The 202,596-nt window shown below is 41.8% G+C and overlaps 1 protein-coding gene across 1 annotated transcript; it reads left to right on the top strand.

Annotated features, from left to right (window-relative positions):
• The first annotated feature begins 38,042 nt into the window (after window positions 1-38,042).
• LOC142656299 (uncharacterized) lies at window positions 38,043-193,031 on the top strand. Its single transcript, XM_075831193.1, has 14 exons — window positions 38,043-38,164; window positions 47,798-47,819; window positions 49,668-49,736; window positions 50,666-50,796; window positions 52,140-52,242; window positions 134,138-134,253; window positions 148,156-148,234; window positions 150,393-150,539; window positions 164,270-164,312; window positions 172,486-172,550; window positions 184,226-184,336; window positions 186,208-186,295; window positions 189,416-189,498; window positions 192,767-193,031. Exons 1-13 carry the CDS (start codon window positions 38,100-38,102, stop codon window positions 189,457-189,459), a joined length of 1,083 nt encoding a protein of 360 aa, XP_075687308.1. The 5' UTR covers window positions 38,043-38,099; the 3' UTR covers window positions 189,460-189,498; window positions 192,767-193,031.
• The last annotated feature ends 9,565 nt before the right edge of the window (window positions 193,032-202,596 follow it).

The raw sequence follows: 202,596 nt of genomic DNA, 5'->3' as shown, positions 1-202,596 counted from the left end.
AAACACAGAATAAAATTGATCCGAAGTCCAGAATGCTGAGTAATCTAGCATTGCTCAAGAGACCAGATGCTGGATTACTAGATGTCACCTAATGATATGACACTAGTCCTGGGGAGGCCAGTGGGAAAGCCCAGACAGCCGCTATCTTTCCAGCAGGGCCCATGCTGAGAACCTGTGCTGAAGTCTTGCAGCGGGCAGTGTTGGACACACTGCACCTAAAAACACAGCAAGGTATACCATAATTTTACTAATTTAAATACTAACCCTGTTTTTTCTTCAAACCCTGGTCCTTAGGACTGATGCCACCTCCTCCCCTTGTAAAACTGACAGTGCACCAAGTCAATTTGCAGTGGTTCTCCACTATTGCTAATCAGGCATTTTCTTAGTATTAGGCTTGCCAGAGTATGGATACGTTACTATATATATATATATATATATATATATATATATATATATATATATATATATCTACATGTGTGTCTATACAACTGGGTTTAGGTACTAATTTTAAACACATATTATGGACCCAGTTTGTTGGATTGCTATATTAATTCCATATTAATTCCTAACTCAAATGTTAAACGAAAATGCATTTAATTGAAATTACTTGAGGGCAGCAATGTTATCAGTAATTCTTCGGTTTGATAGTTATGATACTATACTCTTCATATTGAAATGTGAGCATCCCCTATTATTTATTTACTTACCTCCCTTTGCTTATATAGCACCAACATATTTTGCAGAGCTGTACAAAGATCGACAACATTCAAATGAGTTCCTAACCCCAATGAGGTTCAAAAATCAAAATTTCCTTACTATTAATAGCATATTATGGCAAAGAATGCCTTTCAGGTCATCCAAGAGTAAGAGTTTTGTGGGTAAAAAGTGTGTAAAGTGTTTGTGAAACCTACATAGACCAATGATCAATGTTAGCTACGTAGTGCCAGTCACTGTGTAGAATGACAAGCACATAGCATTCAGAATATAATGACAATAGGAACATTATTTTTTTTTAAAAAGTCATGAATAGCTCATCCACACACTTCGGCTATTGGACTGGCACTCTTTATTTATAGACACTCATTCCTCGTCTGTGGACATACTACATGTAAAAACGGAAGTTACTTAATCCGCAGTCCCTGAAATGTTGTCCTTCCCTATCCGAGGTTAGGGGTGTCACATCCTGAAACCCACTGCCCTGGACACCAGAAAAGCATGTACCACCTAGAGGCATAATGTGAAGCTTCTGGGCCTAATGCAAAATCTGTAACAGGGTCCATACATACTATATACTATAATACTACCCCAGATTGTACTCAACACAGTTTCCCCAATTTGATCTTTGTAGTATTATTCAAAGGACTACTTATAAACATATGCCAACAGAAATGGTATCTAATTCATTAACATCCAATTCACAATTGAGTTGTCTTGTTGCATTAGCCTCTTAGACCTTTGATTAATGGTTTTTCCAGAAACACTCATTTTGTCCAAACATTTTCAATCCCTAGTAAATTAATGATATCTATTTAGTTAAAAAAATTATCTGAAACTTCTACCTCTTACTATTCTTCATTCTTTCTCCGCAAGTTTTTCATCTGAACCTCGCAGACTGTTTCTAGTACATTTTACAACATACTCATTGCATACAATCAGATATTTCCGTAGTGGGTATTCATAGAAATATCAGCAAGGCACCATACGAAAGACAGAAAATAGTGTTGCTGAAATAATGATTCCTCCCAAAACATGTTATGAGACTCTTTCTGAACACCAAATGAGAGAGGATGAGATCCTTGTTCCGAGCTCCAAGCAGCTGCTGTCGGCCCTTGAACTACGCAGTAGTCCTCTCTGATAATGGAAGCTGATATTATACCAAGGACAATCCAAGCTCTGAATAAAGCTAATGTTCTCTAATTACACCCCAAAGTGCTATCGCTCGGCAAACTGTGCCAGATACCCACAGCTGCAGGTGCCAGCCTCTAACACAATCAGCCAGATAAAGCTTCCTAATTACACCCGACATTACGTTGCTGCTAATGGGATGCCATTGACTCAGATCACTTGTTCTGTGTTTCCCTGCTTTGTTTCTCGGCTATATGCTACTTGCCTGTGAGCATCGCCAGCCCGTATCCTGCTCTCTTACACAAAGAGACTTTGTTCTGCAAACCTAGCAGGGCATGAAATGCAGCAAAAGACAGGCTTAGGGCACCTGGAACCTGTTCTTCCCTGAAAAAAATGGCCTGGTTTTTTAACCTATGACGAGGAAAGTGCTTGAAATTTGTAATCAATTTCTCAAAAATTTACTGTAGAATAGTCATGTTATAGTGTATTCTAATAATCACAGCAGAGTGAAAATAGCATATACAGGGGTTGCAAACACAGCTAGACACCTCTGTCTTTAGGGCCGATTGCTCACCAACGCACCACCTAGCAGAGCAGTAGAACTATACGGTAAATTGTGGAGGTGCAATTACACATCATGTTTATTGCTTAATTATATACTTCTGCTAGACTAAACTATCTCACTTTGTTAATGAACGCTACATCCTATTCAGTGTAATGTCTTCATATTCGGAAACAAATGACATCACTACAAATTAGATGGTTGGCCCAGGGACTTTTGCTCAAATATTTCATGGCTATAAGCTAGTCAGCTGCGTTCAAGTGGTGTCGTTGCAAACAACAATCAGGCAGACATGCACTGTGGCAACCCTTGAAGCCACATAGTTAATGTACCTTTGTTGGCACAATGGTTAAGGCCATTTTTATGAAGTTTTAAAAAAGAATGATGTTTATCTGAAACATTGCTACTTATTGAGAACATTTGAGCTCTCACCTAATAAAGCAAATTTCATTAAGTGCAAAACTCTCCAGAAAGTGAAGGGCAAAGGAAATTCAAACAGTCTTATCTGCATATAATGTTCTAATACTGCCTTACCTAGGCCTACAGAAGTACAATAAAGCTGTCATTATATCCAGTGGCAGATTAAGAAGACCATGGGCCCTGTGCTGTTACCCAAACTTGGGCCCCCCTTCACCACCGCCACCCTGCCGCGCCGTAACTATTGCTAACACTACCTTTTTGCACAAGCATTAACAAATAGGTGTTGCGATTCCCCTTTCACAGGGCTGTGTCCCCACATACTGACAGTATCACACTGTGCAGGGACACATCCTCCTGACAAGGGGATTGGTAACACCAATGTTTCTATCAGTCCTGGACTGCACAAAGACGTTATGTGGAATACAAGGATTTCCTATAATAAACATGTCAGGAGAGGGGACAGATTCTCTACAAATCCAGTGACTCACAGGTGACGACGTCTCAGATGCTAGTAGTTTTTTTTCCTCTTTTCTTCTTTATCCAGTCCAGAGCTCATGACGACTTCTCCTGGCCATGACCCATTTCTGCAGCCCTTAAATATAATATCACCATGCACTGCGCCCCTGAATATAATTGTGCCACACATTGTAAAGTAAAGCACCACATACACAGTGCCCCCTGTAGATAGCGCCAACCCCCTATGTAGACAGCCCCACACTCACCCCATTTAGATAGCGCCACACCCCCCTGTAGATAGCGCCACACACACACACCTGTAGATAGCGCCACACACACAACCCCCTGTAGAGAGCGCCACACACAACCCCCTGTAGAGAGCGTCACACAGCCCCTTATAGATAGAGCCACACAGCCCACTATAGATAGAGCCATACAGCACTTCCACTTGTATATAGTGCCACACAGCGCTCCCTTCCTTATATATAGTACCACACAGCGCCCCCCCTTGTATATAGTGCTACACAGCGTCGCTACAGTGCAGCCCTGGGATGACATTTTATCCCATATGACTGCTGCAGTCTGTGATTGGCTGCAGCGGTCACATGGGGTGAAACGTCATCCCAGGAGGCCAGCCCGGACCAAGAACCAGAATTCTGGTATAAGTATAAGTATAAGATTTTTATTTTTTCTAAATTGCGTTTTTACATAACATCTGTTATTTGTGGCGGGTTTTACCTCCCCATTGATTTAAATGGGGAAAACCCGAAACAAATGAGCAGCGTTTACGCAAATACAATTGACATGCTGCGGAATAAAAAACCGCACCGCAGGTCAATTTCTGAGCTTTTTTTCCCCACTTATCATTTACGCAGTGTGTGGATGAGAATTATTCACATCTAATCGACTCTGCTGCTACTGTATTAGGGTTTGTCGACACTTAACGGAATTGCTGCGTATTTTCCGCCCAGAAAATATGCAGAATACAATAGTGGCAAAGTGAGTGAGATTTACCAAATCTCATCCAGACGCTGCGTAAAATTTCCGACCAGACATTTTGTCCTGCGGTGCGTATTTCTCGTACTGCAGCATGTCAATTCCTGCTGCGGAAAGTGGACAGAATTGCTAAGTTTTTTCAGAGGAGATGTCACCATCTCCCAACATTGAGAAAAACGCAGCAAAATACGCACCATTTTCTGCAGCAAAAATGCAGGAAATGGTGCTTTTTTCTGCAGCGGAATTTCTGCTAGTTTCTGCGGAATTGCTGCAGAAATATATATATATATATATATATATATACATACATACACACACACACTATACGTATGTATGTAAATATGTATACATACATACATACATACATACATACATACACTATATATACACACACTATATACATACATACATACATACATACATACATACATACACACACATGTACACATCACAGACACACATGAGTATGCACATTATACACATACACTACCGTTCAAAAGTTTGGGGTCACCCAGACAATTTTGTGTTTTCCATGAAAACTCACACTTATATTTATCAAATGAGTTGCAAAATGACTAGAAAATATAGTCAAGACATTGACAAGGTTAGAAATAATGATTTTTATTTCAAATAATAATTTTCTCCTTCAAACTTTGCTTTTGTCAAAGAAAGCTCCATTTGCAGCAATTACAGCATTGCAGACCTTTGGCATTCTAGCTGTTAATTTGCTCAGGTAATCGGGAGAAATTTCACCCCATGCTTCCAGAAGCCCCTCCCACAAGTTGGATTGTCTTGATGGGCACTTCTTGCATACCATACGGTCAAGCTGCTCCCACAACAGCTCTATGGGGTTGAGATCTGCTGACTGCGCTGGCCACTCCATTACAGATAGAATACCAGCTACCTGCTTCTTCACTAAATAGTTCTCACATAATTTGGAGGTGTGCTTTGGGTCATTGTCCTGTTGTAGGATGAAAGTGGCTCCAATCAAGCGCTGTCCACAGGGTATGGCATGGCGTTGCAAAATGGAGTGATAGCCTTCCTTATTCAAAATCCCTTTTACCTTGTACAAATCTCCCACTTTACCAGCACCAAAGCAACCCCAGACCATCACATTACCTCCACCATGCTTGACAGATGGCGTCAGGCACTCTTCCAGCATCTTTTCAGTTGTTCTGCGTCTCACAAATGTTCTTTTGTGTGATCCAAACACCTCAAACTTCTATTCGTCTGTCCATAACACTTTTTTCCAATCTTCCTCTGTCCCATGTCTGTGTGCTTTTGCCCATATTAATCTTTTCCTTTTATTAGCCAGTCTCAGATATGGCTTTTTCTTTGCCACTCTGCCCTGAAGGCCAGCATCCTGGAGTCGCCTCTTCACTGTAGACGTTGACACTGGCGTTTTGCGGGTACTATTTAATGAAGCTGCTAGTTGAGGACCTGTGAGGCGTCTATTTCTCAAACTAGAGACTCTAATGTACTTGTCTTGTTGCTCAGTTTTGCAGCGGGGCCTCCCACTTCTCTTTCTACTCTGGTTAGAGCCTGTTTGTGATGTCCTCTGAAGGGAGTAGTACACACCGTTGTAGGAAATCTTCAGTTTCTAGGCAATTTCTCGCATGGAATAGCCTTCATTTCTAAGAACAAGAATAGACTGTCGAGCTTCACATGAAAGCTTTCTTTTTCTAGCCATTTTGAGAGTTTAATCGAACCCACAAATGTAATGCTCCAGATTCTCAACTAGCTGAAAGGAAGGTCAGTTGTATAGCTCCTCTAAACAGCAAAACTGTTTACAGCGGTGCTAACATAATTGCACAAAGGTTTTCAAGTGTTTTCTAATCATCCATTAGCCTTCTAACACAGTTAGCAAACACAATGTACCATTAGAACACTGGAGTGATGGTTGCTGGAAATGGGCCTCTATACACCTATGTAGATATTGCAATAAAAACCAGACGATTGCAGCTAGAATAGTCATTTAGCACATTAACAATGTATAGAGTGTATTTCTGATTAATTTAATGTTATCTTCATTGAAAAAAACTGTGCTTTTCTTTCAAAAATAAGGAAATTTCGAAGTGACCCTAAACTTTTGAACGTCAGTGTATAAAGTACACATTGTAAACACACATGCACTTACCTTTTATGTAGGATATTTGTGAAGGGCGTTCAGCAGGTTGATGTGGTGGGAGTCTGCTCACAGCCAGACACAGAGCCCGCAGACAGTCTCCCCTCCCCCATGTCCCGACTGCTAGCAGCAGGAGGAGAGATGTGTAGAGCAGGGAAGGGGGACTGGAGGGGGAGTTTCAGCACAGGCCACGGCTGCTAAGTAGGACAGAAGCTCACCTCGCCTCATGACAGGTGCGGTCCTGGCACCGAGGCTCCCTAATGATGATCCTCCGCTGATTATATCACCTATCCACTAATGATAGTGAGATGATTCTGCTCATTCTGTCCCAGTCTACACAGAAAAGCTGACCAATGAGCTACAGTCATCTGGAAGCGTCAGCCTTTTTGACTGTCGTCACTATGAAAACTGTACCAAATTTTAAAACAATTATTTGTACTAAAATGTGAATTTAAATCAGGTCTTTTTCTGACTGGCATATTCTTAGGATAAACAATCAATGTTTTATTGGAACGGGTCTGACCTCTGACGATTAGAACTACTACAAGACTGTAGGGCTTCAGTGAATTTATAGTTTGTTCATTGTTTACACAGACAAAGGGGCTCGTCTATACGTGCAACTTTGCCTAGCGCTGCAGCTCCGTCCTTATTTAGTAAATAGGACTGAACTGCAGTACCAAGCACAGCCACACTACTATGTACAGCACCCTGTAAACAGTGAAAGAGCCACGGCACTCATTTAAATTGATGAGACAATTTACTAACTATCCAGTAACCTAAATTTTGGGCAGAAAATTTTAATTTACAGTATAATATACAATATATATAGAAATGTCAAAGATAGGAGCAGCACTGTGATTCCTCGCCTGTTAAGGCCGGAGCTATGCTTTCAAACAAGGAGTGACCTCTCCTTGTATAACGTATATCCAAAAAAGAGAAAACGAAGCAGCACTCAAAAAAACTTGGGTTTATTCATCCAAAATTCAAGTTTTTTTGAGTGCTGCTTCATTTTCTCTTTCTTGGATATACAATATATATGTACTGGGGGAGGATGGTAAAGTGGGTGGGGTAGGAGGGTTTAAACCAAGTCTTTAATCAGATAGTACACAAAACTCTTTCACGCTGGAACAACTAAGGCTTCCTTGGCCTCCTGCCTGTTGGATGTTCTTTAAATAGGTTTGAGAACCACTAAATTAAAGCAAGTGCCTATCGATTTGTTTCATGGTTTATTTTTACTGCAAACAGCAAAATGCACACTTCTGCTGTTCGCTGCTATAAGGAACTAAAGTTGTGCAAGAGAAGGTGTTTTATTCTTATTAAAGTCTCCTTGCTGAGAACAATATAAACTATCAGTGTCAGCTCTATCTATGTAAAATCCAACTCTACAGCAACTGATTAATAAAATGACTGATGTTAGATCTTATTATTTTAAACAGACTATTATTAAATCAAAAGCACAACTCGATTCCAAGTAGAATTGTGCCGGCATGCTTATATTTAATGCTGTTTACAAGAATTATTAAGTGTTTTTATGTTTAGAAGTCGAGTGTATCTTGGAAAGGATCTGTCAGTACTTTTCTTTATTTTCTATAGTACATGCCCAGTGCTAGAGGTGATAGACTTTATTTACCTAATTGGAGATTTGTAGTGAATCAGACTGATTAAAGGGAGTCTGTCATCAGTTCACCCCCAACTGCTTAAACTGCTAGACAGACATAGAGTAATGCAGCGATCACATACCTTTGTTACATATGTTGGGTCTTGCAAAAGTGTGAGAAAGTCAATTTATTCCAATTTATGTGCAAATTAGGGACAAAGTGTCCCCTGAACTGGAAAGTGTCCTGTATTTTCATCCCTTTTATTATTCTTTAATAGGCACTGCACTTTGAACAAATTTTGCATAAATCAATTGTATAAGCAAATATAGAAAACTTTGCAATTTATCTTATTAGAGTAGATGCCTCTTTCTCTACTTATCAGGCTCCTAACTGTTCACTTACTCTAAATTTGCTGCTTTCTCCATCTTGTCTTAGACAAGACAGACACTCAGCTCACTGAATGATTAAGTTACAGCTGTCCATAGAAATCTTAGGAGGGGGAGGAGGAAGCAGGAGCAGAGTGAGAGAGATACAGAGAGAGACACGGATGCAGCTGCAGCTTCTATTAAGTGTTCTACATTAACCTAGTGTTGGATTCACAGCTACACTGCATAATGTCCTCCATGTTGCTGCTGCTACTATGTTTGCGCTATAGAGAGGTAAGAGAGCAGTGTAATAGCAGTTAGACTCATCCACTAGCTCAGGGAAAACTGAGAATTATAGATAGAGCCTGAAGAGGGAAAAATTGCTAAAGAAAATGCAGGATACAAGTAATATAATGGCCAAAGATAGTGTTATTTTTCAGGTACACACATATAACAGCTTATGCAGAAAGTTATCTCAAAGTTTAGGCACACTTTAACTATACTGGTGTCTTAACCAGACTCTGCTTGTACAATATATAAAAATAGTGGCAATAAAGACAGGGCCACCATCAGGGCAGTACTAGTGGTACTGCCGTATGGGGCCCAGACAAATAAAGGACCCAAACTGTGAGCTGCCAGTCCATCATCCTACTCATTAGTCACTGGATGGTAGTTGGGAGACGTTTAACTTGCAGGCGGGCCAAGTGGCATAGCTATAAGGGTTGCAGTTGTCGCAATTGTCATCGGGCCCCGAAAACACTATGTGATAAAATACATGAGCCCCTGTTACTATAGTAATAACAATATATTTACCCTCCTCATTCCAGAGCGCAGCGGATGTCCTGACGTCTTCCCGCATCATGACGTCACAACACTGCACCGCACACAAAGTCGCGATACTAGATTGCGTCAGGACCTTCGCTGCGCCCAGAGCGAAGAGGAGGGTAAGTGAGTATGGTGAGATCCTTTCTGCTGAGCCCTGTATCTAAGCCTATCACATGGTAGGCGTAGATACATGGCGCATATGTGATCCTGTCTGATGGGCCCTCTATCTAAGCCTAGCACATAGTAGGCTTAGATACAGGAACCCAGCACACAGTAATCTTATACTGTATAAGATTTACTGTCTGCTGGGGCCCTGTATCTAAGCCTAACATGTTGTAGGCTTAGATAGTGGGCCCATCAGACAGGATCACACATGGTGGTTTGCAGAAATCTATTCACATCCTGCAGAAATAACCACACTCAGATGTATGAAATGGATTTTTAGTCGCATAAATTTCTGCAACAAATCTGCCGTATGCAGAGGCGCAAAATATGGGCAAATGGTCAGGTTCCCTGAATTTCCTATTACACCATATGGACAAACGTATTGGGACACAGCTCTAGCCATGCAATCTGCTTTTACCAACATTTGTGAAAGAATGGGTCGTCCTAAAGAGCTTACTGAATTTGAGCATGGTACTGTAATAGGATGCCACCGTTGCAATAAGTCATTACATTTCTTCCCTCCTAGATATTTCACGATCAACTGTGAGTGTTATTACTGCAAAGTGGAAGTGATTAGGAACCACAGCAACTCTGCCATAAAGTGGTAGACCATGTAAAGTTACAGCGCACGGTCCTTGAGTGCTGTGGCGGATTGTGTATAAAAGTCGCCAACGCTCTGCTGAGTCAATAATGGCAGAGCGCCACCTCCTCTGGCCTTAACATCCACACAAAAACGATGCGCCGGGAGCTTCGTGGCATGGGTATTCATGGCCGAGCAGCTGCATGCAAGCCTTACATCACCAAGCACAATGCTAAGCGTTTGATGGAGTGGTGTAAAGCACACCGCCACTAGACTCTGGAGCAGTGGAAACGTGTTCTGTGGAGTGACAAATCACCCTTCTCTATCTGTCAGGATATGGGATGGGTCTGGGTTTGGCGAATGCCAGGAGAATGTTACCTACCTGACTGCATTGTGCCAACTGTAAAGTTTGGTGGATTAGGAATAAGGCTATGGGTTTGTTATTCAGGGTTAGATCTAGGTCCCTTAGTTCAAGTGAAGGGAAATCTCAATACTTCAGCATACTAAGACACTTTGGACAATTATATGCCTCCAACTTTTTGGGAATGTCCTTTTCTGTTCCAGCATGACTGTACCCCAGTGCACAAAGTAAGGTCTATAAAGGCATGGTTAGTGAGTTTGGTGTGGAAGAACTTGACTGGCCCATGCAGAGGCCTGACCTCAACTCCATTGAACACCTTTGGGATGAACGAGAACGTAGATTGCGAGCCAGGCCCTCTTGTCCAACATCATTATCTGACTTTATAAATGCTCTTCTGGATGAATGGGCAAAAAGTCCCTCAGACACACTCCACAATCTTGTAGAAAGCTTTAACCTGAATAGTCGAAACTGTTTTAGCTGCAAATATGGGACAAATTCCATATTAATGCCTACGGATTTAGAATGGTATGTCAAAAAAGCTCCTGAAGGTGCAATGTGTAGGTGTCTCAATACTTTTGTCTATATAATGTATGTCCATCAACCTCGATCTTGTACCATAATGCATTTATTTTGTGGGCACTTAAACAAGGCTGTTATACTTCTTCTCAAGCACACTCACCTACTGTGCAGGGGAATAATATGATCCTCATGCAGTCTCTCAAGCCCATATCATATATTTAATTGGTCCATGGGGAGGGTGAATAGAATATTATGTAAAGTGAGGAGGAGTACGTGGTTTTCCCTTTGTTACCTGTTAAATAGTGCCTCAAGTTAAACTTCTCCCAACTACCATCCAGCGACTAATGAGTAGGATGATGGACTGGCAGCTCACAGTTTGGGCCCCTTATTTGTCTGGTCCCCTGACAGCATTACCACCTGTACTGCCCTGATGGTGGCCCTGTCCGCATGTAAACATACCCTTAGACTGATCTAGACAGAAATTTTTAACCACATAAGTTATGACGGTTATGACAGTTTCAGTCTATAGGATACATTGGGGGAGATTTATTAAAAACCGGTGCAAAGCAAAAGTGTATCAGTTGCCAATAACAACCATTCAGATTCAAGATCTAATTTTGCAGAGGTCCTTATGAAAATTAAGGAAGCAATTGCATTGGTTGATTATATGCAACTGCTCCACTTTGCACCAGTTTTGATGATTCTTCCCCATAGTCGCCAACAAACGACCGCTCTATTTTAGCTTTACTCAATGGTGCCGGCATTCTGCAGAGATCTGTACTGGCAAAGTTACTGACAGCTCTCATTAAACACGTTTGCCTAGCCTTCCCTAGTCTCCTTTTTAGATGTTGCCAGGACAATCTTGGCAAGTATGAGGTTATGTCAGCCAAATTCTGTGACGATATGCCATTAATACTTCTGTTTATGAACTTAGACCAGAATTACTTCCTCGGTTAAGGGGACACAATAATGCATTATTGCAATGAAAAAGTCTAAGAAAAAGCTGCAAATATAAAATATGAGTTGTGCCGTAGATGGGAAAATGTTGTGAATTTAATAACTTTTGGTACTTAATGCATGCATATAATAAAATCTTTCACGGAAACCTGGAGATGGTAATACCTGCCTCCAACTAGTGCTGAACTGTTGGGGTAAGTTTTCTCTAAAGCTCACATATGACCTTGGGTTGTATCCAGGTAGACTTCCTGTGTAGATGTTTTTATTTGGAAATCAAAACCTATAGCCTCTTTGTTATTTCTTTGCCTTCTAATTATTGTTGGTTGAGAATGATGAACTTGAGAAATATTTATTGTAGATATAGTTTGAGGAAATCGAAAAAAGTTTCTGCTGTAGTTATGTACATCTACCACTAGAGGTCTTCACTACAAATAATCAGACATCCAAGTTACAACCGAGCACTACATTTTCCAGGCTTTACATGAAAAGTCCGGGATTACATTTCATCTGCGTTATATAAGTAGAGTGGGAAGTATATAAAATGGAAAACAAGCACCTTTTTGTCAGGTGGATGCTCAAGCTTTACCTCTGTTTAAATCAACATTTAATGTAAACCTAACTAAAAAATTTAGTGACTCAGTAACTTTCTTAGGGTATATTCCCTTTCGACAGATTTGTTGTAGACATTTTTGCTGAATGAGATTGTTCCTGTAGCATGTGCGTGAATTTATGCAAGCCTCTTTCAGTCCTAGAAAATTCTGCAATAAATCTGGCACAAGTGAACTTTGTTACTGAAATTACTGTGTAGCCTCTTGTGAAAAAAGTAGGTTCTAAAGAAAAATGTTTTGACGCAAAATAAAGGCGCTGGTAACCATTGTTTAACATAATGTAGGATTGGCCTAACAGATCTAGTATACTGGGGCTAGATGACCACTAAATGACACAGTTACTGTACACAACAACATATCATAGCCAGGACTGGTCTTATGTTAGATAATACCCTTTTTGCAGGTGCCCCTCTTCCTCATAAGGTCACACAGTGTACAAATACTTGATAGGATACTTCATCTAGATAAGATAATTCTGTGTTTAGTGTTGATTTGGGGTTCATTGACATCTGCTTCAGGGTCCCGTTCTGACGTTCCGTCAGAGCTTCCCGTCAGAACAGGACCCTGACTGCAAGGGTTCCTTTAGTTTTCATGGAATAAATACCATAGTCGACTACGCTATTCATTCCATCAAAACTACAGAAACCTTGCACAACTGAGACAAACGGAAACCATTGGCACCGGATCCGTCACTATTGCAATCAATGGTGATGCAAACGGACACATGTGGTTTCCATTTGTTTCAGTCAGGGTCCCATCTGACGGGAAGCTCCGATGGAACGTCAGAACGGGACCCTGATACAGACGCGAACGAAGCCTTAAGTAACCAAACCCTTTTGAAGCTGTTCAGATATTTCTGCTAGTTAAGACCTCTAGAACAACATTCACTCCAAAGTGACATTAATTCCTTTTTTTTGTGAGCTTGTATCCATATCACTTCCTCGGTTAAGGGGCCAAAACTCTTTTCAGCGCCTGAACCCACTCAGAGTTCCATCGTCATAATGTTCCACATGACCTATAGAGCACTATGCCATTGATTTTTAGGGGTTAATCGCAGAAATCGGGGCTCATTGCCCTTAATTTATGTTGGCGACTTTTGCTGATGGAAATTTCTATGGTTTACCAAAAGTTTTCAAGTGCTTAAAATAATCTTGTGGCCGAATTCGTAATTCAGCTCTGAAGTCACAGAACCACAGTTTTATTTTTTGACTTGCCAGGAAATTAGTGAGAAACTGTGGCTGGCTCTTATATAGGGGCACCGTGGCTGACTCTGGTATGGGGGCACTGTGGCTGGTAGTGTAATCAGGGCACTGTGACACTTGATTAGTTTGCTGTTGTACACACAATGTTCCACACATGTTTATCCCTCTTATCCCTCTCCAAAAGTTCGGGGTTTCGCTGATAGCTCAGAATTATCCATCAGTGACTTAGTCTGTGTCAGTAAATGTGCCGTCCATGATGAGACAGCTTAACCAAAACTTTACGTGTTTTTTTCTTTTATAAAGATTCCATTTACATGGAAAGAACCAAAAATGTTTAAACAGTTTGTCATTAAATAAATAATATGACATTTTTCCATCTCATCGTTTTGATGCCACATTAGTAAATCCAACCGTGCTTCATCTGTTAAGTCCAAACCAGAGGTAATTACTGTGAAAAACAACTTATTGGAGAGAAAGACTGCAGGAAGGAGGCAGCGAGATAGAGGAGAGACGATGCTGCCTGTGTTTCTTCTTATCTGCACAAGGAAGACTGGAAGTGTGCTCTGCTATCTACGATCATGAGAGAAAAAAAATCCTATTAACATTAATTGGAGGATTTTAACTCCTCAAAGAAACGGTAATTGAATTGCATTGTCTTCTAAGTGATTAGGATTAATTGCTTCCGCCGTATCACTTTTCTGTTCATTATCTTCTGTAAGTGGGACAATTTTCTTGTTTCGCAGAGTTCATCCATCTAATACAAACCCTCCTGCTGGCCGTGTGCCGTCTGCCAAGGCAACAGTAACTGCGTCTGTCCAAGACCTGCGGGAGATACTCAAGTGGCTCTATGTAATACTGCACTTTACTTACTAGGGAACAGGGTCTTCCATTAGAATGTCTGCTTTGTCTTTGAACACCATGTCATATGTCTCACATTGTAGAAATGTCCACTCTTTTTAGCATTTTTTTTTAATTAAAGGGTTAACTACAAAAGTGGTTATCATATTATTACCAATACGTTGTATTAACAGGCATATCTATCTATCTATCTATCTATCTATCTATCTATCTATCTATCTATCTATCTATCTATCTATCTATCTATCTATCTATCTATCTATCTATCTATCTATCTATCTATCTATCTATCTATCTATCTATCTATCGTATGTTATGTATATTATTATGACCAGGAAGTGATGTGTTATGGGCTGATTGGTGGGTGTATAAGGGGTGCGATAGGCTGTCTGAACACAAAAAATTTGTTGTTGCCGTGGGTAAAAGAGACGATTTATCAGAGTTGCAAAAAGGGACAATTATTGGCCTTCGGGCCAAGGGTGGCCGCATTTCTCAAACAGTGTAGTTTGTGAACTGTTCGCGTGCTGCTGTGGTGAAAGTGTATTATGAATGGAAATCGGGGAGCTACCTGACGTATGTCTAAAACAACGGTTTAGCAAACCCTACTGCGTATGGGGCTCCGAAGCAGATTGATGGTCACTGCTTCTATGCTAACAAAGGTGCGTCGGAAAAAAAGGCTTCAATTTGCAGGGCAGTATCGGAATTGGACCACCGATGATTGGCAAAGGGTTGCATTCTCCGATGAGTGAGGTTTTCTGCTTCATCGAATTGATGGACTTTGGCGTGTCCGGCAAGAAACATCAGAGAACAAACACCCTGCAACCATTGCTGGAAGAACACAAGCTTCTGGCGGCAGTGTTATGGTCTGGGGAATTTTTCATGCCATTCTCTCGGCCCACTCATCCATGTGGAAGGCACTCTGAACTGATTTGGCTATGAATCCATTATTGCAGATCACGTCCACCCATACATACTATTTTTCTTCCATGGGGCAGATGGAATCTTCCAGCAAGACAATGCGATATGTCACACTGCTAGAAATGCCCGACAGTGGCTGGAAGAGCACGATCAAGACTTCCAAGTACTTCCCTGGTCCCCTGATTCGCAAGACTTGAACCCAATTGAGCATCTGTGGGACCACCTCGATCGTCTTGCTCTATGGATCCTCCTCCACGCACCCTCCAGCAAATGTGGCATGCACTGCAGTCAGCATGGATCCAGATAACTGAGACAACGTATCAGTAACTTATTGAGTCACTTCCAGTCTGTCTAGCTGCTGCACACGGCGGTTCAGTTTTTCAGTTATTCAAAGTGAATTAGTTATAGCAAGTGACCGCCAAAAGTTATACAAAAAAAGTTGCCAACTAGTAGCCTATGTATACCTTTGAAATAGTTTATATATAAATAAATTAAAATAAAAATAAATATATGTATATATATATATATATATATATATATATATATATATAAAAAAATAAATATATATGTGTATATATATATATATATATATATATATATACATAAAAATGTGTGATTGGTGCAACTTTCAAAATACTTTTTATTAATAATTATTTTTACTTTTTGAGATACAGCTGGTTTGTATACAGAGCAGCTGTATCATTCGATGAATCCTGATGAATCGCGGGACTGATGGGTTCAGTGACAACTGGTCCTTTCTCTCTCTGACACGCAGGATCGAGCTTCTATTGATCACATCTTAGTTCATAACTTAACCCCTTGACACATTGTCATGTACATGTACGTGATAAGTGTCATAGGGAAGTATAGTAGTCTCTCATTGGCTGAGCACGCTCCATACACGCTCCATACACACCTTTTCCCAATTTTCTTCTGGAGTAATGTAAAAAATAAAAAAATAAACAAAATTGGAATCACCACGTCCGTAAAAGTCTGAACTATTACAATATACCATTATTTAACTTGCAAAAAAATAAAACTTTAAGCCACCTAAATAGGTATTTTTTGGTCACCTTAGCTCTCCAAAAAAAATTGTAAGCAAAAAGGGATAAAAAAGTTGGATGTACCAAAATATGGTACCAATAAAAACTACAACACGTTCCGCTTATCCTCACCCCGCTCAATACACGCCAAAATAAAAAAGTTACAACTCTCAGAATGTGGCGACACAAAACAATTTTTTTTTAACATGTAGTTTTTTCTTTGTAAAAGTAGTAAAATATAAAAAAAACTCTATCAATTTGGCATCACCGTAATTATATTGAGCCGCAGAAAAAAGTTAAGTTGTTGTTTTTACCACAAGATGAAAGTCGCAAAAACTAAAGCCAAAAAACAATGGATCACAGTTTTTTCCAATTTCAGCCCGCAAATAATTTTTTTCCATTTCCCAGTACATTATATGGTATTTTAAATGGTGCCAATAGAAACTTCAACTCCTCCCGCAAAAATAAGTCCTCACACCACTCTATTGACGGAAAAATAAAAACATTATGGCTCTTGGAACACAGTGAGTGAAAAACAAAAATTAAAATTAAAAAATGGGGTTAAATGTGATTGATTACAGGAGGGTCAGAGACACGGAGGACCCCCTTTCACTGAACCCATCAGTGATGGATTTAGGTCTCAGCACACGATAAGGCTGCTCTGTATACAGAATACGAAGAAGCTGTATCTCGAAAAGTAAATACATTTTTAATAAAAAGTTTTTTGATAGTTGCACTAATCACACATTTTTATTTGAAAAAAATAAATAAATAAATAAACAATTTCAAAAGGTGTACATAGCCTTTAATTGCCAACTCCAATTCTTAAAGGGGTTTCCCAGCCAGGATAGGCCATCAATAGCTCAATAGCTGATTGGTCAGGGTCCGACTTCCAGGACCAACGCCGATCAGCTGTTTTGAAGGGGGTGCAGCGCTGCTTCCCCTTCATTTCTTCTTGCTCACTGTGAATCTTCGACACAGATGTGTCGGCGATTCACAGGTATTGCAAACTTTTCTCCCATTGAAGTGAATGGGAGAAAAGGCTGCAATACGTGTGCATCACTCGTACGAGCGCTGCACCCCCCTTCAAAATAGCTGATCAGCGAGGGTCCTGGGAGTCGGACCCAGACCCTTCAGCTATTGATGGCCTATCCTGAGGATAGGCCATCAATTTTTAGGGACTGGACAACCCCTTTATCATTGAGTAGGGATTGCATTGACCAGTCTTTTCATAATAGTAAGCTATTTTGTATTTGCTATTAGCTAATTAAAGGAACACTTCAGGAAAAACTGTAATTAATAGGCACAATCCATAGCACCTTTGAAACACTGTTATAGTGATTATGTAATATATACATTGGTGTTTCTTTAAATACAACCTTTATTTTCAGATTTGTTATGCGCCTCATAAACTGTCCCCCATTTTCCCTCCACCCTCTGCTGGCTGTTGTATGTGTTAGACCAGATGTTAGATAATCGAAGCTAATTATCCTTACATCTGGTTTTCTTGGAGATTGATTTCCTAACATTTCCACCTCAAACAATTCCCTTTGTGCTTTTTCTGCTGTAGTTCTTCTCTTTCCTTATATCCTGTTCTTTTGAACATCCCATGTGAGAAATGTATCTGATCTGTAAAAATAAGACAAGGTTTGAATAAGTTGCTAATTTGGTTTATTAACTGCACTTGTAAGGGACCGTTCACATATGTCCGTTGCCCCTGTCAGTTTTCCTTCGGCGTGTTGCAGAACTGCCAGAGGGTAACTGAGGCTAGAACGGATCCCATAGCTTACAATGGGATCTGTTCTGGCACAGGGGACATCAGTTGTGGTGCCGTACAGCGCTGGACCTGTGCAGGAGCTGGATCCAAAAACGCTATCTGCAGCGTTTTTGGGTCCGGCTCCCAGGGAAGTCCGGAGCCGTATCCCATCTTAATTAACTGTGGCCGGATGAACGCCGGGTACTGCTGCATCCACCTTCCGGCAGCTTTGGGAGCCCCTGTCATACCTCCCAACCATCCTGGATTCAGCGGGACAGTCCCGGTTCCACCAGTAAAATCTTGGAAAGTATTGGAAGAAGCAAGTCAAATTCACTCTATAAAGCCACGCCTCGCAAAAAGAAAGTGGAAGCATTCCATGATTACAGGGCTGGTGGATGGATATCTCAGAGGATAAATCCCCCATGTATTGCCACTCGCTGTCACAGTTACTGCTGGAAACAAGAAAAGTATCATCAATAGTAGCAGAAAAAGTAGCCAATTCAGTATTATTAATATGATGGATGCCTATTTAATGTTGCTCTGACACGCTGAGTCAGAAGGCCTTGATAAACCGGCAACCCTGGCAAAATGGTCAGAACCTACCTAAGCTGGATCATAGCCCCAGGAGTATTCCAAAGCCAATATGTCATGGCCTTCTGGGCCAACACAATTCTCCCTAGAGCTATACAATAGCAGTGTGGGAGTTTACTATTTACAGTCTACTGAAAAATAAATACTTACTGTATTTTTCGGACTATAAGACGCACCCAGGTTTTAGACAAGAGAGAATAGGAAAAAAAAATCATATTTTACTACTTTTACAAGGAAAAAACTATTGGTTAAAAAAAAACAAAAAACAATTTGTTCGTTTTCACCACATTCTGAGTGCTATAACTGTTATATTTTGCCATCATTTGAGCGGTGTGAGGGCTTATTTTTTGCAGGTTGAGCTGTAGTTTTTATTAGCACCATTTTTTGGTACATACGATATTTTTTATCACTTTTTATTTCATTCTTTTTAGCACTATGGTGACCAAAAAACAACAATTCTTGGGTTTTACATCTATTTTTTTTACGCCGCTCACCGTGTGAGCCAGGTAATGGTATATTGTAATAGTTCAGACTTTTACGGACGTAGCGATACCATTTTTTTTACATTTTTTTTAATTTTTTACATTGTGCTGGGGGAAAAACCGGAAAAGTTTTTTTTTTTTTAACTGTTACTATTTTTTTACACTCCTGAAAATGTATCTAACTTTTTTTTTTTACACATTTTATTAGTTCCCCTAGGGGACTTAAACCAGTGATCATTCGATTGCTGGTACAATACACTGCAATACATGGAACCGATTCAAGAAAGAAAGCAACAGAAATCTGTATCCCCAAAGGTCCAGGGTAAATCGCACATGGAAGTATGTGTGGACCACTGAGTTGATTTCAGGGTGTGAAACCCTAACAGCATCAGAAAATGCAAATAGAAAACCAAAAGAGAAGGATTGACCCTGGGAAACTGAGAAGTAGTAAATGTACAAAAACTTTATTAACAATGATAGCACAATATAAAAAGAGAATCCAAAAAGACCACAGTAAAAACAGGGATCATTGGCTGGTGAATGGAGTCAGACCATGCAACTATGTGAGAGGCAGGTAAATAAAGTGGATGTGCGTCCTTTAAATGATGTATGTAACTATCCGTTAGATAGTAGTCTGTACAGAAGGTAATTCAATGATATGCATCAATAGATATGAAGTGTTTCAGACTATATAAATGTATTCAGATAGTATGGTCGTTATAAGACAACAGATATAGCAGCACAAGTACCAATTGACATAATGACATATCAAAGATCGAAAGCATGCAAACCAAAATACATGAACATTTCTCAAGGAAGCAATGAAGTCTCACATACCCATGGTGATTGAGCAAAGTAAATGCAGCCAAGGTCCACCCCAATGCGCGTTTCGGCGCTAATGCCTTCGTCTGGGGGCAATACATGGATGAGTTACGCTGTTTCCGTAACTCCCATAGTAGTGAATGGCAGTTACAGACAATGGCGGATCATCATTGGGAATTTTGGGCCGCCGCCCGAGGCTCCTGGAGGGCCGATGGCCGCCCCAAGTACAATGCGTTTTTGCCGCATTTTAGCTGCGAATTGCGGCAAAAAAACGTGACAAAATGGCATTGTGTATGTCCTGTAAAGGTCACATGACTTTATGTTTGCAGTTCTTGTTACTGATTAGAGACCTGCTTGTCACATGACCACAGCTCCTAGACCAGCAGAGAAGACCGTGAGGTGAGTATAAGGGGATCATGGACTTGTTTAAGGGGTCTGTATTTAGGGGTCTGGTCTGGGGTCTTTATTTAGAGTTCTAATCTTGGGTCTGGGGGTCTGTATATTTAGGGGGTCTGGTCTGGGGTCTGTATTAGTTTATTGGGGTCTGTATTTAGGGGGTCAGGTCTGGGTTCTGTATTAGTTTAGAGAGTCAGGTATGGAGTCTGTATTAGTTTATGGGGTATGTATTTAGCGGCCTGGTCTGGGGTCTGTATTAGTTTAGGGGGTCTGGACTGGGGTAGGGGTCTGTGTTTAGGGGTGTGCTCTGGGGTCTGTATTAGTTTATGGGTTCTGTATTTAGGTGTCTGGTCTGGGGTCTGTATTAGTTTATAGGGGGCTGTATTTAGAGGGCCTGGTCTGGGATCTGTATTAGTTTAGGGGGTCAGGTATGCGGTCTGTATTTAGGGGTCTGGTCTGAGGTCTGTATTTAGAATGCTTGTTCTGTGGTCTGTATTTGCTTAGAGGGGTCTGGACTGGGGACGGCAATAGTTTAGAAGGTCTGGGGTTTGTATGCATTCTAATTTATTAGTCTGAGTAAAAGGGGTTGTCTGGGCACATCGATAAGTCACCAGTAAGAATAACGGTCCGTGCCGGGACAACCCCTTTAATGTATGGTCCTGGGCCTTGGTGTCTGAATTTTTGTGTTTCTATAGAGGCTGGAAATGGCTGCAGAAGCGAGGGGCAAAGATGTCTCATCAGGAGAGGTCGCCATAATGGTCTGTGTCAGAGGGAGAAGAAAAGAGAACGTCTCCCATCAGAGAAGACGTCACTTGTGAGTCACTGGATCTATAGAGGCTATATAGAGGATCAGTCCCCTCTCCTGACATGTCTGTTGTAGAAAATACTTTTATTCCACATAAAGTCTTTGTGTACCCAGGACTAATAGACAAATGCGTGTGTCACGGAGCGGGTTAGTGGACCCACTAGGCCGTACCGCCGTAGCGGGGAGGCAGCTGGCAAAACAACAGGAAACCCCAGCAGTACAATGTCCCGCACAAGGGTACCTGGATAGTCCAGACGGTGGCCGCAGCTCTGGCACAGATGGAGATGGGTGCAGCAGATAACGCCAAACGTGTTGGATGACACAGGAGCCGCATGTTGTTCCGTAACTCGACCATGTACACTGTTTTTGTAGCTACCGAGTTCCGGAAACAGCATAGCTCACGGTGCTACACTGTTTCCGTAACTTCCATTCACTTCTAGGGGAGTTCCGGAAATAGCGTAGCTAAGCAAGCACTCGGCTGTTTCCGTAACTCCCGAAAACCTAACTGGGAAGTGGTCGGGAGACAGCAGGGCTGAGTAAGATCGAACAGGGTTTAGGGGCCCCGTTCTAGAGATAGGTGTGGGTCCCAGAGGTGGGACCCGAATCTATCTAACATTTATGACATATCCCGTGGATATGTCATAAAGGTCCTTCATGGGAAGACCCCTATAAATGGCGTTGTTGCTATTGACCGCGACATTTAACTGGTTAAATGGTCAGGAACAGGGACATCTAGCTGTTCCTGATCGTTAGAGCAGCATGTCAGCTGTAAAACACAGGGGATTTCTTGCTAAAAACTGCATCTTATAGTCCGAAAAATATGGTAAATGACAACTATGAGAAAAAATATTCTATAAGGAAATAAAAGCTATAACTTTTTTTATTTTTCTCAGGAATTTGTGTCATGCGCCGTGCTCTAAAAATAATACTGTATGTTATCTTTTTCTATGTGTCATTTGCTAATTTTCTTTATTCCCATTCGGGAGCTACAATTATTTGAACGCTAAAATAATTCTTTGGAATACTTAGTATTCCAAAGCATTAGTTCCTGCCAGTTTTACAATATATTAGACCATGCTTCTGATCATGGTAACCCATCTAAACCCTGCGGCGTTGATCGATGACAAAGGGAGAGGGAGTCCCCTCCCTCTGTCAAACTCCTTACGTGCCGCAGTCTATATTGACAGTGGTATTTAATGGGTTAAGCAGGGTTAACATCCATGCTCCTGAGGTAACAATTAGAATCGGAATAAGCTCCTCACCAGTCAAACTCTGGCTCTGCAGTTTCAGCTCTTCAATAGCCGGTGGTATAATCCCTCCTTCCACCTCCACAGCACCTTTTATCTCCTTCAACTCCCGCAACAGCCCCTCTCCTCTCTATAGCACGCAGTAGTTCATGTCACGCCAAGCTTTCTCCCAACACTGAACACCACTTGGCGGGCCATTATCACCCTGCTACAGAGTCACATATATAGCTTAAAATGACGCCGGGGACGTATATATCTCAGTGCCTAAAATTTAGAACTTGAACAAGCCAAGCATCTGCCTTACTGGTTAAAACAAATAATAAACACAGTCGATGCAATTTGCTCACGACGTCTTCATTGTCAGATATACAGATGTAGCTGTAGCAATATGTTATATGCTGTGTATGGCCTTTAGAGGTCTCTCTCTATATATATTTATATATATGGGTCAAACTGGTATTTTGGAACTTGTTAGTTGGAGTTCACCAGGCAACCTCATGTGTAATGGCAGCTACCATCACTATAGAATAACATTTCCATGCTACCAACTACGATGTGTAATAACTCCCAGAAGAAGAAATAACAAAAAGAATAGTAGACATCTTTATCTTGACTCTTAACGCATTAAGATAAATATGGCTACATCTGTACACTCATTTTCTCCACTGCAGAACATCACAGTTACTCTTCTCCCATACTGTCAGACAATGGCCAGTTTCACCAATGTACAAGGTTCACCTGTAGTGGAGGAAAGAATACAGCCGCAACAACAATACATGTCAGCGGGACTATATTGCTTAAAGGCGCAGTATACCATATAGGTATAAAATATTTGCATAAGGCCATGGGTGTCATTAAAGGCATTTTTAGGCAATGGTACTCCACATTTTAATTTGGGGATTCAGTCTCCAGATATTACATACACTCAAATGTGGCAAGGAGTTATAAACTAAAAGAACACTCCAGGAAAAACTAATGCACTGTGTCCTGCACTAAATCTCTGAGTCATGAACCATCCCTCAAGCCCTGCACAAGGCATAAAACAGTGTTTCCAGGGATGTTCCATTTGACTATTTTCATTGTTGCAGTCTTAGGGTTCGTTCACATCTGCGCAAGGGTCCTGTTCCGACGTTCCGTATGAGCTTTCCGTCGGAACAGGACCCTGACTGACACAAACGGAAACAAAAGGTTTCCGTTTGCATCACCGTTGATTTCAATGGTGACAGATCCGGTGCCAATGGTTTCTGTTTGTGCAAGGGTTCCGTCGTTTTGACGGAATCAATGGCGTAGTTGACTACGCTATTGATTCCGTCAAAACAACGGAACCCTTGCACAACTGAGACAAACAGAAACCACTGGCATCGGATCCGTCACCATTGAAACCTTTGGTTTCCGTTTGTGTCAGTCATGGTCCCATTCCGACGGAAAGCTCCGACGGAACGTGGCCCTAGCGCAGATGTGAACGAAGCCTTACTTGGTACTTGGTACTGCTATGTTTTCAGTCCATTGTTAGTGCAATTTAACAGTAATGAAAGTATTGTGGTTAACCAACTATTTAGTCATAGTCATAGTTAGGGTGAGTTCAGAAGCAGATGAGTTTTTCCGCAGCAAATTGTGCCGCAAACCCACAGCAAATGGTCACCAAATCTGCATGTACTACACTGCTTTGCAAAGGGTAATATTTGTGGTGAAAATGAGCAGTAAATCCGCAACATAATAGGCATGATATGGATTTAAAAAACTGCAGGAAGCCCTTAAGGCTATGTTCACACGGAGTATTTTGGGGGAGGAATATCTGCCTCAAAATTCTGTTTGGAACTTTGAGGCAGATATTCCTCTCCCTGCACGCCGATTTTCGCGGCAATTATCGCGCCATTTTTCGCCCGCGGCCATTGAGCGCCGCGGGCATAAAACAGCGAGAAATACGCTTTCTCCTGCCTCCCATTGAAGTCAATGGGAGGTCGGAGGCGGAAGCGCCCGAAGATAGGGCATGTCGCTTCTTTTTCCCGCGAGGCAGTTTTACTGCTCGCGGGAAAAAGACGCCGACGCCTCCCATTGAAATCAATGGGAGGCGTTCTCGGGCCATTTCTGCCGAGTTTTGCGACGCGGTTTCCGCGTCAAAAAACTCGGCAAAATACCCTGTGTGAACATAGCCTAATTCAGCAAAGATTTTTATGAACAGGGTTTTGGAAACCCCACTTACATGTATTGTACTGTAATTTGTCACAGATTTTTGGTGAAAAATCTGCGACGAAAACCCACAATAAATCCGCCACACCTGCATATGGCCCAAAAAGGTGAATTGCTTTGTGAACCCCCTTTAGATATGTTTGAAGACAGAAATAATATTGACCTCATATTTGGATTGTAACAGAAATCACAATGCTTTGTGGAGTCCTAAGATATTCTGCCTTTTTCTCTATGATATTAAAATGTAATTAACTAAATATGTTCCATTTAACTGAGAGATTTTCTACAAAATCACAGTCGACAGCAAATAATGACTATAATGCTGCACCAATTGAATGATTACAATACTGAGAAATACAAAGTGAATGCAACAAATAAATGACTATTAGTCCAAAATGAATCTATCCTAAGCTTGAATGGAAATAAACAAGAAAAATAACTCCAGGTTCAAGCTGTTATTATAATGTGTACTCTTTGTGACCATAGTGACTTTTAGAAAGCTTTTTAAGAATTGTAAACATTGATAGCTTTAACCCCTTCTCGCCATAGTCATTTTTCAGATTTTCATTTGAATTTTTTCCTCCCCACCTTTCAAAAGCCATAACTTCTTTATTTTTGCATCTATATAGTACTATGAGGGCTTGATTTTTGCGGAACGAGTTGTAGTTTTTCATAGCACCATTTATTGTGCCATATAATGTACTAGGAAACGGGAAAAAAATATTTTTGGTTTAGAAAATGAAAAAATAAAACAGCAATTCCTCCATTGTTTTTTGCGCGTCGTTTTTACGGAATTCACTGTGCAATTAAAACAACATGTTAACTTTATTCTGTGGGTCAGTACGATTACGGCGATACCAAATATATATAGTAAAAAACTAAGTGTATAAAAGAGAATTTATTTTGTGTCGCCAAATTCCGAGAGCCATAACTTTTTTATTTTTCCGTCGATCAAGTGGTATGAGAGCTTATTTTTTGCAGGATAAGCTGTAGTTTTTAGTAACATGCAACATTTTGATCACTTTTTATTTCATTTTTTGTAGGAGATGAGGTGACCAAAAAAATAGAGATTCTGGCAATTACAAAAAATTTTTTACGCTGTTAACCGTGCGGGTTAACTAATGATATATTGTAATAGTTCAGACTTTTACGGACGTGGCAATACCAATTTTGTTTATTTTTTTACTATGTTCTAGGGGGTGCCCAGTTCTGCCACTACAGGGGATGAGAGGAAAATTTCACAATAGAGGCAGAGATGTTCCTTGACCCGGTTCTCATGTTTCTCTAGTTTTAACTTGAAACAACTAGCTGCATAGGTTCTTCTGGAGAAGTGGATGGAGTCTGAAGTCTCAGGGCTAACTTGAAACTAGAACAGCCAACTCCTGTTTCTCTAGGGTGTGTTCTCTGCAAAAAAAACAAATCCACCTTTTTACATAATGAAATAAGGTCATCAAAAGAAGAGGGTAGTTCCGGTTCATCCTTAATTTTGTCAGAGAGACCTTGCCAGAAAGTAGACACTAGGCCATTTTAACACTGAAGCCAATGTCCAGAACTGGACAGCGTAATGGTGGCAGATGCAGAAGATACCCTTCCCAGCTCATCAAAGATTTTTTTTCTATGAAGGTTTTACAGTTATGTAGGAGTGGGTGGTTCTTTTCCCACAAAGGAGATGGCCAGACCAAGGCTTGCATGTATAGCAGAGAGATGATGAAGGCCACTTTAGCTATCTCTGCGGAAAAAATCACAGACTGGAGTTCAAAGTGGATCGGATATTAGTTTCTTGTTTCTCGACTCACCCAATGAGATGCTACAACAAGTCTTTCTGTATCTGGTCTATAGCGAAATTAATTTATAGTCCAGAGTATACTGTTAAAAAGCTGGCTGGATATAGAGGATTCCCTTTTGTCAGTTTAGAGTTAATTCTGGCAGTGTCAGGGTACAAAGTCTAACAGCCCCCCCTAAGTTTTTACCAGGGACCACTGTAAGGCGATTTGGACATAGCTGTCAGGATCTTGTAAGTCACAGCCCTCTATATGCCCCCCTTTATGTGACTTGTTTGAAAAAGTGAGATGACTGTATGAGAATATGATGCATCCAAAGATAGAACTACTATTAGAAGAGATAAGGCAGTGACATAAGTTTTAAATAGTGGCATTAGTAACTTTTAAGTTAAGATCAAATGGTAAGAACTAACTGCAGATTGCCATCTATGGCAATGGGACATCTTTTGGTTTTCACTATTTCCTTGTCTCTCAGCCACATTACATCTCACCTGCAATAGACATAGCAAGGTCTTCTAACACGAAAGGTATGAAAGTACTTCCTCAAATTCATCATAAATATCTTGTATAGAAAAATATTGTAGGGTGACTTTGGAGGAGATTTAGAAAATATGCAGCATATGTGTTCGTTTCTGAAAAGCAGCCTGCATATTCTCCAGGTTCAAACTTCCAACATCTCTTCAGTGTGTAACTGAGTGGACAGCATATCAGTTTTTTTCATAGAAAGTGAAAAACATGGACGTTAGGTGCTTGTGTACTCCACACAATTTACACAGACAATATGAACAGGTCCTGTAAAGTAGCTAATTGGTTAACTGCGTGTACATAATATTACTATAGAAGTGATGTTATTAGTATGTATGTTAAAACCAGCAGTTAAAATAAAGTTCCAGGGATGTACGAGAACTTCCCATACCAACAGTTCTAGAATGCCTTACACCACTGTTTCCCACACATTGTTCTGGTGAATGCTGGGGCTTATTAGAATTTTGTTAGACAAAAACAAAAAGTATTGTCACTTTCTGTAGGGATGGAAATGAATTTGACTGCAGGATCAGACTACACAGGGTTTGTTGGTAGTCTGTAACCGTGGAGACACATAGACTTCATATGAACTGTAGGAACAAAACTGTAGTTTTTTTTTAAATAAAGTTGCTTTATTTTAATAATTTTTCAGATGCATTGAAACAATAAAGAAATATATAAAAACATATAAATATATCTTGTCTGACACCTATTGCTTGAAGGAGCACCAACATTTTGATATGACTCATAAAATGTCCTTCTCTTTGTCTTAAATTCTATGAAAGGGGTTAAAAGTCCTTGAGAACCCGACCTTATCAAGATTTCCATTTATTCAACTCTTCCTATAAATTGAAAAGGTGATATTATAACTAGGTACAGATGGAAAAAATGTTCCCTCAGTATATTAATGTGGACTAAAGGCAATTGCCTAATCACTCCTGTCAGAATCCATTCATATGAGCCGTTAGTAATCTATTAGGAGTCAACAGGGCTCTGCAGACCTTCACAATGGAAAGTAATTACTTTGACTTCACAAGGAACAGATTCTTTGTGGCATTTAGTATTTACATCTAACTTTACATTGCTGTCCAGCACACAGTGTTTATATGTCTGCAGTGACAATTTTTTTTATGTAGTATGTATATAAGGTTTTTTTTTTTATAGATAAAGATTGAACTCCATAGAGTAATGTCACCAGACAATATATACAAAAAAATAATAATGTCCGAATTAAAAAAAAAGTTGATGTATCTGTGTCTGATCTGGTCTGCTCTATAAGTAATACAGTTGATAAGAGATACCACTGTTCAATATCAAATATCACTCAACATTGTTCACATCCCAGCAGTGATTTACACCATGTGCCTTCATTGGTTGGGAAAAATTTTATTGAATTGCAGAAAGCTTTGTAGATACCAATTGATGTGAATGAGTCATAAAAATAAATGATCATTCTTTTAAGATGTGCCCATTCTTATAGGCAGTGAGAATTACCAAGCCATTATTTCTCTACTGTCATTGTTTATTATCACTCATCCCTCATGGCTTGCTACCATGTGTCACATCATACTTATTGTGCTCTCCTTATATCACACACTTTTTGTGATATTGATTGAATGTGACAAATGATGAAGTAGGCTCCAACTAAGATGTTCAAATAACACAAAGATGATAACACCCTATTTAAAGGGTATGTCTCCTTTTGCAACTATCTTTTTTCAAGGCATCCAAAGTATAAAATGAAACAACTTTGCAGATAGTTATTAACCCCTCAACGTATGGAGCGTGCTTACAGGCTGAGAATGCTCCATATTTAGCTGGTGTCGGCTGTATGTTACAGCCGACACCTCACTGCAATGGGCAGAATCAAAGATTACTTTTATTCCGCATGTTTAACTTCTTAGATGCCATGGTCAATAGCGACCATGGCATCTGAGGCGTTGAAAAGAGGGGAGTGACCAGGGGCGTAACTAGGAAAGACTGGGCCCCATAGCAAACTCTTGACCGGGGCCCCCCCTGGGTGCCACAAGCAGCCCCCCTTATAAATAGTGCCCCCTGTAGAATGTGCCATACAGCCCCCTTGTAGACAGTGCTATATAGCCCCGCCTATAGACAGTGGCACACCCCATTTGTAGATAGCGCCCCCACCTCCCCCTTGTAGATAGTGCCATACAGCCCCCCTGTAGGTATTGCCATAAAGCCCCCACTGTATATAGCGCTATACAGCTCCCACTGTATATAGTGCCGCACAACCCACCTCCCTTGTATATAGTGCCACACAGCCCCCCTTAGTAGAAAGTGCAGCACAGCCCACCCCTTAGTAGAAAGTGCCACATACAGACCCCTGTAGATTGCGCCACACTCAGCCCCCTGTAGATAGAGCCACAGCCCTCCACTTGTAAATAGTGCCATACAGTTCCCCCTTGTATATAGTGCCACACAGCTCCCCCTTTGTGTAAAGTGCCACACAGCCCCCCCCCCTTGTGTACAAGGCAATGGCGCATACGAGAAAGTTGTATCAGCCAGGGGATGTCAATCAAACATGGAAAGGTGGGTTTGGAGGCAGGACTATGTGACTCTTCAGGATAGCGGCACCGCCCCATGACCCTTTAATGAGTAATTAGCATATAGTGTGTGTCGTTTTAAAAGTGGATTTTAAGAATTTTGCTGCATCTGAAAAAAACATACAGGGAAATATTGTCAGGTCATGTATTACCGCATGGTGGCGGTTCAAGGGGTTAAAGCTACCTGACAGATTCCCATTAAATATACAATTCCATCTGCCCTGCAATTTTGTTATTATAAATATATCCTATATACTGTAACTACAGATCCAGAACCAAGCTCTGACATATATACAGTACCACAACCAAGCTCAGTACATATATACAGCACTAGAACCAAGCTCTGACATATATACAGCACTAGAACCAAGCTCAGTACATAAATACAGCACTAGAACCAAGCTCTGACATATATACAGCACCAGAACAAAGCTCAGTACATATATACAGCACTAGAACAAATCTCAGTACATAAATACAGCACCAAAACCAAGCCTATACATATATACAGCATCAGTACATAAATACATCCCCAGAACCAAGCTCAGTACATATATACAGCACCAGAACAAAACTCATTACATATATACACAGCACCAAAACCAATCCCATACGTATATACAGCACCAGAACCAAGCTCAGTACTTACATACAGCATCAGAACCAAGATCAGTACATATATACAGCACCAGAACAAATACAGCTCAATTCAGTGCCACCCCTGCCGTATAGGTTTGTACGGCGTAAAACTACAGCTCCCAGCATGGCCCGAACAATGGTGAGGATATGCTGGGAGATGCTGTTTCACAAAAAAAATCATATCATAATCATCTCGCTGCAGATCATACAGTGACTACAGTGCTGATTAGAGGCAGAATAAACATTTATATTAAGTGACTCACCGGTGACGTCTCAGATTCTAGTCCTTTTCTTCTCTCTCCGGTCCAGACCTCTATGATAGATTTCAACCGGCCATGACCCATTTCTGCAGTTTTCCGCTCAGATGTCTTCAGCTTCTCACTTTTAAAAATTTCTGCACCTATAAACAAAGTTAAAATTCTCAACACCTCTTGCACCTCTAACTAAAATCGCGCCATACACTGTGTCCCTGATTATAATAGTACACTGTCACACACACACACACACACACACACACACACACACACACACACACACACACACACACACACACACACACACACACACACAATGCCCCCTGTAGATGGTGCCACCGTGCTGCCTTACATATAGCTTCCCCTATAGGTAGTGCTCCACGTATAGCCCACCTCTGTAGACAGTGCCTTACATATAGCCACCCTGTTGCTAGTGTCCCACAGGTAACCCACCCCTGTATATAGTGTCCCACATATAGCCCACTCCTATAGAAAGTGCCCTAAAAAATAGCTCCCATGTAGATAGTGCTCTACATATAGCCCACCCCTGTATACTGTCTCACATATAGCTCTCGCTGTATATAGTGCCCCACATATAGACCACCCTGTAGATAGTGCCCCACATATAGACCCCCCCTGTAGATAGTGGCCCACATATAGACCCCCCTGTATAAAGTGGTCCACATCCCCACATATAGACCCACCTTTAGATTGTGCCCCACATCCCCACATACAGACCACCCCTGTAGCTAGTGCCCCACATCCCCACATATAGACCCCTGCCTGTATATAGTGGCCCACATATAGACAACCTCCCTGTAGATAGAGCCCCCACTATAGATAATACCATTAACAGTTTTATGAGAAAAAAAACCAAAACATACTCACATGATCCCGTTTCTGTTCGCTGGCGATGCAGATCTGCTCTCTTCTGAGCGGGTCTGCAGGAGCTGAATGAGCGTCGTCCAATGACGCTGATTGGCAGGGCAGAAGGACTTGCCCCATCAATCAGCGCCTTTCAAGCGTGGAAGCAGCGTGATGACATGATCGCGCCGCTAGCCAATCAGCGTCTGTAATGACGTGGTAGGGAGACAGACAGGTGAGCCCTAATCTACCCGCCACTCAGTCCCTGCCTATTTGCACGGCCCGTCCTAGGCGACGGCGACGGTCCCTACGCTCAATATGTGCACGACAGACAAACAGACAAGGGTACACATAAGCTAAGGGAAATGGGGCAGTTGCCCACAGCAACACCGTGAGCAACAGGCGTAGTGAACGAGCCGAGTCAAACCAGGAGTGTACGAGGTACCAAACGCAGAGCAGGAGCGTAGTCAGTAAAGCCAGGGTCAAAATGAAGCAAGGTCAATAACAATAGCAGGAGCAGCAGAACCAGGAAACAGGAAAGAATTACAGGCAGAGACAAGCAGGAAATGAAGGTATAAATAGACCGAGGGCGGGAGCTAGAACCGTCTGGCCAGGCTGTGATAGGTTCTCCCACTCCTGAGCCTACCAGCCTGAGTGGTAGCAGATCGAGTCATTCTATCAGACTTAGGAGCAGGTGCAGACTGATTAACCATGGGTGTCGACACAGAAGCTGTGTCTGGCAGATCCTTTACAGCGTCATTGTAAAGCGCTGAATGGTCTGACACAGAACATGCCCGGCTATTCAGCGCTAATGAATGTATTTGGCTGTCGCTAGTACCGGGGCCCCCTCTGGTGCTAGCGACGCCTACAGGCATGAGAGGGCCTGTGTTGCCTGGCCCATACTTGTTGGAGGCTTGGCGGCTTGGCGGCGCGGGCCCCATAGTAACGGCGCTACTGCTGTAGCAGCCATAACGGCTGCTAGCGGCGCCATCGAGTATATGGGGTGGGGGCGTGTCGGCTGGCGGCATGGGCCCCCTCAAGCTCCGTGCCCGTAGCAGCCGCTACAGCTGCTGCCGCTACAGCTACACCACTGGGAGTGACCCTCTCCCACAACCCATCGCCCCTCAGCGATGCGATCGCAGGGTGCCAATGATTGTTGTGACAGCCTAGAAAGGGTTAATGAAGGCTCCCAGGTCTGCCATCTTTATGCTCCTATTAAGCCTCACATTCTGAGTCTCTTCACATGCTCCTCACATTCTGAGTCTCATAGACTTACGTAGAGAAACTGGCCTCCGGTCCACACATAAGATGCTGTGTGAATCGGCGAGTCAGTTTACAGTTCACGTTACCGCACGGGCGAGACGAACAGAGCCTGCATTTTGTATAATAGACTCTCGGTGAGCAAATAAATATAATTTACATCTGCAAGATGCCCATTAAAAATGGGCAAAGACATAAAACATTTCATGGGAGTTCTTCTTTAACAGAGAGCAGTAAAAGTATGTAAACCCCACTCTTTCGCATTTTCCTCTAAAGTCATGTAAAATATATAAACATATAATAACTATTACAATATAACATTATTGATTCCAAATGGTGAACACACTTAAAAAAAAGCTAGAATTGCTGTTTTTAATTATATAACCTCCCCAAAAAATTGAATAAAAAGTGATCAAAATTTAGTTTGCACTACCACTAACAAATGGTTTTTATTTTGTAAAATTTGTAAAACATTAAAAAGAAATGCTATATGAATTTGGTACTGTCGTAGTAGTAACAACCTGTAAAATAAAGTTATTATGGAATTTTCTACCACACGACAAAGGCTGTAAAAGCGAAACTTACAAAACAGGTTTTGCCGTTTTTTCCATTACACCCCATTTTCAGTTTTTTTAGGCCATCATGTGGTACATTAAATTGTGCCCTTAAAATCCACAACTCCTCCTGCAAAAACACAAGTGCTCATTTGGCTATGTCAACAGAAAAATAAAAAAGTTATGGCTCTTGAAATGCAAGAAGGAAAAAGCGAAAATGAAAAAATGGCTATGGCGGGATTTGGTTTTACTTATACATTCTTTTTCGGTTGACCAGTGTCAAAAAGCCTATACCAGGTGCATAAGTACACCTGAACATATATAGATGCATACAAAAATTATAGTACGTACAATACGGAAATGAATTTCACTATGCAAACCTTGATATGCATAAATTACAAAAACAAGCTTATATCGCCTGATGCAACCTATTTACTGTATGTACCTCAAGCTTCACAACATGTCCATGTTCTTCTAACCCACAGCAGGGAAGGACATATCAAACTTATTAAAAAAGGAGCCAATAGAAGTCAAATAAATGTTAGACATAAACTCTTTCTAACCTTTCCTATTCTATTAGGTTCTGTACAGCTAAAGAATTCATAGCGTCCTTGGATGTATTAATACCCTGAAAGGATTGCGTACTGCATGGATTTTTCAAGATCAGATGTTCTCTTACTGCCCACACAGGTGACTTAATAACTGAGACGGCTTGAGGAAATACTTTATTAACCTCAACCAGGTGAAGTTTTTTCCATTTTAAATTATATTGGAACCATGCTTATAAATAATGAGCAATTGCATTGAACATAAAAAAAATGTGCTCTGTTTTGGTAGACATACTGTGATTAAAATAAAATACAGAGAAATTTATGTTGTTGTGTTTTTAGAAATTTTAAAGACAGTCTGCAGTTAAACATTTGGTCCGGAACTAAACTTACCAAGACTTGAATTCTGAACTCCACAGACATAATTTGCAGCCTCAACCACTATGCGAGAAAGAGTGTATGCTTTTGCTAGATTTGCCCAGCTATGTGTTTTTTTGCACTTAGTGATTAGTTAATAAATTGCGCTTGCCTTGTGGCCAATCACAGCTGCTCTATATTTACCCACAGCCTAGTACTTCCAGTACCTGACAATTCTGACTCATCAGTGATCCAGCTTTCCTTTGCTTATCTGCTATTACTCTCCTTGTGTACTAAACCCTGCATTACGTCTGACCACGGCTGTTCTCTCTACTTATGTATGGAACCCTGCATGATGTCTGACCACGACTGTTCTCTCTACTTATGTACCAAACTCTGCATTACGTCTAACCACAGCTGTTCTCTCTATTTGTGTACTGAACTCTGCATTACATCTGACCATTGCTGATTTCTCTACTTGTGTAACGAACCCTGCATTATGTCTGACCACAGCTGATCTCTCTACTTTTGCACCTAACCCGGCATTACAACTAACTATAATTGAGAACTGTGTCATATACCTCAATTACTGTGTTGCAGAACTGAGAACAGCATTGTTGATATTCTAGATAGCATATAAAGAAAACAGGGGGGAAAAAGTGTAGGAGCACAGCTTTGTCAGGTTTATCCATAAAATGAAAAACGCTAAAGGCTAATTTGATTTGGAAAATGAGGGTCACAGTGCCCTCATTCTCCCAATAGTGTAAGTCCCCGAGGTACCCCTTTAAAAGGTACTTCCAGTTATGCAGATGACATCTCCCGCCAGAAGTTTAAAAGTGGTGTCGGAGATGTGGCCGGTAGAGCAGGCATTTCAGTTGTTTAGGTAGTTGTATGATGATGGAAGCCTCTCCTGCAAAGCATAGTTATGAGGCTATAGAAGTGAAATGGGTCCGGCACATGATGTAGTAAAATCACTGTTGCTTTATTGATAACAGGTTTAAAATAAGATGGATAAAAATACAGGGTGAAAAAAGCTTTCGAGTTTCAAACCTGTTGGTTCTTACAGCATAGCTGGATTTTTATCCATCTTATTTTAAATGTGTTATCAATAAAGCAACAGTGATTATACTACATCGTGTTCCGGACCCATTTCACTTCTATGGATATCCACCTACTTCCGACGTAGATTTCTGTCCGTTTGCACCAACCAAATACAGGACGTGGTAACCAGACTTCAATGTGGTTAGCGGACCTTTTTTCTACTTTTGTGTATAATAGCTATGAGGCTGCAACTAATCTGCATATTGCTTTCATTTTCCAACCTGTTTGGTATAAATAAATTCTGCTAGGTGGCTGTGGGAAACTCCTCCAGCTCTTGTTTGCATTAGTTTTAATACATGAGACCCATTATTAGTTATAAGCTGATTATGTTATATGTGGTCTAAGTAAACTAGTTCTACCTCGATTACAAAAAAGGATTTTTTTTTGTTACCATAAAGTTTACTTCTTACCATATGTTGCTTCATACGAGCCAGTCATTATACCCTGTTTCCACACTAGTCCCAACGTCACTTGCTTCTATACTGTATAGCTACTATGGTTGCAACGCTCTGTTATTCACAAAATACATGGTAGAAATTTCATCAAGACATTGGTTGAAAGGAAAAAAAAACAAAAAACAACAGCCCCCTCAAGCTCAGAAAATGACCAGAAGAGGGAAGCATACTATGGTTCATTTTGAACCATAGTAGTCTCACAAAATTACATTTTTGGAGAGATGGGCATACTGTATCTCTCCATTCTACATCTTAAAAAAGCTGGTGCTGCCTAGATTCCCAGCAAATAAGCAGGACTCTTCCCACACAATGCTCCTAATGTTCCAAAACTTCTTCCGGTAGTTTTAGCATTCTACATGTAGTGTAGGTTGTATACCCCCACCTCCAAAACACACTCTTTAGGGGCAGATTAGTGGGCACAGTTCGTTTTGACTACATCTACGAAGTAAGGGCATCTTGTAGATGCTTGCAGTATGTGATGGACCAGTGTGTGGAAAATCTATTTGGTAGTGAAGGAGTTAGTGAATTACAGAATGCCTCTAATTTTCTTATCCCATTTACATGTTTATCAATGTATGATGATTGAGAGTGGGCGGTGAGAGAATATCTTAGAGTATCACTTTGCATATTATAATGAGCCAACACAAATCTGCCTTGAAATTTCATTTGTTTTCTTTCATTTTCTTTCTTCAGTGTCTAAATTGTCATCGTAATCGGACTCGTAGTGACTAACAATGTTCAGCAAATGAAAGAGAACGTCTCCTGCTAACATCTGGTGTAGATATTATTCCTCTATGAACACCTTTCTGATCAACATCCACAAAAGCCCTTTTTCTGTATTCACAGCACAACCAAATGCAAAATACTGGATACAAATCAAAGAGGTATGTGCCTGAGGGGTTATACCGTGAAGTACCTATTCATGGGCTCAAAATATCAGTGCCAACCAGAAAAGAAGCTAGAAGTTAGATAGACCCATCACATTGAAGCTAGTGAATATCTGAGTATAAAGTAGGTCACACACCTATTCCTATCACCCATGTGAACAAAAAACATGTCTCTACACAGTAGGTATGATAGACATGTACAGGTGGATGGAGCACAGGCTTTCCTTGAGTCAACATTTGTCCAGGGGTATACAATCCATGTGGCGAGGTACGAACTTTAGAGACACCCTTTTCTGACTGCAGGCGGCATCATTTTGTTAGTGTCCAATACTTTGCCATCTCCAAGGGTGATTTCGCAGCAAACGGCTAGATGAAACCAGGGACATGTCATGAGTTTGCATTATCGGAGGTCTATGAGCTGGGAATTGTGAAGGTCAGGCTCACAGAGTCCTTTGCGAAGCAAACTTCTGACAAGAAACACCTTAAGGCTGAGTCTACACGCTGCAGACTATTTCCATCACAGATTTTGAAGCAAATCCACACCAAACTCTGCTTTTGACATGGATTTTTCATCCTATGCATTGCAAAGTCATTGAAAATCCGCAGCATGCCCTCAAATCCGCTCAGATATTTTTCACTCCACTACCGCACCCCAAATCCGCAGCCAATCATCAGCCTGTAAATTCAGCCTAAAGGAGATTATTGGACTATAATGGATATATCAATTGATCTTAAACATGTATATGGGACTCAGATTGATGCCAAAGCCCATCATTTTGAATTAGCCTTCGTCTTTTTAATCATGATAATTTTTTTTACAGAATCCATCATAATAATTGAAGACAATTCCAAATGTTCAAAAAAAGGGGATCACTCCTTTGTGAAGGCGCTCCTGCGCAGAATTCAGTTACCAAGATAATACGTAATGAAGGAACAACTTCACGGTCGGTGACGATACAAAACTTTTTAATGAATAAAATGACATTCATGTATATAACACAATGTATTCACTATCCTACGCGTCACATCTTCAACACAACTGAACATCTTCAACACATTGTTTATGCATTACAAAGTTTCAAACTATGCCTTTTTTTATTCCCTCCCTCCTTTAGTCACTATAAACATTATCAAGTTAAATTGAACACACTTTTAATGCGATCAAGGATTACAACACATCAGGAATTAACCACTTCCATTTTGGACTGAGACCTATACCTTTGACCCAGCAGTGATAGTTTATACGAGAGTGTTTAAAAACGAACATTGGAAGTCCTTTATATGCCTGCTGTACTGGGTCAAAATGCGTAGCATAGTGAATACATGGTGTTATATACATGCATGTCATTCTATTTATTAAAACTTTTGCATCGTCACCATGGACATAATGATCTTGTAGTTGTACACCGTATATGTAATTCTTTCAATCAGTTTTCTGTGGTTAAAGCAGAATTAGTAGAGTGTAAAGCATATAATTACATTACGTAATGTAGCCCTACCCTCAGCTCCTAGGAGACTTTGGGTAAACACTCAGACATTTGTAGCTGCTCTGTACAGCTACAGTTATAAAGTTCGCTGAGTGTGTTTACCCATTCAGATCTGTGAAGTCTGCAAAACTATGGGGCAAAATGATCAAGATGAATTTCCACAACAACCTGGACATTACAGAGTGACTGATCTCAGGTCAGAGCCAGTATATTCCCTGCATTTACAGAAGATTCAGTGACTACAAGGGTTTTTCTTCTGTTTCTATATGTATCGTGTGTGTAACTTCCCTTTGGGGAAACTGTCCTCGTCTGGTGCCATGTAGTAATTTACATATTCCTTTACTTGCGTCAAAAATAACCTATTTTAAGTTTGCACAGTCTATAATTCTATAAAAGAACATCAATCTTTGGAAAAAGTACCCTAAAATATAAGATGATTGCAAACTGTTATTTCCACTAGCCTGTTTTATATATACAGTATATATGGAATAGCAGACACATGATGCTGTCCTAAAATGGCCTGTGTCTGTTGATAACTTGGCAGGGAAGATGTGTCGAATTTGTGTATGTGTTATTTTTGTGAAATGCTTTAGAAATGGAAATCATGGTCGACAACGCTTTCTAGCATAGTTGAAAAAAATATGTCCAGATGTCTGCCAAAAGGTCACTTTTTTGGGAAAGGTCTGGATCAAAGACGTCAGTTGATACATATCACCTATATACACTGAACCTAGCCTAATCTTAACACCCTTGCTTATCCTAATTATATAGGTATGTATTAAGGAATAGATAGTTCTGCATTCTTTACATTAATGAAAATTAGATTCTATTCACGCCATATTTGTCTGGCAATCTCCCAGAAAATTTCCAGATTTGTGCAACTGTATGTCAAACAGTTAAATAAGTCTCTCATTGACTTCCACTGTCAAAAAACTTATTTGGAGTGATATACCGGATATTGTCTTTTTGCTAGACTCTTTTGTTTGAAATAGCATAGTCGACCACGCTTTTAAAAAAAAAAGTTATATCAACACATACCGACCAGGCATATGCCAAACAAACACGTACTCTCAGGCTATAGTAGTTTATGGATACATTCGGCATATACATCGTTAGAATTTGTCAGAGTACAAGGGCTGTATACAAGACTTTACACAAAACAATTTAGTGAAAGTTTATTAGCAAGTAAAATGGGGCCTTCACTTCAGTGTTCAACTTTGGCTAATATAATAGGGAATTGGTTTTGTAGAGTTTTCTATAGTATCGTTATTAGAAACAGGTAGATTAGATGAGTAGGTCGCTTATATTCCCGGGTTGCAGGGTGTCTAGTGAAGAAGGAGTGCAGTGTATATAGGAGTTCAGGGTAAGTATCGGTTATCTGGTGTTCAGTCAGAAGAGTTGGTAAGTCAACTGGTGTTGAGGGGAGTAGGTAAGATAAAATGTGTTGAGGCAAGCTTAGGTATATTATATAGTGTTAAAGCTGGTGTGCGGATAGATAGGTTATAAGTTGTCCATCGGAGAGAGAGAGAATAATATAATACAGGTTCACTCCCAGAAACTGTATTCAAGCAAATGTCACTTTATAATGGATTTGCCAGGTGAAATGGCTGAGCAAAGTTTCCTCTGTTTAGGTAAGGAAAAGTGGATGCTAATTATTAATTTTGCTTGGATACATTTTTCAAATGAAGACAAACATTCATAGTAGTTTGAGTCGTACTGAAGAGCTCAGTGACTTTCAATGTGGCACTCTCATAGAATGCCACCGTTGCCACAATTCATTTAGAGAAAGTTCTAGTCAACTGTAAGTGGTATTATTGTGAAGTGGATCACTCACTACAGAGTTCCAAACCGCCTCTGCAAGTGACATCAGCACAAGAACGGTTTGTCACGAGCTTCTTGAAATGGGTTTTCTATAAGCAAACAGATAAACACAAGCCTAAGATCACCTTGCACAATGCTAAGCGTCGGTGTCACGTACTCTCTGCATGCGGCTCCCTTGGTCTCCAGGACATCGAGAGTAACTCGCTCGAGCGTCGCCTGGCCTGGCAGACTGAGGCAGTCTGCAGCCAATAGGAGCTCAGGAGCGTCAGGCCAATCAAAGCCTGGCTGATGTTCTTGAGCTCCCGCCCTCTCCTTATTTAGTTCCGCCTGGGATAGTTAGCCTTTGTCTGTAATTAGAATTTCCTTGCCTGGTGCTTTCCCTTGTTTCAGACTCCCCTGAGCGACTTGCTTTTTGACTTCTTGTGACCTGACCTCGGCTGGACTCCTGACTTTTCTTTGCCTTCTGACTTTTGTTTTTTCCGCTCTCTCCCGGTTTGACCCTGCCTGCCTGAATCTGCCTTTTGAGCCAGGACTTGTACATGGTGCAATTTCCCTGCCTCTCCCTCTGTGTACTTCCCAGGTTACCCTTTGTTATTTCATACTGTCTCTGTCGTATTTGTTTGTCAGTTTCACTTGTACCAGTATAGGGATCGCCGCCCAGTTGTGCGTTGTCGTTTAGGTCGGGTCGTACAAGTAGGTAGGGACAGAGGTTTGGGAAGAACAGCAACCTCACTGTTTACTGTGTAATTGTTCATGACAGTTGGCCTGAGTGGTATAAAGCTAGCCACCCCCGGACTCTGAATTGATGAATCAGCTTTCACTATCTAACAGTCTGAAGGATGAATCTGGATTTGGTGGATGCCAGGTGAATTTACTACCTACCGAAACGCATAGTGCCTACTATGGTGGAAGAGGGATAATGGTCTGGGAGTATTTTTCAGGAGTATTATTTGGACAAGGTCCCTTATTTCCAGTGAAGAGTAATGTTAATGCTACAGCATACAAAGACATTTAAATAATTGTATGCTTCCAACTTTGTGGCAACAGCTTGGGGAAGGCCCTTTCCTTTTTCTAGCATGTTTGTGTCCTGTGGCCCTGTGACGAGTTTAATGTGGACAAACTCGAATGACCTGCACAGAACCCTGACCTCAACCTCATCCATCACATTTAGGAAGAAATGGAACACCAATTTCAAACCAGATTTTCTCATCCATATCAATGCATGACCTCATAAATGCTCTTTTGGCTGAATGAGTACAAACTCATTCAAGAGGGGGCCCATTTTTGTATTAACGCTCATGCTTTTGGAATGGGATGTCCAACAAGCTCATATGAGTGTGATGCTCAGGTGACCACATACTTTTAGTCAGATAGTGTATGTTAAATGATATCAAGATCCAGACTTTTTTTCTATTGAATTTCTAGCATATACTGAAGTGAAAAATAGGGAATCTCAATGACTCCATTATGAAGAACTGACATGGAAATTTCTGTAATCTTTTCTTCCTTCTTGATGGTGCCAATGCAGTAAATATAGTTGTACAGAAGTGCATTTAGAAATATATAGTCTCTGTGTTTCATCATTCATGTAATTATGTAGGGGATATCTGATGCTTCATAGGGCTGTATTTTACTAGAGAAATGGAAAAATTTAAATGGATAAAATAGGTAATTAGGATTAGTATGGAATTTAAAGTGGAATTTCAGTTGAAAACCTTTGCTAACTATGCTGAGACCTTTGATCATCAGTCCCTCTGAAACATGGAGAAGGGAAGAAAAACAAGGATATGGAAAAAGCTAATTAGCCTATAAACTTTATTTGATGTGCTGTATTTCTGGCCAAGTTATTTGTACATTTTGCAACATTTAAATGAAATAACAGAGTACAAAAATATGTGATTTAATGATCTAATGTCATGGCTAACTTGCATTAGTAGAAAGATCATGGAAAGGTCTTTTGTAAGCATCACTGCTATCCTAGAAATTCTACTCAACTGCTCAAAAATGGATTTCTTTCCTAATAAAATTTGCTAATATATACATTGGGTATATGTAAAATGTAATACATTACATGTATGTGGTATAATACATAACATTGCCTGGGGCAGGTGATAAAAATGGGTGAACATGACAAATTATTCTCATATTTCCTACATCTGTCATCTAAGTGGAATACTGTTTTTGATAACAATACTTTTTGATACTTTGTATTCTTAAAAAGAGTGTGGGTGTTCCTTTGTCTCCAGTGTTCACTATAAGATGAAGGCAGTACAATGATTAAGTATTAAAGGAGAAGTCAATGCATTACATTGCTAGAATAATTTCTATAGCTTATATTGGTTTTGTATTAAGATAGATATAAGTTGCAGGCCTACAAATATTTTGGGGTCTTGCTTCCCCTATCAAGCATATGGCCACAGGATTTATATTAAAGGGGTTATCTGATGGCAGCCCAAGAATAAAAAAAGATCCACCAAACACCTAGAACCTTGCTGGCCAGCGTAATTCCATCGTTTTCATCTTAAAAAATAATTTAATATGCTTTTACTATTACATCTATATCGCTCCACAAACGCTGTAAGACTTTTTGGATGTAGACGGGACTGCAGTCTGTTCTTTGGCTTTTTTCCTACATGTCCCATGATGTTTTGCGGTCCGCTCTGCACACTAATCCCTGCCCACCACATCCTTCTGCCCGTCCCCACCTCACAGTGTCCAACTTCACTTCTAATAAATCTGCCATTCTTTTTGCAGCGTTTCACTGCATCTCCTAAACTTGAAGATGCCACAGGTAAAAAAAACCTTCACTAAAATTACCCCCAAACGAAATAAAATAATTATTCCATTTGGTAGCATTAAGGAGCATGGGCAGATTGGACAGGGGGAGTCGTAACTTAGCCAATTATTCAATCCCCAGGAGCAAAGGTAAATTTCTGAAGGGGGCCGGCTTAGTAAAAGATTGGCATCAGTGCCATCCCCTTTTGGTCACATGTTGAATGAAGCACCAACTCCAAAAAATAAACAAAATAAAAGGGATATTTACGTAGGAGGCAGTCCGAGATCACGTGTAGCGGTGTCGGCGCAGCCGAGACCTTACTGAAAAGTGCAGCCAAGAACAGCTAAGTGGCAAAAACTATTTAAAACAAGCAGCTGAGCGAGTGTGCGAGCGAGGGAGTGTGCATTGGTTTCAAGTGTGCAGTGTCTTAAGTGTGATTTAAGATTAAGTGACTTTAGATTAAGTCACTTTAGAAGAAATTGTTGCTTGGGGTGTTTTTCCCCCCTCCCACAAAGGTATACTGATTGTTAAATCCCCATTAGACACAATGAACTCCATTGCTGCCAATGCTATCCAGTGTACATCCTGTGCCATGTATGTTCTCCTTGTACAACTGTTTGAGGGACCATACTGCTGTGCAGGGTCTGTGACCATTGCCCATTTGGAAGACCAGATTCATTGGGGCAGATGCAGGGGAGGATGGCAGTATGGGGGTTCAGACAGTTGAGGCAGCTAGCTAGGTAACAGTTAGGAGGCAGAGTAGAGGAAAGAGTGTCAGGGAGACTAGTCCTGATCTGCAACAACCCAACAAGTTTGACAAGTTGGCGAATGAGGGGAACGTCAGGACAGGGGTAGCATTGCTGCAGCTAGACACTTCCTCTAGCAACCAGGAGAATTTATGCTCTAGTAAGGAGAGGAATGGGAGCGCAGGAAAGGCTAAACAGGTCCTGGTAGCGGGAGACTCTATTATTAGGGGAAGAGATAGGACAATCTGTCACAAAGACAGGAAATACCGAACAGTTTGCTGTCTTCCGGGTGCTCAGGTTTGGCATATCGCGGATCAGGTTGACAGATTATTGGAAGGGGCTGGTGAAGACCCAGCAGTCATGGTGCACATTGGCACAAATTACAAAGTTAGAGATAGGTGGAAGGTCCTAAAACATGATTTCAGGGACTTGGGTAACAAGCTCAGGGCAAGGACCTCAAATATAGTATTTTCAGAAATACTGCATGTACCACGTGCCACACCAGAGAGACAGTGGGAGATTAGGGAGGTAAACAAGTGGCTAAAGAATTGGTGTGGGACAGAGGGATTTGGGATCTTGGAGAACTGGGCCGACTTCTCTGTTAGCTACAGACTCTAAGGTTGGGATGGGCAGCACCTAAATGGGGAGGGTGCAGCTATGTTGGGGGAAAAGATGGCTAGAAGGTTGGAGAAGTGTTTAAACTAGGAAATGGGGAGGGCAATTACTGTATAGAAGGGGTGGATAGCGTAGCTAGTGAATTTGACTGAAAAATTAACATGGAAGTGGAATAGAAGAATGCATTAGAACAGTTAATAGGAATGAGAAGAAAATTGGTGCAGATAAACATATAAAGTGCATGTATACCAATGCCAGAAGCCTCAATAACAAGATTGAGGAATTAGAGTTGATAATACTAGAGGAGAATTGTGACATAGTGGGGATAAGTGAGACATGGCTGGATGATCGAAATGACTGGACTGTTAATATGTAGGGTTACAGTCTATTTACAAATGATTACTAATAAGAAAGCGGGAGGGGTTTACTTATATGTAAAATCCTGCCTAAAGCCCATCCTGCGTGATGGTATATATGAGGGAAATGATCATGTGGAGTCCCTATGGGTGTAAATAAGGGGAGGGAGAAAGAATAATAAGATAAAGATAGGGTTTTGTTATAAGTCTCCAAGTATATCGCATAGTGAAGTCTCCTAGTGGAACTAAAAAAAAAAAGTAATAAATGTTAAATAAAAATGATTAATAAAGATTACAGTTAAAAAACAAATACATATTTTTTCCATTAAAAAGTGGTTTTATTTAGTAAAATTGTAAAAAATAGATAAAAGTACACATATATGGTATCGCCGCGCAGTAATGACCAAAACAATAAAGTTAACATGTAATTGAAACCGCAAGGTGAACGGCATAAAAAAAACCATGGTGGAATTACGATTTGTTTCTATTGCCCCACAAAAAAGTAATAATAAAAGTTAATCAATAAGTCCCATGAACCCCAAAATAGTACCACTGAAAACGACGTCTCGTCCTGCAAAATACAAGCCCGCATATCACTACATTGATGGAAAAATAAAAAAGTTATGGCTCTTGGAAAGCGACGATGCAAAAACAAATATTTTCAGTTCAAAAGAGTTTTTATTGTGCAAAAGTGGTAAAACATAAAAAACGTCTAAATATGTGGTATCGTCATAATCGTACCGACCCATAGAATAAAGGCACCATGTTATATATGCCGCACGGTGAACGGTATGAATTTAAAACGCATAGAACTATGGCGGAATAGCTGTTTATTTTACTATTCCTCCCCAAAAAAAGTTAATAAAAGTTAATCAAAAAATTATATGTACCCCGAATTGGTGCCATTAAAAAATACAACTAATCCAACAACAAAAAAATCCTCATACAGCTATGTCGACGGAAAAATAAAAACGTTATAGCTCTTTAAATGCGACGATGGAAAAACAAAAAAAATTGCTTGATCATTAAGGCCTAAAAAAGGTTGGTCACTAAGGGTTTAAGAAGTATGTTTATATGTAGGAATTAAATTATTTAGGCCCCATGCACACAAATGTAAAAACGCCCGTAATTACGGGCCGTAATTACTGCACGTTTCTACGGGCCCATGGACTTCTATTGGCCACGGGTACCTCCCCGTATGTTTACGGGAAGGTGCCCGTGCCGTTGAAAAATATAGAACATGTCCTATTTCAGGCCGTAATTACGGCACGGGCAGACCCATAGAAGTCTATGGGGCTCCCGTAATTACGGGTGACTACGTATGTGCACCCGTAATTACGGGAGCGTTGCTAGGCGACGTCAGTAAATAATGACTGTCCAGGGTGCTGAAAGAGTTAAACGATGGGCAGTAACTGTTTCAGCACCCTGGACAGAAACTACCGATCACAATATAGATCAGCCTGTAAAAAAAAAGACGTTCATACTTACCCATAACTCCCTGCTTCTTCCTCCAGTCCTGCCTCCCGGGATGACGTTTCAATCCAAGTGACGGCTGCAGCCAATCACAGGCCAATCACAGGCTGCAGTAGTCACATGGACTGCCGTGTCATCCAGGGAGGTCGGGCTGGATGTCAAGAGAGGGACGCGTCACCAAGGCAACGGCCGGATAAGTATGAATTTCTTTTACTTTTACCTCGGAAAGGGCTGCCCCTTCTCTCTATCCTGCACTGATAGAGAGAAGGGGCTGCCGATTAGTGCAATGCAATTTTGTAGCGAAAACGTAAATATGGGTGGAATACTGGTGACACCGGACCCGTATTTACGGGCACTGGTCCGTAAATACTGGTGCAATACAGACCCGTATTTACGCCATTATTTACGGGAGGGAAAAAATATGTTCGTGTGCATGAGGCCTCAGACTGTGTTTATGTTGTCTAGATAACCCCTTTAATATGCATAGCCTACTGCCAATGTGTGATGGAGCAGCAGTTATGGGTTTAGCCGTGTTTCCTTGCAGCACGGAGGTCCTGGGTTCAAATCTCACCAGGGCCAACATCTGCACATCATTTGTATGTTCCTCCTGTGTTTGTGTTTTAGAGGCTACAGAACTGCAATTTACAATGGTCATTATACAATGGGAAAATTCTAGTATTGCAGTAAAGCATAGATTCCATTCAGAAAGTATAATCGGTTTTTGGATCAATAGTCAGCTATGTAGCTTGAGGCTTTGGAAAACTCTTTGCTTATACTTGGTACTTTTTCATCAGGCCTCCATTGTTTTTTGACAGTCAGAAAAACATAGCCTGGGAGAAAAAAAAGGATCATTTTGGAGCCATCAAATTGATCTTCACATGTCATGATGGATCATAACAGATTAGTCCTCCCTAACACATAATTCTGCAAAAAAGAGGCCAGTGGGACTAGTGTGAACAGTGTCCAATGGGTGCAGAATATCGGACAGATTTGAACGCCAATAAATGAGCATGCACAATATTCGCTTAATATAAATAGGGGAAGTAACTGATTGACTAGCTATAAAATGTTCATTGATCGTGTGGAAAATCGTTTAAGCAAACATAAAATGTATACATGATTTTATGTTGTCCTGACATTTATTCTTCAAGTAGCCAAATTCAAATGAGGGTCATCTGTACAAAGAAGCGAGCACACTAGGCAATTATTGTTGCAGTCCCTCATTTCCGGTTGATCATAATGATAATTCGCCTATGTGAATAAAGAAGTTTAGCGATAAATGATAAAATTATTATTTATATTTGATCTTCACCAAATGTGCCACTGTAATAATCCTTGTTAAGGGTATGTGCACACGAGAACTTCGTTTTATGTCTGAAAAGACACACCGTTTTCAGGAGAAAACAGCTGCGTCGTTTCAGACGTAAATGCTCCTCCTCGCATTATGCGAGGCGTCTTTGACGGCCGAAATCTTGAGCTGTTCTTCATTGAATTCAATGAAGAACGGCTCAAATTAAGTTTCAAAGAAGTGTCCTGCACTTCTTTGACGAGGCAGACATTTTACGCGTCGTCGTTTGACAGCTGTCAAACGACGACGCGTAAATGACAGGTCGTCGGCACATGAATGGGCAGATGTTTGCCGACGTATTGGAGCCGTATTTTCAGACGTAAAACGAGGCATAATACGCCTCGTTTACGCCTGAAAATTGGTCATGTGAACCCAGCCTAACAGTGGCATGATCAGTAAATGCCACTCATAACAACATTTACATTCACAATAGGCATTGCTGTGTACCTCACTAAGCAACAATGATGCTCCTACTAGTGATTGAAATGTCCATCAGATTTTTGCTGCAGATCTTCGACGATGAATCTTTGGTGGTTTGGAAAGTTTTCCTGTATAAAGAAACCTAAAGTTGCTTAACAGGTTTTAGTGAACACCCTTAACCTCACTGTTTTATGTCTTCAAGGTTAATTTTGCTCAGTAAGGACATCAATTATATCTAAAGAGCGATAACTTTTTAAAATCTTTTTTGTTTTAGGATGTTGGCAGCGGCACTTGGAGTGAGTATAAAGACTTTGTACATTTTTTAATAGTATGCAGATTGACAGCATGTAGAGCTGTCAAATTCCTACACGGCTGTCAGCAGACTACAGGCTGCTTTTTTTTTTGCAAATAAGTTACAGTATGTTTATTTCAATTATAGTTTTCTCAATAATGTAACTTTGGTTGAGAATTTTTTCAGGAGTTTTTTTTAAACCCAAAACACTTATGTATTTCTTAACCCCTTCCCGCATTTGACCATTCTAATTACAGTGTTCATATCACAATAGAACTTAATAGTACGTTGAGTTGATAACACAGCCACAGGAGTTATAGCTGCTATTTATGGCATGAGTAAATGGCAAAAGTCATTGTCTCACATATCTGGCAGCAGTTTATCTGCGGGAGAACAAAGGATAAAATCCATGATGTCAGATTATTCTTTCCACATATGACAGACATCAGGAGTTCCCTTCATAAACATTATATTGGCTGTAGAGGCCAACACATTTATTTAATGTGTATCGTCAGCTTAGTTTATATGGCTAAAGTGTGGTGTCCTGAGACAAGACAATTTCAGTATATCAGCACCTCACCATAATAATTTTAAAAAGAGGTACAGTATGTCCAATGTGTGAACCTGATTTGAACAACTTGTTCCTTAAAGGGGCTTTCCCATATAAGCAAGTGAAGTCATATCACTAGGATTTGTCGTCTCTTGTGGATTGTGGAGGTCTGACAGCTAGGACATCCACAATAACTAAAAGGGGTGCCACTGCCTCTTCTGATTTCCCCCACAGCAGGATTCTTGACCAAGCACTGTGCAGGTAATGCAACTCAGACCCATTTACCTAGATGGTGCTAAGTTGCATTTTCCAGATCCCCACAATCATCTAGTTCGGTCATAGCCTAGCATTATGCCATCACTGGCTAAGATTGAAAAAAAAACTTTAAATGGTAACTATCATGAGGAAAGACATCTGTTTCTACTAAACACCCCAAAGGTGCAGGTCAGGAGTGAACAAAAGGTAGTGTCCACTAGTAGTTACTGAGCTATCCCTGCCAATCGGAAGGCTAAACAACACTCAATCATGTGGATTATAACACATCACATAAACTTGTTATGATCCACATAGGCACTATTCATACTTCTGATAGGCTAAGCGGGCTCACTGTGAGTCATCATCACTTGGGGGGGGGGTCATTTTGTGGGTGCAAATGCATCCACTATGCCCTTTCTGTTAGGTTACCGTTAGTTATCCTAAATCAAAGATGTCTGTCCTGGTGACAGATTATGCCTTAGAAAGATAGTAGTAGAATATTTTTTTTTTAATGAAAGATTCCACAGGATTTGCCCTTTATAGTGAAAACAGTACTTGATTAAGTTCAGTCCAAATTATAGCAATCCAGACCCAGGATGCTGCCTACAGTTGTTTCCCACATTCTCGAGGTAAAGTACTGTAGCATCATTTAGTATTGACAAGCCAGTAATTTCCAGTGATTTATTGATCATATAATATTAAATGAGGAATGTATTTAGTTCACATGAACGAATTCTAAGCAACTGCATATGTACATTCCTGAATTTTCCAAACATCTTATAACATTTCCATATATCTCATTTTAAAATGATTTCATATTGAAATAGGAAAATTATTATAATCTGTAATAAATACTATTCAGGAGAAGCTTACAAGTAAATTAACTATTTCTTCTGGGATCTGAAATTACTTATTGCTTGCCTAAATCCTTTTTTAATTTCGCAGTAATTGTGTAATTGCTAATTTTGAATATTTATTACTTATCTAACAAAAACTTTGTTAAACTGCTATAATCTATAACACAACTATTTCTGTCCATCACTTTAGTTTCCCAGTAACTCCCTGGAGAGTTGTCTGCCACCTGAATCACTGCATAAAGGAACTATCAACTCCAAGGTAACTTTCATTACTGTACAGAATATATACAAGACTCACACTTGTATGGTGTATGAATGGAAAAATTGTTTCTGAAAGATAAATGCTACATGTTGCACTATTAATATTAAAAAATATATATCCTCTTAAATATAAAAACACCAGTTCTCCTTTTTTGACAAATAGTAAAAAAAATAATGTACCGCTGCATATTAGTTGTGGCCATATCAGTTGTCATCCAGCTTTGTTACAACTGAAAATGGCTGAAAATATTTTTAAGAATCTGACAGGACTAATTACCATGCTCACTTTCAGCACATATCCACACAAGGAAATTAATCCTCATTCTGGGATAGTAGATGGAGACATGCCAATCCTTTTTTATGCCCAGAGTGCCCAACTTTGCATCCAGAACCACTGAAGTATTAGAACAGATACATCCTAATAAGTACAGAGCCATTTACAGCTGTTTCGAGCTTACTAGCCTTCATCTGTGCAAGATATGGAAACCTTTATGAAGGTAGGGATTGGGAGGTCCCATTCCTAGGGACTCAACAAGGATAGCGTGAGCAGAGACAAACTGCATGTCTCGCCTACTATCACAAAATAAGGATTCATTTCCCCGTTGTGTAGATATAAGACGGAAGTGCGTACTCAAATACCTTCTGCTTTATAAAAGTTTGGCTGTATTTTTGGATTTCCCATCAAGAGATAACATCTCATTAGCAAAATAAAAAATAATTTATTAATAAAAATCCTACCAAAGAGACTTTTTCATAATATATATCTTTGCTTTATATACAATTTTAAACAGGATTGTTTTAGTTAGTCAAAAACATTGCATATATAGTAACTTTGAGAAAACAGATTGGAAAGACTTTTGTTTTAAATTATGGCTGGAAGAGAAGGCTGATGCTTTTTATCTAAATTTAATCTGTAACTCCCAACAGGAACTACACAGACTATTGGATCTTGGTTATTTTACGCCTGCTTTGCATTTCACCTTCAACATGAAAAGCGGCTTGTACAATGTCAAGCTGATCTTAAAATGCCTTGATGTACTGGATAGAAGTGCTCTCAGGTATGTTATCCTTGAGGCTGAGGACCTTCTCCAAATCCTAGGTTCTTGTTATACAACAAATCAATTATGCATTTGATATTTTAACATCTATACTTCTAATGCCGGTTCCTGACAGAAACATTGTTTTTGGGAAAAGGTCAGATCTTGTAATTATTATACCTTTCAGATTTTATTGTAATGTTTCCAGAATGTCTATAAGTCTTTTCATTGGAATGGCTATTTAGCTTTGAAGACAGCATTTTGTTGCTTCTTAATCACCTCTTTACTAAGAGAGATGTCTAAAAGGGGGATATGATACATTTGCACAAGTATATAAATAGACAATACAAAGAAATACAGTAAAAAGATGTTCAATGTAAACTTCCATCAAAAGACATTCCCCCTCCAGCTGGAGAATAAAAGATTGACCCCAGAGGCAAAAAGGCTTCTTCCTAGAGCTGTGAATCTGTGGTATAGTCTACCTCAGGTAGTGGTGTTAGATGAAACAGTAGATGACTTCAAGAAAGACTTCTTGAAAACAAATGTAAAAATAAATAAATAACACACACTTATATTATTGTATAGGATCCTTGTTAGAATGTTGTTCCAGTCTAATCAATACATGGGGTCAGGAAGGAATTTTTAAGTTCTAAGATTTAACCCCCACTTTCTTATAGTCCATGTCCTCTTGGTTCCCCAGATTTAACTGGATGGAAATATTTCTTTTTTTTCTTTTTTAACAAACCTATGTAAATATATGACATTAGTTCTAATTTATGAAATGGTTGGACTAAATAATGTTATTTTTTATATTACTATATGCTCTCATAATAGGATTTGTAAGAGAAGCATTGCATAAAAAAATATTAGTAACTACACAAGAATCCCAGCTCTCAATCTTACAACGTACAAGGAACATTCAGGAACAAGTCCTACAAAAGTGTCTACAGGACACCTAGGGACTAACATCAGAACATTCTACACCAAGCTGTGACATGATCTTTCAAGGCTTTCTCTTTGGCGTTTCTAAATGTCATAAAAAACGTAGTTGCTTTCAATGGTAATTCCAGTATAGAATAGTTAAAACACAATTGGCTAAAGGTCTTCAAGAACTTCAATGTCACATCACTTCCACTTGAAAGGATGTTTTAGCAGTTACTGTGCTGGATGCAAAGGAAGAACAGACTCACATACGGGGGGGCTTTGATAAAGGGCAAAGACATTTTCCTTAACAGTATGGCTGAGATATTTAACTGTTTGGTATTTAGTACAGAAGCAGGGATTTTGTAAAAAAAAAAAGTGGATTGCTATGGGCAGCTTAAATGTAATACACATTGGCATGACATGTTCATTTTCTCAAATAGTTTTGCTGGCATTCAAGAAGCAAAAGTAGCTTTTACCGCCTATGAGCATCTTGACCAGAAGGGGGTGAAAGCAGAGACCAGTATGCTGCTCAAAGCTATCAAAGTAAGACAACTGCAATAACCCAAAAATACAAAAAAGTACGAATTAGTTTGTGTATGTGTCAGGAAAGAGCCCTTGTTTCTTCTGGAGCAGAAGGAGCTAAGTTAATAGTTTTGGCCGGATTTACCATTTTGACTATAAAATAAACATGTATATATATATATATATATATATATATATATATATATACACACATTCCTCAACATTGAAATTGCAACACCAAGAAGGAAAAGTTTTGCAATTGTGGAAATCACAGGCTTGATAAATTATATGCAAATGATAAAACAAAGGAACAAATTATTTCAAACATCTTTATTTATTCAGTATTGAGTATGATGTCCCAGATGTGCTCAATGGGAGAAGTCCAGAGATGCTGCAGGCCATTGCAGCATGTTTAGGCCACGCAGGCTGTTCACAGTATCACAAGCAACATGCGGGCTGGCGTTGTCCTGTTATAAATATATATAAAAGGTTGGATTATGGATTGACTACTTGAATAGAGCACAACCTTGTTCTGCTCTAGGATGTAGTAGCAACAGAAAGAATCCAGAATCCACCTTTTCCTTTTTGCAAATGGACACATCCATTTGGTTCAGTGTGAGCCTGGCTTAGTTAAACTATGCTGTCAGTGCGGCATTAATTTGCTATCTAGTTGGTAACCCAAAATAATTTACTAGTATTTATATAAGAAAATGCGCTTATATTTATTGTTTGCTTAAGTGTACAAATTATACAAAACTTTTGTGAGGGGCTGAACCTAAAAAATAGACTGTAGTAGTAATTTTTGTGCGAATATGATGGTATAAAAAAACAGGTTTGATATGGGATTTACTTTTCCTAAAACAGGATGTTACTTGTAAGGGGTATGTTCACACGGCCTATTTTCGGCCATTTTTCCGGCCGTAAACGCCCGAAAAACGTCTGAAAAATCGGAAGCAGAATGCCTCCAAACATCTGCCCATTGATTTCAATGGGAAAACGCCGTTCTGTTCCGGCGTAGCGTTTTTGGCAGCGTTTTTTTACTCGTAGAAAAACGGCCGCAAAAAAGAAGTGCAGGACACTTCTTGGGACGTTTTTGGAGCCGTTTTCCATAGACCCTATTGAAAAAAGCTCCAAAAATGGCCGTAAAAAACGCAACAAAAACCGCGAGTGCCACAAAAACGTCTGAAAATCAGGAGCTGTTTTCTCTTGAAAAAGCTCCGTATTTTGAGATGTTTTTGACTCTGCGTGTGAACATACCCTAATAGGACGCTACTTGTTGTCAGACTAGTCTGATAATGTTATCTATCGATAAATCTCAAACCACGCGATGCATAGATTTATTGAGTCACAGGGCAGAGACTAACTGCACAAATCATGCACAGATTCAAGAAAGACACGTTTATTAGTAAATATAGACTTACTCTATGGGGTGTCGCTGGGGTATTGACATTAGTAGCGTCCTTTGCTCAGTAATAAGGTCTGCAAAAACACCATGCATCTTGTCCCATAATTGTTGTTAATAAAAAATTCATGCATCTGGGCAAGGATCATGTTTCTAGTTGGAAAGCATTCATTCAAGTACTTCTTTGTGAAATATAAGTCTGTCTCGGTTTATCTGTCTCTTTTTATCTATCACACAAGAGTGCTTGAATGGAATGCTTTTCTACCAAAAATACATTGCATTTTTTCATGCAAGCTTGATCACTGCCATGGCAACAGGTTAAAGGGAAGATGAACAGTTTTCCTTGGCCATACAAAAGTTATTAATCTCAGAAATCTGCAAAAAATAAATAAATCCGACCTGCATACATTGTGTGTGCCGATCCAGTTATTAAAATCACATTGTTTAAGTAATTTCAGTGATGACAACTAAAGTATTTCTAAAATGTATCATCTATACAGTCTCCGAGAACTCCATTTGAATTGAATTGTTTTCTTGAAGAGGTTGTCCACGATTAGAAATAATGTTTCAGAAATGTTGTTGTTTTTTGTTTTGTCAGAAACAGCCCAAATCTTAGCATGGGCTTTGTCTGATATTGCAGCTCAGCTCTATTCACTTAAAGGCTATGTACACATTTGAAAAATTGTTTTGCTTTTTTTTAAATAAAAATGTAAATACTTTTTAATGAAAATAATTTTTACTTTATGAGATACAGCTGCTTTGTATTCTGTATACAGAGCAGCTGTACGTTGCGCTAAGACCTGAATCCATTAGGTCCGTGGGACTGACTGGTTCAGTGACAGCGGGTCCCACCTGTTATCAATCACATCTAAGTTATGAACTTAGATGTGATCGACAGCGGCTCGATCCTGCGGGAGACACACAGGACCCGCTGACACTGAACCTGTCAGTGCCGCTGACCTGATGAATACAGGTTTCAGCGCTAGATACAGCTGCTCTGTATACAGAATACAAAGCAGCTGTATCTCAAAAAGTTCAAATAATTTTTATATCCAAGATGGGAAAACCCCTTTAAACGTGATTGACTTTTTCATCTTCCATATACAATATTCAGCCAATTTCAGGGCTTTCATGGAATAATCTTTGGAAGCAAAAACTTGAAGTTACAGCAGCCAGAGCGTAGTAGGGTTAAAATTCACTGATTTCCCAGGCTCACTTCCTTCTCTGGCTGTCTGGTTGTATGCTTGATACTGTCTGAAATACCTGTCACAAAGTTTAACAGCAATCCATGGTCTCTTTCTAGCATGTCAAACAAGCCACAGAACAATTACAGAGTTTCTACATTTGTTGTCTTTCTCTGGCAGAAGGCCGCACTCCGATCACAGCAGGCCTGCAGATTTTTTTTACAGCTTTCTTTGGAGAAATAAAATATTCATTTGTGAGACATCAAGGGCACCCCCAGAGCAGGCAGCCTTGAAGTTTCCCATGTAGATTTTGCTTGCTGTTGCTTTGAAAAGTAATAGGCTTTTGTTTGTCCACATTCTTTAAAGCTGCAGTTTTCTGCTTCTAGGACTTGCAGAGTTCAACTTTCTGTGAAAAATTTATTTTTGTCTCACAGGAATATCTAAAAAATGTATGGGGACTTTGCACAGATCCATCCTGTTTGTATTATGCACACGTTATATTTAAATATTAAAAAATGTACTGCATTTTCATTTAAAATTTATTTCTATATGGATACAAGCAATATTCCTGTATTGATAGGGTATCAGGGGCAATTAAAAAAATAATAATACTCCACCCAAATATTTTTTTAATGTTTGAATTAAAGTGCCAAATAAAAGCAGCTTGTCTAGACTGGTAGCCCTAGGAGCCAAATTTCTCTAAAGTCCTCTGTGAAGAAGAGTGAGTAAAAATCCCTGTGGGGCCATTTTTCAGTCACAGATCTGGTATCTGCACAATTGTCCCATCTGTAGCTAGGTAAGATGTGCACTTACTGGTGTTGCATGGTGTTCAAGTTCAGAGAGTACATCTACCAATGTATATTAAAAAACATTCAAATTGTAAATACATTGATTTACTTATTTTGGACTGATCTACAGTTTTGCTAGTTTTTAATTGGGAACAGTCAGCAACCGATTCGTCAGATTGCTAACACCTTAGAAAAGCTCTAATAGTTAGTTTTTGCTACATAAAATTACTGTATAGAGCATGGGTCTCAAGCACGCTGCACGCGGGCCGCATGCGGCTCCTGGGGCTGTCATCTGCGGTCCGCGGGACACAGAGCCGCTAGTATCTCTAGTATCGCTGCTCATATATGGACAGTGTGTCAGGGTCTTGCCCAGAGAGGAGCAGAGCGCTGGTGTCGGCTCTGCTCCTGGACTCTGTGGAATTCCCTGACATCGCTGTCCACATATGAACAGCGATGTCTGGGGCTTCCCCAGAGCCGGAGTCCCGAGCAGAGCGCTGGTGTCGGCTCTGCTCCGGGACTCTGTGGAATTCCCTGATATCGCTGCCCATATATGGACAGTGTGTCAGGGTCTTGCCCAGAGCGGAGCAGAGCGCTGGTGTCGGCTCTGCTCCTGGACTCTGTGAAATTCCCTGACATCGCTGTCCACATATGAACAGCGATGTCTGGGGCTTCCCTAGAGCGGGAGTCCCGAGCAGAGCGCTGGTGTCGGCTCTGCTCCGGGACTCTGTGGAATTCCCTCACATCACTGCCCATATATGGACAGTGTGTCAGGGTCTTGCCCAGAGCGGAGCAGAGCGCTGGTGTCGACTCTGCTCCTGGACTCTGTGGAATTCCCTGACATTGCTGTCCACATATGAACAGCGATGTCTGGGGCTTCCCCAGAGCCGGAGTCCCGAGCAGAGTGCTGGTGTCGGCTCTGCTCCGGGACTCTGTGGAATTCCCTGACATCGCTGCACATATATGGACAGTGTGTCAGGGTCTTGCCCAGAGCGGAGCAGAGCGCTGGTGTCGGCTCTGCTCTTGGACTCTGTGGAATTCCCTGACATCGCTGTCCAGATATGAACAGCGATGTCTGGGGCTTCCCCAGAGCCGGAGTCCCGAGCAGAGCGCTGGTGTCGGCTCTGCTCCTGGACTCTGTGGAATTCCCTGACATCGCTGTCCACACATAAACAGCGATGTCTGGGGCTTCCCCAGAGCCAGAGTCCCGAGCAGAGCGCTGGTGTCGGCTCTGCTCCGGGACTCTGGGGAAGCCTCTGACATCGCTGTCCATACATCGACAATGATGTCAGGGGCTTCCCCAGAGCAGGAGTCCCAGTGATGTCAGGAGCACAGCTGGAGTCCCAGGAAGAGCCTACTAGCGCTCTGCCTGGGACTCCAGCTCTGGGCAAGCCCCTGACATCACTGGGGCAGCCTCTACAGAGGGCACTGGGGCAGCCTCTACAGAGGGCACTGGGGCAGCCTCTACAGAGGGCACTGGGGCAGCCTCTACGGAGGGCACTGGGGCAGCCTCTACGGAGGGGACTGGGGCAGCCTCTACAGAGGGGACTGGGGCAGCCTCTATAGAGGGCACTGGGGCATCCTCTACAGAGGGCACTGGGGCATCCTCTACAGAGGGCACTGGGGCATCCTCTACAGAGGGCACTGGGGCAGCCTCTACAGAGGGCACTGCGGCACTATCTAAAAAGGGGCTGCCCAATCTTGACATGTGTGCTAACTGAGCCGCCGGACTGCATTTAGCGACACTTAAACTGGAAAGCTGGATTGTTGAAATAAACACGTGGAGAAATATCTCAAATTTTAAACCTAGCGCTATTATTCTAGTAATGTAGTATTATTATTCTAGTAATATAGTGTTATAGTAGTTCAAATAACTAATTGATTAACAATAATTTTGTATTGTATCAAATTTGAAAGTAATGCGGCCCGTCAACTTCCCATTTTTTCTATATGCGGCCCACTTACCCGGCCGAGTTTGAGACCCCTGGTATAGAGTCTGGTCTAAAGACTGTATTTATCAGAATGCAAATCACCAAAGGAAGCTCTGTGCAGACACACATGTGGCAAGCCCTGGCAGATTGAGTAGGCCATAGGCCCTGGACTGTTCCCCAAACTTGGGCCCCCCTAAACCACCACCGCTGCCACCCTGCAGCGCCGTGTGCTAGTATTGCTGTGCTAGAATTGAAAACAAAGTGTTACGATTCCCCTTGTCAAATGGCTGTGTTCCTACATACTGACAGTCTCCAACTATTGCTGACAGTATCACACTGTGTATGGACACGTCCTCTTGACAAGGGGAATGGTAACACCCATTTATTTATTAGTCCTGTACTACATCAGACTTTTTGCGGAATATCAGGATTTCCTATAACAGACATGTCAGGAGAGGTGACAGATTCTCTATAAATCCAGTGACTCACAGGAGACATTTTCTCAGATTCTAGTCCTTGTTTTTCTCTCATCTTCTTCATCTGGTCCAGACCTCATGATGACTTCTACCAGCCATAACTCATTTCTGCAGAATTTACCACTCAGATGTCTTCAGCTCCTCACTTTTCCAACATTTACGCACCTATAAATGAAGAAAAAATTCTCATGGTGCTACACACTGTGCCCCTAAAAATAATAGTATCATACACTGTGCCCCTGAAAATAATAGCACCATAAACTCCACCCCTGTATATGATAGTACCATGCAGTGCACCCCTAAATGTAATAGTACCATACTATATGCCCCTGAATACAATTGTGTGAAACACTGTAAAGCAAAGCACCACATACACACACACACACACACACACACACACAGTGCCCCCTGTAGAAAGCGCCATTCGCAATGCCCGCTGTTGATAGTGCCTCTAAGAGCCGCCCCCTGTAGATAGTGCCACACACCCCCTAAAGATAATGCCACACACCCCCTCTAGATAGTGGCAACCTCCCTCACCCATAGATAGAGCCACACTGCCCTCCTGTAGATAGCGCCAAATTTACCTCTCCCCACTCCTGTACCGTCCTATTCGCCAGCGATGTAGGCCTGGTCTCTATTGACCAGGCCTCAACCAGCGGAGCGACACAGGCGGCATGATGATGTCATCGCACCGTCTGCATCACAAAAAAGTGGCGAATGCCAGGGAAGGGAACCCATGGACACGGATACAATTGAGTCCTATGTAAGGGCCTTCCGGCCCTTACTGCATCATACAGTTTTGTGTGATATGCAGCAAAAACACCAGTGAAAACAAAGAATTGAAAACAAAGTGTTACGATTCCCCTTGTCAAATGGCTGTGTTCCTACATACTGACAGTCTCCAACTATTGCTGACAGTATCACACTGTGTATGGACACGTCCTCTTGACAAGGGGAATGGTAACACCCATTTATTTATTAGTCCTGTACTACATCAGACTTTTTGCGGAATATCAGGATTTCCTATAACAGACATGTCAGGAGAGGTGACAGATTCTCTATAAATCCAGTGACTCACAGGAGACATTTTCTCAGATTCTAGTCCTTGTTTTTCTCTCATCTTCTTCATCTGGTCCAGACCTCATGATGACTTCTACCAGCCATAACTCATTTCTGCAGAATTTACCACTCAGATGTCTTCAGCTCCTCACTTTTCCAACATTTACGCACCTATAAATGAAGAAAAAATTCTCATGGTGCTACACACTGTGCCCCTAAAAATAATAGTATCATACACTGTGCCCCTGAAAATAATAGCACCATACACTCCACCCCTGTATATGATAGTACCATGCAGTGCACCCCTAAATGTAATAGTACCATACACTATGCCCCTGAATACAATTGTGTGAAACACTGTAAAGCAAAGCACCACATACACACACACACACACACACACACACACACACACACACACACAGTGCCCCCTGTAGAAAGCGCCATTCGCAATGCCCGCTGTTGATAGTGCCTCTAAGAGCCGCCCCCTGTAGATAGTGCCACACACCCCCTAAAGATAATGCCACACACCCCCTCTAGATAGTGGCAACCTCCCTCACCCATAGATAGAGCCACACTGCCCTCCTGTAGATAGCGCCAAATTTACCTCTCCCCACTCCTGTACCGTCCTCTTCGCGAGTGATGTAGGCCTGGTCTCTATTGACCAGGCCTCAACCAGCGGAGCGACACAGGCGGCATGATGATGTCATCGCACCGTCTGCATCACAAAAAAGTGGCGAATGCCAGGGAAGGGAACCCATGGACACGGATACAATTGAGTCCTATGTAAGGGCCTTCCGGCCCTTACTGCATCATACAGTTTTGTGTGATATGCAGCAAAAACACCAGTGAAAACAAAGAATTGAAAACAAAGTGTTACGATTCCCCTTGTCAAATGGCTGTGTTCCTACATACTGACAGTCTCCAACTATTGCTGACAGTATCACACTGTGTATGGGCACGTCCTCTTGACAAGGGGAATGGTAACACCCATTTATTTATTAGTCCTGTACTACATCAGACTTTTTGCGGAATATCAGGATTTCCTATAACAGACATGTCAGGAGAGGTGACAGATTCTCTATAAATCCAGTGACTCACAGGAGACATTTTCTCAGATTCTAGTCCTTGTTTTTCTCTCATCTTCTTCATCTGGTCCAGACCTCATGATGACTTCTACCAGCCATAACTCATTTCTGCAGAATTTACCACTCAGATGTCTTCAGCTCCTCACTTTTCCAACATTTACGCACCTATAAATGAAGAAAAAATTCTCATGGTGCTACACACTGTGCCCCTAAAAATAATAGTATCATACACTGTGCCCCTGAAAATAATAGCACCATACACTCCACCCCTGTATATGATAGTACCATGCAGTGCACCCCTAAATGTAATAGTACCATACACTATGCCCCTGAATACAATTGTGTGAAACACTGTAAAGCAAAGCACCACATACACACACACACACACACACACACACACACACACACAGTGCCCCCTGTAGAAAGCGCCATTCGCAATGCCCGCTGTTGATAGTGCCTCTAAGAGCCGCCCCCTGTAGATAGTGCCACACACCCCCTAAAGATAATGCCACAGACCCCCTCTAGATAGTGGCAACCTCCCTCACCCATAGATAGAGCCACACTGCCCTCCTGTAGATAGCGCCAAATTTACCTCTCCCCACTCCTGTACCGTCCTCTTCGCCAGCGATGTAGGCCTGGTCTCTATTGACCAGGCCTCAACCAGCGGAGCGACACAGGCGGCATGATGATGTCATCGCACCGTCTGCATCACAAAAAAGTGGCGAATGCCAGGGAAGGGAACCCATGGACACGGATACAATTGAGTCCTATGTAAGGGCCTTCCGGCCCTTACTGCATCATACAGTTTTGTGTGATATGCAGCAAAAAAAAGACAACAAAACTGCTATGTACTTCTATTCTTTGGGCGGCCGCCCTTAACGGATCTATTGGGATCTGCCATTGGCGGCAAGTGATGCTGGAAGATTTAATCTCTGAAGCATGCAAAATTGTCAATGCAGCTCTGAACTATAGCACAGGCTGTGACTTAGTTCAAGATAAGTTATGCAGTGTAACATTTTATTAAGTAATTCTAAGATAAACTGCAAAATATTGCCCAAAAGTGGACGTGTGCTTCATGCTGGCCACCTTAGATAGTTATTGACTGAGGCCTTGTTCATTCAGCATAATTGTGACACAATGGTTAATACTGGTATCTCTCTGCACTGGGGCAATATATTTTATTTTTCATAGGCTTCCATCTGCCAGGAAATTTTACTGTATGTAAGATGGGCCCCCGGATGGTGTCCCAGAGTGATTGGAAAACACGTCTTTGCTTTCAAGACCGTTGGTAAACATAGGGTGACAGCAAACAATTACAACTCTTCTCAGTAGTCACTATGAGGTATAGTCTTACATGCAACAGTTCAGGCAAACAGATGGCTGGCTTGCTGTATACATGTCCCAAAAAGAGCCACGGGCGCCCCTCCCTGATACAGGGGTTGGTCAGGCAATAACAGCCAAGAAGGCTTCAACATGGTGGCTGATGGCTGATTTGCTTTGGGCCTAGTCAGCCTTAATAGGGCTGTATGACTTTGTGCTTCACTAGTCCCCCAGTAGTCTCTGGACTCTGACCACTAAACTGCGCTGACTGACATCGGTCACGCCTTTCTCTCACGTACCCTTCTCTCAAGTACCCTTCTCTCACATACCCTTCTCTCACGTACCCTTCTCTCACGTACCCTTCTCACCGCTAACATGCTCAGCTATCTGTACAATGGGGATTTCACCACCCCCCTCATGCTCTTCAGTGCCTGTAATGGCAGGAAGGAGGTGAAGGGAACAAGTGAGCCCTAATCTACCCACCGCCCTGTCCCTGCTTACTTGCAACGACCCGCCCTAGGCGACGGGGTACAACTTGGCGGCGGTCCCTACGCTGTCTAAGTGCAAGGGAGTACAAACAGGGAACACGCAAGGGAATACAGTAGCCCACGGAACGCCGCGAGGAAACGGAGCGGTGAATGAGCCAGTCAGGATCAGGAAGTAGTGGAGTATACAAACGGGAGCACGGAGCAGAAGCAAGCCAGGGGCAGAGCAACGCATGATAAACTGAACTGCAGCAAGGCAGAAGCACGGCAGAAGCAGGCTGGAGCAAGGCAGCAGTGGGGCCAGGAATCCAAGAAGAATAACAAGCAAGGAGGAAGAGAAAACGGCAGGTATAAATGGACAGGGGGCGGAGCTAACTCTGACTGACCAGGCCGCGATAGGCTCTCCCACTCCTGAGCCTGCCACCCTGATTGGTGGGAGCAGGTGTCAGTCTCAGAGGTCTGGCCTCAGGTGTCGACTGATTAATCCTGGGAGTATACCCAGACGTAGTGCCTGGCAGATCCTTTACAGTACTCCCCCTTTTATGAGGGGCCACCGGACCCTTACTAAGAGGACCCGGTTTAGTGGGGAAGAGAAGGTGGAACCTCCTGATCAATACCCCAGCGGGAACATCTCGAGCAGGTACCCAAGTCCTCTCCTCCGGCCCGTATCCTCTCCAATGGACCAGGTACTGGAGGGAGCCCTGGATCATCCTACTGTCCACAATCTTGGCCACCTCGAATTCCACCCCCTCAGGGGTGAGAACGGGAACAGGAGGTTTCCTCGAGGGGGACCAGGACGGGGAGCAGCGTTTCAGGAGGGAGGCATGGAAGACGTCGTGTATGCGAAAGGATGGGGGCAGCTCCAGATGGAAGGATACAGGGTTGAGGACTTCAATGACCTTATAAGGTCCAATAAATCGGGGAGCAAACTTCCTGGACGGGACCTTAAGGCGCAAGTTCCTCGACGACAACCACACCAGATCCCCGACGACAAACCGGGGGTTAGCAGAACGTCTACAATCAGCCTGAATCTTTTGTACGCTCTGGGACGCCTCTAGGTTCTTCTGAACCTGGGCCCAGACTGTGCACAGTTCCCGATGAACGTCCTCTACCTCTGGATTATTGGAACAACCAGGGGAAACGGAGGAGAACCTAGGATTAAACCCGAAATTACAGAAAAACGGGGAGACCCCTGACGAGTTACTTACCCGGTTATTCAGGGAAAATTCGGCGAGGGGAAGGAATGAGACCCAATCAAATTGACAGTCAGAAATGAAACACCTTAAATATTGTTCCAGGGATTGGTTAGTCCTTTCCGTTTGGCCATTAGTTTCGGGATGGAAGGCGGAGGAGAAGGATAGATCAATCTCCAACTTTTTACAAAAAGCTCTCCAGAATAAGGAAACAAATTGTACCCCTCTGTCCGAAACAATATTGACAGGGACCCCATGGAGACGCAGAATGTGTTTCACAAACAAAGAAGCTAACGTCTTGGCGTTAGGTAGTTTCTTAAGGGGCACAAAGTGGCACATCTTGCTGAAGCGGTCTACTACCACCCACACCACCGACTTGCCCTGAGATGGAGGCAAATCGGTGATAAAATCCATGGAGATATGGGTCCAAGGTCTCTGGGGAATGGGCAAGGAATGTAGTAAGCCCGCAGGTCAGGACCTAGGGGTCTTGGACCTAGCACAGACCTCACAAGCGGCGACGTAAGCCCTAACGTCTTTAGGCAACCCAGGCCACCAATAGTTTCTGGTAATGAGGAGTTTGGTACCCAAGATGCCAGGATGACCAGATAGAGCGGAGTCATGGTTTTCCCTGAGTACCCTTAGCCGGTATTGCAGGGGGACAAACAGTTTGTCCCCAGGGAGGTTCCCGGGAGCTGAACCTTGATCAGCCGCGATGTCAGAGGCTAAGTCAGAATCAGTGGCAGAAACAATTATACCAGGGGGTAAAATACAAGCAGGATCCTTCTCAGAAGGAGGATTAGCCATGAAACTACGTGACAGTGCATCAGCCTTAATATTTTTGGACCCAACCCTACAGGTAACCAAGAAATTAAATCTGGTAAAGAATAGTGCCCAACGAGCTTGTCTAGGATTAAGCCTCCGGGCAGATTCTAGGAAAACCAGATTCTTGTGGTCAGTAAGGACCGTTACCTGGTGTCTGGCCCCCTCCAAGAAGTGACGCCACTCTTCAAAAGCCCATTTAATGGCTAAAAGTTCGCGGTTGCCAATATCATAGTTACACTCCGTGGGCGAAAACTTCCTAGAGAAGTAAGCACAGGGGCGGAGATGGGTGAGGGAGCTGGTACCCTGGGACAAGACGGCCCCCACTCCCACCTCGGACGCGTCAACCTCCACAATAAATGGCTCCCTTTGGTTGGGCTGAACCAGCACGGGGGCCGAGATAAAGCACTTCTTGAGGGTCTCAAAAGCCTGGACGGCCTCAGGGGGCCAATGGAGGACATCAGCACCCTTGCGAGTGAGGTCCATAAGAGGCTTAGCGACGACCGAGAAGTTGGCAATAAATCTCCTGTAATAGTTAGCGAACCCCAAAAAACACTGTAGCGCCTTCAGGGAGGCAGGTTGGACCCATTCCGCCACAGCCTGAACCTTGGCAGGGTCCATGCGGAATTCATGAGGAGTGAGGATTTGACTTAAAAATGGTATCTCCTGTACCCCAAACACACATTTTTCGGTCTTCGCAAACAGATTATTTTCCCGAAGGACCTGGAGGACCTTCCTGACATGCTCCACGTGCGAGGACCAGTCCTTGGAAAACACCAGTATGTCATCAAGGTACACTACAAGAAAATTACCCAGGTAATCTCTCAGAATTTCATTAATAAAATTCTGGAAGACGGCAGGGGCATTACACAACCCAAAGGGCATGACTAGGTATTCGAAATGACCTTCGGGCGTGTTGAACACAGTTTTCCACTCATCCCCCTCTTTGATGCGGATAAGGTTATATGCCCCCCGTAGACCGAACTTAGAGAACCATTGGGCCCCCTGAACCTGATTAAAAAGATCCGGAATCAAAGGAAGGGGATACTGGTTCCTTACTGTGACCTTATTCAAGTTCCGATAATCAATGCACGGCCTAAGACCACAATCCTTCTTCCCCAAGAAGAAGAAGCCAGCACCTACAGGAGAAGTCGAGGGGCGAATGAAACCCTTGGCCAGGCATTCTTGGATATACTCCCTCATAGCTTTACGTTCAGGACATGAAAGATTAAATGTCCTCCCCTTAGGAAGCTTAGCACCAGGTACCAAATCGATGGCGCAATCGTAATCTCTATGAGGGGGCAACACCTCGGAGGCCTCCTTAGAAAACACATCAGCGAAGTCCTGAACAAACTCCGGAAGCGTGTTTACCTCCTCCCGGGGAGAAATAGAGTTAACCGAAAGACATGACATCAGGCAATCACTACCCCATTTGGTGAGATCCCCAGTATTCCAATCAAACGTGGGATTATGCAACTGCAACCAGGGAAGACCTAATACCAGATCAGACGATAATCCCTGCATCAACAGTACAGAACACTGCTCCAAATGCATGGAGCCAACAAGGAGTTCAAAAACAGGAGTATGCTGAGTAAAATAACCATTAGCAAGGGGAGTTGAGTCGATACCCACTACAGGGATAGGATAAGGTAAATCAATAAAAGGCATTTTTAGAGACATAGCAAATTCCACAGACATGATATTAGCAGATGAGCCCGAATCCACGAAGGCACTGCCAGTGGCAGACCGGCCAGCAAACGAGACCTGAAAGGGAAGCAAAATTTTATTGCGTTTAGTATTAACGGGAAATACCTGTGCGCCCAAGTGACCTCCCCGATGATCACTTAGGCGCGAAAGTTTTCCGGCTGCTTATTCTTGCGCCTGGGACAGGTGTTCAGTAGATGCTTGTCGTCCCCACAATAGAAGCAGAGACCATTCTTCCTGCGAAACTCTCTACGTTGTCGAGGGGACATGGAGGCCCCGAGTTGCATAGGTACCTCCGAGTCCTCCGTGGAAGAGCGAGGAGACGGGACCTCGGGGGGAATCGCAGGGCAGTCAGAGGGGAAAACATTGAAACGTTCAAGCTGACGTTCCCTGAGACGTCGGTCAAGTCGTACTGCTAGGGCCATAACCTGGTCTAGGGAGTCAGAAGAGGGGTAGCTAAGCAGCAGATCCTTCAGGGCGTCAGATAATCCTAACCTAAACTGGCACTTTAGGGCCGGGTCGTTCCACCGAGAAGCTACGCACCACTTTCTAAAATCAGAACAGTATTCCTCAACAGGTCTCCTACCCTGACGTTAGGTCACCAGCTGACTCTCGGCTAAGGCAGTCCTGTCAGTCTCGTCGTAAATGAGTCCGAGGGCAGAGAAAAAACGATCAACAGAGGAAAGTTCAGGGGCGTCAGGAGCCAAGGAGAAGGCCCACTCTTGGGGCCCTTCCTGGAGTCGGGATATAATGATACCCACCCGCTGGTTCTCGGAACCTGAGGAGTGGGGTTTTAGGCGGAAATACAGTCTGCAACTCTCCCGGAAGGAGAGAAACGTCTTACGGTCCCCTGAGAACCGGTCAGGTAACTTGAGGTTGGGTTCTAAAGGTGAGGTGAGGGGTACTACAAAGGCAGCGTCAGACTGATTGACCCTCTGAGCCAGGGCCTGGACCTGTAGGGAGAGGCCCTGCATCTGCTGGGTCAGGGTCTCAAGGGGGTCCATGATAGCGTCAGCGTAGGAGAAATGGTAGACTAGGTAAGGGCTTGTTATTATGTAATGGCAGGAAGGAGGTGAAGGGAACAAGTGAGCCCTAATCTACCCACCGCCCTGTCCCTGCCTACTTGCAACGACCCGCCCTAGGCGACGGGGTACAACTTGGCGGCGGTCCCTACGCTGTCTAAGTGCAAGGGAGTACAAACAGGGAACACGCAAGGGAATACAGTAGCCCACGGAACGCCGCGAGGAAACGGAGCGGTGAATGAGCCAGTCAGGATCAGGAAGTAGTGGAGTATACAAACGGGAGCACGGAGCAGAAGCAAGCCAGGGGCAGAGCAACGCATGATAAACTGAACTGCAGCAAGGCAGAAGCACGGCAGAAGCAGGCTGGAGCAAGGCAGCAGTGGGGCCAGGAATCCAAGAAGAATAACAAGCAAGGAGGAAGAGAAAACGGCAGGTGTAAATGGACAGGGGGCGGAGCTAACTCTGACTGACCAGGCCGCGATAGGCTCTCCCACTCCTGAGCCTGCCACCCTGATTGGTGGGAGCAGGTGTCAGTCTCAGAGGTCTGGCCTCAGGTGTCGACTGATTAATCCTGGGAGTATACCCAGACGTAGTGCCTGGCAGATCCTTTACAGTGCCTCTGCCACAGAGGCCCAATGATAGATTCTAGCGCTTTCGTCGTGATCCTCACCATGCTACTGCAGGCTCCTAGGTTCCAGACCTCTATTCCTCGAGTCATTCTCTCCTTCCCCTTCAAGTAGCTTTTCCACTTCCCTCCTGCAGCAATGCCACTCACTTTCTTGTCACCATCAGCAGCTTATCACCATCCGCAGCATGTCACTGCTTCTATCTCCACCAGTACTGAACCTTGTCATAGCTCCTCACTTACTCCTTCACAGTTTTAGTTAATGGGAATTTTCCCCCACACTTTACACTAGCATGAGTAATTTCTCAAAACCTGATGGTCGTTTTATTAAAGTAAACAAACTTGATTGTTCCTGTGTGGATGCCTTTGAAAGGAATATTAGACTCCTATTTAACGTACTAAGCATTCAAAGCAGACCCCAAACCTCACAAGAATGGCCATATGTCACTCAGTAGTAAATAATCCCTTTGTATCGTATGTTCCTACTGTGCATGTATTATTGTTTCCTCACAGCCTAACAATTGCGAGTCTTAGAATTTACAGGAGAAATACTGATTGTAAAGCTCAGCTACCCTGCAGAATATTTTAACTGATATCTTAGCATGCTGTGTCTCTAAGCCCTAGCAGAGAAAATACATGAGCACACTGTTCATTCGTTTCAAAATGAGACTTCAAAGAAGTTGGTAGTTCTCGGGGGAGACCCTCCAATTTTCAGCACAAACACCCGATATAGCCTGGATTTCATATGGCTTATTTGCAAACCCATAGACAGTTCATGAAGATTTGAATCTATTAAAGCTTTCATTCTTTTTATAAGGGAAAAGCCAAATCAATGGTTTATATTAGAGCAGTCCTGCTCCAAACTCTGGGTTATTTTCTGATCTGACATCAGAGGTTCCTGATCCTGCACCTACAGTAGTGTATAAAAAGACTAGTCTTGCTGAATATATTTCCCATCAATAAATATCCTTCCTTTTCTTTTTTAGTTACATTTTATTAAAGGAGGTCTCTGATTTAAACCGGATAGCGGCAATAAAATATACATAAATCGTTACATTTTGGAGTAATAAATGTCCTGTTAATATTTCATGATAGAGAAATAGTGCAAAACTAGACAAAAAAATCCATTGGTAATTCACCACTAGATCTTTGTATCTATTTCATTATCTTATTTGAGGACAATATACACTTTTTGAAGTGCACATTTATTTAGGCACTGTATGGCAGTACTATTTGGTTATGATATGCCAGTATGATTTTTGCAATGTATGATACTGTATTTTTTTACAGTGATACAATAAGTCTTACTTTGTGGACATTATTTGGCACTGTTTAACACTACTATATAGGCCTTGCGTTGAACTTTTATGTAGAAGACACTATATGACACTTTTTTTTTTGTTTAAATCTTTATGTTATTAATATTTCAATATTCAAAGATATACATAAGAACCAATTTTTTTCATATATATATATATATATATATATATATATATATATATATATATATATATACACTGCCGTCCAAAAGCTTGGGGTCACCCAGAGAATTTTGTGTTTTACATGAAAACTCACACTTATATTTATCAAATGAGTTGCAAAATGACTAGAAAATATAGTCAAGACATTGACAAGGTTAGAAATAATGATTTTTATTTTAAATAATAATTTTCTTCTTCAAACTTTCCTTTCGTCAAAGAATGCTCCATTTGCAGCAATTACAGCATTGCAGACCTTTGGCATTCTAGCTGTTAATTTGCTGAGGTAATCGGGAGAAATTTCACCCCATGCTTCCAGAAGCCCCTCCCACAAGTTGGATTGGCTTGATGGGCACTTCTTGCGTACCATACGGTCAGGCTGCTCCCACAACAGCTCTATGGGGTTGAGATCTGTTGACTGCGCTGGCCACTCCATTACAGATAGAATACCAGCTGCCTGCTTCTTCCCTAAATAGTTCTTGCATAATTTGGAGGTGTGCTTTGGATCATTGTCCTGTTGTAGGATGAAATTGGCTCCAATCAAGCGCTGTCCACAGGGTATGGCATGGCGTTGCAAAATGGAGTATTATCCTTCCTTATTCAAAATCCCTTTTTTTTTGTACAAATCTCCCACTTTACCAGCACCAAAGCTACCACAGACCATCACATTACCTCCACCATGCTTGACAGATGGCGTCAGGCACTCTTCCAGTATCTTTTCAGTTGTTCTGCGTCTCATAAATGTTCTTCTGTGTGATCCAAACACCTCAAACTTTGATTAGTCTGTCCATAACACTTTTTTCCAATCTTCCTCTGTCCAATGTCTTTGTGCTTTTGCCCATATTAATCTTTTCCTTTTATTAGCCAGTCTCAGATATGGCTTTTTCTTTGCCACTCTGCCCTGAAGGCCAGCATCCCGGAGTCGCCTCTTCACTGTAGACATTGACACTGGCGTTTTGCGGGTACTATTTAATGAAGCTGCCAGTTGAGGACCTGTGAGGCGTCTATTTCTCAAACTAGAGACTCTAATGTACTTGTGTAATGGCAGGGGGTAGGGAGACGGACAAGTGAGCCCTGATCTACCCGCCACTCTGTCCCTGCCTACTTGCAACGACCCGCCCTAGGCGACGGGGTACAACTGGGCGGCGGTCCCTGCGCTCAGTAAGTGCACGACAAACACGACAAACATACAAAGGAACACAAGCAAGAAAAAGGGGCCGTTGCCCACGGCAACACCGTGAGCAACCAGAGTGGTGAACGAGCCGAGTCAAGCCAGGAGTGTGCGAGGTACAAAACGAAAAGCAGAAGAGTAGTCGGTAAGCCACGGTCTGTATGGAGCAGGATCAAAAATAGCAGGAGCTGTAGCTGGGCCAGGAAACCACAAGGAAAGAATCACAAGCACCGAGGGACAGGAAGTGCAGGCTTAAATAGACCGAGGGCGGGAGCTAGCTGAGTCTGGCCAGGTTACGATAGGTTCTCCCACTCCTAAGCCTGCCAGCCTGAATGGTGGAAGCAGGAGTCAGTCTCAGGGATGTATTCTCAGGTGCTGACTGATTAGTTCTGGGAGTTAACCCCGAAGCTGTGCCTGGCAGATCCTTTACAGTACCCCCCCTTTTATGAGGGGCCACCGGACCCTTTCTAAGTGGACCTGGCTTACTGGGGAAACGCAGGTGGAACCTCCTGACCAATACCCCAGCGTGAACATCCCGGGCGGGTACCCAAGTCCTCTCCTCGTGCCCGTATCCTCTCCAATGGACCAGGTACTGGAGGGAGCCTTGGACCATCTTGCTGTCCACAATCCTGGCCACCTCGAATTCCACCCCCTCAGGGGTGAGGATGGGAACAGGAGGTCTCCTCGAGGGAGCCAAGGACGGGGAGCAGCGTTTGAGGAGGGAGGCATGAAACACGTCGTGTATCCGAAAAGACGGGGGTAACTCCAGCCGGAAGGAGACAGGATTGAGGACCTCAATGACCTTATATGGCCCAATAAACCGGGGAGCAAACTTCTTGGACGGAACCTTGAGACGCAAGTTCCGAGACGACAACCACACCAGATCCCCGACCATAAACAGGGGGTTAGCAGAACGTTTTTTATCAGCCTGAGTTTTTTGTACGCTCTGGGACACCTCTAGGTTTTTCTGAACCTGGGCCCAGACTGTGCACAGTTCCCGATGAACGACCTCTACCTCGGGATTGTTGGAACTACCAGGTGAAACGGAGGAGAACCGTGGATTAAACCCAAAATTACACAAAAAAGGAGAGACCCCTGACGAGTTACTGACCCGGTTATTAAGGGAAAATTCGGCGAGGGGAATGAAAGAGACCCAATCAAATTGACAGTCAGAGACAAAACACCTTAAGTATTGTTCTAGAGATTGATTAGTCCTCTCCGTTTGGCCATTGGTTTCAGGATGGAAGGCAGAGGAGAAGGACACATCAATCCCCAACTTCATACAGAAGGCTCTCCAAAACAATGAAACAAATTGTACCCCTCTGTCTGAAACAATATTGACAGGGACCCCATGGAGACGCAGGATGTGTTTGACAAACAAGGTAGCCAACGTTTTGGCGTTGGGTAGTTTCTTGAGGGGCACAAAGTGGCACATCTTACTGAAGCGGTCCACCACCACCCACACCACCGACTTGCCTTGGGATGGAGGCAAATCGGTGATAAAATCCATGGAGATATGTGTCCAAGGTCTCTGGGGAATGGGCAACGAACGCAGTAAGCCCGCTGGTCGGGACCTGGGAGTCTTGGACCTAGCACAAACCTCACAAGCGGCGACGTAGGCCTTAACGTCTTTAGGCAACCCAGGCCACCAATAATTTCTGGTAATGAGGTGTTTGGTACCCAGGATGCCTGGATGGCCAGATAGTGCGCAGTCATGATTTTCCCTAAGTACCCTTAGCCGGAATTGCAGGGGAACAAACAGCTTGTTCTCAGGAAGGTTCCCGGGAGCTGCACCTTGATCAGCAGCAATATCAGAGACTAAATCAGAATCGATCGAGGAAATGATTATACCTGGAGGCAAAATACAAGCAGGCTCTTCCTCCGAAGGAGGGCTGGCCATGAAGCTACGCGACTGTGCATCAGCCTTAATATTTTTAGACCCAGCCCTATAGGTAACCAAAAAATTGAATCTGGTAAAAAATAACGCCCATCGAGCTTGTCTCGGGTTTAGCCTTCGGGCAGATTCTAGGAAAACCAGATTCTTGTGGTCGGTAAGGACCGTTACCTGGTGCCTAGCCCCCTCCAGGAAGTGGCGCCACTCTTCAAATGCCCATTTAATGGCTAAGAGTTCGCGGTTGCCAATATCATAGTTACTTTCAGTTGGCGAAAACTTCCTTGAGAAGTAGGCACAGGGGCGGAGATGGGTGAAGGACCTGGTACCCTGGGACAAGACAGCCCCCACTCCCACCTCAGATGCGTCAACTTCCACGATAAATGGCTCCATTTGGTTGGGCTGAACCAGCACCGGGGCCGAGACAAAGCACTTCTTAAGGACCTCAAAAGCCTGGACAGCCTCAGGAGGCCAGTGGAGGAGATCAGCACCTTTGCGAGTGAGGTCCGTAAGGGGCTTAGCGATGACCGAGAAGTTAGCAATAAATCTCCTGTAATAATTAGCGAACCCCAAAAAACACTGTAACGCCTTCAGGGAGGCAGGTTGGACCCATTCCGCCACAGCCTGAACCTTGGCGGGGTCCATGCGGAATTCATGAGGAGTGAGGATTTGACCCAAAAATGGAATCTCCTGTACCCCAAACACACATTTTTCGGTTTTGGCAAACAGTTTGTTTTCCCGAAGGACCTGGAGCACCTTCCTGACATGCTCAATGTGGGAGGACCAGTCCTTGGAAAACACCAGTATGTCATCAAGGTACACTACCAGAAAAACCCCCAGGTAATTTCTCAAAATCTCATTTATGAAATTCTGGAAGACCGCAGGGGCATTACACAACCCAAAGGGCATGACGAGGTATTCGAAATGGCCTTCGGGCGTGTTAAACGCAGTCTTCCACTCATCCCCCTCTTTGATGTGAATAAGGTTATATGCCCCCCGTAGATGCAATTTAGAAAACCATTGGGCCCCCTGAACCCGATTAAAGAGATCAGGAATCAAAGGAAGGGGATACTGGTTCCTTACCGTGACCTTATTCAGGCTAAGGTAGTCAATGCATGGCCTAAGAACACCATCCTTCTTCCCCACGAAGAAGCCAGCACCTACCGGAGAAGAAGAGGGACGAATGTAACCCTTGGCCAGGGATTCCTGGATATACACTCTCATAGCTTCACGTTCGGGACAAGAAAGATTAAATATCCTACCCTTAGGAAGCTTAGCTCCTGGTACCAATTCGATAGCCCAATCGTATTCTCTATGAGGAGGTAACACTTCGGAGGCCTCCCTAGAGAAAACATCAGCGAAGTCCTGAACAAACTCGGGTAGCGTATTCGCCTCCTTAGGGGGAGAGATAGAATTAACAGAAAAACATGACGTACAACATTTATTACCCCATTTGGTTAGCTCCCCAGTATTCCAGTCAAACGTGGGATTATGCAACTGCAACCAGGGAAGACCTAGAACCAAATCATACGATAATCCCTGCATCAACAGTACAGAGCATTGCTCCAAATGCATGGAGCCAACAAGGAGTTCAAAAACAGGGGTATGCTGTGTAAAATAACCATTAGCAAGAGGAGTGGAGTCGATACCCACTACCGGGACAGGTTTAGGCAAATCAATCAGAGGCATAGCAAGGGACATAGCAAATTCCACAGACATGATATTAGTAGAGGACCCTGAATCCACGAAGGCACTGCCGGTAGCAGACCTACCACCAAAAGAGACCTGAAAGGGAAGCAAGATCTTAGTACGTTTCATATTTACGGGAAATACCTGTGCGCCCAAGTGACCTCCCCGATTATCACTTAGACGCGGAAGTTCTCTGGCTGCAATCTTACGCTTAGGACAGTTGTTCACTTGATGCTTGTCGTCCCCACAGTAGAAGCAGAGACCATTCTTCCTGCGGAATTCTCTACGTTGTTGGGGGGACACGGAGGCCCCGAGTTGCATAGGTATCTCTGAATCTTTCGGGGAGGAACGAAGCAACGGAGCTTCGGGAGGCATCATGGGGGAGTCGGAGGAGAAAACACATAAACGTTCACGTTGTCGTTCCCTGAGACGTCGGTCAAGTCGTACCGCTAAAGCCATAACCTGGTCTAGGGAGTCAGAAGAGGGATAGCTAACTAGCAGGTCTTTCAGGGAATTCAACAGACCCAACCTAAACTGGCACCTTAAGGCAGGGTCATTCCACCGAAAAGCTACGCACCACTTCCGAAAGTCAGAGCAATACTCCTCAACAGGTCTCTTACCCTGACGTAAGGTCACCAGCTGACTCTCGGCAAAGGCAGTCCTGTCAGTCTCGTCATAAATAAGTCCGAGAGCAGAAAAGAAACAATCAACGGAGGAAAGTTCAGGGGCGTCAGGAGCCAAGGAGAAGGCCCACTCTTGGGGCCCTTCCTGGAGCCGGGACATAATTATACCCACCCGCTGGCTCTCAGAACCTGAGGAATGAGGCTTTAAACGAAAGTAAAGCCTACAACTCTCCCGAAAGGAGAGAAAAGCCCTCCGGTCCCCTGAGAACCGGTCGGGCAACTTGAGGTGGGGTTCAAGAGGTGCGGTGAGGGGAACTACCAGGGTAGCATCAGGCTGGTTGACCCTCTGAGCCAGGGCCTGGACCTGTAGGGAGAGACCCTGCATTTGCTGAGCCAGGGTCTCACGGGGATCCATAGTGGTGTCAGGGACCAGGGGTAGACTAGGTATGGGCTTGTGATTATGTAATGGCAGGGGGTAGGGAGACGGACAAGTGAGCCCTAATCTACCCGCCACTCTGTCCCTGCCTACTTGCAACGACCCGCCCTAGGCGACGGGGTACAACTGGGCGGCGGTCCCTGCGCTCAGTAAGTGCACGACAAACACGACAAACATACAAAGGAACACAAGCAAGAAAAAGGGGCCGTTGCCCACGGCAACACCGTGAGCAACCAGAGTGGTGAACGAGCCGAGTCAAGCAAGGAGTGTGCGAGGTACAAAACGAAAAGCAGAAGAGTAGTCGGTAAGCCAGGGTCTGTATGGAGCAGGATCAAAAATAGCAGGAGCTGTAGCTGGGCCAGGAAACCACAAGGAAAGAATCACAAGCCCCGAGGGACAGGAAGTGCAGGCTTAAATAGACCGAGGGCAGGAGCTAGCTGAGTCTGGCCAGGTTACGATAGGTTCTCCCACTCCTAAGCCTGCCAGCCTGAATGGTGGAAGCAGGAGTCAGTCTCAGGGATGTATTCTCAGGTGCTGACTGATTAGTTCTGGGAGTTAACCCCGAAGCTGTGCCTGGCAGATCCTTTACACTTGTCTTGTTGCTCAGTTGTGCAGCGGGGCCTCCCACTTCTCTTTCTACTCTGATTAGAGCCTGTTTGTGCTGTCCTCTGAAGGGAGTAGTACACACCGTTTTAGGAAATCTTCAGTTTCTTGGCAACTTCTCGCATGGAATAGCCTTCATTTCTAAGAACAAGAATAGACTGTCGAGTTTCACATGAAAGCTCTCTTTTTCTAGCCATTTTGAGAGTTTAATCGAACCCACAAATGTAATGCTCCAGATTCTCAACTAGCTCAAAGGAAGGTCAGTTTTATAGCTCCTCTAAACAGCAAAACTGTTTACAGCGGTGCTAACATAATTGCACAAGGGTTTTCAAGTGTTTTCTAATCATCCATTAGCCTTCTAACACAGTTAGCAAACACAATGTACCATTAGAACACTGGAGTGATGGTTGCTGGAAATGGGCCTCTATACACCTATGTAGATATTGCATTAAAAACCAAACGTATCCATCAATTTAGTGATGTGAGGGCTTAATTTTTGCAGATCGAGATGTAATTTTCACCGATACCATTGTGGGGTATATGCGACATTTTGATCACTTTTTTTTGGAGACCTAAGCTGACTAAAAAACAGCAATTTGCTTGTTTTATATATATATATATATATATATATATATATATATATATATATATATATATATATATATACATATATATATATATATATATATATATATTATTTTTTATTTTTTATACCGTTGACCGAGCGGGTTAAACAACGCTATACTGTGATAGTTCGGAGTTTTACGGACGCAGCGACACCAGTTATGTTTTTTTAACATTGATTAAGGCCCCATGCACACGACTGTAAAAAATCTTCGTAATTGCGGCCGTAATACGGTCCGCAATTACGGAGCCATTCAGTTCTATTGGCTGCGGACACCTTTCCGTATAGCTGCGGATAGGTTTCTGTGCCGTAGAACTGTACAGCAAAAGATAGAACATGTCCTATCTTTTGCGTTTTGCAGGCCATGCTCCCATACTTTGCATACCTACTATTTATCTGGCTTTTTATAAATTTAGCTCATGTAACTTGCACTTAAACTTGTTTTGTAAACGGTTCTCGTAATGGTTTCTCAGGTATCCTGCTGCAGAATCACGCTGTGTTACTATGTTTACACACACGTCACTACAACAACCTTTATTGAGGTTCAGTATACTTCGACCTTAATGTCTGCTGTAGTTATAAATAAACATGGCACAATAATGCAGCAATGGTCTCCAAAAGAGCACATATAGCAGTTTTCTTTAAATGCATTTTAACAAAGTTATAAAAACCACCCAAAGTAAGTGCCCCTTAAACTTAATAACTGATTGCATCTCTTTTATGCAAATAGTGTTCTATATATTGACATCAGATTTGTTATCACATTGTTGGTAAAGAATGTTATCCACTCTTGGCAGAACTTTTTACTTCAGACACAATGGTGAAAATTTGCTAAGAAAAATGTGCCAAAATTTCTGCAAAAATGTTATCAAATAAAATGCAGCCCATGGCATGCCCCAAATCTTTTTTTGTGTTGAAGACACTTTTGTACCATCCTTGACCGTTTAAAAAAGTGTGTGTGAATTTATCCATCTTGTGAGCCATTGTTTACGCTAGTCATGAGATGCGTAATGAAAAGTTAACACATCTAGCGAGTTACGGCAAATTTATAATTCTGTGAGCGCTATTCTGATAAATTTGGCACAGTTTCCACCTGTTAAGTCTGACTTTCAGGGTAGGGACACGCACAGCATAAACACTGCAAATTTTCCACAACGGATTTAATTGTAGCAAATACGCAGCGTATTACAGTAGAAACAAAGTCAATGAGATTTGAACGAATCTCATTCACACGCTGCGGAAAAAATCAACTGAAAAAAAATGTTCAGAAATTGACCTGCAGTGCGTTTTTTTTAAATTCACAGCATGTCAATTTATGCTGCAGAATCGCTGCTGTTTTGTTGCAGGTTTTCCCCATTGCGTTGAATTGGGAGGTAAATCCCTCAACAAATAGAAAATGTTAAATTTTTTGTGGGGAAAAGCTGCGATGACGCAGAAGAAACGCAAAATGTAATACTTAACCCCGGGCGTCTTCATAGATATGCGATCCTTTGTCCAGGCTGGCCTACTGGGATGTTGTTTCACACCATGTGACTGCTACAGCCAATCACAGGCTGCAACAGTCGAATGGACTCCCGCATCATTCGAGGAGGCCAGGCTGCACAGAGAACAGAGGGATGTGTCGCTATGACAACGCCTTTGGGTAAGTATAAATTTTTTTTCCTTTGTTTCTCCTTAAGTCAGATATAGCCTTGTCTTAGCACTGTATTCCTACATGAAATGACGTAAAAAGGTCTGATAAACCTACAAGTATCATACTGTAATTTCTGTTGAACCAAAACTTTTCAGACCAAGAGTATTGTTGTAGAAACTTTTAGCTGCCTTCTCCATGTGGATATTGTCATCACCATTCATTATTATTGGCCAGCGCTGCCTTGAACCACCAGTGCATGAATGAATGATTCCGTTTTGGTGTCATTTGATTTTGTTTCCTTTTGTCTGGAAACTCTATATGAGGTTCCTAACAGAGTTAAATTATTATCATAGTTGAACCGCTTTGTTTCTCCTTCACAACGTGTCATATATCAATGATTTAATGCCCTTGAGCTCCCCATAAAGTTAATAGAACGGGTTTTAGTAAAAGTGCATTGCTCCGAAACTCCCTGTTTTGGCAGGACATCCACAGATTTTCTTATTTGGAAGAATCCTTTTTCTCATTATTGAGGTTATTTTGCACTGCTCAGGCTCTAAACAATTATTTATTCTATCTTTGAAATAGTACGATTCTTTAGAAAAACATTTGGGATTGCTATAAGGAAACAGTGAGTATTTTCATATGGATTTGTCCATGAATATTCCAATATCTATACTTCAGTTATAGTTTCACAATTTCTCGGAGAGAGGTACTTCAGGGTGTACCACTAAAATATTGTATTTTTTTTGAATGGATGTTTAATGAGGTTGCGTTGCTAGCTCTCATTGAGCATGTCGGCTGGCATGTTGGTGTTCCTACCTCAAAGTAGGAGTGTTTTCCCCTTTACTACTAATCCAAGTAGCCACAGAGGTACATGTGGGTAATAATGTTGTTAAACATGTAGATACAAAACAGCAAATGCCCAAAAAAACTGTCTCCAATATCAGAGAGCAATGGTTCGCATCACCAGAATAAATTCAAATCCCTTAGCAGCATAGGTGAAAAATGTATTTACTAAAACATAACTTTTAACCCATTAATGGCCAAGCCTCGTCTTTGTCTCTCTGTCTTTCAGCAGCCATAACTTTTTAATTTTTTCATTGACGTGACTATATTATGTCTTGTGTTAGGTGGGAGAAATGTAACTTTTTTCCTGCGCAGTTTGGGGGGAACAAAGTGTAATAAGTGTAATTTATATCATTTATTTTTTGCAGTGTAAATATAAATTATTGCCAATGTTTTTTTATTTATTTTTTTATACCGTTCACCTTTTGCACTGCACAAACAGTTAAATAGATTCTTCAGGTTATTACGGTCATGTGGATATCTAATATGTGTAGGTTCTTTGTTTTTATTTAATGTATGGGCATTTATTTTATGCTAAATAATGACTTTTTGTAAACGTTTCATTATTATTGTTTTTTTGTTACATTTTTTAAAATTCTTTAAGGGATAACTTTTTAATAACTTAATTTTTTAACTTTTTTTTTTTTACTCCTGTATGCTAATACTTTACACTGTTTCGGTAGGACACAGCTTGCTTAGAAAATGAGTGCTCAAAAGCCTTTTTACTGCAGTAACGCCAAAAAACTTCACTGTAGACTCCGGACCTGCACCACCCAACATCAATAGACAGTGGGCGGTCGGGAAGTGGTTAATCAGGTTTGAAAGCTAAAATATTTACTAAACCATTCGAAATTCCCAAGTGTATTGCGTCTAAATTGCTACTATTTGGTCAAATGAGCGAGAACATCGGTCTTACATAGGTTGAAAAAAAGACACGGGTCCATCAAGTTCAACCTTTCTCAATTAATTACACATCTTTCATTACCAGATTATAACCCCCAGTAAAAAAATAACAAACATGTAGCCCTTTTTTAAATGTTGACATAGTATCTACAATTACTACCTCTTGGGGTAGGGCATTCCATGGTTTGAGTACTCTAACTGTAAAGAACCCTTTCGTATATTGATGTCTAAAATGATGTAAATGACAATGGAACATAGACAATGGAACAGGGGTTTTCATACAGGTCCTTAGCTGTAGTCCAATAGTGCACAGGGGACATATCCTCTGTCCCAATTTTACTGTGCAGTGGGTCTATAGATATCCCTAAGGCCTAAGGGGAGACCCTGTCTGGAACCTACCCCTGACAGTAAAAGGCCCTAATATGAGACCTCAAGGAACACCCTATTTGCTTCGTCCATCATAGTGAGCAGAGACAAAACTCCATTAGTCACATGAGCCACGCTGCTAATCGAACTAACAGCCTCCCTTCCTTACCTACCCCAGTGAAATCATACTGGCTATCAAGTATTGGTCACTCATTCTAAGAGGTTCCCTGATGAGTCTACATCTAACCGATGGACACAACGCGTAGGGTGTGCAATGAGGGATCATATTAGAGCTTTTTTTTGTCAGTGGTAGGTTTAACCCGGGGTCTCCCCTTTCGGGGCAGTAGCTCCGTGTTAGGCCTTAGAGATATCTGTAGACCTGCTGCAGGGCAAAATAGAGACAGAGGATATGTCCCCTGTGCCCTATCGGACTACAGCTAAGGACCTGTATGAACACCCCTAAAAAAGTAAGATTGTTCCATTATGCCTTTGTAATATAATGTAACGTATGCCTGTTTTCACAAATCTTTACTTGCTTATATCATTGACACTGATGTTCTTGCTCATTTGACCCAGTGGCATCAATTTAGACGCAATACACTTTAGAATTGCGAATGGTTTCATAAATATTTTGGCTTTACACCTTATTAAAAGATATGTTTTAGAAAACCCATTTTTACCAATACTGCTATGTAAACATGTGGATAGCATACTCAAGATTGACAGACATGGTATAAACCTTTACTCACACAAGTGATGAGATCAAATAGTTCCCTATAACCTGACTATGGCTGCGTGCAACTCCATGAAAAGTCAGCAGTTTTCCTCTATGCAGTGTTATAGTATGACCCAAACTAAGGTTTCTACATTCTTGTTCAAATCCGTCAGCACTCTGTGTTTCTTCTGGGTGCATAAGTATGCTATAATTTTATGTCCATGCTGGAGAATGGCGCCATTCTCCAGTAGCGACATAGGTCGCAAGTGCCGTATGCTACAACCCACGGATGATATCCATATCTGAGGAAGGTCTGGTGTAAGACCGAAACGTAAAACTTTATTTTGGATTACTACCAATTGTATGAATTAATAAAATAACACTTTTGAGAAATACATTGGAGTGCAAAGTTCCTATTATTACTAAGGTTTCTACATTGTAGCAGTTAGTTGTCCCTCAGTTTAATGTATTATAATCAAAATCTAAATTCTGCACATGTAACTTATGTTTTGTTACAACTTTGATCAGCTAAGATGTTTTTGCGTACCCTATATGACAATAATTTACATACTTTCTTAATATCCATCATTATATGAACATACTTTCACTATCATCATCATTTTATCACCCTGTTTCTACCATAATCGTAATTTATGAAAATAATTTCACAATTGTCAACATTTTATGATTATGCTTTGACAACCTTCACCATCACACTTTCAGAAATAATTCTGTCACCAAGGTCATCATTTTATGACCATACTTTACAACCTTAAGCATTTTACAAGTATACTTCCAGAATCTGATACGTCTTCTGATAATAATTTCACCATCATCATTTCATGACCATACTTTCACAATATCAATTATTTTATTTTCATACTATCACAATGTTCAACATTTTACAACTCTTTTTTAATATTTTCATGTTTTCACAATCTTTACCATTTTATAACCAGACTTTTACAATCATCTTTGTTATGATCATACTTTCCCAATATATAACATTATAAGACTATACACGATACATTCACAATCTTCATAATTTCTTGGCCATGCTTTCACAATCTTCCACATTTTATGAGCATGCTCTCCCAATCATCAAACTCATCACTGTATCACCATTCTTTTCACAATCTCTGATGAGGCTTCTGCTATAATTGTGATCCAAATTTACCCCCCTAGAAAATAGGGATATATGTTTACAAACACTTAAAAATAAACCATTCCTAGAAGCAACATGTCACTTCATTCATCAAACATGAATTCCCTATTGTGCCTTAATTTAAAACTAGAACAGGATCCCATTATAAGTCAAACCTTTAATGCTGACTGAACGTCCAATATCCTTTCCAACTATTACATCTGTGTTTCTATTTGGCTAATGTCTGTAGCTGATTCACAGTAGCTATTGACTTCTCCGAGCCCTAAATAAGCAATATTAGGATTTAAGAATCCCAGTGCAAGAAATGGAAAGAAGCAAAGGGTGGAAAAGCAATAGAACAGCAGACACCTCATTATAGATATTAGAAGACTTTCATGAGGTTTGTTGTAAGACAATCCCTTTAGAATGTACCGATCTGTGGTTCCTGGTGGAAACAAGGCTGGATCAGTAACAAGACTAATATCTTATAGGAGCTGTGTACAAACTTAATCAGCCTCGGTGAACTGCTTAGTGCCAGCGGAGTGTATTGACACAGAATACAATCAAGGAGAAATAGAATTGAATATAGCAACACTCTCTGGTTGTTAACAGCTCTCTGCTCTGGTTATATTGCATGATTAGTATTGATCCATGGGGAATAAGAAAAACAGCCTCTCTTGTTCCCAGATCAAAAGCAAGATGTACACCTTTATCCGCTGCCTTCACTCTTTATTAAGACGCCAGCGTTGGTGGTGGATTTAACTGCACAGACTGTGTTTATTTATCGTTCTGTTTATACTCCCAGTGGGAACACAAAGCAAATCCGCAATCCATATAATGACAGATCCCGGCCACGTCATACCCAATATTGACTGGATGTGTCACTATTTATCTGGACTGGGGGATTGTCCATGAGTGTATGGTGCTGATCAATGCACAAGTTTTGTTCTAGTTTTCTTTTGTTATAGGTGATTAAAAAATGTATGACATAAAAGCTATGTAAACAATTGAATGGCATTTTTTTTTTAAATAAAAAGGTCAGTCAGTGTTATTTGTGCAACTTTATAAATATGTTTTATTTCAAATTATCTTCACTTGTTGCGATACTGCTGCTCTATATTATCTATATAGAGAAGCTGTGTTTTTCGCTATGACCCGAATCTGTCAGTCCCGTGGACCTGACGGGTTCAGTGTCAGCGGATCCACCTGTAATCGATATCATCTAAGTTATGAATTTAGATGTGATAGATTACAGGTATGTTATACTGAATCCATCAGTCCTACGGACCTGAAAGGAGCAGGATTTAGCGAACGATACAGCTGCTCTGTATAGAGACTACAGAGCAGCTGTATCTCAAAAAGTTAAAAATAATTTTACATTCAAAACTATTTATAAAGTTGCACCAATCATACTGACTGGCCTTTTTATAAAAAAAAAAAAAAAAAATGCCATTCAAAGGTTTACATAGCCTTTAAGACATGACATGAGAAAGGCAATTATAGGTAATTAAAAGATACTTCCTGCACTGTCATTGTGACCACAAACTGTAATAACTGATTTCTAGGACTAATTTCAGTTCATCTCATTTATTTCTATAGTTCAACAGAAGTCTAAGTCTGTAAACATACACAGTATGTTATGAAGATGTAGCAGAGTTTAAATTGCCACACTTTTTTATGCATTTTTTTTCCCCCAAATGTAGCAGTGGACACGAGAGGAGTATCAGTTGGGTATGTTTATATGGGTCGGATACGGTGTGGAAGAGTCTGCAGCATATCTGACTATGAACAAGTCCAGCCAAATATTCTCACCAAATGGTGCTTTAATTTGGTGCGAATATACTGCCGGACTAACCGATGTGGAAAATGGCTGCCAGAAAAAGAGGCCTAAACTCACCTCTCCTGGCACTGCCATAGCAATGTGACCTTGCTCTACCTGCTGCTCTATGTCTAGGCGGCCTCCCATTAAGACACTTCATGGACACAGAGCGGCTTGAAAAGCAGGGATGTGTTCCTATTGCAGCACTACAAGTGTTGAGTATAGGGATTTTTTTTTGTTTTTTTTAGCCTATGGAATTTGCTGCGAATACACAGCATAATCACAGCAAAGTTCGCAAATAATGGCTTTGAACTCCATGGGGAAATTCTGCCACAAATGAACAGTGAATCCGCAGCATAAATGGACATTCTGTGGCATTACAATGCAAGTATTCTTTGTAGAATTTTTTAGCAGCGTGTGGATGAGATTTTTTAAAATCTCATCCACTTTGCGGCTACTATAAGACGCTGCAAATTTTCCACCCGCAAATCCGGAAGGAATATCGGCAGTGTATATGCTACATGTGAACATAACCTTTCTTTTATAGTTTACCTTCTTTTTCGATGCACTCCTTGTTTTGGCTAAAAATAATACATCAAAATCTGCACCAAAAACTGCATGCTTGAATTTAGCCTAACACGTTCTGGTTGCTTCTTTTGTGTATTGGAAAACTTTTTGAGTTAAAGCGGTTGTGCCTGAATCCAAAATTATCAATTATCCTTTCCAATTGAATATAAATAATAGGGTAGTTTTCTTTCAACTAAGACATCTATTAGATCAGAGTTGCCTGTCTCTTTTTTTTCTGGCCATCTTAGTTCAAAATGATGGACAGCTAACATTTGGTTAAATTGGAAAACCAAAAATATATGTAAAAAATGAGTTGAAATATGTTTGTTTCATTGTTTTACTCTTTACATTGGCCAAAAGTCCAATATTTTTATCTATTGCCTTTGAATACATGGATGGTTGGCAAGCCTGTAACAGATGCCTTATTGAATCGAGCTTGTGGGTGCTACCTGAGAGAGGCTCTCTTCTAGGGTGCAAACTGTATGTTGCGCAGCAGGTCCCTCTCTACTGATTGGCCAAGAAGGATTATGTGGCCAGCCTTTTGACACTTATAAATAAGTGTCAGTATTCCAATCACAAGTTCCCTCAGTTATAAGGGATATGCTGTATGTTCATCTCTAAATACTAATTGCCTTTGAGTAGCCACAGGCCGACCTCAAGTACCTTTTCAGTAGACCATCTAAAAGATCCAAAAGTGTAAAGAGAACTGCGCCGTGTCAGCTCCTTTTTTTTTTTGAATATAGATGTATAGAACAAGGATCCCATGCATTGACATATGAGTAAAGGTCTAGCAAACCCAGATTTCTGATTTTTACAGTATATTCTGTCTAATGAAAAAAGTAGAAAAATCGAGGCACTCTCCGGTGATGCCCAAAAAAAATCTTTATTTCATGAACATGGTCTATTTGATGTGGAGCAAGCCTGGGGGAGTGCCTCGATTTTTCTACTTTTTTCATCTCAAGTATTCAACGTGCTGTACTTGTCGATGAGAACTCCGTGGGCAATCATATAGCCAACTCCGTATATGATTATACACAATAGTAATCTCCATGAAGGTATATCGCAGTGTCTGAATTGGGCAGTGCCAGCCCCCTCTCTTCTTTCTCTATATTTTGTCTAATGATTGGCAAAATTGGCATAGGGATGTACTAAATGCTTTAGTTATTCTGTCTTTTAATAAGAAGAGTGACAAAAATGCGGGAACTGCTAACCAGTGCTAGCATCAGGTGTTATAACAAAGAATAAATTTTTAGTCGCTCCAAAGGTAGAACTTCATTTAAATTTAAATAACAAATATTTTCTTAAAATCTATAGTAGTTGTGCTTTTGAAGACTAAATATATTAAAACATCTTTATACTGGACATATTTTAGGGTACCTTATTTAAAGATATAAACTTTCATGGGAAATGTTTGCTCTTTACTTTCATAGGGGGATGAAAGTAAAAGGTTAGTCCGACACCATGCACAGTTTGGTCATTGAAGATTACATAGATCTGTTCTCTGTTCTAACAGTGGGGTAAGAATAAATTGGCACTTGTAACTGCAGTAAATGGTAACTGAATATAAAAGCAACAGGAGAGACTCATTACAAAAACAGAAACAAACTGTGACAAATACATAGCAGAGGTGAATAAATACGATTCCAGTAGTGATGTTTTACCAGGTGTACAGGATCATTAACCCCAATTATTTCTAGGTTTACAATTCATTTAGTGGGTATCTCCACCGATACCATCATGCTCACTCAGGGCTTGTAAGTCCGGCCCCCCTCTTATTGTCCCTCTAATTATCCTATATGTACACAATAGATATTCATCTTATTAACGATTTAACTTTTGGGACTTGGGCTTGGCTGGCGCTGCTCTTTTGGTGCTCTCCATATAGGTTTAGTAACCCCAATATTCTACCTAAAATACAGTCACATGTCACATTAATTTCACTATTAGACCAAGGGTTATTTCTCATAATATTGTACATGTCAATACTATACTTACTAATAGCTGAAACAAATTGCAAGATGTTTATCAGACAAAAAAAGTCTTCACTTCATACTTGATATGTTTTTTTGGCATGTATACAAATGCTGTGGGCCTGCTAGATAGATGGAGAACATGAATAGACCCACCAATGAGCTTAACTTAAAGAGGCTCTGTCACCACATTATAAGTGCCCACATAATGTGATTGGCGCTGTAATGTAGATAACAACAGTGTTTTTTATTTTGAAAAACTATCAATTTTGAGCAATTTATGAGCAATTTTAGATTTATGCTAATTAGATTCTTAATAAACAACTGTGCGGTTTTTATCTTTTTACCAACTGGGCATTGTAAAGAGAAGTGTATGACGCTGACCAATTTTTGGGTATACAAAGCAATGTCGCTGTGTCTCTTACTTCTCCCCGATATATCGATATAAATAATGGATTTGGATCTGGATAAGTGTACTGGACGGGTGTCAGTTGACACACCCACCCCTAAACCTTCAGTCTAATATATTTTGGCCAGGTGTCACGATTCGGGGTATGGACCCACTGGGCCGTACCGCATAGCGGAATGGCAGCTGGCCAAACAGGTAAGTACAGAGTTCAATTAGTTCAGCGAGGGTACCTGAGGCAATCGTAGGCAGTAGCGAGGCAGGCACGTCGAGGACCAGACGGCGGGAAGTCGTCAGCTTAGCAGATAAAGCGTAGGCTGTAGCACAGCATGGCAATAGCACGGCAATAGCACTAGGTAGCACGGAAACAGGATACGGGATACAGGAGCAAGGTACACTGGGAAACTGGAAGACACTGGGAGACCATAAGCACGACAAACGGAGGGTAACGAACAACGCTGTGGCAAAGAGCAAGAGTACAGAACCCTTTTCATTTGCTTCAAGCCTATGAGAACACTGTATTTTGTGAACAATATATGTCACTATTATGTTGATATTATTTGACAATTCATTGATTGCAATTAATCCATAAGGATCACTAATCCCAAACATGGAGTGAATTTAGCCTTGCTGTCATTGCTGTTCTATCAAACAAAAGTAGAGTAGACATTCTAGATATCTAATAAGAAGATTGCTACTGGACATTACAACTTTATTAGGAAGGTAATTTTTGTTTTAATGCTCAGTCAAACCCATGGTTGATCCTTGATAAATCCATGTGTGAGATCACAGAAAAATAGAACCTGTTAGAACATTGAACTGCAGTGTCTTGCGGTGGACTCTGGTCACAAATGGGCTATGTTCCTTTACATCAAAATTTTTTTTTACCAATTTAAATCCAAATCACTTTCAAGAAACGGTTGATTTCTTAACAAATGCAATTTCAAAAGGTCAGAACTGGTGAAGGCAGTTTCCACCTGAGCCCCAGAGAAATGTACAATATCCAGGCAAAATTACAAGCGCTTCTCTGGTAGGTTAATTCCGTCGGCCCCATCCTCTAAACATTTACAGAGGATTCACAAGTGAATTGGATTGTCTGTAAGGGCCAACTTCATTTTCTTTTTGCCGTTACGTATCTCAGTCACTGGAAAAATGAGACACAAAGCTGAGGATCAATTGTTTTCGGTGTTTCATACCTCTGTGTATACATTGGTATACATTGGTATTTCTATTTCACATCTAGAAATACAGGGAACTCCGTGCTAAGCACTAAATTATTATATTTATGTCAAAGGGATTTTTTTGGTTAGAGTATTTCTCCTTATAATTAGAACAAAACAAATGGAAATTAGTCATTGAGCTGTCATCTTCTGTCAAGTATTTTATGTAGCCATTTCATAGTTTTGTCTGCTTCCATAGGAGTGTTGTGTGACAAGCAATATGGCCGCCATTACAATACCTATAGGAGTTGTCATTCAGCTGCTCAATTTTGAATGGACAATTTGTATTTGTTATGTGGTTTTATGGATAGTATAGCTATACATTATCACTATATGAATAGGCAGACTAACTGTTCTTGACAACCCATCTGTGAAATGTCGAGGACTGCTATTATCTGGTTTACCAGAAAACTGATACCACTAAAAAAAACTGTTGAATAAAATATGTTAACAACTTGAAGAGGACAGTTCATTATGGTTAATTTACTGAAAGACTTCAGAAGGGGCCTGGATGCCTTTCTTGAGTGTAATAATATTACAAGTTATGGGTACTAGATTATTGGAGTTGGGTTATAGATGCAGGGATTTATTTACATTGCCATATTGGGGTCAGGAAGGAATTTTTCCGTAAGATGAGGAAAATTGTCTTTTGCCTCATGGAGGTTTTGCCTTCAACAATGCAGAATAATAGGCAGAACTGGATGGATAGGTCTTTTTTCGGACTTATGATACTGTGAATTGAACATGTAATATGATGAAATTTTAATGTCACATTAACTGGACATTTGGTGTAAGACATTTAAATGAGTGGCACATAAAAGCCTACAATGGAAAAAAAAATAAAAAAGATAACTTTAATGGGTCGCCATTTTTTTCATGTGATTGTTGACTACATCTGTTGAACATAAGTGCTACTTGAATTAAAGCTATGTAAGAGCTATGGAAAAGAAATATTTTTTTGGACAAGGTATTAATATGTGTTTTAGATAAGAGTCACTTGAGAAGTTTCAATACATTTCTACAGACGGTAGACAGAACATTATAACACACCACTAGTTTCACTTATTCAGGTCCATGAAAGAGCATGATTTTTTTTAGATGTTTTTGTATGTGAGGACCATGGAGTCCTATGGTGATCTATATTTGGGGTTCCAGTTGTTGCAGCCGTTATAAGTATGCTGAAATGCGATCTTATTAAAGCTTTGTAAAACAGGTACATATTCACGTCATAGTGGCCATGTATAAATGCTCTAATAAAACCATAGTTAGAATAGATGTACTGTAGACACAAAAACAGGGGCGTAGCTAAAGGCTCATGGGCCCCGATGCAAAAATTCTTACTGGCCCCCCCCCCCCCGCAAACTTCTCATGGCCGACGGTCCGCAGCTTTCAGCTGCATCGCTGGGTCTCCTAAGTGACCCAACAGCATTGAATTACGTCCGAAAATGCGGCATTGGCAAACATCTGCCCATTCATTTGAATGGGTCTTACGATGTTCTGTGCCGACGGTCATTTTTCTTACGCGCCACTGTCAAAAGGCGGCGCGTAAAAAAGACGCCTGCGTCAAAGAAGTGCCTGTCACTTCTTCAGACCTAAATGGAGCCCTTTTCCATGGACTCCATAGAAAAACAGCTCCAATTACGTCCGTAATGGACGCAGCGAAAGACACCTGCACATGCCATTAGGGCTGAAATTATGGTGCTGTTTTCTCCTGAAAACAGCACCGTAATTTCAGCCGAAACAGATGCTGCCGTGTGAACATACCCTCAGGGCTTAAAATGTCAGGGGAAATAGCCAGAATACATATGTGTCCGCCCAAAAAAAAATGTGTGTACAGGAGACAGCATAGCATATCTATAGCACTATGACCCTATAAACTATGGATAGGATTAGATACAGTGGCTCAGCAGACAGTATCACACATGATAGGATTAGATACAGTGGCTCAGAAGGCAGTATCACACATGATAGGATTAGATACAGTGGCCCAGCAGACAGTATCACACATGATAGGATTAGATACAGTGGCTCAGCAGACAGTACCACACATGATAGGATTAGATACAGTGGCTCAGAAGGCAGTATCACACGATAGGATTAGATACAGTGGCTCAGCAGACAGTATCACACATGATCGGATTAGATATAGGGCCCAGCAGACAGTATCACACAAGATACGATTAGATACAGGGCCCAGCAGACAGTATCACACATGATTGGATTAGATACACAGCTCAGCAGACAGTATCACACATGATTGGATTAGATACAGGACCCAGCTCACTGACATTGCGGCTCCAGCCCTGGACCCAGGATAGGTAAGAATAATAATTTTGCTTCTTTATGTGTTACTGATTATTTTTGTGTGTTTGTGTTTTTTTACAGGTTCGGTTGTTGGATTTCGGATTCGAGGACTTCAATGACGGCGTTTTTTTTTTTCTCAATAAAATGGTTAATGAGGGTTGTGTTTTTTTATTTCAATAAAATATTTTTTCTATGTGCTTGTATCTTTTTAAACTACACCGCCTTAGTAATGGCCGCCGGCTGATTGACAACCTCCATTACTAAGGCGAGGCTTAATGTTAGCAGGTGCAGAGGCCAACACTAACCCCCATTATTACCCCGGTACCCACCGCCACCAGGAGTACTGGGAAGAGCCGGGTACGAACCAGTACCCGACCATCTGTAGTGATGGGCAGGCACAGGGGTGGCCGCAGGCTGGTAGTATTAGGCTGGGGAAGGCCAAAAACAGTGGCCCTTCCCACCCTTGTAATGCTGCCTGCTGCTGCTGTGTTGCATCTGGCTGGTTATGAAAATTGGGGGGGACCCCACATTGTTCTTTCCAATTATTTTTTATTTTTTTTAAAATGACGTGGGGTCCCCCCATTTTTCATAACCAGCCAGATACAATAAAGCAGCAGCAGCCTAGCATCACCAGGGTGGGAAGGGCCACTGTTTTTGGCCTTTCCCCTCCTGATAATACCAGCCTGCGGCCACCCCAGTGGCCGACCATCACTACAGATGGTCAGGTACTGGATCGTACCCGGCTCTTCCCAGCACCCCTGGTGGCGGTGGGTACAGGGGTAATAAAGGGGGTTAGTGTTCGCCTCTGAACCGGCTAACACTAAGCCCCGCCTTAGCAGTGGGCGTCGTCAATCAGCCGGCGGCCATTACTAAGGCGGTAGTAATATAGTTTAAAAAAAAAACACAAAGACATAGAAAAAATATTTTATTGAAATAAAAAAAAAAAACACACAGCCCTCATTAACCATTTTATTGATAATAAAAAAAAAGCTGTCATCGAAGTAGTCCTGGAATCTGCCGTAGTCCAACGACCGAACCTGTAAGAAAACACACAAAAAATGATTAGTAACACATGTGTTAGGCTTAGATACAGGGCCCATGTGTGATACTGTCTGTGGGACCCTGTATCTAAGCCTACCACAACGTAGGCTTAGATACAGGGTCCAGCAGACAGTAATCTTATACAGTATAAGATTACTGTGTGCTGGGGCCCTGTATCTAAACCTACAGTGTGGTAGGCTTAGATACAGGGCCCAGCAGACAGGATCACGCATGGGCCATGTATCTAAGCCTACCATGTGATTGGCTTAGATACAGGGCCCAGCAGACAGGATCACACATGGGCCATGTATCTAAGCCTACCATGTGATTGGCTTAGTTACAGGGCCCAACAGACAGGATCACACAATCTGTGATCCTGTCTCATGGGCCCCCTAAGCCTGATACATCGTAGGCTTAGGGGTTGTGCAGTCCCTAAACATTGATGGCCTATCCACAGGATAGGCCATCAATAGCTGATGTGTCGCCCGGGACCCGCAAATCAGCTGTTTTGAAGGGGCCGCAGCACTCGTACGAGAGCTGCTTCCCCTTCATTTCACTACTTGCTCACACTGTGAATCGCCAACACGGATTCACAGTGTGACCGGAATGAAGTGACAGGAATGAAGGGGAGCAGCTCTCGTACGAGTGCTGCGGACCCTTCAAAACAGCTGATTGGCGGGTCCCGGGAGTCGGACCCCGCCAGTCAGGGCTAACCTTACCTTCCTCTTCGGCCGCGGCGGGAGTTCTGTCGTCTCGATGCTGTGCGCGGCCCATAGCGCTGTGACGTCATGCGCTGCGCACAGCGCTTGACGTCAGGACCTCCGCTGTGATCCGGAACCAGGAAGGTAAGTAAAGTATGTTACTATGGTAACAGTGGCCCGCGGCCCGAGTTACTATAGTAATTTTTTATTGATGTGGTGCGGGGGGCCATGGGCCCCCCTGGCTTCGGGGCCCGGTCGCAATTGCGACCGCTGCGACCCCTATAGCTACGCCAGTGCACATATAAAGATCTGCTAACACCAGCTAAGCAGCCCATAAAATGTTAATTACATTTCTGCATTATATTGTAGGAATTTACACTTGACTTTTCCTCCATTTATTACTGGAATGTTCCCATTGCTTACTGACACATAGTTACATCATATTAGAAAATTGTATGCAATTTCCTAAATTGTTCTGTGTGTGCACAAAAGATGCTCTTATCATTTGAAAATCAATTTCACTTTACACTAATGACAGGTGCATGAGTGTTGATACAGTACATGTTATTGGTAACGTGTTTTATTTTGTGTTTTGTGTCATTAAGGTACTCTATCCATTGCTTATCCAATGTAACAATGTTCTTTGTATTCTGTATTAATCTCTAGGGTATGTTCACACAGGGTGGAGACGCTGCATAAAAGCACACAGTGTATCCACCCTGTACGCCGCAGGGAATTCTGTCCGAAAAACCCCACCAAATTGTTGTGCAGTTTTTTGGCCGGAATGTCCACTGTGGACTGCACAGAAAAGAGCAAAAGTATACTTACCATGGCGACGCGTCCCTCCGACATCCTGACATCATAACGTTCTGCAGCCCTGGGATGACGTTTCATCCCATGTGACCGCTGCAGCCTGTGATTGGCTGCAGCTGTCACATGGGATAAAACATCATTCCAGGAGGCCGGCCTGGATGAAGAAACACAGAATTCTGGGTAAGTATACGATTTTTTATATATTCTGAATCGCTGCTTTTCCACTGCAATAAACTAAACGGGTTTTACCTGCCCATGGAATTTAATGGGGTAAACGAATAAGCAGCGATTACGCAAATACACTTGACATGCTGCCGACTTAAAAAACGCACTGCGAGTCAATTTCTGAGCGTTTTTTCCACTTAGCATTTATGCAGCAGCGTCTGGATGAGATTTGTTCAAATCTCATCCACTTTGCTGCTATCATATTATGCTGCATATTTTCCACAACAAAATCTGTTGGGAAACATTCTCAGTATTTACGCTACTTGTGAACTTACCCTTATAGTGTATGGTAATCATCTTACTCATTAGAATTAACTGATTTCTATAAAAGTCTCTGGCTCAGTCAGATGGGACTGTGTTGCTTTGGTCATGCCCCCAAATCTGCCTCATTTTATGCCTCAGGTAATATAGTGTCTCTAATCTCTGAATGAATAATATAAAGCTTTGTTCCAAATTCACTTCTTAGCAATTCATTCAAATGACAGATGAAATAAAGGCAGCCACAATGCCAATTACTTGTCTAATAATGGATAAATGAGGCTCTTGTCATCAAAATATTCAGAGGATTTAGTTTTAGTGAAGTAGGAAATTAAGAGTAGACTAAATGTGATCTGACATTTCAACTTTTTGTATTTGAACTTCTTTGTTGTCCACTTATACGCAGAGTAGCTGCATGTGCTGTCAGTAGTTAATGACCCTACAATGTAGTCAATGGCAGTCAATAGTAGATAGTCAGCCACAAGAATTCTGAATCCCTGCAGCTGCCGTTTTAGCATTGGTAATAAAGTGAGGAATTGTGAGACATAAAATATGGACATATTCCGTAAGTGGTGGCCTCTAAAATATGTTTCCTGAAGTATGATATATATTTGAATTTTGTAGAGTAAGGGAATAATTTGTTTACTCTATGATCAGTTGAACCTTTTGATGCTGCTGTGATCTTAAGGCCTCATTTACACGAACGTAATATACGCGCGTGCGACGCGCGTGCTTTGCGCGCATGTCGTACGCACCTATATTAGTCAATGGGGCAGTTTAGACGATGCGTGAATTGCGCTCAGCGCGTGTGCGCAGAAAAAAACTCACGACATGTTCTATAATCGTGCGTTTTTCGCGCACTCACGCACCCATTGAAGTCAATGGGTGCGTGAAAACCACGCATGCCGCACGGAAGCACTTCCGTGCGAACTGCGTGATTCGCGCAAGAGCTGTCAAACTCCTGAATGTAAACAGAAAAGCACCACGTGCTTTTCTGTTTACAAACATCCAAACGGAGTGTCAAATTCGAGATGAGCGCACCGAACTTCACCGGGTTCGGCCAAACTCGTTTTGACCGAAACCGGTAAAAAATGTTCGGGTACGCGACGTCAGGAGACAGTCACTGTCCACGGTGCTGAAAGCGTTAAACTGGTTCAGCACCATGGACAGTGACTTCCGCTCCGAAAATCCATGAACCTGTAAAAAAAAAAAGACGTTCTGACTTACCGATAACTCCGGTCCGACCTCCCGGGATGACAGTTCAGTCCAAGTGACAGCTGCAGCCAATCACAGGCCAAGCACAGGCTGCAGCCAATCACAGGCTGCAGCGGTCTCATGGACTGTGGCGTCATCCTGGGAGGTGGGGCCGGATGACAAGAGAGGGATGCGTCACCAAGGCAACGGCCGGGAGCCCGGACTGGGGGAAGCAGGAAGTTCTTGGTAAGTATGAAAGTCTTTTTTTATTCACAGGTTGGTGTATATTGTGTTCGGCATTCACTGTCGAGGGTGCTGAAAGAGTTACTGCCGATCAGTTAGCTCTTTCAGCACCTTGGACAGTGACGGGCGTCGACTAGCCTCATCTCTATGATGGCGGCTGCGCGAAAATCACGCAGCCGCGCATCATACACGGATGACACACGGAGCTGCCAAGTGCCTTTTGCGCGCGCAAAACGCAGCGTTTTTTGCGCGCGCAAAACGCACACGCTCGTGTAAATGAGGCCTAAAGGGTCTGTCTGGATTAGAAAGTAACCTATTAGAGAATTCTTAATTTAAAGGGGAATTCCCAAAATCAACAATTATAACAAATCCACAGAATATGTGATAATTTTATGATTACCGGTGGCCCCACCGCCGGGACCCCCACCATTTGTGAGAACAAAGGTCCCCAACCCCCTGTTCCTGCTTACTGCTCGACCGCAGTGAGGAGAATATTGAATGGAGTGACAGTCGAGGATGTGTGCTACCGCTCGATTCAATGTCTATGGGAATGACGGAAACAGCCCAGTACAGCGCTGGCTGTTTACGTCAGCCACATAAATATTGAATGGACTGGCGGGCACATGCTCGACTACTGCTTTATTCAAGCTCCTCCTCTATGCGGGCATTGCAGTGAGAAGAAACGGGAGGTTTGGGAGCCTCGTTCTCACGATCGGTGGTAGGACCAGCAGTGGGACCCTCAGCGATCAGATAATTATCTCTTATTCTGTGGATAGGTGGTAATTGTCAATTCTGGGACAACCCTTTTAACAGAGCAAGGTTCAATTGTTTCAAAATCTCATCTAATAGCTAAAGTAGAGTGGCTTCAAAGATCGTCTCTCATCATGGAGCACCCAGTTCGTCCAAGTGCTACATGGACAGCCCATTGATTTTAACAGGAACAGGATATATTTATGAGTATATATAATTTTATGACAATAAATCTTGAAACTTCAATCCAGAGAATCTAACTGGAGGGAGACACTAAACTGGAGAAATTACCTAATAAGCCTATTAACTTCACCTTTGAGGAGGAAGAAGGGGAAAATCTCATATTATAAGATTCAGTCAAGTAGTCTAGGTCAGGGCAGTATGTACTTAGTGGTGATTTTTTTTTACTTTTTGAGATTTCAACTTCCCTGCCACATGCCAGTTCGACACTGCCAGGAGTCATGGATGCGTCATGTAATCTTTAAATGTAACGTAAACTCTATGTCTATAACACGGTGTCAAGATTTTCCTAGGGAGCCTTAAGATCTTCTCAGGTGCAGATAGGCACTGTTTTACCTACAATGGTAATATAGTAGCTTTTTTTGTATGTGGGACTTTAAGGAAATTCTTTGTACGCAATGTCAGACTGTTCATTGATTTTGGCAAAAATCTATGCAGCGTCCACAAAGCTCAGCAAATTGTAGATCATCTCATGTCGGATTTAGGTCAGTCCATATTTGATAGGCAATTTTGAGCCCTTCTGTCTACTTCAATTCTCTTGGACCTCCAGGAGCCGATCCTTGTTAGCTAGAGATTGATATGGGACTTGTCCTTCAAGGTCTCAAGGAATGAAAAAATTGTATTTTGCTTCAGATTTTTGCACTAAAAGCATAAAAATAGTTGTTTTTTTCTGTTATCTGGAAATACTAAAAGAAGTTATTATTTTTATGTAAAACAAACGTGACTCTACCATTTCCGTAGCCTCTTTACATTTAAATGCTATAATCTTCCTCCTCCTTTTAGCATAATTCCTGGGCTGTCACAGAAGTGTCTCCTTTCACCTATTCAAAGACAAGTTATTTTTGCTATCCATTCACACAAGTCTAGGTCTGTGAAATAGCTGCTTCTGGCAATTGAATAGGTTAAATCTGGATTTGCCTAACACATATTGTATTATATATCAACTCCAGTTCTGCATTTACATTTTATCTCTGTACAAATTAATATATCAAGCATAAATACCCAGCTAAGTGTAACAGCCATTATATCAAGACCTCAAAGATCTTTGCAGGTGGAATGTGCACTGTGTATAAAGCTTAATGTATAAAGGCCATTCTGTATAATGTCGCACACTGTCATTTAGTATTTGTACAAAATTACCACTTGGCAAAAGACTTTGTCAGCATAATTGCAATGGAAAAAAAATATTCACCCCAATAGAAGGCATAATTATTTTCTTTGTAATTAAAATATTCTTTTATTGTAAATGATATGAATGTTCTTCTCGTCGCCGTGGGCTTTTTTATGCAAAGCTTATCTCTGATTGTCAAGAGGAGACAATGATTTCCATTTTTACACTGCAGTTTGGGTTTCTTTTGTTCTGAGTTTTCTCTTTTTCTTCTACTTTTCTCTGGCATCTGGAGAAGGAGGAACCTATTTGGATCATATCTGACAGAGGTGGCTTTATTGTAAAGACAGCTAAACGAAAGGGAATTTTGTTCAAGTGACTCTGAAATGCTGGAAAGGTTTTTACCCTTGAAACTCTAAGCTCTGAAATAATTTACCCAGATGTTCTGAACGTGATACTGGTCTATCATTACTTTTAGAGAATGTCAATGTATAGAATTCTTGATGGAATGTTGATCCAGTCTGATCGCCACTTTGGCTCGGGGAGAAAAATATAATTTTTTAGGGAAAATTGATTAAAGAGAACCTTTCACCTGCCCATACATGTGCAGCTGAGTGCAGCATGTAATAGGCAGGGCTGTACAATCCCTGGAGCTCTTTATATATATTTTCCTATCTTTCCCCAGTATTTAGATATCGGTGCCGTTATGTTTGGCGCCCGATATTTAAATAACCCCCTGAACTGTCAATGGGGCGTGTAATGGTAAGGGGCCGTGTAACATTGCTGTGACACTGTCAAATCAGCTACGGAAAGTGTCACAACAAGAACTGGAGAGAGGAGAGCATGTGTGCAGCTCGGAGCTGCGCACACATGCTCTCACTCCTTCTTCAGCACTTGGCAAACAAGAACGACAAGACTGTGTGATCTTTCCTCTCTCCAGCTCTTGCTGTGACACTGCCTGAAGCTGATTAGACAGTGTCACAGTGATGTTACATGCCCCCTTGCCAATTACACGCCCCACTGAAAGTTCAGGGTGTTATTTAAATATCAGGCGCCAAATATAACGGCACCGATTCACTAAATAACGGAGAAACATAGATGTAAAGTGCCCCAGGATTTGTGCAGCCCTGCCTTTTACATGATGCACATATATGGCCAGGTGAAAGGTTCTCTTTAATGCCCTATGGGTATTTTTTTTTTTTAAACCTTTCCCTGGATCAAGAGGGGTAAAACAAAGTTTAAAAGTTTAGCCATATCCCTTCTCTTTCTCCCATCCCTTGGTTGAACTTGATGGACATATGTCTTTTTTTTTTTTTTTTACCATACAACGTAATTATATAACTATGTAGCTGGTGTGATCCACAGGCCCTTCCATATCAGTAGCTGCAAAAGTTATACTTCTATATTGGCTTAGTGTCTGTTCACATCAGCGCTGGCCTCCGTTCATTTTCTCCGTTCAACCTTTCCGTCAGAGGAACAGATGAATGGAAACTATCTCTTCCATTTGCATTAACATAAATTTCAGTGGTATTTTTTTTCTTTCAGTTGGTGTCAGTTTGCCTCCATTCCGCAAGATTTCCATTTTATTTCACGAAAACAGTAGAATAGTCAACTATACTATTGTTTCCGTGAAAATAAATAAATAATGGAATGGAGGCAAACTGACTAACTGAAATACAAAAAAATACCATCGAAATCAATGGTAATACAAACAGAAGCGATAGTTTCCATTTGGCTTTCCATTCATCTGTTCCTCTGATGGAAAGGTTGAACAGAACAGATGAACGGAGGCCAGCGCTGATGTGAACTGGCCCTAAGTGTAAGCAGTATGTCTCCGGGCTTCTTTTCACTTAAATGCTGCTAGTATAAGGGACAAATAAAAGACAAAAGACTAAGGAGCGCTCCTCGTGTAATAGTGAAGGTACAATCAATATTAAAATTAGGTAAGTATGACTCTCAGGCCTTAATCACACGAACGTGTTTAACGTCCGTGATACGCACGGACCTATGTTAGTCAATGGGGCCATTCAGACAGTCCGTGATTTTCACGCAGCGTATGTCCGCTGCATAAAACTCACGACATGTCCTGTACTTGGCCGTTTTTCATGCATCACGCACCCATTGAATTCAATGGGTGCGTAAAAATCACGCACGGCATACGGAAGCACTTCCGTGTGTCGCGCGTGATTCGCGCAACAGTAGATAAAGAAATGAAGGAAAAATAAAAGCACTTCCTTCATTTCTTTTTCTAAACATCAAAACCGCGTGTCATAAGGATGGCCTATGTGTGAAAATCACGCAGCCACGCACCATTCACAAAACACTGCGTTTTTTGTGCGCGCAAAACGCACACGTTCGTGTGAATAAGGCCTCACCTTCAAGAGTTGCACTAATGGTGCATATCACTCTCCAATGTCCGTAGCGTGAATGGTTTCTTTATTGTCAATAAAATGATAATGTGTTCCGGATTGTACTCTCATCCCTTCCTCAGATCAACACATCTAATTATATGCTGTGGCTCAGCAGGATGGAAATAAATCTACTGTACATGTCTACAGTATGAACTATATAGTGGAGGTGGAATAGGGACTAGGACTCGGAAGTTATTAGCATACATTCGCACCCACCAGCACAACCTTTCTGGAGGTAACCATAGATAACAAAGAGACTGCCCCTACAGGTTTGTGCTCCAATATATTGTCACAAAGGCTTTTTCTGTAATAAGTTCCAACTTATGAAATGCTTTTCGGCCAGCAGCAATAGCCCTTTAAAAGAAAAGCATACAATTCCCTATTTCCCTCTTCAGGTTTGCCGCAAATATTACAGTGACAAAACGGTTCTCTGATCTTTAGCTGTGTACATCTGTTGAAGTTACTGGACCAATTTAGTGCATTGGAAGAGTGTGCTTCGTACCTCATATATTTACATGGACCATGAATACATTATGGGTCACACAGTTGTGGGTAACAGTAGGATATTAAATTTAAAATAAATGTACTATTAGAGATGGCAGATCATTTAGATTGTTTCCTTCTATTTTTTATTTTATTCAGCCCAAGATTCGTTGTTGAAATAAAAGTGGGTTTTCCAACCACTAAAAATTGATGGCCTATCCTCGGGACTCCCGGGACCTCTGCCGATCACCTGTTTTGAAGGGGGTGCAGTGCTCGTACGAGTGCTGCTTCCCCTTCATTTCTTCTTGCTCATTGTGAATCGGAGACACAGATGTAGCCGCGATTCACAGGTATTGCAGCTTTCTTCTCCCATTGAAGTGAATTGGAGAAAAGGCTGCAATACCTGTGAATCACCGTTACATGTGGATGCACTGCACCCCCTTCAAAACAGCTGATCGGCGGAGGTGCCGGGAGTCGGACCACGACCGATCAGCTATTGATAGCCTAACCTGAGGATAGGCCATCAATTCTTACTGGCTGGAAAACCCCTTTATTAATGTATGATTTTATGTAGTAAGTGGTATAATAAAATTGTCAAAGAAAAGTAATTCAAATAAAAAAGAGGGCAAAGGTAGGATCGATATGCCAGGTTCTCAAAATGATCAGTGAATTCGATTGAATTGCTTTTTGCATTTTCCTGGCAATAATTAATGTAAGATTTCTATAATTTTTATCTAATGTATGTTTAGAATCCATAGGGTTTATACTGTCCATTTACTTCCTCTGTGCCATGCATTATTATGGAGATGCTGGAATATGTCAGTGCTTAGTAATCTGTTCTGCCATTTATCTGTCAGACATTCTCCTTAAGGAATAGCTGATGTGTCATTCTAGGCTCTCCCTGTTTGTAATCCTGACATGATTGATTGGATGATTGCAAAGGAAATTATGTTACTCTAGGATGTATGAGTAAGCAATGAACTGGTGGATACTTTTACAGTGACATCCCTCAGACCTGTTACAACCTTACTATAATGAACTACATGATTGCCATCATATCAATATTGGGACATATAACATTAGTCAATCTGGGCCATATATTTATGCAATTGTCCGGTGTCTACTCCCTGTATCATACTGTAGAAACACAGTTTACTGATTTTGCAACAAAAATAGATTTTTTTTAGCATATTGTGCTGTCATATGTTCAAAGTATTTATATTTTCATGTTGTACAAAACATATTACAAGATGTATCTAAATCTAGGGATTACATATATACTACATCAAAATCAAATATATTTAATATTTTATGCTCAAATATTTAATGGAGCATGCAAGGTGTGCAAGACTTTATAAAAAAAATAAATTGGTGGGAGACCAAGGGCACTGATGTGGATATATCTTCAAATTCTGGGTATTTCTTGGAGATATTTAGAGATACAGGGATAGGCACAGACAAAAAAGTGTCCATGGTATATCCAGAAGTGAATGTTACATTTGAACTAGTAACATTACAAGAAGGCAGGGGCGTAGCTAGGGGGGGCAGGCGGGGCATGTGCCCCCTGGGCACAACTTAGAGGGGGTGCCAGCACCACCCCCTCCTGCACAATAATTGTACCTGCATCTATAGGACACAGGTACAATTATAAGCAATGAATGGCCGGGTATGTTCCGTGCCCGGCCATTAAGCGCCTTTCTACGAGTGAAGCAGGACAATACTTTGCACCGCTTGTGTTGTTGAAAGGCGCGGATTGACAGCGAAAGTCATTCTGCCTTGCCAATCAGTGCCTTTCATAGACGCTTCGTTCAACCCTAGGAGACCTGCGCAGAAGAGAGCAGGTCTCCTTTGCTGCCAGATCAGCGCGGGAACCGGATTAAGGTGAGTTTGAATAGTTTGTTATTTTATCGTAATAAAAAAGTGTGTGGCATTATCTAAGGAGGTGGGGGGTGGCTTTATCTACGTGGGTGGCTTTATCTATGGGGGTGGCTTTATCTACAGGGGGCTTTATCTACGGGGAGGGCTTTATCTACCGGGGGCTTTATCTTCGGGGGGCCTCTATCTACAGGTGGGGCTATATACTGGGGTGGGCTATATGTGGAGCACTATATACAGAGGTGGGCTATATACAGGGGTGGGCTATCTGTGGAGCACTATACAGGGGTGGGCTATATCTACAGGGGGCGCTATCTATGGAGCACTATATACAGGGGTGGGCTATATCTACAGGGGGCTATATACAGGTGTGGGCTATCTGTAGAGCACTATATACAGTGGTGGGCTATATCTACAGGGGGGCTATTTACAGGGGTGGGCTATCTGTGGAGCACTATATAAAGGGGTGGGCTATATGTGGAGCACTATATAAAGGGCTGGGCTATCTGTGGAGCACTATAGGGGGAGCTATATATGGGACACTATATACAGGGGTGCGTTATATGGGGGGCACTATCTACAGGAGGCACTATCTACAGGGGGCTCTATGACAGGCACTATCTACAGCGGGCACTGTGTGTGGGACACAGTGTATGGTGCTATTATGATTAGAGGTGCAGTGTAAGGCGCTATTATATTTAGGGGCATAGTGTGTGGTATACTGAGAACTTTATCTTTGTTTATAGGTGTAGAAATGTTGGAAAAGTAAGAAGCTGAAGACATCTGAGCGGCAAACTGCAGAAATGAGCTGTGACTGGGAGAAGTCATCATAGAGGTCTGCACCGGATGGAGAAAACTCTGAGACGTGATCTGTGAGTCACTTAATGTAAATGTTTATTCTGCCTCTAATCAGTACTCTAGTCACTGTATGATCTGCAGCGAGATGATGGGTGGTATGATTATGATATGATTTTTTTTTTGTGAAACAGCATCTCCCAGCATCTCCTTACCATTGTTTGGGCCATCCAGGGAGCTGGAAACAATTTAGTGCAAACCTATACAGCAGGGGTTGCACTAAATTGAGCTGTATTTGTCCTGGTGTTGTATATATGTAATGAGCTTGGTTCTGGGGCTGTATTTATGTACTGAGCTTAGTTCTAGTGCTGTGTATATGTAATAAGATTTGTTCTGGTGCTGTATATATGTAATGACCTTGGTTCTGGTGTTGCGTATAGAACTATATTGTTTGTAAAATGTACAAATGTTTTTATGCTCGAGTTACAGAAAAGAAATGTGGAAAAGAAATGTAACGTCATTGATTGGTAGAGAAAACAAACATGGCGAGGGGTGAGGAGATGTCGGGAAAGAGGTTGGGGGGGGGGTGTCAAACTGAATCTTTGCCCTGGGTGCTGGAGAACCTAGCTACGCCTCTGCAAGAAGGTAACATATTCCATACATTTTGTGTTATTAGAAAAACATTTATATGATGAGCAGAACCAGTAGGCCCATGTAGTGTATAGATCATATAGCACGTAGCTATCATCCCCAGCTCCTCATTAATATGCATGTTACTTCAATTTACAGAAGCAGATAAGCAGTTGCTAGACAGCCCTGGTGCTGCTTATCCCATTAGACAGTAATGTATATGACAGGCGGTCTCCAACATTTTTTGTTCATAGTTTTTTCTTTCAGTTTATTAAATATCCCTATTTATTCAATATGTAGATGAAAATGATGTAGCTACCTCCACTATCATAACAGTGCTAATTAAAATTGTATCCATAAAGTCAGTGAGTCACAAAGCTCAACCATAATAATGTACTTCTAATACTTACTGTATCATCTTTCAAATTATGTCTGAATATTTGTGCCCTTTTGTACTGAATTTATTTTAGGTTAGCAAAATCTATTTTCTTTTGCTTTTTACAATGCCTTGTTTTATGTGGAAGAAATAGTATTTTTTTTCCTCGTGGTTTGGGGGGTAGAAAAAAAACACTGTGTAAGATATATAATTAATTTTTACCGCGTGAAGATTGGAAAAAAGCGATTTTCGGCATTGTTTTCCTTTTGTTTATTTTTTATCCCGTTCACATTCTACGCTAAATAATCTGTTATTTTTTCAGATTATTACGGGCATGTAGATACCTAATATGTGTAGGATTTCTGGTTTTCTGTAATGTATGGGCAATAAAATGTATTTTATGCAAAATAATGACTTTTTTGGCCATTTTTTTATTTTTTTGTTACATATTTTTTTATTCCCATTGAGGGATAACTTTATTTATAATCTTATTTTTTACCTGTAATGTATTAGCATACTCTTGTATGCTAATACATGATCTTCTCTATCACTTTAACACAGTCTGCTGTTAGGACAGCACATAGCGTGCACTAACAGCAGGCATACTGAGCAGACAGTCCTGGGGTACTATGAAGGTCCCCAAGGCTGACTGAAGATGCATTCCCCAGTATTTGACTGTGTCACCGGTGATGCGATCATAGAGGGGAGTCCCCTTTGAGCATGCCGCGGACGCAGACGATAAAAGGGTTAAGCAGCTGGGGTCGGAATGTTTTCCGATCCCAGCTTTGTTGGGCAGGCTGCTCTAAGTTCAGGAGCTGTTAGCTCACAGGAGCGCTCATCAGCCTCTTCTACAGCGATGCCAAAACACGTCGCTGCAGACGAAGCGCCTGCACCGCCTGCCGTCAAAAGATGGTGGGCGGTTGTTAAGGGGTTAAGAAATTGATCAAAATTCTGGACCTAAAAACAACATGATGATACAAGCCGGAGATTCACCTTAAGGCTCCTGTAGTGTAGCTATTTTGTCTTTATTTTATAAGGCTTCGCATAGTGTGTGTTTTATTAATATGGACATTTCATGGTTCATGGTCACTGTACTACTGATGAGGTAGTCAATGAGTTCTTGTAACACTCTTACACATGCAGAATCTTTACTTATAATATACTGTATTGTAGGAGTTAAAATGGACACTATAAGAAAAGGCTGAACTTTATTATTGTGCTTTAGATATCTTACTTGGTCAATGCCAAGGTACCAAAAGGTTGACAGAATAAATAGATCACATAGTCTCTAATGTCCCACTGTAACTTTATTATCATGTGAGGGCAGGCATGCGGGGGTTCAAACTCAATGAGCTATATGTCCTTTTAGCCTTTTTGTTATATTGACGACATTCTGCAAGTTCTCTGAAATGTGGCTTCAGAATACAGATGACCACAGAGAGTCATCAAAGCACTCAGGAGTAGAGACAAATACAGAAATATAGCGCAGTATTGCCCAGCTCATAATAAATGACTGAGGACTTCTAGTTCACAAGTCAGTGAACAATATCAAAAAGACTTATTATTGATGGCTCTTTCTATGCATGCTATCAATATTAATCATGTGTATATCGAGTGGTAATTTTATAAAAAGCAAAATATAGAAATTAAATGTATCCTAAATAAGCCCTGGAAACATTGCAAACAGTGTACAGCTGCCACTTAAAGGGGTATTCCCAACACAGGCTTCGCTCTGTCTAATAGATGAGGGTCCCAGCTCTGGTACCCGCACCTATCTGCAGAACTGTAGTCACTCTAACACCTGCCGCCGGCAGCCGCATCCAGGCAGAGAAGAAATGGAGAGGTGGGTGCACATGTGTGGGGTTTTCTACATCCTGTTCTATGAGCAAGCGGGAATGACTATTTCCATAACTCCCATCTCTGAATTGGGAATAAGGTCCCATGAACACGAACGTGCTTTCACGGCCAAAATTCCCCCCAAAATCCACAGGAGAATTGCGGATCCATTCATTTCATTCATTTCATTCATTTCATTCATTTCTATGGGCCCATGCACACGACCGTGGTTTCCATGGTCTGTGCATGGCCCAGGAGCCTGGACCACAGAAAGAACGGACATGTCTTATTACGGATGTGGTCTGCGGTCCAGGCTCATAGAAAATAATGGGTGCAGCCATGTGCACGGCCCCAGATTTGCGGGCGGCCTGCGGGTGACACTCCGTGGCCGGCCGACCCCGAAAATCACGGCCGTGCACATGGCTATGGTCGTGTGCATAAGGCCTAACCCTTTAAGTATGAGGGATAACAAATTGGTAAAAAAAAACAAAACACTTCCCCCTGCAAAGTGTGTGCATAGACCCTGTACTCCCATTTTGTGTGCCGCTGTATGGTTTCTCTGTGAGGCATTGTATTCTCCTCTTTGCAGAACAATACACAAGTCATTTTACATACATTCTCCAACACATTTACAAAGTGTTAAGTTCTGATATTTCTGATTGTCCTTGTATTTGTACACTCTCGTCTATTTTCTACCACGTTGGCGTAGAAAAGTCTCAAATGGCTCAAAAGTCGCAAGACCATTTCCGCCTCTCTGATCACTTTTTTTCAAAAAGTGGGTGCAGGTTAGCAGAAGGGGCAGGGTCACCACAGCCTGATGCATTTATTATCATTTATGCCAGAAACTGGCTGGCATAGGTGTCACACAATGAAAATGCAACAAAGACGTGAACGCTTCTTAATAAATTTGTTGCATATTGCTCCAGCAGGCAGAAACCTAAGGGTATGTTCACACGTAGTGACCAAAAACGTCTGAAAATATGGAACTGTTTTCAGGCGAAAACAGCTCCTGATTTTTAGACTTTTTTTTAACAACTCGTGCGTATTTTAAGGCCGTTTTTGGAGCTGTTTTTCAAGGGAGTCAATGAAAAACGCCTCCAGAAACGTCCCAAGAAGTGTCCTGCACTTCTTTTGACGAGCCGTCATTTTATGCGCTGTATTTTGACAGCGACGCGTAAAATAAAGGCTCGTGGGAACAGAACATCGTAATTCCCATTGAAATCAATGGACAGATGTTTGGAGGCGTATTAGGGGCGTTTTTTCAGGCGTAATTCGAGGCGTAAAATGCCCGAATTACGTCTAAAACCACTGCGTTTGAACATACCCTTAGACTGGTATATGAAATGGCAGTCTTAGTGAATCTGCTCCATTGTGTATTGCCGCAGAAGACAGTGTGCAGATTTTTAAATACTGTCTGTTTAGAGAGCGTAAACTTACACAAGGCAGTTAGACAATGTACCAAAGTGGTGCACGCTGTATTATAAATTTGGAGCATCTTGCTAGACATGTTAGACATATTTCTCTTCCTTGTGCCACCTATTAGCTGGCTTATGTTATAGCCATTTTTTTTACAAAAATTTGGCACATTGTTACATTTTAAGCTACGCCCCTTTTCACTAGACCATGCCCCTTTTCACACTAAGCCACGCCACATTGTTGAGTGTGTTGAAAAAGTGCTGCAAAGAGTTAATAACTGTGGCGGACAGCATGTACGCGAGAATTCTGAAGCATTTTGAATAGTAAATCCGCCCCATTGGCGCTATATAAATGCATAAAAATAACATTAGTAGACGGCATCAATAGTTAATGTACTGCAACCTGAATTACCTGGTATAAAGAAATGTATCAACCATGGAAATGTTCCTACGACAATTTGACAGCCATGATGAGTGACATCAGTGTTTATATTTTTTATAATGTTTACTTTAAAATGGTAACATTACTCCCTCTTTAGAGGTAAAAAAATTAGGAGACAATTGTCCTGCGGTGACATGTCTGCCCATTTACTTTGTAACCGCATCTCTGTGATCAATTAACTGTCTGTTCCAATTAGCAAAGCAAGAAATCACCAAGTTTCCCAGCCTCAAGGTGTCCTTGGGATGTGATGCCACTTATTAGAGAGAACCACACAGAATCCATGTATCTCAGTACCTGGAGACCAGTGCCACCTAACATAAGGATGAAACCCTTTGTGGGCAGTGATGGTTTGTTGGCAGAAGGGTGCACTGTTGGTTCTTTATTAGGAAGTGGCTGTTGACTCACTACCTTGACAAGATAAGGGATGTGATGGATTGCTATCATGCAGTGAAAAGAAAGATTTCCTGTCTATGAAGTCCATTATTAGCAGGTCAATTCTTGCAGAGTTCAGAATATGGTTGACCCTTCTAAGGCTAAGTTCACACTGAGTTTTTTTGCAGGCGGAAATTCTGCCTCAAAATTTCGCTTGGAAGTTTGAGGCAGATTTTCCTTTGCCTGCACGCTGATTTTTGGGCCGTTTTTCACGGCGTATTTCGCCCGCGGCCATTGAGCGCCGCGGGCATAAAACGCCACAAAATACGCTTTCTCTGCCTCCCATTGATGTCAATGGGAGATCAGAGGCGTAAACGCCCGAAGATACGGCATGAAATCAATGGGAGGCATTTTCGGGCCGTTTTTGACGAGTTTTGCGGCGCGGTTTCCTCAGTGTGAACATAGCCTTAAAGGTAGCAATGGATTCTGTACACTGTTCACTCACTAGTGTTGTGCAAATTTTAGAATATAAAATAGCTAATGTGTCACTTTATCATTATTTGCTGAAGCTTCATTTATTTCATCAGTTCAAGAACAGGTTACTTTTTGGACTACCCTTACCCATATGCTATCCTATTCATATGGAATTAGTAGTGGGATTAGGGGATGTTTTGTCAGGACCCCTTTCTATTGGCTGGATTAAAGAGCAGCTGCAAAGAATAGCCCTGACCCAAGAGGACCACTAGTGTCCATCCACGGACATCCATTTATATATATTTTTTATATATTTTGTTTTATAAATATTTAATTATAGTTGATTTTTATTCTAGCAGGAGAATATACAATATTATACATAGAATTTACAAAACTGTTTTTATATCACTATACATGCTACAAAATACAAACATACCATACCTCATTGCCAAATACCTTAGCCATAAATACCACCCTTAAGCCACCCAAGTGTGTCCAAGCATCAGGAACATGTCTCTTGTTAACAAAAAAAGAAAACAAATATTTCTCATTATGAGTGAAATATATGTTATCCACTATTGAAAACCATCTTTTGTGAAAGTTTTTCCCACCTCTTATATCACGCCATGAAATACCTTTATATTCCAAACTTTTGTATGTCTTCAAAACCATTGACTTAAACGTGCTCTGTGTAATGCTTGATTCACCCTTCAAAATGATCAGACGTCGAATAGCTCCCGCAGTGATAGCAGATGATCAGCGAGTTGCAAAGGGACTTACTTGAAGAAAAACCCCAGGTAAAACTTACAAACCGTGTTATACCTAGTGCAGGGTATGAGGAGGCGGTAGATGACATAGGCATTCAAAGAACACCATAAGGAGAAACCCTGTGTCATACACCGCCCCCTCAGACCAGATCAGTTTTGCCTGAATTGTTCCTGTAAATAACAGCGCTAATTATCCAAATGTCAGCAGTTTATTTAGCTTTTGTGGACAGCTCCTTTTCATTTACCATGTACTGATTTTAATAAATCTCACCAAGTATCTCTACCTAAATTAAAGTGAGACTGTTCACTCTGTATAAGGTCCCATGCACACGACCGTAAAAATCATCCGCTATTATGGACCCGTTCACTTCTATTGTCCACTGACACCTTCCCATATATTTATGGGAAGGTGTCCGGGCCGTAGAAAGCCTCCGCAAAAGATAGGACATGTCCTATCTTTTGCTTTTTACGGACCATGCTTTGTATGGGAGCACGGGCCGAAACGGACAGCCACGTGCATGAGGCCTTACTACGTGTTCATTATCACATCTGTTAGTTATTACAGTACTTTTTAGGTTTCATTCTCAGAAAAATACATTTGCAGGATATTTCCTTGTCTGCACCCCAATTAACGACTATTAGATAAAACTGCACATCTGTACTCCATGTCAGGTAAAGTCAGAATAATAGTTATAAAATATTTAAATTCATATAATGTGACACGAAATTATTTAAAAGAAATGACCAAAAATATTGCAAGAAATGCCACAAAATGTAGTGCAAATTACATTTACCAAACTCATTTTGTATTGACGCAAAATATATTTTTGGGCACAGAATATTAATGCATGAGCACGGACTTGCCATGTTGAGCAGTAATACTGCATCTGATTGTAATATTGGAATCTAGGGAAAGGATCACTTATAATATATATTCTGCGGGAGCTGCAATGTCAGGAATAAAGTTAGACTTTCTTTACAAGTGGCAACGTTTCATTTCGATCACCCTCCACCGCAAAGTAATACTGTACACACAAATCCATGTATGCTGATGCGCTTCCATGTATGTGTAATTCAGCAGCCCGACCATCAGCCTGCCCTACCTGGGCACTGCTAATCTGCCAGCCCATCCCCCTTGCTACGTCCTTGGTCTAGTTTTTACTGTTGAACATGCTTATATTGTCTTAAGCTTTTAGGTAATTGACATTAATACTTTTTTCAATCCTTAAGGACCTAATCAATTTGCAGCGGCTATATTAGATTGCTATTGGTTATTAGTTGGCAATGATCTCCAGTCTTTTACTTTTTTCAGTTATATTCTTTTATCCGTGGCTCCCTGTAAATTTTATTTTGTTCAAAGTCATCCTGCACTTGTCAGGTAATACATTTCAGGGATGCGCTTCCTATTCTTATTGCTGGGACAGTTTTGTTAACGCAATGACGTTGAGCTAACTTAACCTTCAATTCATAGCTGGCAGCTGTAGGAAGTAAGAAGATAAATTAACATTCATTCCCATAGCTCTTTGGCCTGCCTGCAACCGGGATATTAAGATTGATGTGAGTATTCTAGGTGTGCACTGCACAGGGTAAAGCCTGTCTATCCAGTCTTTAATCCAGTTTCCCTGTTATTTCCTGGTACCAAAAGAGTTAATGGGACACCAAATCATTTATATTTTTCATTCCCCATATAGTCATTCACCAGCGCTATGGGCAGTACCATTTAGACTGAATAAAAAAAGCTATGTTATTTAGCAATCAAGTAAAATTGTCACCATCTAATTGACCTAACCAACTTCATCAATTCCAATTATATGGCAACCAGAGGCATTTAATGTTAGGTAGGGCAAGCTAATTAAATGGCAATAAATATTAGTTTGCATTCTAGTAACAGCTAGCATCTAATGAATTAACTGCTAATAGCTCATTTATTATATGCCAATTACATGCTGGTAGCAGACAATTTGAAACTAATAGGAAAACTTTGTCCATTTTTGTTATAAGAAACGTCCTCTAACTTTGTCCTAATGTTTATTACATTTCATTAACCTGTCCAGGATGTTTAGTATGTTGTTGCATTTGCATTAGACGCTTCAGAAAGGATATATGTTTCTCTGTGTCTCTTTAGGGATAATTTTCAGATTATATATTTGACAGTTGTGTGCTCATGTGTGTTCCCAGGGGCCTGCATAGAAAAGAGGAGGCCCCATGGCAAATATTAAAATGACCATAAATCACCATGACACTTAAAGTGTTATCGACTTTGGACAATCTCTACTTGTTAAAAGGGTCCCTTGACCATGAGCAGATCACAAAGTGTCCTACTGCTGGGACCACCAGCGATCAGTTAGAATCTGTGGGGAAACCAGGCAGTAAGTGTGCAGTTTCACTTCAGCGCCACCACAGGAGAAATTAAGTATTACACAGTCCCCCTTCGAATCAATTAGCTGAAATGCAGGACAGTACAGGTTCTCCAGAGAGAGAGAGAGAGAGAGATGACAGCTAACTGGTGCCCCATGAACTACCTCTATGGTACGTACACCCTGGAATGTTCCTCTTCTTTAGTCAAAAACTGCAGACTGGAACGGTCAACTGTAATCAGTCATAAAGAACTGTTTTATGTCGCCTGAATGTCCACCTGTGTTAACTCAGACGCATAATTTCTGTTTCCTCCTTTCCTTCTCTCCCCATGTCTTTTAGTCAAGTTTATGTTACTTCCATAGTCCTGCCTCTATCCCCTCTGCCTACTTGGATTAGAAAACAATTGTAAGGAAAACTTAAAATGAGGCATTAACCTTAACGTAACAACCACATGGCTAAAAAAACAAAACAACAACAATCCTTAGGATCCCTTTGTTTCAAGAGGAGTCACAATTAGAGATAAGCGAGTTTCTCAAAATTCCTTCTGGTCCATTTCAGTCTATCTGGCCATCAAATTCTATTTGGTCCAAATAAATTTGTTGCAAATCAAAATTCCCCCGAAGGACTGTATAAAACCCTTTTCAAGTCCTTTTATGCCAAGACAGCATTAGTCAAAGTGGCAGCAACATACATGGCTATGGGTAAACGAATGATAGCCGGTGGTAACAAACAACCTGTTTTTACAAACTGCACTGTCAGATTTTTTTATGCTTATTAAAATTAAAAACATCACTTGAACACAGACTGAAGTATAACGCCACTGTATAAATGGTTGACGTAGAACAATGCGCCAAGTTTTGGTGTCACTATCAGGTATATGCAAAACAGTTTCATCAGTGGCGGACACAGACTGCAAAAGGCCCCTGTGCAGATAATGTGCCAGGGCCCCCCCGCCCCCCCCCCCAATACCGACAAAGTTACCTAAACATATATATGCATATAAAAATAAACCTTACTAATAAAAATTATGAAGGAAGATTTATATTGTACATTTTATTACCAGTTTAGAACACAAGTAACACATTTTTTTCCGGGTTAAATTCTTATCTAAACTAAGTCCCTAAATGTGGGCAAAGAAAATGAAAAACCTATACTCACCTCCTCCGGCGCCTCCGTTCCCCCTCCGCAGCCCCTATCCCTTTCTGTGTTTACAAAGCTGCTGTGGTGACGCGCGGTCGATGGCACATGACCGCTGCAGCCAATCAATGCCCTCAACAGCGATTTGCTGTGGAACTACTGTCCTCAGCAGCACACCAATGAGGAGTTATTGGCAGCAGCGGTCACGTGCCATCGGCAGCGCGTCACCAGTGCAGCCTTGTACACTTGTAACACAGACCGAGACAGGAGGATGGGGGCTGCGGCGGGTGAACGGAGGCGAGGGAGGAGGTGAGTATAGTTTTTTTATTTTCTTTGCCCACATTTAGAGACTTAGGTTAAATTGAATCATTGAATATAACACAAAGCACTCATGCAACTGAGATGCAATAATTTAGATGATCTTATCATGCTTAGCTTACTGCACTGTTACCTATCAAGCAGGACTGAATCTCAATATGTCACATACGGAATGTAAAAGTATTGCCATGAGGAATCAATGAAAAAAAAGCAAAACATTTTTAAATAAATAATACTTACTATACAAAGCTAATAAACAATACTGTGTACTTAAACTTACACAACAAAGCCGAATCAAGGCAACTGAAAAGTAGTCAACCATACAATGTAGGCATAGAAAAACGTATGCAAAAGAGCAAAACTCAATCTGTTTAGGCAGATAACTGGGAATATTTGATCCTGTCATTTACTGGTCTGTCTGAGAGTTGATTGATTCACTTAAAACTCCTCCTTCTTGCCTTCCTTTCTGCAAATTCATCAATGATCTTATTCAAGTCAATCATTCTAGCACGTTCATTTTCTATGGACAACATAGCCAATCCGCTTAACCTTTCTTGTCCCATGGTAGACCGCAAGTAGTTCTTGATTAGTTTTAGTTTTGAGAACGAGCGTTCAGCACTAGCCACTGTTACTGGCAATGTCAAGAACAAAATATATGCTGTGCACACTTCTGGAAAACTTGTAGATAACACACTGTTTTCAACAATTAATAGCTTGGCTATTTCTTCTACAGTGGTCAGTTGTGCAATTTGTGATTTTAAGCACGTTCTGAAAGAAATGAGTTGTACAGGGAGAGCTGGTGAAAAGTCATTTTTGAAATGCTTCACAAGATTCTCTCCGTCATTCTGAAGTTCCTCATCAGTTGCTGACAAAAGTGAGCTGGGAAGGATTGCTTTAAATTTTTTCACTGTTGCATGAAGACTTTGGAATCTTTGTTTTAGTTGCATTATGATTGTGTCTAGACAGGAATTGTAGATGTTAACCTGGAAGTACCTCTCAGCATCGTTGAGCCGTTCATCTTGACACAACTCATCAAACTGTCGTTTTACACGTTTATTTCTTCTTTTTTCAAATATAACTCCTATGCCCCACTTTTCTGATAATTTTATGGCACTGTCTTTCGCTCCCTGATAGTCACTTCTGAACTTTTGAAAAACTTCAACTGCGTTCTGAAGTAATTGTGTTGCTTTTTCTATATTTGTGTCTTTGGCTTGCAAACACTTTGAAATTGGTCCTACAACATCCAGAATCCTTGACTGCAGGACAACCATCATCACAAACTCAAAGGAGCTGATGTTCTTTTTTAGACTAGAGGCATCGTTGATGTCACTGGAATTTTTGTCTGACTTCAGGATGATTTTTGTCAGTGCCTTTAGTATATCCGTGTAACGGTACCTCAGTGCTGTGATGGAATCATTCCTGGAAGACCATCTAGTTGGACACAGTCTCTTCAGCGTAATGTTAGCAGTTTCAGATGCAGAAGATATTTCTGACAATAATGCCCATCTTTTGATACTGTTTCCAAAAAACTGGTACAATTTTTCGATTACATCATAAAATTTGTTTATTTCTGGGATGTATCGGACAGAATCGTTTAAAGCAAGGTTTAAATTGTGAGCTGCACAATGTATATACTGTGCACAAGGTTCCCTTTTAGAAATTCTTGCTTGCACGCCTGTATATATGCCACTCATGTTTGCTGCACCATCATACCCTTGTCCACGACATCTACTTATGTCAAGACCCTTATTTTCAATACTTAATACAATTTCTTTTTCAAGGCTTGCAGCGGTCTGATCCGTGATGGCATGAAATCCGAGGAAAACTTCATTTATCTTTAATGCTGTAACAGTATTCTGTTGATTTGTTTCAACTGTCACATAACGAAAAATCTGACTAAGTTGGTCAGTTTTAGAAATGTCTTGTGTTGTATCTATTATTATGGAAAAAAATGGAGAGCTCTTGATCTCATTAACAATATCCTGCTCTATCTTCTTTGACAATAAAGCAATTATCTCATCCTGTACTCTATGGCTAAGATACCGGACAGATCCCCTTGGCATTTCCAATAACTGCTGCAGAGTAGAGTCATACCTTGCTAGCAACTGAATAAAAGACAAAAAAACACCGCTGTTTGCTTGGCCTATCACTTCTGTGTGACCTCTGAAAGGAAGATTACACATTGCTAGTGTTAATGTCACATTAATCACTCTGCCAAGCACTTGCCTCCAGAAGTTTTTTTGCTTTCTAATTTCCCTTTCGTTTTCTTCATCTACAGTACCGTGACTGCGCCACTGCTGCATCAACATGCAAGCATGAATGTGCTGCATGGAGCTTTCATGATAATGCACTGCCTGTGTTAGATGGGACCAATTTCTCATACCATTCACCCATGCTGAATTGTAGGCACCACAGGTACGATCAGCAAAAAGCCAACATGGTTCACAGTAGGCACAGTCTAGTTTTGGAGAATAGCACAACCATGAACGTTGGAGCAATACTCCAGCTTGTGTTCTCTTAGTGTAAAATGTATGGGAAAAACAACGTCCTCCCTGTTTTTGGTCTCGTGGAAATGTTATGAGTGGCCTACAAGACCCCTGAGAAATGATGAATCTCTTTGTTTGACTGTCTGTAAGCTCTGATGGGAAATTACCACGGTCTGTTGGAAATTTATCAGCAATTGTATCATGACCTTCATCATCTACAAATGTTTCATCCAGATATTCTCTGGAAGGTTCCTCACTCTGACTCTCTATAGTAACTGCTTCACAGGATTCGTTATTCGACGCTGTCTCTGAGCACTCTGCATTTTCTGAAGCCTCAGTAGATATATTTGGTAAGTTTTCATTCTCCTCACCCTGGCCACTTGCCTGTGCACTGCTTTCACATTCTTCTATAAAGCTGATCTGACCACTGTCACCAGAAGTGCTGCTGCAGGGGGCTGGTATCTCACTCTGTTCTTTCTCAGCCTGTTTAAGAAATGAACTAATTTTTGGTAGTTTAGCCGTCTGCGCTAACTCGTCCTTTCTTTGTCTGCGCTTTTGAGCACCACTTTTAGGTTTTGGGCCAAGCGCCATTCTGAAAAGTAGATGGTAATTTATGTTTACTATGTTATGAGTAAATATTATAGCCTATTTAACAAATATGATGTTATACCATGTTCACCTCTGCGTCAAGGTTTCCTTCATAAATGGAAACCATGGCACAGTGCCGGATTCATCAAATAACGGACACCAGCATTCCACCTCGGTGTCTGTCATTTTGACGGGAAAAATAACGCTGCATACAGCACTATTCTAGTAAAAATTACGGAATCTGCGATGGAGGCTCCGACACAGATGTGAGCACTGTGTTTGCACTTCATTCTTCATAGGTTGTCATGCCCTATATATAGCAGATTTGCTTTGCTGTGGATTTCATCTTTTGCAATGCAAAGGGGAAAAGCCATAAAAAATGCACATGGAACATGTAGCTGAACATTCCCTTTGTACTGGTGGGGGATGTACATTATCCACCATTTTTTCAGAAATGCTGCACTGGCATTGTTACAGGGGCATTCTGAATTGTATTTTTTAATGGCACCATTTTGGAGCCAAATATAGTTATACATCATGTATTGTATAACTTTTATATATATATATATACAGTATATATATATTTTTTTTTTTTTTTTTTGGGGGTGATAATGGTTAAAAAAAAGTCCATTGTTTTGGGCTTTTTACGGGGTTTACCATAAAGTGTAAATAACATGTTGACTTTATTCTGCGCATCAGTATAATTACGGAAGTACCAAATTTATATACAGGTATTTTATTGTATGTTTTTTTTACTTTTGCACAATAAGAACTCTTTTAATTGTTTTTGTGTCGCCGCATTCAAAGACCCATAGCATTTTTATTTTACTGTTGACGGAGCTGTGTGAGGACTTGTTTTTTACAGGATAACTTGTAAATTAGTATTAGCACAAAAAAAATAAAAAATCTATAATGGTTCCATCGGAGTGTCCGTCATTTTACCTGACACAATAGCACAGCATGCTTAGTGAATAGGTTCCGTCGGGCACGGTCATGTAACGGAGATTGAATTCCGTTTTCTTGCTCCTCTGACGGAACAGGAAAACGGAATTCTGGACGCAAGTGTGAATCCAGTCTAAGGTCACACGTGGCAGCCATTGGGCGGGCGGATATATTTAGATCTCCATGCTTCAGCCAAGGGATCCCAAGCCTGGGAACTGCGGGGCATTTAATGACTGCAGCTTTGCTGCCCTGCTTACTGACTGACGTTAAGGCTTCTTCCTGCAGTGAGTGATCATCCAGTGCACACAAGACAGTGTAATAAATGACACTGTCTTGTGCACTGGAAAATGTACAACTACTGCAGTGTCAGTGCAATGATATTATTTACTATACATAAATATATATATACATACTGCCTCTCTCTCTCCATATACATACTGTCTGTCTGTAGCTGCTGTAAATATTGCAGCAGGGCTTCTCCACTCCACTAATGGCTCTCTGTGGCTGTGTGTCGCTGTCAGCTCTGCTCTGTCCACAAGTAGCCGAAGAACTGTGGAAGCGAGCAGCAGAGAGCAGAGCGCAAACTCCCCCCCCTCTCCAGCTGAACTGCGCCTTGCCGGCGCCACATTTCACAAGAACTGAACTGTGGCAGAGCGCAAAACTCCCCCCCCCTCCAGTTCAACAGCTGATCGGCGCCCTGCCGGCGAGCAGCTATGTGTAATACACGCTGCTCGCTCTGGCAACTAATATGCCACGGGGGACTGAACTGTCGCAAAACTCCCCCCCCCCGAACAGCTATGTAATACACGCTGCGCCACGGGGGGGGGGGGGGGTGCTGATGGGCCCGTAGCTTCTGTCCACGGGCCTCCGACTCAGTGATAGGCCCAGCTACTGTCCACGGGGGGCCCGCTGATGGGCTCGCAGCTACTGTCCACGGGCCTCTGTCTCAGTCCTCAGCATCGCGCAGCTGAGAACTGAGTCGGCCAGCAGAGGAACGGGCCCCCTTCCCACGCGGGGCCCTTGTGCAGCTGCACCGGCTGCACATGCGGTATGTCCGCCCCTGAGTTTCATAATGCAGTGGCACACGAGGATTAATATAATTGAATATTTGTGAATGATGTGATGCAGATTGGTGATTCACAAATTAATGTAAGAATTTTATAGTTGCAGCGGCACTCACTCACAGCAATGGCTGCCTCTGCCTACATAACTAACACACTGACACGGACCAACGCTTATCTCTAACTAAAATGTATTTCATTATAAAATTATTGTAAATCTATCTATTCTCTTCTCCTTACTATGAAACACAGTCACTTACACAAATTCTCCACTATCCATCTGTATTCTGTGTTTTACTATCTGTCACTCTCTGTCTGATGTCCTCCCTCTCCTCTCTCTCTCTCCCCACAAAACACCAGCATTTTCTTGTTGGGCTGTTTTTACTGGCTATGACTTATATAACTGTCATCCACTAAGTCTTAAGTGACTCACACCTATACCCCTCATGATTGGCTATGCTAGAGGAAGGGCTGCCTGCAAGGCATTATGGGGAAGTGCGCCAGGTTGCTGCCTGAGGTCATGTGATTCTTCTTCTCTTTCTTCTTGTCTAGTTCTGATCTGTAAAATGGTCGGCCACCATTTTAAGCAATTTGTGGGGCCAAATCCCAAAAGTTTCGGATTCCCTAAAATCTGAAACTATTAGGAAATACGTAACAAATATTGTTTTTCATTTTAATGTGCTCCAGGTGTGTAATTTTTCTGGTGACTTTACCAATTGATTTCAATTATGAAAAACTTGAATCTAAATGTTTCCATAGAAACAATTCTTCAATCATTTCTTCCCTAGAAAAGTTTCTCTAAACAATTACAAAAACTGGTTGTCTTCGTGAGACAACCCGTTTAACCCAAGATAGTGCTTATAGCAACTATTTCGCACAGGGTCAGTCAGCAGAGGCAAAGCAAACAAAATCATACCAGTGGAACCAAACAAATTCACAGAGAACATTGCGAAACATTGCCTAGACTGGATACAAATCGTTCCCCTTCTTAGCTGAGAGCAGGACTAGGTATGTACCTTTGCAGAGTGAGAACATAAATAAGTCATCTTTCACTCATAGCAGACATATCTTGAAAATGGAGTTGAAGAACTTTGCATTAAACACAGTGATTAAGCTTTATTAACGTATAGCCGGAAAATCCCGTTTCACAAAATTCCAGACCGTAATTAAAATCTAGTTTAAAATGACTTGTGAAACTATTTTTTGTGGAAGCTCAACAAACTGGATTTGCAAACCACTGGACACATTGATTATTACATTAATAATGATGGTCGCATAATGGTTTGAAAGATAGACAGGAGTCAAGTCCTGGGAAGAGATAGATTTTTCTCTTTGCATTGACAGCTAAATTACCGATGATCATGATTGATGGCTTTTTCAACCATGACAGACCCAAGGTGTTTGTGTTATGCACGTTTAAGTTTCCCTGTGACCAGTTCAAATATAGGTGAAAGAACATAAAAATGAAATCTGCAATTTAGAAATAATAATAACCTTCCTATATTTTAACTTTTACCCATAATAAGTAAGGATTCGATAAGATTTTAAACCTAGGACCATGTTGTGATTCAACCTATTTTCAGTATTAATATTTTAAATCTCATAAGTAAAATCACCAAAATAAAATAGGAAAGAATTTGACACAAGCCATTATCTTTTCAGCTAGATTAAATTAATTACAATCATTAGGCAAACACAACATCAAAGAAAAGGCGATGAAAGATATTTCACTGAGAGCCCTTGGGGCAGTCGAGCCTCAGAAGGAGGTCTGGGCACATTTCACATGTGCAAACCAACAAGCACAGTACATAATATCCAGATCAGTGGCTCATTAAGGAGACCGTTGGCCCTGGGCTGTTCCCCAAGCTTGGGCCCCACTCTCCGCCACCCTTCTGCCACACCGTGTCTATATTAAACATCACCTTTCTGTGTGAGCATTTACAAATGAGTGTTACGATTGCCCTTGTCAAAGGGCTGTGTCCCTACATACTCACAGTCTCCAACCATCGCTGACAGTATCACACTGTGTAGGGACACATTCTCTAGACAATGGGAATGGTAACACACATTTGTCTATTAGTCCTGGGTACACAAAGACTTTTTATAGAATATAAGGATTTCCTACAACAGACATGTCAGAAAAGGGGCCCACAAGTGATGTCTTCTCTGATGGGAGTCGTTCTCTTTTCTTCTCTTCTCCATCTGACACAGACTGTTATGGCGACTTCTCCTGATGACTGCAGAGTTTCCTGATGAGAAATCATTGCCCCTCGATTCTGCAGCCATTTTCAGCATCTATAGAAACACAAACATTAGGAAACTAAAAACCCTAAATTGTTTTATACCCAAGACCAAACCCCTAAGCAAATTAAGACCCTAGGCCAATACATTAACTCAGACCAATAAATTCAGTCCCCAACGGGTAACAAAAATGTTCCAAAAATGTGGGCGTGTCATAGTAATATGTCAGAAGTTTTGATCGGTGGGGTCCGAGCACTGAGACCCCCACTGATCGCTAAAACAAAATGGCAGAAGCTCCCAGGTGAGCACTGTTCCACTTCCTTTCTGATCATCCTTCCTCGGAGCAGTGTACGGACTCATAGACATTCTATTGAGCCCGTACACCAATTGCACGGCTATCAGAGGAAAGACGATCAGAAATAAAGTGGCACATCACTCACCCAAGCACTTCTGCCACTTTGTTTTAGCGATCGGTGGGAGTCTCAGTGCCCGGATCCCCACCTATCAGAACTTCTGACATGTCACTATGACATGTCAAATTTTTTAAAAAAAAGTTTAGTTACCCTTTAAGCAGTCAGACGCCCCTCCCCTTGCAGTAAAATAACTCCTGAGGACTATATGGGGGATTATACTGCAAGGGGGGAGTCAGTGCATCTGACTGACTGTTGAGTGCTCTATGGGAGGGTCTGAGTGTCTGACTCTTATGGATCTAGGGGGAAGGAGTTATACCCCCCCCCCCGATCGAGCCCTCAGCAGCCAGTCAGATGCTCTGACCCCCCCTTGCAGTATAATAACTACTGAGGGCTCTATGGGGGGATTATACTGCAAGGGGGGTTCTGAGCGTCTGACTGACTGCAGAAGGCTCTATGGGTGGAAAATAATTTCACATACAAAAATTCAGACACTAAACACTCTATATATACAATTCACACTAACACCACACATTACATATTCAAACCACACACACTATGTACACACACTACACACACACACACGCTATACACACACTTACACTATATACACACACACTATATAGACTTAGGTTATACACACTATAAACTCTATACACACAACACACACTATATAGACTTACACTATGTTCACTATACATACACACTATATAGACTTAGATTACACACACACACTATATACACACACTATACATTATATACACTATACACATAATATAAGCATTATACACACACTTGCACTCTATAGACTTACATTTGACACACTGTAAACTCTATACACACAGCACACACTATATAGATTTACACTATACACACACCACACACTATATAGACTTACACAATATACACTAGACACAGCACACACTATATAGACTTACGCTATAAACACTATACACACACACACACACACACACACACACCACACACACTATATAGACTTATTTTATATGCACTATACACACACCCCACACTATATAGACTTACACTATATACACACACCACACACTATATAGACTTACACTATACACACGACAGACACACACACCACACACTATATAGACTTACTGTAAAGGATTTGCCAGACACAGGTTCTGTGTCGACGCCTGTGGGCAATCAGTCTGCACCTGCTCCTATGTATGTGAGACTGACTCCATCTTCCACCACTCAGGATGGCAGGCTTAGGAGTGGGAGAGCCTATCACAGCCTGGCCAGACAGAGCTAGTTCCCGCCCACTGTCTATTTATACCTGCCTTTCCTGTTCCTCCTTTGCCTGTGATTCTTCTATGCTTGTTTCCTGGCTTGCTCCAGCTGCTTGTACTACTGATCCTCTGCTTGTTATTGACCTTGGCTTTCTGACCACTCTCCTGCTCAGCGTTTTGTACCTCGCTCTCTCCTGGTTTGACTCGGCTCGTTCACCACTCTTGTTGCTCACGGTGTTCCGTGGGCAGCTGCCCCGTTTCCCTAGCTTCTGTGTACCCCGGTCTGTTTTGTCTGTCTTGCACTTACTGAGTGTAGGGACCGTCGCCCAGTTGTACCCCGTCGCTTAGGACGGGTCGTTGCAAGTAGGCAGGGACTGAGTGGCGGGTAGATTAAGGCTCACCTGTCTGTCTCCCTACCCCGTCATTACACTTACACTATACACACGATACACAGACACCACACACTATATAGACTTACACTATACCCACGATATACACACACACACCACATACTATATAGACTTACACTATATACACACACACCACACACTATATAGACTTATGCTATATACACTATACACACACACACACACACCACACACACTATATAGCCTTACACTATACACACACACACACACACACACACACACACACACACACACACACTATATAGACTTACTCTATATATACACCACACACTATATAGACCTACACTATATACACTATACACAGACCACATACTATATAGAATTACACTATATACACTAAAAACACACTATATAGACTTACACTATACCCACAGCAACACACACTATATAGACTTACACTATATACACACCACACTTACCAGAACCTCTTCCTCTGCGGTGCTTGTGCTTGGGTACAACATATAGGACCTTGATCATGTGACCGGGCTGTAGACAGGCAGTACAGTGAACAGCAGCACAGAGGAGCAGACTGTCAAGGAAAGTGACTACCGCACCTGCCAATCATAATCTCTGACAGTATGTCCTCTACAGCTGATGTACTGTGCTGCCCGGCCCTTGTTCCCTGGCCTAGCTCACCCCTGCAATTGACTCCCCCTACACCCCCAACCTCTTCATCAGCAGGTGAGACCGATGACCATGAGAATGCGACTGGCCTCCATAGTTTTTTAAAGTTATGTGCAATTCAGGTGGCCATGGGCCCTCTGGGAGCCTAGAGCCCCGGGTGGCCACCCGAACCACCCATATGAGGATCCGCCACTGATCCTGATATACAACGAGGTACTCAATTTTAGTTGTTGCACAGCACATATAGTTAAGTCCAGAAGTTTTTTACATTTTGGAATTACAGCCAAATTTTACTTAGTCCCTCCAGTGTAACAGACTCAAAAGTAATTGGACAACTTACTGATAAGGAGTATCATGGCCAGGTGTGGCCTGTTCCCTCATTATTTCATGAAAAATTAAAACGATAAAAAGGTCTGCCATTTATTCCAGGTGTTTAAATTGCATTTGGTAGTTATTCATGGGAACTCTCATTATGAGGTCCAAAGAGGTGTCAATGCATATGAAGGAGGCCGTTGTTAGGCTGAGAAAAGAAAACCAACTTATCAGATAGATGGCAGAAAATGTACGAGTGGCTAAATCAACAATTTGGTAGATTCTTCAAAAAGGCCTGAAAGACCATGGTAGACAACCGAAGCAGATGATCCCAGAATTCTTTCCTTGGTAAAGAAAAATATTTTCACAACATCTAGCCAAGGTAAGAACACTCTTGAGGAGGTCGGCGTATCATTGTCAAAGTACACAATCAAGAGATGCCTTCATGAATGTAAATACAGAGAGTTTAGTTCAAGATGCAAACCACTGGTAACATTCAAGAACAAAAAGACCAGATTCGATTTTGCTAGAAAACATCTAAAAAAGCCACCAAGTTCTGGAACAAGATTCTGTAGACAGATAAAACCAAGATGAACTTGTACCAGAATGATTGGAGGAAAACTCTATGGAGAAGGAAAGAAGTGGCTCATGATCCAAAGCATACCGTATCATCTGGCAGTGTTATTGCATGGGCATGTATAGCTCCCAATGGAACTAGGTTACTGGTGTTTATTCATGATATGAATAGAAGTTGCGGGATGAATTCTGACGGTTATAGAACTAGACTTTCTACCCAGAATCTGTCAAATGCGGCAAAACTGTCACGAAGTACTTCACAATATAGATGGATATTGACCCAAAACATATCTTGAAAGCAACTCAAGAGCTTCTTAAGGCAAAGAAATTTAATATTTTTTAATGGCCAAGTCAGTCACCTGACTTCAAAACAGTTCAGCATGCCTTTCGCTTATGTTAGTTTGTCCATTTACTTTTGAGCCTGTCAAAATGGAGGAACTATGTAAAAAATGTCTGTTATTCCTAAACAATTCATGCAATATTTTTGTTAAACCTTTTTAAAATAAAGCTGAAAGTATATACTTTAATCACATCTTCACTGATTTGTTGAAACTTCATTGTGGTACTGGAGAGAGGCTAAATTATAAAAATTGTGTCACTGTCCCAATACTTCTGGAACCGATTGTAGATGGCCAGAATTGCCTCTTGATAAAACAGTTAAGAAGTACTGTTCTCTCTAAGCTGTTCTTTCTGGTAATGATAGAGTTACAAATTCCAAACCCTGCAAACAGACTAAGCTGTTATTGGTCTTGTTGGCCATAATTAGCATTTTATTTTAACTCCTTCCTTTCCAGAGTTCACAGCTTATAGGAAAAACTGTTGAGAAGCACTTAGGCAGCTGTCAGCCAAATGCCCATCCTTGTTTACTTCCCATGAAGACAGACATATGTTTACAGCTGGTCTGCCTGTTACACATTAGTTGGTAGGAGGATGTCATCGAAATTTATGAGATCCACCAACATTTATCTAATGTTTTCGGCTAGCTTGACAAAACCATACACTGACTTTGTCTGTGACATTGCACTATGCTTGTACAGTGAACAAGTTATTTCCTTAAAATTTTTTGGGAAGGAGTCTTCAGTTTACAAAACTAATGCCAAGTAACCATATATATATGGGCCGGCAATGACTGTTCGATGTCAATGGAGACAAACCACAGTGTAGAAAACATGTATAAACATTTTACAGTTACCACATAGGCCATTTTTATTATTGCAATAATTATATGTTGATCACCTAAAATTGAACTAGAATAAATACCCTAATTTTACACTGCTTAGGAGCAAGCTGGATCATAGCATAAGGAACTCAGGAACCAGATCTATTCCATTGTAATTTAAAACAGCCTTGGACAGACTTGGAATGAAGCTGGTCTCTACCTATCCCAAGTTCATTTTATGGGCCTGGGCCCAGGAGAGAGGTGTCTATTTAGGTTAAGGAACCACTTAAAAAGGTTGACTTTTTGTAGCAGCTGGGCTCACACAATTTGATCAAAATGCACACTTAGAATCTTTCATTTGTACGTATAATAAACCTAGCAGTAATGCAATTTAAAATAATACATATGGTACGGTGCAAAACTTTGAGCCAGTTGTGGAAAAATACTGCAAAGTAAAAATGCTTTCAAAAATAGAAGTGTTTTGTTTTAGCAATTAACAAAATACAAAGTGAATAAACAGAAGAGAAATCTAAATCAAATCAATATTTGATGTGACCACCATTTGCATTCAAAACTTTATCAATTCTTCTAGGTACACTTGCACAAAGTATAGGATTTTGTAGGATTATAGTCAGGAGTATGATTAACCAATTATACTAAACAAGTGATAATGATCATCACTTTCATATGTAGGTTGAAACACAGTCATTAACTGTAACAGAAACAGCTGTGTACTGTAGGAGGCTTAAAACTGGATGAATAACAGCCAAACTCTGCTACAAAGGTGAGGTTGTGAAAGACAGTTTCATCTCACACCATGGCAAAATTGAGCACAGCAACAAGACATAAGGTAGTTATACTGCATCAAGAAGGTCTCCCCCAGGCAGATTTAAAAGCAGACTGTGGTTTTAAAGGGGTTTTGCTCCTTCTAACAACTGATGACCTATCCACTGGATAGGTCCTCAGTACATGATCTGTGTGAGTCCGACACCTTGACCTCGCACAGATCAGCTGGTCCGGTGCCTCCATGCACCGGACGTAGATGCCGGAAGCAGTTGGCTCCGGCCATGGAATAGTGGCCGAGCTGCAGTACAGCTCTTCTCCTATTCAAGTAAATAGGAGCAGACCTGCAGTTCTGCAGCATGGCCGCTATGCTATGTACGGAGCCAACTGCATTCGGCTCCGTACATGGCATTATGTGCCATATCATCCGGTGCCCGCAGGCCATCGGAGCGGCTGAACGGTGCGGGGTCCGGGTGTCGGACCCCCACTGTTGATATACTGAAGACCTATCGGGTGGATAGCTCATCAGTTGTCAAAAGGTGGAAAACTCCTTTAAGATGTGCTGTTTAAGCCTTTTTGAAGAAGCACAAAGAAACGGGCAACGTTGAGAACCATAGACGGAGTGGTCGGCCAACTGCCTAAAACTTTAGCATAGTACTGTATATTTAATGTTTACGTATATCTTAGTGCTCGCATTGTGCTGTTGCATTGTTCTTTGTTTTTTATTATGGCATATAGACTTCATAGAGTAGTGATCCTCCACTCAGGACCACCCTCTATGAGCCAGGACCGGGAGCTGCTCAGTATTACATTGTCTATACCTTTGATATACTAAATTTTCTTTGTAGTGGCTGTTGCAGGTTAAATGTGTGGCCAGTGGAAACTTCCCCCCCCCAAAAAATAAGCTGATCTCTGGGGTTTTCAAAAGCTAACTCACAGCGATCCATTTATAACGGGGTTGTCATGTTGACAACATCTGCATGCCTCCTTATTTTACTCATTCTTTTGCAGAAAATAAATTGATGATCCTTCTTATGGATTATCAGGTATTATTATCTACAGTGAAAATGTATTTGATAACTAACTATTATATGGCACTTATGGCACTTAACGTTTACCCCAAAGAAGTAGTAAAACTAAAATAATACAAAGCAAAAATGTGATCTACACAACAGCAAACAATGTTAGCTCCCAGGAATGAACTGTCTATGGAGAGGATAATTAATCAAGCTAAGTAACACACAGATATGCTTATAAAGCATTTTTCCCCTTTCCTAATTAAAGCTGGTCACTAAAATTGTTGGAAATCACCCCGCAAGCATATACAGCATTTGCAAATTCAACTTTCTCTTGAAAGCTAAGATACATTTATTGCATGCATGACAACAAAGGAAATGAAAGGTGACACTTCCAGTATTGCTGCTTATATCCTAGCCTCAGTGCACTGGTTTATCAATAGCCTATCTGAAAATACGGAAATATTATAGTTTATTACAGCTTTAGCAAGTTTAAATATTAACCCTTTCCTAGGATCCTCACGTAATTTAATGTAGAACAGAACAGTTAAGAGTCAATATAATGTTACTTTATCACTTGGACCACCAAAGACCTGGATAAAGAAATCACTGTCGCAGTCCAAATTCGGCAGAGTGAAAGGAAGCCGAAATAAACAATTCCTAAAATCTCCTGCCTGTCACCTCTTTTAACAGCTACAACTAAGTCACTTTTATTTTGACAATCTTTATAAAGGGGGAAGCAGGTAAGGCAAATTGAACTTCCCTGCTAACCCCTGCTGAAGAAAAAAATATAAATACATATTTACACCATCAATAAATAATAGAGTTTAACCACTGACCTAAATAAATAAAAACTAGCCCACAAAAAAATCTAAAATACAGAAGTCAAGAAATCTTGTTTGAAATGGTTTGATATAGAATCGGACAGGTCCACCAGAGTGCCAGATGATCCTTTGATGTGCCTAGTTTTTAACCCCTTCCCGACATTTGACGTACATGTACGTCATGGAAAGCATTGACTTCCCGCAAAATGCCGTACATGTACGTCAAACGTTTGGCACCGACTCAGAAGCTGAGTCGGTGCCATCATCGTCGGATCTCAGCTGTATCTTACAGCTGACATCCGACTGTAACGGCGGGGACCGAAATTAGCTTCGATCCCCGCCATTAACCCCTTAAGTGCAGCGCTCAAACGCGATCGCTGCACTTAAGGTGTTTGCAGCTCATCGGAGCCCCAGCAATGAAATTGCCGGGCTTCCGGTGGCTGCAATGGCAACCGGAGGCCTAATACTGGCCTCCCGGTCTGCCTAGCACCGAAGCCGGTCAAGATCCGCCCGGCGGCGGAGCCTGATCGGCTTCCGTAGCTGCCGGCAAGATGGCGCCGGGTCAGGAGCTGATCCGGGGTCATCAGCGGTGGAGGTCAGCTGTACTGTACAGCTGACATCCACCTGTAACGGCAGGAACCGGAGCTAGCTCCGATCCCTGCCATTAACCCCTTCGATGCAGCAATCGAAAGCGATTGCTGCATCGTAGCGGTTACAAGCAGATCGCCAGCCCTGACAGGCAATCGGGACTGGCGACTGCTGTTATGGCAACAGGAGACACAATGGTCTCCTGCTCTGCCATTACGGAAGCCGATTTAGGCCCCGCCGGGAGGCGAAGCCTAAACGGCTTGCTGTCAGTGAATGACTGACAGATCTAATACATTGCACTACATAGGTAGTGCAATGTATTAGAAAAAAAAAAATCTGACCGTTGGACCTTCAAGTCCCCTAGTGGGACTTGAGAAAAAGTGTAAAAAAAGTATAAAAAAGTGTAAAAAAAAAGTGCAAAAAATAAAAGTTTGAAAACAATAAAAGTTTCAAGTAATCAAATAACACACAATCCCCCTTTTACTCTTATCAAGTCCTTTATTATTGAAAAATAATAATAAACCATATGTATTTGGTATCGCCACGACCGTAACGACCGGAGGTATCAAAATATTATATTATTTATTGCACGCGGTGAACAGCGTAAAAAAAACCCGTAAAAACCGTTACCAGAGTTTCTGTTTTTTGGTCACTTTGCCCTACAAATATTACAATAAAAAGTGATCAAAAAGTCGCACGTATCCAAAAATGGTACCTATAAAAACTATAGCTCGTCCCGCAAAAAACAAGCCCTCATACAACTCCGTCGACAAAAAAATTAAAACGTTATGGTTCTCACAACTTGGCGACAGAAAAAATACTTTCTTTTTACAAAAGTAATTTTATTGTGCAAAAAGTTGTAAAACATAAAAAAGTGCTATAAATTAGGTATCGCCGGAATCGTACTGACCCGCAGAATAAAGTTAACATGTAATTTATAACGCGTGGTGAACGCTCTATAAAAAAAACAAAAAAAGCTGTGCCAGAATTGCGTTTTTTTGTTTACCTGGCATCCCAAAAAATAGGATAAAAGGTGATCAAAAAATCGCATGTACCCCAAAATGGTACCAATAATAACTACAGCTCGTCCCGCAACAAACCAGCCTTCATATCGATACGTCTATGAAAAATAAAATTAGTTATGGCTCCAATAAGTCAGGAAATAAAAAAATATGCAGTTGTGCCCGAGGGGAACATTTCTTCTGTTTCAAGAGGCGATTTATCAAGGACCTAAAATTAGGGAACCAGGAAGGGGAGAGCCCAAACATGTCCGCTGGAGGCGACGGTGCCCGTATTATACCAGGACAACACTTTCCCAGCAAAATTCCCCAAACTACAAAAGGTGCGGAGTGTGGACCAAAAGGGGGATAAGAAATGACACCATTTATCAGTGCGACACCGGCCTGTGCAGAAAGGATTGCTTCACAGCGTAACACACATCTATGGATTATTTTTATTTTTTTATACCACCTGACTATGCCCCTTATATACTCCGGCCCGCTTACATGTACCCCCACATTATAAAACACCAGCAATACTCAAACAAATATAGTACCAAGCAAAATCCGCTCTCCAAAAGCCAAATGGTGCTCCCTCGGCCCTGAACCCTACAGCGTCCCCAAACAGCAGTTTCCTTCCACATATATGGCACCGTCATACCCGTGAGAACCCTTTTAACAATTTTTGGGGTGTGTGTCTCCAGCGTCATAAGCTTGGCATGACATATTTGCCACTGAATTGCATATCTAGGGAAAAATAATTTTTTTTAATTTGCACCATCCGCAGCGCATTCATTTATGGAAAAGACCTGTGGGGTGAAAATGCTCACTACACCCCATTAATAAATGCCTTGAGGGGTGCAGTTCCATAGTGGGGGTCACTTATCAGGGGTTTCTTTTTATTATTTCACATCTGAGCCTCTGCAGTTGTGAACCAATACTTTGTAAATCGCCAAATTAGGCCTCCACTCCGCATGGTACTCTTCACTTCTGAGCCCTGTCATATGTCCAGACAAAAGATTAGGGCCACATGTAGGGTGTTTCTAAAACCGGGAAACACCGCATAATAATTAGAGAGCTGTCTTGTTATGGTGGCACAAGCCGGGCACCACATATTGGCATATCTATGGAAAAAAATCCCATTTTCACTCTGCAACATTGAGCGCACACTAATTTCTACAAAACACCTGCAGGGTTAAAATGCTTACTACACCCCTTGGTAAATGCATTGAGGGGTGTAGTTTCCAAAATGGGGTCACTTCTGGGGGGTTTCCACTGTTTTGGGCCCACAGGTGTCCAGAAACCAATCCAGCAACATCTGCACTCCAAATGGCGGTCCTTCCCATCTGAGCCCTGCGGTTTGCCCAAACAGCAGTTTATGACCACATATGGGGTATTGCCGTACTCGGGAGAAATTGCTTTACAAATGTTGGGTTCTTTTTTTCCTTTATTTGTTGAGAAAATGAAAAAATTTGCGCTAAAGCTACGTCTTATTGAAGAAAAAGGACTGTTTTTATTTTCACTGCCTAATTCTAATAAATTCTATGAAACATCTGTGGGGTCAAAATGCTCACTACACCCCTAGATGCATTCCTCAAGAGGTGTAGTTTCCTAAATGGAGTCCCTTTTTGGGCGTTTTCATTGTTTTGTCCCCTCAGGGGCTTTGCAAATGTGACCTGGCCTCCGCAAATCATTCCTGCTAAATGTGATCTCAAAAAGTCAAATAGTGCTCTTTCCCTTCTAAGCCCTGCCGTGTGTCCAAACAGCCGTTTATTACCACATGCGGGGTATTGTTTTACTCGGGAGAAATTGCTTTACAAATTTTGTGGTGCTTTTTCTCCTTTAGTCCTTCTGGAAATGAGAAAAAATTAGCTAAACCTACATTTTCTTTGAAAAAATTTAGATTATTATTTTCAGGGCCTACTTCCAATAATTTCTGCAAAAAAACTGTGGTGTCAAATCGCTCACTATACCCCTAGATAATTTCCTCAATGGGTGTTGTTTCCAAAATGGGGTCACTTGTGGGGGGTTTCCACTGTTTTATCCCCTCAGGGGCTTTGTAAATGTGACCTGGCCTCCGCAAACCATTCCTGCTAAATTTGAGTTCCAAAAGCCAAATGGCGCTCTTTCCCCTCTCAGCCTCGCCGTGTGTCCAAACAGCCGTTTATTACCACATGTGGGGTACTGTTTTACTCGGGAGAAATTTCTTTACAAATTTTATGGTGATTTTTCTCCTTTAGTCCTTGTGGAAATGAAAAAAAATTTGCTAAACCTACATTTTATTTGAAAAAATGTAGATTTTCATTTTCACAGCCTACTTGCAAAAATTTCTGCAAAAAACCTGTGGGGTCAAAATGCTCACTATACCCCTAGATAATTTCCTCAAGGGGTATAGTTTCCAAAATGGGGTCACTTGTTGGGGGTTTCCACTGTTTTGTCACCTCAGGGGCTTTGTAAATGTGACATGGCCTCCGCAAACCATTCCTGCTAAATGTGAACTCCAAAAGCCAAATAGCGCTCTTTCCCTTCTCAGCCACGCCGTGTCTCCAAACAACCGTTTATTACCACATGTGAGGTATTGTTTTACTCGGGAGAAATTGCTTTACAAATTTTGCGGTGCTTTTTCTCCTTTAGTCCTTGTGGAAATGAGAAAAAAAATCGCTAAACCTACATTTTCTTTGAAGAAATGTTGATTTTAATTTTCACGGCCTACTTCCAATAATTTATGTAAAAAACCTGTGCGGTCAAAATGCTCACTACACCCCTAGATAATTTCCTAGAGGTGTCTAGTTTCCCAGATGGGGTCACTTTTGGGGGATTTTGACTGTTTTGGCACCGCAAGAGCCCTTCAAACCTGACATGGTGCCTAAAATATATTCTAACAAAAATAAGGCCCCAAAATCCACTAGGTGCTCCTTTGCTTCTGAGGCCGGTGCTTCAGTCCAGTAGCACGCTACGGCCACATGTGGGATATTTCCTAAAACTGCAGAAACTGGGCAACAAATATTGAGTTGCATTTCTCTGGTAAAACCTTCTGTGTTATAAAAAAAATTGTATTAAAAATGTATTTCTGTAGAAAAATCTGAAATTTGTAAATTTCACCTCTACTTTGCTTTAATTCCTGTGAAATGTTTAAAGGGTTAAGACATTTTCTAAATGCTGTTTTGAATACTTTGAGGGGTGAAGTTTTTAAAATGGGGTGACTTTTTTGGGGTTTCTAATATATAAGGCCCTCAAAACCACTTCACAACTGAACTGGCCCCTGTAAAAATAGCCTTTTGAAATTTTCTTGAAAATGTGAGAAATTGCTGAAAAGTTCTAAGCCTTGTGAGGTCATAGAAAAATAAAAGGATGTTCAAAAAACGATGCCAATCTAAAGTAGACATATGGGTGATGTTAATTAGCAACAATTTTGTGTGGTATAACTGCCTGTCTTACAAGCAGATACATTTAAATAGAGAAAAATGCTAATTTTTGCAATTTTTCGCTAATTTTTGGTGTTTTTCACAATTAAATACTGAACATATCGAGCAAATTTTGCCAGTAACATAAAGTCCAATATGTCACGAGAAAACAATCTCAGAATCGCTTGGATAGGTGAAAGCATTCCGGAGTTATTACCACATAAAGTGACACATGTCATATTTGAAAAATGAGGCTCTGTCAGGAATGTCAAAAGTGGCTAAAGAGGGAAGGGGTTAAATAGTAATGTGCCCCAAAGGTCCAGTAGAAGACAACTCAATTTAAAGTTTATATATAGCCAAATCCGACACAGGTTTTGTATATACAGTAAAATTCCATTTATCCACCACACAATAGTTTGGATAGTATGATAGTCTACCATCTAAAAAATATGGCCCATAGTAGAATAAAAGCTTGTGATCTCGAATCACCTAATCGTCCGAAAATCTGCAGAAGCATAGTCAATGTAGCATATTAATGTAGCTGGTATAGTTGCTACTGAATGGCCCAGTGAACTCCCAATTGAGGGGCTGTAAAATTGGATATTTTTAAGTGGTGCTTTAAACAATCTCAATTAGACAATGTTACTTAGACTTCATAATCTTTGTCTAAATGGAAATACATTCCCTGTTTCTGAATGTGATACTTTATCTATGCTTATTTTGCACTAGGACTAGATCCATTTTCAAAGGAGGATAAAAATAATTTGGTTGATACGTCTCAGTCCTTATGATTAATATCCACATTTCCAGAAAGTTTTTTTTTACAATTTATTTGAGATTTAGCTCTCAGAACAGGTTTAACTACAATCTCAGGTCACATTCATGGATCTCCTTATTGACTTCTGTACACCATGGGCTTCTACCAATTACATTGTACAAACATTGTCTTCCCTGTACAATTATGCATACGGTTACAACACAAAGTAGGCAACTGTGCATAATGCTTAATTCATACCTGCATGGTCTGGCTTTGTCATTTCACATTGTAATGATATAAACACGTTTTAAACGGGAATAAAATGCATATTGAGAAATATTCGTATTATCTAGTGTTTGAAAGCATTAAAGGGAGTCTGTCACTAGTTTCTTCCCCCCATAACCACTTATACCGCTGGTGAGGTCTCGAGAAAAGCAGCGTCCACATACCTTTATTTTTTTTATAATACCTGTATTACGTCTTTGTTAACATTCAAAAACCCATTTATTAATTTGTGCGTTGTATGCTTATAAGGCACAAAGAGTCCACTGACCGGGAAGAGTCCTGCATCTTAGGATTTGTTGCAATGTGTGCAATACAAAGGGTGAGATCCGCGTCAAACCCGTTATAAAATCTGCAAAGCATATCCGCAACAAATTCGCAACTTGTGAACTCAGCCTTACTCTATAACACATTTGAATACATTGGCAAATCTAACTGATCAATTTGGGGTTCTCTTTCTGCTAACTGAAGCAAATAGTTGTATCGCTTCCCCCATTGTATTCTATGGTCTGGAAATTAGGGGCATTGAAAAAATTTATTTGTATATGTGTCTACTTTTTTCATTAAATGAGATTATGAAAACTGTTACTACACCTCAAAGTAAGAAAAAATAAAAATTATGCTTTGGTTGTCTTTCATCTTCACTACCAGTCCCTATTTCCCGTGCAACCAATATTGCTTTATTTGGCATATTAAATGAAGAGCAATGGACACATCATACACGCATATTTTTGAGAGAAACTTTATCTTTAGCTTGTAAAACTATAGCAATGCATTGGATGGCCAACAAGTTACCTTCCATTTTCTTTTGGAAGACATTAACTTTGATTCCATTCGAGAATGTGATTTACCCGCATAGGGGTTGCCCTGACAAGTGTCGGAAAGCATGGGGCCTACGCTTCGATTCAAATTCTACCCTGGATGTATCTGAAAATTCCTAAATATGTACTTTTTCATTTTTGTATCTATACTTGCGAGCAGCCTAAATAATGTAACTTATTCAGGTCTTTTACTGTTCTAACAGTTTTATAGCATTATTGTATTTTGTTTCTCCTATCTGATTTTGGACTTTCTCTTGCCATCTACGTTTAATGTATTGTTTTGCAACACGTTAAATAAAATGAATAATAATTAAAAACAAAATATTACTATCCTTGGTCTACTAATGTGATCACACCAGAAATCCAGTCCGGATTATGGGTAAAAACGATATCAGATTCTTCTTATATATCATGTTATGGATTTATGCTATTGTCAATGTTATAGATTTCTAATTGGTCACTTATAGTATGTTTTATGGCAGGGGTAGCAATTATAGTGATTGCTTGCCAGATAGTATGGATATAAATGTAGAACGACACAAATCATGAGACAGTAGAGGGTGCAGAAACCCTAATGGATGTTTGTTTTCTTGTAGATGTGTGGCTTTGCAGTGTCCCCGCAGAAATTATCTATGTATATGAGGCAGAAAAGACAAAGGTTTGTGGAGCCTGGAAGAGTTCAGCTTTATGAATTCCTGGATTTGCTTGCAATGTAAGTTCTTAAATACTCTTGAGGTACAGATGTAGAAGAGCTAAGTTTGTCAGTGCTGCTGGGCTGAATTAGTCATTTGAAATCATGTAATTTTAAAGGAGTTGTCCACTCTCTGAAAACTGATGCCCTATCCACCGGATAGGTCATCAGTATATGATCGGTGCGTGTCCGACATCCGGACTCCGCACCGATCCGCAATGCCGGCTGCCTCCGTGCATCGGATGTTTGCAATGGGATGCAGTAGTGGGAGCCGGAAGCAGATGGCTCCGACTACTGCATAGTGGCCGTTCGGTGGAACTGCAGCTCTGCTTCATTTTCACTTGAATAGGAGCAGAGCTGCAGTACTGCAGCTCGGCCTCTATTCTTTGACCGGAGCCATCTGCTTCCGGCAACATCGTCTGGCGCCCGGATCGGTGAGGGGTTCGGCTGTCGAACACATACCGATCATATACTGATGACCTATCCGGTGGATAGGTCATCAGTTTTCAGAAAGAGGAAAACCCCTTTAATCCCTTCCCGTTGCAGCCATTTTTTATTTTTTATTCTGTCCTCCCCATGTTCTAGGAGCCATAACATTTTTATTTTTCCGTCAACATAACCCTTTTAGGGCTTTTTTCCCCCGGACATGTTGTAGTTTTTAATAGCACCCTTTAATGTACTGAGAAACTTTAAAAATTATTTTGTGGGGTGGAATGGAAGAAAAACAGCCATTGATCTATTGTTTTTTGGATTAAATTTTTCACCACTCACGCTGCAGTAAAAATTACGTATTTACTTGCTTATCAATACAATTACGGTAATACCAAATTTATATATATATTTTTATGTTTACTACTTTTACAAAATATTATATATATATTTTTTTTTAAATAAAATGTTTGTGTCGCCATATTCTGAGACCCATACATTTTATTTTTTCGTAGATAGAGCTGTGTGAGGACTTATTTTTTGCGAGGTGAGCTGCAGTTTTTATCAATATAATTTTGGGGCACTGTATATGCAATTTTCTTTTTTATTACCTTATTACTTATTCTATTTTTTGGGGATGCATGGTGACCAAAAAACAGCAATTTTATTTTGACGGGGTTCATCGTGTCTGTTGAAAAACATTATGTTAGACTAGTTCAAACTTTTACGGACATGATAATGCCAAATATGTTCATTTTTTTTAATAAATGTTCCCCGTGGGAAAACCCCTTTAAGCTTTGTCAAAAGCAGGGGTAAATAGAAGTATGAAAATCACAATACATTGCAATACATAAGTATTGCAAAGTACTGTACCAGCGATCTATAAAAAATAATTGAAAAAATTAAATGAATAATTTTTTTTACAATCATACAAAAAAAATATTAAAAGTTAAAAAAAATAATAATATTCCCCCACTAAAGTTATGTAAACTATCCCCAGGATATGTCATAAATGTTAGACAGATGCGGGTTCCACCTCTGGGACACGTAATTATCTCTAGAACAGGGCCGTCTAAACTCTGTTCCAGCTTTTTTTGCTCACGCTAACTTCCCGCTACTTCCTGATTACATGGTCCGGAGTTAATCTGTTTCCGTAACTCCCATAGTAGTGAATGACAGTTACGGAAGCAGCGTAGCATGTGAGCTACTCTGTTTCCGTAACTACCATCCAGTTCTATGGGGCTTACGGAAACAGCGTAGCTCAGCGAGCTACGCTGTTTTCTCCTTCATGGTCGGAAATCAGCCAGAACACAAAGAGGTATAACAGGATTTAGGGGTCTCGTTCTAGAGATAGGTGCGGGTCCCAGAGTTGGGACTCTTTCTGACAGTTCTGTGGATATGTCATAAATGTCCCTCATGAGAAAACACCTTTAAGTAAAAACAAAAATGGCAGACTTAGGGGTCTTCATTAGGCCCACACGGTGTAATTATAACCATCTGTCTAACGGCTTAGATGCCACAGTCACTATTGACAGTAGCATGTAAGTGGTTAAATAGCTATGATCAGAGTGATGCTGTAGCCCCGCGTTAGAGCTTCCCCCTCTGACTTCCGCCATACATGTAAGGGTTAAGACAGGGGCGTAGCTAGGAAAGACTGGGCCCCATAGCAAATGTTTTACTGGGTCCCCTCCCCTAGGTGCCACACACAGCCCCCCTTATAGATAGCGCCCCCTGTAGATACTGCCCCCTGTAGATTGTGCCATACAACCCCCCTGTAGACAGTGCTATACAGCCGCCCTGTAGACAGTGTCACACCCCATTTATTGATAGCGCCCCCACCTCCCCCTTGTATATAGTGGCATACAGCCCCCCCTCTGTAAATATCGCCATAAAGCCCCTCTGTATATAGTGCCACACAGCTACCCCTGTATATCGTGCCACACAGCCCCCCTAGTAGATAGTGCCACACAGCTCCCCCTTGTGTATAGTGCCACACAGCCTCCCCTGTATAGTGCCATACAGCCCCCTCTTGTATATAGTGCCACACAGCCCCCCTTGTAGATAGTGCCACACAGACCCCTAGAGATAGCACCACACAGCCCTCCCTGTATAGTGCCACACAGCCCGCCTCCCTTGTATATATTGCCACTCAGCCCCCTGTAGATGGCGCCACACACAGCCCCCTGAAGATAGCGCCACACACAGCTCCCCCCTTGTATATAGTGCCACCCTGCTCGCCCCTTGTATATAGTGCCATCCTGTTCCCCCTTGTATGTAGTGCCATCCTGCCCCCCTTGTATATAGTGCCACCCTGCTCTCCCCCTTGTATATAGTGCCACCCTGCTCCCACCCCTTATATATAGTGCCACCCTGCTCTCCCCCTTGTATAAAGTGCCACCCTGCTCTTCCCTTATTTATAGTGCCACAAACCCCCCCCCCCTCCCCAAAAAATAATTTAGTACTTGCCTTTTCCTTGTTCCTGCGACTGACGGAGCGCTGCACATCCTCCGAGTCGGACGCATGCGCAGACCTGCGTGATGCTGTGACATCATCACGCCGGCCTGTGCAGGGAGTCTTCATTGGTCAGCAATGGGTATCATTCAGTGGTACAACCAGTAAATAGATTGAATGGTAATTCAGTGTATGCTGGACACCGCCAGACCTGTCCTAAGGATGCGGTACAATTGAAAACTAGCAGAGGAAGCAGCTGCAAGCATTAGGTCTTGGCTGCGTCCCTGTTTTTAATTCACTGATGTGCAGACTAAGGGTATGTTCACACGGCCTATTTACGGACGTAATTCGGGCGTTTTTGCCCCGAATTACGTCTGAAAATAGCGCCTCAATAGCGCTGACAAACATCTGCCCATTGAAAGCAATGGGCAGACGTTTGTCTGTTCACACGAGGCGTATATTTACGCGCCGCTGTCAAATGACGGCGCGTAAATAGACGCCCGCGTCAAAGAAGTGACCTGTCACTTCTTTGGCCGTAATTGGAGCCGCTATTCATTGACTCCAATGAATAGCAGCGCTAATTACGGCCGTAATTGACGCGGCGTTCAAGCGCCTGCACATGCCGGTACGGCTGAAATTACGGGGATGTTTTCAGGCTGAAACATCCCCGTAATTTCAGCCGTTACGGACCCCCGCCGTGTGAACATACCCTAAGAAAGAAGCCTGCAAGCAGGAGTTACTGTGAGGGTATGTTCACACGGCGAGGGTCCGTAACGGCTGAAATTACGGGGATGTTTCAGCCTGAAAACATCCCCGTAATTTCAGCCGTACCGACATGTGCAGGCGCTTGAACGCCGCGTCAATTACGGCCGTAATTAGCGCTGCTATTCATTGGAGTCAATGAATAGCGGCTCCAATTACGGCCAAAGAAGTGACAGGTCACTTCTTCTACGCGGGCGTCTATTTACGCGCCGTCATTTGACAGCGGCGCGTAAATATACGCCTCGTGTGAACAGACAAACGTCTGCCCATTGCTTTCAATGGGCAGATGTTTGTCAGCGCTATTGAGGCGCTATTTTCGGGCGTAATTCGGGGCAAAAACGCCCGATTTACGTCCGTAAATAGGCCGTGTGAACATACCCTAAGTATGGGCTGGAATTTTTAAAAAAAGCGGGTATTGCTAATGTCAGGGAGCAGTGAGGCTGACATAGGGAAAATTGAGGCTGTCATAGTGGATAATCTTGACAGCAAACTCTGCAAGGGGTCCTAACTGGAAAAAATATTTAGGCTGAATTCACACAAAGCGATTTTTTGCACTTTCGGTGGCATTTTCCTTGGCGTTTTTCGCAACATTTTTTTCAGGTCAAAAATGCTGCAGCCAGTTGTTACTTTAAAGTCTATGAGGAAATATAAAAAATACTATATACAAAGCATTTTGGCTTGTGGCGTTTTTTATTTCAGTGGCATTTTTTTCAAAATGCAACATGGTATGGCATTTTTTTCTGGCGTTTTTCTTTTAGGCTTCGCTATTTAAAAAATGCCATGAAAAACTTGAAAGTCATTGAGGTTTTTTTTTTTTTTACAAACCTCCAACCCCAAACCCCACCCTCCCATCCTTGGGAAACCAGTTCTCCAGGTTTTTTTTTTTTTACATTCTAGCAATGCTACTGGAAATTACTGTCCATTTGAAATATATACCCAGGAACTTTATAAATTGTATGTCGCAATTTAGATGAATTGTACAAACCTGCATTTGTTACAGTACTACGTATAGCCATATGCTTCATTAATCTTCTGTGCCCTTCGCTGTAAAATCTTCAGTTTTCCTTATGGCACGTTACTTCAATAGTAGATTACAGTCAATAGGTGCCATAAATGAAATAAGCCTATAGTGAATATGAAAATAGAAAGGGGTGTTGTGTGCTGGGACATAAGCATGTGACGGGCACAATTATTCATTCTGTATTCACTCACAAGGGAGAATCAAATATAAATACAGCTCTGAATTGAATTCTCTTAGCTTTGTCATCTTGTTACACATTCTGATGCCTGTTTAGAGTATCCTTCGGTTGATCACTATGATTCATCACAATGCTTCAACCCTAACTTTGATCAGTACTCTGTTATCTGCACCTTGCCCTCTCTCACAATAAATGGTTGAGGTGATGCTTGGGTTGCAGAGTTGGGCCCAGCTAATGAAGTGATTAGCAATACGATGGAGAGAAGAAGAGTTATAATGAGAATATATGAATGCACTAGAAGCTGAAAATCACTGAACAGCAAATATTTTAATTTACAAGGTGCACTCCAGAGCTAGAGGAAATGTGTCAGTTGATAAAAGATAGAATTTATAGCAGAAATTCAACCAAAACAAATTTTTCAAAATCTAGATGTGGACCTGCACAGTGAAGAGCAGAGACCCCCATCCATGTCCCAACATAGAAACACACACCAGTATAATTTTCTGACACATCTATGTATCATAAAATGAGTCTTGGAAGGATTCAAAGCATAACTAACCTTTTAGGTAACTTTTCAAAATAAGGAGTCAAATGTGTGTACATGAGGAATAGCACAATTTCTTTGTGGTGTGTAATGGAAAAAAAACCAGCGATTCCTAAATTTTTTTTTGGGGGGGGGTTCGTTTTTACGGCGTTCACCATGCAGTAGAAACTGACTTTTATGGACGCGGCACTACCCGCTATGTTCATTTTCAGTTGTTTTTTTTTTTATATTGTACTTGGGGGTAAATGGGAAAAGGGCTTTTTTTTTACTTTTAATATATTTATATTTTTATATATATATGAAAAAGAAGGAATTATACTTACGCTATTCTTCTTTCCTGTAGTCCAAGCAGCAGCACAGAAACAAATGGGTTAATTCCCCACTACTGGTAGGAGAGGTGCCAAGAAACAAAAAATTATTAACAAGACTACAAATAGGACCTAATCTCCACCCCTTCCTTGTGTCTTTAAAAAGAATACCATACATGCAGAAAACAAATTTATTGGGAGGGATACAACGCTGTGCTGCTGCTTGGACTACAGGAAAGTAGAATAGCGTAAGTATAATTACTTTTTTCCTGGTCGTCCTACTTAGCAGCAGTGAAACAAATGGATATAGCAAGATCATATGGATGGGCAAGATGAAGACAAAACTGTACGTCCGAAGGCTGCTTCTTTGAAGCCCCAATGTCCAGTCTATAGGGCTTTATGAGGTGTTCGTCTGAGGCGATGAGGCTGCTGCACAGATCCGCTCTACTAGAAACCTTCCTCTCTCTGCCCATGGAGAGGCCATTGCTCGGGTTGAATGGGTGCGAACTCCTTCAGGATTCCCCTGCTAGTTTATAAAAAAGGGTAATAGTCTTCCTTAGCCATCCAGCTAACATAGCCTTATAAGCCTTAAATCCTTTCTTTCTTGGAAGAAACATAACAAACAAATTCTCTACTTTCCTAAGAGACCTAGTCCTTTCAATGTATAACTGTAGAGCCCTACCCACATCTAGTGTGTGCAGGTTTTGAACTGAGGCATCTGTCTCCTTCATCGCAAATGATGGCAAACATATCTCTTGATTGATATTCGTTACTGACGGTACTTTAGGGCGAAAGGCTGGTAGTGTTCTCATAACCACTCTTCCTGGGAGAAAAGATATGTAAGGTTCCTTATATGCTAAAGTTCGGATGTCGCTTACCCTCGTAGCTGACGTGAATACGACCAAAAATAAACTTTGAAGGTTAACATCCTCATAATTAGCGTTTGCAAGGGCTCAAAAGGGAACTATGTAAGAACCCTCAAAACCAGCGGGAGATTCCAGTTAGGGTATGGTTCTAAGACCCTTTGTCTGAGCCTCCTTGTAGCATTCACGAATCTCTTCACCAAAGGTTCTCTGGCCCAAGATTTCCCAGACCAGGCCGATAGGGTAGAAATTTGTACTGCTAGGGAGCTGGGTTATAGCCCCTTATCAAACCCGGCTTGGAGAAATTACAAGATGTCCTTAACTGAGATCTCACTCCCTGCCTCTCCTTGCGCCACTGACATCTTTTAGAGGTTTCAACCACACTTTTGTAGATCTTGAAAGTTGCAGGTCCTCTAGATTGTATCACAGTTTCTATAACCAAAGTAAGTAGTCCGAACTCGGTCAGTATGGGCCTGTCAACTTCCAGGCCGTCAGTCTAAGGATCTTGACATTCTGACAAAACAGAATCTGTAATAACAGATCTGGGCGATGCAGTAAATCTCAGAAGTTGCCCCTGGCCATCTGGAGTAACCTGGGAAACCACATTTGATGGGGCCAAAAGGAAGGGATAACCATGAACTCTTCTAGAGTCTTTATGAATCTGTTCTATTAGGATAGAAGGTTCTGATGGAGATCCCTCATGTGCCATCTGGCCCATGGGACCGCCTCTATGGCTGAAGCCATAAGACCTATGGTCCTCATAACTTTGTGGACAGATACAACATTGACCAGCCTCAGAATTTTAATCTGGGTTACTAAGTTCTTAAGTCTCTCTGAGAAAGCAATCCGTATCTCCCCGGAGTCCAGGATGAACCCTAAAAACGGGTACCTCTGTGCTGGAATTAAATTCAACTTCTTTTGGTTTATAAGTCAACCTAAGTTGAGCAAAAACATCAACACTTCCTGGAGCTGATTCTGAAGCTGACTGGCCGACCTGACTATCAGCAGCCAGTCGTCCAAATATGGAAAATATCATGATTCCTCTAGTTTTCCTATTCACCATCATGGCCGCCACCACTTTCATAAAAATCGAAGGGGCTGAATACAGTCTAAACGGAAGACATGTAAACTGGTAGTGCTTTATTACACCCTCTACTGGAACGGCAGCTCTGAGAAACTTTCTGCAGGATCTTCCTATGGGGATGTGCAGATATGCATTCATGAGGTCCAAAGTGGCCATGAAATCCCCCTCCGTAGCGGATCTTATAGTCTCCATCCGAAACCTGTGTTTTGTTATGAAAGTGTTCAAGTACCTTAGATCTAAAATTACCCTGAATTTTCTGTCTCGTTTTGGGACCAGGAATAAAGGAGAATAGACACCTTTGCCTCTTGAAAGTTGAGGGATTTCTTCTAACACCCTCTTGTGGATGAATTGTCGAATAGAGGCCATGAGAACATCCCTTGCCTGAGGATGTGGAGGTAAGGAAGTGACCTGGAATCTTGCCAATGGAAGGGACTGAAAATCTATTATGTAGCCTTCTGAGATGACCCGTACAATCCAGTGATCTAAGCCTTGATCCTGCCAGACTGTAGCAAACACCTGAAGTCTTCCTCCCACTGGTGGCAACCTGGCATCAGAAATTGTAGGAGGAAGAGGAAGATGGATTAGATCTGTCCCTTCCTTGAGACTTTCTTCTGGGTCTTTGAAAGAAAGGAAGAGATTTCCTTATTTTATCCGAAAGTTTCTCCATCAGTTCATCTAATTTCTCTCCAAACAGCCTTCCAGGCTTATACTTCATAGCGCATAATGCGTTCTTGGGCTTCCAATCAGCCATCCATGGTTTAAGCTATATGGCTCTGCGGCCTGAGATATCGCCATACTTCTGGCTGGTAGTCTGAAGGACTGACTAGAAGAATCGCTGATTAAATATGTGGCCAAAGACATGTATCTAAAGGATTTCAAGGGATCATGTCCCTGGACACCATCCTGAATATCATCTTTCAACTGTGCTAGCTAGTCCTTGAGACTCTTGACTTCAACTTAACTGGCAATTGCAACTTTGGACTGTGCTACCCCGGCACCATATGACTTCCTGAGGGCTGCATCCGCCTTACGATCAAGGGGCTCCCTAAGACTAGCTCCATCCTCAACCGGCAAAAGGGTTCTTCTGGACAACTTTACCACAGCCACATCGACCTTAGGAGAATTCTCCCATTCCTTAATCTGCTCTTCCTGAATCTGAAACCTCAATTTAAAAGGCTTATTGATTACTGGAGCTCTATCCGGTGAATTCCACTCCTGTTTCATAAACAACTTAGCTGTGTCATCTATATAAAAGACCTTGAGTCTCTTTTGAATCTCCTAGTCTTCTGATGCTATCTCTGGGTCAACCGCTCTCCCCGCCTGAATCAGACGGTTTATCTTCTCAAGAGGAAACAGAACCCCCATAGGATCCTCATCCTCTTCCGATGCCGAAGTATACACCTCATTTATGACATGTAAGTCACCATACGACAACACAGAAGCATCCTTTCTATAAGCCCTTCTCTTGGGGTTAAAAGGGTGATTGGACGGTGACTGGGAGCGAGAAGATCCTAGTTCTCTAATGGATTCAGCTACGCATTCCTTTATGAAGGATTTCATCTTGCGAGACATTGTGGTAGACTGCACACAATTTCTCTACAACTTGTCTTGACAACCATCAGGAAATGGGGTTTTGCAATTATCACATGACAAGTGCTTTCTTTTAGATGAGGATTTTCCACTCCTTTGCTCATATCTTCTGGAGTCCTCTGACCCACTACTGCACATCTATAAAGATAAATAATAAATTAAAATCAACAAGAAAGCAATCACATAGCAACCCCCAAAATTAAACGGGCTAACAGAAGGCACAGCAGCCCATGTAGATACATCCACACAGACAACTAGCTAACTTCAACTTGCGTTTTGAATATGGGCAAGTCAAGGAGGGACAAGCCAGCCTCCTACCAAAAAGGGTCTGCCCCTCTGCCTCTAATTGGGCGGATAATACTTCCTTCAGTAAAGCCCGCCCCTCTATACCAGTGCAGTTAGCCCTGCACAAACAGGAAAAAATCCTCAAAAAAACAGGCTCTTCTCCCGTCTGAAACCCCAACCGGAGAACGGATGATATGGTGCTGGCTGTCATTACCTGGCGGTGCTGGCTCTGCCCCCAAGACCGCCTACCTATGCGGCTCTAAACCAAGCCTCCACACTCGGCCACGCCTCCCTACACAGGGATGAGGGTGCCACTAACTGACATCACGGCCCGACCACGCCTCGAAACACGGAGGCGCGGCTAAGCCCACATCACAGACAATAGAGCCGTGTAGAGACTAAGGCCCCGCCCCCTAGCCTCGGCCTGAAGCGACACCACAATACATCAAGCCTCCGCACTGCCTACATATAGGAACGGAATGAGAAAGAGGAGCTACTGCAGTACCTAGGGCGCCCCCAATTAAACACCCCTGCCAGACTTCACTTAAAAGGTCTAGCAGAGAAAAATAAGCCAGGATCCCACAGAAAAACAGAGGGATCCTAGCAGTAGCACCTGTCCAATTGCAGAAGGAAAAAAAGACACAGGGAAGGGGTGGAGATTAGTTCCTATTTGTTAATAATAGTAGTGGGAAACGAACAAATTTGTTTCTGTGGTGCTGCGTGGGACGACCAGGAAAAACTATTTAACTTTTTTAACACTCCTAGGGAACTTGAACCAGTGATCGTTGGATCGCTTGCATGATATACTGCATAATATGCATGATATACTGCAATACTAATGTATTTTAGTATATCTTTCAACTGACAGTCTCCTATGAAGCTCTGCCACGATGCGATTGCCGATGGCTGTCATGGAAACCGGAGGCCAGACAATGGCCTCCGGGTCTGCCATGTATTGAAGCCTATGAGGACCAGCCTTGAGCTGGTCCTGATAGAATTCCTGTCAGAGTGACAGGAATGTCGTAATGACAATGCATTCAAGCAGCAACCTAGTGGGACGTAAAAAAAAAAGTTAATAAAAGTGTAAACATAAAAGTTATAAGTTAAAAAAAATAACGATTTTCGTATAGGAAAAAAATGAAAACGTTAAAAAACTACACATATTTTGTATCACAGCGTTCGTAATGTCCCAAACTATAAAACTATAATGTTATTTTTCCCGCACGGTGAACACCTCAAAAATAAATAAATTAAAAACAATGCCAGAATCGTTTTTTTTGGTCACCACCCCTCCCAAAATATAGAATAAAAAGTGATGAAAAAGTTACATGTACCCCAAAATAGTACCAATAAAAACTACAACCCGTCCCTTACACAGCTTTTTTGACTGACACAAAAAATAAATTATTAAAAATAAAAAGTGATTTTATTTTGCAAACGCTGCAAAACATTCAAAAGCTATATACATAAGGTATCGCCGGAATTGTATCGACCCGCAGAATAAAGTCAAATGTAATTTATAGTGTACGGTGAACGCCGTAAGAAATAAGGATGTATGTACTAAAAAATGATACAAATAAAAACTACAGCTCGTCCTGCCAAAAATAAGCTCTCACACCTCTCAATCGAATGTGGTGAAACAAAAGAATATTTTTTTAACAAATAGTTAAATACTACTTTTTTCTTTGTAAAAGTAGTAAAATATAAAAACAACTATATAAATTTGGTATCATTGTCATCGTATTGAGCTGCAGAATAAAGTTAAGTTGTCGTTTTTACCACATGGGGAAAGCCGTAACACCGAAACCCAATAAACAATGGAGGAATCACAGTTTTTTCAAATTTCAGTCCGCAAATAATTTTATTTTCAGTTGCCCAGTACATTATATGGTACTTTTAATGATGTCAATAGAAACTACAACTCCTCCTGCAAAAAATAAGCCCTCACACTACTCTATTGACTGAAAAATAATAAAGTTATGGCTCTTGAGAGGCGGGGAGTAAAAAACTAAAATGAAAAGGCAAAAAAAGAATCAGTCCTGAAAGGACTAATTAATTTCTAATTTAAAAAACATTTATTACCACATATGGGGTATTGCCATACTCGGGAGAAATTGCTTTACAAATGTTGGGGAGTTAATTTTCTCCTTTATCTCTTGTGAAAATGAAAAATTCAACATTTTTGTATACAAAATGTTAATATTCATTTTCACGGCCTAATTCCTCTAAATGCTGCAAATAAGTTTTTCAGTCAAAATGCTAACTGTATTCCTAGAAAAATTGATTGAGGGATGTAGTTTCCAAAATGGGGTGACTTTTGGGGTGTTTCCACTGTTTTGATTCCTCCAGGGCATTGCAAACACGACATGGTACGAAAACTATTCCAGCAAAATCTGCGCTCCAAAATTCAAATTGCGCTCCTTCCCCTCTGAGCCCTGCCGTGGGTCCAAAGAGCAGTTTATTACCAAATATGGGGTATTGCCGTAATCAGAAGAGTTTTTTTCCTTCATTCCTTGTAACAATTTTCATTTTCACAGACTAATTTCAACAAATTTAGCGAAAAAACGGTGGTGCTAACTATACCCCTAGATAAATTCCTTGAGGGTTGTAGTTTCCAAAATGGGGTCACTTTTGGAGGGCTTCCACTGTTTTAGCACCACAAGACTTCTTCAAACCGGACATGGTGCCTAAAATATATTCTAATCAAACGGAGGCCCCAAAATCCACTAGGTGCTTCATTGCTTCTGAGGTCTGTACTTCAATCCATTACCCCACTAGGGCCACATGTGGGATATTTCTAAAAGCAGCAGAATAAATATTGATTTGCGTTTCTCTGGTAAATCCTTCCAAATGAATTTCGGCAAAAATTTTACCTGTATTTTGCTTTATTTCCTGTGAAAGGCCTAAAGGGTTAAGAAACATTCTGAATGCTGTTTTGAAATACTTTGAGGGGTGTAGTTTTTAAAATGGGGTAATTTATGGGGACTTTCTAATATATAAGGTCCTCAAAGCCACTTCAGAACTGAACAGGTCTCTGAAAAAAAGTGCCTTTTGAAATTTTATTGAAAATGTAAGAAATTGCTAAAGTTCTAATGCTTGGTAATGTCCTAGAAAAATAAAAGGATGTTCCAGATAATTATGCAAACATAAAGTAGACATATGGGAAATGTTAACTAGTAACTATTTTGTGTGGTATTACAATCTGTTTTACAAGCAGATACATTTAAATTTAGAAAAATTCAAATTTTTGCAAATTTTCTCAAAATGTTGGTGTTTTTCACAAATAAATATTGAATTTATCGACCAAATTTTTTCACTAACATAAAGCATTGGATAGGTAAAAGCATTCCAAAGTTATTACTACATAAAGTGACACATGGCAGATTTGAAAAAATTGGCTGTGTCCTGAAGGCCAAACAGGCTGCATCCTAAAGGGGTTAATCACCTACAAAGAATAGGAGGTCAAACAACAAATATTTCATTGTAAAATTCATCTTCTGTCCATGTGAACCCAGCTACCATATCTATGGGAGTCTTCTTGGTCTGTATTTAATCTCATTGGTGCTTGTTTTTTTACTTCTATGTGTTTTTATTTTACTGTTTGTTTATTAAAAAATATTTTCCAATACGACAATAAAAACAAGTTGTAAATATGATTTTAAGAACTATGTTATAAGTGATGTATTATTATGGACCAGACATCACTTTTTTTTGGGATGTTGATCATGTTGATGTATAATGTGATTTTACGTGATGGAAAATACATTTTTCCATAAAATGTTTGTTGTTTTTTTTCTTTGTTTGTGATTGAAACATTTCTAACATGATTCATTTGTAATTAAAGTGGAATCAAAATAATGCATAAAAAAATCCAATGTCATTTGTGGTAAAACACCCATGGTGCTTACTTACTGGTGCATGTGAATATACCCTCATACAATTTGTAACTTAGAAACAGTCCAATATAAGCAATGTATTTACAAAGTTAGGCTGTTTTTCGGCCATCTAATACCAGCCTTAGGGCCTGCTCACATCTGCGTTGGAGGTTCCTTTAGAGGCCTCTGTGATAGATCCGGCAGAGACTACTGTAAACAATAGCACAGCATGCTGCACGTTTGTTTCCAATAAAACCATGAACACCCCGACGTAAAGCCGACGGAACCCAGTAAACGGGTTCCTTCGGCCGCAGGTAGTGTCCGTGTTGCAATGGAACCGCTGCATCCGGCATTCCCTTGTTCTGCTCCTCTGACGGAGCACAACAACGGAATGCCCCGATGCAGATGTGAACAGGGCCTTGCACAACTTTTATGTAGGTAATCTTTTTACGTAAACTGTAAATCGGGGCTAATTATCTGAATACTAGCTGATATTAACCTCACCTTGGACAACATATGGCTTTTTATTTCAGATGTGAACCAAGAAATACGTTTTCATTTCTGGAAGAAAGAGTGCCAAGTACTGACAAAACAGGTAGCGGTTTATATCAGGTGAGACATTTTCCAGTTAGTACTATCCTTCTATCAGACGTCTTATATTTGTTTGCCTAAGGCCTTATTTACACGAGCGTAGTCGCACGGACCTATGCTAGTCAATGGGGCCGTTCAGATATTCCGTGTTTTTCACGCAGCGTGTGTCCGCTGCTTGAAACTCACAGCATGTCCTATACTTTAGCGTTTTTCACGCATCACGCACACATTAAAGTCAATGGGTGTGTGAAAACCGCGCACGGCACACGGACGCACTTCCGTGTGCCGCGCGTGATTCGTGCTACAGTTGTTGAAGAAATTAAGGGAATAATAAAACGACCTCCTTCATTTCTGTTTCTAAACATCAAAACCGCGTGTCATAAGGATGGCATATGCGCGAAAATCACGCAGCCACGCAGCAAACACTTATGACACACGGAAATGCAACGTGCAAAAGTCGCGGCGTTTTTTGCGCGCGCAAAACGGACACACGTTTGTGTAAATAAGGCCTAAGGGTGTATTCACACGTTCAGGTTTTTTATGCAGCTTCCAAAGCCGGATTCAGGAGTGGTCAAATAAGAGGAACAGTATTATTTGTCCTTTATACTTTCACTCCCTTTATTACACATACCTGATTTTGGCTTCAAAAACTGCATTAAAAAACCTGAACAAAATGTGATCAAAACCTGCACGTGTGAATACACACTAATACCTCTTCAGAATCTATACCCAAGCTCATCACATTGCTGCTGGCCATCTACTGATAGCCACATGGCTACAGCATCGACAATTTTGAAAGGAATAAGATATACCAATGCCTTCTGGTATTTGCTCAATTCATAAAAAAACAACTCTATGTTACAAATAAGTATAAATAGTTAACCACTTAGTGACCAGCCCATTTTAGGCCCTAATGACCAAGCTATTTTATTCGTTTTTCTATAGTCGCATTCAAAGAGCTACAACTTTTTTATTTTTTCGTCTACATAGCTGTATGAGGACTTGTTTTTTTGTGGGATTAGTTGTACTTTTTAATAGCACCATTTTAGGGTACATATAATTTTTTTATTAACTTTTATTAACTTTTTTGGGGGGATTATTAAAAAAAACTGAAATTCCACCATTGTTCTATGCGTTTTTAAATTGACAGTGTAAATCTGACAGGCAATCTGTTAGGACGTGCCTCCGGCGCGTCCTAATAGGCATATGTCCAGGGCAGACCTGGGGGCTTTTATCAAGCCCCCGGCTGCCATGACAACCCATCGGAGACCCGCGTTTAACAGTGATAGATAAAGGTAATAGTCATAAATCAGCACAATTCTATGCCATTTCTTAGAGTGAATTCACATACAGCCGTTTTAGCTTGAAGTCAATGGGAAAATATAAAATCCCTACAAACCTTGCTTTTTATTTTTTTGGTGATGTTTCCAAAACTGCAGGAAGCGATATTTGCATCATTTAGCCATTATGACCCGTAGACTTCTATAGGTTTTCTTTTACTCTTTTACACAAGTGCGTTTTTTATGTCATTTTTGGTGGGGGGGGGGGAGTTTACAGAAAAAAGCCTGTGTTGTAAAGAGGAATCTTTGCATCACATGATCTTTGAATCACATGATTTGCAACGCCACCTAAAAAAAACGAAGGTAGTAAAACACACTATTAGCAAAACACGCCACCAAAAACGCCATAAAAAATGCATGTACCATTTTATTTAAAAATATTTCTTTTTGTGTAGCTTTTTTTCGCCAATAAAAAACAACACACAAAAAGTGTGTGTGAAGAAGGCTTTAAGTGTTCCATCATAAATTATGTCGGTGAGACAACCAGGATGTGAGTTACATTGTAAAAATGACCTGCTTCCAAGTATCAGTATTAGCATTAGATTTATGACTGACACTCCATCTTGGGAATATTACATTGTCCAACATGTCATTGACGATTGATCTGGACGAAACATTTTACAGCATTGTCACTTTGTCCTTTAGTTTAATACCTTAGGGTAACATTAGCTTCGAAGGACCCTGTAGTTACTACTTTATTGCATCCAAACTAAATCCACAGTGGCTTTGACCAGTAAATTTCCACTTGTTTTAATCATAAGACTCCTGCATTGTCTTTTCTCAACCTGACAATACTTGTATTCATTCCTTTATCAATCTAATTTCTCATGCGGTTTTAGATGGATGACATGAGAAGGTTCATGTTGACCCCAGATGAGAAGCTGGCACGTCATCTAAACCGGAGGTTCCAACATATAGACAGCTGGATGTTACCCCAAGAGACCATGGCGACATCACAACCCCTTTCCTTCAGAAAATACCAGCAGGTAAAATGTTCTTAAATTCTTTATCTCTGCAATATATTGTCTTATGACACAGAGGAAATTAAGCATGGTCAATCCATATATTTAAGATTTTAGTTGTATAGTTACAGTCAGTAAGGTAAAAAAAATGTTGCTCTAATTCAACTTATTATCATGAAGTATATACATTTATGTAACATGTAACAACACTTTAATTTTAATATGATATACACTATATGGCCAAAAGTATAGGGACAACACTCCTAATTATTGAGTTCAGGTGTTTCAGTCACACCCATTTCAAACAGGCACACAGCCATGCAAACTCTATAGACAAACATTGATAGTAGTAGTAGTAGGGGTCGTACTGAAGAGCTCAGTCACTTTGCCACCTTTGCCAGTCAGTTCGTGAAATTTCTGATCTGCTATATCTGCCCCAGTAAACTGTAAACGCTTTTATTGTGAAGTGGAAGCGTCTAGATGTAACAAGAGTTCAGCTACGAAGCGGTAGACCACACAAACTCAAAGAGCTGGGCTGCCGAGAGCTGAAGCATGCACTGAGTAAAAATCACCTATCCTTGTTGTGTCACTCACTACAGAGTTCCATACTACCTCTGAAAGTAACATCTGCACAAGAACTGTGCATCAGGAGCTTCATAAAATAAAATTTCATGTTCAAGCAGCATCACACAAGCCTAAGTTCACCATGCACAATACCCAGCGTCGGCTCGGGTGGTATAAAGCACTCCACCAATGGCCTCTGGAGTGGTGGAAAAGTGTTCTCTTGAATGACGAATCACGTTTCAGTATCTGGCAGTCTGATGGACAAATCTGGGTATGGCGGATGCCAGGGAAATGCTACCTACCAGAATGCATACTGCGCATTGTAAAATTTGGTGGAGAAGGGATAAAGGACAGGGTTGACTAGTCCTCTTAATTTCAGCAAAGTGTAATGTTAATGCTACACCATATAAAGACATTTTAAACAATTGTTTCCTTCCAACTTTGTGGCAACAGTTTGAGGAAGGCTCGTTCTTTTTCCAGCATGACTGTTCCCCATGCACAAAGTGAGGGCCTTAAAGTCCTGGTTTGACAAGTTTGATGCTGAGGAACTGCACAGAGATCTGACCTCAGCCTTATCAAATACCTTTGGGATGTATTGAAACGTGAGTTGCGAGCCAGACCTATTTGTTCAACATCAGTGCTTGACCTCGCAAATGCAATTTTGGTTGAATGGGAACAAATTCCCACAGACACACTCAGAAATCTATATTAACACTCATGGTGTAAAGGATTTGCCAGACACAGCTTCTGTGTCGACGCCCGTGGGCAATCAGTCTGCACCTGCTCCTATGTCTGTGAGACTGACTCCATCTTCCACCACTCAAGATGGCAGGCTTAGGAGTGGGAGAGCCTATCACAGCCTGGCCAGACGGAGCTAGCTCCCGCCCACTGTCTATTTATACCTGCCTTTCCTGTTCCTCCTTTGCCTGTGATTCTTCTATGCTTGTTTCCTGGCTTGCTGCTGCTGCTTGTACTACTCATCCTCTGCTTGTTATTGACCTTGGCTTTCTGACCACTCTCCTGCTCAGCGTTTTGTACTTTGTTCTCTCCTGGTTTGACTCGGCTCGTTCATTACTCTTGTTGCTCACGGTGTCTCCGTGGGCAGCTGCCCTGTTTCCCTTGCTTCTGTGTACCCTTGTCTGTTTGTCTGTCTTGCACTTACTGAGCGTAGGGACCGTCGCCCAGTTGTACCCCGTTGCTTAGGACTGGTCATTGCAAGTAGGCAGGGACTGAGTGGCGGGTAGATTAGGGTTCACCCGTCTGTCTCCCTACCCTGTCATTACACATGGTTTTCGAATGAGATATCTAACAAGCTCATATGGATGTGATGCTCAGGTGTCCACATACTTTTGGCCATATAGTTTAACACTTCCCTTCCAACATCATATAACATTTTACTTTTTCAGTACACAGGCTATATTGTCTTATAAACCCAGAAGTGTCTGGCAGCGGCTTGTCCTTCTCTCCCGTATTGAATGAACATAAACGCTTGGGAAAGCCATGCATTTATGTTTTCTGGTAGATTGGGTGAGATAGCTGGTAGCCGAATGAGCAGAGCTATCTTATGTATGTGGCCAGCTTTAGTCTTTCTATTATACGTCTCTCCCTTTAAAAACAATTCTTAACTTTGACTACATTTTTAAAAAAAAAACATTAACCAAACTGCCCTCTGTGAACTTCCCCTTAGGGTATAATACTCATGTATTTGGCAAGAGTTGCTCTATATTTAAAGAAAATTGTGAGATTCTATAGGGAAGTAAAGTTCTGACAAAGAAAATGATGACTATTATTTTTAGGCGCAAGTTCACCGGCAAAAACAAAAGAAAAAAATAGTAGGGTTGATGATCACTGACAAGCTGCATTGTTAGTATTATTATTGATAGTGCCTCTATAAAATGGTTATTGGGAATGATTTATGTCTAAAGTTATTTTGGATGAAGTTTTGGAATCTGTGTGGACTGTGTATATAACACTTTGTGGTTGGATAACTCCCAGTGTTCAGGTTTAGTGCATATACTTGGGACATTTTGCTTTGATTTCCCAGCTGTGCATTTTGCAGACGACTTACTATATGTGATTAATCACGCTGAGTGTTTTCCTGCCTTTGGGCCATTCGCTGCTTTAGGAGGCTAAGCATTGAAATCTTCCGCACCATAATGATCAGGAAATATTGGGGCTCATTTGTAAAAAAAAAAAAAAATATTTTTCTGTCAGTTTTATATTTGTTAAAATGGCACAGATTTCATCAGACATGTGCCATATTCAGAGATGTGTGTCAATTTGGTACAAGTATATACTATATACCTGCCAGAAATTCAAGGGGTTCTCCGGGAGTTCACTTGAATGGGACTGAGTTGCAGTGTCACAGCCGCCAGTATGTACAAGCCACTGAGCGTGTGTAAACAATGAAGAGGGTGTGATGCTTGTAGGAACGCCAGAGCCCGTTCAATGTGCTGAATGGCAGGGATTCTAGAGGTTGGACCCCCAATGATTGGCCATCAATGTTTAAAGGGGTTTTCTGAGCGAATATTCACTTCACAGATCGCAGGCGTTCCAGTGCCACCGCTCCAGTCCTACCCGCTGCTGTTTATTGACATGACTGTAGCAATGACCTGCACATTTACCCATCTGATCGCAGCAGCCAATTATTGGCCTCAGCAATCCTGTGCTGTAAACATACTGAGACCAGTGATTGGCTGCAGCGATCATGTGGGTAAACGGGCATGTCATTGCTGCAGCCATTTCAATAAACAGCGGCGGGGAAGAGCGATGCCGCAGCGCTGGAACGCCGGAGATCTGTGAGGTGAGTAATGGCTTTTTTTTTGTTTTTTAAATGCATCCCTCCTGCCACTGCCACTTTTTTGTATAACTAAGAGAACCCATTAATGTCCTGGAGAAACTCTTTATATGAAGTATAGGACATAAAAATGTTCAATATAGTGAAATAGGCTTTACATTTTCCAGGAAGGCACTATGGGGCATGATTATCAATGCGAGTATGCCAGTTTTCTGGTGTAATTCCATTGAAAAGGATGGCTTTCATTGGGATACCATATTATCCTCTAGAAGCAACGCTGCATGCCACAATTTTTTTTTTTTCAGGAAATTGCATGTACTTCATAAGGCAACATTTCTGTGTTACTCTGTGTAAAATTGGAGGCACATAAAGTAGTTATGTAGAGGTGATGCTATACATGTGCTACCATTAGCTCTAGTGCAGCTGCTTATAAGCACAATCCACGCTATAAAGAGTTAGTCCTTGGAGAATTGAAAAAAAATTGCAGACACATGAACATATAGTATGGGCTCATGCCACGCTATGGACACTGTATTGGAATTTATAAGGGATTAAGGCCTCATGCACACGAACGTAAAATTACGGGTCCATAGACTTCTATTGGCCATGGGTACCTCCCCGTATGCTTATGGGAAGGTGCCCGTGCCGTTGAAAAATATAGAACATGTCCTATTTCAGGCCATAATAACGGCACGGGCAGGCCCATAGAAGTCTATGGGGCTCCCGTAATTACGAGTGATTACGTGTGTGCACCCGTAATTACGGGAGCGTTGCTAGACGACATCAGTGGATAGTCACTGTCCAGGGTGTTGAAAGAGTTAAACGATCGGCAGTAACTGTTTCAGCACCCTGGACAGTGACTACCAATCACAATATAGATCAACATGTAAAAAAAATAGAAGTTCATACTTACCCAGAACTCCCTGCTTCTTCCTCCAGTCCGGCCTCCCGGGATGACGTTTCAGCCCATGTGACCGCTGCAGCCAATCACAGGCCAATCACAGGCTGCAGCGGTCACATGGACTGCCGCGTCATCCAGGGAGGTCGGGCTGGATGTCGAAAGAGGGACGCGTCACCAAGACAACGGCCGGGTAAGTATGAATTTATTTTACTTTTACTACGGAAAGGGCTGCCCCTTCTGTCTATCCTGCACTGATATAGAGAAGGGGCTGCCGATTAATGCAGTGTAATTTTCCAGCGAAAACGTGCCCGTAAATATGGGTGGAATACTGGTGACACCGGACCCGTATTTACGGGCACGGATCCATAAATACTGGTGCAATACGGGTCGAATACGTGTGACCAAGGACCCGTATTTACGCCAGTATTTACGGGAGGAAAGAAATACCTTCGTGTGCATGAGACCTTAGGATGTGGTGCATAACACGAGGGGAGTAGACAGAAATCACAGTGCCCCACGGCAAAAGTCAGAAGCATTATCTGTGGCGGTGTGTAAAATGTCGGGGGGGGGGGGGGGTGTAGTAAAGGCAAAAACTGCACCCATGGAAGTTTCTGACAGGCCTGTAAGCATGGGGACGGGTTTCATTTTCTCTTTTGCTTTTTTCTTTTTTATCTAGACTACTAGAAATCCTCTACAATTCAAATCAAAGTAACTTAACTTATCTTGCATTTACCCCATAGCAGGGAACAAGCATTTTGAACTACTGTATGCACATCAGGACCCTGCAGTAAATTACAACCATGACAAAGCTGTGTCTTGGATGTCATGTTTGGACCCAGCCATAATATATTGGTGAAGTTAAGGAAAGAAATGTTCTTAAGTGCAGTTTCACACGACCAAGTGCCACTCGATTCACATTCACTTTAGCGGGTGATTCTCCGATCCGTGGAAAGATAGGACATGTCCTATCTTTCCACGTATGACTGATGGGACCCGGCCAGCGCACACTGTCATGTGCCTGAGGCATAAGGGTTTTATGGGCGTTCACCTTCATTTTCCTTTTTTGCTTTCTGCTTTTTGTTACATCATATCTAAAAAACAATCTCGCAAAGAACAAATACTCATAAAAAAAATAAAAAAATATTTCCTAGGGTGCGCTCATACGTAGAGAACATGCATTATATTTCCGCAACAGAAAAATATTCTGTAATGCAAGAACTAGAGAAAACTGTCCACGTTGCAGAATATCTTTCCTGTAAGCATTCTTTGTAGTACAGTATTCTGCAGCATATTTGTATGCTGCGAAAATACAATGCAAGCATGCCACGTGTGAGCGCACCTTACATTTATGAAATGGAATAAATTGGAAGTCACTTTTATTATTTGTGTGCATGTATTGATAAGCTGTAACATAAAAGCTTATTTTGTAAATGGTCTCTATTATTGATATTGTATTAAGGCAATTATTAATTTGTATTCAACTTCTTGAACTTTATTGTACTGAATTCTGGAAATGAAGGAGTTAATTTTAACAGCCAATATTTCCAATTAAGCTTTTTGTCTCTACCCCTCCTTCCTTTGGTTTCCATGTTTTAAATACCAGGGCACGGACCCCACATGGGTGCTAATTTCCACTTTCTTGTTTTTTATTAAACAGAAAGGTCAGATGCATGAAGTGACAAACCTTTGGAGACGAATTATTTAATAAAGCTCAAACACTGAGATGTGATGTGATTATGTTATAAACTTCATTAGGCTCTACAAAAGCATGGGGTAAATTCCTATCTAAAAAGTGAATGGATATATATCATGGTCCATATATTCAAAATATATTTAAGGCAATGCTAGCCATGGTGTTGTTAAACAACATCTGATTCTAGAACTAAGAAAACGTCCTACTGGCCAAAGCAGTTCTGCATAGTTGTTGTTAGCAGTTATCTAATTATTAGAGATGAGCGAAATTATTCTATACGAATTTCACAAAAGTTTCAAATTCTGAAAAATTGGAAACTTTTGTGGTTCGGGGGTCACGAGCAATATGGCGGCCATCGACAAGCATCAGACGCCATTAGATTAGAAAGATTAGAAAAAGGATCACATGACCCATAATTCCTTGCAGTTTGCATTAACAAAATGCACTGTGGTTATCTCTCCCGCTACCCATATAGGCAGAGCCGGCCTTAGAATAGATGGCGCTCCGTGCAAAATTTTCTTTCGATATCCCACCCCATCATAAAAAAATGCCCCATAAAAAAGTATAATCCCACGCACAGTATAATGCCGTTTTTGGTGCCCCCACAAAGTATAATGCCCTTTATAGTGCCCCTACATAGTATAATGCCCCCTTTAATGCCCCCACACAGTATAATGTCTCCTAAATTCTGCCACACAGTATAATGACTCCTTTAGTGACCCCATAGTATATTGCCCCCTTTAGTGCCCACACACAGTATAATGTCCCCCAAGTGGCCCCATACAGTATAATGCCCTTTTTTGTACCCACACACAGTATAATGTCCCCGAAGTGCCCCCACACAGTATAATGCCTTTTAGTGACCCCCCACACAGTATAATGCCCCCTTGTGACCACTACATAAGATAAATAATACCCCTTACACAATATAATGGCCACCTTATGCCCCAACACAGTATAATAATGCCCACCCCACACAGTATACAGCCCCCAACTGCCCCCTTACACCCCCACTGTGTCACTCTGTAATTATGTATAGACAAAGGCTACCTTGCAGCCTGGAGACCCAGGAACCGAGCAGTGGTTGATTTTACTCACCACTCGTCCGGGCACTCCTGAGACCTTCTCTGTTCTGGTCCCGGTGCTGCACTGTGACACACACGTTGCATTGTTACGTGACACATCATGTGTCAGTCTCAGTGCATCGCTGGCACGAGAGCCAGGGGCGTAACTAGGAAACACTGGGCCCCATAGCACACTTTTGACTGGGCCCCCCACACAGTCCCCACTTGTAGATTGTGCCATACAGCCCCCTGTAGATAGTGTCATACAGCTCCCCACCTCCCACTTGTAGATAGTGCATACAGCCCCCCATCTCCCCCTTATAGACAATGCTATACAGTCCCTCACCTCCTCCTTTTAGACAGTGCCATACAGCCCCCCCACCTCCCCCTTGTGGCTAGTGCCATACAGCTCCCTACCTCCCCCTGGTAGATATTGCCACACAGCTCCCCACCACCCCCTTGTAGATAGTGCCATACAGCCCCCACCTCCCCCTTGTAGACAGTGCCCCCTACCTCCTACTTGTAGATAGTGCCATACAGCCCCCATCTCCCCCTTGTAGACAGTGCCATACAGCCCCTCACTTCCCCCTGGCCATACAGTCCCCACTACTCCTTTGTAGACAGTACCCCCCAAACAAATAAAAAAATATATATACTCACCTAGGACCCTTTCCACGACGAACGGAGCTACTCCGCAATTCCGATGGAATCCTTGCGTATACCGGCGTGATCCAGTGTAGCCTGTATAAATGGCAGAGAAGGGAGATACCTGCCATAGTGTTCAATAGTATCTGCGTCTTATGGATGCAGATACTATTGAATATAGCATCGCTACCGCTGTAGCAGCCATAGTGGCTGCTAGAGGCGCCACAGGGTATGGGTCATCTCATGGAGCGGGCCACGCAGCAGATGCTATGGCTGCTATTGCAGTAGTGACACCACGAGAGCAGAGAAGGAGCACCCGGACAGAAAGGCAGCTGCAGAGTCACTGGGCCTTGGCGCTTCAGAAACACAAGCAGGGGAAAGGAGCCAGCGCAGTGTTCCCTTCCACCTGCTGGTGTGATACACGCTGTGCGATGGCTGCCCCTTTCACATCACTAATGCAGGCTTGGTGTTAAGAGCTTGAATGGAGACATCAGAAGACATCAGAGAGCCAGAGACTAGTTTTCGGGGCAATCGTGGCAGTTTTAATTTGCGGCAAATTTGATAGAACCGAATCGAAATGGACCCAAAATGGACCCAACACAAACATACCAAGTAAGGAAACAGTTTGTTTTTTATATATATGAATAGGTAAAGTAGAACATACATAGAGTCTCTATTTATGAAGCAGTATAGAGAACATACTATAATCAAAAGAGGGTTCACATGGCTTAAACTGTACACGAGCACAGGGTATATAGTTTTTTGTTTTTTTTTAAATGCTAATAGACCTGCTAATAGGAGACTTAGATCAAAAGCCAGATACAACAGGATGTGGCCAACATATTCATAACCCTGGGAGGAGAAAACAGTCGTAAGGAACCAAAAATCGAATACATAGAGCTGAACTCCTAATCTTCTAAACATATGACAATTAGCATATTTTGGGGATCCTCCCAGGACCCCATTAAAGATTTTTTTTTACTGTGTAAGCATTAAAACCCTGAGATTGAGTCAGGTAGATCCAGCACTTTAATGTGAAGAAGCTTGGATTTATTGTCTATATCATAAGTAATTAATCGGTGGAGGTAGACGCCATCTGCCACTGCAGAGAGAAACGTTACATTTTGCCCTTACAGCACAGATCAAGATGATCTGTCTTTTCAGTGTCAAATTCAGATTGGATTTTATGTTCAGTAATTCTGAAATGTCACTTCAGTGCTGGTCAATTGAGCTTCAGTGCCAATAGCTTTTAGATACTCCAATTATCCAAGCCACAGGGTTGGTCTCTCTCCATGAAAACTGTTTATGGGAATTGAAGTAACCGGGTTCAAAGTTTATGTTTTGAACCTGTAGTACATATACCTCTGGGGGTACACAGCATCTCTTTAGGGGGTACTTGCACTGTCCTCATGGTGTGCTTTCAATGTGCAACACAGTGTGTCATGATGTATTTGAGTAGGGGTACTTGACTTAGAAACATTGAGAAACACAGATCTAAAGTGAAGGCCCTATATTGAGTTGGTGTAGGACAGTGTATCAGTTTTAACATAAAGTTGGCTTCAGTTAGTTATAGCCATCTTAGGGCCGGGTTGGCATTCCACTGGTCTAAATACTTATCTGAATATTTTTTTCAGGACTCAATAATGGATACCACATGATCCCAGTAGTGAATTGGTCATTGAGCTCCATTCCAACAAATTATCAGAAACTATGGCTAATGATTTGTGTAGTAAAAAAACTGGTACATTTACTGGCATGTAAATAGTAGCTGCATTCAAGGTGAATAAATAATAGTGGGTGTTACATGTTTTGAGGATTACACTTGAATCTGCATGGTTTAGGGCAGGGGTAGGCAACCTTGATGAGACAGAGTTCTACTGAAATAATACAGAAACCGCTGTCACTGAACCCGTCAGTCCCGCTGACCTGACGGATACAGGTTTCAGCACATGATACAGCTGCTCTGTATCCAGGATACAATGCAGTTGTATCTGAAAAAGTAAAAATAATTTTTAATAAAAAGTAATTACAAAGTTGCACCAAACACACTGATAACTAACAGAAATAATATCTATTTCAATGTTTTAGATTTTCAAAATACAGAAAAATAAAACCTTTGCTAAGGTAATTGTTCTTATTGAATATTGTGCTATAGCAAAGAGGAAGGAAAAATAGTTTAGGATTGAAGAATTTTACATAATTTTGCTGTAAATATACAATGTATCACTTGAATGTAAAAAGAACTATCAGCAATTCAGGAAATTGAAATTTTTATACATAGAATTAAGTAAAATTAAGAGCCGTTATGTTTACAGTACAGTACAATGAAATTCCTTTCAGTCCGGCATCTGACTGCAATATAATGTAAAATTTCAAGACCAGACACAGAAGACTGAGCAGAAATAATACATTTGGAAATTCTGCTAATAAAAAAACAAATACAACAAATAAGTATCATATTTTGTGCTTCCTTTAGGAAGGTCCTCTACCCTTACAGGTGAGTTTTATCATTGTTTGATCATCCAGAATACTTGTTATTCCTCCTTATGTCAGATCCCATTAATGCTGAATCAATGGAATGTTAACCCACATTTATCAATGTATTTGAGCCTTTTTTCGGGTTCATTTTTCTCCAAAATAGTGTCTGATCTTCTTTGTGACATATATATTAACAGCAAAGTAATTTACCAAAATCAACAAATATGTTAAGAGAAATTAAACATAAATCCCATAAAAGATCAAAATCTTGTTAATGCACATCGTTATGACCTATAGAAAGGTGTGGTATTAACCTAAAACTCACAGATATTGTTAAAAAGGGGAGTGGAAATAAGGCGATGGATTAGTAGATCATTTTGAGTTTTGATACAGAGTCAAGGTAGATACATGTTTACCATGTGTAGCCTGAAATTAAATTTTTCCCATTTAATAGGACCACAGAATCTTGTACGGGATTCAGGATTGTTATAAATTCAAGTATTCCTATTTAAGAGCTTAAATAAATAAAGAAGCAAAAAGCACGGCGCCACATAGTGCAGGTCAGCAGGACTAAAAAGGAGTAGAGAACGTAGTTAGTATGCTCACCACGTGGAGGTTGGTAAAGGCAATAGGTAAATCCACTAGTGCTGCTGCCAGGATCCAAGCCGGTGAAACAACCAGTCACCGCTAATTAGAACACATGGAGAAAATGAAAAAAGAAGGATCCTATAGGGCGCTGCTGCGTGGCTGGAGTAGATAGTCAATAATGGTAGGAAATATATAAAAAGATATTTATTGAACACATGAAGGGCTACGCGTTTCAACACTGAACCAGTGTCTTCCTCAGGCCGTTAAAAACATATACAAAGGGGTTGCTTATATACCTAAGACGTTCTAACGGCGCTCTGAACGGTTGAGATGGCAAGTGACGGGACCGTTCAGAGCGCCGTTCGAACGTCTTAGGTATATAAGCAACCCCTTTGTATATGTTTTTAACGGCCTGAGGAAGACACTGGTTCAGTGTTGAAACGCGTAGCCCTTCATGTGTTCAATAAATATCTTTTTATATATTTCCTACCATTATTGACTATCTACTCCAGCCACGCAGCAGCGCCCTATAGGATCCTTCTTTTTTCATTTTCTCCATGTATTTAAGAGCTTGGCATTGCGGTCTAACCATGGTTTCCAAAGTTTTAGAAACCTGGCTCTGGTCTTCATATCCCAGTTAGTCAGTACTTCCAATTGACAAATCTGCGCCACCTCATCCCTTCTTACTTTAGAGAGGGGATATTTATTTTACGCCACAGTTTAGCTTCAGTAATCAAAAATGTGGAAAGATGCTTTTTACTGGGAGTGTAATACGGAACTATATTAAACCACGGTCAAGACAAATTTAGTCTGCAAGTTACATACCAGTCTACTTTAATAAAGATTAAACGTCAGGCCTTTTATTACCATTAAAGACAGAAGACAGTTTTATGGGCAACAACAGGTCCCAGAAAGTTGCATGGCTTTTCTGATGTGGATTAACATTATCTAGGCCTAGGCCCAGGGGTAAATCAAGTGAGGTAGTTGATAATAATTTAACCTCTTAATTCATGCCATTCTAAACCGAAAAATTGCCAGTAATAAAGCTATTTGTGTATATGACAGTTGGAGTATGGCTATATAATCCCCAAAGTGCTCGCCTTTCTAAGTGAGTGAGTAAGTGATTTTTGAATTTCGTGTTTAGGTTAGAGGGTGTATTCTAAATATTAGAGACCGATCTACGGATATGGTTTGCTTTATAGTATGTGTTATTGTCAGAGAGCCCGGACATGCCAAAGCAACTTTTATTTGTCAATAATTGATATGCGAGTCTGAGTCGCTTCTTGTCCCATAAAAAGGTGGAGAAGAGGGATGTGATTTTAATAAAGGAATGTTTGGGAAGCCAAATAGGTAAGCTTAGAAGTATGTAAATATTTTTTGGGGATAAAAAAGATCTTTAGCAAATTCTTTCATCCCATCCAAGACACATATGGTAATTTCAATGAGTATAGATGACACTGTATATTTTTTAAAAGAGGCATGTAGTTCAAGCAAAACAGATGGGCCAGGTTCTTAGGCAGATGAATCTCCAGATATGAATTGATTATGATACATCTGGCCACTTATATAAAGAATTATGATTGAGATGTTGTATAAGGCTCTCTTGGAAGGATACATTAAACGGGTTTTCTGACTTATTTCATAAATTGCCCAAGGTTAGAGGGATGCATACATATATATATATATATATAAAAAAGGGCCATTACTTTCCTCCCAGATCCCCATTGATCCAGCGTCTCCGCTCTGTTCCTTCCCGGCGCTACTTATTGACATAGCTGCAGCGATGACATGCCCGTACCCATGTAATCGCTGCAACCAAGTACTGTCCTCACTAATCTTGTGCCGTACACCCACTGACAACAATGATTGACGGCAGCGATCATGTGGGTATACGGGCACATCATCGCCGCAGATATGTCAATAAACAGCGGCGGGAAGGAAAGAGCGGAGGCGCTAGAACAATCTCTGAGGAGCCTAATGGCCTTTTTTATTTTATGTATGCAAACCTCCTACCTTTGCCAATTTATGAAATAACTCGGAAACCCCCTTTAAGGATCTACAACTAATCGAAGTCCACTTTAAAATTAGAGACACTACCAAACTCAGTGAATAACGGTTAAATGAGTAATCGAGTGGGATGGATTAGTAGTAAGAATCAGCAAATCATCACCAAAAGCTGCCGTCTTGTGTGTCTGAGAACCCACTGTCAGACCATGTATAGTCACATCCTGTCAGATTCTTTAAATCAAGGTTTCCATCACCAAGATAAAATAGGTAGGTGACAAAGGCAACAACCTTTACAACGGTCAATGGTGACGGAAACATTGCTAATGATTTCCATTTGTCACCGCTGTGAAAGGGTTCCGTTGTTTTGACGGACTCAATAGCGCAGTTGATAGCTAAGGTTTTCATTTACCTTTCCTTTGAGGGGTTCCCCCTATGGATAGCTTAGTTGGAACCCCTCAATGGAAAGCAACGCTGATGTGAACACAGTCTTATACTCTCTCTAATTTGTGATGTGAATAGTCTGGTTAACGCGTTTATGTCACGTTTTGTTATTTGTGGTAACATCTATACCAGTATTTTCCAGTATTATGATCTCACAACATGCTGATTAAAGGTATTATAAAAAATGCACAAGAAATTTAATGAACTTTCCATTGATGTGTATTATTTTAATGATTGTAGCATTTACAGCTTGTATATTTTTATGTAATGGCTACCTTTTTAGTTAATAAGTATCCTCCTCCATATACAGTGATGTGGTGCTATGTCATGACCACAGTACCTTGGTCTCAATTCCATAACAATGACATTTCCAAAACTGTTGCCTTTCCTAACTACAAATCTTCAATTGCTGACCATCTCATGTCAGGATGACTGCAAATAGTTAGCACATTGTTCTCAAACAGCCTGACAAATGTGTCCAAGTGGAAAACTCTGTGTGGTACTTCACTGAAATATCCCCATAATGCAATAAATTATCTCTAACCACGCTGCGTGAACTAGTTTCTTCTTTTGCAGACTGAACACCTTAATGGATCTAGACCACAACCTCCACAAAGCCGTGAGTAAAATTATTTCTCTCCAGCTGTTTTCCTCTACTTTCCACTCAGATATGCCCAGTATTTGGAAATGTTACTCTCTCCTTGTGGTGAAACATAATTCAGCGATGACGCCATTTAAGAGCTGATGTCCTAACAAAGTAAAAACGTTCAGCATGAGGGTTTTCATTCCCATTTAAAAACTGCTTGTTTATGGAGAATGTCGCAATTCTAACTGTGTTTTGTTTTGTGTTTGGAACTAATAATTTTTTCAGGTGGCGTGATGTTATACAAAGGGGAGGAGCCTATGCATCTTTTTTAAGGAGATGGAAAATTTCGTATTTGGTGCAGTAAATGTACAAGTAGAGCTTAGCAAGAATTGCATAAAACTTTGAGTTCAATATGAAAAAACCCTGAAGCCTGCAATCGTTATGGTGCCCAGATTAAAACCTAACTTTTAATTTAAGAATGAATAGAAATCAATATTAAAATACATTATACTAGGAACTAATGCACTCAAACAGGAAATAATCCCTCTACCAGTAACAAGCAGGGATATAAATGGCAAAGTAGGAAATCGATAGATGTGCAATATCTTTATTCTGAGAATCCCTGTTATACCCTGGCTGTCAACCACCCTGAATAAGGGCAACCCCAAATCAGGATCCTGTCCCTATAAACACTATTATGCCCTAAATATGGTCTGAGAAACAATCATAAATCACAAAAAATCAACCTAGAGGTGAGCAGGTTATACAAGAATAAAAGCTCCAATAGCCCAACCTATCACATGACACCCTTACTCCCGAGTGTTTCATGGGGAGCGAAGCAGGGAGACGGTTCAGAGTCCTCGGTTGCTGTGGAGACCCCTCCAGGCCTCCGTAGTTTCCCGGCGGTCAGCATAACAATCGGATATGCCGACCCAGAAAACCATTGCACCTACATAGCGCCTCCCCGAGATTAAACAAAAGTGTATATATTTATTGACTACACTTAGTCATACATGATCCCGACCAGACTCGTACGGCAAAACTCTCTGCCTTATTTTCCACTCTGCATCTTAATGTGCTTATAAACACGCACAGTCTGACTGTTACTGTAAAGTACAGGCTGGACCCTGCAGAATGCCATAGGGGAGGCCACCATGATCAGGGATGTTAGGAAGGGAAAGAGTTAAGGAGTTAGGGGGGGTGGTTAGGAGGGGGCGTATGTGAGTGGGGCGAGGTCAGGTTACTTAAGGGTAGGAGAGAGGAAGGACGCCGCCATCTTTAGTAACAGCACAGGGACAACTATCCTTTTCCTAAATGTTGAATTTTTTATGTATGCATCTAAATGTATCTATATATTGTTAACTCCTGTTTAACCCTTAACCCCAACAATGCTTCTTCTGGTTTTGGTGGTCTTTTGAAGCTATTTAAACTCTGCTAGGTCCTCCTAGCAACAACTATGTTTTAGCCAGATAAAGAGATCGTTCCAATCTCGTAACGCGTAGCTGTTATACAATAAACATATGTATTTCTTATACTTTGTCTCGATTGTCCGATGGACTGAGTATTAATCTCAGAAAAATCCATCATCACTTCCTCGATTTTCAAGGGACAGTGCTGGGAAACTAATCCGGTTTTTCTTCCTCATCTTCATCTCAACAGTTTAACCCCTTAAGGACGCAGCCTAGTTTTGGCCTTAAGGCTCAGAGCCCATTTTTCAAATCTGACATATTTCACTTTATGTGGTAATAACGTCGGAATGCTTAAACCTACCCAAGCGATTCTGAGATTGTTTTCTCGTGACACATTGGGCTTCATGTTCGTGGTAAAATTTGGTCGATATATTCAGTGTTTATTGGTGAAAAATTGCAAAATTTAGAGAAAATTTTGAAAAAATTGAATTTTTCTGAATTTAAATGCATCTGCTTGTAAAACAGACGGTTATACCACCCAAAATAGTTACTAGTTCACATTTCCCATATGTCTACTTTAGATTGGCATCGTTTTTTGAACATTCTTTTATTTTTCTTGGACGTTACAAGGCTTAGAACATAAACAGCAATTTCTCATATTTTTAAGAAAATTTCAAAAGTCTTTTTTTTAAGGTACCTCTTGAGTTCTGAAGTGGCTTTGAGGAGCCTATGTATTAGAAACCCTGATAAAACACCCCATTTTAAAAACTAGACCCCTCAAAGTATTCAAAACAGCAGTTAGAACGTTTTTTAACCCTTCAGGCATTTCACAGGAATTAAAGCAAAGTGGAGGTGAAATTTGCAAATTTCATTTTTCTTGCTGAATTTCAATTTTATTCATTTTTTTTTCTGTAACACAGAAGGTTTTACCAGAGAAACACTACTAAATATGTATTGTCCAGATTCTGCAGTTTTTATAAATGTCCCATATGTGGCCCTACTGCGCTCGTGGACTAAAACACAAGCCCTAGAAGCAAAGAAGCACCTAGTGCATTTTGAGTCCTCTTTTTTTATTAGAATATATTTTAGGCAGCATGCCAGGTTTGAAGAGGTGTTGCGGTGTCAAAACAGTAGGAATCCCCCAATAGTGACCCCATTTTGGAAACTACACCCCTCAAGGAATTCATTTAGGGTTGTTGTTACCATTTTGACCGCACAGTTTTTTCACAGCACGTATTTGAATTGGGCTCTGAAATGAAAAAAATGTAATTTTTTCCAATAAAATGTCATTTGTGATCAAAATTTCTTATTTTCACAGGGAACAAAATACCCCATTTTGTTGCCCAATTTGTCCTTAGTGTGGCAATACCCCATTTGTGGTGATAAACTGCCGTTTGGGCCCATGGGAGGGCTCAGAAGGAAAGGAGCGCTATATGTTTGTTGGAGTCAAGATTTTGTTGGATTGGTTTTTGGGTGCCATGTCGCATTTGCAGAGCCTCAGAGGTATCAAAGCAATGGAAACCCACCAAAAGTGACCCCATTTTGGAAACTACACCCCTCAAGGAATTCATTTATGGTTGTTGTTAGCATTTTGGCAACACAGTTTTTTCACAGCACCTATTTCAATTGGGCTGTGACATTAAAAAAATGACATTTTTTCCAATAAGATGTAATTTTTTACCAAAATTTCTTATTTTCACAGGGAACAAAATACTCAATTTTGTTGCCCAATTTCTCCTGAGTGCATCAATACCCCATTTGTGGCAATAAACTTCCGTTTGGGCCCATGGGAGGCCTCAGAAGGGAAGGAGCGCTGTGTGTTCTTTGGAGTACAGATTTTGCTGGTTTGGTTTTCGGGTGCCATGTCGCATTTGCAGAGCCCCAGAGGTATCAAAGCAATGGAAACCCACCAGAAGTGACCCCATTTTGGAAACTACACCCCTCAAGGAATTCATTTATGGGTAATGTGACCATTTAGACTCCATAGTTTCTTCACAGAACTTATTTGAAATGGGCTGGGAATTAAAAAAATATATATTTTTTCCTATAATATGTCATTTTAGCTCAAAAAATCTTATTTTCACAAGAAATAAAATACTCCATTTTGTTGCCCAATTTGTCCTGAGTGCGGAAATACCCCATTTGTGGTGATAAACTGCCGTTTGGGCCCATGGGAGGGCTCAGAAGGAAAGGAGCGCTGTGTGTTCTTTGGAGTACAGATTTTGCTGTATTGGTTTTCGGGTGCCATGTCGCATTTGCAGAGCCCCAGAGGTATCAAAGCAATAGAAACCCACCACAAATGACCCCATTTTGGAAACTACACCCCTCAAGGAATTCATTTATGGGTGTTGTGACCATTTTGACCCCATAGTTTTTTCACAGAACTTATTTGAATTGGGCTGGGAATGAAAACAAAATTTTTTTTTTCAAATAATATGTAGTTTTGGCTGAAAATTTCTTAGTTTCACAAGAAACAAAATACCCCATTCTGTTGCGCAATTTGTTCTGAGTGCCGCAATACCCCATTTGTTGTGATAAACTGCCGTTTGGGCCCATGGGAGGGCTCAGAAGGAAAGGACCACCATTTGGCCTACTGGGGATTTTCTAGTGCGAAGTCATGTATGCAGAAGCCCCTGAGGTACCAGTACAGTTGAAACCCGCAAGAAGTGACCCCGTTTTAAAAACTACACCCTTAAGGCATTCATCTAGAGGTGTAGTGAGCATTTTGACCGGAGACCTACACCCCATAAACTGTAATGTGGGTTCTCCCGGGTATGGCAATACCCTACATGTGGCTGTTATCAGCTGCCTGGACACACAGCAGGGCCCAGAGGGGAAAGACGGGGGGGGGGGGGGATAAGCTGTGCGGAGTGCATCAGGGTAAGTAAAATTGGGGTAAATTATAAACCAAGGGATGTATGATAAATTTTAAAACACTTTCATACAGAGCTCTGGTTATTCGGGACATGTGTCACATTGATATATTGTGTCATCCATTATCGCCCTCTTATAGCAGACTTTGCACCTCTTTTGACTTTTTCCCTTCTTGCCAGTTTGGGGAACTTCTCCTGGAAAGTGTTGCCCTGGTACGATGCGTTTGGGCTCGCTTCCAGAAGTACTGGGTGCCCCCCCTTCTTGGTCCCTAAAGATTAGGTTCTTGATAATCACCTCTTGAAATTCCAGGAAAGTTCCCGTCTGGCCTGCACATCGACGTAGCACGTACGCATTGTACAATGCCATCTGTATGATGTGCCCGGCCAGCTTCTTATACCACACCGCATGGCGCTGTAGGGCTTCAGGGCTTGATCTTACAAGTCCATCCCTCCCATGTACCTATTGTAGTCCAGGATGCAGTCTGGTTTGGGGGTGGCCTTTCCTTCATATATCCTAAACCTGTAGGTATACCCTGATGCACTCTTACAGCTTATACATCTTCACGCCATACCTTGCCCTCTTACCCGGCAGGTACTCGCGGAATTGAACTCTCCCTTTAAAATGTACCAGGGACTCATCAATAGAAATACACTTCTCGGGGGTGTATGCTTGGGAAAACCGGGCACTGGAACGGTCTAATAGGGGTCTCCGTTTATACAAACGGTCAAAACTGGGGTCATCTCGGGGTGGGCACGGCTCATTATCTGTATTATGTAAGAAGCGAAGTATTGCCTCATTTATTTATTTTTTTAGGTTCCAATTCAGTTCTGAAGTTGCTTTGAGGGGCCCATATATTAGAAACCCCTATCAAATACCCCATTTTAGAAACTAGACCCCTCAAAGTATTCACAACAGCATGTAGAAAGTTTATGAACCCTTTAGGTGTTTCACAGAAATTTAGAGTAAAGTAGAGGTGAAATTTACATTTTTTTTTTTGTCAGAAAATCCTCTTTATACCATTTTTTTTATAACACAAAGGGATTTATCAGAGAAACGCAAATTAATACGTATTGCCCAGATTCTGCAGTTTAGAGAAATATCCCACATGTGGCCCTAGTGCGGTAATGGACTGAAGCGCCGGCCTCCGAAGCAAAGGAGCACCTAGTGGATTTTGAGGCCTCTTTTTTATTAGGCACCATGTCCGGTTTGAAGAAGTCTTGTGGTGCCAAAACATTGGGAACCCCCCAAAAGTGACCCGAATTTGAAAACTAGACCCCTTGAGGATTCCATTGTAGTTTTCTTGGGGTGCATGCGGCTTTTTGATCAGTTTTTATTCTATTTTTAGGTGGCGTGGTGACTAATAAACAGCAATTCTACTATTGTTTTTTTTTTCGTTTTTTTTTACAGCGTTCACCGTGCGCTATAAATGACATATTCACTTTATTCTGCGGGGCGATACGATTACGGCGATACCAGATGTTTATAGTTTTTTTTTATGTCTTATGGCGTTTGCACAATAAAATACGTTTTGTAAACAATCATTCACTTTTTGTGTTACCTTATTCTAAGAGCCATAACGTTTTTATTTTTCAATCAATAAAGCCGTGCGAGGACTTATTTTTTGCGTAACGAACTGTAGTTTCGATCAGTACCATTTTTAGGTACATGCGACTTTTTGATCTCTTTTTATTCCATTTTTTGGGAGGTGAAGTGACCAAAGAATTGTGATTGTGGTACGGTTTATTATTATTTTATTTTACGGCGTTCACTGTGCGGGATAAATAACGAAATAGTTTTGTAGTTCAGGCCGTTACGGACGCGGCGATACCAATTATGTATAGTTTATTTGTTTGTTTATATATTTTTATTAATAATAAAGGACTGATAAGGGAAAAAGGGGGATTTTTACTTTTATTACTTTTAAATCTTTTATTTTCTTATTTTTACACATCTTTTTTTAACTTTTTTTTTACTTTATTACTTTGTCCCACTAGGGGACATGAGGGCAGGAGGCACTGATCGCTATTCTAATACACTGCACTACATGCGTAGTGCAGTGTATTAGAACTGTCAGCTACTCACTGACAGCAAGCATAGTGGGTCCTGACGTTGTCAGGACCCACTAGGCTTCCGTCTATGGCATAGCCGGACGCCATTGTTTGGTGTCCGGTTGCCATAGTCACCATCGCCGGCCGCTATCGCGTAGCAGGCCGGCGATGGCAGCTTAACCCCTAAAAAGCCGCGATCTCTATAGAACGCGGCTTTTAAGGGGTTAATCAGCGGGGACACAGCGATCGGTCCCCGCTGTAGGAGCTGTGACAGCTGCTGAACAAGACAGCAGCGTCACAGCTCCTGTATGTGTCGGGAGGACGGCCGAAACGGCCGTTACTCCCGAGACGTACTATTACGGCATGGAGCGCGAACGATACAGCTGCCATGACGTAATAGTACGTCAAGGAGCGGGAAGGGGTTAAAGAAGCACTCCCACAAAATGTTTTATTCTCTGGCCTGTTGCAAAGGCACATTATGTAAATTATGGTGAAGGTAATTTTGGTACCGGAGTCTGTATTTGTGAGTTATGCAATTCCTTCTGGTCCTCAGCTGTGTCATGTGACCAGCAATAGGATTCCTCAACTGCCACAGCGTCTCATGTGTGGATAGGAAGTGAGTTTCTCCATTTATTCCTATGAGACTCACATTGAGGCTGTGATAGTAATGAATGGAGAAACTGACTTCCTGTCCACACATGAGACACTGTGTCAGTTGGAGAGTCCTATTGCTGGTCACATGATACAGCGGAGGACCAGAAAGGAGGGGATAACTCACAAATACAACCACTGGTAAGAAAATTACCTTCACCACAATTTACATAATGGACCTCTCTAATGGGCCTGATCATAAGACATTTTGTGGGAGTGCTCCTTTAAGAAATGTACATGATTAATCTATGCTGTTGAACATATGCCTGAAACTACACGTTGTTGTGTGTGACCATAAGGATGCATGCTGCATTTTACTAGATGATCAGAACTTAATTAACTAAGAGCAAAGTGAAAATTGTATTATGCTAATTTTGCTGACCCGTGGGTCCGGCTCCTGAAAGTTTCCTCTGACCATAGAGTTTCCCTGGAGCAGCCATGGCAAGGAACTGTTGTGTTACATTACTCACTCTATTTAGTGGCTCCTGGCCCTAAACTCTGGACAACCTTTTATGACATTCATATGCCATAATAAGGACAAGGGTTGTCTTTATGAGACTATCCTTCAAATCTACCCTTTGCCATCCTAAGTCTTATGGTACGTGGATCTTACAAAATATTAAATAGGTATTACCATCTTAAGCATTTATGACATATTCACAGTATTTGCCATAAATGCCTGGTAGGTTTGGGTCCCACCACTGGGACAATCACAGATCAGGAGAACGGAAATCCACTGAACTGATTGGGGAGTGTGGTGGACATGAGGGTAATCGGACCCCATGCTCTTGATAGGTGAGCGTCCCAGAGGTAGGAACCACACCTTTCAGGATTTTATGGCATATCATGTGCATCCCCTTTAAAATCTTCTCTTTGCCTAATCTTGTAATACGTAGTAATGATAAATTGAATAAACTAGTAATTACTTGCAGTTGCAACACGCTAGTACAGACAATTTTTTAAGAACTATGATAATCTTGAATGATGGATGGATAGATTAGATAGATAGATAGATAGATAGATAGATAGATAGATAGATAGATAGATAGATAGATAGATAGATAGATAGATAGATAGATAGATAGATAGATAGATAGATAGATAGATAGCAGCTAAATAAAAGCACAATGAAAGTTTAGTTGTAAAGCAATTTAAAGTAATTCAGTTACATTTCTCGATTATAACTCTTTTTATGTTTCTGTTTTCATTTTTATTCTATATCAGGAATTGAGTCCTCTGATGTAAGAGCAATAGATGAGCCATGGACCCTGCTAACTCCTGTACCTCAGGTTAGAAGCATGTACAAGAAATTTTGGTTTCATTTTTTTTATATTCATTGTAAATCAGGCAGAAACCTTTTATGATGATATAGGATAAAGAGTAAACAAAATGTAATTAAAGATGCAATTTCACTAAATATAGATAAGCAGTAGCTTCTATAAATGTTACTTCATATAATAAAAAAAGCTCTAGTATAAATGAAACAGGGGAATAGCTAGGGCATGAGGGCAGAAGGGCATGTGCATTTTCAGCCCATAAGTCGTCCCCAAAAGCATCTGCATTGTTGGAGAAATTATAAGTCACTTAACCCTTTCGCTGCTAGGGGTTTTCAGACATTTTGCAGCTCTGGTACAAGGAGATTTTAACACTATTGACATGCACAAATAAAACCTAAATTACAAAATAAAAAAAATCATACTAAACTTCCATATCCATATATTCTGAAAGCCGACACAGAGCACATTGTAAAAATGTCACACAACGCTTTGTACACAAACATCTTTATGCAATTTTGTGTCAAAGTGTAATTTTATATAAAAATACATAAAATGTATATCTTTGGCTAAAAGTGTGACCCAAGCAGAAAATTAAACCCACCACACAACCTAAAAATAAAAGTTCTAGATGTGCAGAGTTTATACATACCGCTTAAACCTATGTGTACATGCACTATCTTCATAAAATCATCAGAATTATAGAGACCAAAAATTTGGTTTTAAGCTGTAAATTTTAAAAAAAATAACCTATTAAATACAGAAATTACAGACCTTGAAACGTGAGTGCACACCCAAAACCTATATATTTGCTGAAAGCCGCCAACCTGATGATTGCCGTTCTTTTTACGTGCTGTTGGCAGCCATGCCCACCTTCACGTAGCTTTCTCGCAAATAGGAATCATTTCGTTTTTATGTGCATGTAAAACTTACATTTATGCCTAAAACTCACATATATGCCTAAAACTCACATATATGCAGAGGTTTACACGCAAAAACAATGTAAAAATAATAGAGCAAAGTGTGCAAAGTTTATATATACTACAAGCATTTACAGCAACAAGAGCAATGAATTTGGCAGTCATCCACAAATGTGCTAAGAATATATACCACACAACTGTTAGGGAAGCAGTTATAAAATTTTATGCTAAAGATCATTTACAGTCAAGATAGGGACAGTGTAAAATTAAAAACTTTAAATATGCTTGTGTGCGCATGGGACATTAGTGCTTAGTGCGACTAATTTACACCTCAGTCCGGATGCTGGTAAATGTCCAGATCATGGAGTCAATAAGCAGCCTAATTAGGCATAGAGGAGTGATTAGATAAGCAAACTCCCCCCCCCCCCCCCATATGTTTCAAACAGAAGGCAAGGATGCTCTCTGATTCATGTTACCCCTCTCCCTTGGACATTTTATAGCCTACAGGGACAGGAGGGGGATCATATATCCTCCAACTTTTACTGCACGTTCAGAACTTCCCCCGCTGCCCCCACATTGAACTTCTACATGAGCCACAATCCTGGTCTTGTATTAATGCTAAGATTCTTGGCTTTATAACAAGATCTAGATAACAGCTCTAGCCATGATCTAGCCTAAGCAGAGTCTTAAGTAGCAAGGAAGTATGAGGTACGTACTTGGGAGGGAATTAAAGTGACTATAAAGCAGATCACACTACATAAATTTTTACTCAGACTTAGTGGTTATAAAGTCTGTATCTGCAATGAGAAGAAAATACAATGCAAAATGGGTGGACTGCAGGGAGATTGGAAACCCTGACCTCAGGATACATACAATACAATAACTTATAAAAACTGCACAAACATAAATAAAGAGATTGAAAACCACTTTATTGGAAGCAGAGGTGTCGGCCATAGCATTTATTTACCAGAGTAAATAAATTTAAAGTATAAAGTAATAAAATATAAAGTAATTTACCAATTACTCTAAACAGATATTTCCAAGTGGTTAGATTAACTTCCAGTAGTATATTTACCCAATTAGGAAAGATGGCTGCTAAGTCACAACCTAGAGGTGAGCAGGTGATACAAGCATAAAAGCTCCAATAGTCCAACCTATCAGATGACACCCTTCCACCCTAAATGGTCACTAACTTTTTAACAAACTTTGCATAAATCAATAGTACAAACAAATATAATAAGCTTTTTAATATATCATAGTAGAGAAACATGCCTCTCTATTTATCAGGTGTAATGGCTGACGCTCCCTTTCCCCACCATCTCCGTATACTAACCTCCTCACGCATTCCCTGGCTCCTGGTTGGCGCTGCATACATCTCTTAGTCAGCTCTGCTTGCGACCTCCAGGGCTGGAGTTTTCCTTCTGCACTTCCTTATGCGCTCACTGAGCCTTGCAGTCTCAAAGCCAAATCTGCTACCCAGCTTTCCCTGGGTATAAAGGGTCCTCGCTTTTCTTGACAGATTGCCTGAACAATTAGCTTCATCATAGGGAGTCTAGTGACACCCTGTGTTAAACTCAGTTTGAATCACCTGTGATTGACATCTGCTTATAACCTGGACTATACTTGTCTCCTGCCTGCCTTAACCTCTTGCTTGTGATCCGTGATGAACCTCTGCTGCATGCCCTGACCTTTGGCTCAGCCAACCATGTATAGCTGTCTGCCGTATGGCCTGACTTTTTCTATAACTGACGTCGCATTTTATCTGCTGATTTTGTGTTATGCCTGTAAGAGGTATAGGGGTTAAAGGGTGAATACCACTCCCCGGTTTAGCTCCACATCAAATCCCTTTTTGACACAGTGGGTTCACACCATCCTCTAGAGGCCCCGTTACAGTTTCATTTCCCACGGGCCCCTGACATCAGGCTCCTCTCCCCTCTGAATTTACTGCTTTTTACACCTCCTCAAGATAAGACAAACTATCAGCCAGGGACAGGATCAGGTTACAGCTGCCCTAAGAAGGCTATGGAGAGTGGAGGGGGAGGAGGGAACAAAAGTGAGAGAGAACTAGAGAGGCAAAAATACACGGCACCACATGAGTGCAGATAAATAGTGGTAAAATTAAGCAGACATAACGGAGCAAGAAAATTGCTCACCTTGTGGGGTTGTGCAAGACTCAGGCACAACTCTGGTGAAGGCAGAATATCATCCAGAGGATCAGCTGCAGCCAGGTCCGGTCCGGTACCACGAAGCGGTTACCACAAAGGCAAGTGGTTAAATGAAGAGAAAGGGTTTGGGACCTATAGTGGGGTGCTGCTGATATTCAAGTTGATGAATAAGGCAAGTGGAGAAGTTGTATTTAACAACATGGGTTTTATTAGGACATATAGGCTACCCGTTTCGACGTTGGACCAATGTCTTCCTCAGGCCAAGTGTACAAAATGTACAAAAAATTAACAAGCTCCTTATATGGAGGAGAATTTAAATAGGAGAAAAAGACCACTAAAAAACGGGGTCAAAGCTGAGTTCTGACATCACATGAGGTCAGGGAGATAAAAAGCAAACAGTCAGAGTGATACAAAACAAACAATTAGTAAAAACTAAAGCAATTATAAATATAAGGATACTGTAAAGGATCTGCCAGGCACAACTTCTGTGTATACTCCCATAGGTAATCAGTCTGCACCTGAGTCTATGTCTCTGAGACTGACTCCATCTTCCACCACTCAGGATGGCAGGCTTAGGAGTGGGAGAGCCTATCGCAGCCTGGCCAGATGGAGCTAGCTCCCGCCCTCTGTCTATTTATACCTGCCTTTCCTGTTCCTCCTTTGCTTGTGATTCTTCTCGTGTGGTTTCCTGGCCCAGCTACAGCTTCTACCTATTTGATCCTGCTCCATACTGACCCTGGCTTACTGACTACTCTCCTGCTCTGCGTTTGGTACCTCGTGCACTCCTTGTTTGACTCGGCTCGTTCACCACTCTTGTTGTAATGGCAGGAAGGAGGTGAAGGGAACAAGTGAGCCCTAATCTACCCACCGCCCTGTCCCTGCCTACTTGCAACGACCCGCCCTAGGCGACGGGGTACAACTTGGCGGCGGTCCCTACGCTGTCTAAGTGCAAGGGAGTACAAACAGGGAACACGCAAGGGAAGGGGCAGTAGCCCACGGAACGCCGCGAGGAAATGGAGTGGTGAATGAGTCAGTCAGGATCAGGATGTAGTGGAGTATACCAACGAGAGCACGGAGCAGGAAGCAAGCCAGGGGCAAAGCGAAGCAGGATAAGCGGAACTGAAGCAAGGCAGAAGCATGGCAGAAGCAGGCTGGAGCAAGGCAGCAGTGGGGCCAGGAATCCAAGAAGAATAACAAGCACTGAGGAAGAGAACACGGCAGGTATAAATGGACAGGGGGCGGAGCTAACTCCGACTGACCAGGCCGCGATAGGCTCTCCCACTCCTGAGCCTGCCACCCTGCTTGGTGGGAGCCGGTGTCAGTCTAAGAGGTCTGGCCTCAGGTGTCGACTGATTAATCCCGGGAGTATACACAGACGTAGTACCTGGCAGATCCTTTACAGTACTCCCCCTTTTATGAGGGGCCACCGGACCCTTACTAAGAGGACCCGGTTTAGTGGGGAAGAGAAGGTGGAACCTCCTGATCAATACCCCAGCGTGAACATCACGAGCAGGTACCCAAGTCCTCTCCTCCGGCCCGTATCCTCTCCAATGGACCAGGTACTGGAGGGAGCCCTGGATCATCCTACTGTCCATAATCTTGGCCACCTCGAATTCCACCCCCTCAGGGGTGAGAACGGGAACAGGAGGTTTCCTCGAGGGGGACCAGGACGGGGAGCAGCGTTTAAGGAGGGAGGCATGGAAGACATCATGTATGCGAAAGGATGGGGGCAGCTCCAGACGGAAGGATACAGGGTTGAGGACTTCAATGATCTTATAAGGTCCAATAAATCGGGGAGCAAACTTCCTGGACGGGACCTTAAGGCGCAAGTTCCTGGATGACAACCAGACCAGATCCCCGACGACAAACCGGGGGTTAGCAGAACGTCTACTATCAGCCTGAATCTTTTGTACGCTCTGGGACGCCTCTAGGTTCTTCTGAACCTGGGCCCAGACTGTGCACAGTTCCCGATGAACGTCCTCTACCTCGGGATTATTGGAACAACCAGGAGAAACGGAGGAGAACCTTGGGTTAAACCCGAAATTACAGAAAAACGGGGAGACCCCTGACGAGTTACTGACCCGGTTATTCAGGGAAAATTCGGCGAGGGGAAGGAATGAGACCCAATCAAATTGACAGTCAGAGATGAAACACCTTAAATATTGTTCCAGGGATTGGTTAGTCCTTTCCGTTTGGCCATTAGTTTCGGGATGGAAGGCGGAGGAGAAGGACAGATCAATCTCCAACTTTTTACAAAAAGCTCTCCAAAATAAGGAAACAAATTGTACCCCTCTGTCAGAAACTATATTGACTGGGGCCCCATGGAGACGCAGAATGTGTTTAACAAACAAAGAAGCTAACGTCTTTTGGCGTTAGGTAGTTTCTTAAGGGGCACAAAGTGGCACATCTTGCTGAAGCGGTCTACTACCACCCACACCACCGACTTGCCCTGAGATGGAGGCAAATCGGTGATAAAATTCATGGAGATATGGGTCCAAGGTCTCTGGGGAATGGGCAAGGAACGTAGTAAGCCCGCAGGTCGGGACCTAGGGGTCTTGGACCTAGCACAAACCTCACAAGCGGCGACGTAAGCCCTAACGTCTTTAGGCAACCCAGGCCACCAATAGTTTCTGGTAATGAGGTGTTTGGTACCCAAGATGCCAGGATGACCAGATAGTGCAGAGTCATGGTTTTCCCTGAGTACCCTTAGCCGGTATTGCAGGGGGACAAACAGTTTGTCCCCAGGGAGGTTCCCGGGAGCTGAACCTTGATCAGCCGCGATGTCAAAAGCTAAATCAGAATCAGTGGCAGAAACGATTATACCAGGGGTAAAATACAAGCAGGATCCTTCTCGGAAGGAGGATTGGCCATGAAACTACGTGACAGTGCATCAGCCTTAATATTTTTGGACCCAGCCCTATAGGTAACCAAGAAATTAAATCTGGTAAAGAATAGTGCCCAATGAGCTTGTCTAGGATTAAGCCTCCGGGCAGATTCTAGGAAAACCTGATTCTTGTGGTCAGTAAGGACCGTTACCTGGTGTCTGGCCCCCTCCAGGAAGTGACGCCACTCTTCAAAAGCCCATTTAATGGCTAAAAGTTCGCAGTTGCCAATATCATAGTTACTCTCCGTGGGCGAAAACTTCCTAGAGAAGTAAGCACAGGGGCGGAGATGGGTGAGGGAGCTGGTACCCTGGGACAAGACGGCCCCCACTCCCACCTCGGATGCGTCAACCTCCACAATAAATGGCTCCCTTTGGTTGGGCTGAAAGAGCACGGGGGCCGAGATAAAGCACTTCTTGAGGGTCTCAAAAGCCTGGACGGCCTCAGGGGGCCAATGGAGGACATCAGCACCCTTGCGAGTAAGGTCCGTAAGAGGCTTAGTGACGACCGAGAAGTTGGCAATAAATCTCCTGTAATAGTTAGCGAACCCCAAAAAACACTGTAACGCCTTCAGGGAGGCAGGTTGGACCCATTCCGCCACAGCCTGAACCTTGGCAGGGTCCATACGGAATTCATGAGGAGTGAGGATTTGACCTAAAAATGGTATCTCCTGTACCCCAAACACACATTTTTCGGTCTTCGCAAACAGATTATTTTCCCGGAGGATCTGAAGGACCTTCCTGACATGCTCCACGTGGGAGGACCAGTCCTTGGAAAACACCAGTATGTCATCAAGGTACACTACAAGAAAATTACCCAGGTAATCTCTCAGAATTTCATTAATAAAATTCTGGAAGACGGCAGGGGCATTACACAACCCAAAGGGCATGACCAGGTATTCGAAATGACCTTCGGGTGTGTTGAACGCAGTTTTCCACTCATCCCCCTCTTTGATGCGGATAAGGTTATATGCCCCCCGTAGATCGAACTTAGAAAACCATTGGGCCCCCTGAACCTGATTAAAAAGATCCGGAATTAAAGGAAGGGGATACTGGTTCCTTACGGTGACCTTATTCAGGTTCCGATAATCAATGCACGGCCTAAGACCACCATCCTTCTTCCCCACGAAGAAGAAGCCAGCACCTACAGGAGAAGTCGAGGGGCGAATGAAACCCTTGGCCAGGCATTCTTGGATATACTCCCTCATAGCTTCACGTTCAGGACATGAAAGATTAAATATCCTACCCTTAGGAAGCTTGGCACCAGGCACCAAATCGATGGCGCAATCGTAATCTCTATGAGGGGGCAACACCTCGGAGGCCTCCTTAGAAAACACATCAGCGAAGTCCTGAACAAACTCAGGAAGCGTGTTTACCTCCTCCCGGGGAGAAATAGAGTTAACCGAAAGACATGACATCAGGCATTCACTACCCCATTTGGTGAGATCCCCAGTATTCCAATCAAACGTGGGATTATGCAGCTGCAACCAGGGAAGACCTAATACCAGATCGGACGATAATCCCTTCATCACCAGTACAGAGCACTGCTCCAAATGCATGGAGCCAACGAGGAGTTCAAATACAGGAGTATGCTGAGTAAAATAACCATTAGCAAGAGGAGTGGAGTCGATACCCACTACCGGGATAGGATAAAGCAAATCAATAAAAGGCATTTTTAGAGACATAGCAAATTCCACAGACATGATATTAGCAGATGAGCCAGAATCCACGAAGGCACTGCCAGTGGCAAACCGGCCAGCAAACGAGACCTGAAAGGGAAGCAAAATTTTATTGCGTTTCATATTAACGGGAAATACCTGTTCGCCCAAGTGACCTCCCCGATTATCACTTAGGCGCGGAAGTTTTCCGGCTGTTTATTCTTGCGCCTGGGACAGGTGTTCAGTAGATGCTTGTCGTCCCCACAATAGAAGCAGAGACCATTCTTCCTGCGAAACTCTCTACGTTGTCGAGGGGACATGGAGGCCCCGAGTTGCATAGGTACCTCCGAGTCCTCCGTGGAAGAGCGAGGAGACGGGACCTCGGGGGGAATCGCAGGGAAGTCAGAGGGTAACACATTGAAACGTTCAAGCTGACGTTCCCTGAGACGTCGGTCAAGTCGTACTTCTAGGGCCATAACCTGGTCTAGGGAGTCAGAAGAGGGGTAGCTAACCAGCAGATCCTTCAGGGCGTCAGATAATCCTAACCTAAACTGGCACCTTAGGGCCGGGTCGTTCCACCGAGAAGCTACGCACCACTTTCTAAAATCAGAACAGTATTCCTCAACAGGTCTCCTACCCTGACGTAAGGTCACCAGCTGACTCTCGGCTAAGGCAGTCCTGTCAGTCTCTTCGTAAATGAGTCCGAGGGCAGAGAAAAAACGATCAACGGAGGAAAGTTTAGGGGCGTCAGGAGCCAAGGAGAAGGCCCAGTCTTGGGGCCCTTCCTGGAGTCGGAATATAATGATACCCACCCACTGGTTCTCGGAACCTGAGGAGTGAGGTTTTAGGCGGAAATAAAGTCTGCAACTCTCCCGGAAGGAGAGAAAAGTCTTACGGTCCCCTGAGAACCGGTCAGGTAACTTGAGGTCGGGTTCTAGAGGTGAGGTGAGGGGTACTACTAAGGCAGCGTCACCCTGGTTGACCCTCTGAGCCAGGGCCTGGACCTGTAGGGAGAGGCCCTGCATCTGCTGGGTCAGGGTCTCAAGGGGATCCATGATAGCGTCAGCGTAGGAGAAATGGTAGACTAGGTATGGGCTTGTTATTATGTAATGGCAGGAAGGAGGTGAAGGGAACAAGTGAGCCCTAATCTACCCACCGCCCTGTCCCTGCCTACTTGCAACGACCCGCCCTAGGCGACTGGGTACAACTTGGCGGCGGTCCCTACGCTGTCTAAGTGCAAGGGAGTACAAACAGGGAACACGCAAGGGAAGGGGCAGTAGCCCACGGAACGCCGCGAGGAAACGGAGCGGTGAATGAGTCAGTCAGGATCAGGATGTAGTGGAGTATACCAACGAGAGCACGGAGCAGGAAGCAAGCCAGGGGCAAAGCGAAGCAGGATAAGCGGAACTGAAGCAAGGCAGAAGCACGGCAGAAGCAGGCTGAAGCAAGGCAGCAGTGGGGCCAGGAATCCAAGAAGAATAACAAGCACTGAGGAAGAGAACACGGCAGGTATAAATGGACAGGGGGCGGAGCTAACTCTGACTGACCAGGCCGCGATAGGCTCTCCCACTCCTGAGCCTGCCACCCTGCTTGGTGGGAGCCGGTGTCAGTCTAAGAGGTCTGGCCTCAGGTGTCGACTGATTAATCCCGGGAGTATACACAGACGTAGTACCTGGCAGATCCTTTACACTTGTTGCTCACGGTGTTACCGTGGGCAACTGACCCTTTCCCTTTGCTTTGTGTTCCCTTGTCTGTTTGTCTCGTGCACTTACGGAGAGTAGGGACCGCCGCCCAGTTGTACCCCGTCGCCTAGAGCGGGTCGTTGCAAGTATTCAGGGACAGAGTGGCGGGTAGATTAGGGCTCACTTGTCCGTTTCCCTACCCCCGTCATTACAGATACAAAACATACATATAATTAGGAGATCCAAATAAATATCGCTACAAGAGGAAGATTGTAACTATAATGGTTGCGGAGATAACATAGCGTATCACGGGCTTACTTACTCAAACAGGGGGAAGTAGTGAAGATTGGTGCCGTAGAGTGGAAGAAATAAACTTGCGTGAAGGAGAGCGGCTCCCCAGACGACTAAGATCTCTTTCAATGAATCCTCGTAATGCTATGCTCTGGACCGATGTAAAAAAATTAGCCAGCCGTCAGCGTTGCCAGTGTCATGACGTATGGTGGCCCAGGAGGGACAAGAGCAGTCATAAAAGCGATCAGCGTTCCTACTACAGGGGGAGTAAAACTATTCGTTTTAAAGTGACGCAACCCTACCTGTAGTCCTTGGCCCATTCATTAAGTACTGCTGGACCGCCATCAGCTTTTTTACACATGTTACTAAAACAGAGCATGGCTGCATATATAAAAAATAATGTATTAATATTTAGGGAAGATCATCCATGCAATTTGAGGGCAGATCGTAACAAACCCTTTTAAAAAGGATCAAATATACATGATATAAATCTCCTGTACAATTGGTTTAATGGGTTCTCCTGCTGTTAGAAGTAAGGACCTTAAAATAAGGATTATTCCATTTCCCTTATCCCAGTGAGTAAAAGTAAAACAATTGTGTTTTTATAGAGAAATAAAATATCTGCCTGAATGTACCATAAAGGTAATTCATCCTAAGTATAAAACTTATCCAATAGCCGAGCAAACTATTGTAAATGATAGAGAAAAATGTATTAGGTTTCGTTCATTATTTCAAGTAAAAATAGGAAATGCAGCCATTGTATATCACAATATCTTATTTTCCCACAATTAAAAACGAGACTTCGACTTATCATGATTTGTAGACTTTGGTAGCAAAGGATCAACATGCTCTGGTAATTTATTTAAAAGGAACATCACTTGGAAACACCTTAGTTTATTGATTATTATAAAATGAACATGCAAATAGCATTGTCCGGCCTTAACCGTCTCCTGTTCTCCTGATGTAGCTTGACAAATTGGAGCTCCCACTGCGACTGCCAAGTAATCAGACTGTGACAAATGCCTTACTACCAGCAATTTGTTTTCATTTTATTGAAAATTTCCTATACACAACCACCGTCTCAACAATGCATGTTTATTATTTAGTTTTTTCTCTAAAAAAATAAAAATAAAAAAGCAGTCTAGTTGAATCACAGTATGTATTTGCATTTTTTAAATGAATTCTCGGTAAGGGTGCCTGTATATTCACGTGTGACAGATTTGTTGCCCGTATTTCTGCAACTGTCCTATTCATAGAAATTGAGCTTGCAGGAATCCATGTACATGCTGCAGAAACAACCCCATTCACATGTATTAAAATACATTTTTCAGTTGCAGAAATTTTTGGAACAAATCTGCCATGTGTAAACATGTTCTAAAACTTCTTTAAATAATAATCAAACATGGGGAGGACTAAAGCCTCATGCACACGACCGTTGTGCCACTCGGGCCGTTTTTGACGGCATCCGAGTGGCACCTGATAGTCTTCACGTACCCATTTACTTTAGTGGGTGAATCGGGTCCGTAAAAAATGGTCCGAGTCTCCGATCCGAGGAAAGATAGAACATGTCCTATCTTTCCTTGTATCACTGACGGGACTCGGACGGCACACACGGTCGTGTGCATGAGGCGTAAAAGGGAATGTCATATTTTGCTGTATATTATTATTGGTTAATATGAAGGAATCTCTAAAAAAATCTCGGATATAGTGTAAGAATAGTAGATGAAACAAGAATGAAGAAACGAGCTACAATGTTTCCATAAATGATAATTCCCTTCTATGGGAATTATAGAAACAGCGTAGCTCAGCGAGCTACGCTGTTTTCTGATTACATGGTCGGAAATTACGAAGTAGCAGCGGGAAACGGGAAAGGTAGAACGGGGTTTAGGGGGCGACGTTCTAGAGATAGGTGCAGGTCCCAGAGGTGGGACCCGCATCTATCTGACATTTATGGCATATCCTGTGGATTTGTCATAAATGTCCCTGATGGGAAAACCCCTTCATATTAGTTTTTTTTTTCATGATTAAACATTTATATATTAAATATAAGAGCAAAAGTTTAGAACTTCTTTAAATGTTGTTATTCTATTCAGCTTCGATGTCACTGTCACACACCCAAAAGGGATAAGACCATATTGACTGAGCAAGATATTCAGAAAACACAGAGCAATATAGAAGAACTCCTGTATCAAATGGAAACTTTGGTAAGACTTTTTTTTATACTCCGAACTGTTGAAGCTCTATTCACAGTGGCAACAAGACTCCTGTTCCTGCCAGATCATGACAGATCTTTTTTAAGTGATCGAAATAGCAGTCTAAGGGTATGTTCACACGGCTTATTTTCAGCCAATTTGAGGGGGGGCGCCTCGAAAAACGTCTGAATAAACGGAAGCTGAACGCCTCCAAACATCTGGCCACCGGTTTCAATCGGAAAAAGCATTTCGTTTCGACGGGGCGCTTTTTTAAGGCCGTTTGAAAAAACGGCGCATAAAAAAACACCCCATAAAAAATAGTGCATGTCACTTCTTGAGCCATTTTTCATTGTGTCAATAGAAAAACAGCTCCAAAAACGGCCGCAAAAAATGCATAAAAAAACGTTTGAAACGTAAAAAATGGCTGAAAATCAGTGTATGTTTTTCCTTGAAAACAGCTCCATATTTTACAGCCATTTTTACTTTAGCGTGTGAACATAGCCTTATAGATGCGAAACCTATTGAGTTTAAGAGGTTTATAAGGTTTCTGTTTTTATTACTGAGGCTGTAAGGCAGTCTCTGAGACTCCATGCGACTCAGCACAGGGCAATTTTATAGAGGTATTATCCCCTAGAAATAATGCAAATAATATCTCTTTAATCCCTTGGCGACATGTCACGTACATGTACGTGACAGCCGCCAAGGGGAAGTATGGCAGTATGGAAAGTGAGCACGCACACGGCTTGAGCGTGCTCCATACCGAGCAGGAGTCAGCTGTTTGTTACGACTGACACCCCAGTGCAATGGGTGGAAATGAAGATCACTTAGATGCCGCCTGTCTAACTACTTAAATTTTGCGGTCAATAGCGACTGCAGCACTTTTGCTGTTAAAATAAGAAGGGCGGCCCCCTCTGACGTGCCATCGGACCCCCCCCGCAATGTGATCGGAGAGTGGGTGGGGCCATGGTTGCTATGGCAGTCTGGGGGCCTAATAAAGGCCCCAAGGTCTGCCATCTTTGTACTCCCATGTAGCCTTGACTCCGACAGGGCTTCATAGGAGGCAATCAGTATAGCGATATACTGTAATACAGTAGTATTGCAGCATACCATGCAAGCGATCCAATGATTGCTGGTTCAAGTCCCCTAGGGGGACTAATAAACAAAAGTAAAATATAGTTAACCCAAGTACAATACATTTTTTTATTTTTCATTTTACACTCCCGCCTTTTATGAGCCATAACTTTTTTAATGTTTTACTCCTTTTACAAAAGAGAAACTATTTGTTAGGAAAAAAAAATGTTTTTCGATTGAGCGATGTGAGGGCTTATTTTTTGCTGGACGAGCTGTGGTTTTTATTGGCACCATTTTTTTGGTACATAGGACTTTTTGATAACTTTTTATTGAAGAAAATTTCACCGCTGAGATGACCAAAAAGCAGCGATTCTGGCGGTTTATATTTTTTATTTTTACGGCGCTCATTGTGCGCGTTATATAATGTTATATAATTATATAATGTTATATAATTGTGCGCGTTATATATTGTAATAGTTCAGACATTTATGGACACAGCAATACCAATTTTGTTTATATTTTTTATATTACTTCAGAGGAAAAATGGGAAAAGCCGAATTTTTTTTAACTTTTAATATTTTTTTTTATATTTTTCACAACTTTTTTTTTTTACACAATACATTAGTCCCCTAGGAAACTTATCCCAGTGATCGTTAGATCGCTAGTACGATACACTGCAGTCCTTGTGACTAGACCAAACGAGCGCCGATCAACAAGCTGTCTCATTGCGCCAGGCAAAATTGGCAGGTGTAAGAGGACCTTTAGTCCTGTATATTTGGCAATATTTTCATTCCATATCGTTAACTGCCCAGGGGGAGAGAACTCGCTGGGATCTCAACTGGAAATTGGACTACTATTTGCCTGGTTACAGAGAACACTCTGCGACTAGATACATACCAGGTGCGTGGTATTAATGAAAACTTCTTGTTACTTGAAATGTAAATATCAAAAGAACATGAAATCATAGGTTGTGTCAACACAAAGAGTGCAAATAATAATAATATGCCACAAAAGTGCATACAAACAGGAAAAAGACATAATAAGTAAATGTACTTGGAGCATTTTATATGCAGTATTACAGCATTACCCTGCAATGTGTATTTGACAGCCCAGGCAGTATTTTCCCTGGTCGCTACTGGACACGTCCTCCAGTAGTTTTTGACTCGCCGGTCGAGCATGCACTGATCTGGTCCTCCCTGCTTTCTACGTAAATTGCTCTCTCGTCCTGTGCAACTAGTCCGTACAAGATGGCAGTTTCTGTGCGCAGTTTGTGTCCGCTGTATTCCAGTATGCGCCACTTTGCTGTGTGACAGCTACAGTCCAATGTGTGCAGGAAAAGCCCCATAAGAACCACCATTGAAAACATTTTAAAAAATAAAGTCAATGCACAGGAGAGGATAGGGAGGTGCATGAAGAAAGGGGATGCAGTAAGCTTCTGGAAACTGTAGTTTACATTATTTTTTAGTAGTTATTATTAGATTTTTTTTGTGTATAAAAGAGGATCATTCCCCAGTGAGAATATTGCCACACTTCCAGGTCTCACATTTCCAAAAATAGCCAACGCACTTGAATAGAAAACTGCTCATATAAAAACAAAAAACAATAATAACAAACTTTGACTATTGCTCTAACCTCTGATTTACTAATAAATTTGACATTTTGTGTGGAAATATGCACAGGGCCGGCCTTAGGATAGATGATGCCCCGTGCGAAATGATCTTTCAGCGCCCCACCCCAATCATTAAAAAAAATGCCCCATAAAAAAAGTATAATGCCCCTTTAGTGCCCCCATACAGTATAATAATAATTTTTAATAATATAATATATTACAACCCCTTCAAGAACACAGTACTTTGACCTCTAATTGTGCCCACAATATTATGCCCCCTGTAGTATCCCTACACAGTATAATGTCCGTATAGTGTCCCCTGTAGATTTTGCCATACAGCCTCCCTGTAGACAGTGCCATAATCCCCCACCTCCTGCTTGTAGATCGGGCCATACAGCCCCCCCACCTCACCCTTATAGACAGTGCCCCCAAACAAAAACAAAAAATGTACTCATCTAGGGCCCGTTCCCTCGACGAACTGAGCTGCTCCACAACGGGATCCTTGCGTAGACCAGTGTGATCTTGTAGCCTAGTACAGAGTTTCCCAACCTTTTCGGACTCGAGGCAGCACTGCAAAAATACAATTTCCTCAGGGTACCCCTACCAAAAATTGTTTAGAGAAAGACAGAAAACGTCTAAAAACAAGCACTACACTCGCAGGGTATGTTCACACAGCGTTTTTTTGCAAGGCAAAAAAAATCTGCCTTAAAATTCCTTTAGGAATTGACAGCATTGTTTGACTTTTTTTTTTTTTTTGCGTTTTTTCTTAAGCCGTTGAAGCAAATGCAAAAGGCGCAGGCAAAAAAGCTCCAAATGGGCGACACAGGTATTTTCTGGCTCCCATTAATTTCAATTGTAGGTCAGAGGTGGAAACCACTTGAAGACAATCAGCCCCCCACTCACAGTAAAATTACCATCAGCCCCCCACTCACAGTAAAATTACCATCAGCCCGCCACTCACAGTAAAATGACCATCAGCCCGCCACTCACAGTAAAATGACCATCAGCCCACCATTTACATTAAAATAACCATCAGCCTGCCACTCACAGTAAAATGACCATCAGCCCACCACTCACAGTAAAATGACCATCAGCCCCCCACACACAGTAAAATGACCATCAGCCCCCCCCCACTCACAGTAAAATAATAATTAGCCCGCCACTCACAGTAAAATGACCAGCAGCCCCCCACTCACAGTAAAATGACCATCAGCCCCCCACTCACAGTAAAATGACCATCGGCCCCCCACTCACAGTAAAATGACCATCAGCCCGCCACTCATAGTAAAATGACCATCAAGCCACCACTCACAGATTCCCCCTGTAGATAGTGCCACACAGCCCATTGTAGGTAGTGCCACACAGCCCCTTGTAGGTAGTGCCACACAGCCCCTTGTAGGTAGTGCCACACAACCCTTTGTAGGTAGTGCCACACAGCCCCTTGTAGGTACTGCCACACAGCCCCCTTGTAAAGAGTGCCACACAGCTCCCTTGTAGATAGTGTCACACAGCCCCCTTGTAGATAGTGCCACACAGCCCCCTTGTAGACAGTGCCACACAGCCCCCTCGTAGATAGTGCCACAGAGCACCCTTGTAGATAGTGCCTCACAGCTCCCTTGTAGATAGTGCCACACAGCCCACTGTAGAGAGTGCCACACAGCACCCCGGTAGGTAGTGCCACACAGCCCCATGATAGGTAGTGCCACACAGCCCCCTGGTAGGGAGTGCTACACAGCGTTCTAGTAGGTAGTGCCACACATCCCCCTTATAGGTAGTGCCACACAGCCCCCTTGTTGGTAGTGCCACACAGCCCACAGCCCCCTTGTTGGTAGTGCCACACAGCCCACAACCCCCTTGTTGGTAGTCCCACACAGCGCAAGACCCCTTGTTCATAGTGCCTCACAGCCCCCATGTAGGTAGTGCCCCACAGTCCCCTTGTAGATATCACCCCCCCTTCCTGTAGATAGCGCCACTGTAGCTCCCTGAAGGAGCAGAATCCTTGTGTGGCCATGGATTCCGCTCCTGGAGCGCTCCGCTTGATGTCTCTGTCCATATATGTAGCCATCTTTACCTTGACTTTTAACGCATTAAATAAACAATGGCTAGATCTCTTATCTTAACTTTTTCAATGACTTTTCAATGGCTTTTGTTATGTGATATCACGCTGCAGCAAGTTATCAGAATCAAGTTAAAGATGGCTACATCTGTATCTCTCCCAATGGGTCCAAATGGGGGCTTCTCGGGTACTAGGATACCCTCTACGTATGCCCCTGACATTCTAGCTGTACTGTAGTTATGAATATGCATGGGATTTTTAAGAAACAAATAATGCACACCAATTGTTTTTATTGAAAACGTTTTATTGAAATACACTTTAAAAAAAACCTTAAAAAAAATAACAATCTTTTCAGCTGACCCACAACCTCCAAAAACTTTAAAAAAAGAAGTGCTGTAAGGATGATGTTTTTAAAAGACTGTCTGCACCAAGAAAGAGGTAAGAGACAACACATGGTAACACTGTGACATTTATAGGAATGTGTATCATTTTCTAAGCTGCTGTAGCCACTCTCATTCAAAGCAAAGCTCGACTTTTGGACAACTTTTGATAAAAGGTGAGCACAAATGAAAGCGTCCTGCACTAATTATCAAAGAAACACCTTTTGTAGCTAAAATTGCAGATAGGTCACAATTGTATTCTAATCTCATACAACCACTTTAATTATCTTACAGTGCCTCATTATATAGTTACAATTGCCCATTCTTTCTTCTTTCCTTGCCCCATGTTATGTAAATCAGTCATCACCAAATGTCCACACTTTTCCACGTATATAAATTCAGAGAAAGAGCTCCTTCAATTTGGGTCAGCAGGGGCAGACATATTACTGGTGCAGACTGTGCAGTTGCACAGGGGCACAGTAGGTAAAGTGGGCAACTGCCTCCTTCCTACTGTCTATAGCTCACAAAGACTGGTGGCGGATTATTAGAGAAGCATAAGGGGGATGCTGTATGATGATGGAGAGGAAGGTGCCCTCTACTATTTGTATCCGGCCCTGGTCAACAGGTCTAAAGTACTAAATTAGAGGGAACATGCATTTTGCTAACATTTATAAATAATGAAGCGGGGGGAGCAGGAAGAATGGCTGGTTGTAATAAAAACAATTTGCGTACAGAAGCCAATAAAATACTATTGATAGTTTAGTGAAAAAAAATGAAAATTTTATATTTTATAAATGGAATATATTGTGATGGTAACTTACCATCACAATATGACTTATTGTGATGGTAAGTTTGCCTAATAACTCCTAAAACTCGGTTTTTCATAATGGGCTCTTAATCACATGGTACCTATTTTTCTGCAGTCACAGGTTGAAGCCACTCTGGGGTATGTGCTCAGCCATGCATGGCTAGCGGTTTACCTGCTGAATAGTGGGGCCATAATATAACCTGAATAGTGCAGAGAGAGGATGGTTGATGCCAACACAGTCTAAGGCCTTATTTACACGAGCATGTTAAAAGTCCGTGGGACAGCCGTTGAAACAGCGGCCGTCCCACGGACCTATGTAATTCAATGCGGCCGTTCACATAGCCGTTGTTTCAACAGACCGTGTGAAGGGTCCGTGTGAAAATAGGACATGTCCGTTCTTTTCGCGCATCACGCATCCCTCCATAGACTCTCAACTATGGGGGATGCGTGACATTGCGTCCCGCAGCGCTGAGCACGGATGCACCTCGAACGTGAAAAACGGCAGTACTAGACATCACAGTACATAGCCATTCAGCATGTTCAGGAAGCGGGACTAAGGCTGGGTACACATGGCTCAAATACACTGGGTAAAACTACGTAGCGCATCCGACCTGGAGCCTATAGCACATTCCATTCTAAATGAAACGAAAATTAGATATTTTTTACTGTTGCGATATTTGCGGCAGAATCACAGCTTTTCCGACGTAAAAATCGCAACATCTGCTATTTGTTGTGGGTTTTACTTCCCCATTGAATTCAATAAAGAAAACCCGCAACAGAAATGCAGCGATTCCGCAGCATAAATTGACATGTTGCAGATTAAAAAAACGCACCACAGGTCAATTTCTGAATGTTTTTTCAGTGGGCTATTTACGCAGCGTGTGGATGAGATTTGTTCAAATCTCATGCACTTTGCTGCTACTGTAATACGCTGCAAATTTTCCACAATGAAATCTGTTGCGGAAAATCCACAGTATTTACGCTAGGCAGAAGCACAAGGCACATGGGTTTATTACTATACTATTATCATCTTCACCTTTTTGATTTATCACATGCAAAATGTTATCTAGGTTGATGTTCTGTTAAATATTTTATAACAATTAACATTTAAAAGGCCCAAAGACAAATGTAACATGTTTCTATTTACCCCATATAGTTTTCTATGGCATGAGTTAGGGTATGTTCACACGACCTATTTTCGGACGTTTTTCGGGCCATAAACGGCCAAAAAATGACCGATAGATCGGAAGCAGAATGCCTCCAAACATCTGCCCATTGATTTCAATGGGAAAACGCCGTTCTGTTCCGACGTAGCGTTTTTTTGCAGTGTTTTTTACGCGTAAAAAAAAACAGCCGCGAAAAAGAAGTGCAGGTCACTTCTTGGGATGTTTTTGGAGGCGTTTTTCATTGACTCTATCGAAAAAAGCTCCATAAACGGCCGTAAAAAAACGCAGCGAAAATCGCAAGTGGCTTAAAGAGGCTCTGTCACCAGATTTTCAAACCCCTATCTCGTATTGCAGCAGATCGGCGCTGCAATGTAGATAACAGTAACGTTGTTTTTTTTTTTTCAAAAACGAGCATTTTTGGCCAAGTTATAAGCATTTTTATATTTATGCAAATGAGCCTTTCTTAAGTACAACTGGGCGTGTTTAAAGTTAAGTCCAAGTGGGCGTGTATTGTGTTGGTTACATCTGTGCGTTTTTACTTGTTTTACTAGCTGGGCGTTGTGAATAGAAGTGGATGATGCTGACAAATCAGCATCATCCACTTCTCTTCGTTAACACCCAGCTTCTGGCAGTGCACAGACACACAGCGTGTTCTCGAGAGATCACGCTGTGACGTCACTTCCTGCCCCAGGTCCTGCATCGTGTCGGACGAACGAGGACACATTGGCACCAAGCGACAGAGGCTACATCGACTTACTTGCAAACGCCGTTGCTGCCTCAGAATCAACTGTAGCCTCTGTCGCCTGGTGCCGATGTGTCCTCGCTCGTCCGACACGATGCAGGACCTGGGGCAGGAAGTGACGTCACAGCGTGATCTCTCGAGAACACGCTGTGTGTCTCTGCACTGCCAGAAGCTGGGTGTTAACGAAGAGAAGTGGATGATGCTGATTCGTCAGCATCATCCACTTCTATTCACAATGCCCAGCTAGTAAAACAAGTAAAAACGCCCAGATGTACACACACAATACACGCCCACTTGGACTTAACTTTAAACACGCCCAGTTGTACTTAAGAAAGGCTCATTTGCATAAATATAAAAATGCTCATAACTTGGCCAAAAATGCTCGTTTTTGAAAAAAAACAAAAAACGTTACTGTTATCTACATTGCAGCGCCGATCTGCTGCAATACGAGATAGGGGTTTGAAAATCTGGTGACAGAGCCTCTTTAAAAAATGTCTGAAAATCAGGAGTTGTTACCCCTTGAAAACAGCTTCCTTTTTTCAGACGTTTTTGGTCCCTGCGTGTGAACATACCCTTATATGTTAAACATATATTGCTTTGTTTGTTTTAGGATACCATCTCCTTGTCATGCGACATCTTGTGATGCTTTCAAGTTGGGAATTACTGACAAGATCCAGAGAGAAAAACCTAAATACTCCACTGCTACACTTTATTGCAGCCGAAAATCTCAAACATACAAAAACTTGGCAAGCACAGCTCCACACACTGTGTAAATATGTGTAAACGTTATATATCTATTAAATGGAAAGTATCTACTTCTAGGAGATTGGAGAGAAAGAAATAAAGATTGTGATGTAATGCATTCTAGGTCACAATACTGTTGAGGTCTTTATCTTTAGACTGCTCTGTTTTTTTGTTTATTTTTCAGCTGGCTCCTCAGTCCTAGTAAATTCCTCTCTGTATTTATAGTCCTTGGGAGAGATTTATCAAAACAGGTGCAAGAAAAAAGTGGAGTAGTTTCATTAAATTAGCAAAGATCACTAACATTCTCTTTTCACTTTGTCATTATTGGGTACTGAGTGCAGAATGATGGGGAAAAACGTTTTTTATTTTTTTATTTTAGCACAAGGCCTCAACATAGCAAAATGTGAAAACATTGAATGGGTCTGAAGACTTTCCGAATGCAGTGTATTTCTAGACTGATTTCTATTGTGATGACGCAATAGTGAATGTGTGTATATATACAGGCTACATTCTTTTGTTATCATGTCAAAAATGAGGTGCCACAACAGATAATGGGGCATATTTACTAATGCTGACTAAAATTTAGACAGTGTAATGTGGACCAGGCAGTCAGATGTGCCAAACTTATCAAAGTGGCGTACATTGCAAAATATCTTTAAAAATAGATTTTATAGATTTTGCTGCACCTGAAAAAAACAGACATTTGGAAATATTGTCAGGTCATGTATTTTTGCAAGGTGGCGGTTCAAGAGGTTAAAACTACCAGACAGGTTCTCATTAAATATACAATGAATTGAAAAGAACTTCATCTGCCCTGAAATTTTGTTATTATAAATATATCCTATATAATTACTGCATCAGAACCAAGCTCTGACATATACGGCTCCAGAACCAAGCTCAATACATATGTACAGCAGTAGAACCAACCTCAGTACATATATATTGTAACGTCCGTGGTCGCTGACCACGAACTCCTTCCATTCAGTCGACGCCCTTCTCTCCAGAGTTGTCTGCACATACAGCATACGGCCGTCCTGTTCCACAGTGACCACCAGGTTGTGATCACAAGCTCAGTCCAGATTCAACAAGCCAGAGCGCACGCATGTGGGAGATTGAGCTAATTGCTCCCAGAGCACCCTGGGCTATAAGAAGGTCTCAGCCCCTTCCTCCCACGCCTGAGCGTTGTTGTCATATCCTAAGTTTGTCTTGCAAATGGTCCCCTAGTGTTTCCTGCTCCCAGTGTTCCCTGTTCCTGTAACCTGTATCCTGATCTAGTGCCGTGTTGAGCTGTTGCCGTGCTGTGCTGTATACCACGCCTGTCCTGCTACTCCACGCCTGAAGTCTACCTGCTGCCTAATCCCAGCCAAGCCTGCCTTGCTACTGTCCGAGCTGCCACAAGTACCCTATATGAATTATAGACTCTGACCTGCACCCTGTTGGCCAGCTGCCATACCGCCAAGGCAGTACGGCCCTGTGGGTCCACGAACCCTACGTGATGTATATCGTATATACAGCAACAGAACCAAGCTCAGCACATAAATACAGTACCAGAGCAAAGCTCTGACATATATGGCTCCAGAACCAAGCTCAGTACATATATACAGCTCCAGAACAAAGCTCAGTACATATACACAGCACCAGAACCAAGCTCAGTACATATATACAGCTCTAGAACAAAGCTCAGTACATATATACAACACCAGAACCAAGTTCAGTACATAAATACAACATTATAACAAATACAGCTCAATTTGGTGCAACCCCTGCCATATAGGTTTGTACTGCGTAAAACTACAGCTCCCAGCATGGCCCAAACAATGGTAAGGATATGCTGGGAGATGCTGTTTCACAGAAAAAAAACACCATATAATAATCAAACCACCCATCGTCTCGCTGCAGATCATACAGTGACTACAGTACAGATTAGAGGCAGAATAAACATTTACATTAAGTGACTCACCGGTGACGTCTCAGATTCTAGTTCTTTTTCTCTTTTCTTATCCATCCAATCCAGACCTCTATGACGACTTCTCCCGGCCACAGCCCATTTCTGCAGTTTGGCGCTCAGATGTCTTCAGCTTCTCACTTTTAAAACATTTCTGCACCTATAAACAAAGATAAAATTCTCAATGCCCCTAAATATAATAGCGCCATACACTGCACCTCTAATTATAATAGCGACATTCACTGTGTCCCTCACATATAGCTCCCCCTGTATTTAGTGTCCCACATATAGCCCACCCCTGTAGATAGTGCCCTATCTATAGCTCCCCCTGTAGATAGTGCTCCACATCCCCACATATAGATCCCCCTGCAGATAATGGCACTCGCAGTTTTATTAGAATTTTTTTTTTACATACTCACCTGATCCCGTTCCCCCTCCATCCGGTGGCAATGCAGTCCTGCTCTCTTCTGAGCAGGTCTGTTGGGGCTGAACGACGCAAGCGGCGCAATGACATCATCGCGCCACTAGCGTAGTTGAAAGGCTCTGATTTTGCCCTGCCAATCACCGTCACCGTCACTATAAGGAGCTGAATGGTGCCCGGTCATTCAGCACTTATACATGTAATTGTATCTGCGTCCTATAGATGCAGGTACAATTAGTGCAGGAAGGTCTCTCAGTTCAAGGATTCTTTCCATCTCAGTTAGCGAAAAGTGGCGATAACTGGCACGTCAACGAACAGGAGGCATCCCACTTTATCCGATATTTGAGGTTTCATGTGGCTAAAAAACGTTGCTTTCAATCTGCTTTTATGCCTCCCGCTTGCCACAGATTGGAGCTAGGTGCTGGAAAATTTGATCATTTGCAGATTTTAGTGACACCTGGTACTCCCTCGATTTGCATAACCTTACGGCTTGTCCTTTTTGGTATTGCAATTTCAATGTTGAGGAGTGTATAAAGACAAACCTTAGTATGAAATCATCACATAGGAAAGCAGACTAAGAATAAAGATATATATGTATTTTTAAAAACATAACCACAATAGAACTGTGATTAAGCATAAAGACAGAAACTAATATTGCTGTAATGATAGGGGTAGGGAAACGGACAAGTGAGCCCTAATCTACCCGCCACTCTGTCCCTGCCTACTTGCAACGACCCGCCCTAGGCGACGGGGTACAACTGGGCGGCGGTCCCTACGCTCAGTAAGTGCACGAGACAAACAGACAAGGGTACACAAAGCTAAGGGAAATGGAGCAGTTGCCCACGGCAACACCGTGAGCAACAAGAGAGGTGAACGAGCCGAGTCAAACCAGGAGTGTACGAGGTACCAAACGCAGAGCAGAAGAGTAGTCAGTAAGCCAGGGTCAGTATGGAGCGGGATCAAATAGTCAGGAGCTGTAGCTGGGCCAGGAAACCACACGAGAAGAATCACAAGCACTGGAGGAACAGGAAAGGCAGGTATAAATAGACAGAGGGCGGGAGCTAGCTGAGTCTGGCCAGGCTGCGATAGGCTCTCCCACTCCTAAGGCTGCCAGCCTTAGTGGTGGAAGCTGGAGTCAGTCTCAGAGACATAGACTCAGGTGCCGACTGATTACCTATGGCCGTTAACCCCGCTGTGCCTGGCAGATCCTTTACAATTGCATCATCACATTTAAACAAACGAAGGAATAGACAAACACTACTGTGACATCATAACAATAGAACTCTATACTATTGTGACAGCATCAACATAAAACAGCCAAGAAGTAAACACAAACACTGTGACATTATCACAAAAGAATGTAGCTTAAAAATTAATACAGAGACAAGTGTGACATCATTACAATGGAACACAGCCTAGGAATAAATACTAAAACTATTGTGATATTATCACAATACAACACAGCCAATGAATAAAGGGGTTTTTCCATCATGGACATTAATGGATAGGATATGACAAAAAACATCCGATACATACTGATCCCACCTCTGCGACCAACACCTCTATCTAGAATGGGGTCCTCTGACCACCGTTCTGCTTTGTCCTGCTCCTGCTGCTCCCCGGCCACTGTCTGACAAGGTGGTCGGGAGTATGGAAACAGCCAAGCTGTGTCTGTGGTGGGAATTGCAGCCTATCAAAGGTTTTTATTAGTATGTCGCAATATTGTATTAAATTAGTTACATGAGAAATTGGAGTCCTTAACCAAATTCAGGCAAAAGTAAGGATTGACTCATCTGTAGATATACTTGGCATCCCAATAATGGTAACAACCCATACAATACAGCAAACATATTATTCATGGTGATCGGTAAAAAATAGCCAAAAAATAAAAAAGAAACCCATACAGCTATGTCTACATAAAAATATAGAAATTATGACTGGTGGAATGGAAAAAAAATTCTAACCATCTAAACAAACACAGCACCAAAAATAACGGCCATGAAAGGGTTAAATGAGAAACTTTTCAGCATGCAGCCGCCTTTTTTTCTCGTAGGGCGGTCACATATTATGTTTTGCCACTTTTTTGTCCTACTTAGGTAAAAATTACAGAAAGATATAATTATGCCATATATATATATATATATATATATATATATATATATATATATATATATATATATATATATATATGTATATATATATATATATATATATATATATATATATATAATACAGAAACAATGCAGCAAAACCGCAGCTAAAATGCCATACGTGAACCTTACTGCCACTGTCAGCATTGTTGGTGTATAGTATACTAAGTGGATGAAAAAAGTGGAGGCAAAAGGGGGCCTGCTATGAATGCCCACGTAAATCTAGAGCCGGCCCTTTTTAGAATCGATGTCATGTTGCAAGGTCCACTTTGAGCAGAGCTTCAATCTGCTGACACATTATCCTCAAGCACCTTCTGGTACAATGAAGAATTTATTGTAGATTCTAAGAATGTGAGAAGCCCAGGCCCTGATTCCGCAAAACTGCCCAAAAACATAACATTTCCACCATACAGTTGGTATCATTTTTCTCTGCCGAAATGCTGTCTTCTTGTGCTGTGTTCAAATAGTCAGGGTCGGATTATAGGGAAGACACCTGGGGTCTCCACCGCCCAGGGTGATTAAAGGGCATTTTGCCAAAACTACCATGACCCTTTCCTTAAAGGGAATCTGTCACCAAGTTTATGCTGCCCTATCTGCTGCTCATGAATATTGAGGACTCCTGAGCACAAGCACACCATTAAGAGGACTCCTTGCCCGGCTTGAGCTGGAGGAGATAAACAGGGTTATTAGGAAAAAGAGTGAACATTACAAAGTAAATTATACACCGCTGGAATCAGGGTATCTGGCACCACTTTATGCTGCCCTCAGATAGGGCAGCATTAACATGGTGACAGATTTTCTTTAAGCAGCACACTAGCAACAACCGCATCAGCATGAGTGAGGCTGTAGCCATGAGCTCTGCATGGTTAACATGATGTAATAACATCAGCAGCGGCAACACAAAGCTCAGCCTCAGTGCATGACTCAGCGATACGGCGGCGCAAGAGTGGCTGTAAGGACGGGCTGAGGCAGTGGCCCTGCTCTTTTCTACTGGAATACTTGATCTATCATTGCCTGGGGTTCTGCCTTCCCTCTCCCTAGGAATTCTGAAAACCACCCTTTCGCTGCTTCTTGAGGTTTGGGTACATTTCTTGCCCCTTCTACAGAGGCAAACATGCCGCCCCCATACTTCCCCCTAGATCTCTGGGCAGTGGTCTAGTCTTGCCAAATAGACAGGAGATCATCTTCTTCATTCCAATTTTTTTTCCTATCTGATTCCACCCCCTCCTATATGTGGCTGTGTCAGATGGACTCTGGGTCACACAAGTGGAATGGAGACCCCCACCAATTTTTTTTTCCCAGGGACCTCCACACACCTTAATATCGTCCTGCTATTAACTTAGTCCTAGCTTTGTCTGTTCAGAGCACACCTGTTCCAGAAGTCCTGGTGTTTGCCTAGGTGTTCATGGACAACATTGTATGTACGGTAATTCGACTTAGTCCAAGAAGAGGGCAATCACGTCCAATGTCTCCTTTATAAAGTGAAGATATGTATATTCTAATGTTTTAGGTTTGTGTAATAACTTTAATGTCATAGACTATCTCTGTAACGTATCAAAATCATTCAAGTTGCAAAGGAATTATGTTTCCTATCTTCATTCAACCAGTCCTCAGTCGAAGTTTTCTGGCAACGCTTCACATGTAACTAAACGTAGTACTCTACTTCCATTATGTGTTATGTGTACACCATGAAGAAATAAATTAAACAGAATGTGATGGTGTCATATAGTGATATAATTATGATCCAGTCTGTCATAAGGTCATTAGTGATATCATTGTAATTCATTCTGTCATAATATCAGTTGCATAATTAAGATTCAGTCTGCTGTCATATTAATCATTTAGATCGGTGTAGGCAACCTTGGAGAGGTGTAGGTCTAATTATACGAAACATACTTAAGATACTTCCATGATGTAAAAAAATGTGTCTCTTCATAATATATTGTATCTGAAATGAATAATTGCCTGTACTCACTTTTGTTGCACTTTTTTTTCTTAGATTACATTTTTCATTATCTTTCTAATCCAAACAAATGTCCCTGTTTAGGTCACAAATTTTAGACAAGAAAAAAAGTACTGTGTATTTATGGTACTATGGTACCCTTTTTTTTTTGCTTTGGTCTATAGATTCAAGCTGAAAACAAGCTGACATTTTTTTTTTTTATACCTTAAGGCAACGTTCGCACGTAGCGTAAATACTGTGGATTTTTCACAACAGATTTTTTTCCCGGAAAATACGCAGCATAATACAGTAGCAGCAGACAGGAGGATATTTGAACAAACCTCATACAATAAGTGAATGGCCACCTCTCAAGTCATTCTTCCCCTAGGTGTGGCAAATGGTGGCCGCCTCGTCAAGCGGGATGGTAGTCCCACACCTATAGCATATCCTATGGAAATATCTGGGAAGATAACTACTAGCTAGCACTCTGCCTGGGACACTGCTCTGCTCCTGACATCATTGTCCATATATGGATAATGATGCCTGGAAGAGAGGAGTCCCAGGCAGAGCACTAGAAGCAGCTCTGCTCCGTGACTCAGTCTCTGGGGAAGCCCCTGACATCACTGTCCATATATGGACAGTGATGTCAGGAGCAGAGCAGTGTCCCAGGCAGAGTGCTAGTAGCGCTCTGCCAGGGACTTTGGCTCTGGGTTGCCCCTGATTTCACTATCCATATATGGACAGTGATGTCAGGGGTTTCAGAAAAGATGGAGTCCCGGAGCAGAGCCTTACTAGCGCTCTGCCCGGGACTTCAGCTGTGCTCCAAACATCACTATCCATATATGGGCAGTGATGTCAGGAGCAGAGCAGGAGTCCCAGGCAGATTGCTAGTAGCACTCTGCCCGGTACTATGGCTCTGGGGTTGCCCCTGACATCACTGTCCATATATGGACAGTCAAAGGTAGAGAGTTACCACAGCACTGAACTGCCAAAACGGTGCACGCCTCTTTAGAACCCGGTCCACGTTCCTCAATATCAGGCAAAAAATAGACAAGGAGACAGCACTTCCAAAAATCTAACAGCCTCTAATCACCCATGCAACGTTTCAATACACCAGGACCTTTCTCAAGCATGCTTGTGAAAGGTCCTGGTGGATTGAAACGTTGCATGGGTGATTAAAGGCTGTTAGATTTTTGGAAGTGCTGTCTCCTTGTCTATTTTTTGCCTCATATATGGACAGTGACGTCAGAGGCTCCTCCTGAAGCTGAATCCCCGGCCACAGTGTCGGCAATGCTCTTGTTGGGGATTTCACCTACAGGCAGGGGGCTTTGTGGCACTACCAGGGAGAGGGGCAGTGTGCCACTGCCTGGGAGGGGGGCTTTGTGGCACTACCTGGGAGGATGGTTGTGTGGCACTACCTGGGAGGGGGGCTGTGTGGCACTACCTGGGAGGGGGGCTGTGTAGCACTGCCTGGGAGGGGGGATGTGTGGCACTTTACTGCCACTGTGAGTTCCCCCGCAAAGGGGCCCACTAAGTCTGTGTCACCCAAGGGCCCACCTAAACCTGGAGCCGGCCCTGTTATCCATACACCCCTGTTGCTTCCCAAGACTACTTAAGGCACATTCACCATCTCCCAAATGCCTGAGTAATGTTGTACTAACCTAGTGTTAGCCTGCGAAGGTTCCGTATTCTGTGTCCGTGACCAGTCCTGTATCCTGTGTCAGTGACCAGTCCTGTATCCTGCATCCTGTGTCCGTGACCAGTCCTGTATCCTGCATCCTGTGTCCATGACCAGTCGGTATCCTGCAGCCTGTGTCCATGACCAGTCGGTATCCTGTACCCTGTATCCTGTGGCAGCTTCCAGTAATCTGGCACCAGCCTGTTTCCAGTAACCCAGCACCGGCCTGCATCTAGTGATCCGGCACCAGCTTGCTTTTAGTGATCCAGCACCAGCCTGCTTCCAGTTATCTGGCACCAGCTCGTATCCGCTACCTGCAATCTGACTGTGTCCAGCTGCCACCAAAGTACCAACTATCTGTGACTGTATTACACCTGTCTGGTCAGCAGCTACTCCATTACGTTGGAGTAGCCCAGTGGATCCACAACCCCATTGAACGTTACATATTATTTGGGCACTGTATGGCAGTATTATGTGTGCACTGTATAAGTGTATTCTCATTGTAATATAAGGTGTTATTTAAGCTTAAGGGATATCCAGGTGTGCAATACTTTTACTAGGAAATGCTCCAATTTACAGAAAATTATATAAAAAAAGCTCAAATAATGGCAGAGTACACCTAAAGCATTTTTTTTCATGACATCTACTGTACATATGTTGTGTGAAATTAGAGCTCAAAACTAAATCAGAATCTCGTGATAAAAATTAAATCCAAAACCAAATCGTAAGACAGAATCATAACTGAAACCAAAACATGGGGGTCTGTGCTTATCACTAGTATTTATTAATCTATAGAGACAGAATTTTTTCCCAGATTTACTAGTACTAGCATTTCATACTCCAGTCTTAGGCAAGCCCGCCGGTTTAAGATGCGACAAGTCTTTCTGTGCGCCACAAACGGAATTCTATGTCACCTATGAACTAGCGTAGATTTCTGCAATAATCAACGCCAATTTCTGCTAAGACACGCCCACTTTTTGGAAAGTTGCATGAGCGGAGTAGAAGTGAAGAAATGTGCAAATTTTGGCACAAAAATAGCTTGCGCCGAAATTTTCTTCTGAAGTGGTGTTAGCCTGTTGATAAATTCCCCCCAAAATCATAAAACTGGAGCACATGTATGACCGGTCAGAGCTGGCCTACAACTTGTGCCATATAATTCTATAGTATTAGAGAATTTAGAGACATTTATTATAAATTATAAAACATTTGAAAGAATATCGTACAGATATCACAAGAAATTGTCCGTCATATTAATCCTCATATGATTTTATGTTACATTGGCTGAACCTCAACCTTGTCTGTGTTTTTTTTTATATAAATCAACAAATGCCTAAAAAACAGTGTTATCATTGCCTTATGTAAACCAAAAGGAACGGAAAGCAATCGGGAAGTGTGTGAAAACAATGTTCTTGTCATTTAGTGTATTCCAGTTATCATTCACTCACATCTGATAGCCGTCTTTTACCTTACTAATAGTATTTTCCAGACATGAATGTCTGTCATATATCAGTATATCAAAATATTATTTGCGCAGGTGTCTGCATTCTTCTCGTTACATCT

Source organism: Rhinoderma darwinii, chromosome 6, assembly GCF_050947455.1.
Source record: "Rhinoderma darwinii isolate aRhiDar2 chromosome 6, aRhiDar2.hap1, whole genome shotgun sequence".
NCBI lineage: Eukaryota > Metazoa > Chordata > Amphibia > Anura > Rhinodermatidae > Rhinoderma > Rhinoderma darwinii.
Note: the sequence above shows the minus strand (reverse complement) of the source record. Positions and strands in the feature narration are given on the sequence as shown.

Bases quoted from the DNA above. Each gene is read 5' to 3' on its own strand.
- LOC142656299 (XM_075831193.1), top strand. From the start codon at position 38,100: ATGGGGCAAAATGATCAAGATGAATTTCCACAACAACCTGGACATTAC. The intron at 164,313-172,485 runs GTGAGTAAAATT...ATTCTATATCAG, and splicing joins ACCACAACCTCCACAAAGCC to GAATTGAGTCCTCTGATGTA. The intron at 172,551-184,225 runs GTTAGAAGCATG...TATTCTATTCAG, and splicing joins TGCTAACTCCTGTACCTCAG to CTTCGATGTCACTGTCACAC.